General features: G+C 50.9%; 2 protein-coding genes and 3 long non-coding RNA genes across 8 annotated transcripts; 4 read left to right on the forward strand and 1 right to left on the reverse strand.

Annotated features, from left to right (window-relative positions):
• Positions 1-7338: 7338 nt before the first annotated feature.
• On the forward strand, positions 7339-193362 carry NCOR2 (nuclear receptor corepressor 2). The gene is given in 48 exon segments (XM_058422874.1): positions 7339-7444; positions 35213-35424; positions 48222-48349; positions 57348-57528; positions 76943-77122; positions 82164-82277; positions 93342-93398; positions 98226-98278; positions 106942-107008; positions 112001-112173; positions 113441-113534; positions 115866-116044; positions 119373-119427; positions 121569-121667; positions 135896-136017; positions 136846-137018; positions 139701-139763; positions 148793-148935; positions 153174-153321; positions 155766-156321; positions 160493-160613; positions 161519-161756; positions 166360-166515; positions 166938-167077; positions 167159-167264; positions 167905-168009; positions 168886-168989; positions 171377-171527; positions 175036-175188; positions 175599-175685; positions 176137-176411; positions 177186-177549; positions 178249-178476; positions 178574-178819; positions 178952-179052; positions 179054-179102; positions 179497-179637; positions 179747-179909; positions 180440-180876; positions 183163-183306; positions 183426-183565; positions 183896-184089; positions 185502-185645; positions 185889-186034; positions 187319-187372; positions 189339-189566; positions 191254-191433; positions 191583-193362. Coding segments are annotated over 47 exon segments (7461 nt in total). The 5' UTR covers positions 7339-7444; positions 35213-35319; the 3' UTR covers positions 191759-193362.
• A 2937-nt stretch (positions 193363-196299) lies between these two features.
• Positions 196300-208103, forward strand: LOC120760540 (uncharacterized). 4 transcript variants are annotated; one of them, XR_005703390.1, is made up of 5 exons: positions 196300-196783; positions 198394-198556; positions 199350-202879; positions 203176-203282; positions 203953-206456. It is a non-coding gene; the product is annotated as an uncharacterized LOC120760540 (long non-coding RNA). The 4 variants fall into 4 exon arrangements; XR_005703388.1 differs by lacking the exon at positions 203953-206456 and adding an exon at positions 207199-208103 and having other exon boundaries at positions 198394-202879; XR_005703387.1 differs by having other exon boundaries at positions 198394-202879.
• Positions 208040-221013, reverse strand: RFLNA (refilin A). The gene is made up of 3 exons (XM_040080955.1): positions 220645-221013; positions 211854-211963; positions 208040-210174 (listed from the first exon to the last, which is right to left on the reverse strand). The coding sequence occupies exons 1-3, from the start codon at positions 221011-221013 to the stop codon at positions 209841-209843; spliced, it is 813 nt and encodes a 270-aa protein (XP_039936889.1). The 3' UTR covers positions 208040-209840.
• LOC120760541 (uncharacterized) lies at positions 208260-212111 on the forward strand. The gene is made up of 3 exons (XR_005703391.1): positions 208260-208470; positions 208655-208829; positions 209430-212111. It is a non-coding gene; the product is annotated as an uncharacterized LOC120760541 (long non-coding RNA).
• LOC120760542 (uncharacterized) lies at positions 214790-219317 on the forward strand. The gene is made up of 3 exons (XR_005703392.1): positions 214790-214902; positions 216973-217123; positions 219240-219317. It is a non-coding gene; the product is annotated as an uncharacterized LOC120760542 (long non-coding RNA).
• Positions 221014-281916: the final 60903 nt, after the last annotated feature.

The following is a 281916-nucleotide window of genomic DNA, read 5'->3' on the forward strand; positions in this document are numbered from 1 at the left end:
GCTCTGCAAACCTGGGTGCAGGCTGTGCCAGCGCCCAGTGACCCATCATCCCTTTCCAAGCTGACAGCCTGGGGTGGGTTACACGGGCCTGAGGAGCTCCAGCCTCCGTGCTGAGCTGCACGTGTTTACTTACAGGGGAGGAGGGTGCTTCGCTATTTCTTTCCCTGTTAGTGTGAACATTCACTCTGAGCCTGCATGTCCTGCCTGGGACTGCCTTAGGCTCTCTGGGTTTTTTGGCTGCTGTAGAAAAGTCGTTTTCGTACACAAATACTCAGAAACGCTGTTCTCTATGATCCGTTCATATTTCAGGTCTTATGAGGACTTGATCTGTGTTAGTGACTGCTTTGCGTGTCTTGCTTGTGGGCTGTGGGGGTGTTAAAAAGGCCTGTTTGTGTGCTGCTCAGCTTCCCACCAGATGCATCCATCATCTTCAAAAGAAGCAAGGGAGAAAGAGGGCTTATAACTTTTTTTTTTGAGCCATTGGAATTTGGCATTGAAATAAACAGGTGTTCTGGCATGGGAGCAGAGGAGCGTTTGTCTCTGAGCTCCTGTCTCTTGTCACGTGAGGATCTTCAGAGAAACTCTGTCAAAGAGCTGACTTTAGTAATGATGTAATTTTTTTTTTTTCAGCTAGGGGCTTGATGAATAACTGGGTTCCTGGTGTCTGTGGCAGGATGAGCCGGTGCAGGAGGTAAAAGTCTCTGGAGTGAAGCCCAAAAATCGTCTTGGGTAGAATTAAACTCTCAAAGTAAATAACATCACTGCAACCTCTGGGCTTATGAGGCAAATATTTGGGACTTTGAGTCCCAGCATTGTGCTGTGTAGAAACGAGGTCATGTCTGCTGTTTCAGGTAGACAGTGCTGGAAGTAACCCTTGAACCTCTGAGGAACCCCAGTCTAAAAAGTTATAGGGATTTGATTTTGGCACTTTGGCCTGCGAGATGAAATGCCATCAATATTTTGCGTGCAGTTTTCCCCACAGTCTGTTGTCTTGCTTTGGGGTTTGACTTCTAAGCCTGGCCGCGTTGGTTACTTGATGTGGAGGAGTCCCTATGGATGGTTGAAAAAGCTTTCTAGTACCAGTGCCCTCTGGCCCAAGCCCTGCCAGGGGTGTGTGCAGAAGAGAAGACAGCAAACCTCTGCTCAGTGCTAACTTTGTTCCTTGGCTTCCAGGCAGTGCCAGTTTCGAGATAAGGCAAACACTGCAGTGACCTTATCCAGGGACCTCGCTGACGTCAGTGTGAGCCTGTCCATTAACCTCGCTGGACTTTGGGTCAGGTTTCTTTGAAGGCTGGATATTGAGAGCAAAGAGCTAAAGGCTAGCTGGGGTCACCCCAGTCTTTGCTGGGGTAACTGGAGCAAAGGCAAGGGGCAGGCTTGTGGGAGTGAGACTGTTGGGAGGGTTAGCCCATGTGTGGTTGAAGGCAGAGGACTTTCCCATGGCCCTCTGTCTTAAGTTCTTAGGCCAAACATCTCTTACAGACCTGCTGCTGGACCTCTCGACACACATCTTCCTTTAAATGTTTGTGTGTCTGTCCTTGGGGCACTTTGAAAATCTCTGGAGATGCCTGAAAGGATTGAGGCACCCAAGTGTCTATGCACAGGATCATCATGACACACTTGGTTTTATTTTGTCCTTAAAAAAACCCAGGCTCTGAGCAGATGGAAACATTAGCATGAGCACTGCGTGGCTTTGTATTTTAATGCTGTCTCCCAGAGCAGTGAGAGAGATGCATTACAAAGTTCTTGCTTTAAAAGGACCTCAAATGGCAGCAGCTAAGCTGGGGCAGCCTTGGAGAGGACTTGTAAGGCAATTTTTAGGGCTTTGTGTTGTGGAGTGCTGTGTGCCTCAGGGGTTGCCTGTGAAACTTGTGGCTCCCATGTCACAGAAAAGTCTAGGTGCAAGCCTGGGTTGGTAAGTTATAAGTGAATGACATTAGCTGGGGCAGGAAATGTTCCTGCTTGGCTTTAGAGCTCTACATAGCAAACAAAGGAACAGAAATAACAAACATTGGGTTTATTTAGGAGAAGTGTGACTTTGCTTTTTATTGTTAGGCGCAGGAGAACAGCAACTTTCACATAGTGTGATCTTCGTTTGAACCACAACATCCCTGCCTACAGGCACACTGGTGGACATCTGCCCCTCAAGTCGCCTACTGCGTTCATCATGTTGATATCTGGAGTGTTTTGGTACCTTACTGATTCTTCTGCTGCTCCTTTCCTCCCCCCCAGGCGTGTGCTGTTTGCTCAAGGCATTTTGGCACCAAGGAGAAGGCAGAAGTAGCATTTAAAACATAAAGGATTCCAGATGTGAGCATGTGTTGGGCACTGCTAGTGGAGGAAAAATGCGTAGTCCACGCAGTTGTTCGCATTATGGTGTGGCCACATGGTTTGTGTTGATAAATAGCCCAGATAAAACTGTTTGTTTTTGTAGGTTAGTTTCCTTTCTCCTTTTTTAAACTGTAGATTGAAAGCCTGGAATTGTATACCTGTTAGCTGCATTCCCTGCTGCAGCATCAACTTGATGGCTGAAGCTTCACATTCTTAAATGTCAGCAATTAGGTGTTAAAGTTCCCCTCTTCCTGCTGGAGGAGGTTGGAGCAGACCCCAGAGAACTGTTTGCTGTAGGAAGTGAGAACTGCCAGGATCCTCTGTTTCAATGGAGTCCATGTGATCCCTTCCCTTGTGAAGGCTGAAATAATGCTGGTATTGCCACTTTAGCCCTGGCCAGAGAGCAAAGCCTGGTCCTTCTTCTGATGTAATAATTTGTCTCTGCCACCATTCCCTACAAGGACAGACCAGCAGAGATGGCTTTGGGAGTGTCAGTCTCCTTCCCCACCGATGGGATTGCTGTGCAAATCATTTTGCAACTTTATTTTCACAAGGAACGGGCAAATGCTCCATGCTGCACTTGCATGCTAATGAAAGCAAATATTAGATTGCCTTGGCGAGAGGCTTCATTTTGAACATCTTGAAGACGACATCAGAGGGGGGTTTGAGCTACACAGTGTCATTTTTATGGGAGGTAGCTGGAAACCTCATCACTGCTGATGCTGGTTCTTCTTGAAGTCTTTGTAGTGACTGAGGTATTTCTGCTATTGACTGTGTTGGTTTCCTGACAGAATTGTTGATCTTTGTAGAGATGATATTAATTTTTTTCTTTACCAGGTAACCTCAAAAAAAAAAAAAAAAAAAAAAAAACAAAAAACCCACTACCACTGGGTCTGTATCCTTTCCATTGATGGAGGAGATTGCAAAATGCCAAGTGAGGATTGCTCTGCTCGTAAGGGCACTCTTCTAAACTTGTCATGCTTTGTACACGCCTTGTGCATTGATTGGAGCAAATTACATTGAACTCCTGAGCTCTTAAATTATTATTGGGTCTGGAGTTGATTTGGAGAGTGAAAAATGGATGTCACAAGTGTCCTGAAGACACTGCCCGAGGTAATGCCTCTCGTTCCAGGCAGTGCAGGCACTGTGCTGAGCAGCACCTCCCTGCTAACAGGGCTGTTGCACAAGGAATGGATGGCTGTCCTGGGGTGTTCCTGGCTTTGTGCTGCTCTCCAGCCTTTTGTTCACTTTTTTTTTAGATGGATGGTCAGAATTCTCAGAGCAGTTTGATTTAAAGAAGAAATGTTGAGCTGAAGGAATTAAAAAAAAAAACAACACAACCCAAAAAAACCCAAAAAACAAACCAATCCAAACACAACAGAGGATTGCCTAATTTGAGGCTGTGTCTGTACCATGTCACACTCTTTTACTCCTGTCAGTCAGGGATCTTTTTAAATGTGTATGAATTTTCTGAGACAGACCTTGCAGTCTAAGGCTGAGGTATCTTCCTACGTACTTCAGGCTGTTTCAGGAATCTGCTTGAGGTGACATTCCCTCTTTTCCATTTCACAGCCATGCTGCTGCATCCCTTCTATCAGGCAGGGAATTGAGGCTTTGGACTCCTGAAGCTGCCTGGGAGGATTCTGCCGTGTCTGAGCAGCTGGCGAGGGCAGGCAGAGCTGCCAGCCGAGGAGGGATGGGACTGTCTGAAGCAGAGGGAAGGAGGATGCACACGCTGACCTGACCAGCGAGGCTTTGGGGAGCAGGATCCTCCACTCCTGGCTTTGATTTGGTGTGAAAGGTTGGGCTCCAGGCTGCTGACCTCCCTGGCCCAGCAGTGTGGCGTGAGCAGTTGCTTGCGTGAGACCTTTCTTGATTTCTGTCCTGACCTGATGTGTCATGTTCTGGAGACCACGGTTTTATAAAGATGCTCTTGAGTGGGGAGTGAAATGCTCTGATATATATTCCCCCAAGCTCCATGGAGTATTATTTTTCTGTACTTTTTAGGTGAAAAAGAAGAATCTGGCAACTGTGTAGGAGGCTGTTGCTTTGACTGGTGTACACAAGCATTAAAAATGATATATCTGGGGGTTTTACCTGGGATTTTTTGTCTATTTTTTTTCTTAACTCTTCGAGCTCTTCCGAGCTTCTTTGCACGTAGGTAGAAAAATAAAACCTGGGACTTGGTCAATGCCTTTGTCCCAGGAGAAATGCTGAGTGTCAGGGGAACGTGGGCTTAGGGCTACAGCATTCCCAAATGTGTCCTCTTGTGCATTTCCCACCACATGGGGCCCGGAGCAGTTCTCTGAAATGGTAGTAATGTAAATTGAATGAGCAGTCCAGTTAAATAAGTAATGAAGTTAGCAGGGTGCCTAATTAAATTAAATTCAAAATTATGTATGGATGATGCCTTTCTAATAATTGCTGTAGGTTTGTCATTGAGGAACTCCACACTGCCCTCTTGGCTGAAGCTTCCCCTTTCCCAGGTGGATGTTGGTACCCCAGAGGGATGTGTTTTACACTTCAGTTTGCTTTGGCTCCTCCTTGATGCTCTTGTGACCATTGGAGTGTTGCTGTTTTCTGTTTTGCTGAGATGTGTGGAGGAAGTTTGGGTGATAAGGCTCTGCTACTTATATGATTTTTTTTTTTACGTTCCTACAGAGGGTTTCTGGTTTGCTCCTAGACCAGCCTTAGTGCTGTTTCCTTGGTCGCTGTGCCCCACTGATCTCCTTGTTGGGACTGTCCCCTGTCCTTCCCATCCCTGTGGTGCCTGGCGTGTTGCTCCTGTTTCCGTGAAGCAGGATGGCACATCTGCTAACTCTGGGCACAATGATTTAGCTCATCTCTTTATTTGAAAATAATCTCTTAATTTCCATCCTTCTGGGCTCCTTTCAAGCAGCAGCGCTTTGTGAAGGTGTGTGTCAGTTTGGGGATGAACATTAAGCTGAGGCAGAAGAACAGTTTTGAAGGGAAAGCTGCTGAAATTAAAGACACGTGAGAAGATGCAGCCATCACAGCCACCGAAGGGAATTCTCCTTTCTCCAGACAGCACGTTGAGGGCAGTCTCTGCCCGTCCTGGGCAGTCAGGCACTCAGTGCATTTTGAAGATGGGTTGTCACGGCAGAGCTGGCTCTGGCTGGCAATTACTGACCTTTGAGGTAATGTGTCCTTAATAGAAGGATGTGAGTACATCAGAGGAAGAATTGTCATTGTCATTATCATCTTTTCACCTCCTTTTGAGAAGGGCAGGTCTATTAAAGGGCCTCTGCTCCAGCAGAACTGGTCCTGCCTCTCCAGGAGATGACTGCTGACTTTTCTGAAGACGAGAGTAGATGTGGGGAGGACAGAGAGCCCAAATGACCAGAGCTCCATTGCTGTATTCTGAATTCCCCCCCGCCCCGCTGTTCATTTTGCACCGGGGTTTTTATGTGCTAAGTCCCAGTGTAGTAGCCAGGCTGGCCTGATGCAGGGGCTGTGCTCCTGGGCACCGACAGCTGGCAGTGTGTTTTGGGCATGAAGCAATAAATGCTCTGCAGAGAGGCGCCTGGGACAGCATGCTGCTCGAGGTGATGAATGACAGGAGGTTTTTGTCACGTTCAGGGCAGTCTGATCCTTCCTTGTTAATGGTTTCCCTGGGAAAACCTCCAGGTGATGAACAGGAGGAGTCACTGCAACCACTTCTTCTCCGGGAATGGCAAGTGCTTCCCCTGTGCTGTTTCATCAGAGAATCTGGAGGTCTTTTGCAAGTCTTTAATGAGTCCTTGATTGGCCTTGGCACCTCCATGCCCAGCGCCCCAGTGACAGAGCAGCGGGACCGGAGACCCCTGTAACCCCCCCATCTCCCATGCGGGAGTGTGGAAGTAGAAGGATTTTGGCTGGAGTCCTTACGAAGCCAGAGAAGTTGAGTAAACCACAGGGTGTAGTGACGGATATAACAAAGTGATTTGCATGGGTGCAGTGACCTGAGCAGGGCTCTGCACATTTCATGCACAGTTGCGTTAAAGAGATGCTGATCATTTTCAGCATGACCTGCTAATTATCAGAGCAGATGAAAGCCTTTTTTTTTTTTCTCCCCTCTTTAAATCCTCCTCCCCCTACATGCTCTCTTCTTCTCCCTGCTCCTTCCCCACGCCCTTATCTAAGCTAATCAACATGACACAAACAGCCAAAAAAGCAGCATTCTTACAGCAGCTATTAACTAGAAAGGAGACAGCGGGCGTCTGGAGCCCCTCGGGAGGGACTCGCCTGGTGTAACCCACTGCTTTTAACAGCCACAGTGAGAGCTGCAGAGTCACAACAGAAAAGCTGTAAGCTTCTGTCTTTGGAGGTCATAATACGCAGTGACCTGTATGCTCTGATGTAGATTTTTAATAAGACCCAAATGTGGAATTTTAGTGGTGATGAGGGGCTTCCCTGACACCTGGTACATCCCTGATTAAATGTAAATTAATATCAATAGCTAAATATATTTTTGGGTGAGTTTTCCAAAGTTTGATACATCTGGCTGTGTCCTTCAAGGAGAGTCTCTCCATCCCAAATGTCTGTTTATTGTTGATAAAGTATCCCCCAGCAGCAGAACACACAGCTAGGGGGAAGGGTTACGTTAATCTGGTGAAGTACTTTCTGTGATTGCATCAAGCTGGACACAAGTTTGTTTTCTTCCATATTTCAAGCATTTGTTTTATCTAGAGCTGTGGGAGGGATTTTCCATTGTCCTCTGTGCTAGATGAATACTTAAAAGTTGTGCTTGTGGTGATAACGGAGCAGGCTGAGACAGAGGACAGACGTGTCTTAGGAGTTTCAGCTGCGGTGGTGGGCTGGAGGGAGGCTGAGCAAATGGACACGATGTTTAAATAGTGTGTCCTGAATTGCTTTAATTTGGTTCTTATTTTGTAAGCCGTTGGCTGAGTTTTCTGTCCTTTCAGAAATCAGCAGCTTCTTATGAAATATGGAGCTGTTTAAAAACAGACAGCAGCTGCTCCATCGTTGCGTCAGCACGGACTCGGCAGAAGGAAGGGGAATGGTAGACGGTTGTTTAGCTGTGATATTCTTCCCTTCATTGCTGTTGTCATATTGTGTTAACAGAAGGTCTGATCAAATATACACCAGGAAAGTAAGACTTAATGTTTCTTTGTTCTCCTGGAATGGTGTTGGGAGGGGAGTGGGGGAATGTTTGAATGAGACTTTTATTTATGTGGCTCAGATAGCTCAGCGTTGCCTGTGTCGGTAGATGTGTTGTTCTGCTCTTATTTCTTAGGCTGCTTGCTGTATTTTTAGCTGGGAAAAGTCTTTACTTTGTTTGTACAAAACCTCTGCTATGTGGTATGGAAACTTTGGGGGGGTGGTGGTGTAAGTATTTAACGGGGGGAGTATGATCTATTCACACTGCCTTCCTAACTTGTTTTAAGCTCTCCTCTAAAAAAAAAAAAAATCTCAGCCAGATTCTTTAAAAAATAAAATGAAAAATGAGGAACATTGTTGCACAAGAACTGGAAGGAACCCAAATAGTTTGCTTACTGTTAAAATTGCGACATGACTGGAAACATTTGGTAAAGAAAAATTAATTGCGTGGTGTATTTGTGGTTTCCTGTTGAATCTCAATTTCTAGAGGAGGTTGAAAATCCCATGGATGTTTCCTCAGATTACTAGATAGCATTATACCTTGTGTGCATGATGAAAGACCTTCAGTAAAGCGTGCCAGATATCCATGGCTTGCTATAAAAAGTCTCTCCCATCTGGAACATGACTGTTTTCTCCTTTTTAGTACGATGGTTTGAGCAGAGATAAACATGCATTACTCCACTACCAATATGGATTTCCTTGCAGTCTTCTGAAGAAGGATGCTCAGCTAGACCTTTTAGTGAGCTTTGAAGCCACGGGCAGGGATGGCTGGTGAGGGAGGTGGGGAGGGCCAAGCAGCTGTCATTCAGCAGAGGATGGGCTTGAATGTGGTTGAAGATCTCCTCTGGGTTATCTCGCATCACTCCTGGGTGATGATCCTATGCACGTTGAGCTGCAAAGCCAGGGCTTGGGGGAATCAGATGGGAGAAGTACCGGGACTGTTTGGGATCCCCCTTCAGCTGCCCTTTGAGAGTCCCAGTCACAAAGCCACCGCTGTGCAGAGCTGGAGCTCGTTTTGAGGAGCTGTGAACACGGTCACACATAGGAGGGGCTGGATGGACAGCTTAGGGTGGTGAATGCTGGGGCAGATTGCTGCAGAATATGGTGGTTTCCTCTGTCTGGAGGCTTGGGGGGTGTCTGAGAGCTGCTGGGTGAAACCCTGGGCTGGAGACGTCTGGCCAGGGGTTGGATCAGAGCATCACACTGGCCCACAGCCCCTGCTCTGCCTCCTCGTTTGATCACACAGGAGATGTTTGTGTATGCAGAAGTATAACTCATGATGACACAGGGCTTAAGGTTGTGAAATCTTTGAGGCTCTTCTGCGTATTCCTGTGGGAAGGGAAGCGTTATCCCTCAGATAATTTCCATAGGGAAATAGTTAATCTCATAAACACCAGAGGTTGTTTTCTAAAGCGAAGGCAGGGCTGTGGGGGAGCGTGGTTAACCATGTAGAGTGAAGACAGGCTAAAACTCATAAAGGAGAAATATATGTAGGAGTTTATAGATGTATATGAGCGTATTAGAACTTCAGTTTGAGATTGCTGACTGAGATTAAAATGAGCTGCTGTGGAGTTACACCACTTAGAGAGAGCTGAGAGCAACTTTTTGATATGGATGGTGGCCCCACAACTTGATAACCGAGAACATGCACAGTTGTTTAAAAGTGTTTAAAGTGTTGGGTTTTTTGGTGTAGTTTGAAATAATGAAAAACTTATTTTAGGATTAATGCTCTTCCAACTTCCTGAAAATTCCCATCCGGTTTTGAATGTCTGTGTTCACTCTTGGGCTGTTGGGAGTTAAATTTTCCTCTTGACTCAATTGTGGAAACAGTCTTCATTTATCGTTTCCCAGTTTAGCTCCCGTATTAAAATTATAACAAGGCTGGGATTTATTTTTGTCTTGTGTACATTTATCTCCTGTGTATCCTTGTGTCTATTATTAGAGTCCTGCTCCATTGCTAAATGGATTGGCCGAGTTCTTGGGGACAAAATATTGAAGCATATGACTTAGTGTGCAATACCCCTCAGCAACTCGGCTCTGCAGTATTCAGTGCCCGGGTTTACCCAGTGCTTGTCACAGCTTATTTTAAATGCTGAGGATGCAGTGGGCAGAGCCAGCAGATAAGAGATCTTAAATGGTATATCAGTTTGTAAGTGAAAGGAGGGAGGAGGCGGACCTGGAGGGGAAGCTCCAGCTGAGAATAAACAGATAACAGAGGTGTGTGTTTGGGAAGCAGCTGAGTTGCGTGGCCTGGGTACAGCCCCCTTGTTCCCCTTGTTGAGAATTTTATTTGGACTTTGTGATGGTGTTGTTTTTTTGGGTGGTTTTTATTTTTTTTTTTGGTTTGGGGTTTTTTTGGGTGGGTGGGTGTTTTTTTTTGTTTTGTTTTTGTTTTTTTGGTTTTTTTCTGTGACAGAATATTTCTTTACATGGGTTCCAGCCATGTTTCAAAGCCCCCGTGACTTCTGTTGGTGGCTGAACCCTTGTCCTCCAATTTCTACCTGACTTTTTGGCTTGCACAAGAGTGATTTGTGTTTCCGCTGATCTTTCCTCCTGGTTCCACATCCAGTCTGAGCTAGCTGGTATTTTTGGTCTTTCAGGGATTTGCTCTGTTTTGTAACTTAGCCGTTGAGTATCTTCGCCATGCTCTTGCTTTGCTTTCAGGATCCGTTTGTCCCTGTGGCCTCTGAGATGTCTGCAGCTCTCTCCAAAGCGTTAGGAAGATCCTCAGGGCTCTGCACACTGTAGTGTTACACCTTTCAGAGGTCTAGTTTTGATACTTTAAAATATTTTCTTTTAATTGCCTAGGCAGTGCCTTTGGCAAGGACATGGCTTACAGAACTTACAGAAATTGAGCAAAGCATGGCTTGGGATCGGATTCTTGATTTGGTTTTTATTCCCTTCCACTTGGTTTCACTAAAAGACGTGATGAGCTGCTTCCCTGCTCTGATTTGTTTATTTTTTTCCTTTCTGTGCTGTCTACAGGATATACTCTGCTACTGGACTTCTTGATCCAGTTGGAGAGGCATTGCCTAGAAATGCCAGCTTTTGCACAGATGCCTGAATGAGTCGTCTTTTTCCACCTCCTCCCTTCTTTGTGTTCCTCATCCAACATCCTTTGGTTCCTACATACGTGCCACATGCTTCCTTTGTTTTGCCTGTGTTAACAGAATTTTCTGACGTTGGAGCCTGTGCTGAAGGATGTGGCTTGGCCCTTGCAAAGCTTTTTCTCTGCTGCAGCTCCTCTGTAGGGGCAGGTGTGCCCAGTGTGGAGCTGTACCTGGGATGGGTGTGTTTTTTGGAGGCTCTGGCTTGTGGAGCAGGGGGGTGGTTTAGCCCTGGCCATGCAGCTGTGGGTGTAGGAGACTTGGAGCTGCAGGGTAGGATTGGCACACAGGACTGAATTGCCTGGAAGATTTTTTTTTACTGTGGCCACAGAATTGCTTGGCAGGTGGACGAGAGTTGATCAAACAAACCTGCTTCCACCAATTGTCCAGCTCTTGTATTTCTTTGGGGTTTTGTTGTTGTTGTTTTGTTTTTTGTTTTTTTTTTTTTTTTAATTTCATGGACTTTAAAGCATGCGTGATTGAACAGTTTAATTAACTGTGGGAACTGCTGGAGAGAACTTACTGGGATTTTCTGCAAACCTTGCTGCCCTTCTTATGTTTTTGGCACAGCAGAGTTGCTGTGAGCCAGCAGGCAGGAGTGCCGAAGAATGTGGCCCAGGAAAGATGCTATCACCTGAAGAGAGATCAAAGTGCCTGTGCAGTTGACTCTGGTGTGTAGGCTGGCTCTTTGCTGCTGGGAACCAGTCCCTGATCTGCTACCCCTACCTGGGCAGGCTGCTCGTGGAGCCAAGGTGCACCTTGGGCACATTGTTGATCTTTGGGTCATCTGCTCTGACACCTCAGACTATTTCAGAGGCTGTGAAACTGGTTAGAGGAGGAATATCAGCAGAGGTGTTAAAGTTACAGGAGCTGTATGGAAACCTGGAGGTTTGTCATGGCCTGCCATCATGTTTTCAGGGGTTGCTAGCGGGTGATATTTCAGCTTGTAATCCTGCTCTCCCTGCAGTGAACGGGTGAATTGAGGTTCCCCATGACTTTGCAGAGGCTGGCATTCAGCCCAAGTTCTTCTCCTGGTCCTGTCAGGAAAGTCATCATGGCTGAACATGTGCTTTCCAGGCCATGGGAACCACCTGAGGGGTGGTACAGGAGCTGCAAGTGGCTCCTTCTCCAGGGAGAGCAGGAGAAGTGTAGACCCACCTTGGAATAGTGGAGATTAGAACAACGAGGTTCTCACTTGTGTTTCCAGCTTTATTAGCAGTGAACAAAATTGATTTTCTAACGTATTTTTCTTGTGCTCCCAGTGATTTTCTGTGGTCAAATCTGCCTTCTTGTTCTGTCCCTGTGCATGAGTGGATTGTGTTTGGAGCTGGATTCCAAGCTACAGAGCCTGCTTCATCCTGACACCCAGCTCTGAATGTGCCCTGGCTATGCAGTCTGTCCAGAGGCTGTACATGATCAAGCACACACTTAATCGGCCTGGAATTGTTAAAGGTCAAGGGTATTATTGCAGGAGGTTCATTAAAAAACAAACAACATTCTGTAAGAGTTGCTGGTGGTTATTTTCTTTAAATCCTTAGATTTGGGGTTTGAAGGGAAAAATTATTAAATGATGTCTTGAAGCTGAATAAAGAAGTCGGTATTGAATGTTCTAATGTCTCACAGATGCTGTGGGGTTGTGGGGTTTTATTTTAAATTTAACAATGGGAGTTTGGAGTGGCTCCAGCACCGTAAAGAATAGTCTGTTTAATTAAGGGTTTAAGCTGGAAGAGCGTGTGTAGTGTGATGCCATTTTAAAGTTTCAGCAGGGTTTTGTAGTTGTTATTCCTCATCTTGCATCATCCATCTGTGGGGCTGGGTGTTCCTTACCCAGAGAACAGATGTTAGTCTGTGTAAGAGCAGTAAGGTTTCTCCAGATGTTTTAGCCCTGACTTTACTGTTTTCTCTTCCTTGTGACTCCTGATGCCCACCTCAAGGTGCTGTCTTTGCAGGCACTCTGCATGCGGCGTGTTACACTCATGAGGAAATATCAGCTTTGGTTTTCCCTAATACTTTGGGGTTTTTCTTCAGGCTGGGGAGAGGCTGTTTTGTTCTTAGATGTCATCTTGGCCATAGCAAATTGGGATGGAGGTTTTGGGGGAAGGGGCAGGAGATCAGGATCAAATGCAGCCTGCTCAGGAAGGTGTCCTGAGACACGCTGAGGTGTCACTGGAATAGAGGAGCGTGTGCCATTCAGCAGAGCAGGGCTAGGTCCCATCCCCAGGGAAGTTCTTAGGGTTCTCTGTGGCTTGTTCGCCTATAACTTTACTGGGTTGAAACCCAGAAAATTTGCCGTTAAAAAGAGACTAAATTATTATTCTCTCCTAGAAAACACAAGTGTTCCAGTCATGTGACCCTGAGTTGGCACCTCTTAATTTCAGCCCATTCTAAGCTCATGGGATTCAGGTAGATGCTCCATGCCAGGTCTGGTCTTCTCCCCCCTTGTGTGTGGCTCTGCTTGGCTTTGTGGTAGCACAACGGGTATTTAATTATCAGCAGCAACAGCTGCTGCTCTTGGCCATCTTGCACACTTTGGTATAGGAACCAGCATCTGCCAGGGTGTGCTGCATCCTGGTTTGTGCTAAGATGATTGCTTGACTCTTTTTTTTTTTTCTTTTACTCTGGGAATTAGGCTCTTCTGTGGCATTAGGAATTGTAGCCTTGTATCAAAGGCTGAGCAGCTGTGAGCCTGACGTGTACCAAGGAACCTTTATGGTTTTCATTTAGTCTCTCCTGGTATGTTTATTCCCATAAAATAATTAATTGAACTAGAGCTCCAAGCAGTGTTATCACCTCTACACATTAGAAAATCATAATCATGCTCTGCAACTTAATGAGATTTAAAAAGAAATGTTCTTTTTTTGTTTGTTTGTTTGCCTTCTGGTTTTGAGTGTTAAAGGCTCCCAGGGGTTGTGCATTCAAGCCTTTCCTGGAGATCACGGGGGCAGTGGGCTGCTGTGTGCAGAAGGCTGGCCATGGGGAGCCACCAGTGCAGAGCAGGAGCCTTTGGATTTCCCAGTGTTCTTGCCAGAAATGGAGCTGGGTTGTGAACACTGGCAACGCTGTTTTAAGAGCTGAGCATTGAGAATGGAGCTGTGTTGTTTGTGGTGGCCTTGGCTCTGCTGTTTTTCAGTTTTCCCTTTAATTTCTATTGTTTTCTTTGCTTATTTGCAAACTTGCAAAATTCAACAAATTGCAGAGGATCTCCCAGCCCTTGGGGTGAGTTTTCCTCAGGGCTGCAGTGAGCCAGCACACAGCAGTGGCACTCACTGAGCTCTTGCTCAGAGGTGTAAATGTAACTGGGACCTGCTGGCCTTCAGGTGGTCAAGGTCTGTGCCAGGGTCTGGAGGTGGTGGGGTCATCCTGGACAGAGTGTGTGTATAGTCAGGGTAATTATTAACTTCACATCATCTTGGGGGCTGCTCTGTGTGTGTGTGAGCTGCTCATTTCTGTAGGATTTGGTTGAAACTCTATCATAAGGCTCCTTAACTTCATCAGTCTTCCTACACCACTGACATTAATGATGGCTTGAGTGTCTTTTTCTCTTCTGAGTTTTGCTGCTGTTTCTCAGTGTTGCAGAGATGTGTTACTGCTTTTAACTCCTTCAGCTTTAGAATAAGCCCCAACTGTAGGGGCAGATTGCCCTACACTGCCACAGGGGCACAGGGCATCTCCAGTGCAGCTGGTTCTCCAGAACATCCCTGCAATGCTAACCCAAAAGGATGCATGGATTCTCCCAGTATTTGATGACAGAGGGTTTGTAAAGCATCTCAGTTCCCTGCAGCTCTGCATATCACACCTGGAGCCCCACCAGGCTCGCCCGGGAGGGCGGTGGCAGAACCACAAGCACAAAGTGTTAGTTTGTGGTCTGTTTTCTCTCAGGCCAGGCGAGCTGGAGGAGAACCTGGCACGCAGCTCGGTGGAGCCAACGAGCAGAGCAAATGTACCTGCTGAGTAACAGACTGAAATAAACCCGGAAAAGCCCAGACGGGGTTGTGGCACTTACTGCAGATGCTGTGTCTGTGACAGATCAACAAATCCAGTAGATGGGAAACGGTTCCTGCGTGCTGTCCCTGGGAAGAGGAGCATCCCCTGCTCCACTGGCCGGTGACCCTGGGCCGTTCATCTGGGCAATGCCTGCTGGCGGTGCAGGAAGGAAACGGTTAAAGGAGGAGAGGTTGTCAGGTTGGGTTAGCCATCAGATAGCTAATATTTTAGAGGTTTTTCAGAGCTAAGCTATAAAAAGGCCGTAGCAGTATTTCAACTCGCCCATTGTCTGCTGGAAGCCAGCCAGCGTTGCCATGCCGACGAGGAATTATTACTTGCTGCCAGAGCTGGAGGAAAAGCTCATACTTTTGGCTTCAAAACAGGAGGGGTGGACTTATGTAATCCACTGTGTTTATAGGCTGAGACTGGCAGGAGCATTGAGAAATAATTACAGGCTTTCCATTTCATTTCCAGATTGGTTTTAAGGCTGTGTGGCCTCGCTTTATTTATTTATTTTGAAGTTAAGAGGGTGGCTGCTAAAGATGCAGGAGGTGATGTGGGGATGCTGCTAGGTAAGTACCCCCCACTTCCCTTCCCCGGCTGGCTGGGCGGCTTTTGTTTTGGTGGCGTTTTGTGTGAAGAACTAAACTAGGCCACAGCAGAAAGAAGTTGCTTTGAAAAACTGGGACTTGGCCCGGCGACACAGAAACAGTGTTTAATGCTGGAGGCTGAGCACACACTCCTGCGGCTGCCCGGCTGCTCGCCGGTGGAGGTGAAGTGCGAGGTTTTGCGAGCCCCTGCTGCTTTCTGAGGTGATTTTTATCCCTCCAGCCCTCCTTGGCGGGGAGAATGTAATTTTAGGGGGCGGGTAGCAACAAGGAAAAAGGAGAGAAAAAGTTTAGAGATTTTTTTGTTTGTTTGTTTGGTTGGTTTTCTTTTCCCCCGGACGTTTTGGTCTCGCACATCGCTCGGTCGGCTGGAAGAGGGGATTTATCAGTGGGATCAAAGCAGTTTTGCTGATGTTTTGTGCTTTTGACAGGTGAATTGCAAAGTTTAGCCTGTAATTAACGTGGGTTTGTTCATCCCGGGAGCAGTCAGCAGATGATGCTGTAATTTGGGTTTGCCTGAAGAGCAGCGCTCGGTGCGTTTTGACTTCGGTCAGGCCAGTGAGAGTTTGCAGCTGCTGTTCTGGTGCTGGCTGTCACATGCAGGGAGTTACTGCTGGTGAACTCCCCTGCAGAACTTTGAGAACGGGTGGTTCTGCTGGTTCTGAGGGTCGTGATGCTATAATCCTGGGGAAGGCACTTCTAGGGGGGTGGGGATTGCCGGAGAGGTGGTGGGATGGGGCTTTAGCTGGGCTGGAAGGTGGCAGCAGGGACAGGGATGCTGCGGTGGGACGGGAGGGCTGTGCTGGGGCAGTCGGAGCTGGGCTGAGCCTTGCTGCTCCTCATCGTGCTCAGTTCTCCTTCACTAAATGAGAATCGTGCAGCTGTGGCTTTTTAAATCTCTCTGACATTGGGTGTAAAGCTCCAAAGAGTGAACAAAGCCCATTTTTGGAGGGGATGAAGAAGAATGCTTTGATATGCTGCAAACTTGCTTGCAGAGGTTACAAAGGTGTATAGAAGCTGCAGTGTGCTGTGATTTTTTTAAAAAAGTTTTCTTTCACTGCACAGCATCCTTCTAAGGAGTTACCTTCTCAGCACATGCTAATCTGCCTTCTTGCCACTGTTGTATGGTGTGCACAGATGAAATATCCCTACTGCTGTGCCAGACTGCTCCCGAGGATGGACTCCAGTGATGTCCAACACTTGTGACTCAGAGATCCAGCACGTTTTAGTGACAGCTGTAGTCCCATATGAGCGTATCGAGGCCCTGTCTTGAAACACAGGGATGCCTCAGTGGAACTGATGTACACAACAGCTTGTTGAATGCACACTGCAGAAATAAACTGCTTTTTCCACTGTTTCCCACAGTTACAGGCAAAAACTTGGAAGAATGGTGACATGCTTTCAGTGGGGAAATGTCCCTTGAAACAGCAGGTTTGCCTGGTGTTATGGGTGTGTTACACAAAATAATTCAATCATTTAATGATCCATAATACTGCTCTGACTCCTACCACAGATGCTGTTGGATTCAATGCAAGTTGGATTTGTTACTGCAGGGGTTTTTGGGTGGTTTTTTTTTTCCCCTTTCTCTGGGATTCACGCCAAGATGAACTGTATGTTCTGTTCGTAAGAGCTATGAGTAATGTATGTGTGAATCTATAACATAAGTAATACGAGCATATAAAATGTGTGAGTATGCAGGATCTGTGTATCCTGTGTCTGCAGAGCACCGCACACATGCTCCGTGTGCGTTCTGGAGTGGGGTGTGATACATGTCTGGGCAGAATTAATGGCATGCCTTGGAGTTACTGCTCACTGCAGAGCCCTGTCTGATGGCCTCATCACAGAGAGCTGAGCTGAAATCTCAGTCACAGCTACGGTTTGGCTGCTTAATTGCCCTTTTGGAGGAGTTACAAATTAGAGCTGGAAGTCCCTCCCTGTGCCTTAACGGAAGCCAGCCCTAACGGAGACGGGAGGGATGCTTGCACCATAGCCTGGTGTGTTCTGTGGGGTTGGTGGATCAGTGAGGTGTCTGGGGGTTTGTTCCTTGGAGCAGGGGGTACAGGGAGTGCTGGAGGTCCCTCTCTGCGTCACCCCAGCTGGGTGCTGCTCCAGGAGCTGCTGTACGAGTGATGCGCTCCAAGGCAGACCTGCTGCTTTCAGTAGGATTTTTTTTTTTTTTTTCACATGAATAAAATGGGCTTTCACTCATAAATTATTTTTCTTATGTGAAAAATGAGAAGGTGGCAAGTAGCCAATTTCCCCGCCTCCCTCTTCCCAGCTCCGATGAGGTCATTGCCTCTTAAAGTTTATACCACGCACTGTGAGACATGGCTGGAGGAGCAAGGAGGCAACAAATGACTCTGCCGGAGCGGGTGGGAGTGATGGCCGCCCATCCCTGAAACGTTAGTCAGCCGTAAGTGATACCTGGGCAGACAGCGTGGGGAGGGGGCCTGGAACAGATCTCTGAGAAGATCTTCCAGGATCAGATCCGTGCGGGAGGGGAGTGCCCTGCTCACTGCCCCATATCCCTGCTCTGCTCCAGCTACAAGGGCGCAGGATCTGGGGTGCTTTGGATGCATCTCCATGGTGTGCTCGTGCTGTTTTGTGGGCTGCCAGGTGGAAGGAGACTGGGCATGTGCTTTGGTGAAATGGGACCCGCAGCAATCCTGGCATTCCTTGTCTGAGCTTGCTCTTGTGTCCATTTACTTTTTCTCGGGAATTTCCTCAGCGCTGTTTTTTGCAATGGGGTTGCGAAAGTTCGTGACCCAATGAAGGATCTCTCTAAGACCTTTGTGTCCCTGGCTGAGTGGCTGCCTGGAGAAGCTGTTTTTCTTTTCCCTTGAACTCCATGCTGAGCTGTGTGTGGATTCCTGAGCTATTGTTTTCTTTTTGTCTGTCCCCCCCGCCATCCCAGGGTGGAAGTGATACAGAAACAGGACTGCCCAGACCATGAGGGGGTCCCTGGGGCTTTCCTACACACTGCAGCCCAGGAGGGTGGATTTGGGAGCTGTACCCTCCTCCCCACAACTTCCGTTGGGGTACTTGGGGACAGTGGCCGGCATTGTCTGTGGTTTTCAGGTGCAGCATTGGTCTGAAACCGCTATTTCATAGGTGCCATAATTGATGATTGAAGTATCAGAGCTAATTTACTGCCTGGTGCCTTGGCTGTGGCTCTGATTTTGGCTGGAGTTGGCTGTACATTCTGGGCTGCTCAGGGAGAGGATTTTTGATGTGTCTTTTACTGTTTCATAGCCCTGTCATTGCTCTGTGGTGGTGTGGTGGGCTGAAGAAGTGCAGGTGGAACTTAGTGAGAGAGGTTCCTACATGTCACTGTGCTTTTAGGCACAAACTTAATAAAACCCAGCCTATATTAAAATTGTTCTTGCATTGCAGCTTCTCTGTTCCCTGGAGATCATTGAAGCATCCTGTTACTTCCAGCTGTTCTTGTGCTGCTGCACCCCAGCGATATCTTCTGTTCACCAATTCTTTGTCTTTTCCCTTCTCCTTAGCAGCCTCATGGATTTTTTTTTCCCCTGTTGATACAATACAATCACTCCTTGTTAGCCTATCTTGCTCTTTCCTCTTTCAAGGAAGGGAAGGAGCAGGGGAACCAGATCTGATAATTCCAGTGAGTAGAACTGTTCCCCTGAGCCCTTTATAAAGAAATAAAAAGGCTCTCCTTCTCTCTGCTTCTCTTTGAGTACAAGCACTTTACCCTCTTGGATTCCCTGCAGGCTCCTCATACTGCTAAAATTGAAACATCAAGATGTCTGAGGCAGCAGGAATTACCATCAGTGTTTTGACACCTGGAGGTACAATTTCTATTAGCTTTTATATAAAAACAACACCAGTTTTGCCAACAGAGTTCTCGTTAAATAATGCATGAAGACCCCACTCCTGACAGTAGGTATTTTTCTTTCCTGGACTCTTGGATAATGGCTTCATTTTTTGTGACCACTGGGGAGAACGATACGCACTCTCACACGTGGAAATATGTATGTGGACACACACGTGCTTAACTCCCGGGCAGAACCCCATTTGCTAATTAAAGTAGGGAGATAGGGGAAAGCGATTTGAGGTTGGTCTGTTGAGCAGGCTTGGATCATAGTTTTATTTTTTTGGAAGCTGCAGAACACAGTCCCCCTGAGAGCTCTGATGGCAAATAAGACTGTTTCTGTGTGATCTGAGATGCCCTGGGAGGGTCTGCGTGCTCCCACACTGGGATGAGCGCAAGGGTCATCAGGAGCAAAAAATGGGAAGCTTGTGGTACTGCCTGGATGGTGCTTGGCACGGAGCATATGCTGTGTGCTCACTTTTGGGGGAAATGAAGTGAAACAGAAGGGCACAGCATGTGGATGTGACTGCTAATAGTGAGAATCGAAGTACAGTTTTGACATTTCTAACCTAATAAGTGGTGCTGCATGCGAGAGCCTGCTTATTTTCCTTTTTCACCATGAGATGCTTTGACAGAGGAGTAAAGTCCCAATTTGACATTTCTGTCATTTTAACTAAAGAGAGAGATTACAGTAAATTGGATTAAGTGAAAATCTTCTTCAGATGTTTGTGGTTTGGGCTGATTTATGGATAGATGTCATTTGAACGTCATTCTGCATTTTTTAAGCATCTGCTTGATGGTTGCTTTAATGCTGTTTCTGCAAATAGTCCACGCAGAGGAGGGAAGGCTGAGCAAGCAGCAGCACCCCGTGACAGAGCTAATGCTGGTGTGTGGCATGGGGACAGCAAAACATTGTCCTTCTCACGCTCCTGGACTCACAGTGCCAGATCCTGTAACGGGCGCTTGCCTCTCATTTGAGTTCCTGTTATTAAACTTCGTTATCTTCTGCTGAAAGTCATTTAAATAGGCTTTTTGAAGTATTTTTCCCACCCTGGAGAGAGATGGTTCAGCGCACACATTCCTTATCGTGCTCTTGGCAAATCTGGGGTTGCCTGTTGCCCCGCGACCGGCGGTGACGTTCTTCTGGTTGCGCTCATGCAGAGTCCTTCACTCACCGTGCGTGGGACTTTTCCAGGAACCAAAATATTCTCCTAAGCATGTGCTGGCTCACTGACATGAGCAACGGCATGTGAAAATACTTTGTCCATGCACGGATATTTCCAAAAGATAGTGTTGAAAGTTCTGCCGTTAAACTTACAACCTGAGACTTCTGAAATTTATGCATCCTCCGTGGCTTTAAGCTATTTAGAAGCTGCCGGTGCCATTTGGAAAGCTGCGGAATCTCTTGTGGGTGATGATGTAATCAGCACTGTAATCAAATCTGCCAATGATGTCATTGCTGGAGTAGTCCAGTGTTCCCTGGTGCAGTGATTAGTGGGATGAGATGGAAGTGTCAGTGCAGTTGGTGATGGAAAGTGGGATGTTCCCACCCTGGGAGGTGTCGGGCAGTTGTTGGCCAGCACTGATCCTGGAGCTGCCTTTGCTCTGCACCGAGCGAAGGCAGCACCTGGCTGGGGCTGGGAGTGAGACTGTAAAAATTGCCTTAATTCTCTCCAGGGATGTCTTAGATTGTGTCTATATATTTTATTTTTTTTATGTCCTGGGGCAGGAAGGCACTGCCCAGATGTCAGTTACAGAAAGGTGCCATCAGAAGCAGAATGTATCAAATCCCAGCTTCTTGGGGTGAGCCTGCTGGTGATGCTTCTCATCTTCCCTCCCAGCTGAGCCCCACGGGTTTGATTTGCAGGGTCTCAGCGCTGCCAGAGTTTTCTCGTGACGCTCTTGGTGCCAGGCCTATGGTGTTTTGTTTTCTGCCTCTGTGCCCACCTCAGTGCTTTGCAGCATCCTTGCAGGTAAAAGACAAGATTTTGCCTTTTGTGATGTGATCATTTTGTGCCTTGCTAGTGACTCAAAGGGCAATTCTTTAAACATTTTCTATGTTATTTTTCATGATACGATTATTAGCAGAAGATCACACTGCCGAGGGAAGATACATTTGTAATCCTGCTTAATGGCTGATCTTATCCAGCTGAGTAACTCTCATTGCATAAGGGACAGTGACCTGAAATCTTTTTAAACCATTGGACAGGATGCCTTTCCCTTCTCTGCTTAGCACACATGGGTGTGATACAGACTTTAAATGGTTTAAAGTTTAACTGTTTTGCTTTGAAATTTGAATACCTGCTGATAACTAACCTTTGGGTTGGTGTGCCAGAGAGAACAGTGGTGCTGCAGGGTGTGAGTGACTTTAATGTATCAGTCTACGTGTTAAACTGCATCTCTTGCTCTTTGGGATTGCCAAGCAGCATTTACAAAGGTTACCTGGCATGAATTACAGGAGGATCAAACACAAGAGCTTGATCACAACCCTTCTCAGGCAGGTTCGTGAGAGGGGCTGGGGTGGGAACTCATGGCTCTGGCACTGGGGAAGAGCTCTGCTCCATCCCTCTCCATCCCACTGCCACTGCTAGATGCCCACAGGGAGGAGAGGTGTGTGCTTGGCAGCGCTCTGCAAGAGATGCTCCTTCATTTACCAAAGGTGATATCCTGGTGACTGGCACTGGGGAAGGAAGAGAGGTTTTTTTGTCTCTGATGTGGGTGAATCAGTGCTGTCTGTGATGGATTCTCACTGTGACAGGCTCTAAATGGGAACTCCCAGGGGAAATTAGCCTGCAGCTTTTGCCTTTATTAAATATTCTCCAGTGCCATCCCAAAGGACTGCTTTCTAGTGCTCTGCAATGTTTCATCTGTATTTTTAACAACACCTATGTGGAATGTGGCAATACGTGGTCTATATTTACATTAAAGCCTGTGCACAAATAGTTAAGAAATGACAGATAGCATGTTCTGTTCTTCAGGTCTGTAACGTGATGGGGTCCTGTACGTAGGTGTGGGAATCTCAGCTGGAGATATTGCAGATTATTACAAAGTCCAATAGCTTACTTAGAGCTAAGGCTTATAATGATTGATTTAGCCATTTATTCAAACACCCATTTAATGATTGATTAAGCCTTTATAAACTATTTGCAACTTTTAAAATGGGACCTGATGTATTGTAGCTGCATTAGCATCTAGCTAATAAAACAGGCTGTGGACCTGTAACACCAATTTAGTTGACAGAAATAATACTTCAACACATGAAATATAAAGTACCTTGTTACAGATAGTTCTTGGCGTGTTTAAGGTACAGAAGTACAGTCTGCTCCCTTGCTTCTGCCTGGTGTCTGTGGACACCGTCCCTGGGAGCAGCTCTGGCAGAGCCCTCTGTGTCCAGAAGTGTGCTGTATTCTGGATTTTCCTAGAATCTAAGGATGGGTGGGGTTTGAAATGACCTAAAAGATCATCTAGTTCCAGCCCCCTGCCTGCCATACCTTCCACTAGATCAGATTGTTCAAACCCCCCCATCCAACCTGTCCTTACCTTTATTTAACCAAGTACCAGAACCTAGAGGTAAATTCTGTACACAAGGTTATAGAAGGCAGGCTTTTTAAAATCTGACTTCTTTGTGCGTAAAAGCCTATTTTGTTTTTTCCATGAACTGCTCAACTTTCCATTTGCTTGAGCTGTACAGAGCTGGCAGCTGGGATGAGCTGTGTAATGGGATCTCTGAATCGCAGCAGGAGACCAGCTCCAGTTTAAGCAGACCTGATTTAAAGGCAAATTCAGTCAAACCAGTACAAACAGAGAAATTAAAACTGCTTAATATCCAATTGATGGCACTTCTGCTCAGGTCAGCAGCTGCTGCTGAGGGATGCTCAAGTGGACAATGAGTCGAACCTCTCGAGTGCAGGTTGAGCAAGGTACATCCCTGATGTTCTAGGGCAAATTTGGCAAGGGCTGACTTTTCCTCAGTCCCCACTCCTGCCTAGCTGGTGACTTTCTCCCCACATGGTTTAAATGATCTTGGTGACTGGTGTATGTTTGAATGGTAATGCTGTCCTTTTCCTTGGCAGTCTGAGCTTGTAGGACTTGGAAATATTGTGGCAAGGCTGATGATGTAAATGAGCACATGGGGACGTGGGAATGGTCCTGCCCTGTGGGTGGCTGATGTAAAAACAAAACTGGGAAGTCTTTTCTAGGCTTGGGCTGGGGAGCAGGGAGGTGGTTTTGTGGAAGGCTGCAATTAATATTTCTCTTTCCATGTTGTTAAACAGTTCAGCATTCATTTCTTTACCTCTGGCATCTGTCTGCAAGATTTGTGTGTTTGTTTCTGCAGATTTCCTACTCCTCGGCAAGCAGCCATGCCGTAGGAAACGGGGGGAGAAGGGCTTGGCTCCGGTGGCCAAGCCCATTGTTCAGTTCCCAGCCAGCTGTTCTGCAGCTGTTTGCAGTGCAGAGACCACAGTGATTTGGACAGAGGGGCTTTCCCAGAGCTGGCTGGGAGAGAAGGTGATGATGATGAGGGTGCCCTGTCTGCCTGTGGCCCCCTCCAAGGGGATGTGTGTGGCTGTTGTGTAGAGTGCCAGGTGCTTCTCTGGGACATGGTGATAGAATGAAGAAAATCAAGGTTTATTTACCTTGTCTAATTGCTCAAATATTTTCTTTCCTTGATTTTTCTCTCTCTGTAAAGTTTATCACTTTAACCCAGGGGTAAGAAATAAACTGTGGGGGACACTAATGAATTGCGAGAGGGGAAAACAGCGAATTCCCCTTTGGGCAAGAGTTTACTGTTCAAGCCTTGACCTTGTTAAAACTTGTTAACTCAATAAAAGTTCGAGTATTTAAAGACAAGCGACTTCTTCCTGCCTTGAGGGGCATAATTAAGTCATTCCACACCCCTTAAACCAGAGCTGTGGGAGGAGGAGTAAGGAGCTCCCTATCCTGCCTGCCTAAATCAGTCAACAACCTTCCACCTGGGTCATCTCTGTCCTGCCCCCCTGAGCCGTGTGGAGCCACTGCTGGGAGAGTCTGGCAGTGATTGTGTGGGAAACCTGCTATTTCCCAACTGCTGGGAGGATGACATTGCTCCTTTTGAAGGGCAGGCAGTTCTTCCATTGGTTGAAATTGTGGTCAAGTGTTTTGTATTAAAGCAGACGGAGTTTCCTGGGTAAAGCGTGCAGCAGAGCTTCGCGATGTGTGTGTGCTGTGTTCATCCATAAAAATTCGTGTACAACTTAAAAGCTGGAGAGTTATCCCAAATTACAGAAACTTGTTTTTTTTTCAGTTTGAAGTGGCATGTCTGTGCCTACAGAGCTGTAATCAGTACCCACTGGTGTGAATTCTTCTGGAATTGCAGCTCCAAAGATGGACAAATAAGGACTTGCCTGTGCCAGAGAGCCCTAGGAGCACACATACACTGCCCAGCTGTGCAGATGTGACTGCTTTACACCTGGAGTGCTGTGATCACCTCTTGGCTATTTAAAAAGCATTTGGCTTCGTTTTTATTTTTATTTTTTTTCTTTTTTGGTTGGGTTTGTGTTCCCTGGGTGGGCTCAGGGGGCTTTGCAGGAGCAGTGGGAAGGGCTGTGTGCTATGGTCCAGAGCCCTCACAGGCACCACAGCTCTTTTCAGTGAAATCCACCATCACTGGCTGCTCCCAGTGAAGTAGCAGGGCTGTTAAAGGCAGTTGTCTCATGAGCAGCTCAACTGCCCAAGCAGAAGTCATGGAGATTGGGGGACAGCAATTGTCTTAGTTATCCCTGTGTAAGCTGCCCTATTTCAACTTGATACCACGGGAAACTCATTGCCTCCGCAGAGACAATTTTGGATGCCACGTCTTTTCCAGCTGTGCGTGACGAGCATTCATCTTAGTTTAAATCTGAGGCCTTCATCAAGGTTATTAGCTCAATGCATGAAAGTACTGGGAAGCATCCTTAAGTACCTCCCAGATGGACTCTGGAAAGATTATTATGCCGTAATTTGTTTCTATAGCACCACAAAAGCGGTATTTGACCTTGAGACTATGGCTCTCCAGTTTCCTCTGCTGGCATTCCCAGTGCTCATGTCCACCAGCTTGGTCCGAGTTCAGTGACTCGGAGATAGAGCTGCTGTTTGCCCAGGAGCTGTGCTGCCCAGATGAGGGGGATTGCTTTGTGTCGCACGTTTCCCTCGAGGTTTTCTTTGTTTCTGTTACATGGCTGAAACGTTGGAGGGTGCGGAGCCCTTTGAAACCTTGACCCCAGGAGAGGAGGTACCTGCTTGTTCCGGCACAGCGGCAGCAGCAAACTGGGCCAGTGACTCATCTTAGGAATAGCTTGACATTGGCAGCTCAGGGAGTTTTTAAAGTAGTTATTAATTATTATTACTAAATAGCTTTGAGTTCAGCAATTGCTAAACAGGATGGACTGATAGCCCAGGGACTGGGCATTTTGCCAGCAAACAAGGCAGAAAATCTCCCCTCCCTCCCATGGGACAGGTCAGGGAGACCAGAGCCTTCTGACCCCAGCACTCATTGCTTCTCCCTGGAGGAGCAGACCCTTCAAGATACCTCATCTGTAGCATGAATTACAGTCACCTTTCAAGCACCCCTGCAAACTCGTCCTCAGGCTCCCAGAAACCTGTAAATGACAGGCTGAAAATCTGCCCTGAGAGAGGCAAATGACAAAGGCTGCAGTTGGAGAAGTGTCCTGATCACCAAGGCAGGGCTCCTGGTCTGCTGGGGAGTGACTGACAGCTTTGGACAGCTTGTTGTCAGCAGGACTGAGCTTGGCAGGGAAGCACTGAAATCCTGTTTGCCCACTTGCACGAGTTCAGTTATTAAACACATCAGGAATCCCCATCTGTTTTGGAAGCCCGTCTCTGGAAGCATAACCCAAAGCCTGTCTCCTGCAAAGTGCTGCTTGCCTGGGAGTGAAGCTGGAGGGAGCTGGAGCTGTGCAAGCCTTTCCTTCTTCTCAGGGTGAGAGTCCTCTGTGGATTCAGAGGAGGTTTGCTGCAGCCCAGGCCTCTTGCTGCAGTAGGCTGTGGTTTATATGCAGGGTGTTTGACAAGGAGATGGAGGTGGAGGTGAGGTTCTCCTGCTCCCCTTCCCTCACTGCAAATTGTCCTCATTGTATGCAAACACTGGAATTTTTTGGTGCCTCTAGAGAGGCTTTGACTTTCTGTCTAGAAGCTATTAATTACCTAGACAAGGAAAAGCAGAACATAGCCAATTAATGGCTGCTACCACTTGGACCTGTCTGTCCGACTGATGTGCTGTGAACTAATGAGCAGCTCCTTTCTCTGGGCCACCAGTGAGCCAGAACTTCTCATCAGTGTTCCTGGGGAGAAATGAAAGCAGCAGCAATGTGCAGGAACAAATAGCTGGAATTCAGTTATTAACCTGGGCTGAAAATTGACTCTATCTGCTAGCAATTACCTGGAGGATGTTAGGAGGAAGGCCTAGGGGAGGGCTCAGAGCTGGAATTTGACAAACCATCACAAGAGGTAGCGTTATCTCAGTTCCTATCTGCAGTCTGGGGTGCAGGGGTGTGCTGGGTATGTGGAACAACTGCAGTGCAAACCAGGAGTGAAATGGGTTAGTTTAAAACAGCTCTTCTCCCAAAAGACTCCATCCTTTAGTGATATTTTATGGCACAGTTGCATTGCATCTCATATATTTTTGAGTACCTTGGTTTACAGGTCATTTAATTTATTTGCAGGCTTCGTTTCGGTTCCCTAGGGTAATTCTGTTCCTTTGCACGTGTCTTCCTAGGGAGGCATTAAATTGTGCAGTTTGTCATAATAGTTCAGCTTTTATGCTGGCAGTTGGTGCTCTTCAAAGATCCCCGTGTGAAGTTTAGACTCCTGAATCATTAGAGGATCATGAAAGAAAAGGAATAATTTAGAAGGCAAAGATGTTTTGTCGCCTTTGAAAATTAGGAACGTGCGAAAGGAGAAAATGTTTAGTGGTACAATCTGCCTCAAAGAACTTACCTTAGGAACTCCAGAAAATGAATTTCCCGTCTTTATTCGGGATGTAAATAACCAAAAATGTCACTCCTGAGCTGAGTAATTTGTTCAACAAAAGGAGCTGGAGGAGATGACTCCCCTCGCTTTCATGAACGTGCCCAAGACATCAGAGGACCTGTCTCTTCAGCAACATGAACTGAAGGGCTTGAAAATCAAATGAGCAGCGTGTTCTCTGCAAAATATATAAATAAATCTCGCAGGTGCCTTGTAATCTGCCTTGCATTTTAAAAGCCTCGTTTGTCTGGGTAGCCTGGGCTTTAGGTTAGCTCCTGGGAGCAGCAAGTGGACGCAGTGGTGATGTGTTGTTACAGCGACGGTTGTTAATGTGCTGTTTAATGCACTTGGGAGCGTGGCTGAAATTGCCATATGCTTACAGTATCATTGTCAGCAAGGAATTGCGTGGGGTTTGTTTTTTTTTTTTTTTTAATTTAAACTTGCTGGTGTGTGTTTATTCAACTGAGATTAGAACTGCGTAACAGCTCCAGCATTTAAGTTCATGTTTAATGTAAGAGGCGGGGTAGCTGAAGTGGGAAGGATGGTGTACAGCGTGAGCAGGGAAGAGAGAGAAATGGGGTCTGGAAGTGGGGAGAGAAGGAGCTGTGCCCTGGAACAGGCTGTCTGCACTTGCACCATGGTTAAAATTGCCTGGATCCTATCCCAGGTGGATGTGGCAGCACAGGGTGAATATTGCAGTACTCCAGGCTGCCAGACAGGGGGTTGGGCAGAAGAGGAGGAGGGTTTGGTTTGTTTCTTTGCACAGCCCATCTTGCCCCAGCAGCTGTGCTTTTTAGTTTCAACCCCTGCATTTTTGTATCTGGAACTTTGGGATGGGCTTCCACCACAAAATGCGGCACTTTCAGCAGTTTTTCCATCCCTGGGTCAGTTCTGCTGGTCTGCTTTTGCTGTCCTGCACTGGTTTTCTTATCTGTCTCCTTTTTGGCATCTGATTGTCACTCTTTTCCTTTCCTTCTCCAGTCCCCTGCCCTGTTTCCCTTTGCAGTCCCAGTGCCCGGGTGGTTTCATGTTTGGCTTTTTTTTTAATTTCCTCTCCAGGCATTTCCATTTGTCTTTGCAGATCATCTTCAACAAAGGCCTTGCATGGTCTAATTTGTTTTCTATTTCCAGACCAGACTTAAAATAACTCCTTTGTTCCATGAATGGCCTGTGCATGGATCCAAATCCCACCTCCCCCCCTTTATTTTTTTTTTCAGTGTGGGTTTCTGTTTCGCTGTTCCTTGTCACTATCTTTAATTACTTGAAGTGTCCCTTTTGGGCATTTAGGCTGCAGCTGGCAGTCGGGAGCCATGGGTTGCGTGTGGCCGTGTGCGTGCTGGCCGTCCCCTCTTCCCTGGGAGCAGCTTGGGAATGGCTTTGCAGGGCTGTGGGTGCCTTGGCACGGGAGCAACGATGCTGTTGCATAACAGGAGCAGCTCTGCCATCTCGTCCCTGCTGACAGGCTCGCTGCTCAAAGCTTGTCTGCGTGCTTTACCAGTCTCAACTGCAAAGTTGGGACGTGCTTTTGTTTTTTAGATTGATTCGAAGGCGGGAATCCAACAATGGGAGTAGGGAGACTAAGGGAAAAGAAGCGCATTAGGACTGGATTTGGAAAGTAAAGACTCAGACCGGCCATGTTGGTGCTGACCTGAGGCTGGAGCCATGGCCAGGCTGGCGCTTGGTGTGTGGCTTGTGCATTTTAATAAGACAATGTCCCTGCAGCTGGGGAGTGACGGCCAAGCGCTCCTGCAAAGAGAAGTGGGTCAATCTTGTTCTTTTAAGTACGTACATGTCCCTCTGGGAGCCATCACAAGGTCACTCACAGCCCCTCTGCCGAGGGCTGAGATGTATTTAAAGCATGTGAAATCTCCTGCAAGCGCTCCCCTGACGAGGAGTGCTGGGGCGGGTGCGCAGATGTCTCATCAGCTCTTGGGGAATCAGATCCTCCCGCTGTGGGTTGGGGTCTGAGCAAGGGCTGTCAGGGACAGGAATCGCACTGCACAGTCAGCATGTCCTTTCCAGAAGCATCAGGCTGGGAGCAGCTGGACTGGCAAACCTGCTTTTCGAAACGCTACTGGGAAACGAGGCTGGCAAAATCCAATGCTCTGACCTTGCTCCGTGCCGCTGCGGTGCCAAGATCTGTACACAAATGCTGGCAAAGGTTATCTGGGGGCAGAGCTAAACATGGGTCCCATGCCTAAAATAGCTTGGAAAGACTGAAAAGGAGAAATACAAGTGGCAAATCCTGCTTTGTGGCTTCAGGCAGTGATAGGAGCAGGGCAGAGAAGTCATCTTTCATTGGGGGTGGGAACCGGTTCTGTGTGGAGCCATGCTGTGGTTGGGAGAGCTGATTGCAGCTATGAGACAGCAAACCAGGATGAGAGACCAGCTCCTGAGCTTCTGTCATCCCCTCCATAGCCTTAGGGACCGTTTGTACCTTCTTACAAAGATAGCACCCTGCTCTGAGCAACTCTGTCATGGTGCTGCAAGGTCCCTTCTTCCCCCGGATCTGCTGCTGTAATTGCTTGTGCATCCGCACCGTTGGTCAGGCAAGGAAAAAAATCTCGTTCGGAAGTCATCTGGACAAAAGAGGAGAGGGAGGAGAGCACTGCCAGCAGGGAATCGGACAATTCTAATTGAGCTGTTTTGGGTACTGATGGAGGAGCAGCTGAGGAACTGCAGGGTCTGATCATGTGCCGGGTGCTGCCAGTCTGGCTTGACTTCTGTACTCCTCCAAAGCAAGGAAAATGTTTTAGGATCACATGCAGGTACAAGCCTTGATCTCTGGGGTTGAAATAACTTCTCCTTCATACCACAGAGCTCAGGATGTGCCTGATCTTTCCTGTTGACCCCATGCTGCAATGTTAATGGAAAACCTCTGTGCTCTGTTGTGATTGAACTGTGGATTCTTGGACTGCAGACATTGACATTGTCGTCTTTGTTGTTCTGAATAGAGCCCTAAATTTGTGGCAGACGGTCTGCTTTCCTCTTGAAAGGACTTCATAGATACAGTTACATGCAAATATTTGTGTATAATGTCAACTGTCTTCCAAGAAAATTTCATGCACATATTGATTAGACAAATCCATTAACGTTATGTCGTGGTGCATTTCTTAGGAACGTCTCTCTACCCATTTTCATCGCATCTTAATTATTTCTGCTTCCACTAGCCCTTTAAAGCAAGAGTGAGTAAATCTCTTAGCTGCTTTCCAGGTCTGGTTTTGATCTAGAGCTGCAGTGGGGCAGAGGCCAAGGAGCAGTGCACTCCTGTGCCACACACAACTGGGTGCTGGGGTTTTTTAGGCATCATTGTTGGTTGGACTCTTGGAGGTGGATGTTACAGCTTGGTATTAATTAAGCATCATTACAAAGGTCTTCTTAACTTCTGTTTCAAAATATACGAGGTGAGGATATATACCTTTCATTTCTTGTTTGAGAAGGAAAATGCGTTTAGCATTTGATTAAAGATGACTTTGTTGTTTTTTCCAAAAACTGCACCATTTAATGTAATTAAATAGAAGCTTTGTTGTCAATACTCTTCAGCTAAATGCACTGGTGAGTGCCAGCAGCATTTCTCTTATTTGCCGTGTCTGCATGGTGTGGTGGTACTAGTTTTTGCCTTTTAATTAGGGGGTTTGCTGTCATTTTGTGGGCTGCCTCTTAACGTCTTCTGTAGACCATCCATGATCCGTAGACCACAAGTTGAGTAACATTACTTTGGACTTAGGAAACAAAATATTCTGTTAATCTTATTTCAGCATGTCCTTGCTTTAAAAAAAAAAAAAAAAAGTGTATTTTGAACTTGAGCCATGTGTTTTCATTGAGATCTTTAAAACTCCTCTGAGAACAGATGAACTGGTATTTTCTGTGAGCTGGGAGTGTCTTGTTGTTCTCACCTTTCAGATATATGAACTAAGGCGCGGGGTAATTACAGCAACTGGCCCACATTTGTGTTGTGCCAGGATTCCTCACCTGGGAATCCTGCTCTCCCTGAGGAGTCCAGAACAAATCAGGAAGGTTGTCTCTAACTCTGAAGAGCAACAAGTGTGTTGAATGATGTTAATTATTTTTTTTTTTCAGCTGGATTTAATTGCAAGCCCCTTCTTTTAGACCTGCAGGGGTTTAGCAGGGTCCTGCCTGTATCAGCGCAGGCTTTGCTGCAGTAGGGAGCTGCACTGAAGGTCCAGGATGGAGCTGTGCAGCCCTGTGCCCAGGTGCTGTGGGCTGGGAACCCATAAGTGACTGCAGGGTGTTGTGGACTCCTGTGTGCCCCTCTTTTGGATGTGGATGTGCTTGGCCCAGTGCTGTGCACCCCATTAGCGCAGGGACACTGCTGGGAGCCGGCTGGTGCAGAGCTTCCTGGCATGTGGGCCAGCCTGCAGCAACTTGCTGTGGCTTGTAGTGTGCTTTTGTGGTGTGAATTGGGAGAACAGGTGATGGGGGAACAATTTTAAATGGTAAATGGCATGTGAAGAGGAGAAACAGCAGAGCAAGGGTGCTGGCAGGGGGAGAGTGGGGGACTTCTGAAGGCTTCAGCAGTGGGGAAGAATCCAGTGAAAATAAACAGGTACAGGAGGTTCCACAGGCTCTCACCTCCTCTGCAGGTTCATGTTGTAGCCTTCATTCTGGTTTTGGTGATAACCTCCAGCTTTCTCCTGTTCCTAATCAGAGCCCATAAATCTCCTGGTACCTAGTGTTGTAATGGCTAATGCAGGTCTATGGGTAAAACACTCTCAGATGGAGACTCTAACGGGGGGGGGGGGAGGGGGGGGAGGGAAATACCTTTCCTGTGAGACAATGTCTGTTCTTCATCAAAATCAGTTGAGAAAGTAAGAACTAAACAGTTTGATTTTAAAGATTTAAAGAGCCTGGCTGTACTCTCTCTCTTACTTCCATTAATCTGCTCCTATTTCTCGTGTCCCTCTCTTAAAAATAATTACTAAAGAGTTCTGGAGGAGGAGGAACTCCATTGTGTTTTGCTGGGAATAGGTGGGCTGGTGGTGTCCCAGCTGCACCCAGTGAAGGGCACCAGTGCATGCCCTGCAAGATGTGCTCCCACTTTACTCCCCAGTGGGAGCACCCGTGCCCTCTGTGCCTGCTGGTCGTAGACCTTCCTCCCCACAGCCGTGCTGGGCACATGGAGTGTAAAAATGGGACCTGAGGTGTGATCTGAGGCATCTGTGGAGCTGCCCCAGTGCTTTGGTGACCTTGTTTGGCTCCAGCCCAGTCCTGCTGTGGCAGAAACATCCAGGGCCTCGTGCCTGCGCTGGGATCTTGCCGGTGAGCTGCTGTTTGCAGATGTGGAAATGCACGGGCAGTGCTACTCGCCCGCTTGCAAGGACCCTGTGATTTTTACTTTCATCTTCTCAGGGCTCCTAATAAGAAGCCTCAACAGAGGCAGGGGTGGTTTGCTGCCCTTGTTAAGGAAAAATCCTTTTGTGCTCCTGGCTAGCTTGTGATTAATGCAGGACACGGCTCACAGACACTGTGCCTTGGTGCAGGATGGTTTTGTTGGCCCCTATATTTTCGTCCTGTGTCTGTATTCCTCCAGTAGACAGTTAACCATTTTTTTTCAGTTGTGCAGACCAAGGCAAAAAAGCTTTTAAATTGTTTTAGAGCTCAATACCATGTGGCTTTGCACCTGGTGCTGTGTTTTAAGCTGAACTGCTGATCTGAAGAGTTTAAAAAAAAAAAAAAAACATCCCATTTCTTTTATTGTAGACAGCTGCCTCAGCATGGTCAGGTCTACCTGCTGTGTTTCCAGGAAGCCTTGGCTTGCTGAAAGCTGCCAGGGACTCTGGCTTGAATTGTGTGTGCGTATGTATGTGTGTGTGTGTGTGTATATATATATATTTACATGTGCTAATTAACTTGTAGGTGGCCGTAAGCCAAGATGTCCCGAGTTTAAATCTGTTATTGGGAAAGTACCTTCAATTACTGCAGATCCCTCAGAGCTTTTGGAGCCCTGTGCACGTGTCCTTGGCAGCTGCAGGGAGGGTTTGCCTGCAGAGGAGCACTTGGGAGAGCTGGGAGGGTGCTGTTGTCCCTGGGAAGGTGCTGGTGTCTCCTGGGAAGGTGCTGCTGGTGTCCCTGGAGGGGTGAGCACGGCAGGTTTTGAACCACATGCTCCTGGCACAGCCCGCAGCCTGGGGTGGGAATTGGTGATTAAAATCCCATCCAGTCGGAAGCATGAGGGGAAGTGGGACAGTCATACTGGAAGTATAAATACGCGTGTTCTGGGTGCCTCTGAATTCCCCTGCGCGCACAGGGGTTTTCCTGCCCGGGGTGGATTGCACAGAGCACGCCAAGCTTTTGCATGGGGAGCCTGTCTGGTCTGGGATGAGGGTCAGGCTGCTCCCAAGCCACCGGCGCTTCCCTGGGCTGGCAGGTAAGGTGCCCTAGGGCTCAGCAGGGATGTGCGGGTCCAGAACGGGGGGGAATCCCTGCTCTGGTGCAGGGAGCGAGCTGAAAGCAGCAGGGACCTGGTTGTCCCTTTGCACCCTGCCTTGAGAGCTAAACCTCGTAATTTTCCGTTTGTCACTTGGTAAAATACCTTTTTCGAAGAGACTCACCTGACCCTCACCAGGAGCGTGGTGACGTCTTTGTGGGTCTGTCGTCCTTAGGCTTCATGGGGATTTGCTGAAGAGCGATTTTCTGTAAGACCTGTACATGATTGGGGCTCCCTGGGCCGCCTGTCGTGCCTGGCTGCCAGGGACCGTTGCCTTGGTTTGGTTTATTTCTGGCTGCGAGGCTGCGTCGATGCTGGCAAACCAGTGAGGCAGCTCCGTGCCTGCCTGCAGCAGATAGCGAGGGGTTTATCAGCATGGGCTCATCTGTGGTCTCACAGGAGGGAAAAGAAATACAAAAAGAAAAGCTTCCTCTTTCTTTATTTTTTTTTTTTTTTCCCCCTCCTCTTTCCCACCCCCTTTTTTGGTTTTTGTACACGCCAACTGATGTTTCAGTTGAAATTGCGTTGGCTGGGGCTGGCTGTTCCCCCCATGCACAGAGACCACAAGTGTGGGGAGAGGCTGCTGAGAGTGCTGGAAGTTTCCTTTGCTGTTCCTGGTGCGCTGCTGGAAGAGTTCGATACTGCCGAAAACCTTGCACAAATCCATACAGAACACTCCTGCACCGGGGAGGAGGCGTGCGAGCGTGCCCAGCATAGGGTGGGATGTGGAGTGGATCCCAGGGACCTGGGTCTGTCCCCGCTTGGGATCAGTCCTGATAACATCCCCTGACCCAGGCAGCAGTGGCAATTTGTTTTGTGTAACTAACTGTTAGTTTGGGAATAATAGTTAAAGCTCCTCACGCTGACAGCGATGAAGGGCAGCAGTTAGATGTTGGTTACTTTTTCATAGTAATCTGGCCAAAAAACAGGAGGCTTAAATTTGTCACCAAGCAAACAGTGTGAAGTATCTGTAAGCAGCTTGTAAATCTCCACTTGGGGCCAAGAGGCACCTTCCCACTTCATTGGTTTTCCTGATTTTGTTGCAGCCGCTAAAGGAATTGCAACAGGTTGCACAGGAGTGAATGCGTGGGGTGTTTGTGAAAATACCCTGGGGGCTATGGTGTGTTCTCTGGCGCTTGGTCCCTATCAGAAGGACTGATCCAGGTGGCACTGGAGGTGTGTGACATGCTTTAGTCCTGGGATTTATTGTCGCTTCGTGGATGGACACAGCTGCAGGCAATGTCAGTGCCTGGTGTCCCTCCTGCCATTAGATCAGGGATTACCTCAGAGGGCTGCAGAAGAGACCACAGCTTGGAAAGAAGAGCACTGACGTGAGACTGGGGATGTTGAAAGGGACGGGCTGGGGAGGGACCTTGCGCCTTCTCGGACCTTGTGTTGAAATGCCAAAACTCTAGGCTGTGTTTTTGGAAACTGAGTCACCCTGTGAAAAAATACTCACCACCAAGAGACTCGGAGATCAACGGGACCCAAAGGAACAGCTGGCAGTTTGGCTTCCTGGTCCTGCTGGTAGTGGGTGAAAGCTTTCCAGGGAAATTGGGTGGGAGAAATTTGGGAAAATCTTGTATTTGCTCTTCCTGTGATAGGAGTAGTCTACAGAAAAAACTCAGCAGTGGGGTTTGTCAAATGGAGAACGGGACTGCTGGGGAATCGCGAGGGCAGCGAGGTTTTGGTGACGGCCCAAGGCCTGATGCTCGGTTGTCTCATAGGACTGTGGTTTTTAATTTTAACCTGCTGCTTTCCCGCTTCCTTCCAGCTCTTGCGCGACGCGGAAAGCACACGCACGATGAAGAGGAGCTCCCAGCTCTCCTAATCCTTCGCTGGTGATTCGGAAGCAGCCAGGGCCGCGCCTGCTCTTTGGCCATGTCTGGCTCCACGCAGCCCGTGACGCAGAGCTGGCGCGCGGCCGAGCCGCGCTACCCCCCGCACGCCATGTCCTACCCGGTGCAGATTGCCCGGCCCCACGCGGTAAGACCCAGGCTTTCCTTCCCTACCCGCTGCTGGGTGACCCGTGCCTCGGCGCCCGGTGCACTCTGCTAAAACGGGGCTGGGCATAAAGGCGAGGAGACAGGGTCCTGTTTGGAAATCCCAGCGCTGGTTATTGTCTGCACCGTGGGTACAGCCTCGGATGTGTTCCAGGGATGAGAGGCAAAATGGGGCCGAGGGTTCAGGGTTATAGAGCAGATAAAAGGGTGGTCCTTGAGGGTCAGGGGCCAATAGGGATGGGAAAAAGTGGTGCAAAGGTGTAAATATAAATATAATTATATTAGTATATAATATATTATTACATTAATATAATTATATACTAATTATAAATCAGTATAGAATTATAAATATACTTTAAAAATATAAATTAATATTATTATATACTAATATATATTATATTAGTATATAATAATATATGATTATATTAGGGAGACTAACGGGGTTACAGGGTGGAACACTGCGGCAAAATTAACCCGATGGGGTTCAAGGGAAGGAAGAACATTCTGGGAAGGGTACATATATGGTGAACGGGGCTGAACAGGGTGACGTAAACTTAACAAACCAATAGAACAACGAAACCCAAGAAATATTGACATGTGGCTGCAAAGTTTTTCTCACCCTAGTCAAAGGGGTATCTCTCAGGCCCCTGGGCCTCCACACACTACCCACTCGCAGGGTGGGAGCCACGTGGGTGTCCCCAGCGCTGGGGCAGTGGTTCAGCTGCACCGCTGAACCTCCAGCGGTCGCGGATGCGGCTGTTACAGAGAAATCAGACCATTTCCGTGCCTGTGGTACAGGATTTCACTGTTCCTCTCTCAAGGGATCCTCTTTTGTTTCTCCATATGGTGCTTTCAGTTTTTGTCTCCCTTCCCAGCCTTTTCCTAAGCGTCTGCTGTGGTGGTGTTCATGGGCTCTGGCTCATCATTTCTGGGCACCTGTGTCCTGTTTGTCCTCCTGGCAGGATCACCCTTGGTTGGGTGCAGCATCCAGCCTGGGGGCAAAGGGCAAGGTTTGACCATTCTTGTGGAGTAGGAGCAGGTGCCCTCCAGCCCTTTTTGGCATGGCCTTTCCTTGGCACTGGATCACAGGGGAAGGACCATTCTCTTCTATGTGAGGGCTCACTGCTCCCCAGGGAACCCAGCCCTTGCTGCTCACTCCCACAGGAGAGCTCTCCTGGTTCCCAGGCAAACTGCTGAGAGGGAACCTGCCTCCTTCCCTCTGTTAGCAGACCTGCCTCTTTATGCAGCCCTCCTGGGGAGCAGGAAGATAACTGAGCAGCTGAGCTTTCCATTTTATCCTTCCCCCCCTTTCCCCCCCTCTTAGTCTTGACCTGTAATCTTTTCTCTTCTTGGATCAAGGCATAAGCTGGAGATGATTTTTTTTTTTTTTTTTTGGCTCTGTCTCGTTGAATGTACCAGAACTCAGAGAGGTTAATTCACCTGGATCCAGCCTCTCCTTTCTGTGCTGTCTCACTTGTGCCTGTGTTTGCTCATCCTGGCTGGGTGAATGTTTTCAGTTTAAGCCCTTAACGGAAGAAACTTAGTGGAACAGCTTTAGTCAGCTCAGGCTGCTTAAAGGAATCTTATTAGGTGCTGGAGTATGGCTCACACTTCCAGGGGTCTTTGGAGCTGCTTCTTGGTGGGTCACAGTGAGGTGGAAGGTGCCTGAAACACAGGTCAGGGAGGAGACCTTCTCTGGGGGTTACGTTTGGCAGTGACAGCAACTGAACGGTCAAATTCAGTCTCTGCTGGTTTTAGTGTTTGACTTGAGAGCCTGGAAACCCATGACATGCCAGGGAAGGGCTGCAATTCCCTCATTTGCCCTCTTTGCCTGGCTTGAGAGTGGCCCAGGGAGCAGAGCCGGAGATTGGAAAGGCTTTGAAATAGAAACGTTAAGGAGGGCGCAGGACGAGCTCTTGGCTGCGTTTGCTGGCTCATCTACATCGCTCGGGGCCTGCGTGCTGCTGCACAAAGAAGCTTTTCATCCTGGGTATGAGACACGCTGACCTGGTTCGATTTATGGGAGCTGTGCTTCCATCAGTGTGAGCGCGTTTGTTTGGGGGCTGGAACATAACCAAGAGCGTTTGTCTCAAAAAAGAAAATCCCAGTTCTCTTTTTATCAGAAACCCGAGCGGGAGGAGAATGCGACCAGGTGAGTATGATCTGCAGTTGTTGCAAGACTGTGGTTTGAGAGCAAACCAAAGGACCCTCAGGTTGCAGTGTGGAGACTGATTTTAAAAGAGCGTGAATGGCTCCTGTCCTTGGGGTGCTGTGCCCTTCTCTCCTGCCAAATCCCAACTGCTTCCCCTTTGTGCTGCAACAGCAGGATGAGCAGAGCAGGGCAGTTGTTTGCAGCGGGCTGGAGCTGGGGGTTTCTGCAGCCTGCAGTGAACACTGGTTTCGTTCTGTTGTATTAATGTTGGAAGAAGTTGCTGGCATTCACTTCTAGAAGCTATTTTTACAGGCATATGTAATCACCCAAAGTAACACGATACCTTTTGGGTGTCTGGATGTAGGAGAGGTCCGAGCTGAGATTTTTTTTTTGGATGGAAAGCCAGAAGGCTCCTCTGGGCAGAAGCGTGCCAGCCCCACACAAACAGGCGCACCTTGCCTGTGCTGGGAGGGGAGGCAGAGTGTTTCTGAAGCGTGTCCCTGCATGATCTGCCCCGCCGCTCTCAGCTGTTCACAAACACGTGTCTCTTCTCGGCGGCACCGTGAGCTGGAACCTGGCCATGGCTCTGGGGCTGGAGCTGATCTCTGGTGGGATTGCTTGGGAGAGGAGAGCCCAGCTCCTTTGAAGTTGCTGCGCTGTTTAATATTAAAAGTCAGCGGTATTTGCTTGCATGTCTTGGCCAGGTCAGTTTTGTCATGGGGTGTGTTTGCACAGTGAGAGCTTGTTTGGAAGAAACCAAGAAGAGGCCAAAACCAACCCGACACTAACATGTCTTGCATCTAATTAAATTTTGGTTTTGGTTTGTTGCGTTCCAAGACATCCTTTCCTGAGAACTGGGAATTTGTCGGCTCAGGGATCCTTATCCTGGTGGTGGAAACGCCCTGGGTCACCTCCTGGGCGCGTGTGCAGGGCTGAGCACAGCAGGGCTGCAAATGCTATTATAATATAAATAAATAATCACAGCTCAACTGTGACGGTCGCACCCAGGGAAATGCGGCGCGGTAGGAATGCTGAGCTCAGAAATGAGCCGTGACATTATTTTAGGCTTGGAGACACTTTATGAAAAGTGATTTAAAGGATTGCAGCTGTTTGATTTCACAGATGAGGCAAGTGAGAGGGGATGTTGTGAAGGAGGCAGGAGGCAGTGGGAGCAGGCTGAGGGATTTTTCTTCTCCCACCACATAAAGCCCAAGGGAATATCCAGCAAAATGGGGCGGGGGGGAAGTGTGCTTCAAGTAAACAAACAGAAATATGCTTTGTACATATGGGCACCTCCTCCCAGATGCATGCTCCACAAGCTACTGCTGAGTTTGGAGCTGGCAGAGAAGATCCAGTACCGGTTGAGTGAGGATGTTTGTTGTCTGGTTTCACTCTTGGTTGCCAGCTTTGGGCACGGCTGTGAACCCGTGAGTCTGACCCAGACTGAGCTCTTTCCAATGGCTGACGCAGCAAACAGGCTCTCCCACAGGGTAAGAAACATACTCAGGTGTCTTCCTCCCCTTCCTCCTCATCTGGTCCCAACAGCTCTTGGGAAGGCTGGATGTGAAAATGGTGGAGAGTTTTGTAATGACCGTGGATTTAATTCTGTCTTAGTAGACAATGACTTGCAAAAAGCTTTGACAAGTCAACATGCTTTTAACGGGAAGAAGGAAGCTTAGTGAAAAGGTTCTGGTTTGTTTGACTTTCTTGAAGTAAAACTAAAATCTACAATAATCAGCAGTTTCTTCTTAAGGGCACAGAGTGGTTCTTGGCCAAAGTGCAGGGAAAACATTTCTGTTTTCCATATTCATTAGCTGTAACGTTGGGGTGCGCAGTTGACTTCTGTCATGTTCAGCTTGGAAACAGAGGAATTGTTTGAATGCTCTGTGACCTTTAGCTAAAGGTGAAAAAACACATTACTTACGCTCTTAACCTTCTAATGTGTCCAAAGTTCATGCTCTCTCAAAGGAAACTTTTGCATGAAGGATATTCATTTTCAGGCAACCTGCATATATTTTCTGTAAACAGATCAATTTTCTTATGTAGTGCACGTCCCCCTTTCTTTTTAAAACCTCTTCATGATCAATATTCCCTGGGAACAGAAGGGTTCCCCTCTTTTCCTCCTGTGTGAATCCAGTTTCTTGCTGTGACCTCCTTACCAGGCTTCCTGCTCCTGTTAGTGCCCTGGCATTTCAGAGGAGGAATGGTGTGGCTTTGGATGTAGGCTGGGCTTTCCAGGAGGGTGATATCAGGTGCTGGAAATGCTGAGAGCTGGGGCACGCAAGGTGTCCTCAAGCAGCAGCCTCTGTGACAAAAACAGCTTCTGCTTTTTGGGCGCTTTTATGTACTAGAGATGCTAAACAGGATTAGGGATTGGTAGGTTTGGGGTGTGTACACACAAGTATAAAATTGGTGCACCATCATCACTTGAATTCCCCTTTGTGAGCACTTTGCCCTCCCTACTAAACAAGAGGCTCATTTTGCCTCCTTCCTGTTGTTTCCCCCCATTCCATGCACACAGCTTCATCTGGGATGGAAAGGTGAGCTTAAGCTCTCCTCAGCTCCTCTGCTCCAGCTTTGGGACCATTGTGCTTTTCCTGTGCCACCTCTCCTGCCTGGGAGAGCAGCTCAGTAGTTCCTTCATTAAGCTCCCCATTTGCAAAACAGCCCTTGTGCAGGAGCGTCCCGGCCCCATCGCTCGTTTGCTTTGGCCCATGATAAATAACTTCCTTGTCTGTGTGAACCAGGGACGAGAGGTTGGTGCAAACTTGCGTGTTGATTTGGTGTCCAAGCCAAAAGGTGGCCTGGGGGGAATCCAGTGCCTTCCCTGCCCAGACTCCTCCTCCCAGCAGTTAGAGCAGGGCCAGCGAAGTGCAGTGTCCTGCTGTGGAAGGTGCTGTCGGGAGGCGCAGGCTCCGGAGATGGCAGGCGCTCGCTCCTCTCCGCGGTGACATGATCGGGGTGGCACAGCGGCGCCAGGTAAGCCTGCACAGGGGCACTGTACAACGTGTTACTGCTGCTGTGTTGCTTTTCCTTGGAGGAGTTATTCACGCTTTTGTCTCCTGGGAGCAAAATGCCGGTTTGTGTCAGTGGTCCAGGAACCGGTGGAACAGAAGAGTTTATGGTGCAGCACCTCCGAGCACAGAGAACAACCTCCTGCTACCAGCTGAGTGAGGGGCGTCCTGAATTCTGCCTGCTGGGCTCCAGCTAATGTTTTAAGGGATGACCTGAAAATAAGAGACGTACCTTGGAAGTACTGACTGTGATCAGGTCTGTCACGAGAGCTCAGCGCTGTCTCTCCTGAGTACCTTTCCAGTGACAGATTGCATTAGCTCCGAGCAGCTCAGTGGTGGATTTTGGGAAATTGGCTTTCTGCTCTGGGACTGAGAGAACATGGAGGTGAAAGAACAGGACACCTAATTCCCTGCCCTAGGGTCTCCCTCCCGTTGCTGGGAAGAAGTTGGCTTACGCCAGTTAGTATTTAAATCTTGTTTTCCCTAGGATACAGCCTTTGTCCAAAACACTTCTTTTACTTCAAGCTACAGTAAACTTCTGTGGTTGCTCTCTAATCTTCTTTTTGGATGTGATTTGATGCAGAAGATGATGCTTTGCTTTTGGTTGATCTCAAGATTGTAAATCCACCGGGGAAGAAAGAACATTCACTGCTTATGTGGTTTGGCAAAGCCACTAAAGCCACTTTTGGAGCCTTTTCCTGTGCTTCAGGCCTGACTCTGCACTGCCCCACCAGCCCCTGGAGGCACCTTCTGCAAGACTGGGGACTTTTGCTGGTTGTCACCGTCACAGCATTTATTCAAAATACTGAGCGAGTGAAGGATTTGCCGTGGCAGTGTGAGGAAGAGTAGGAGAGGGTAGGGTACGTGGAAAGCTGAAAGGGTCCTACGTGGACCTGCAGATAGGTTGTGGGTGTTGTACAGGAGCAGGTGTGGTAGGTGGTGGTGGGAGCCTGTGCTGCAGAAGAGACGTGGTGATGAGCTAAATGACCTGGTGCCTTTTAAGGCAGAAAGTTTGGGTTTGTTGTGTGAAGAGAGCTGCTCACCCTGGATGGGTGTTGATGGCTTCAGGAAGCACAGCACCAGGCGTGGGGGCTGGAGGAAGGGCCCACGGGTCATTCCTGACTCAAAGGCGCCTGGATGCGACTGGGACAAAAGTCTTGTGATGGAGAGAGGCTGAAAAGCAGCACTGTAGTGGATGTGCTGCTGCTCTGTGGGCACCTCTGGCTGCCCGGGAGAGGGCTGGCGGCTGGCTCCAGCAGCCGGCACCGGTCAGATGACCAGGAAGCCACAACAGCTGAGAGCTGTCCTCACCGAGACGTGACTTCTCCATGAATGGCACATTCAGACAGGCCAGCCGAGCACTGCTGGCAGCCCTGCTTTGCTGGAGAGGTGGGGAGAGGGCATCGAGAGGGGTGCAGTGCTGTGCAGCTGGTACAGGCGCTATCAGTGCTGGCAGCAGCCGTGGCCTCGGTGCAGGGATGGCAGCAGGAGTCGACGCCTTCCAACGAGGGGCCACGCGCAGTGTGGTCACCTCCTAAAACAAAAGGCCAAGTCAGCAGCTTCTGGGAGATGGATGGCAATGAGACTGTCTCAGAACAATAAGGGCATTTGTCTTTTCAGCACATGTTGCATCGCTGTAGGCAAGATAAAAATGCATGTATTCAGCCAGGTTTTTATTACTGACCTTATCTTTGACAGGGGAGCTGATCGTGGAGGAGTTATTGTTTGGTTTGTGTTGTTGATATTTTTTTCTTAAATCTGCAGTGAGCTCCTCACAGGGTTTTGGGGAGGAAGTTGGGCAGACAGCATCGTCCTTGTGGACAACCTGTTTGGGTCACTAATCACCTCCTTTGCACTTCAGAGGAGGTTTTTAGCAGCAGAGGATGCTTCCTCTAGGCTGGGGAGGCTGTGCATGCTGGGTTGTGTGCCACACTGGTCTCCTCACAGCCTGAGCTGTGTCTGGACTTTATCCAGTGACAGCTCTGCTACCACCCTGTTCCTCCCAAACCTTTCCCCTTCCTCATACCTTTGAGAATTGGCTTTGGGAAAAAATATTTTCTTCAGGCGAATGCTAAAAAGTGCAATTCTTGGTCTGATGAGCAAATGCTGTGCTGCCAGTGCCAAGGGGTATCCAGGCACCAGAGAACTTTTCCTTTTATTGCTAAAATAGGTCACACTCACTGCTGGCAGAAAGAGATGTTAGGCAACTTCTTTTTCCAGAGTCGAGGGTTGGCAGAGCAGAGGTGGGCGACCATCCCTTGCCTCTGACAAAGCCACCAGAGTGACGCTGCTTTGTCCACCCCACAAATTAATTGCTGGATGATCTGAGGCCCTGGCATGTTCCAGGCTGGGATGTGCTGTTCTATGCTGGCTGTGTGGTTCTGGGGGAGCAGGAAACTCAACACCCCCCTGCTCCCCCAGGTGATGCGGTGGCTTTGCAGCCCAAAGCTGTGTGGTCACGTCTTGCACACCATGATGAGCTGCTCTGGGCCCTGTGGACATGCCAGAGCAGCAGCTCTAAAGCATCCAGCTGAGGCTCTGTGTGCCACGGACGGGGGGCACCAGCCCTGTGCTGTCACCCATCACTTCCCCTGTGGTTAACAGTTCCCAGAACGGCACGCGAGCTGCTCATGAGCAGCAGGGACAGAGCAAGCATCCTTTGTGAGATTAGATAAGGGACAGACCACGAGAAGTGAAATAAATAGGGATGTTTAGGCATTGTTTTTTCTCACCATCATTAATTGGCCTCATGGAATATTTCAGCAGAAACAGCACATTGCTGGAAAATAAGAATTACTTGCCGTACAAAGCTGGGTGAGCTTGTAACGAGCAGCACTAATCCACGGTGGAGATGACGAGGAGCTGGAATTTGCTCCTCAAGGAGTGTGTGCAGTGCCCAGGCCTGTTTGTCTGCCTGCAAAAGGTGACGAGGACAGTGTGGGGCAGCGGCTCGTCACTGGGCGAGCGCTCCTGTGCCGGGGAGCTCGGCAGGTGCGGCGCTGCCCGCACCCGGTGCCGTGATTCGAGGCGGCTGCGGTGCCGGTGCCGCTCTCCGCCGGGGAGCCGGCTCAGCTGGCGGATGTGGTGGCTGACCCCAGGCTGCTCCTCCTCGGCGTCATGGCAAAACAAGCACCGGTGGTTTTTTAGCGAGGCTGCCTTACACCGAAACTCGGCGGGGAGCTCCCGGTTGCTTTCTCGTTTGAGGACGTGGTAAGCGAGGAGGATGGATCTCACGCTTTGGGCTGCTCGAGCTGTGCTGCATTCTCCCATCTGGCTGCACTCTAGATCTCCATGGGTTTGCTCCAGAGCTGTTTTCTGAGGAAGCCAGAAGCGCTGGGTGCTTCTACTTGTTTTTCTGCTTGGGAGGAAGAGAGGAGGAGCAGTTCGCCTTTCTGTCGCAAGACCAGCTCCAGGCTTCCTTTCTGTAGGCCTCCAGTCTCTGAGGTCTTCTCCTCAGAGGCTAATTCTCGGAGCTGTGGGGAGGCCATCTGGATGGAGCAGTCGGTAGATGTCTGTGTGGATGTGCTGGAGCTGGCAGTGCAGGGTCAGAGGTGCTGGTGGCTGTGACATGCCGTTTTCTGGCGCCGTGTGCTGCGGGTCCGGCACCTCGGGGTGCTTCCAGCATCGCTCTCAGACCTCCCCTTCTTCCTCCTGGTTGGAGATCAAGCAGCCAGGACCCAGCAGTTGCAGGCAGGGGAAGGAGAAATGAAGCACACCAGCAAGTGCACGTGTCCAAAACAGAAAGCGAGAGAGGCAGGGCGGCTGCGCGGCTGCCTGCAGTTGTTGGCTTAGTGTGGGGGTTACCCTGAGGTCGGGGACAACACTGAAGAGTTTGCTGGAGACTTTATGGTAGGTAAGGCAGCAGGCTGGAAGCTTTAAAATAATTTTAAAAGGTGGGGGTGGGGAGGAAGCTTCCTCCTTTTTCATTCCGTGGGGCTTTCTCTGTGTGTTGCCAAGAACTTTTCTGTAATACTGTGTTCAGGAGCGTGGCTTTAAACGGTTTGATTAGCAAATCTAAATGAGCCTGGTAGACTCAGGTTATTTGGGGTCGAAGGATTTACCAGGAAGGAGATGGAAGTAGTGTTCTTGGTGCTCCCAAATCAAGGGATAACACAGAAGCCCTGAGACTCAGGGTGCTTTTTCCCTTGGCTCTCCTTCCCAGCACTCCACACAGGAGCAGCAGGGACATGTCCAACTTTCCTGGTGGGCAGCAGAAGATACTTTCAGTCCCTTAGGCTGAGCCTAAGTATCTTTTCAGTCTGCTGCATGAAGAAGCATTTTAATGAGGCCACTTTGGGTCTTTAGCATTTCATTTATCTGAAGATTTGCCTGGTGCTGCCCTGCTCTGCTGGGGTGGATTACGGTGATGCTGTGGCACTCCTGGTGTGTGTCTGACCTTGGAAATGCTGCTCATGTTGGTCTCCTCCCCAAAAGTCTGATTTACCAGAGCCCCTGACTATCCATGGTCTTTCTGCTTCCTTGATTTCTGTCATGACATTTACTGAGTTCATGAAATCTGCAAAGCTTCCCAAAGTCCATCCATGTGGGAGCACCTGAACTGCAAGGAACTACAGGAAAGTTGATGCAAAAGGAAGAAAGCCCTTCCTGGAGGCACTTGGAGATTTGAAAGTTCTGGAGATGGTGCTCTGGCAAATCAGATTTGTGGGAGGAGGGTTTGCAGAGGGCAGGAAGAGATGCAAGGAGAGGGAGAGGAGGAGCAAAAAACAAAATAGAATTGAGCAAAACACAGCAAAACAATGGAGAGGAAAAGGAGCAACATGTAGTTTGGGGCTGCAGGGTTCTTTAGTTGTTTTATTTCAGGTGTCTTGGAGTTGCCCGTGGGCAGGTGCTAGAAATTTGAGGTCAGGGTGAGGGCCAAATCACATCTGTGTGATTCAGTGGTGGGGAATTCAGGTGGCACCCACTGGGTGCTGCTCCTTTATCTGTGTGGAAGGTTGCAGTGGTGCTGGCAGCAAGGTGTCTCCCAGCAGGTGTCTTTAAAACTCTTCTAGGGAAAATTGAAGCCTATTCTGAGTCATGGAATCATTTAGATTGGAAAATACCCATAGCATCATCAAGTCCAACTATTAGCCCAGCACTGCTGAGTCCATCAGGCAGTTTGAAGGCAGCTCATAAACCTTTCTGGTGTTTGCATTTGAAAAAACACTGTCACAGCTTGCAGTGCAATTTACTGGAGTAACTTTCGGAGCAATTAATCCACCTACATCCTGCCAGGGCTTCCACGGTGTCTCTTAACAGTTCATCACAGGGCATAGAAATTTGTCAGTTTTATTTCTCCTCACTAATTTTTAGGTTTTGTTTCCTCCTTGTAAAAGCCACCATAGGTGTAAGCAAGGCAGAGCAGGTCAGAGTCACTTCAGGCCATGCCAGCAGGTTCTGAGCTCCACCAGCCGTTTTCTGATGGGGTTAGAGGAGGCAAAAGCTTGGCTGAGTGTGGGCAGCGGGGAAAGGAAAAACAGATGGTTCTTGGGACATGCAAGAGCCTTTTTTTTTTCTCAAGGGCACAGCCTTTGAGCCTCCCAGACGGGTAATTCTTGTTTATACGCCCACAGAAAGTGACGGTCCTGGTTTTGGGGCCTATTGGTGTGCCTTCCCAGACACGATGTGTTTGTTTTGTAGGTGGATGTCAGGAGCTGCATCGCTCTTCTATTTAAATATTTGTTTTTCATTTAAAACCGGGACAAGTGTGAACGTGGGGAAGCTTGTTCGTAGGCAGGGATTCTGCTTTGGCTGGGCCTGGAAGAGCCGATGGGCTCCCTCACTTCAGATGTCTGTGTTTGCCCCATCTGTGGCTGCAGTGATGGCGCGTTCTGTCCCGCAGAGCCCCTCCTGCATGGATGGGATGGACTGTAGAGCTGAAGGAAAAGCAGCATCGTGGGGTTGCATCCTCCCCAGACACCCGGATTTACAGCACAACAGCCCTGTGAGGAGAAGTGGACGCTGTCCAAGTCATGTCCTTCTTAATGTGGCAAGAACCTGTCTGCAGACACCCCTTGTCCCGGAGGCTGAGCTCTGGGATGGCCAGGATGGAGCTGGGGCTGGCAGAGGTCTCTTGTTCCTGGTGTTTCCCAACATTGGTCAGAGCAGAGAAGGAGCAGCACCACACTATTGCCTGGTAGTGGGGATAAATCAACTTGATTCCAAAAACTGGCACGGCTTTCTAGGCACAAGAATTGGTGGCCATGGGACACTGCAGTTCCCATTCCTTCTCCCTTTGACATTTGGCCTTTTCAGTTTTTGTGCAAGAGAGGTTGGATGTGAAGTAGGGGATCTGTTTTTCTTGGCTCTTCCAGGATGAATGTTTATAATCTCTGATTTTCTTCCTGACTTTCCAGAAAAACTCTCGTTTTACTCTCTGATGGTCAAACGTGTTGGGCCTTGATGCTCCCTTCTGCTCCGCAACTTGCTGGAGTACAGCATGGCATCCACTTCTAGGCTGCTCTTTTCACTTCCAGCTTGGGAGAGGGGATCTCCAGGCTCAGCTTGTTGCTGTTAAAGCTCCCAAATCCTTTTATTGCCAGCCATGCACCTTGCTGGGGCAATTCCCCAGCTTCCCTAGGGCTGGAGCATGTTGATCTTCATCATTTGATATAATTCCTATTGCAGCTGTCGGGGCTGAGACCCCTCTGCCCACATCAGCTGCATGTGTATGGTGTCTTATTTATTGATTTATTTTTTTCTGTAGACCCTGAAATTCCTTTTTTCCTTTTTGAGGAAGTTAAAGCTTTCTTGTTCCAGTTGAGAACTGTTCAAAAATAGACTCCCAGGTGGAATTGGTTCTTCTAAGGTAAATGTGTGTCAGTGTTACCAGGGTTATTCTGTGACAGGGTTTTCTATGGCATTGCTGAAGGTCTTAGTTAATAAGATTATTAGTCTGCTGGTCAAGTATCTATCTGCAAATAAAAAATAGGAGTTGAATGTAGCTGCCTAAAATACTGCTGCTGGAATCAGTCTGTGGCACAGAGCAGGAGGGCTTCTTATTTAATTAAAATCAGGAACATACTGTACTGTACTCTCCAAGGGTCAAGGAACAAAAGGGACGTACACATAATAAGTAGCAAACTGTCCTTTCAAACCCCCTGAGCTCAACCCAGGAGAGCTGTGTTTAAAGGAACATTTTCAAGATAACATTTGTGATTTTTCTTCTGTCCTTTTCCTCCCCACACCTTTTTTTTTTTTTTTTCCTTTCTCCATGCTGCTATTTGGACTGAAGCTGAAAGTATCCCATGACTTAACTTTGTTCTTACCTGTTCTTACTTCTGGATTCACAATTGTCATCAGGACTGCTTGGATGCCAAAAAATCCGTGTGTGTGGGTGCTCAGTGGCTGGGTTGGGCTTACTGGGGTCCTTTCCCAGGAGCCAGCCGTGTCTGCAGCCCCAGGAAAAGGCTGGAGGCAGATTGAACAAGGGGCTGAGTTACCATTCCAGTGTGGTGTGGGACTGGGAGTTACTGGGAACCTTTTGGGGAGGGCAAAGCACCGAGCTTTATGGCCCAGTGCTTCTAAGGAAGAACAACATCTACATGGGGTTTTTCTGTTCTTGCTTGAGAGTTCCCACCAGCCTGACGAGCTCTGCTGTGTTTGTTCCTGCAGGACGTCGCGCTGTTGGAGTACCAGCATCATTCCAGGGATTTTGCTTCCCACCTCCCGCCGGGGTCTATCATGCAGCCGCAGCGGCGGAGGCCGTCCCTGCTCTCCGAGTTCCAGCCGGGCAATGAAAGGTACTGGCTCCCTGTGCGGGGCTGTGGTGGGAGCAGGAGGGTTGGGAGGGACACGAGCAGTGGGATGCTGGTTTTGGTACTGGCTCAACACCAGTTCAAATTCCTTCTGCTATTCCAGTGGCGCCTTTGCCTTCTAGTTTCTTACCTTTGCCTGTCATGGGTTTTAAAGAAGTCTTGAAAACAACAAACAACAAAAAAAACCCCAACCCCCTCCCTCCTGTGAAGCTTCACGTTGCTGAGACTGGTTGTGTTGGTTTCTTCAGCATAGGAAATGTGTGTGGCTCGGGTTTGGTCTGTGGCTCCAGGGCTGCAGGGAGGAGTGAGAAGAGCTCATTTCCTCCCCCATCTCCGCTTCCTCTGCTGCTGCTCTTCCTCCCCGCTTTCATTGTTTTTGTTTCTCTTTCTGCATTCCCCTCACAACTTTCTCTGAGCTGCTCTTTTCCTATCTGCTCCCTTTGTGCCTCGCCCTGTGTCCCTGTTTCCTGTTGTAGCCTCGTGGGAGGCTGGCGGGGTTTTTAGGTGCAAGTCAGGCGAGTGCTGTGGCTGGGAATGCTGTACGTGCTTTAACCACAGGAGCTGATTTGTTTGAAGGACATCACTCTCACTCTCTGTTTCAATGCAAAACTCTGCTCTCTCTCACAGTTTCTCTTCTGCATTCGATGCTTAGTGGTTTGGGAAAAAAAAAAAAAAACTGGCCTGGAAGTGAAATAAGAGCTTTGCTACAGTAGACGCATGCAAAACAATTCTTTTAATGCTTGTTCCTTAGGCTGAGAACAAAACCAGTGCAGAGTCAGAGATGAATCTGTTTCTCAAAGATCATCATTGTTAGGGGCCAGAAGTAAGAACTCAAGGTGCTGGATGCATAATAAATATTTTTCTAATACTTGGGGTTCAGCTTGGTGCTCAGCAGAAACAAACCCATGAGAATTTGGAGGCCAGAACTAGCTTCCAAAGTTGATTCTGCATCTGGATGTGCCCTTCTGCGTTATGCCTGTGGCACCTGCATGTACAGAGGGTCGTGCCACTTTTGATAACCCATCATTTATTGCAGCACGTTGCACTGCCTTGGATCACTTTGATTTCTCAGTGCTTTGATTTCTTAGCACGGAGTAACACGGTTAAGTTGGAATTGGGTCAGATTTAGCTAAATTTGGGGGAGACGGGTAAAGAGGACCCAGCAACATGCTCCTGCCTGATTTTGTTTTTCACACTACTGATGGCTTGCAAAATGGAGAAGCAGTTCTGCTCTCCAGTAATATGCTGTTTTTTTAAAAAAAAATGTATCTTGGTTTTTCTGTATCACTAAAAAAAAAGCCCAACTGCAAACCTTGGTGTCTGCTGTACCACATGCCTGATCTGGTGTGGTCACCCAGGCATCTGCCTTTGACTTACAAATGTTTCCAAGTCCCCATACTTATTTTTCTGCTGACAGTCACATGAATGTGGGTAAATGGTGATCAAAGTTGTTACAACGTGTTACACATCCACATGCTTGCCATGGTACCTCATTTTCAATCTGAATGGTGATGTTTTGTCATGCTATAAAAAGAAACTCTATTAATAACTTACATTTCATCCCTCTTCCCCATAACGTCCGAAAAATAGTACTTATGCAAAAACTTATACCATGTAGTAAAGTTAAAAATACTGCTTCAGTTCAGCTGATGCCTTGTGCCAGAATGCTGGGACCTAAACTCATTGAAAATTTTGGGGGGCACCTGGGGATGCAGAAAGCGGGGGTGAGGCATCTTTGAAGAAACTGTAAAGACATTTTCAATCCAATGTAATTAGTTATTGAGGTGATTCGGATTGGGTACCATTGGGGTTGGGGAGGTGTTAGTCTGTTTTTCAAAGCCCGTTTCCACTTCTCTGCATCTTTAGGTTCCACACTTAAAAATCCTTTCTCTGGGGGCTTTGCTGGTTCACCTCTGTGGTCCGAGGAGCTGCTGTAACGCAGTTCCTGCTGTGTTGTAAGAGGAGCCCTTCAGGTGGTGGTCACTCACCTGAGGGTTCCAGGGCCACGACCCTGGAGCTCCTGGAGGAGGTTGGGTGGGTCATTGGTGCCTTCCCCAAAAAGTAGCTGTGGCTTTTCCTGATGCAGAGCAGAGCCTGGATGAGGGAGGGTGGCGATGGCAGCCGTGGCTGCAGCTGAGTCCCCTTGGCAGGCTCAGAGCCTTGGCTTTGTTCCTGGGCTGGGATTGATGGTTTCGAGCAGAGGCAGCTGGCTCTCGGCATGAGGGGCTGGGAGGAGGGAGACCAAGGCAAACAACATCCACAGCACGGCACAGGGGTGAGTCGAGGGAAGCACAGGGGTGTGCTGTGTCTGAAAGGAAGACCCTCGCTGCGGTTCCCTGCCTGACAGCCCAGCTGGCACCCAGTGATGGTGGGCACGTGACAATCCTCCCCTCGAAGCAAGTGTCAGCAGAGGGGAACCCTTCCAATCCCCCGTTGCCTCGGGAGTTCAGAGGAAGCAGCCTGTCTGCTCTTGGTTGTGGTGGCTGATGCGCTTCCAGGATCACTCTGCTCCTTAAGGAATATCAGCTTGCAAGTCTGGTGCAAGTGGGACGTGGCAGGCTGGCAGCGCTGGAGATGGAGCCCTGTGTGCGTTCCCAGATGGGCATCCCTGCCCTGCCATCACCATGCCTTGCACTCACCCAGGGCACTGCCTGCAGCTGGAGAGTGGTGCAGCCCTGTGCCAGTGGGTCTCAGTTCCTCTGAGCCCACCTGCCTGGTGAGTGGCTGCTCTTTGCTTTCCTGTCCTGGAAACTGCAGGGATTCACTTGGTCTGCTGGTTTTGGGGGGTTATCCCCTATTTTGGCTTTACCTTCACTTTGGACAGATCAGTGAAGCCTCTGCAGGCTGTCTTTGCATGTGGTATTGGACGCTTGACCCTGGGGATGCTTGAAAATCCCACAGAAATAATTTGGGATTGCTTGGACGATCTTCCCACAGCTGTGCACGTTTTCAGTCTCTCCTGGCTGCAGTTTTGCTGTAGCCACCAGGATGGTGGTTCGTTGTGATTCAGTGGAATGGGAACAAGACGTGAAGCGTTTCACCACGGGCACAGTGTTTTAAGGATGAATCAAGTGTTGCTGGCAAAAAGGTGTTGAGTGGTAACTTGCTGGAAGGAGTGGAATGCTGAGACGGTCCCGCATTTTGGGGCTTCCTGAGCAAGAAGCTCGTTGGGAAGTTGCAGACTGCCCTTCTCCACGTACATCAGAATCGAGAGTTGTCATGACCCTTTGGTGGTTGGGCAAAGAATTGAACTCCCTGTGCAGCAATTCTAGCTGGAAGAAGGAAGGAAAACCTGAAGCACTCTGAATCCCTTGCTGTAGGGAAAATTGGCTCTGCCTGTCTTTGCAGGGAAGTGCTGCTCTCCGTGATGGTTTTTTTGGTAGCAGGCTTTTTCTTGGAAGGATCCACAGACTTCCCCTTAGCTTGTTCAGTTGGCTGTGCCAACTGGTCTGCAGGAGTGAAGAGAAGTATTTCAGGATCTGCTGTTGGTACAAGTCGTACCATGAATACTTGCAGTGGAATGTCCTGGCAAGGTGACAAGGATTAGGACTTTCTTTTTTCCCCTTTTCTATATATATTTTGGTCCTCAAAGAAGTGGGAAAAACTGGGTTGAGTGTTAAATGGCAGGTGCCTGAGGGTGAGGGATCTGAAAAATCAAGGAAGCGGATTTTTCTAACTTTTCATATGTGTTAGGATTTTAGAGCAAGGTTCCATACTAATGCAGAAATGCTGGGGTGGATACATCTCTCTGCTTCACTGGCAGAAGATGTGGCTGTAAATAAATGGTATGTGTATTAACACAGTGTATCCCACCTTTATCCAGAATAAGATGAGTCATTATTTTCATAGAAGATTATTTTCCCAGTTCAGGAGACCACGCTCCTCTTTCAGAGCCGTCTTGCTTAGCAGGCACAAGGAGTCTGAAGAGTTTGCCCAGTGTCCATCTGCAGGGTGACATTTAGGATACACTAAACAGCTGCTGTGTTTCTGCAGCCATCTGAGATAGCCGTGTGCGGTGTGGCACACGAAGAGCAGGATCACTGTGCCTCTTGTTGGGATTAATCCTGCTGGCCCTGGAGCCCGGGGAGGGCTGGGAAGCTGGGGCAGCCTGCGCGGTGCTGGAAATCACACGCGGCTCTCGGTCTTCCTCTCCGCCGGGCCAAATGGCACCAGCTGCTCCCAAGGTAACAGCACGACCAATTTGGTTTTATTTATGGTTTTTAATTAAGTTTCCGTTTTTAAAGGTGATCCTTTTCTCAGCAGTGAGAGGCGCTGTGGCTGAAATTCCCACAGCCGTATATCTGTGTCTTTCACGCTGGAAATGATGTACCAGGAGCTGCGTTTTTTTTCCTCCCTGTAATTGAACGCAGGAAAACAACATCTGGAGAGGGCAGGTGCTGGTGTGTTGGCACTTGGGGACAAGCCTTACCTTGTAAGCTCGGGTGTGGGCTGCCTGGCATGTCCGTGGAGGGACATGGAGGATGGCCAAGGGCATGGGATGTCTCTGGAGGCGTTGGTTCAGGAGTGTTCCAGCCACCTAGGAGTGCTAAGAGGGCTTTGCTGACAGGCTGCAGTTTTGGATGCCTCGAGAAAGCATGTAGGGGAGCTTGTGGAGGGAGACAAATATTCCTTCTCTTCCTCTTGAGTGAGGCAGTGCCGTTGTGTTAAAGCTTCTGCTGGTCATGTCCGTGAATAATTCAGGCTCTGTGTATGGGGATCCTCAATATGCGAGTTGTAAATAAAGCATCTGCTCTTATCTCAGTTGTGGTTGACTTGGAAGAAGGTGGCTGAGGGGTTGTGCAGAGACACTGCTCCTGCCCTTGTGTGGGAACGCACAGCCCCAGCATTGCAAGGATGCACTTGGCTGCTTGGTCAGAGCTCCTGAGGGCCTGGGAGTCCTTCAGCTGGGCTGTGCGGTGAGCTGAGCATCCTGCCCGAGGCTGTCCCACACCTTTGGCTTGGGAAGGCTCAGTCCTGCTGCTGGCAGACTTTGCTGAGGGCGTGGGAGCAGCTCCATCTTCCCGCCCAGACACGCAGCTCTTCCCGTCTAGTCACGATGGTTTATCTCCCTCTCCACCTACATGACAAGGGGAATATATCAGCTGGTCCTGGATGTGTTTTGGTAGGTGCCTGGTGGCAGGTTTGCTCCTACAAAGCCTCCAGTTCTTCTCTTTAGCAGGTCCTAATTTGCCCAGTCTCACACTCTGGCTCTCATTAGCTGTAAAGGGGTTGTTGAAACCTCTGACAAATCTTAGCATTGGCTATAAATAATTCACTTCAACACCAGTGGTTTTCTATATTACTGTCTCTCAAAAGCATTTTATTGTCTGTCTGTACCTGTGGGGGTTGAATACTCTATTTAGAACTTGTTTTTGGAGGCAGTTTCCCACCAAACCATCTTAGCTGGAGGAAATAAACAGCCTCAGCAGGGCGGTCATTTGTCTTGGTTCTGGTTCCAGAAGACACTGAGAATCAGTTTTCCAGCCTGGTTATGTTGTTTAGCCCCATGGTGTAGGGAACAGTTATTTGCAGATGTGTGCTCTTGCTGGGAAGTTGGTGGGAGTTGGCTCGGAATTGCTGCCAGTGTTTTGAGCCCTCGGTGCAGGAAGCTTCAGGAGGTCGAGCTGGGTTTGCTGGACGTTGCAGAGTAGCCATCATTCCTCCAGCAGTCACCTTCTTCTGCTCTGCTGAGGGAGACATGGGAAGGTCTGAAGAGCAGTGGAGGGATGTGCTGCTCTGGGGAGCCACACAATGGGTTATTGGGGAGGGAGCCTCTGGCCTCCTGAAGTTTGTACTTTCCCATTTCCCGGTGATTTGGCTTCAGGAAAAGTACAAGTAAGATCCCTCATGATAAGATGTCATCATGACTGCTCTTAAAAGTCCCAGCCAAGGGCAGCTCAGGACACCTCATTGATCTCTCTCCCCGGCTCTCAGCTTAATGACTGGACTCAATGATATTAGAGGTCTTTTCCAACCTTAAGAATGCTTTGATTCCTTGATACTCAGCTAGTGGACAACTGGTGTTTTCAGCCCATCTTGTCCACTGGAGCGAGCTGCAGGGACCGCACAGTGCTGTAGGATTTCATCTGCTCGTGCTTTCCTTACACCCTCTGTGAGTGTGCTGAGGAATCGGCCCCGGTGAATGAGTAACGCAGCTCTGCAGCTGGGAGGGTGCGATTCGTTTGTCGGATTAGCAATAAACCAAAGGTCTCATCTTGGGTTATCTTGGCCTTCTGGACCTGGACCTACCCTGAGCAGAGCTGTGTGGGGGTGGTTGGAAGTTGGGCAAACCCTGGGCACGCAGCCTTGTGTGTCAGCACATCTCAGGCTGCTCTGCTCCTCTGAAGCATTCAGTGTTTGTGGGGAAGGACTCAGGTGAAGAGTAACCTGCCCCACTTCGTAATTAATGCTGGCATTTGCTTTGCTTCATTTAATTATGCACAACTCGCATGCAATTAAAAACACTCTTTCCCTTCAGCGAAGTAGGAATCTCTTGGTTAAACCAGATGGGTGGGAACTATTTGGAAAATGCAGCAACCCCCAAGCTCGGTGTAACGTGAGGGTTCTTCAGGCAGAGTCATTTTTGCACTGACAGCAGCGTCGTCGCTGTATAAAAGCCTGCTGTAAAGAGCTTGCTGCAGGTGTGGATGTGAAGAGTGAAAGGTGTGAAGGCTTCAAGCAAAAGCATTTGTGTTTGCAGCCAGGACAGGCTGAGCGGGTTGTGTTGGGCAAAGTAATCTCGGGAGCGGCTGGAAATTCCAGTGGATAAAGTTAATAGCCGTTCCAGTGGATGTGGAAATGGAAATAAAATAGCACCTTATAACATTGCAGCTGCTTTCCCTGGCGTGGCCCCTGCCTCGCTGTGAGTAACCGCCTTTGTAAAGCTCAGTGGTGTTCTTATCTTCAGATCCATGGGGTTTTTTTCTTGAGAGTTGCGTCCAGTTCCTGACAACTGGAGAGTTCTTGGAGCTATCCATTGTCAGTTAGCATCTTCTTGGTAATGCGGCCTTAAAAACGGGGAAGAAGTGAAAACAAATCTGATTTTTAATTGCTTCAGTAGAGCAGGGCCTTGGGTGTTGGAATATTTTAGCACCTGCCCAGCTCAACAGTTGCTTATTGTTCCTGGATTTTACAGCAGAGCCTGAAATGCTGGCTTGCAGCTGTGGGCAGGCAGGGGTTGCGTGAAGGGCTGGGACCAGGCAGCAGGAAACACGAGAGGTGCCAGGAGAAATTTCTGGGCTTGCTGAGCAAAGTTGAGGATCTTTCAGCATGGAAGTGTTTGCAGGTGAAGCGAGCTGTGCTTCAGTGCCAGATTTCAGGGCTGTTGCCCTCTGTAGGGTTTGCTGTGTGAGCTGTACGTCCTGTCTGGGATGTTGGAGCACCAAAGGCAGTGCTGGAGCCTTGCCGTTCTCCCGTCCCCTTTTTGCTGGGGAGGAGGAAGAGGATGAGCCAGATTCTGTTTCTGTGTGTCAGCAGCAAAGCTGCTGCCCGATCCCAACGCCAAAGCCACAGCAGCAGAGCTTGGCTTGCGTGTGCTTTGTGCCTGCTGTTGGTGTTTAATTAAAAAATAAGCCCCCCAATTTTATCTTGATTGCCTGAGGCTGGGCTAAGGTGGTCACATAGCTGCAGGGGAGGGCACAGGGCAGTGCTCAGGGTGACAGTGCGGAGAGGGTGGATTTCTACAAGATCCCCTCCCTGGATGTGATCCAGAGCTGTTAACTGCTGCTGGCTTCAGGGCACTCTGGATCCTTCCCCTTTTGCCATCTTCTCTGAGATTTTTAATGTCAGCAGTTGCAGTTTGTGGGTGGGGGGTTAACAATGCGTAAGACCCCCTGTCTTCTATGCTTGCTGTTTCTTTTCTCCTTCGAGCACCTACAAAGGCTGTGAAGTTTGTTAGTGTTTAGTAACTGGGGAGGACACTTTACCACCAGCTCAGGAGAACTGCAACAATCTTGTTTAAGGGGAAAAGAAAAAAATCCCATGTTTTTTCACAGGCTTTGAATCTCCTGTGCTTCATTCCTTTTTTTTAAGAGACACATCTGCCCGAAGTGTTAAGAACCACACCCTTGGAGCTGCTGCAGCAAAGCTGATCCCAGGGCATAGTAAAAGGTTTAATGTATTTTTGTAGGATCCCTTTACAATTCCCACAAGAGAATCCTGCTAAGGAAAACAGAAGTACAAAAAAAGTTCAACATTTGTTTAAAAAAAAAGCAAAACACCCAAGCCCACTCTCCAGGTATTACCAACTGCATCAAATTTAACAGGTAAAAGATGTTTGAGCTCGATGTGACTCGTTGGTGCAGTTGCTATCACTGGGTAATGTGCCTTTACAGCCTGCCAGGTCTGTGTCAGAGACGTGCAACTACATGTGGCTGGTTTCTTTCCTCCCCCATCCTGGAAAAATAAATCCCTACTGTCTAGCCACGGAGGAGGAGGCATTTTTTTCCCCAGCATATAATCTTTGGTATTCCTATAGAAGGCACTAAAGATAAACACTGGCGCAGGTACCTTTGACTAAATAAGCCAAACGTGGCAGAAGGGGGCTCTGCCTGGTCTTGGAAGCAGGGGAGGATTTATGGGGCAGATTTGGGGATTTCCCAAGCTTTGCCTTTTTCTGACCAGTCCAACCCATGTGTCATGACAGGGAAGTCTCAGACCTGCAGCTCTTTGTCGTGGTGTAGGGACAGCCACATTGGTGGGACAGGAGGTGACAGAAGGGTTTTCCAGGTGACACAGCAGAGGTGCTGAGGAGGGGGACAGCAGGGCTTGGAGTGTGGTGGTGGTCCTGCTCCAGAACATGCACCATGCCCAGCAGCCAAGCCTTTGGGTCTGCAGAGACCTGAGATGATTGAGTGCAGGGCCACTTGGGCTCCCCACATGGATCCTTCTGGAAAATTGAGCCCTGTCCTCCTCAGGTGGTTTGCAGTTGTGGAGAGGGGGGGAGAAGTTTCTTTTCTAAAGGCTCCTTTCCCTTTGTCCCCAGATCTCAGGAGCTGCACCTGAGAACCGAGGGGCATTCCTATCTCTCTGACCTGACCAAGCCGTCGGACTTGGAGTTCATTGAAACCAAGCGGCCGCGCCTGGACCTGCTGCAGGACCCTCTGATGCGGCACTCGCCCCTCCTGAGTCAGAGCCAGCAGGGAGGCACAGAGGATCTCTCAAAGGTAAGGGGCTGATGGCCTGTGCCACCAGCTGGGTGCATTTTGGGCTCGTGTAGCACTGCCTTTGATGCTCTGAGCTGCTGCTGAATTCAGTGTAAATCGTGGTTCCCAATGCTTCCAGCAGTGTTTGGAGGTACTGGATGGTTTTCCCTTAAGTGGGGTGACCATTTGGGGGCAACAGAAGCATATCAGCTTTCCCCATAACTGGTACAGTCATGGGCTTTTTTTACTGGGCTATTAGATGCACCAAAACAGCTTGGAAGCTGCTGTAGGCTGAATTAAGGATGGTCATGTCTGGCTTTTCTGGATACTCTGCCTTGATTTGATTTTTACTTGACGCTTCTCATTTATCACATCTCTTTATTTAATATTGGTGTTTGAAGGGCTGGAATCGGTTTCTGGTGGTTCTTTAATATAATCTTCCCCAGGAAAGCCTCTCTTGTCCCAGTCTCATTTAACAAAGCAAATCGTTTACTTACAATTGTCCCCTCTGCGCCTGGAGTAAATGTTGCAAAGAGAAATCCCTTGCTTTGTGTGCCTGTTTGGATTTACTTTCATCTTCTCTTGGGGTAAACTGTATTTGATTTTACCTCTGGTTTGGGCATTCTCCTGGTTGGCAGGAGAGTCGTGCTGGATAAATGTGCCGGGGGCAGCTGTCTGTGATGCCAGTGCTGAGGGTTGGTGCAGCTGCAGGCTGGGCTTGGGAATTGCCTCAGTGAGGTGAAAGGGAAGTCACATTCATAGCCAGGAAGATGGGAATGGTTTGCTGTATCCCTGCAGGAGCTGAGGGAAACAGCACACAAACAAGAAAGCTCTTCCTTGGGAATGCTGGCATATTCAGACGTTTCTTATCCGTACAATGCTGGTGAGCTTTACCTGAGATCCCTCCGACCTCTCTTCAGTGAGGTATTTAACTCAGGAGTAGACCAAATGCCAAGGGAGGGCCTGAGGGCTCTGAAGCGTCCTCAGGGGATGTTGGTTGGGTGGCTGATAGGGAAGATGCACTGTTGGCCACAAAACAAAAAATAGCCCTCTCCAAAGATATGAGGAAACCAGGATGGCTTTTCTGTGTTCACATTATTCCCACCAGCAGTTCTGTTCCGCCTCTCACCAGAAAACCATGGATTGTCTCAGCTATTTGTTTTTAAGAGGCAGAGCTGCTCTTGAGGAATCAGTTCATCAGTTTAGGGGCTGCATTAGCTTCTCGGTCTGTGACACGTTTCCAAGAAGTACGTGCATTTTATGGGGCTTAGAACATTTGTTAATGAAAGAGAGAGAGCTGAAGTGCAATTCAGCAAGACAAGATTATGCTTTTAGTGGAGCCATTTGTAATTTTGGAGTCTGGAAGGAAGAAGAAAATGTGGTGTCCCTGACTGGTGAGAGCCTGAGTGGAGCTGGGACTAGTCGCTCTCAGCTAGCAGAGGCTGCTTCCAGAATGGGTTTGATGGAGCTCACTGAAGGACTGGATGATCTCAGTGCTGTTCAAGTGGCTGGGAGCAGAAGGAAATCTGGGACACAGGGTCTATCAGCCTTTGCAGCTTGGGAAATCGGGTTAATTTTGGTGTTTGTCCTGAGCAGTTGTCCTCAGACTAGTCTGTAAGCTGCTGGTGGACGTTAAGGTTGTGCTCCTGAAGCCAATATGTGCATTGCTCTGAGCCTCAGCACGCTGGGGGAGCTGCTCTGGCTGTGGGTTCAGGGGAAATGCAAAGAGCTGAGGCTGCCCTCTGGGCACTGGGCTGTGGACACTGGTAGAACCTCTTCCTGCACCCACAGCTGAATTCAGCACTGGGCTCTGAACTCACCACCCAGGACAGATGATAAAGACTTTCCTGAGAGTCTCTGTGCTGAGGGAGACGTGTGTCCCGGAGCAGGGTGGCAGGATGTGTCCCAGTGACCAGAGCTGGAGAGAGATATTTGCTGTTGTCTGTGCTGCTGACTCAGTGTCTGACGCTCAATACTTTATCTAGGGCAGCTCTGCCAGCCGGGTGAGCTCTTCGGGTGAGATGCACCACGTGAGGCCAGTATTGCTAAACACTCTGCTGGTTGTTTAGACAAGAGTATCCCAGGAGTTGTTCACTTACCCGTTACCCCATTCCTCATTGTTGCAGTCACTGCCTGGGGAGGAGCTCAATTTACTCGCTGGGGTAATAGTGCTAGGACTGGTTTTCACGGTGATTTTGCAGATTGAGCTCATTTTCGCACAGTAAGAGCTCCACAAAGCCCTCAATAAAAAGGGTAGGGGTTTGGTTACAGGCTCTGGGCGCCAGCCTGACTGTCCCAGGGGATGTAGCTGTAATGGATGTTGCTCTCGGGCAGTGGATACGTCTCGGTTTCTCCTGGTTTCAGAGCAGCGTTGAGCTGAGACGCAGAATCAGGTCTGTGATAGGATTTAAGTTTAGCACATCCCTGATAACCACTGATAACTGAACTTACCAACCTTCAGGGGAGAGAAGTCAGCACCATTCCTGCACATTTCCAGGACCTTTGTATATGGCCATAATTTATGGAACAATTGATGGGGCAGCTGCTGGTAACAGGCTTCAGAGTTTTTCCTCTCCCAAAGAGGAATGGATTTCTCATGTCTTTTGTTGCTCATCTACCTCTCCCAAACAGGAGGAGAGCTGGGCCGCTTAAACCCTGTTCAGTATCACTGCAGCCTCACTCCAAGCAAGGCTGTAAGGAGAAGCTCTTGGATCAGTGCGTTTTCCCTGGAGAAAGCAGACACAATTTTGGGCAGCGTGCCTTTCAAAAGCAGCAGCTTTCAGCTAAATCTCACTTGGACAAGTAAAAGATCCTGCCTTTCCTTATGTACCTCACATTGCTCATATCCTCAAACGCTGGTGTTTGTTTTCAAGCTGGAGGCTAAAGGTTGTTTTCTTGTCTGCTTTACCCCACTTCAGCATCTTTTTCCCCGCTGTTGCGTGTTGTCGTGCTGCTTCAGTGCTGTGGTCCTGGGCTCCTGCTGCTGGATGTGGCCTGGAGGGCTGTGGTGAGCTCAGTGTGCTGGGGAGAAATGAAACCTCCCCATGCCCTCCGTGCCAGCTGGGGCTGATGCTTTCCCCCCGGGAAGGTTCTCCCTTTATCTGGCTGACAGTAACCAGAACAACTAAAGCAGGGCTGTTTTTTCAGTCAGTGCAAGCCTGGGTGTGAGATTCACTGCAAAAACTGCTATGATGTGGCTTTGCCAGGTGTGTTCTTGGCAGAGAGGCAGGAGCTGGTTCCCAGGACCTTTGGTGGCTTCTGCTTTCTTTCCAGCCAAGTCACGGACCTCCCTCACGTAACAGCAGCCAGGAGGAAAGCAGACAGCCCCAGAGCAGGCCAAGGATGTTGTGCACCATCCCTGCACACACGTGCACAGCTGGTGCTGCCCATGATGCTGCCTCACAGGGACGGTGAGCATGGCAATCAGCGCTAGTCAGTCAGCGCCTGCTCTCCCCTCTCCGGAGCTGGAGCTTCATCCTGCCTCTGCCCTCCCATCTCTTCTTACTCCTGTTACACTTTCACTGTTCTTCTCCCCATTTTTAAGACTGCTCTTCCACCACATACGTGGTTTGCTGCTCCTTCCTATAGGATGTGAGTCAGCCGTGATCTGCCTTTAGTCCCCTTGCAGGGGCTGGCTGGCTGCACTTACCAGGGGCCTGTTGCTGCGACAGGAATTCACTTACAGGGAGCCATGTAATCCCACGGGAATGGGGCTGGGTGGAGGCTTAGGAAACCTGAACCTTGCTGCCATCTGCCCTGGCAGGCTGCTGGTCACCGGGTAAGCCTCTTCCCCTTTCTCTATCTCAGATTTCCCCATCTGTACAAGGGACAATGCCACTTCCCTCTTTTGTAAAATAATTAACGACTGTGGATGGAAAAAAGGCAATTAAGAAGCCATGTGTTGTTAAGAGTTGGACTCGGCTTTACATTGTGCAAAGGTTTTAATTTCTTCCTTTTCTGCGTGAGCATTTTTGTTGTGTTATGGACTAAAAAATGGAATAAGAAAAGTGTATGTAGGGAGGGTAGTCTTGGAAAAGGCAGTGCAAAGGTCAGGAAATAGGTATGGCAAAACAGAAATTAGGGCAGAGGGTATTTTGCTTTCATGCATATCAATGTAGCTTTAAAAGCAATTAATTGAAAAAGGAGGAATTAACACGTTTGAAATGCCTTTTTAATGATGCATTGAAGCCAGCAGCGTACATGCCAAATTTCACACTGGCTGCTCGTTCCAGCGCCCATTTTACAATGAACTCCTGGAAGACAGGCTGTGTGGGATGGAAGAGGCTCTTGGCCAGCCTGCTAACTCCTGCCCTGGCCGTGGGCACCGGGCACCGAGGACAGGAGAAAGGCCTTTGGGGAGCTCTGCTTCCTCCTCACTGCACTGGCCAGTGCCTTGGCAGTGCTGCTCCCTGCGAGCTGCTCCATCCCTTGATAAATGCACCAGGGGAGACGAGCGGGAGGCTCAGCTCTCTGACAGCAGGGTTTGCCGTGCTACAGGGTGGAAGAGCAGTTCCACAGCTCCCAGCACAGATAGCTGGGCTGGCTGGTAAATCACCAGTTGCGTTTCTGCTCCATGGCTTTGTTATGGGAACATCGATCTGTTGCTGGGATTAACCTCTCAGAGTTTCCAGTGGGCTGGTCTCGCAGTTATTAATGAAACTGGCTGGAACTTGTGTTGACCTTGGCAGAGGCCCCAGTTGGCTTGGAGGTAACTGGCAAAAGCATAATCTCTAATTGAGTAATCCGGGGCTGGGGGAAGGGAGCGGAGGGGGGGCACACGCAGCAGTGCTTTGAACTGGGAGAGCCGCGCTGCTCCGCCGGGATGCGTGGGAGTGGAGGGCTCAGCACGGCGCTGAGCACGGCAGTCACCGAGGGAATTAGCAGGCACAGCCAGGCAGCATCTCGGTTCCGGCACCCCAGGCTCCCTCCTGGAGAAAACAGCCCGGAATTCCAGCGCCTCCCCGTGATTTATTGCTGTGGAACAATAGCACAGAGGGGCTGGAGAATGGAACAAGCTGTGAGCGTCGGCCGTCCCTGGATGTGTGTCCTCCCATAGCCTCTGAGTTTGCAACGGGGATCGCTCTGGGCTTCTCCCTTCCCCACGGGAGGTTTGTTTTTCACTTGAGCAAAAGAGCTCTGGGCTTGCTTCTTGGGCTTTTGGGGAATGTCTGCAAGTGGGGACTGGGAAGCATCACAAGTCTGGTTTCCCCAGCCGTGCGTCTCTGCCGTGAGAGAGGGAGATGCCTCCTTGGCCAGCTGTGCCCACATCTGGGCCCACATCTGGTGGGGAGGGGCTGTCCTGCCCTGCAGGACACCCAGGCAGAGGGATCCTGTGGAGCTGCCCACCCTGTTGCTCCATCCTGGCTATCCAGAACCCAGGTGAGATGCAGAGACCTGTGCCAGTGCATGGCTTGACCAGCTCTGTGGGAAATAAAATTCCTCAAATGCTCCACCATGGAAAGAACTTCTCCTGAGGACTGTGGGGTGCTCCATTGCAGAGCCTGCACATGCTGTGTGGCCTCCCCACCGCTTCTTGGAGAAGTGGACTTCTGTAGAAGTAACTGTAACCTCAGATCTGAGCAGCGCAATGAAACAATTTGAGCGGGTACAAACACACCTACGTCTTTCCTGCTTTTGTCCTCCTTCCCCTGCAGGGGAACAGCAGTTCTTGTTAACTCTGCTTGCAGCTGGGCTCTCCCTGTGAAGCTGAGCCAGTGGAGTTGGGCACCCATCAGGAGTGAGTGACGTGGGGTTGTCGAGTCAGGAGGATCCTCCTGTGACGTGTTTGGCACCCACCCATCTGCCCTGTGCTTGCTCACACTGTCGACTTGCGCCCGATAAAAATCTGGTCACAGAAAAAAAGAAAAAAAGTTGTGGTGGGGTGGGGAAATTTACGTTAGGGGAGCAATGATTCAAAGCTATTTCTGGGAAGATGAGGGACACATTGGCATTCTCTGTCATTCCAAACATATTTAAAAGCTGAAATATTTGAGTTGTTCACGTTGCCACAGTGCAAACACTTCTGGCTGGATTTCCCCCCTCTGCTTTTCTCCCTGCTCTGAAGATAATTTCTAGATCATGGGACGATGGGATGAGTGTCAGTGTGTCAAACCCTGCTCAGCTGGGGTGAACACACACCTTTGAGAGCGTGTGCCTGTGGTGTGTGAGCAGAGTGGCTCTCCTGGCATGCCTGGCAGTCCATTCCATTGCCCACTGTGCCAGGATGGCTGCAGGGGTGGTCAGCAGCCCGTGCCATGCAGCAGTGTGGACAGGAAGCCAAGGGAACAGCCTGAGGAGCGCTGTATCTGGAATCTCCATCCCATACATGGACTTGTGCTGGTTTCATTGGAAAAACAGATGCTTTTGGGCGTTGCGTAGTCCTTGTGAGAGGTTTGGCTCCTCCATCTGGACCTGGGCTGAGGGGCAAAGGAAAGGAGCACCGTGATTGCAAGACAACTGGTTTTATTCCATTTCTTAGCTGACGTTCCTGCGGCCAGAGAACTGCACTGTGGTCTGAGAGACTCAAGTATGGCAGGAAAAGCCCTCATGAGCTGCAGAAATATTCCAGAGGCAGGATGTAAAAACCTTTGACCCTTCCTTAAGCTGCCTGCTCCAGCCTGCTGCAGTCCTCAAGCCACAGACAGCAGGGCCAAGGCTCAGTGCAGCTGGAAAGCCAACAGGAGAACTGTTGTTTTTTTCCCCAACACCACTCATCCTCAAGCACAGGTTGTTTCACACTTCTTCAGCTCGTTTGTGATGACCGACATCCAAAACAACCTTTTAAATTGCCTTTCAAGCCACAGCGGTGGCGAAGGACAGTGTGATAAGGCTGACTGCTTCCAGGGAACCTGCTTCATCATTTACATAATTGGACTTTTCTGTTCCACTCAGTAAATATTACAGGGCTCGTGCAGTGCGACATCTCACCTGATCTGCTGGAGGGAAAGGAAGTCCTCTGACTTTGTGTGCCTCACCCCTGTAATTGGAAGAAATATCTCTGGCTCTGTGCTTGCAGTAGGCAGTTTGCTGAGCTGGGTGTGGTGTGTGGATTCATGGAGACTTTTCTTCTCCATCTATGAAGTGTTTGTAGGTATTGTATGCATCTATTTTATCTGATAGCAAGGATTCTAATGTGCCTTGTTTTGTCCTGGAAATGCAGGAGAGAGGAGAGCTGGTTTGCTGCTTTGTCAGTCCTCAGGTGGAACTTGGGTAATAGTGTTGGTGTGGCAGGAACTGATACTGGTCTCCAGAGGATGAGGATGGCTGTTCCAGCCACCGTTTTCGCCTGTGCTCAACCGGTTGTGTTCATTTGTGTTAAAAAAGAACCCCTCTCCTGGAATAAAAGTCAAGGGAAGTATTTGGTCCTGGTTACAAGAAGGACATCCTGGCTGGTTTTTCCCCCCTTGCAGTCTCATGCTGATGTGTTTTTCTTCTTTTCCTTGTGTTCTGGGAGGTGGTGTGGGTGCTGCTGGGCAGGAAGCATCACTCCCACTCCCACCAGACCCAGGCACACTCCAGGATGGGTTACGTGGGATCTGTCCAGTTAGTGCAGGTGACCAAGCAGCAGGAGGTTGTTACCAATTTGCAAGCACGTCCATCTCACAGATGTTGTCCAGCATCCCTGCATGCCCAAGGCACTTCCTGGGAGCGACCTGGGTGACTTCTCCGTGGATGTACGGCACCGAGCACGTTTTTGGTGCTGTGCTTCTCCATGGTTGGGAAGTGCAGCCCATCAGTGGTCCTGACTCACACAGCAAGAGCCAGTGAGTTGTGACACCCATCAGATTGACTCTGGGTGCTGTGTTTTGAGGAGGAGGGTATTTCATGCTAATACCTTCCTTCCCAGCGTGGGGTGGAAGCTGTGGAGGAGATGCAACAGCAATCGGTGGTGTTTGCCTGCTGCTGCTGGAGGGGATGGAGTGGGGGAGTGATTTCAGAGATGGATTTGGCAGAGATGAGCTGCTGCTCTTTGTGCCTGTGGTGATGGAGCTGTAATAACATATTGAACATGGCAACAGCCCTTGCTAAAGCTCTGTGACTTCACGTTCGTGCTTCATGGAGCCTCATCTCTTAACAGCACCCTTAGCATCCATAACAAGAGAGGAACTGTCGAGTGCCAAAGGGCCTAGTTAAAATCACTCGCTGAAAACCTCCTTTCTTTTTGGACCTAAACTTGCTTTTTAAACAGAAAAACTCCTTGGCTGTGTTTTAGGCAGAGCACATTCAGAGGGTTTTTTGGCTCCTCAGCCTCGTGCTGCATGGGGGGGCCGGGGGGCGATGGACGCTGGTGTGTGTCAGGAATGTTGGCTGCGTGCTCGGCGAGCAGAGAGGGGTTGTTTTAGGACAAGCTGACAGGCCCTTGGCTTGTTCTGCTGCTCTCGAAAAATGTAATTCTAATTCTTGGCACCTTTTTCCAGGAGGATAAGGAGTGAGAGCACAGTGGAGCCTGTTCCCTCTGTCCTTGGAAATGGGCTTTTACCCAGCAGCAGAGCTGGCTCAGGGCAGGAGCAGTGTGCTCTGTCCTACCCCAGGTTTGGTGGGGCAAAAGCAGAAATCAGTGAGGGAGAAGTGGTGTGGGATAAAATGACCTGAACCACCTCCTTGCAGTCCTGACCTCTGTCTGGTTACTCTTTGGTCATCTCAGTGCTCTGACAGAGCGTTTTCTGCAGGTGCCAGTGTTCTGCCCAGGTTCTCCTTGCCCTCTGCACCTGGTACCCTTTCCTGAGAAGAAGTGCACTGTCCTCTGGCAGTGCTGAGGAGATGGGCAGTGGTTGTGGTGTTTCCCAGTCCTCTGCTGCGTCCTGAGGGATTTTCCCAGGGCTGCAGAGCCCGTGGCATCCCGCTCCAGCACATGCCCACAGCGGATTTCTCTGCTGGCCTGGCGCTGTATCCCCTTCTCTGCCTGCACGGTAATGCTTCCTTAGGCTAGACTCTGAGCAGCGTGCTCTGGTCACTGCCCCAGCAGGGTCTGATTTCTCTCCTCCTGTGCTGTTCCCTGAGGAGCAGCAGTGATCCTTTCTGCTTTCTGATCTCCACTTTGGGCACTGCTGTTCCCATGACTGCTTGATAAAGAACCATTGCCTTGTGCAGATCAAGCTGTCCCACGTGGTTACGTGACCAAACCAAGCACAGGCTTTTATTTCAAGATGTTTTTTGGGTCTGTGTTATTTTATCTCATGCCAGCCATCTCAGGTATGATGTAGAACAGATTGCCCCCAGCAGCTAAAGTGTTTCTGCCTCAGCAGCAGACAGAGTGGCAGATGTAAACACAGGAGCGTTGCAGGCTTTCAAACACTAAAAACTCCGAAAGAATAGGCAGGTGTATATAAATATATACAGTGCATTATACAAAAGGCTTTCAATATGTTTGGAGAGAGATTTGTAAATCCATGAATTCGTGTGTGTATACTTTCTATAGGCTTTTAAGTAATTGAAAAGCCTACATTTTATATATATATATACAAATACATATCTGTGTATTTATATATGCTGCCTCCTATCCTTGTAAGCTGTTTTTTTCAAAGGCTTCTTCTAGCCTTGTTCAGTGATTCTGCCTTCAGCTGCCACAAGGAGAAAGACTCCCAGTTTCGAGCAAAGCTAAATATTGATTTGAGTCAATCTGGGTGCACTTGGAGACATCACTAGTGTTCATGAATGCAGCATAATCACTGATTGGAGTGGGGAAATTTCATCATAAAGGCCCCAAAAGGGAGGTTTATTATTGCTTTCTTCCAAATGCCTGAATTTTATTAGCTTCAGTCATTCTTGGCAGGGCAGTGGAATGGGATTTTATAGTTAGCAAAGGAAAAGTAAACACAGTAATCATTTCACAGCCCTGTGCCTGCCAAACCAAGATGGAAATTCCAGCCTTGGTGGGAAGCTGCTGCTTTGCTAACAGATAATAACAAATTCACTGCGGGCTTATTCTTGCTATGGGAGCTGAGAGGTTCAGGTTTTTCTGTAATGCCCTGGTCTGGGGAAGCAGAGGTGCTTCATGGTTTTCTGCAGGAACAGACTGGGCAGAGGTTTGTGGTTTGAGCAACTCCCACAGCCATTTGCAGGTAGAACTGGTGTTTCTGCTCTGAGCCTTTGGGAACTGCTCTGTCCCATGCTCTGGTTGGTGTTTGGTTTTTCTGTGGTCAGTCTTGCTCTGCTGCTGAAGGTGTGACACATTTGAGACGCCCCGATGCTCCCGGCGCCCTGCGACCATCTCTAACTTCTGAACGGCGGGAGGGTTATTAAGGCAAAAGAATTCTCCATGGAAACCCAAAACTCTCACGTCAGGTTTATGTCATGCGTTTTCCTGGGTGTGTTGAGGTGCAGGGCTTGGCTGCCAGCTGAGATGTGGAGCAGCACCTGCCTGTGTTTCCTGGTGCTGGGAGGTGCCGTTTCCTCCCACCCTCCTGCCCCGCCAGCTGGGGATGGCGCTGGGAACGGCCGGCACTGTCCCCCCGCCGCAGGATGCGACCTCCTGATGGAAAACCAGGCGGGGCAGCGAAGGAAATGGCTCCTCAAACAAGCAGCGAATGTCGAGGCAGCCCCTTCCACGTGTCTGCACAATTATTGGAACAATAAAGCATTGAGCGCAGCCGGCGGCCGGCGCTGATGGATGGTGCAGCTGACGGCTGCTGTGCACCACCCGTGCTCCTGTCAGCGCGGATCCTGCCGCGGTGGCGATGGCAGCAGCTGGGGCTGTGTCCCATGTCCCCTCCTGCGTGTGTCCCGAGGCGTGTGGGGTGTTTGGGACGGTCGCTGGATGTGTTTTGTGCGGCCTTGAGGGCTGTCGGGCTGCTGGTGGATTCCTCCAGCAGAGGTGTTGTCCCCGCCGTGTCCCTCGTGGTTTTTACTGCTCAGAGGTCTTTAATGTCCTCCTTCGTGTACCTGAGGGCACGGGCAGGGTGAAGCTGTCCATTAGGTGACCCTGAAGGCCTGAAGCTGGCGGGTGAGCTCTGTGGGTTCCGTTGGGAGCAGTTACTTCAGTTTGGTGGCACAGTTGGAGCGGGAGCTGCTGGGATTGAACAGGACTGTGCTGCTGGGGCTCATCCTCCCGTGCTGGATTTGCTGTGAGTCTTGGGAGAGTTCTTGGTGACCTTGGCTGGTTGCAGTGGCTCTTGCATGCAAGAGGAGGTCTGGGTTGTCTCACAACACACCGCAGCTCAAACCATTTTAGATCTTGTTTGCATTTCCTTTTTCCATCAGTCAATCCCCTCCTCAGTAGGCAGCTCAGTCTTCAGGATCTGGGGAAAATAATTTTGGGTGATGGTTGGGAGGGAGGGAGGGAGTGTGAGCTGCCTTTAAGTGTATCTCACTTGCAGCAGTAGTGGTTAAATAGAGCTGTCTTCAATCATTCCCTTCCCTCCCCTCTAAATCTGATTCCCCTTCAAGCCAGCTTCCCAATATTGATGTTGTGTGCCATCCTGATTAACTCCCAGACAAATCCCTGCCTCTCAGGGCTGCCGAGTGCTGCCCTGTGTGTCTCCCGCTGGGTTGTGTGTGGCTGAGGAGTCCCTGCTCTTCCTCGGCCTCCTGCCTCCTCCCTGGCAATAGGAGGAAATTTAAATGTTTCTGAAGAGCAACATTTCAATTTCAAAAGCTGTTCGTTCAAGTGCGTCTGGAGTGGGATTTCTCTCCCCCACTCCTCTCTTGAATGGGAGCTTTAGAAGTCTCATTTCCTCTGCTTGATAACACCAGGCTGAGAAGGGCTTTTGTCTTTTCATTTCCCCTCAATTTTTTATTTTTAAATCAGTGAGGTTTGGAGAAGCTGCCGTGGTGGATTTTCCCTCCCCCTTCCCCGTCTTTGTTCGTGTGCTGGAGGATGCACCTGGCATCGCCCAGTGAATGAGCTGGAGCTTCCTGGGGCACAGCCCACCTGGGAGCACCGTGTCAGTCTGTCCTGGAAGCAGAGGAGGAGGTTTGCTGGCACGTCCGTGCCGTGGAGCTCCTGGAAGCTGAGGAGGAGGAGGTTTGCTGGCACCGTGCTGTGCGCTGCCCTTCCCGGCCATCCGAACGGGGCTCTGGTGTCCCAGCACCCCAGCACGGCGTTGGCTGTGCCGGTGCTGAGCCTGGCTCGGGATCCAGCCCCGTGTTTCCAACACATGACGCTGCAATGGCTTCAGTCCCGCTGACTGGTTGCCCGCCCGCTTTTCTGGCTGACGTAGCTTTTCCAGTTGGCGTGAAATTGTATATTTTTGAGGGGATGCTCAGCGGAGAGCAGATGTAAGCAGATGTAGTGCCCAGCTCCCGCTTCTGCAGGACTGGTGGGTGTGGATGTAGGCACTCTCCCAGCAGTGCAGTGGCATTTGTGCTGTTTACTGGAGTACTGCACTGGTATAAAAAAGGATTTTTTTTTTTGCAGAAGCCTTTTTTGCAACACTTGAGCTTGCTTTTCACGTGGCATCTAGGCCTGGAGGGCTTTCTACCTGCTTGAGGGACAGCTGGGGTTTTGGCAGGGACTATTTCAGCATCTTCTGTCAGAGGGAACTTGCCTGTTGGGATTAACATGGGCCTTGATGCTTCATCCCTGCCTGGCTGACGTGCTGGAAAGACTCAGAGCTTGCTTTACTGCATATGGTAATTGAAAGAGGATGAGTGGTGTTGGGAAAAAAAAAAATAAAAAAAAAATTGGGAGGCTAAAGCTTTCAAAGGCGTGGAATGAGTGTTCATTCCCCTGAGGTTTGTTGGCTTAGGTGACAAGTTGCTTCCTAGGCTGCTGCAGGAGGTTTGGAGATTGTGCTTGCACCCCCAGGTGGGGGACCCTTCCTAAAGAAGTTCCCTGAGCCGCAGGCGCAAGTAGAAATGCAAAAACAGGCGCTGGTGATGATTCAGAGATTCCCCAGGGAACGCAAGGTAGGTTTGAGCCCCAGCAAGGAGGAGCCAAGCTCTGCCATGAGCTCTCCATTACCTTTAAAATGTGTTTCTGCAGCCGGGGGTGACCCCGCTGCCTGGCTGAGTGCCAAATTGGGCAATTAAAAATTTCCCTCTCTGCCTTGGCACGTCCTGTAATGGGAGGCGTTTTTCGCAGTTTGGTCCTTTTTTAAGAGGCTTCAAACGTGCGCTCGTGTGTGCAGTGTCAGCACGGGTGGCTGCTGGCTGAACAAATTACTGAGAGAGCATTGAAGTTGCAGATGGAGGAGTGGAAGAGCTTGCTGCTCTGTGGGCTGCTCTGATAACCTTAACTTGTCCTCCCCTCGTTTGCTGGAAGCAGCAGGAGCCCGTCTTTGCTGTAGCTGCCTCTCTGTTCCGTGCTGAGAGGGTCCCTGGCTGCACTGCTCCATCCTTATCATCTGGTGGGTGGTCTCAGGCTTTCTTTACCTGCCCAAACCATGCATTTATTCACAGCTCTTTCGGGGGATTTGCTGTTGGCCTGGAATACTTCCACACTTGCCAGCATGGTCCTTCCATCTCGGCCTTTCCCTTCCCTTTGCAGAAGTTCAGTATCATTCCTGCAGCTTCCCAGAACCAGGACCCCGCTCTGCTCAGTTCCAAGTCGTTCCCCTAAGGCAAGCACCAAGATGAGTTTGGGTTTTTTTGGTTTTTTTTTTCTCCTTTGGCTTGGACACTTTTTCAGCGTTAACAAAAGGCAAATAGCTGGCGGAGAGTCTTACCAGATGTATCAACTGTACTGAAGATGCTCAAAGAAAAAGTTCCCAGAATCTTTCTGAATGTTGCAGAAAGGCATATTTTCTTATAAACTTGTTCTTGGAAATGACAGAGTTGTTTTGGCTGAAATTCTCTGTTTAGGGGGAAAAAAAAAGAAAAAGAAAAAAAAAGAAAAAAGACTAAAAATGCTGAAGCCAATGTTCAGCATGGAAAATTTCAGTCCAGACAGTTACTGTTTGAACAAACTTAAGGTCAGCTGAAAATCCAGGGATTCATAATAGGCAGTGTTGGGGAATTCTTAATGAGAGGTGGAGCAATTAGCTCCTCGTAATGAGTAGATGGGTAGGTGAGAATTCATCACTCCTCTAAGTCAGTGGGGAACGTTCGCATTCAATGCAATTATTATCCACTAATGGGGAAGCGCAGGAAGGGAATGAAAGGTGCAGCATCCATTTGTCGGGTAATGCCTTCGGCGGCTGTGGGAGTTGGCCTGAGTAAGGTTTTCCAGATTTGACCCGCTATTTCAGGCTGCCTCTGAGTCCGTGAGCCGTGTTTGGTGGTGCTGCTGTCGAAATTCTGCAATCCCGAGACCCAGAGGCAGCATCTGCTCGCTGTAACTCCACAGAACGGCTCTTTGGAGCGCAAGCGAGTTTTGCGAGACCAGATACAAGGCTTTGGTTACTGCATTTAACTGAGGCTCTGGCTGGCGAGGTTTTACCACCCTCATAAATCTGCCGGGGAGGGAGGGGTCAGCATTTGGTACTGGTTTTGCAATTAAATTGCTTCAAGCTGTTGAAACATGGGGGAAGTTTTTTGACCTACTTTCGTGCAAGCTTTGGAAATTGTTGGGATGTTTTCGGCTCTTGTCTGCGTGGAATTCAGCTGGATTACGGAGGAAAGGAATTTCGTGGGCCTGCTTGTAAAGTCAGATTTATTTAAAAAAAAGAAATTAATTAAAAAAAAAATAGTTTTGTCTTCAGACAGCTCCTTGGTCTCCAGCTTCATGAATTCCCATGAGAGCACGTAGTGGGCTGCACTCAGTGAAAGCAATCCCCGTTTTACACAAGCCATGGAGAGTGGAGATGGAGGAAGGAGGTGGATGATGCCTCGGCCCCACACCTGGCATCCCTCAGGAGCACTGGTTGGCCTTGCAGGGGAGCACCCATGTGCTCCTGGCTGGTGAGCAGCACCCCGGGAGCTCCCCAGAGCACACTCAGTCCCCATCCCGCTTCGGCAGCCCTTGGAGCACGCGGGGACGCAGCCCAGCGTGAGCCCAGCGCTGTTTGAGAATTAAAACCTCGTTTGGAGGGCCAGGCTGCAGAGAGAGACGTTAGCACAGCAGATGGCCACGAACAAAAGAATTGCAGTAACTCGATGTACTTTTCACTGCTCGGACTCCCTGACTTTTTGTACTCGTGCATCTCCCTGGGGAAACGAGACATTAGTTTTCAGCTCCATAACTTTTTCCCTTCTGTCAGTGCTGTCATCCTGGGGCTTAAGATATGTCAGAATGCATCGGACACTTTTCCAATTAAAAACCCAAATTCCTTTAGTCTGTATTTGGCTCAGGAGTTTTGTATGCGTGTTTCTACCTATAAACCTGACCGGTGGAGGAGCGGGGTGTTGCTTTCCTGCTCGGTTCTCATCCCAGGGAGTGTGGGAAGCCCTGGGGGCTCAGTGTCTGCTCAGAGTGGTGTGATGCTGCTCATCCCTGTGCTCCTGGACAGGGAGGATGGGCTGCTGGCTCTGCAGGGTGGCACAGCCCCACATGGATGGGCTTTGGGAAGGGTTGTTGGCTGGTGGGGTGCTGGAATGTTCACTGCCTCGGTGCTGCTGTGAGAGGCTCAGGTGGTGGAGGTGTCCCCACAAGGAGATCCCCTGATCGCAAGTTCATGTGAAGGTTTTTTTTGGGAATTAATTTGAGCGCAAATTGAGTGGCTGCAGCCTATCCTGCTGGCTTTGGCAATCTTCTCCAGCCCATGAGGACATGAGGTGTGTGAGTGGGCAGGAGTTGAAGATAACACCTCTTAATCCCTCCTGGTGCTCCAGCAGGAAATGCTGCTGCTGGCTGATAATTAGAAAGTGAACAGACTGTGGAAGAGATGATGTTGGCATCCCTAAATCTCTGTCCTGGGCTTAGGGGAACATCACTAATGATCTGGGTTAGAGAGGCAGAGCGAGACCCGGGCTCACCGAGGATGATATGTAGGGCAAACACTGTGTGCTGTGCTGAGATCCCGAGGCTCGGCCCAGGCAGGCGGCTCTGGAACGCACTGATGGGGCTGCCCAGGTTTGGGAGCTCCACTGTGGAGTTGTGAAGAGGCAGCTGACGCAGTCAAGGGATCGGCAAGGTCAAAATGCACTTTGCAGCAAGAGTAGGTGCAGGTGGAGCGGAGTTACTGATCTGCTGTCTCCTGAGGGTGGGAAGCAGCAGAGGAAAATGTCCCTTCAGGAAGGCTGGGCTGCATCCAGCTGTGGGTGCTGAGCTGAAGCGGGGCACAGATGCCCTTTTCAATCCCTCCAGTCACATAATTTCTCTGTGAGTATCACAGGCTGGGTCAGTAATGGAAAATGAGCAGGTGGAGATGGGCTGGTGCAGGTTCCAGTGTGTCCTGGGACCCCGCTTGGGGTTCCCAATGTAATTTTTCCTTGTGGACCAGATGTTGGTGTGTCTGAAGGCAGGGACATCAGATTTACTTGGAGACTTACTTGCTCTTCAAGGCATCAACAGGCAGTTGGCTTATCCTTTTCCTCCCTCACTGCTTAATAGTGAATAGCAGGCTTGATCCATTAGCTATGTTGGGAATTTTTATTCCTGTGCGTGTAGGAGAAACCCACCCCAAAGTCTGGCCTTGCTCTTTGACAACCTCCTCAGTGATAATTGTTTTCTTCAGTGCCAGCACCTCCTCTCGCTTCGGGGAGGTTTGTGCAGCCTCTGCCCCCCTCACACCCACCCTTGTTATCATATAAATCACAAAACAAGGCCAGGGATAAACAGGAGCTGCAGTAGCTGTTAGCCATGTGTAAAAACAAATCACATGGAAACAGTATAATTACTGAGAAAATATCAACTTGAGTAATGCAGTAATTGTTTCCTTCCCTCCAGCAGATTTATTCCACCTCTCGCGGCTCTTGCTGCTTTTGGAAGTCTGTGACTTCACGTTAATAAGAAGAATTTCACGTTTCACACTGCACTTGCTCAGGGTATGACACTGTCTAGAGCAGGGGGATGTATTTTGAGGGTTTCTTGAGAACTGTAGGAAGCAGAGCACTAGTTAAAATATCTCTGACCATTGGGGTCTTCCCAATGCTCTGAGTTGACTCTGGTCTTTGCAAACCTCTTTTCAACCCACTTTTGTGATCTATAAGGGCTTCTTTATGCCTTCCATAAATCCCTGAGCTCTGCTTTTTGGATGTCAGCGCTACACAGACAAGATTTTTTTTTTCCTTTAGTTTTGGTTTTTCCTGCTTTTTGCTCCTTGTCATTTTGTTGATTTAGAGAGGTGTTTGTGACATGACAGTGCCCAGTATGTGAGGTCCAAGGACACATTGCCTCCCTCTGTTGCTGTAATAATCTCCTAATACCAGATGATGACAATTTTTGTGCTGTGTCTTGCAGCTATTTCCCTTACTCAGCTGCTCTTTTGCTTCGGATTCTGCGAGGTAAAAAGATAAAAATGTACCAGGAACCAGGCTTCCAAGGTGTTTTGTGCCAAGTAGGAGTTTAAAGATGCCCTGTCCTGCATATTGGCAGACGTGAGAAAGGATCATTTGTTTCATGTGTGCAGTGAGGAGCCTTTCTCTCCTGCATTTTTGGTAGGTAGCTTCCTTCCCTTTAGAAAAACCTACCCACCTACAAGCCACTGCCACTTCCCCTTCCTGTGCCTTAATTTGAACGAGATTTCGTGAGCGCCTAATTTATCTTTTGCTTCTTGTGGTTGTCCTGCTCCTCTTGACTTGAAAAAAACCCCAAAACCACAAAAAAACCCCAGTCGTGGAGAACACAAAGACTTCCCACTGCAGCAGACTGACCATTTTTGATGTCTAATGCTGGGAAAGTAAAACAAGATGTGATCTTCTCTTCAGGATTCTCCAGAAAACTCTCATGTTCTTCTAGCTTCTCTTGTGAACGGATGCTGGATACAGCCAGCTTAGCCTTTCCTTCCAGGCGCCTTTGTGCTCCTGGGGTTGGATGGGGCCGAGGCAGGATGGTGGGGTTGGGGTTTTGGGGTGCTCCTTTGCTTTCTGTCCCTTGATGGCAGCAGTGGGAAGGGCGTTGGTGGCTCCAGGCTGCCCGCAGCAGGGGCAGGGCGGGGGCCTCGCAGCAGATGCTGTTGAGATGCCGAGCGGTACCCGGAGGTATCTGCGCTCTCACCGCGTTCAGCATGAGCCGCAGCGAGGCCGGTGAGTAACCCAGAGCCATCATCCACGAGCCTGCTTAGATGGGGGAGCACAGAGGGGTCCACAAGCCGCCATCCAGCTCCATCCAGCAGGAGGACCAGCCTGGGCAGAGGTTCAGCCCTCAGCTTTCACGGGTGTCAGCACCAGCTGGTGCAGAACAATGTTGGCTTTCTTCACGGCTGCTGTAATGAAGGTGGCAAAGTTGTGTGAACTTCTTCCCTTGCTTGCCTCCCCCCGTCCCTCCCCTCCCCTCGCAGCAGCTGCAGTGTGCTGCCTGCCCAGCCTGGCAGGGGTTTAGGGTTACAAACGGAGCCACCGCTCCTCTTCTCCCCCTCCGGGAAAAGAAATCCATCCTCTCGCTAAGCAAATGAATGGATAAACTTTTAATTAAGGCGCTGGGTGGCTGCCAGAGAGGAGTGTCCTGGGTCAGGGTAGGCTGGTGGTGTGCCGTGATCCCATTGTGTGGCTACTAAACAGCTGCTTCATCCCAGGTGCGTTCATCCTTGGTGGGCAGGCTCATCCAGGCATTCTGTGTTGGCAGAAGTGGGCTCCTTTGCCTGGAGCTGCAGAGGGGCGGGGTGGGGTGCAGGAGAAGCAGCGTGGCTGCAGGATGCTCCTGGCACACCAGCTAGCTGGGCTCAGCAAGGTTGTTGCATGCGAGGGGCAAAGCTGAATGTTTCATTGTGTTTTCCCTCTGCCCTGGGCCATTAGAGCTGCTCCCTGTCATGGCCAGGGAGGTTTTGCTGATCTCTCCAATCTCTGCTTGAAGGGTCTTGTTGAGCTGAGATTGTCTTCCCCTGGAATTTGAAAAACATCAGTTCGGTCTGTTCTTATCTTGACTCACCTATCCCCTTTTTCTCCTTATTTGGATGGACACATTCAACATCCAACACTCAGAGTATCCCCAGGGGTCAGGAAGAGATGGAGAAAGACTGCTATGAAGGAGCCAGGAGCCCTCTTTCCTCCCTGGGTCTGCCCTCCTAGCCCCTTCTCCTTCAGCATGGTTCATGCTGCTCTTTGTGGCACTGTCCGAGGAGGACGTGACTGTGGTGTCTCATTTTTGCAGAGGTGTAGCCCTGAGCCCTCTGAGGGGATGGTGGTGCTGGGAGCTCCTGAATATGGATGGGTTTATTGATCCTGTAAGAACATGAGCAGCACTCAGGGTGGTGCGAGCCTCTGAGGCTTTGTCAGGGGGAAGAGCTGCTGTCGTGTCCCTGGGAGAATAGCCTGGTTCTCTTTGGAGATGCCAGAGGTTGTGGAGCACCGTGGTGATGTGATCTGACAGCTGGTACTCCCTAGTCTAGCAGGTTTGGGTTTTTTTGAGGGTTTTGTGTATCTCAGGAGGCTGGGAATGGGCCAGGGAGCTGTGGGAGGATGAGAGAAGGATCCAGAGTCTCCTGGGAGAGAGATGATCTGGTTGTTTCACGCTCCCCAGGATCGTGGCCTGCCTGGCAAACTGGAGCCCGTGTCGCCCGTGAGCCCCGCTCACCCTGACGCCGAGCTGGACCTGCTGCCCGCCCGGCTCTCCAAGGAGGAGCTCATCCAGAACATGGACCGCGTGGACCGCGAGATCACCATGGTGGAGCAGCAGATCTCCAAGCTGAAGAAGAAGCAGGTAAGAGGCTGTGGTCTGGAGGGGAGCATGTGTCCTTGCTTCTGCATGCTGCCATGGGGCCTGTCCTTGCCCCTGCATGGCCACGGAGGGAAAGTGGCACTGCAGGTGTACCAGGATCATCCGTGTCCCTGCTCCCTGCTGTGACATGGGCGGTGGCTGCTGTGCCTGCAGTCTGGAGCTGGTAGTCACAAGGTGAGGGAGGGAGCTTTGGAAACCCAGCTCGGAGCTCTTTGCATGTCAGAGAACCCAAAAGAGAGAAAAATGTGTCCTCAGTGCCTTGGCAGTGAATGTGCAAGTGGTGAGCAGCAGAGCTGGAAGCGCAGTCTGGGCTGTCCGAGTCATCTGTACAGCCCAGCACAGCACAAGGTCTTTTCTTTTTCCTTTCCAGCAATTGTCTCTCCCCAGTGCTGTTGTTGCTGCCAGTATTCAGTACTGGGCTGTTCAAAACGCTGCTGCAACGACCAAATGACCCTTCCAGTGCATCCAGTCCCCTTTCTCTTGGGCTTTCCAGCTCTGCAGTCTTGAGCAGCATCTGATCCAACTCCAGTCAGGGCTGTGCTTGAGCAGGGATTTGAATCTGATCTTCCCAGCTGCGGCTTTACCCTGCCCAGGAGCACTCCCCAGTAAAAGGATAACCCACTCGGTGTTGGCATGTACATAATTACCATAAAGCCATTAAGAGATTAATATGACAAAACCTACAGAGATGTCCGTGAAAAAACCCACAGACTTAAGGGCTTTCACTTCTTAAAGCAAATCACTTCTCTGCCTCTTTTTTTTTTCTGGTTGCTATATTTTCTTTGCTTGGGATGAGTCTCTGAGCTCCCTGATGGCTGCTAATCCCAAACTGCCCAAGATGCATGACCTTTCCCAAGGGGTTGTAGCTACAGTAGGAAATTTGGGAATGGAGCAAAACCTCTCCTTGGCCTGTTTGTTGAAGCTCCTTAGAATGAGCACATGCTTGCTCTTCCCCATCAGATCTGTATTTTCCCATACCAAACACAGTTCCTTTCTGTCCTGCAAGAAAAAGCAGGAGTATTTTCATTTTGTTGTCAAACAATATGGCTTAATTAATGTGAAGGACCCTTTTATTGCATGTGTTGCTTCATATCTGTAGGGGTTTCTGAGTGCTTAAGGAGAGGAAGAAGCCAAGAGTGGGCAGGAGCAGCTGTGCTGGGGGTGTGAGCAGCAGCCCTGTGTGCCAGCCCTGTCGTGGCAGCTGGGAGGACTGACAACTCCAATGATCCACTGCCTGACTTTCCAGGGATGCTGAGGAGCTGCTGCTGATGCTGACAGGAGCAGCATGCGTTCCTCACCCTTAAAATCAAGCTGTACTTCCGTAAGGAAATGGGCCTTTTGTTGTTGGCTGCTCAGTTGCTTTATTTCTTCCCTAGGAACAAATTTTCTGATTCTTCCTGCCCACAAAAATGCTATGTTAAATGGCGAAGAAGGTGAAACTCTTGGCAGTAAAAGTGTTCCCTCCCTTCCTTTTATTCTATTTTTTTTTTCTTTTTTTTTGGCACATGGTGTCAAAGTCATATGGTAGCAAAACTGACACCCCCACTAAGGGCCTCCTTCCCCCTCTGGCTGGAGCCTTCCCCGTGCCAGTCCTCCAGCAGAGCTAGCACATCTGGGAAGAAGTGTTTTTGGAGCAGGGGGTCCTGTCTGAGATGCTCCAGGAACGTTTTGTGCATCTGAGCTGTCAGTGCAGGAGCACGAGCGAGGGAAAGCAATGAGCCTGGAACAGATACTGCTCCTGCAGGAACGTCAGTGGAGCAGGGGAGAAATTGTATGCAGCCAGAATATCCTAATGCTTTTCCCCTCTGTCTTTGGGAGGCCTTCTCAGGGTAATTAAATATGCTTGTATGGAAAGGCTGTGCAAAAAAAACCAAAAAAAAATCCCAACCAACCCAAACCCGCCATCTCTCTCTTTCTGGTTGTTCCAAAAAATGGCAGGGAAGGCTCTGCCTGGACTTTGCAAGAAGCAAACGTCTTCAGCAAGCTGAGAAACCTTCCCCAAACCTTGCACACCCCTGGCAGGAGGCCACCTCCGTCAGCCATCCCCCGCTCATTCATGCGCCATATGCGCTTAAATCTCTCGCTGAGTCCTCTCTCCCCCTCTTCCTGACAGGGAAGGATAATCCTTATGCATTTATTCCTGGCAGCGGTACCGGGGATCTGAAGGAGAAATAAACTGCTGGGCTGTTCTCTGCAGTGGCGCCTGAGCCTCCCTGGGCGCTGAGCTCAGCCAAGGGCTCTCCGGGAGTACAACACTCCCACCTGGTGATGGAGGTGGAGCCGGCTGGGTGGACGAGCTCCAGGGTTTCCCCTTCCATCAGGCTGAAGTTCCTGTGTTCTCTTTGAAAGTGGTTTTCAGAGCTGCCCTGTGGCTGGAAGGCTCTGCTCTCTCCCCGGGCTGGTGAAGCATCCCAGTACCCAGGTGATGAGGCGATGGCAGCTGGGTGTGTGTGTGACAACCTTGGCTTCATCAGGCCCTTGTCTGCAGCACTGGAGCTGGTACATGCAGGGATGGGACCGTCCTGAAATGTCACCCACCTTCCCTGCAGCTCTCCCTCTGCAGCACCTGGTCCAGCCAAAGGGTCTCATCCCTGGAGGGGGCACCTCTTCCACTTGGAAATGGGGTGGCCTGTGGGCGCTGCAGGAGCCAGGGCTATGGCCAGTGGTGGCACCTTGCATCCCTTCAGCACTGCTGCCCTGTCTCCTTTGGGGAGGGGAGGGAGGTCTTGGGCAGACGCTGCTGGGAGGAGGGAGGGAGTGTGGAGCTGTCAAGGCTCATCTCTCATCCCTCTCTCTCCCTGTAAAGGTCACAGTCCCAGCCTGGCTTTTGTGGCAGACCTTTAAGAAATCCATTTTGTCCCTGTCTGGGAACCCTGACCTATTTTGCTTTGCCATTTCCCACGGCTCCCGGGAGTCGCAGGCTGCAGTCCGGTGTGCTGCCTGCAGCCCCTCCTCACATCCTCATCCCGGCATCTGGCCCTTTAATATCCATACAGTGCTGTGCCACAGCGGGTAGAGTTTAATTCTCTACTGTATTTCAGCTATAATTAGATTTGTATTTTTTCTTCTAATGAGCTGTTTTTAATGAGCCTCCACTTAGTGGCAAACTTTCGTTTCCTGATAGGCCATCAAACCCTCTCTTCTGAAATCCCTTGCTACACACCCGACCACTTGGCAGGATTTTTGTGGGTTTCCAAAATGATATAGCCAAGTTTTGGATGCTTTGACTTTTTTTTTTTAACACAAATATTTCCCCCAAGAGTAGATGCATCTGATCTCTTTTGCTGGCTCATTCTTTGGAGCTTTTGGAGTTTATCCCATGGGAGTGAGGATGTGTGATAGGGTGCCTGAGGAGGACACCAGGAAAGAGCTGGCAGATCCTGGAAGTGCTGCTTCTGTGCCAGGCCTGGTGCCAAATACTTTGCAGCCCATGTTTTCAGCTGTGGCTTCCCAGGGAGCCCTTGTCCTCTGTCCTGTGGTTTGGGACACCTGAGGTATGGCCATGGTTGAGAACTGGAGAGGGCTGGGGGCTGCTCCTGTGGTTGGAGCCTTCCGTGTGCCACAGTGGTGTGGCTGTTTGCAGGAAGGGAGGGATCCCTGCAGTGCTGGGAAAGGTTCATCCCATTCCAGGGTGCAGATGGTTCAAGCTGGGCCGTTCCTGGCTGTTGTCACTCATGGCTGGAGTAACTCTAAGGCTGTTGGTGATGCCAGTTTATGGCACACAGGCTCTCCAGCGCTGCCAGAGCCTGCTCCCCTCTCTGGCAGGTAACAGCAGCTCTTTTGGCTGTATCTTGGCGTTCCACTGCTGCTTTTCCCTCTCTGGGGAGAGGTATCCACCTATGAGGAGCTGGAGTCCACAGCGTGGGGCTCTTCATCCATTGAAACACAATTTAAGGAGCGTGAGTTTTCTCGGCCAAGCCATTAGATCTGTCTGGGTGCTTAAGTGCTTTCTTGGGTTCGTCTCAAGCGCATCCTCCTGCCCTGGTGTGCTAAAGGAGTCGTCAGCAGGAGCAGAGGTGATGGGGAGGAGGAATAGATGCTCACCTTCTTCTCAGGCCACTAGCCACCACTGTCCTGCAGGAGGTCTGTGGTGTGCTCGCCTCTGGTGCAAGCCAAGTCCCAGGTGCATTTTCTTCCTAGTACAAGACTCACTCGATTTTCCTCATGCTTCAACAGGGGATGCTTTAGCTGCAGGGGAAAAAAAAGAATGACAAAGATTTGGAGATTCAGAGCTTAGCAGGGGAAAAAATCCTCCGCGTTTTTTGACAGCCGCTCCCTCTCCCGTGCCTGTGCTGCCCCGCAGCTGCCGCGCTCGGCTGCGCTCTCCCTCCTCGCAGGCTGGCCCCAGGAGGAATCTGTGATTTCCTCTTTCAGCTGAGCAGTTCCTCAAACTTACGGGAAGGGCCGGGATGTCTCCTCCCAGCTCAGGGTGAGCTGCAGGTGGAATGTCAGGTTTAGCTGCTGACCACGGTGATATTCCAAAGTGCGGGGATGGCTGGCGCGTGAGTCGTTTACTCGAGAGCAGTCATCCCAAGGCATCCTCCAACCACTCCATTGGAAGGTGAAGCTGAGGGTGGAGAGCAGCCTTGCTCATCACCCCTGGCTCCTCCACCTCTCCTTGCACGCTGCAGCAGCTCCAGAGGCAGGTAGCAGCAGAGAGCCGGTCTGGAGCTGTGGTTTCATTTAAGTGCTCCCAGTAAAATCGTTATTTCTAGCCTCGGGCCCGTTCCAGGAGGCTCCTTTGAGGCAGGTCCTCATCCTCCATACCTAAAACACGCCGACCCACGAGCACAGGGTCTGTGCCTGGGGCAGGCCGGCGCTGCGCTTGCGTGGCTGGGGCTGCTGCGAGCTCTCCTCCCTCTCCCCGTCCCTCCCCAGCCCCAGCCCGCCCGTGTCTCGCAGGAAGTCTCCTACCATGGCGCTCTCTACCTCGGTCACAGCACCTCAGACACTCTCGTGTGGACGGGGATGGCTGCGTTTCTCACTGTGACTCACCCTCCTCCTCCCCCTTCTCCTTCCACAGCAACAGTTGGAGGAAGAAGCAGCCAAACCACCAGAGCCTGAAAAACCCATCTCTCCCCCTCCTATTGAGTCCAAACATCGCAGCTTGGTGCAGATCATCTACGACGAGAACAGGGTGAGTCTGGAAACGATGGAAGTACGAATGTGTGATTGTGCCGTGTCACCATGGCCAGGCATGGGGAGGCTGGGGAGGATCAGGTGGGGGATTTTCCTGGGCGTTACCTTTGGGGTGGAGGGCATGGGAGCGACAGGAGCTCTGTCAGGATGGTGCAGATGAGCACTAATGTCCTCTGAAGAACCTGCCTGGGGGCTTTCCTGCCATCAGCCTTAGAGATGAAATGTTCAAGAGATGCTTCAGACTCCTCGCTGTTAAACAGTTTGCTTCATCCTCTCCTCTGGGAGTGAACCAGCTTGAAAGCTGCCTCAGGGGGTGGGCTTTGACATGGTGGGTGGGCTGCACGGATGGAGCGTGACATCTGTGGTGCTCTAATACTGGTAGGCCAGCTGTGAGCTCTCCTGGCTGCCCCTAAACCCCCCAGTCCGGAGCAGCAAGGATGTGGATGTGGATTTGTGGATATTTGATGCTGTAAATAGCATTAACAAAGGTCAGGCTGGCATCCCTGGCTCTGGATCTCTGCCTTGACCACTCATTTGTCAGCCATTGCCTGTGAGAGCAGCCCGAGGAGAGATGAATTTTGCTGTGTGCATCGGAGCGATGCTCAGAAATTGGGCCCTTTGGTAGATAATCAAGCATATTCATTTTCATTTAGGTGTTGGATAAAAAGGATGATTTTGCATAAAAGGAAAACTACCAGTCGCTAATTATTTTGAATTGCGAGGCCTGCGATTTCACTGGGAGCTGCAGAAATCCAGGTGCCTGACTCCTAAAAAGAAAAAAAAAAAAAAAAAAAAAAAAAAAAAAAAAAAGAAAGAAAAAAAAAAAAAAAAATCGCCTACCCTGCTCTCCCAGGCAGTGCAATTTTCCTGGGTTTCCTTTTTCCATCTGCTTCTCTCCCTGAGCAGTAGGAAACCCAGCGCTGGCATGGTCTGCTATGTGAGTGGGTGAAGGCTGAGGTCGATGTGTTTGAAGCATTAGCAAGCGCCAGCTGGTGATGGCTTCACTGGGCTTTGGGGGCAGGTGCAGAGTGTTCCTCAAAGCCGTTCTCACCACCAAATGCCCTCTCTGGGGGTCCTGGGCTCGATGGCTTGTGCCTCCTGTGCGAGGGGGTTGGCTCAAAAAAAGTCAGCTCTCAAACATTTCTATTCCTGTTTGTTTGAGCCCCATCCTCCTTGGACACTCTTGTGTAGCTGAACCGCATTACGAGGGCAAGAAATGGGTGATGGTGGTGATGCAGGAGGGGAAGGTGATCTTCAGCCATCACATCCCCAGCAGCCTGCATCGTGCAGTCCCCGTTATCTGGAGCTGGCTCAGGGCTGGGTGTTCTGCCAACCCCCTGTCCTGCTTTGTCACCTCTCGTCTCTGCCCATGCCAGCAGGAGGTCACACATTCCCTCCCACCAGCTTCTCCACAGGAGACAGGATCTGCTCTCCAAGCCTCACCAGCACTCAGGGTGGTCCCTTGGCATTTCTGCCCTGTCCAGTGGGTGATGGCAGAGATTGTGGAAGGCAGACACGGAGTTCTTCACCTCTCCTGGAAAGGCCAGGGCCGTAACACCTGTGACACTGTCACACACAGTGCTCAGAGCTGGTGGCATCCCTTTGTCAGTATTAGGCTGATCTCAGCCAGCTCGGTGCCAGGAGTTTCACCATTAACCTTTGTGATGGGTGCACCCATTCCAGGTGGGCGCCCAGCAAGCAAAAGTCACACAATCCAAAGATTGGACACCAAATCTTTGTAATAATTTCACATCTGGCTCTGAGTTCATGTCTGAATTATGCCAGGGGTGGGCAAACAATGATTCTTCCCTGTTCTTGTAAAGTCCCCTTGCGTGTCGTGTGTGAGGAGCCCGCCTGTGGGCAGGAGATTCCGACCAACAACCTCCCCTTTGGCTTGATAGAAACCAGAGCAGGCTGCAGGCAGGTTCCTCCTTTGGAGGAGACAGGATCTGTCTGTGGGCAGCAGAGAATGACAGCATCACTGCCCAGCTGTGACGGCTGAGGGGTGGAAGGACCCTTTCCAGTGCCACAGCAGGGAGAGGCTGAGCTGGGGCTGCAAGAGGCAGTGACTCCAGTGACAGGGGTGGGAATCAGGATTTAATTTCCCTTCTAAAGAACATTCACGGGCTCAGCTTTCAGCCTCTCATGTATTCAATGTTTGGGATGCATTTTAGTGGTGAGTGCTCTTCCTTCGGGGCCAGGAGGAGGAAAGCTGGAAGAGGAAGGATCCTGGGATTAGTCAGTTGTGACTGTGGTGGAGAAGTGTGGCTGGTGGTGGCTGTAGGGTGGGTTTGATGGCAGCAGATCCTCCAGGTGTATCCAGCTGTGAATGTGGGAGAGGCCCGGACACTCCTGTGCTGACCTGCAGCTTTACAATTAATTGCAAGGTGAGTTGCCAGGAGTAAAGGATTGCAAGCCAGGTAGAAATGTATTGATTTAGAGTGAGGGAGGACACTGAGCCAAATTTTAAGCTTTTCTGACTCTTCTGTGCTGTGGAAAAGCAGGGAAGTTGATGCCTAGAGGTCTGCTTGTGGGAAAAGCATTGGTAATGGCAGAGCCAGGGCTCCAGCCCATGCACAAAGGGAAGGAAAGCCAGATTTACTCGCATCGCTTGGCTTGTGGCTTGCTCGAGGGAGGCAGTGCACGGTAAGAAATGCAAATAAAAAGAGGATATTCAGGCCTCGGGAGGAGGCGAGAAAGGAAAAGCGCCCCAGAAGCGCTGGCAAAGCCTGAAACGATCTTTAAAGAGCAACGTTGTGGAAGGGGCAGAAAGCCAGCCCTTGTGCCAAGCCCCGAGCAGGTGGGAGGCGGCAGCTTCGCGGAGGGGCTCCCGCCTGGCTCCGCCGTCGCTTTCCGTGAAGCACGGGTCTGTGCTCGGGCGGGCGCTGCCCTGCCCGTTCCCACCGCTCCTGCCAGGCCGCGCCGGAGCCGCACACTGCCGCCAGTTATACCCCGAACAAAGGAGAGACCAGGAGCGGTCCATGGGAGAGGAGGGGTTACGTGAGGACAGAGCAGCTAGAAAAGCCGGAAAATCAAGTTAGCCAGCCATTCCGTGACCTACTTTCCTTTTGGCGATGGCTGTGGCTTTGCAGGCGTGAATGGTTTCTAATTTTAGCTTATGGTTCATCAGGGAAGTCTATATAATTTTTCTCACCACCGTGCTGCGTATGGATGAGGGGTTGAGATGAGGGCGGCGCCGGACTGTATCCGATTTTCTCCAAATTCAGGTTTTCTGATGGTAAATGCCCATCACGCTCCTGTTCCCTCTTGTGACCTACTTAACACGTACGATTTGAAAAGTTCCTCGGTGTCAGAGAGGATAATTATGGAAAATGTGACCTGTAATCCCCTCTTGCTACACTCTGCTGGACATGTAATTGATTTCCAGAAAAAAAAAAAAAAAAAGGTGACTGTACAGATTCTGCTGGGGAAGAGTGGAGAGAAGCTGCTCTTGACTGCTGTCAAATCCTGGACTGTGAGGCTGTGGTTGTATTTGGGAAGCTTCTAGGGGACTTGGATTGTAGAGGAGCAGTTGATACCCAAGATCCAGGCACCTTCTTTCCTGCTATGTGCTGACCAAAGCCATTTTCTTTTGTGTCCAAAGACGAGCTGTGAAGTTGCACCAGAAAATGTACTTTTTGGGAAATCTTTGCAGTACAACACAGAGAAACACACATTTGTGTATCTGAGCCAAAATTTCAACTGTAAGCGTCAACTGTACCATTTCTGAAAGGATTTATGAGAATGGCAGTTAACGTTTTTGTACTGTCTGTGGGCTAACCTGAGAACAGACAGTGGGCAGCATTGCCAGAAGCATTTGAGTCCTGTTGTCAAAAGTGTGTTCTGTCCTTGAAGAAACAAAATGGTGTTTGAAAACAGTTACAGGGGCTACAATTGCCAAGAGCCTTTGAAAAGTGCCATGGGAAGCCCAGGGGACAGTTTTGGCTGCAGGGTGCTCGGGGGCTCCGCTCTAGGAGCTGGGTGCTGGCAGGGAGAAATCAGGTTGGGATGGATGCCTCAGTTGATCCAGAGGCTGACAGTGATGGAGACATTGGGGATCTCGTGAATTAAACCCTGTGAGTGATTTTAGTTTCTCCTCTGGGGAGGAAAGCTGACCTCTGCTGGGTCTGGCACCTCAGTGGTGGTTGTGTGACAGCCTCCTTGAGAGCTTTAATTTGCACCTCTGGGATGTGTTATTGTATCAACAGAATTTACCTTTCTTCCGCCTCAAATCCCCATAACCAGGCCAGATCATCTGTGTGTATTTTTAGCTGTAGCTTTATTCCACTGAGCATTCATGGGATTCCTTGCATCCGCCTTCCCTTGAAATCGATTGAACATACCTGGGCTTGAAGATGTTTTTGAGCTTTGAACGGAAATTTCCAAGTCCCTCGCTAAGCCCAGGGAGGAGAGCAGCGTTGCTCTGTGCCTTTCCTGGCATGCAGGGCTGGCTGAGCCCTCTTTGGCAGCGTGTCCTGCAGGAAGCTGCTGCCCAGCAGCCCACCATGGCTTGGCTGGGTGAATTCTCCTCCAAGTCACGTGTGTGTCCCAAAAATTCCTGCTTATGCACACGCAGGGGTACCTGTGCCATCTCTCTGACCGTTGTGGTGATGTGGAGCCCACAGGTGCCGTGTTCCACCTCTCTGCGAGCCAGATGTTGGAGGTCCCTGCAGACCTGCCGTGCTCCAGAGCCAGGAGGAGCCCTGCTGAGAGGCCAGCAGACAGAAAGCAGCTCCCGTGCTCTGCAAACCAGCTCACGTCAGCTTCCTCTGAAACATTGCTCTCATTTATCGGAGAGGGAGAGGTCGCGTCAGGACATGGCGTGACTTCGCCCTCCGCCGCCGTGCCAGGGAGGGGACACCTCGTGCTGTGACCCACCGCAGCGTGGCCAGGGCTGGGACCAGTCCCTCCACGTCGCCCCCGTGGGTGCCAACAGCCACGGGAGCCCATCCCTGCTCCGCTGTCAGCCCTCCGAAAAACTGGGTTTGATGCGGCGCAGGCAGTGGCGGCGGCAGCAGCAGCGTCTGTCTTGCTCTTGAGATCGAGCTGGTGGAAATCAATAAGATTAAATTTTAATTCGTTTTCTGTCTTGACGCTCGTTCCTTCAAAAGGGCACAGCTATCTATCTATAAATTCAGCATTATGCTGTAAAATTGGAATTCAAAAGACTGTTTGGAACTTTTTCCGTCCCCTGCTGCTGTTGTGTCTGTGCAGAGCACGTTCCCGGCTATCCGTTTACCCTCAAATACCTTCATAAAGCATTAATGCCCCATCCATAAATAAGAGAATAAATAAATGAAGGCTTTTAGCATTGCAAAATATAATCTTGCCTTGACTACTCACAGACACTGAGTGTGACTCAGATCCTACAGGGATTTGATGTCTGTAGAACTCTGATTTTCTATGAACCCCTCATTTACATGAGAAAGGGAAGAATGGGCCGTGCCTCATCAGCACGGAGCTGGTGCAGTAAATACGACCTTAGCAGTAAAAGTGCTTTTGAGCATTTAATCTATGGGGCTTTTTTCAAATTCTAGTTTACGTGGTAGTTGGGATGGGGGCGTTTTGTATTTGGCTGATGAAAGGGCCTTGTTTGTTTTGCTTTTGTTTCTAATAACTTTTCTTTTGTCTCATCCGGCCTTGGTGATGCAGAATGGGCTTTTGGAAAGTCCGGAGGAAAACTGGAAAGGCCAGAATTCAGATACTATTGACATTTCTGCGTGATAGCAAGATTTCCAGGAAGATAAAATTGAAACATTTACCCTGGAGTCACTGAGAATCTTTTAATTTTTTTATTGGAGTTTAAGGAAACTTTTGTTTGTTTTGGCTTTTTGATGGTGTCTGGTGTCTGTTTCAGGATCTGGAGTTCCCAATAGTTGTATTGACTTAGGAGATTTGTCTATGATTCACCCAGACCATATCCTGGCCATATCCTGCTTTTTCAGGTCTTAGAAGTAGTGATATGAGAACTGAAGAGATCCCAAATCTGCTGGAGGCTGGAAGGCAGACCTTGCAACACAGCCCTGGCACTCTGGGTTGGGTGACTGGAGCTTTCCTGTAACTGCCGCAGGGCTAAAACATGGATTTCTGGAAGCTTTCTGTGCAATGCCAACACTGCCAGCAGTTTTGCAGTGGTGGAACGTTCAGCCATGGTTTGCAGTGGCAAAACCTTGCTGGCACATCACTTTCACCTTAGTGTGCCTTTGAAGGGCGCCGTGGCCTTGCAGAGAGCAGAGTGGGATGAGAGTGTGAGTGGAAACCCAGCTGTGTCTGGGGGCTCCCCCACTGGCCATGGATGGGGGTACGAGCGAGCCAAGGACTGAAACCGCCTGGCAATGATGAGCCAAAGCCAGAGAGTAGCAGATAACTGAAATGAGTCGTTTTGTCACACTCTGTGCAGGCTGGGTGGGGACTGGTGTGAACACCCGGCTCCCACGTCACCAGTTCCCTCTGTTTTCTTACTAATTGTGATGAGTCATTTGTAACCCCTACTGCATCACCTGCTGGCCCCAGCCTTGGGGACAGCTCTGTCGCTGCTGGTGAGGTGGGGAGATGGCTCCAGCTGAGCACAGGGAGGTGGGAGAGCGTGCAGGGCAGCTGCATCCCATGGGCACGCCTGGAGAGCATCAGCCCCTGGGCCAGGTGAGAGGGGGCTGGGCTCGTGCCATTGAGGCTGATCGAGGTTCCCTGGTGCTCAGGGCATTTGGGTTCAAGCAGAGCCCAGGGGAGAGCATTCATTCTGCTGAGAGCACCGTGGTGGCCGTGCCTGCAGGAGCTGGAGAGGGACGAGTGTTGCTTTCCCTTCCACAGCAATGGAACACTCATCCCACCTGCTTTGTGTGGAGGGCAGCAAATTGCTGGGGTGGTTTGGCTCTCAGAGAGAGCATGCTGAGGTTTAAAGGAGAGAAAAAAAAAAAATAGTACTTGTGGTTGTAGGAGCGAAAATCTTTCCCTATGGAACGGGCATTGCCAGGTTGTGGTTTGGTCCCAGCACATTTTTTGGCTGTACTGTTTGCTTTCTGCTGCATGCAGAGAGGTGACTCGCCTGAGGGTTTCCATGATTTCTGCTGACTTCAGCCACACTTCTCCTGAGCTTTGCTTTCAACAAAATCCCACTCCAGCCTGCCTCTTTGCCACGCTGCTCCCACAGCCCCGCCTGTCCGGGGAGCGTGGTGCCAGGACGGGAACTTTTTCCAGCACCGTCCTGCGCGCAGTCTCCTGCCTCTGGAAGAGTTTTGCATATCTGTGTGCAGGACATGCCTGGTCCCAAACAGAAACCCTCGCTCCCCAGCACTACTGCCTACGGGATGCTATAAATAACCCCGGGAGCACAGTTCAGCTGCAGCAGCTTTGTGCTGCATGGAACCGTGGCTGGAGCCGGTCCAAGAAAGTGCCGCCTCCTAATTTCAGATCCGCTTTCTCAAAATAACTCCTGTGTTTCCTTCTCTTCCATTTTTAAACTTCGCTTTAAAGAAGAGCCCACGCAAAATCCCAGGCTCTCCCTCCTCTGGTTTTGGTTGCTCCGCTGCCTCGTGGGGTTGGCTCGTCATCCCCACGGGAGCTCACATGGCCGGAAAGTTGCTCTCCTGCCTGCTTTCCCCTCCCAAGCCTATTTTAAGTTTCTTCAAAGGAGAAGCAAAGGGCTGGAGTTTGTTTTTGGAAGCCAAATGCTCCTCAGGCAAGAAGGAAGATTTTTTTTTTGTAGTCTGCGGGGAGGCTTGTGCTGTTGGCGAAGATCTCTTTAGCTCCAGGCCCCTTGGAGGAGCATGAGCTGGGGTAAGAGCACGATTTGCCTGCCTGTGCCCCTGCCCAGGGGGAGACAGGTCCTGTAGGGGCAAATGCTGCTGCCTGATACATCTGTGGGTTCCCTTCTGAATCCTTGGGCCCCGCAGTGACCGTGTTTTCAGTTTAGACAGGTTTCTTGAGGCATTGATCCCTCCAAAAATGCACTTGGAGGTACCTTCATGAACACCACCGCTCCACTGCTGGAGCAGCATTTCAGGATTCTCTACCAGATCAAGAAAAGGGGTCTTTGCCTGCTTGCTGGGGAGCTGCAGAGGGACTGTACAGGTGGTGGGGATCTTCATGAATCTCACTAGAGGTAAAGGCTTGGGTTTGCTTCTTGATACATTTCCTTCTGTTAAACAACAGGAATGCAGGCACAGGTTGGATCATTCAGCAGGTGTAGGATGACCCCCGTGGTTCATTACTAAGCATACTCCTAACAAAATCAGTATTGGAACCAAGTCTTGGGTGGCTGTGCCTTTGGAAGGGAAAGGGTTTACCAGGACTGCTGATGGTCTTTAGCAAAGATCCTGCTGCTGCAGGAGGGCCTTGGGGGGCTGCCTTTGTACCGGAACAGTTTGAGGTTTGCATAAATTCTCCAGTCAGGCTTCTGGCTTGCTGGGTCCCTAGGCAGGAACGCACCTCCCTGTGTGTGTCTGTCCTTAGAGATGAGCCCTAGCATGGTGGGAACCTTCTGCTGGGTGTTTTATGTTCTTCCCAGCTCCCCCGCCAGCTCTCACCTCGGTCTGCCAGGCCGTTCAGACAGCTCATTATGGCTCTGCTATGATCTGATAAAGGCAGCAAGGAGCATCAGCAATTAAAGTGGGTGTCAAGTGTTAATTGGGCAGCTTTCAAGATAGAGGCATTTCTTTGTGTACGTACAAAGATATGACGTGCTCGGAATAGCTTCTCCTGATCTTTCGTTCTGGAGACGTGTATATTGCAGTTGGTTAATGCAAGACAAATTATGTCATTCTTCTTGATTCGCCACATGTTCTGCCTGTGGTGGTTTGCCTCTGGCTTGTCTCATTAAGTTGTCTAAACATGGGAAATGCAGCAGGCTGAACACAGTCAGCTTTTTCTCGAAGTTAATCTCATTGTACACAGGAGCCTGCAGCATCACCAGTCCCTTGCTGTGCCATCCCCGCTGCCAGGGCTGGTGCCCAGGAGAGCAGGCCCATGGTGGGACTGTCTGTCTTGAGTGAGGCTACAGTCTTCTACCCATAATTATGCAGAACCCAATTAAATTGTTTGCTGCTTTTTGTCCCAGGTACGCATTAAAAATTTTTTGGTAAGCAGATGCCTCCTGCTCACCAGCAACCAATGGCAGACAGGAGGGCATTGGCCAAATCATCCTCTTGGCTGCTGATGTAGAGTGCTTTTAGCAGTTTCAACAATCCTTCCTCTCCTGAAAATCTTAACCCTGGTTTTAATTCTGTAAGACTTTTAATGCCACAGTGCTGAAGTTCTCCAAGGTCAGCAGATTTTATCGCTCATGAAGACCAAAATATTAAGCTCTGGCTCAGAGTTCTCTGTTGTGTGATGAATTTTTCCAAGGCGCAGGTCCCTGGGCAGGCTCGGCTCGTTCCCATGATCAGATTCAGGTGGGCACTGATGGTGACACCTGTGAACCCCAAGGTCTGCATGCACTGACGCAGGGCTGCTGCCTGCCCTGTGTGGGGCTGGTGCCAGAGCAGGCTCCCTGCGTGGTTAACGTTGGTTACATCTCTCTTAGCATCCTTGAAGTCAGTTTTAAATCGCACAAAAGCTTTGTGTCCTCCTGAGTGTACAGTAAATGCAGGAACTGGAAGCCTCTCCTGGCGATGCTGTGGTGAGGCACCTGCTGCAGGCTTTGCAGCTGGGATGGGGCTGGTTTTGGCCAGGGACATTTGACTGCAGCCTGAGCCCCACCACGGGCAGGCTGACTGCTGCAGCTGCTTGGGGTGACTTTCAAGGTGCAGATGAGCCCCTGTGTGGGTGCACAAGGCCCCAGCAGGGAATCTGCACACCTACAGCTGCATCAGTGCTTCTGAGGACCAGCCAGCGGTGGGGGGATGGATGAAACTTTTGGAAACTCTCCACAGGGGTGGGTGCAGGGGCAAGGGCAGGGCTGTGTGCCAGCCTTTGGCGAGACAATCCTTGGGAAACTCATCCTGCTCTGAGACAGTGGGAGCAGTGCCTGATGCTGGAGAGCTATGTGAGCCAGACCCCTGGAGCTGAATTCCCTTTCCTGCCCTGGGGGAACATTTCCCAGGGTTTGCCAAACCCCTCTGGTCCTGCCAGGAGCCCAGACCCCAGCCCACCACTGCTCCCCAGGCCTGGGGCTCAGCTCCCTTTGTAGGCAGCTGAAGCTTTTCTCTCTCCCCTATCCCAAAACAGCTGAAACTACCTATTTTATCTGAACCTCTGAAAATCCATCTCCTCATCCCCATCGCTGTCAGGTATTTGGCTTTAGCAGCTCAGCCCGTGGTGCCGGCAGCATGCAGTGATCTGGATTTATTGGACTGTCAGTAACCCTCCTGAACAGCCTGGCTTTGCGAGGAAGCGCTGTTTAGTGAAAATGTCATCTTTTATTTAGACTCCTGTTACAGCCAACCCATTTTTTTTTTTTTTTTTTTTTTTTTTTTTTTTTTCTTTTTTTTTTTTTTCCCCAGGCCTGTTTAATTAGTAAGCACCGCACTTCCCCTGACACGTGTCCCTGGGTTGTTGTTTTTTTTTTTTGCCTTTAATAAGCACTAGGTAGCCTGGCCGGGGGCGGGAGGGGATGGGGAAGGGCTCCTCTGCGGCAGGGAGGGGAGGGAAGCGAGAGCACGACGAGGAGCCAAGGGCAGCTCAACTCTAATGATCACATGCTCGTCAAGCGATGAATCCTAGAAAGGGCATCTCTGCTTGCGTGCCTGTTTGCCCGCCCTCCTCCTCCTCCTCTTCCTCCTCCTGCTGCTGCTGGCAGGGCAGCCGTGCAGAGGTACCGGGCACAATCCCCCGCCTGGCACCCAGAGGGCTCAGGGGTCTGGGTCACTTCCTGGGCACAGCTCGGATGCTTTAAAGTCACCATAACCCGAGTGCCGGAGCCTTTCGCCCACGGGGTTTTTTCGTGCGGGTCCAGAGGCTGAGCTGAACCTTTCCACCCACTCTCAGGCAGGGATGGGATTTGTGACGGCTCTGTGGAGGTTTGAGAAGTGCTTTTAGCAGGAGGGTAGAGCTGGAGCAGGGAGCTGAGACTTGTAACCGATGGCACAAATAACTTTTTTCTTCCTCTCTCCTTCCCTCCCTGCAGAAGAAGGCGGAGGCTGCCCACCGGATCCTGGAAGGGCTGGGTCCCCAGGTGGAGCTGGTGAGTGTTACCTCTGGCTGCGGGGAGCGGGAGCCAGCTTTGGAGAGGTTCCTGGGCGGTGAGCGATGCTGCACCCTGTGTGTGTGTGTGTCAGAAGGAAGTGTGCTGCTGGCCCGGACCTCTTGCTGGCACTGCACCAAAGCAGGAAGCGAAGTGACTGAGATGAGTACTGAAACACAGGCAGACACATACACAGAGCCCAACTCGGAGAGGATTAACCCTTTGGCTCCTTCCTCACTCGCTGCAGTGGAGCTGGAGGGTGGAAGGGGCTCTGGCACCGTCTGCCTCCTCGTGGGACGCTGGTGGCTTTCGCCTGCTGCTGGCACACACAGTGTGCTGTGGGGCTGCTCCCCGGTCAGCTCGAGGTGCTGTGTGGAGGGATGGGAGCTTGGATTCTCCTCTGTCCCACCCACTGAAAATGGAGGAGGATGCTGAAGGGTGCTCTGTGAGCACAGCCCGACTGCAGCTGCCACAACCTGCAGCTATCAGGACTCGCACACTTCCTATTTCGGTCTATCTCATGCACAGAGAAGCTGAGAAAACAACTTAGAACAAATTGTCGATTGCGGGCTGCTCTGCCTCATCTGGAAAAATCCATCTGTAAGTCAAGCAACTGACTGCTGGAGGGGGCAGCTAGAAACACCCCCCTGGGGCTGAGTCCTGGAGAAGGTGTGCTGGCAGTGATGCTGCTGGAAGGATCAGACCCAGTCTGACAGAGAATCTGCTTTGCAGCAGCCGTGGGATGCAGTGGAGGGAGCCGTCTGTGTGAGATGGGAGCAGGCAGCTCACAGGCTTCGACAGCTGTAATTTGCACTTGCCTTGTGGGGGTGGTACTAATTGCTGTCTTCCCCTGTGCATAAGGGAGAGGTCACACGTGACAAAGCCCACTTCCTTGTTGGGGAGGTAACACTCATTATTACTCCTCTGAGTCACCAGGGTCAAACCCTTTGCTCTTTCTGCTCTCAAGATTGGCAGAGCCCGGGCTTGGTGCTTCCTTCATCCGAAAGATGTTGCATTTTCTTTCCTTCCTCCTCTTTTGTTTGTTTTGGGGTTTTTTTTTTCCCCCCTCTGTTTTTCCTTTTTTCAGTTTGTTGATGTTTCCTCCCTGGGTGTTGACGCTGCATGGTGGGGGCTGTAACAGAGCCCAGTGCAAACCTTTCCTCTGTCTCTGTGCCTTACTCATCAGAGGGCAGGAGAAAAGGGGAAACCTCACTGAGAAAACCCAGCTGGGCTCTGTGTGCATCCTGCAGGCTGTCTGGTCCATCTGCCACGGGAGAGGCACTGCCTATGGCCCAGCCCCCACGCTGTGTCGGGCACAGCAGTGCCCAGGACCTGCCAACAGCCCACGAGAGACAAGATGAATAGTCACAGCTTCTCCTGAGCTGGAAAGGAAGCAGCTCCAGGGAGAAGAGCATGCTCTGCCCTGATGCTCATGCCTGCCCCGCCGTGTCACACACCACATGCTCCAGCTTTGGAGATGCCACAGCCCACGGGTGTCCTAGAGGGAGGATGAGCATCCTGGTGCCAGTCCAGTCTCTGCAGGGTGACAGTGTGGCTGTCACCAGCAGGGCTGTGTGTTGTTGTTGGCTCTGCTGGGATGTCCTGTTCTGGCTGTTCAGAGGTTGGTGCCTTTGGAGCAGTGGTGGTGCTGGAGCTCGTGGGGTGAGGTGAGATGTTGGGGTGGGGTTTGGTCGGGCATGGCACCAGTACTGGGTGCTGCCGGCAGATTGGAGCAGAAGGATTTTGGGGAAGCAGGGATCCAGTTTGGGTCCTGGGAAGCTGGTGCTCCCCTCTGGGTCAGGAGGAGGTTGTGACTCAGTAAACCAGGGCTCTGCTCATTTCATCCCTGCAGTGTACTGCTACCATTTAAAAAAATGTCCACATGTTTTCCCCAGGGAGAAATGTTTTTGAGATGCATAATCTGAGCCCTGCAGTGTCCAGAAAGCAATTGAGACCTTTCATTCTATTTTATTTCTAAAGAGCTTTCAGTAAACCCAGGGCTTTTCCAGTAATAGCTTTGCTTTGCAATTATGTTCTTCCAAACTGTCATCCTCCAGAGAAATGCATTACTTGTTCCTGACCCTGGAGAAGCACTGGGTGTGTTTTGAACATCACCTTACCTATCTGACCTGTGAGCTTTACTTCTGCTTACTTACTGGGAAAGGTGGAATTAGGAGTTGTGGATGGCTCTGAGGGAAGATGCTGTTTCTCAGTCCTTACCCTCCTGAGAATAAAGTTTCTTTAAGTGCTTATTCTGTAAGTTCTCTGTGAGTAAGTAGAACTTGTCTCCTGGGCTTCCTCCACTGCATGGGCCTAAGTTACAGTGCTGAGGCTGTTGTGCAGATGGAAATCTCTTTGAGATGCTGGTGTCATGTGGATCTTGGGTTTGGGTCCCAGAATTTCATATTTCTGAGTGTTTGGGCATTTCTTTTTAAGTGATGTGTTCCAGTGCTTGTCTGCTACCACTTAGGTTTGCTAGCTAAGACTCATAAGTGTTCATATCATTTATATGTTGCAGCGGAGAGGATTCATTAGATTTTGGTCAGATGGTTGGCATGAGGCATCTGTGATGTCCATGTGCACGTGAGCATTTTCTAACCCAGGTCCAAACCAAAGTGTTAATTTCACTGCTTCTCCCAGGGGGAAGGTCTCTGTGACCTGCGGTAGGCAAGCTTCTTTGCTTTGATATTTATGAGCAAGGAGGGAAGAGAGACACTCATTTCTCAGAATTTGCAGTTCCTGCAGTCCTTTTCCAAAAGACAGTCACCGGTGTAGGCCTCTCAGCTGTTTCTCCAGCTTTCCAGGGTGACTGAGGATGTGATGCTCTGGAGCTGCAGCCCTGTTTCTTCTGTCTGTGGTGCAGACCTGCCTCTCTCGAGCTACGTGATGAGACAGATGTCTGTGTTCCTCTGAGCTTTCCAAGCGTGAAGTGCACAGCCAGCTCTGAGCCTGGAGTCCAACCAGCAGATCTGAGAGGATTCGTGATAAAAACACTGCTGGGGAAGGGATGCCACTGAGAATGTCTTCTTCACGAGGACCTGCTCGTCCCTCTCATCTTCCCTGGCTCTGCCAGCACAGGGTGGCCAGGTGTCTCCTGGCAGACTTAGCCCCTCGCCAGGTAACAGACGCCTGGGCGCTGCCGTCAGTCCCGCATCCCTCCTGGAACAAGATGGTTCATCTCCCCGTGCCTGTCTGCCTGGGGATTACGTGCCTCTGCGTGCCCCTTCCGCCTGGGGATTACGTGTGCTTTCACAGAGAGGAGGGACACGTCCAAGGGCAGCCTGAAAGAGCAGCTGATGACCTGCGGGTGCCGCGGTGATGGAGCAGGGAGAGCTGCGCTCGGTCTCTGTTCTGTGTGGATTGATGTGGCTGTCCTGTGTGGCAGCGCAGTGGTGAAGCAGAATCTGTGTTCTACGGAGAAGTAGAAACAGGCTGTGTGGAAAAACAAGCTTCTGTGCCAAACACCTGTGATGGTGATAGGGAGATACCACGGAGGATGTGGGAGTAACACCTTCTTCAAGCTGGAGGGGAAAAGGACCCATCTTTGTTTACAGGGTCCTGTTGCCTCTAGTGCTGCTCACCTGGTTGAGCAGATGCTCAGCAGATGTTTTGCTCTTTTCCTGTGTTTAATCTGAGATGAAATCGGGTAGATCCAGAGCACAGCCTCAGCCCTACTGACCATGGGAGGAGGGTGGTCTGCTGTGTGTGTCCATGGTCAGGATGCTGCCTTCAACCAGGCCATCACAGGTCCCTCTCCTGTGTTGGTCACACATGTTAGATACTCACAGCTGGTTTGGGGAAGGTTTGGGGATGAACTGCTTGGGTACTTGGTGATATACTTGAGTACTTTTTGTGGTCAGACCTGAGCTGTGCTCTTTAGGTGATGGTTGCTGGTGATGGCTGGGCTATGGCAAGCTTTTGGTTATCCCAGCCTTGGGCATATTCCCAGCAGATTAAGGCAATGAACAGAAGTGTTGAAGGGCTTAGTCCTGAGCACCCTATCAGCCTGCAGATGTGGGCACAACTGGTGTAGCCCCTGGCATGTGTGCTGAGCTGTTAATTACCATGGGTGGGATTGAGCCTGGGCTCTGTAGCATCTCTCCCTTCCAGAGGTGGGACCCTCCAGTTTCCCAAGGGTAAATCTCTGGGAAGGCAGTGGTAGCGGGGCAGTGACCAGGGATGGATCCAACTCTCCTGACTCCCCATATCCCCAATGAGGGTGTGGGGAGAGCACTTGTCTGCTGGAGCCCAGCTGCCCCTCCTGAGGGACAGATGAGCATCGCTGTCTCAGGGGTGCTGAGGGACTGCAGTGACATGCCTGGGGACCTGGCAATGCTGGAAACCCCAGGGGCAAACTCTTGTCCTGCCTGCAGTTGCCCGTGCCTGGCTCTCTGGGAGGGCTCAGGCAGGCTTTTACCGCGTAGACATAACAACTCGCAGCGCACAGACTGTCTCTTCTCTCTCCCCGAGCCCCGCTTTCCCCTCGCCTCCCCCGTGTCATATGTTCCGAGGCGCAGTGGGTTTTTTTTTTTTTTTTTTAATTGGTGAATAACAGCCACGTACTCGCCGTGTTTATCTGGACCACGTCGCATCTCGCCTGCTCGGAGCCGGCTCGCTCGGGCGCTGCCTGCCCTCCCACGGGCTGAGCCGGGATGCACCGGCACTCGAGCGACGCTGCCGGGAGCCAGCAGCCTCCAGTACGGCCGGGAGCGGGGCTGGGGGCTCGGGCTGGGCATCTGCACCGAGGCTCCAGCGCTTCTGAGGGGTTTCGCGTCTCTAAATGTCACAGCGTGCCATTTATGCCTTCATTTCTCTGCTTTATTTCAGCCGTTATACAACCAGCCTTCAGACACCAGGCAGTACCATGAGAACATTAAAATGTAAGTATGTGGCGATGAAGCTATCTGAAATGTCAGGTTGGGCAGTAGACTGGAGCAGGAGGGGTGCCAGCTTGCTCCCAGACCCCAGTTAAAGCTGCCGAGGAATTGTGAGCATCCTGTTCGAGCTGCTCTGGGTGCCTGAAGCACAAACCGGCTCCAGCTCAGCAGTCAGGGGCTGTAGCTTGAGGTGGGTGCTGAAGGTGCTGTTTAATTATCTCAGGGTGGGGTGGGTGTGGGTCCTTGATGTTTTCCCAGACAACACTTACCTTAAGTGCTTTCTTCTGTGTTTCACCCGTACTGAAATATGAAATCAGCTGCCTCTGCCTGTGTGTGTGTGTTTGCATGCGAGGAGGATGAGGTAAAATGAAAAGTTGCAATTACAATTAGATTTTCATGAAGGACCTCTTGAATGTCTTATAACAACTGGTTATTTCAAAGATACTTACTGAGACTTAGCAATCATCTAATTTGACTTATCACCTCAATACATGATTTAATCATCAGCATGTGTTTAATAACCACAGTGACTTCCTGAACATAGAAGAACCATAACAGATAATGAGAATAGCGATAATTGTGATTATTGTTGGAAATTTAAATAGTCAAACCAGATCTGAAACTTTTTATCTGCCTTGAATGAACTGATGATTGCTCTGAGCTGCCTGCAGCGTGTCTATTTTGGTACCAGCTCGGTCAGCTGGTGATAATCATCTTTAATAATCTATTAACAAAAGTTAATAATCTCTTGCTTTTCAGCGCTATGTTAATTGATCCCGGGGGTTTACGAGGGAAGAGTTCCCGTACCTTTGCTCTAGGGGAGCATGGCAGGAGGTGCCAGTGTTTAGGGGCTCTGTGTCCCCAAGGGCTGCAGGGAGGAGGGTTTGGTGACGTGACCCCACTGCTCGCTGCCAGGCCCCGCTCCGTTCCTGCTCCACCCAGAGCTTCCTGTGTCATCCCAGCAGTGCACTCCCTGCAAAACATCCAAACCCAGCGTCACCCCCCAGCCCCTCCTGTGGGGCTCAGGGGGTCCCCTGTCAGTTCAGGGGGTCCCCTGTCAGTTCAGGGGGTCCCTGTCATTTTAGGGGTCTGATGATTGAGAAACCACCTTGTGTGGCCCACGGTGCTGGCCCAAGGACGTGCTCTCTGCATTGCTGGTTGTGTCTCACCCCTAGCTCTGATGGGGTCTGGAAGTCACCAGCTCTTGGGGACCCTCTCTTGCCTCGAAGGGCCCCACAGCCTTCCCAGTGCAGGTGCTAAAGGTGGCAGTTTCAAGCTGATCGCTAGCGTTTGTCCTTGAAAGAACGAGTTAAAAGCAGATTCAGATACTTCACCCACTCTCCATTCCCCTGCCAGTATTTGTGGGTTTGTGATCACATTTTCCTGTGATTTAAACAATTTCCTGTCCTGGGTTGCTGCCTGAAAGACGGGTGCAAACAAGAGAGAACTGACTGCGCGGGTCAGGAGTAAAAGTGCTGGTAGGAGGTGAAGCCCCATCAAACCAGCCAGCAGGGCAGGTGTTCCCCTCCATCCCTGCCTCTGTGGGCATCTGCAGGGTTATCCCCACCCCAGACAGTGACAATCCCCGTGTGGTAGTGACAGACCAAGGAGAGGCTGGAACGGGCAGGCTCGGGGTTAATGTTCGCTGTGATTAATGCTGCAAAAATACGGGAAGGAAACCACACGTTTTAATGAAAAGCCTCCGTCTCCTCCTTCCAGAAACCTGGCAATTAGCTGCCTTCAGCTGGTTATTGATGCCAGCCAAGCACAGTTACAGATCTGGGTCAGTGAAAGGCCCTGAGCAATCTGGGCTCCAGATGTTGGCTGGTTTTGGCCATGGGTCTGTCTTGGGGGTCCTTGGGTCTGGTCTGCACTTTGCTACTTGTTGGTGGACATGCAGAGGAATTGGTGAGTTTTTTCTCCCATCTCTCCATCTGTGCTGCACAATATAGGAGATTTTGATGCTTGGGAGGCAGGTAGGAAATCAAGATTTTGGTGATTCTTCCAAGCAAATGATTCAGGGTCCTTTGACCAAGAGCAAAGGATATTGGACTTCTCTGTTTTGACCAAGTTACGCTTGGATGTTCACATGTGATCTACAACTTCTCCACAAGCTGAATTTGGAGATATTTTTTGTCTTTTCCTTGTTCTTAATATGCTTGTACCTTTCTGCTCCAGAAGAGCAGCTTCTGTTGCGTAGCCTGGAGGTGGCTGTTTCCATAGAAGATGGAGTAAATCCTCAGGGTGCTGGGAGACACCAGCCAGATGCTTTAGAGCATCAGGACAGCTGCCAGGACACCACAGGTTATATTTTGCCAAGGTGTAATTGAATGCAGATTCTCCAGAACAGCTTCACCCTATGCAGATCTAGCCATGATGAAAAAAACCTTTTGGCACATTGCTGGGAAATCATCTGGGTCATGGTTCTGTCCACAAACCCTCACTGCATCCTGGCTGTGCTGTGCCAAATGGAAACTTGCCCCCATGTGAGCCTGGTTTGGAGCCTCATGGGCACATGGTGGCCAGGCTGTTAATGTCACAAATACCTTCTATAGCTTTTGTTTTGTTTTGTTTTTAAACGCTTCTTAGCGTGAATTTTTTTGTTCTCAGTTGAATGTTTGCAAGTGTCAGTGGGAAGGCATTTGAATATCAGAAAGCCAGGATTCCTCGATTTCTCCACAGCTATACTCTCTGCCTTGCAACACGCATTTATTTCTCCCTTCTTGTTTGCTTTGCTTTTCAGCTGGGATGAGTCACGTATGCTAATAGAGCTGACTGGGGAGTTACCGGGAGAATTTCTACTCTTACTAAAATGTTACCGGTCTCTTATATTCACGGAGTTTTATGGCCTGTCTCCTATTCAGTACAGTTAAAATTAATTTCATGCCCCAGTTCATTCCAGTGTTTGCAGCTTCAAAAGCTTTTAAGTCCTATTTAGCTGCCTGGCTGTGCTCCGTTCCTCGTCTCTGCGGTCCCCTTGGTTCACCTGTGAGTGCAGGCTTCGAGCAAACATGGTTAATTTTGTATGCTACATCTGCTGCGGGAGCCAAGGCACCCTTGAGTGGTTTGTTCCAAAGATTTGACCTACCTTTGATGGGACTGTGTCCTTTCTGTTTGAAATATCCGCATTGTTGGAGAGAAGGGCTCTGCCATTCACTCATCAATAAAGAGGAGGGCAAGATGGCATTTAGTGCCCTCATTTCTCTAGGGTGGGTTGAGCTTTGCCCCTGTGGCTGGCTTGGCCCTTGCTGTTTTTCAAGGTGAGAATTTTTTGGCTTTGCAACAGACCGAAAAGTTTCTTCAAGATGCATCACGGCCCCGAGCGCAGCTGGAGACCACTCGAGTGATTCTGCATCAGCTGAGGAGGCTGCAAAGACCCTTTTCCTACATTTTGATGCAATACAACAAGCGCAGAGCACGCTGGTGCACCAGTGAAGCACCAGTTCCTCTGGTCAAGGTGTTTATTTCAGTGCTTTGCCAGCTGGTTGTACGAGGGTGAGAGCTGCCCTTCCCACCCGGCCCCTGTAGCGGCTCCGCGTATTCCCCGGACTCCGGCTCCGAAGATATTAACCTTCTTTCCTCCAAGTGTTTGAAAAATGACAAGATGTTGTTCACATGAGCAGGATCAATTACCTGCTGTCTGTCTGAAGAGATATTCTCCAAGGGGGCCTTCGTCTCTACGGCAGGGAGATTCCTGCTCGGTCAGCTGTGAAAAACAGCCCGGCAGGACTCTCCTCCCCCCTTTCCCAAAGCAGTCGTCTTGCAATCATATTCTGTGAGACTTGTGTTTGAAAGCAAAATGTGAGCTTCCCTGAGCCTTGACAAAGCAGGCAAAAAGCAGAGTGAATGGCCCAGGGTAAAGTGCATGCAAGGGGCTGTTCACAGGGTTTGCTTTAAGCCTCCCCTTTAAGAACTTCTTGCTTTGCACTGAAATTCGGGAATGTTGGGGTGAAACCGGGCTGTGACCCCTCAAGATGCTTAGAGAGGTGTTGGAGAACCTCTCTGAACGTACAGTTAAAACAGATGGAGAGCTTGGTGTGATTTGGGTCTTCTCATGTGCCCAGATCCAGCAGCAGCAGAGCTGAGTGCACTGTTAATATCTGCACATCTGGGTTGCTGTCTGCAGCTGAGAGCTTCCTGGGGAGAGGGCAGGAAATCTGCCTCTGCAGAATCAAAATATGAAGTCAGGATTTTCAGAGAGGTTTCAGGGCTTCTGAATCTCTTTTTGTTTTCCAAGTGCCCCTCCAAAAGAGCAGAACAGCTGTCTTCTGAAAATCTCAAACCGTGGCTTTCCAAATCACTTGTCACATTGGGAAATTTAAGTCATCTTTTCATTACTTGCTGTTTAGGGGATTTAGTAGCACTGGATTGCCTCTGAATTCATAGTTGAAGCCTGACATGTAACACAAATGTTCTTTCAAACCCTGTCATTACTAATGCATTCTCTTTCAGGTCTTTTTATTAGTGCTTGTAGACATTTTCCTCATTAGAAATTCACCTAGCAGCTCCCTGCTCATCCCATTCAAGGTTTCTCATCTCTTTTATTCTCTATTGGCATGCACCAAGGCAGCAGATTACCTAGTGACGAATTACTAAATGATGGAGACACACGCTGCTACCTTCTGCTTCTTCCTCTTGCCAGTAAAAAGCCAGTGCTGGTTTGGGGGGACTATCTTGCAACACTTGGGCTTGCGTTGTCAGCTTGGGCTTCAGGGCAAGGCAGAGGTGTTTCTGGGGCACCAACAGCCTGCCTGACTGCACATCCAGAGTTGTAAATCTCTGCCACTTCACTCTCAGAGGCACTGATGGTGCTGGGGGTTTAGTCAATCCCAGTGCTCAAGGGCTCTGGGGTACATTGCTAAAGATCTGCTTTGCTTTTCTTCCCCGGAAAGTGTTTCTAAATATTGCAAGGAACTGCTCTGAACAGCTGGCTTTCCAGAAGCGTGCCCTGCCTTGGGGTTAGTGGGTTATGGTGTGTTAGCAGCTGGAGCTGTGTGCTCCAGCCATTCCAGAGCAAGCCAGGGAATGAGTGCGGTGACCTGTGGACAGGGTGAGCTGCTCCCTGCCCTCGCTGCAGGGAGTCACTGACTGCCCTGAGCTGCAGCTTGCAGTCCTGGCCCCAGCCATGCACAGGAGCAGGCATGGCAGGGGGGAGGACAGAGCTCTTTTGGTCTCCACTGCCTCTAGGCTGGTTTCCCCTCGGAGGGTTCTCGCTGTGCTCCTCAGGTCTCCCGGTTTGCAGATCTCTCGTCTCCCTGCGCTTTGTTTGGCCGGAGCTTCCAGGAGCTTCCTGGGTTTCCTCCCCTTGCCTGTGTGATCCATCTTGCTGCACAATGGCTTTGCCAGCTGCTGGCTGCCTCCTTCCCATCGCTCTTTGCAGTTTGGTCCCTACTTTGTTTGCTCTGGCTGATGAAAGACGTTCCTGTGTAATTAAATACCCCCGATTCGTTTTGCTCAAATAGCAAACTTCCTTTCATCTCGTCTCGCACCGGTTGAAGGTCTCCACAGGCTTGGCCAGGTGTGCTGCCGTGCATCAGCTCTTTGTGTCCTTTGGGAGCTGTATCCCAGGGCTTTGGCAGCGTGCACACGTGGTGGGTGCACGGCAGCACCGACACTCGTGCGCGCACCCACGTCCTTTTGACATCGCAGTCTCCGGAAGGATGGCGGCCAAGTCAGTCGTGTGGACCTGGGCCAAGTAACTCAAAAGTCAGAGTTACAGGTTCTCTCCTTGACTGGCTCCATTGTGAGAGACATGAAACAAAAGCAACCTTGGGCCAAGGCAGTGAAGGTGGAAGCAGCTGCTCCCACAGGGCTCGCTTTGTTTTGCTTTGCTTTGCTGGGAGTTGGGAGATGGGTTTCACTCGGCAGTTTGGAGACCAGCTCTGAGAACTGTGCTCCTGTGTAGGGCTCACCAGTCCAGGCAGGGGGAAGAGGACAAATTCTGCAGTGCAGGGAAGTCAGGAATGGAGATGGGCTCCATCCAGTAGATGAATTGTTGACCACAAGGATGAGGAGGTGCCATCTGGCAACCTCCAAACACCAGCTCACCAGGAGCTGGGGGGCTCTGTGTCCATCCCATCCTGCCCAGTCCTTAGGGACACTGCCGAGGACAAGGCAGGGAGCTCCCATGTCCTCCCCACCCGGCGTGGTGTGACATGCCAGCCCAGCAATACTTGAAACTGCCCACAAGAGTCACTGTTGCTTTATCTAAGGAGCGCCCATTCCTCCTGCCTCTAAGGAGCTGCCTGATTTCTTCACCCTTGTGCGGTTCAGGTCTCCATCCCTGACGTTTTCCTTGTGCCCCAGAAAACCGCAGGACCCGGGCAGGGGAGGAGGAGAAGGGAGGAGAGAGGGCTGGCGCCTGGCACGAGCAGCCTTTGCCATGTGCCACTCCACAGTGGTTATTTCGGTGCCCAGCTCCCTGCAGACAGCCCTCACCTTCCCCTGTGCACAGTGATTGTGCTGGGCTCTGGGATTTGCCCAGGGAGCACAGCGTGTGCTCAGGAGACACGTGGCCCGAATTAACCTCGCTGCGAACGGTTTCTAAGTAACGGAGGTAGGTGTAGCAAGATAAACTGTGAAGCCTATTTATATTTACCAAGATTGTATTAACCTTTGAAAGGTTGACCTTATGCAGAAAAAAAAAAACAAAACAAAAAGATAAAGTGGCAAAAACATTCAGGGCACGAGGGGGTTTGTTGTTGTTTTAATCCTTTCGCTCTTTGATTACTTCAGCCTTGGTGGTGGTAAACATGCGCTGGCTTTCAAGGCATTCCTGATTTTTGCAGCTGCAGAGCCATTAAGCCTTTGCCTGTAGTTGCAGTTTCAAGGTCAGCCATGATGCACAGCTCAAGGCAACCCATCAGCTGCCGGAGGGCTGCTGCTTTCCTTCGTTCGCTCTCCTGTTTTCAAAGAACTTGTGCAGCAGATCCAGCAGCAGCGTGTCAAAGCCCCGCGTTGCTCCCGGATGTCCCCCAGGCTGACGTGGGGAGGGCAGGGGTTGGTTTAGCTGGGCTGGCCCAAGGGACAGTCCATGACCCCTTGTTGGGGACCATCCCACACGTGCTCGTCATTAGCGCTACCCCAAAGGTTTCCTTGTGTTAGAGCCCCCACTGGAATTAGGAATAGACAAACAATGGGAATGTGTTTGCTGGGCACAGTGACCCTTGCAAAGAGCTGAAGCCTTGGAAGGAAACGTGTCCTGCAGGAGGGTTTGCTGCCCACTGAGGCACCACACAGTGCTGGGGCCACTGAGGAAAGCTCACTGTGTGTGATGTGAAGGGATTCAGGGGCACATGGGGAGCTGGGGATGGCAAACACGTGCTGAGGGCACCTGTGGTTCCCAGGGCAGCGCTTGCTGTGGGATCGCTGTCGTCCCTGTCAGTGCCCATGCGTGGTTCAGCGGTGTGGCAAGAAGAGAGTTTAAAAAGGGAAAAGTGTTGATGCTTTCTGCAATGTTCTCCATTCCTAAACTTAGCCAGGGCTGCTCCCAGTCCTCTCTAAGCGAGCTGGGCCCTCTGCCCCTTCCCAAACAATCCCGTTAGCTGCTAATTAGGCTGAGAGATTTACAAGGGGAGGAGGGTGGTTTTTCCTTTCCTGCTAGCCACACAGGAGGGGAATGAGGAAGCAGCAAGGGTGTCTCTTCATTCAGCTAAATCCCACAGAACATGCCTAGATGAGACTGCTAAGCTCCTGATCAGTAATTACACACTGCAGCTCTGCCTTTAATCGGGATAAAAGACTTAAGGAAACTCCTTTGCCCCTGGTCTCTACCTTTTACCAAGAGATTTTATTGCTGTGAATACTAGCAACGAGAACAGCCACGGGAGCTCAGCTCTGGGGCCTCATGCAGGCTCTGGGAGCTCCTGCAGCCTTTCCAGCTCTGTGCTGCTTCTCTTTGAGCAGTTATTTCATGCTGCCTTTAGAAAGTAGAAAGAAGAAGAAAGCGAGGGGGTGTCTGGGCAGACGCTGGGGTGGTTGGGGTTGCGGTGGCTGGTTTCCCCCTTGAGGTCCTAACTCTGCAAGCGGCTGAACTCTCCTGGCTGGTTGTTTGCAGCTTTGTTGGGCACGGCTCCAAGGAAGCAAGAGGTCAGGAGATAAGTGCTGCAAGCCCTGCTGTGATCCTGCCTCCTTATCAGGCCCTCAGAGCCCAGGGGTGAACGCGTGTGCGCCGACATCCCCATCGCTGCTGGCCTGGGCACCGGGCTGTCCCTGGTGGTCTCTGCTTGCAGGGTGCCCCCTCTGCCATGCAGGGCTTGGCCTGAGCCCCCCAGCTCTTGGGCACCCGCTGGGGTTTTGCAGAACAGCGTGAAATTAATGAAGGAGCAGCCTGACCCATTGATAGACGCGGAGCTGAGCGTCTGCCCACGTGTGGTGCTGAGAACGTGAGGAAGGTTTGCAGTGGGACTTCATTAATTTAGTTCTCAACTTTGGTCCTGATTTACCAACAGATGTGGGTGAAGTTCCCGGTCTCAGGGGGTTTGTTGGTCTTTCTCTAAGCTGGCTCGAGCTCTGAGATAAGAGCATTTGCTGTTCTCAAGTTGATGCAATTCCAAATTAAGGTGGAAACTGCATTGCACGCTCCTCTGGGAGTGGGGAAAGCCAGGCTGTGTATTTTAGCCGCCTCGTTAATCAGATCTCATCTTTTTTTTTCCCTCTCTTTACAGAAACCAGGCAATGCGGAAAAAGTTAATTTTATACTTTAAGAGGAGAAATCATGCGCGCAAACAGTGGGTAAGTGATTCCCTTAGACCTTATTTCATATGTATAAAACACCGTAATTTATTATGTGAGAAAGAAAAGGATGATTTCCAGCAGAGAGGTGCTGCTACTCTGTACTTTGCCTGTTGTATTACTGTGGAATCTCTCCTGCTTAAAATAACATGTGAAGGAGAGGTCCCCAGCCTGCTGCAGGCAGCACCTCCCTCTGTAAGTGCCTCCCACAGAGCAAACACGTGGGGCTGGCTTAATCACAGCGGAGCCCATCATTGATCTCAGAAAGCCTATTCACAGCATAAATGTCTGTTTTGTGAGTAACTGAACCCGAAGAGAGGTGTGAAACAAGCTGACTCTGCTTCCGGTAAATGGTCTGAAGGCTGCTCTGCCTCCTTCCAGCTGACCACAGAGCAGTGTTCTAGGAATTTGTGGTTTAAAAACAAAATCCGAGCTCCGCGCCGGTTTGTTTCTAGGCGGCGTTGCCTGCGGGAGAGTTTCAGTGACGTTTAAGGAGACGGGTCCTGGTTGGGTAAGGGGCAAGGCAGGGCTGGTTGTGAGGCTTCAAAGGTGTTTGTTGCAAAGTCCACAGTTACCAGAGGAGAAAGTTCAAGTGGGTTTCACAGAATTTGTACGTTTTCGGTGCTGACAGTTGCAGCTGTTACTGGCAGGAGCTGGAAGGCAAAGTCAGCAATGCCAGAACAACCAATGGCTGCCACCAGGAAGGTGGATTTTGCAGGGTCTTTCGATGATGGGTGGGTGATGCAGCTCACAGGGCTTCACGTTTCAGGAGGAAGATGTAAATACTGTCTCCTGGCTCGTCCCTGTCCTGGGGCAGGCTCAAGAGACTGTGTTAGTGTCTTGCACTGGCAGTGGTGCAGATTTTTTCAGTGTCTTTAGGGCTGGTTTTGGACAGAAGTGCCAAAACTGGGAGGAATTTTTGGAAAAAATCAAAATAACAAGCTTAGGAAGTGGTTTGAAGGCTGTACCTTTTAAAGTATCTTCCAATACATACATTTCTTCTAATTTATTTTGAACAGCTCTTCCTTTCTCATGCTTTGTTTTTTACCCCTGTTTTCTACCAGTATTCCAAAAGCCACAGACCTTGCATTCCCAAGGAATAGTAGTGTCACCCATTTGTGTCCAAATGTCCAAATTGAGACATGTCCCTGATAAATCTTCTCCCAGGGAAAGGGGCTACAGGGCTTACAACTCCATCAGGACGTGGCACAGCAGGCCGGTGCTGCCCTGAGCACCTCCCCTCCTGCAGCTGAGGACCTCTGCACGGTGGGAAGTGGGTCAGTATTCCCTTCCTGAGAAAAGGGATCACAAAGCATGGTGTGGTTGTGTTGGAAGCGGGAGCGAAGTGCCCGGGAACTGCTTTCTGGTGGAAATGGCTGGTTACTGTGCTAAACCTGGAGCGAGTTGCTCTGTGTGAATATCAAGGAGCTGGGGGAAAAGGTTTAATTAGGCTGCAAGAGCGCAGTTCCTAAAATACGACTTGCAGTAAAGTCGCCTGTCATGCAAAATAGGTGAATTTCTGCCAGCCAGTTTATTCAGTGTCCTTGAAAGGGGATTTTTCAGTTTAGGGAAGCATTTTGCCTATTCTACAAAATAGGCAACATACGGTTGCTGAATTTGCAAAGTGAATACATTTGCTGATTCTGTTTGCAAAATGGGTATGCTTAGCTATTTTTCTGCCTATTTTGTAGCAGACCCTATTTTTAGCAAAGCCCATCCACATGCCAGCGTTTCTTTCTGGCTCTTTTACTTTCTGGGGTATTGTTGCTGCCTGGGGCTGGCTGGAGCGGGGTCAGAGCTCGGTCCAGCCCTGAGAGCCCCATCCCAAGGGATCCGCAGGGCTTCCTCCTGTCTCCACTGAGGTCAGCGCAGCAGGAGACATTTAATGCAGAGAGGGGAATGGTGAAGGGAGCTGTTCTGGGTGTGTGAGAGGTTTGACTCCATCAGCCAAGGGAAGAAAACCACGGGGCTTGCACAGGAATTGGACTGGTTCCTCCTGTCACCTTCGCTCTTCTCCTCCCCTCCAGAGAGCTGCTGCGTTCCCTGGAGCTGTGAGAGCGTGGGCTGTGGGAGGGCTGGGGCTTAGCACAGCCCACGAGCTGCCTTCAGCTGCTACGGCGGCGTTACTACTCATCCATTTTTAGCTCGGCGTGTCAGGTCCGATTTGGCTCGCTATCACTTACCGGTGTGATGGAGAGGCTGCTGAGCCCAGCCGGGGAGGGGAGCAGAGGGGGCACCCGTGCTGAAAGCCAGCACAGATGGCTGCTCAGGAATGGACACGCTTGCTTAGGGCTGCGCAGAGGAAGCCTGGAGAAGAAATAGATGCTTCTGTTCCTCAAGGGCCTGACCAGGAGCTTCTCCTGGTGGTGGGGCTGTGATGGTCTGAGGAATTCGCAGTGCTGTAGGTTGCCTGTAATCTTGGCTTTTGAAGGATGCAGGAGAGTGCGGGGAGCGTGTGTCCCAGCTGGAGCAGAAAAGCACTGGATGGGGATGCCACAGCCCAGCTGCAGCGGGGTTTGGAGTTTGCATGGTGAGGATTTAAGGAAATGCTCAGCCAGTCCATTATGAAGCCGTGCTCTGGAGGGCAGAGCTGTGCAGGGGGGAAGCTTTGGTCCTGCTGCCAGGGTGCGAGCTGCTGGGGAATCAGCAGCGTGACCTGGGTGTTGCTTTTTCCATCTTCAAATGCCAGTTCCTTTAAAGAGGAATTCTGGATAAGGCTTTTGTCGAGCTGGTCCAAGGAGTGGAAGAAAAGGAGGAAAAAGAGCTGTGAAGCAGCCAGGGCCGTGCCAGGTGGCTCTGCTGGGGTGGTGGCAGCGCGGGACCCAGCGCTGGCTCATTCCCACAGGGAATGACAGACCTTCCAAAGCCTCAAGGCTTCTCAGCAGACCGAGCCCTCGTGCTGGGCTCTCTCCCGGCCGTGCCGCAGGCTGGCAGCACCGGGCACCGGCTTCATAAACTTCACGGGGTATTTTTAGCTTCTTCCCAAATGTGATGCTCTGAAAGCAGGAGGATGTAGCAGATTTGCTGGCAGGGTGGGAGCTCTCGTTTTCAGGGGGCTGACGGCATTGCTTTGGGAGAGGTGAAAACGCAGCAGCTGTGATTTTGCCAGGCTGCCGCAGGCTGTTGGTGTTACCTGTAGCTCCTCGCCCAAAGTGTGAGATACCCCACGTGGGTTTTAGGGCATTTTAATTTCTGTTCTCCTTCCTCGTTTTTATCGTGTGGCTGTTTCCTTCAGCTCCTGATGAAACCCAAGCACCTCCTGTGCATCCATGCAGGGCAGTCTCTAGCTCCAGGCATGCAAAGTGGGAATTGATTTATTTGCAGGGGAAGGTGTTAATCTGGCTCAGCTCTAAGGCCTGAGGTGCTCTGTCTGCCTCACGTTATTGTTGAGGTGCCTCCAAAAGGCCAAGGAGATCAAAGATGTGTTGCTGTTCTTGGATTACTGCCAGGTCCAGGATGGACAAACCACACCCACGTGCCAGGATTGGTGTGACATGGGCTGCAGATTGCTGTGTATTTCCATTGGTTTGGGCTTTATTTACCTCACCCAATTTTTCTTTGTGGCGAGGAGCAAACAGGACGAGAGCAAAGTGCATCTGGGAAATCCTGCAGCCTCAGACTTCCGGTCATAGGGCAGTGGTGGCAAGAGATGAGTTTATTTCTTTGAAATCTGGATTCCCTGTATCTCTGTTGTGGTGCTGAGTGCGCCGGTGCTGAGCCACCCATTCTGGAAAGCGGTGCCAGGGTCAGGAGTGACCTGGGTTTGCCATTAGAGCAACATCTGCTTTCGCTTCCTGATTTGGGGCTTGGAAGGCATTTGTCTGACACAAACTGAAACCCTAGTACCCCTCTGGTCCCCCAGCTGCTCTCAGCTGAGGCTGGGCACCATCACTGCTGCCGCTGTGGTGGCTGTCGGGGACCAGACAGGCTTCGCCCCACCATGGACCCTCCCTGTGCCAGGGTGTTCTCCTCCAGCAAGAGTGTGGCTGGAGGAGGGAGAAGAGATTTGGGCTGTAATGGGAGGAGACTCATCTGCGGTACAAATCTTATTTCAGTGTTTCCAGGCTTGTCCCATAAATACCAGTCAGAGGTGCAGTGCTGGACGGGGTGGGTGGCTGGGTGGGTGTGCCACGAGGATGTCACCTGGGGGGACGTGGCGTGTAAACCCTTTGCAGGGCTGCGTTCTGGGTTTGCTGTCGGGATGTGCTTGTCCTGTCACATGGGCCACAAAGGAGGAGCAGCAGCAGGAAACTTTTACTTTCTGGGGTGGTGAAGGAGCTGGGTGTGTGGCCAGGCCACCACGCTGTATGGCTGTGGGCTGGGTGCCTGGCTCTTGATTTTGGGGAGCCAGGCCCTTGCATGGAGCTGCCCCACGGCCCCGGTCCCATCGTCACAGCCAGCACAGAGCTGTCAATGCTGGAGCTGGTCTGTGTGGGTAGGAAGGGGTGCCTGGCCTTGGGCACCATGGCAAGCTGTCCCCAGCACAGTGAGCTGGTGGCTCCAAAGTTACAGCCCTGCACACCCTGCTTACACGATGGGGACCAGCTCTCCTGCCCCTGCGCCTCCTCCCAAGGCTGTGTTTCAGGCCCTCCTTGCTCAGTGCCTCAGGCAGGCGCCTTGCTCTCTCCTGGGGTGTGGAGCAGGGGCTCCCTCCCCAGCGCAGGGCCTTTGGGTGCTGAATCCAGCACCTGGTGGGTCACAGGATGCTCGAGCAGATCTGAGGGTTGGGCCAAGCCACGCTGGGTAGGAGTCCTGGTTCCACCAAACACATTGGGTCTGGAAGGAAAGAGCCTTGGGGTACCTGATGGCCTGTTTTGAGAATTCACCCTTGGGTTTGTCCCAGGCCCTGGAGCATGTCCATGTCCTAATAAATTGTGTTTCTTTAAGCAACGTGAGTCACGCTCAGCCTGAGCAGCCATCGAGGGCCAGGCCTGGAGGAGTTGCCCTTCCCAGGCACATCTCTGAGCTCCCTCTCTGCCTCTGCCCTTTCAGGAACAGAAGTTTTGCCAGCGCTATGACCAGCTGATGGAGGCCTGGGAAAAAAAAGTGGAGCGCATCGAAAATAACCCGCGGCGCCGTGCCAAAGAGAGCAAAGTGCGGGAATACTATGAGAAGCAATTCCCGGAGATCCGGAAGCAACGCGAGCTGCAAGAGCGCATGCAGAGGTTAGAGGAGAAGCGGTAGGAAGGGGCTGAGCTGGTATCAGACAGCCTTTCTTTTTTTCTTGGGGAATGGCTGTGGAATTTGTTTGTGGGAGGAGAGGGCTGGCGTGGCTCTCGGTCCCTTTTCTCCCTCTCTAGTCAAAGTGAGAAGCCAGCAGACATGAGTCTTGCTGCTTTTTCCCAGGGGTGGCTCAGCATGGAGCCAAAAGGAGCAAAAATGTCAGGAATGTGACTGCCTGTCTCACCTCTCCTGCTGATCTCCCAGCTGGCCACATCAGAGCCAGGGGTAGCTCCCTTGTGCCGGCCAGCTGGCTGGGACAGAGCTAATTCCTGCAATACTGGCGTGCCCAGATTAAGATGTGCAAAACTTGCAGGTGCATTTGGTCATGTTGATGATTTAATACATGCACGTGCTTTGACAGGAGCAGAAACATCTGCAGAGGTTGTTGGAATGACCACAGACGATAATGAAGGGAGCGAAATGTCTCGCTGGAAGGGATGTCCCCTGTCTCTCCCACCCCCTGTCCATTTTCCTCTCCTCGTTGGAAGTGCAGTTGAGGTCGTGTCGTTTTCTGCCAGGAGGAGACACGATTTCATCACCTCCACCCTTTTTGCTGAAAACTCCCTGTCCTTCCCATTTCAGCCCTGGCATCTTGCCTGCGGTCACCTGATAAGCAGAAAACCTAAACCCTTCTGCAAGCATCCCATCCTTGTGCCCCACTAACAACTGGGTGGGTCCAAGCTTCCGAACTGATGGCTTTATTTTGTCTGAAAGAGAAAGGGAGAAATGGTACTGAGAAATGTTTTAATTTTTCACCTGCTTAATAAGAAAAGTTGTAATTCCTTGGGACGTGTGTGGCTGTGACTGTAAAGAATAGATGTCAATGGATGTGTTTGATTTAGAACTTCCCACAGCATTTGCAAACCAGATGTGGTGGCACAGTGCTAATGGCTCGGTGCTAACACCGACACCTTTGTGCCATTGCTGTGGTGAGGTGAAGAGGAGAAAATGTGGGGGAGAGTGTGGTTGGGCATGGAATGTCCTTGTGTTCTAGCAATCCAGGAAGTTGGCACAGGTAAGGAGAGTGGTTTGAGGCTCTTGACCTGCGAGCCCTTAAACGCAGGCGTCATTCCCACAGCGTGGGAGGGGGTGGCCTGGCTGGAACATTGGGATATGGCTGTTGTGGAGGTCAAAATGGTCTCGAGTGTGGTTTGCCGCTTATGAAATGGAGCTTCAGTGCCTGAGTGTGTCACTGCCCTCTCCCAGCAGGGTAGGACAGAGGGGCAGTGGCGGGCTCTCCATGTCAGCCGCACGCAGTGAGCACGAGGTGTCCGAAATCATCGACGGGCTCTCGGAACAGGAGGTGAGACCAGCTTCTCCTTTCTCCTCCTCTTCACCCCTCACTCTGTCTTCTCTGGGGAAGTGAAGACAGGACTGAAGTGAAGTTCACAGTGAAGTCCTATGCCAAATCCCACTAACTTCAGGTCCTGCTGAGGTTGTGGAGGTAGCCATGATGCCAGACACACTTTCTGGACAGGTCAGGGGTTGTCCTGCAAGTCAGAGGTTTGTTTAATATGCATCAGCATCTTCCCAGCTGCGTGAGAGATGTAATGGAGCCCTGCAATGGTTCTGCCAGAGCACAACATGGAGCTGGTGGCCAGTAGGTTGGGTTTGTCAGCATTTGGTAGTCTCTTAGGGACCTGAAACCCCAGCGTGCTGCTCATCCTGGGTAGCACCCCACAAACACCTCCTGGCTGTGGTTTATACTGGAAGCGAAGATGGAAAGGGGAAGGGAAGGGGGAAGGGGGCAGCGCCCAGGCTGCTGGGTGGAGGGGATTTTCTGTTTCATTTTGTTTTGAATGGGCTGTGCAGCTTGACACAGGGGAATCCTATGGAATGAATGGTTTGTACGTGAGCCAGTTGGCCCACATCTTCTGGGAGTGCTCCATTCATCTTGAAACATCCCCGTGACCTCGGCTTCGTTTGGATCTGGTTTCACAAGGGTTCCACTCTTGGCACGGAGATGAGCTGCAGTGAATGGATCGTGTTTGGGAGGGGAGAGCGGCCATTGCCCAGCAATAGCTGGGATGTTTGCTGCCTGTAACCACGGCTGATCCCTCTCTGGGATCCCAGGCACTTTGCTCTTAGCCAGTTAAGGTGACAACGTGGAGGACACGCATCTTGGAAGCAGAGGGAAATTTCACAGCCCTGCAGAGGTGCTGGCCAAGTGGAGCGTTAGCTGATGGCCTCCAACCCCTGCACAGTGTGCTGCTGAGCTCCACCCTGACAGCCGCCTGCTGAGCCCCAAATCTGCCTTGCTTGTCTCAGAGGAGACCTTAAGAGTTTCCAGCTCTTCCACAGTGTTGGAAGGAGCAGGGAGGTGAGAGCTGGGGAGCATCTCTGGCAGCTCTCCACCCCAGCGCATTGCTGGAGAGGACAGGGGTCTGGCTGGTGGGGTGGAGTGGCAGCCCTGGGCCCTGTGCCCTCAGCTGCAGGCAGTGCTCCCTCCAGTGTCCTCTCTGCTCTGCACAGGGGCCTCTCCTGTCACCAGGGACAGTCCTCAGTTACCCAGGTTGATGCTCCAGCTGTGAGCTCACCTCTCACCATGAGGAGGCATCTGGAGCAGCCGGTTTCTAAACGGGAGGTGTCCTGGTGAGGATGGGGAAGGCGATCACATGTGTTGAAATGTCCATATCTGTGCAGAGAGATGTGTTTTAGCAGGAGGAGGAGGAGGTTGGGTCTGGTCAGGCACAGCAGGGAAGCGGAGCAGCACTGGGCAGGACAGAGTCAGCAGCTTCTTGGAAGGGCTGGCCGTTTCTGTTCCCCCAAGAACCAGCATCTGGCTGTAAATTAAAACAGCAACACTTGAGACCTGACCATCCTAGGGCAGGGGTTGGAGTTTAAACAGTGACATCCCAGGTGACAGGGAGGACTCAGATTGATGGTGCAGTTGAAAAGGGGTGGCCAGACCATCCCTTCACCCCCACAGGGGGATCCTGTGCCAGGGGATCACCAGCAGCTCAGCCAAAGGGACAGTCCTGGCATTTGAGCAGAAGACTGCACAAATGAGACATCACATCGGCCTCTCTGTTGCAAATGCTTAAGGAAACCAGTGTGCCCAGTCTGTCCTGTCCTGATGTGCAGCTGGGGCTTTGGATGAACTTTGTGCTCCATAGGATGGAGTAGAGGCATCAGACTATGTCCCAGGGTATTGCAGTAAGCAATGACAGCCCCATTTCAGTGGCATTTGAAACTTCCCGGAACAATTCAGGATTCCTGTGGAAAGGAAGCACGATGTCTCTCTCTGCAAAGCTGCCCCCCTTCCCTCACAATTGGGGTGGGGGGCTGAACCTCCATGTGGCTTTTGGGGGCTGGGAGGGGGTTCAGCATTCCCTGTGCTACTGCTGCTTAGGCTTATTTCTCGTCATGGTCAGGAGCTCTTTCGCTAAAGTCAGACATTTCCACACAGGATCTTGGAGCCTTTTATTCCAAAATGAAAGATTAATTGTTTCCTGGCTGACAGCAATAGCCTCTTCCAGCGTTTAATTTACAATTACTCCGGCAATAAAGCTGTCTTGTGCTTGCTGTTGAATCCTCCCATTCCCCTGCCTGTCCTTTTCCTCTGGAACATCTGTCCCCTCAGTCCCCGCGGGCCCGTGGTGCTGACCAACTGTTCTCTCTGCTTTCCCCAAAGAACCTGGAGAAGCAGATGCGCCAGCTCGCCGTCATCCCGCCCATGCTCTACGATGCTGACCAGCAGCGCATCAAATTCATCAACATGAACGGCCTCATGGATGACCCCATGAAGGTCTACAAGGACCGGCAGGTGATGAACATGTGGAGCGAACAGGAGAAGGAGACCTTCCGGGAAAAGTGAGTGCAGCACGCACATCTCTGTCTGTGCAGCCCTTGGGGAGTGTGGGCAGGACCCGTGCAGGGCTGCAGCTGGAGCCCCAGCACGCTAAGGCAGGAATTGCCCGAGTGCTTGGCTTGTCCCCCACGGACGCATCCAGAGTTGCCGTGTTACCTTGAACCTGGCCACAGGGTGTTGCTTCTGCACTGAAAATTCAGGTCGTGCTGTATGGTTGGGGTGTTCCTGCCCCCGTGCTGGGCTGTGGAAAGCAGCTGCTCGTGGCAGGGTGAGAACGGGAAGTTTTCCAGCTTTTGCATTCCCTGTTGTATCAGCCAGTTTAAGGATATCACCCGGGAAACGCAACGCTCCATACACGTTTCCTTTCTGGATTGTCATGCTGTCCTTGGGGCACTGTGTGTCCAGGGGGTTTTTGGGGTTGTCAACATTCAAGCCCCTTCTGTAGACCCCCTCAGGCTGCAGCTTGCAGCTGGTGCCTGTCCCTCAGTGCTCTGTCCTGCTGCCTGCAGGATTTGCCACCGGCTGCTGTTTCCATGGATGCGTTCCCACGTCAGACACGTGCAGACTCTGGCTGTGGTCCTTTCTCCTGTTTGCAAGCAGTGCTTGAGAGCAGCCTGGCTCTATCAAGTGAGATCACCTGGGGAGTCTCTGATTCCTTCCCTGAGTACCACTGCTCTCTCAGCCGAGATGTGGGTGCTCAGCTTGGTCTCACATCCAGACTCCCCTGTATCCCAGAGCCCAGTGGGGACCCAGGTGTGTTAGTGTGGAGGACTGGAGTGTCCCTGGTGCCCCCAGTGTGCTGTGAGTGTCTGTAAAAACAGAGCTGGAGTCCAGCTTCCCGTGGGATGAGCTCTGCTGGTGCTCCCTGCTGTGGACCCGAGGGACATGGAGGTACATGCATGCACTTTGTCCTGAGCAGCAGCACCACCTGGTCTGGCCTCTGGACAATCAGGGGATGGCTCCATGGATTACCAGCAGCCTATGGCCAGCCACGTTGGAAGCCTCTCTGTGTCCAGGATCCCTCCTCCTCCTGTTTGCAGCTGAAATAATTAACTGCCAAGATGGACCGAAAAAGAACAAAACAAGCAAACCGTCTCCAAGCCTTTGATAGAGGAGAATCCTCATTGCTAATTAGCCTTAAAATGTGCCACTCCAAATAGCGAGGCTTGCCACAAATGACGCAAAGGCTAATTACTTGGTCTTTAATGGCAGGGCTGTGCCTGGCTAATGGGGCTGGAAGAACCCACACCCAGTGTGTGCATCCTGCGGTGCACGGTGGATTCTGTGTCATCACTGTGGGTGATGCAGAGCCCGAGGCAGAAATACAGCAGGGTTCCAGGGCTCTCACAAAGCTCAGTTTGGGAGATTGGTATTCAGGAGCTGTAAGGAGGGTGTAGGGAGTCCTGCCCCAGCTCTCCCCCAACCTGGCGTGCCGGTAGCTGAGCTGCCTGCTGTGCTGCAGCTTCTGGCCTGGGTTTTTAAGGTGAGCTGCAGTTGTGTCATCCATGATCGTGACCTAGAGCTGGCCTCCTCCTGAGACCAGGAAAACCTGGTTCAACCTTTTGTTCAGCCCAGCTGGCCCAGGCTCATGGAGTAAACAGGCAGGCACTGCAAGGCTGACAAGCTCCAGGTCTGAACTATTTTAGCTGTCAGAACATAACCACGAGGAAGAACCTGATTTGATTTGCTTCTGGGCAGGATTTCAGGTCTCTGTTGAGAGCCCATTGCTGGCCTACTCCCAGGGAAGCTGTGGTTTGCTGGTGAAGGAGCAGGGTGCTGCTCAGGCATCGAGGCTGTGTCATGCTGGGCAGTGTGAGAATGCAGCATCCATCTCTCAGTATGGGGAGATGGCCTGGCCCATGAAAAAGGGGATTGTTATCTGCATTTTCCCTGACAGTGTGTTAGTACCATTGAAAACATGGCCTTGAAAACGCCGTCCTGTGGTCAGCCCTGGGTTTGTGCTGATTGCAGAGTGAGGAGCCAGCTCTGGCTCCGTGCCCTCATCTCTGGTTGTCTGAGAAGCCTGTCTGGTTTGCTTTCTTCCCTTTTTCTTGTCCCCCCCAGCATTTCTGGTTTCTTTTTTGTTCTGGTGACCAGTTAGGATGACAGGGATCTCGCAGCGCCGCCCAAACCATATGGGAGTTCTGCATAAAGAATGGCATCAACGTGGGTGACAGCACCCGTGTCCTGCTGCCATGGCTGGAGTTTGTCAGGCCCTCACTGAGCTCAGCTCAGTGCCTTGATTCCAAGTTTGGCATTGGGACAGAGCAGCAGGAGAGAGCTCAGCCAGTTGCCCCAGGGGAATCACTGGCAGGGCTGGAGACATGGAGCTCCTCACCATATCCTGCCCATGTTACACCCACACCACAGCTCTCCCAGCTTTTGCCTCTGATCCATTTCCCCAGGGCACAGAGCTGTCAGCTCCTGGGAGCTGGCAGAGGAGCACGTGCTGAACGTGGCTCACCCTGGCTGCTCAGCTCCCCGGGGCAGAGCCCGTGCTGCTGGCCACCTCTCCTGGCACAAAGTCACCACTCACCAGGCTCTCCGTGCTTTGGCAAGGCACTGGTTAACTGTGCTGCCAGCAGCAGCACCTCCTGCCAAGGGCTTTTGCTGGCCCTCCATGCTTCCACACCAGCTGGGCATGGGGATTTGTTGGAGGAGGCGTCTCTGCTGGTGGGGACAGCTTCCCCTGCGCGGGCAGCATACCCTCCTGGGCTGCCGGAGACAGGGATGAGCTTGCTGACAGCTCCTCCACTTGCTGGGCTTGAGGCAGCGTTCAGCAGAGCTGCTGTGCCGCTGGGGATGATCTCTTGAGCAGCTCGGCAGTGTGGCAGCTCTGTGCTTCTTCCCAGGGCTTGGGTTTCCCATCCTGTCCTTGCAGCTGCTCCCAAGCAGGGCTCAGGGTCCTGCTCAGCGCCGGGGCCACCCATGGCCATGATGTGGGGTGTGATGGCAGTTCCTCGCCCTTTCCTTGCCAGATCCAGGTGTACCTGCCCTCTGTGCCTGCCCTGCCCTTGGTGCAGGCTCGGGTGGCCGTGGGATCGAGCAGGGTGATGAGCGGCTCCCTGGCACTGCCGGCCCCCTTCTCTCTCCCACCCCGTAATGAACATTTGCAGATCGAAGCTCCCGACCAGCCCAACCCCACTGGGCTAAATTTAAAGTTCCTGTCTTTCTGGGAAGCTGAGCAGCAGACAAATATTTTCTCAAAGCCCGGAGTCCCTCTGGGAGCTGGCCTTGCTGCTCTGGGCGTGCAGGGCATGGCAGCCCGGCTGTGAGGGGGTCAGAGCCCGCACCCACAGTAACCCTCTCGCTCTCCCTCTCGCTCTGCAGGTTCATGCAGCATCCGAAGAACTTCGGCCTGATCGCATCCTTTCTGGACAGGAAGGTAAGCTGCCTTGCCCGGCTGTAACCCGAGCTGTGCTGCCTCTCCTCCCCTCCCTCGGCCGCTGCAGCTGCCAGCAGGTGCTGGGCACCTGTGGGTGGTGGTGGCTCCGAGCCCCGGGCACGGTCCAGGCGCCTCCCGGCTCCCTGCAGAGACAGGGACTGAGTCAGCTGCGGGGAGACGGGAGCTGGGAGCGCGAGAGGTGTGAAGGCAGCCAGGCTGGCGCGTGGGCCGCGCAGCCCACCCCGGGATCTGCCTGCGAGCTGCTTCCCAGCATCTCCCGCAGGCACTTAGCACCAGGCAGGCTGTCACACAGGGGGTGGGCACCCAGCTGCCCAGCACAAAGCGGAGGGGTCTCTTTGCTCAGGGACAGAGAGGTTTTTGAGGGTGGACTGAGTCTCGTTTCATCCAACGGGTCGGGCGGGTGTCCTGGAAGCACACACACCTCCTCTTGGGGTCTAGGAATAGCTGCTCACAGCAACTGCCTGACCTTTCCTAAACCTCGTGTGTTGTGCTGCTTGGACCTTTTGTTTTTGCTGTTAATTGGGCTGATGGAAGAAAGGTTTGAGAAAAAGACCTGATGGAGGAGTGAGTCTCTTGTCCCATTCTGAGCAAGGCCAGGTACCTTCTGTGGGACAGGCCACAGGGGCAGATCCTGGACAGACCCAGCCTGAAAACACAGCTATGTCCATCACTTGAATGCTCTCCTGAGCAAGGAACATTCGAAAGCTGCTGCTCCTCTGGTCCTTTTAGTTATTCACATCCTCTCCCCACCTCATGCAGAGTTTCATACACACAGTGAAACTCACTCTGGGGGAACCACTCTGCTCTCAGGGGTGACCTGCAGAGGTCACTTCCAGCCTAAATTATTCTGTGATTCCTCATAACTCAGACTGGGGAAATAATTTATAAGACCATGACCTTCCTGTCCAAAGCAGCAGGGAAGGCCAGCAGCCACCTCATGCTGCTGCTGTTGCTGTAAGATCCCAGGCTCCTCATCCTTTCGCACTCGATAAAGCCGAAAGTGGTGGGACTTGGATGATGCTCACAATCCGGTCTGTGTTCCAAGCTGTAAAATGTCTTCTAATTTTATTTGTACTCGTTTGTAAATCAAGCTGTAATTATGATACAGAACACATCCATTATCCTGTTGGAGAGAGATGCAAAGTATGGCTCAATGTAATGAATTAATAGATTTTTAAATTGCATTATAAAAAAATAGTGATCTTAGCCCTTGGAACAGATGACTGTAAGTTTTTGTGTTCGCGTGTGTGTGTGTATAATCAGGGCTAAATCAGAAAGAGATCCAATTAACACTTTAAAAGTTGCAATCTGTTTTTGCAAATGGTTCCACTCCTTGCAGAGGGATGGGGTGAGCGCAGCCCCCGGGCACACACAGCTGCCCCCAGCTCCTGGGGACTTGTGGCACGATGGATCTGTGGGATGATTTTTCTTGATGAAGCCACTGATGCTGTGTGTGAAGGTGTAGCCCAAGGCTGGTGTCCAGGTGCCCACCCTGTTCAGCAGAGGACTTCTCCCAGCGTGGCACACTCAGTGCTGTTCAGGAGCAGGAAATGTCCTGCCCGTGCCTCCTCGTTTTCCTGACGTGCCCAGTCTGTGATGGTGCTTGTGGAGCCAGCCACTGGAGTTGGGATGGCAGCTTCTGAGCTCTGGCATCTCACTTTGGCCACGACAAAGTCACACGAGCTTAGTGGCTGGAAGTAACACCAGCTGACACCAGGGTGGCAGGTTGTGCCTCGTGTGACTGCAACAGAGGCTGACAGGCAGCTCCTTCTTCTGCCTCTGGTTGCCACGGTGATCTGGGGTCAGCCCTGCTTTGCCTCCAGCACGGGGTGATCTCTGCTCAGCACCCCATCTCCATCTCCACACGCCTGCGGGACCGCCCTGGTCTGTCCTCGGAGGGGCTGAGCCTTTTTACTAGGACACTCTGCATTGTCCCCTTCTTCCAGCTGCGCTGGAAGCCTCAGGGAGGGAGGTGTGGGGAAGCTGTTGGGCTGCAGGTCTTCAGGAGCAGCAGGAGACTTGGTGATGACCAGTTGTGAATGCTGCTCCTGGAAGTCTGTGCCCCCAAGGGCACACGAGGACAGGACCTTCTGCTCCCTGACCTGCCCGTGTCATTGCAGACAGTGGCTGACTGTGTCCTCTATTACTACCTGACCAAGAAGAATGAGAATTACAAGAACCTCGTGAGGAGGAACTACCGGCGGCGCGGGAAGAGCCAGGTAAGAGCTGGAGCAGCGCGGGGAAGCGTCATCCCTCAGGCTGAGCAAGGAGCTGCAGCGCTTTCTCTGAGCCTCCCAAATGCTGCTTTTCCCCTCTCCTCACGTGGAGATATTGCTTGCAGGCTGTGATGGGTTGTGCTTGTGCTCTGTGTAGCTTTCCAGAACGTGCTGTTGTTTAATGGCAGTTGGTGTTTGTCCATCTCTATGCCAAGGTCACGGTGTCTTTAAAAAAAAAAAAAAACCAAACAAATCCAAGATGCTTAAAAAAGGGAGTGGAGTGACTGTGGAAAAGCTGGCTGTGTGTCAGCAGCATGGGGGGTTGCCCATGCAGGCTGAGCTCTGTGCAAGAACCAAGTGGGGTCTGTGTGTCTGTCCCCTCTGGAGATGGCAGCCGAGGTGCCGATGGTGACACCCAGCTGGGAGCTGGGTGGGGCTCCCAGAGCCTGCCCAGGGCTCTTCCTGTAGGGAAAGGTGTGGGAGGAAAATGACTTGGGTGGCAGTGACTTCTGGTGACACCTGAGCAGGAGCATATACATCCATCTGAAGTGCCAAAGGGTGTCCAAGACCCCCTGGGGGTCTCCTGTGGGGCTGGCAGATTTGGCACTAAAGCTAGCGGAGACCCTTAACCCTTTGTTTAAGGGCAGTGCAGATTCCAGGGCACCACGAGGTGCCTGGGGGCAGGTGACTGAGTCAGCCCTTACCATTACCATGGCCAAGATACAAATCCAGACGTGACCTTGGCAGCGTTGCTGCTGATACCGTGATACTCAGGAGCAGATAAGTGCTAACCTTTTGGAAAGGTGCCTTATGCCCATGCAGGCTTTCAGGCAGAGGCAGGTCCTGCTGGTAGATGCCCAGGTCCATGAAGTGAGCGATTATTCATGTCACAAGGAGAGTGAGGTAGCCACAAAGGGACTGTCTCCCCAGATAACGTGGGGATAAGGATGGAAAAACTGGTCTGGCCCGTGACACCACTGACATCAGCAGATCTTCACGCTGCATGGCCATAAAAAGCAGCACTTGGGCCTAGATCCTGATTGGGAAGCAGATAGGTAGCCTCACTCCAATTTGATTTCTGCAGCATTAAGACATCAGAATAGCTAGCACATGACAAATGTCATGGATGGGGCCCAATTTTCCCTTCTATTTTTTTCAGACATTAGAGATGGATAAAGCCCTATTAGATTATCCAGTCGCTCTCCCAGCAAACACAGGGTGGTTCCCTCCAGTACATTTTTATAGTGTTTACCATGGTCTGTTTTGTTAGATCACAGCAACTAGAAGATGAGGCCACATTTGTTTCTTGTTAGCGGTGGAGACATTTAGCACAGCTCATTCTGGTTTCAATGTTAAATTGAGCAAGTGTGGAGAGTGAGAGGCTTTGCTCTTCATTTTGCCTACCTACCCCAGCAGCCGCAGACCTGCCCATCCTGCACCCAGCAGGGACTGTTTGTGTTTTGGGTTTTGAAATCATCCAAAGCACGGCTAGTTGCAGAATTTCCCACGATGCTTTCCACATGATCCAGCCCAGGCGCTGGAGATGTGTGCTGCCCTTTGGAGCCTTCTCCAGTGCCAGCCTTTAGAAGCGGGGACTTGCTTCATCGCCTGTAGGACTGTTTTTGCAAGTGGGAATCTCAGCAAAGGGAACAATTTACACCTCCCCTGGAGCAGACCTCAGCCAGAACATCGTTGATTTTGAAAGAGGAGCCCCCCTGAGTCTCGGAGGAAGCGACACAGTGAATATTTCCCATTACTGTTGGATGCTCAGGTGGGAGGTGGGATGTTCAGACGAGCTTTAAGAGCCAAGGGCTGGCTGCATGATTCACAGTAGGAGAGAGGTGCAGAACAGCAGCTGCTGTATTCAGCCTGAATACAGAAATCTTTGGGGGTTTTGAAACTCGCACTTTGTGCTGTGATACCTCTAGTATTTGCATCCATTTCCTGCAAGACTGCACGAGAGGAGTGCTGGAAGAGCCTGGGAAGGGCATGCTGCTGCTGCGGGGCTGGGTCTGTGCTGCAGAGGAAGGCTCTGCCGGGGAGACACTCACTTTTGGGTGGCATTTTAAGGTAAATAAAGGGATGAATATGTTGTTAAAAATCCTACCGGAAGCTGGTGGGAGCAGTGAGGCATCTCCTTTCCACCTCCTCGTGAAGCCAGGGTCTCTCCTGGGTGTGGTGCTGATGGGATCTGCTGCCACACAGCAGACTGGGTCAGTGTGTGACTGCACAGACATCGTGGGAGAGGTCAGATACTGGCAAACCTGGAGGGCTCCTGGGGATGGAAGGATGCTCCTGGTGGCATTTTGCTTAGTGAGTCTTTTCAGAAGCAGCTCAAATTCTGCCTGTGCTGCAGGAGCGCTCATTTGGGAGTAACCTGTCCCAAAGGCTCAGCCAGCACCCTGCTTGTTCCCTGCTTGTTCCCAAGGGATCCTGGATTGTTTGGAAACCTGCGCAGGTCCCTGCAGGTCTCTCATTCTGTTTTCCAAGTGGCCTGGTGAGGAGTGGGGACTGTGACTGAGGGGCAGCAGCACTGGGCTGACGTGGCACTGCCAGCTCTGCCTTTACCTGCACAGTCTCAGCAACTAGAGCTGGTGACAGGATAAAGGACAGAGGACACACAGGGATGGGCAACGTGCAGGGAGGAGACGGAATCCTAGACAGCCTTCCTACAGCATTGTGTTCCAAGCACATCTTTTCCTGCTGGTAAAGGTTCAAGCAGTTAAACACCAGAAGCTGAGCTTTAATTAATTTGGAGGAGGGGAGGAGAGGTTGGTTTTTGTATCAGATGAGAGGAGAGTGGATGAGATCTGGTACAAAGAGCATTTCAAGTGGCCCTATGCTGGTTTCTTGCTCCTTTTCTCGCAGAGAGGTTGGTGGTCTTATTTGCTGTTGGAGGCTGCAGGCAGCTTGAGAGGGAAGGGAGATAATTACACTGAGAAAAAAGCTACTCTGTGTCAAGACTATCTTTGTGGCCTACTTATTAAACGTCCATTAAAAAATAAGAATCCCACTGCTCCCTGGCTGATGGTCCCCTGGCAAAGGATATTCCTCATAAAGCTGCAACTTACTGCTAAAAATCTCCTGCCAAGAGCGGGGACTTCACATGATTCCACTTCCAGTTTGTCAGAAAACGGAGCAGCCGCCCACTCCGAGGCAGGATGCTCCCAGCACTCCGCCTTCCATGGCACTGCTCAGTGGAAGGTGCCCACATCCAACGGGTCACCATGCATAATACTGAGGCTCCTGAGGTGAAGATCTTTCTAAAATAATCCTCTGTGCTTGTGTATGAAAAGGCAGTATAACCCTGCGAGGGGGGGAATTGGTGGGAAGAGAAATAGCTTCCTTGTTGTCATTTCTCGCTGAAAAAAAAAAAAAGTGCCATGGTAGAATGGTCTGATCCAATAGTCAGTGTACAGTAAAAAGCATAAATTTGCATGAGGTTGTAATGACAAACCCCTGTGTTGATGTGTTCATACAACTCAGGGTCTGTGGCAGTCGCTCTTAGGGGTATTTCAGTGTTTTTCCGTGAAACCTCTAAATCCTATAGCAAGCACACCGAAATTGACAGTGTGCTTCATTCTTTGGGAAGCTGTTTTACCGGGCTGTGGGAACACGAGTGTTGGGCTGGAAGGAAAATGACTCTACTTCAACGTAATTATTCCATTTGGAGTGTGAGATTTTTATTCCAGAGTAGATTTGCTTTGATTTTGGAGTAACATTGCCCTTTGGTCGTGAAGCAGCTGCAGATATGCTTCCTGCCAGTGAATTCCTTGGGGGGGAAAGGCATCGTCTCGGCAGGTGGGGCAGCCATTCCACCAGGCAGAGCTGTCAGTGGGTCAGTCTGTCGGCAGTGGGACCATGGTCAGTCTGTCGGCGGGACGATGGTCAGTCTGTCAGCAGGAGTCCTGTGGGTCAGTCCATCAGCAGGATGACCATGGGTCAGTCTGTCGGCAGCAGGACGAGTCCTGTGGGTCAGTCTCTCGGCAGCAGGACGATGGTCAGTTTGTCAGCAGGAGTCCTGTGGGTCAGTCCTCGGCAGCAGGACGATGGTCAGTTTGTCAGCAGGAGTCCTGTGGGTCAGTCTCTCGGCAGCAGGACCATGGTCAGTTTGTCAGCAGGAGTCCTGTAGGTCAGTCTGTCGGCAGCGGGACCATGGGCGGCTGGAGGAGCCGCCTGCCCGCCCTGAGGATGACTCAAAGGGGGATGAAGTCATGGTGCAGGGACGCAGCCGGCGCACGGAGCGTCACGCCAGCCCCTCGCACTGCTGTCAGACATTGCTCACGTATTCCCTGGCCCAAGGGCCGTGTGTCAGTGCCGACACTTTCGAGGACTCGTTCCGCGGCCCCCGGGGCGGTGGAGCCGCCCGGACCCCCCCTTCCTCCACGGAGCGCGGTGCCAGAGCCGTGCCGGCAGGGCGGGGACCCACGGTGTGACCTGGCCGGGCGGTGCGCTCCCCCGCCAGCCCCGCCAGCCTTTCCCAGGCCCACCCTCTTCCCTGTCCCCTGCCAAAACCCAAATCGAATTATCCGTCCCGCCGTCTGTCCCGCCCTCCCCAAACACAAACCGTTCCCCTCACCAACGTGGATAAACAGCCCCAACCCAGATTTTTATAAACAGCCCGCTTACTTTTTTGGCAGAAGCGTCGTCCCAGCAGGGTCTGGCCCGGTTTGATATCGCGTGGGTCCCGGAGCATTAAGGAAAACCCGGCCAAGCAGGTTTCCCTGGCCACCAGCAGCCCTGTCACACTAGCCAGGGTTGGCAGGGTTTGGGATTGCAGACTGTGCCTGCCCAAGGCTCCAGGGCTTGAAAGCAGGAGCAGATCTGCTGTGCTCCAGCTTTGCCATGCCAGTGCCTCTCCTCCCTCCCCAGGGATCAGATCTAGAGCTCAGCAAACTCTTCTAACTCTGTAAATTGTGCAAGTGCTCCCACTGGGGTAACCACAGTAGCTGATGAGAGGAATGATACTTGTTTCTGGGAACCATTTGATCTTCATCAGTCTGGGGAGCAGCTCCTCATTAGTGATAAAGGGTTTGACAACTTCTCTTCCAGGCACAGGGAAATAACTCGTCACAAAATCCTGGTTTAATCATGAAGCACATCATGCAGACACAGCCCTGGATGTGGCCAGTAAACTTTGTGCCACAAATAACCACAAAATTATTCTGCAGGCGCTTAAGGCTGTGCTGACTGGAGTGTTGTATGTAAAACAGCACTGAAATTATCTGTGGATGAGCTGGGGCGGGCTGTGATGGAGATGGCCTGGTTGGGAATCACGCCAGGGATGTCAGTGCTGGGGCATGGGTTCATCTTCTGCCAGTGGAATGTCACTGCTGGGATATAAAAGGGATTGAATTTGGCTCATTTTTCTGGACAAATGTGCAGTGTGACGGGGCTGCTGATGGCCCAGGAAATCAGGCTGAGGCTGCAGGACCAGCGAGAAGCTGAACTTGGTCAGACCCTGTGGTCCTGGTCCTGCTCAAATGTGGCCTCACAAGAGAAAACGTCTCACAGAGTGTTTGTCCCCTGGGTGCTCAGTGCATGTTGTCACTCTTTAAACCTGCAGTCACCAGAGAGATTTATGTCAGGATGCCTGTCCTGGAGGTGAATGAGGTGTGAGACACAGTGAGGCTCGAGTTGAGATCCTTTCTGTAACCCTTCTTTGGCACGTGCTCTTTCAGTTCTTTCAGGTGCTCCCTGTGAGGTCCATCGTGCCCGTTCTCCCATCACAAGGGTGCAGCAGCTCTCCCGCAGCCCTGCCGCCCCTCCAGGCAGCACAATCGGGCGAACACAATGGAAACTTGCATTCCTGAAATCCCAGCTGCAGTTTTGGGGGTGATTTAATGAGAACGACATGGCCATATTTGGGAAAAGAATCAGGCGACGCGTTGCCACAGGAGGGTGGCTGCCTGGTCCCCAGGTCCCCGTGTGGGCTGGTGACAGTGCAGGGACAGCAGGGAGACTCGTGGGCTCAGAGCAGGGACGGGCATGGGCGGGCAGGGACACGCAGCCGCTTTCCTCAGGGGTGGCGCAGGCTGCTGATGGACGCTCTGGCCCGCAGAGCCCGGCTCTGCCGTGCTGCCGATCGCATCTGCAGGTAGCAGTAACGAAAGAGTCACTTCAGTGAGGTGACCCCCACGTTCCTGCTGGCCCCCAGGCTGGGACTGGTGTTTCTCCAGCAGCAGGTGGATGTATCCTCGCAGGCAGCGCTCCACCACGCCCCTGCCCACGTGAGTACTCCTCGGGGCAGGGTTTGGGATCTGGGCTGGGCATTGCTGATCCCAGCGAGGGACCTGCAGCATCTTCGCTGCAGGACACAGGAAGCGGTTGGATTTTGGGATGAGTTGTTTTATCTGTTGGTGTGATCCAGGTTTGACTAGGAATGGATGGGAAATAGGCCATGTCATTGCTAAATTGCTTTCTAAAGCAGGCACAGCTGAAAATCCCAGAAATCTGATTCTACAAGGATACAGGGCTTGCTTTGCCCCTGGTTGTTGGTGGCGTGTGTGGATGCTGCTCTGCATCCCACAGACTGCTGACCTGGCACCTTCCTCTGTTGGCAGGGCTTGGGGAGGGGTCGGCGTGTGGCCAGGGGGCTGCAAGCAGTGGGGAGCAGGGTGAAGCAAACCACAGGGAAGAGAAAACACGTGTTCCCTGCCTGGGACAGAGCGGGGGCTCATCTCCGCTGCTTCCAAACGTTACGCTCTCTTCCCTTCGGGTCATTTTTCCCTTCAGAAGCAATCAAATCACTTTTTAAAAAACTCAGCAGCGACCCAGAAAAGAAACATTTCCTCTTATGGAAAAGCCCTCAGTGGTTCACGGAAGGATCTGGTGAGCAGGGTCCTGTAAAAAATCACTCCAGTGCTTCCTTGGTATCACAGAGCGAGCAGTGGGAAGGAGGCAGTGCCAGCTGCGCTGGGCTGAGCCACACTGGGCTCTGCCTGAACAGTTCCTGTGCCCAGCAGGCTCCCAGTGCTGCCCAAGATGAGCCCACACTCGGGTGAGCGCACCCGGGCTGCTTGTCCTGTGGTCTGGCAAGTGATGCAGGCTCCAGCATCACTCTGGTGCCACCTCCAGCCCCTCTGCTCACCCCTGACATGCTGCATGCCCCCAGGACCCCGCTTGCTCCAGGACCAGCAGCCTGGGTGATGGCACAGGGCTTCCCCATGGCACGGCAGGGCAGCCTGGCTGCAGCTGCCAACGCTTTGCTGCTGGCACTGGCTGTGTTTGGTGGCCTGTGGTGCCCGAGAGCTGAGCTGAGGACTGTGCACAGGGTGTGTCCCCATCTCCTGGGACACTGGGCACAGCCTCAGTGCTCTCCATCCCTGCCATGTGATGAACCTGTGTTGCAGAGTTGGCTGTTTGCTGGTAGAGGAGCAGCCCAGCTCGGAGCTGCCACAGTTTGAGCTGCACTCAGTGATCCCCGTGCTCTCTGTCATTCTTATGAAATCTGAGCCCGGCCCTTTGATTTTTTGGACTTGCTTCCACAGCCAACGGGATCAAACCCAGCCCTGGGACACAAGCAATCAAAGCTGAGCTGCCGGCAGACATTCCTCTTCCTCCCCTTGTTGTTTTGGCAGCGGCTTGTTTTGCTTTGTGGTTTCTCCCATGAGTGGAGGGTGCCGCGCGCGGTCGTGAGAAGCCAGGCTGGGTGGCAGCGAGGCCTGAGGCGTTCCAGACCATTGGAGCAAGGGCTCCAGGCCCTGGGGGTCGGTTACATGACACACAAAATGTATTTCTAAGCCATCCTCCCTGTGCTGTGTGTCCAGCCTGACTCAGGAGGTGGTAGGGACATGTGGGGAGCGGTGTTTGCAGTGGCTGTGTGAGATCAAACCTCAGAGGTGGATGCTTCTGCCTCTGCTGTGGCATTGGCATGGAAGGAAATTCCACGGGCACTTTAGGTGCCTGGACAGCAGGGAGGCTGGTGCTGAGGGCGTTCTGTGGCCAGGTGCCTGCCCTGGCTCTCTCTGGTGTGACCTGCCAGAGGAAGAGCTTGAAAGCAGGTGGAAAGATGTAGGTGGCAAAGAGAGGACGCTCCCAAGCTACGGCTGCATGGTGCCAGCCCTGTTCCTGGCAAAGATGCCCTGCACAGAATCTTGTGGGCTTGGGGAGGGGGGCAAGAGCCAAGTGCCAAGTGCTGCTGGCTGTGCTGCACAGAGCATCCTGCCCCGTGGTGCCAGTTCCGGACCCTGTGGGACATTCAGGGTGATGCCGGCAGGCAGCCGTGCGTGCCCATGGCAGCTGTGCCGGGGCTCCTGGAGAAGCAGCAAAGCAAACCCCAGGCGTTCCTGGCCAGCGTAGCGTTGGCCTTTTGTCTTCAGCTTATCTCGAGCTGGTTTTAATTTGCAACTCCCTGATTGCGTGCAGTGACCTTGGCCTGAGCCTGCTCCGCAGCTGAGTGCCCTGGAGAACATCATAAATGCCATTGGTCTGAAGTCACACGCTGGAGAAGTGAAGAGCTGGTGCCCTGCACGTGGGAGAGGCGGCACAGCCGAGTGGGTGCTCCCGGCTGCCAGAGGGGCTGGGGCTCATGCTGGAGGGATACAGCTCCCTCCAAAGTCCCTGTCGAGACAGACTCTGGTGTGACATGCTGGCGAGAGGGTTGGCACGTGTCCCTGCGCTGCCGCAGTGAGGCTGTGGCAAGGGTGCAGAGCTGCCTTTAAACAAAAACCCGGAGCTCGCTGCCTGCAGTAGCTGGGAACGAGCTCGAGTGGCACCAAAAGCGTGCGCCTTGCAGCTCAGCCTGGCATGCACAGCTCCCTCTGCACCAGGGTGTACAGGCTTGCTCCCTCCTGATTTAAGGAACAAACAGGAGCTGGTGGTTCCATCTCCTGTAGGAGCCCAGGACACCGTAATGATAGCAGGGGAGATGATGCATCTGCTAGCAACCAAATGGCATCCCCCGTGCAGCCAGTCTGGCCTTGAACCCTGGTGTGGGAGAGAGGAGATGCCAGCCTCAGTGGCACTGGGCTCGAGGACAGGCTCTCTCTCCGTGCCAGCACCATGACCCAGTTCCCCACTAGCTTATCCAGCAGCAAGTGGTGTAGTTGGGGCGGCAGGAGCTGGTAGTTCTGATTCGGGAGCCGGACTGCCAGGGATGAGCTCATTCCTGCTGGCAAAAGTGGTGTTTTGGTGCGTGTTTTGGGAGTGCTGTGGAGTTGAGGGTGGGCCGGAGGAGGGCGTGGGTGCCTCAGTTGCAAGGTGCACGGTCCCGGTGGTTAACGCTGGGACATCCTGTGGGCAGCAAAGGCGATCCCCTGTTCCTGGTCCCCTGCCGCAGCCTGGGGCATCTCGCCACCAAGGGGATGGGGAAGGCAGCAGCGGTCGTTTTCTGGAGGCTCGCAAGTTTGGAAAATAAATAGCCCTGCACCGTAGGTTAAGCTTGGCATCCTGGCGGATTAATCACGCAGGCTGCAGCCAGCACTGAGAGCCCCGGTGACGAGAGCTGTGGTTTATAGATGATGATTCATCGCTCGACTTAGAGCGACCACGTTATTCCAGCAGATTGCAAAATCATAAGAGGAATGTTGTGGTTAGTTTACGGCTTAACTATGCAAATCGTCAGGAAGCCTTCAGAGCCGGAGAACGTAAGGCACAGCGCGCCCGGATGGCTGGGCGGTGAGCAGGGGCCGGGAGCTGGCGATGGGGCTGTCGGGGACCGGCCGCTCGCGGGAGCCGGGGAGCGGGGAGGTGAGTGATCCGGGGGGACGGGGGGCCGCAGCTCCCGGGGAGCGGGCGAGCGGGGCGCTGAGGAGGCGAGGGACGCGCTGCCGGCTGCCGAGGGGTTTGTGGCTGCTTTCGCCGTCTCTCTGCCACAGGCTCAGGCGTCTCCGGCGGCATTGGGGAGGGCAAAGGTGGGGAGCTGCTTCCCCCAACCTCCTCCTGCCCTCTCGTCCCGCTTCCAGCAGCAGGCAGTGCCTCGGCAGAGGAAGTAAACAGAGTGGGAGGAGCTGCACCTCTTCCTCGCCAGGGCTCTCTCCCAGCGAGTCAGGACGCGCGGCGAGTCGCTCCCTTCTCAGGGAGGACTCCTCAGCGGGGTCAGCGTTCCCCTGTCCGGCTCCTACCGAAAGCCAGCTTGGGAGCGAAGCTTTTATGGCAGCTGAGCTCCTCGTGCGGTGCCCGGAGGAGCTGGCCAGGCAGGGCGAGCCGTGCCCGTCCGGCCGGGAGCCGGGCGCCGCGGGAATGTGCGTGCCCGCCGCGGGAATATGCGTGCCCGCTCCGGGAATGTGCGTGCCCGCTCCGGGAATGTGCGTGCCCGCTCCGGGAATGTGTGTGCCCGCCGCGGGAATGTGTGTGCCCGCCGCGGGAGCGTGTGTGCCCGCTCCAGGAATGTGCGTGCCCGCTCCGGGAGCGTGTGTGCCCGCTCCGGGAGCGTGTGTGCCCGCCGCGGGAATGTGTGTGCCCGCCGCGGGAGCGTGTGTGCCCGCCGCGGGAATATGCGTGCCCGCCGCGGGCCCCCGGAACGCGGTGTTCCCGGGAGAGCTGGCAGCGCTCTGCGCCGCTCCAGCTGCTCCGGGGCCGGCGGGATTTCGGGGCAGAGGTGAGCAGGTGTTTGTAATTACGGAGCCGCTCCGGCCGGAGCGCACAGGGAGCGGAGGAGGCCGCCTGTCCCCCTGGACTCGGGGCAGGGTCGGCCTCTCGCTCACGCGTCCCGCGTCCGATTTTTGTCCCGGGGCCTTTTAAAATAAACAGGATGCGTCGGCAGCAAAAACAAGCAGCAGCGATGCCGAGGAGGAGGAGGAGGAAGGGCGGTCCGGGGTTACAGCGTCTGACCTGGGAGGGAGGGACGGCCCTGCCCTCTGCCACAGGCATCTTACCTGGCCTCGGGCACATCCCTTGGCCCGCTTGTGCAAGGTGGGGAGCACGTCCCTGGTTTGTCTCTGGGAGATGGAGTGTCTCAGGATGGCAGAGATGTAGGTGGAGAGAGTTTTAAGCTTGCCGGGAGCTGAGCAGTTTTGGTGCCGGCCTTTGGGGGTTCCGCTAAGGGCTGACCCACCTGCCAGTCCACCTCTAGCCAGGGCGGTGTGAATCAGAGGGAAACATCAGCCGGTAATTGGGGAAGCATTTCCTGGCCCGTCACGCTTTGGGATGGCGTCCCGTCCCTTGAATCATCCAGAGCTGGTCCGTGTCCAGCACTAAGAATAGCCTCCCCACAGAGCGCGGGGGCAGCGCCGGGAGGGGGACCGGCCGGCTCGGGGGCTCCCGGCGCTGCCCGCCGCCGTGCCACGGCACGCTCCGGTTCCCATGCCGCTCTGAGGTCTGGGGTAGAGCACATAGCACGGATGGGCTGGGGCAGCTGCCGTGGTGGATCGCTGGGGGATTGTCTTGTCTGTGTGTGCCATCTGTAGCCGGGCTCTGAAATGGCTCCATTCAGCACCCCAGGGTGCTCGCTCCCCACCCGGGGCTGGGTGCTTGGTGCCCCACAGCTTCTATTCCAGCATTGTACCCCTGGTGTGATGTAAGGGGGACATTCGTGAGCAGAGGCGTTTCCGAGGGTGTTTGGCAGGTGCCCTGCTCTGCAGCCAAGCTCTAGTACAGGAGATAAGCCGTCACTGTGGGCTTGCCAGGGTTCACATCAGCATTTGGCTGCGAGCCTTTCCTCAGAAGAAGACGTGAGCACAGCCTTGGGTGGAGCTGGGTCGGTTTTCCCACCGTGGCCTGGTGGTGATGATGCTGCCCATTGTATGTATTTCACCTGGCTGGCAGGTGAGACCTGTCCTGTCTGTCCTGCTGGCTGCAGGGTGCTTATCCCAGTGGCTCCTGCTCCTGGCATTGGGCACCCGGCCGTGGCCAGAGCAGGGCAATCACTAGAGGGCATCCTTGGATCGAGATGTGCCTCTGCACTGGGAGAAGCCTTCATTTGATGTCCTACCAGGCTGGGCTTGAAACGTCTGCGAGGAGAGGGACGTGCAGTGGCCCACTGAAGCCAGCACAGTGGGGTTTGCCCATCCTGATCGTGCCAAAGCTTGGCAGATGCCTCTGCAGGGAAGCACCTGTGATGCTGCATGAGCCACCAAGGCCACTCTCATCTCTCCTTGCCTTCCTGCTCCTGTGTTTTCAGGCTGGTACAGGAAGCTCCCTGGCATCGCTGCTATTCCAGCCTGTTCCTCTGGGGAAAAGCTGCAATGGCTGCTCAGGCTGGCAGCCCCCTAGTTCAGACAAGTGTAAGAGACAGGGATAAGATGATGCTGAACCTTTCCTGGATGCTCACTCCAGCCTGAAGCTGGGGCAGTTACTCGTGTGGTCACAGCTGGGTTTAAATCTGAAGGAGAGCTGGGATCTCTTGGATTCAGCGTTTCCCGCATCCTACAAAAGAAAATATTTGCAATTGAGTGGTAGAAATACTGTGAACCTCGTGTGGGCTCCCCTCCTTTGCCAAACCTTTGGTGAGGGGAATGCAGATGGGTGGTGATGGCCAGGCCTGGGGCAGAGCCTGTCCTGCCGCCTGCCCAGCCCTTGGAGGTCACAGCCCTCACCTCATGGGCGTCTGTCTGGGCTGAACCCGCGCTCAGGGTTCACCATGGAGTGACTCAGAGTCAGAGAGTTCAGAGCAATGCTGGGGAAATGCACATGATGGATGCCCTTTGCTCCTCTGCAGCACTGCAGGCTTCCCCACCTTCCGTTCCAGCTTGTTCCCTGCCCTCCTCCTTCTCCCCTGGTTTGGGGGCTGACAAGGGCAGTGCCCGCTGCACTGGGGTGACGCTTCCCTTGGCCACTTGCTGCATGTTCCCCAGGCCTTAGTGATCTGTGGACTTTGGAAAATCATAAGTAACCGAGGGCTCATCCCAGCTGTTCCCTGACTCCCTCTCCCCTGGGACCTCCCAGCCTTGCATCCCACGGTGCAATTCCCAGAGCATCAGGAGTGTGAGCTGATGCATTACAGTTGTGTTCTGCACGTGTGCAGGGGGGCTCCAGGGGCTGGCCAAGCGTGCCAGGATCCTGATGGCACAGCTGCCTCCCCCTGTACAAGGAGGAACTGAAAGTCTGTGGGGTTTCAGTGAGGGCTGTGCCTGGATTTTAAGGACTTTCGTTCAACCAGGGCCTGAAAGTTCTCTCGTTGAGCTGTTCCATTTGAGAGCTCCACTCTTCTGATTTTAGCACCAGCCCATGGGGTCAAAGAGCTCTGCTTGCAGCCAGTGCTGCTGCTGCAGCATGCCCATGTTTGAAGCAGCCTCCCAGTTCTGCAGAGTGGGGTCAGGCCAGTCCTACTGGCTCAAGGGATGCGAGGACACCTCATCTGTACTTGCTGTATGGCTGCGTGCCAGCCAGACCAGCCACCTTCTGCTGATAAATCCGTTTTAAAGCAATTTTACTCCCCATTACATCACCAAACCCTTTCCCAAGGGGTGGTGGAAGCCCTGCAGACTGGGCAGGGGCCGGGTGAGCCCGGGTGGGTTTCCTGGAGCAAGCAGCCTTGCATTAGCCAGGAGCAGGATGGTTTAATAAATCATTTCCGTCTCTAATTTCTACTTCTCTATTCAATGCCTCTCGTTTGCTGGTCACCAGAGGGAAGGGAGGTCAGGGGAACCAGGCCTCCCCAGCAGCCTCCTTCCTGCAGCTGTTGAAACAAAATCCAGAACTATAATAATCACCGAGTCCCTCCCTGGGGTACCACGGTGCTTTTGGTCTGAGCAGCAGCAGCGGCCTTGAGGCAGTTGGGCTCACGGCCTCTGCTGAAGGTGCCCGGTGATAAAGAGAGGGCAGAGAGGGCACCTTCCCTCTTGGTGATACAGAGCCACAAACATTCCCCATGTGCTGTGTCAGATGCTTGGGAAAAAGATCAGAAGCGTTGATATTGCCGAGCCTCGGGGTGTCACAGGTGCCCTGTCTCCTTCATGCTCCAGCAAAATGCATCCACTGGCTGTCAAGCACCACCCATGTGGCCAAGCCACGACAGGGGGGTAGTTCTCACCTCCCTGCCTTACCCCCACTTCAGATCCTTGCTTGTTGCCTGATTCCAGGGGAGCAGCTGGGGTTGTCCCGGTGCCTGGAACGGGAGCCAGAGTGCAGCTGCCATGCCTGATCCTGAGCTAGCTCTGATCTCTCTGAAACGCTTTTAGCCCCTGTGGCCTCCACCAGTGTCCTGCCTGCACCCTCTGCCTGCAGCTCTTTCCTCTTGGCCACTGGCCCCCAGCATTGTTTCGCAGCAGTTGTTTGGGTTGGCCCAGGTGCTGCCCCGTGTCCGCCTCAGCGCTGAGGGCTTGGTTTATTTTACGTCTTTTGTTTTGCAGCAGCAGCAAATGCCCCGGAGCAGCCAAGAAGAGAAAGATGAAAAAGAGAAGGAAAAAGAGAAGGAGGGAGAAAAGGAGGAAGACAAGCAGGAAACAGAAAATGACAAAGAAGAACTGACAAAGTAAGGATGCAGCAAGGACATTGCCCCACTGGAATGTGGTGATGGGAGCATAGTCCAGAGCTGCCTGACCCTGTGCAGGACTGTGTGTGTCCGCCTCACCTCCTCTGCAGGGAGGGAAAGGCAGATCCTCCTCCTCATTCCTCTTCCCTGCTGCTCCCAGACTGGGAAAGCACCACGATATGGGGGGTTTTTATATCGACCCAATCAATCTGCAAAGCTGCCGTGATCCTCCAGCTTGTTTTGTTGTTACCAGAGCCTCTGGGAGCTGGAGGAGCGATCGGGGCGCGGCACTTCACCTTTAGTGTTATTGATGTCAACGTGAGCGCTCCCAGAGCAGGAGCTCCAGCCAGCCCTGCCTCCCTCACGCCGAGCATCAGCGCCGTGGCAGGGGAAGGTTGGCACGCAGACCGCTCGCTATCTGTAATGGGCTTAATACTCGGTTTAAAAGAACATCTGGCTTCATTATATCTAGGCTGCAAAGACATTTACCAGCAGGTCCCTTTCAGGAAGATAAATGAGGAGGAGGCAGGGATGAATTTGAATGGTCTGGTATTAAACCTGTCTCCGTCAGGTCTCTGCGTGCACTTGGTGGTGGAGCTGCAGCCAGCTGCAGAAAGAAAACCCCACCACAAATCACCCCACCGCCAATCCCAGCCAGGAAAAGAGCCTGTGTCTGCAGAAAAAACTGCAGACCTGCCCCCCTAAAAAACCAACAACAAAAAGAAAAATCCCCAAACATGTGCAGAGAAATAATTGCTTGACCTAAAAATCAGACCGACCAAACAACAATTTTTTTTTCTTTTTCCTTCTCTCCCTGTTTTTCTGCAGGGACAAGAACGACGACACATCCGGAGAAGACAACGATGAGAAAGAAACCGTCACCTCCAAAGGTCGCAAAACCGCCAACAGCCAGGGCCGGCGCAAGGGCCGCATCACCCGCTCCATGGCCAACGAGGCCAACAACGAGGAGGCAGCCACGCCGCAGCAGAGCGCGGAGCTGGGTACGTGACAGGGGACGAGGGGACCCTGCCCTGGGCTGGGCTTTTGGGCTGCCCATTGTGCTGGCATGGGGCGTCGCTCTGCTCTGTTCCCTCGCTCGCAGAAGAGGGGTTTCCTTCGTGAAATCCTTCTTTCTGGGGAGTAGCAGTGATGTTTCTCTCTATCACATGAGTTGCTCAGCGCGGCTCACCAGGGTGAGTGGGGGCGTTTTTAAGCCTGGGCTGTCCTGGCTGAGTGTTAATGGGTTTTAGGGCCTCAGAGGGAAAGTGTTGCAAAAGACAAAAAGGGAAGCCTTCAGTTTTAGCAGTGCTTTGGCAATGCTTGTGTCCCTCCTGCGCTCGGAGCTGGTTCCCTTTACAGCTACTCCAGCTTCTCAGTCCCCTTGACCTCTGCACGGGACCCTGCTCTGCCATCCCAGGCTTGCCTGGGTTTCTGCCGCTTCTCCTACTTGCTCTGTTTTCAATTTTGTCTGGAGCCTGAGCAGCTGCAGCCTGTGGGATCTGCTCCTCCTCGGCCTTGGGCATTGGGCTGGTCCATTTCCATCCATGCCCGATGCAGCAAAGGGTGCTGCCTGTACCGTGGCATCCAGGCACTGCACCAGCCCACAGCTGTGCCAGGCTGCCATGCTGGCCTTGGGCTAGGTGGGAATTCATGGCAGCGTCCACAGCCCCACACTGGCCACATCTGCCTCTGGCATCTGTAGCTGCCACCCCAGGGAGCGGGCTCATGTATTGACTTAGAGAAACCAATGCATGGAGGAATTTGGCTGATTCTCCTATATTTTCTACTCTGTCAAAGTACAAAATTATTGCTGTGCTACCTAAGGCAGGTAAAAATAAAAGCAGGGTGACTCCACTTGGTTTCCTTGCTTTGCAGTTTCTTGCCTGTGCTGTTCCATGTGCTATAAATCACGCGGAGGTGTTTCGCCTCCCTGTTCTCTGCTGACAACTGGCTGAAGCCTTGATTGCGAGCGCTCTGTTTTCATACAGGCGATATAAATAGTCCCCAGCACAGCAGAGCCCTGCTCTCTCCCTCCAACTTGTTCAGCAGTGCTGCAGAGAAGCAGCACATAATGCCAGTAACTTAGATGGGATTTTTTTTTTATCCCGGTATCTCGGAGTCCTTGATAAACTTCACTGCGAATGCAGAGGAAAGCCTTTAGACCGTGTTAAATTGGGAAAAAGGAATGGATCAATTCCAGTGACATATCTGAGCAATTGATTTCGCTTTATGTCTCTCCAATAGCGCTTTAATTTAGGTTGGCTAAGAAAGTTATTGCATTTTAAATACCAATTGAACATTAAAAAACAGCACAAAACCGTATTGTGGTTTAACTGCAGCGTGCCGGAGCTCCCCGTAGGCATCTGTTTCATAACTGCGCAACCTCAGGCGGTGCCATTAATCAAACCAAACGGGCCGTTTCTGTGACATTTCTGTCCCATACAATAACAGCCATCGCCAGCTGAGCCAAGGGCCCGCACGGCGTCGGGGACACTCGCTTTTACGTAAACGAGCGTTGTGGCCGCGGCTCTGCCCGCTGCCGGGGGGAAGCGGTGAGGTATTGATTTCCCTCCCTCTTGGCTGCTGTCCCGGGGGTGACACAGTTCTGGGGGAGGCAGTGACCTGTGCTGTCTTCCGGGAGGTGACACCTGCAATCGTGCTCAGCCGGCTCTGAAGGAGATTCTTCTGCTCAGTGCTGTGGGCATCGGAACCCGCGCTGTCCTCCCACAGGGTCTCAGCTTCTCGTAGAGCTTCTTGGAAGATCCTTCCTTCCTTCTCTCCTTGCCTGTATTCTTTATCCTGAACCTATCAGCCTGTTTTCCATTTTGAAAGGACACTGTCAAAACATCTCTCATCACTGTTGAAATAATGCTTTGCCTGTTGTTTAGAGTAATAACCCCTTGGCAGCCTGAGCCGGAAATCTGTTTCCTTACCGAGTTGTTTTTTGTCTCTGACTCACACCCCAGTGTGTTATTGTAGGGTTTGCTCTGTGCCAGGCTGCCAGCAGGACTGGTGCATAGTGAAGGCTTTATGCAGGACCTCGGTGTCCCCAGCACCTGCTTGGAGCTGGGGAGAGAGGCAGCATCAGATGCTGACAGCCCTGTCAGCCTCCTGGCTGGCGCAGCACGTTCCCTTCAATGGGCACTGCTCCAGATAGGCCCCCGCTGGTGCTGGAAGTGGCTCGGAGGTGTTGTCCAAGAGCCCAGTGATGGCACAGAGGGAGCCCGCGGTCACACGGCCAACACCCGTGACAGATGCAGCCGGCCAAAGCCACCACCGAGGTGACGCTGTTTCTCCGTCTCTGACGGTCCCACCCTGTGTCTGCCTCCTCCAAAGCACACAGCCACAGCCAGCTCCATCTTAGCTACCTGTTGTTGGGCCAGGCTGCGTGGCACCATCAGCAGGACACCTGCTGCCGCTCTCAAGGCCCATAGCGGAGGTTTGGCATCACTGAGACGCATCCCGAGGGGATGTCGTGTGTGGTACTGCGGCGTGGAAAAGCCTCAGGAGCCTACACCATGACAGCCTTGCTTGTGGGAGCACTTCTACACTGCGTGGGGTTTTGTCATGCCTCCAGGGAAGAGGGCATGGGACAGGGTTTGGGTGTTGGGACACCTCTGAGCTCACTGGGCTTGCTGGCTCCTGCTCACAGCTGACTGCTCCCTTTCCTCCTTCCTTCCCAGCCTCCCTGGAAATGAATGAAAGCTCTCGCTGGACCGAAGAGGAGATGGAGACGGCTAAAAAAGGTGAGACGCTCATTTTCTTTGTTTTATCGGCTGTGCTGGAGTGAACCCAGCAATTGGGGATGGAAAGCATCTGACTGCTGGCTTTGGTGCAGCGTGGTGGGTGCTGAGCTGTGGGGCCGGATCCTGCCTGTCCTGCTGTCGGTTTGTTCCCGGCGCGCCTCAGGGAGGGTGTGGGGAAGGCAGGGAACGGTGCAGGGAGTGTGCTCAGCTTCTCCAGCCCCAGGAGCAGTGCCAGCACCAGGGATGGCTGGGCTGTGGCTGGAGCCGTGCGTGTCCCACGAGGCAGGAGTTGGCTGTAGGAAATGGTGAAGACACGTTGTCCATTGCAGCGTTGGAGCTGCTGGTGCCTGTAGCGTGGGGTGTAGTTTCACCCCACTCTTCGGAGCTTTATGGCCTCGGTGTGATCTGTTCCAGGCACATCGGGAGTGCCTGCCTGTGTTCACAGCTCCGGGATTCGGGGAGAGGACGGTGAACCCTGGCACTCGGCAGGCACGTGTCGGGGAGCTCTCGAGAGCCAGGGCTGCGGGCAGCGTGGGGTGACTTTACATCCTGGAGCTGATTCAGAGCCTTTGCTGAGACCGTTTTTAAAAAGTGCTGAGTGTAGCACAGCCCTTCTTGCCACTTCCCCTCCTCGTGCCGCTCCTGCGCCAGCTCTTTCACTGCTTTAATTTTTTGCCAAAGTCACGTCCTGTTGATGGGCTGTCGAGCTCACGTCCCCAGCCCGTGCATCCCGCTTGCGTTGCTGCCGACTCTCCTGGCCCGGAGAGGATTGTAAATGGAAAATTAAAATGGAAATGAGCGCCGTTCGGGGATGGCAAAGGCAAATAGGCGTGTTAGCAGGTTCGGCTCAGCTTGGAAAGCGCACCTGCTGCTGGGATGGTGATTACACGTTCTGGAGCGCCGGCTGCCCAGGTGCCGATGGGAGCTGTGGACTTGGATTACTTTGCTGTGAATATCCCAAAGTGTTTGGCTCGCTTGCCTTTAAGCTGTTCCAACCCTCTTTTACAACCCAGTGCCAATCCTGTGCGTTGCTGAACGGGGCTCTCTATAGTCACAAAACTTAATAGATGGACTTTAATCAAGCAAACTGGCCAGGGGCCAGGTAATGGGGCGAGCAGATGCTGGCAGGGGAGGGTCGTTGGAGGGTTCTTTTCCGAGCACTGCTTTATTTTGGAGATCAGCATCTGGTTGTTAAAAAGTGCTTCTTGTTTTATGCTGGATGCTGGAGGTGCGCTTAAGGAGTCTCAGCACCAGCTGCCAAAGCCTGTGTGAAGGAAGGATGAAGCGTGGGAGCATGTAGCACTATTCCAGCCCAGGGGCCAGGAGGAGGCAGGGAGATTTGCTGGTGTAAAGCCCAATGGCTGATTGTTTCTCCCTTCGTTACAACCTGGGAAACTGAGATTGCAACACCAGACTTCTACAGAAAAGCCAAATTCCCCTCTGCCAGGAAGCAGCCGCTTTAATGCTTCGAACTGGCCGTGTCTGGCATTTCCAGGGACGTGCGTGGTGGGGGTTTCCGACTCACAGCAACTGTGAAACTCCGGAGGTAACCTCAGAGGCTGGAGGAGGCGGTGGCAGAGCTGCAGCCAGCATGGCTGGGCAGGGGCACAGGGGGTGGTGGCCTGCTCAGGCTGGGCTCAGAGACACGGGCACAGTCCTCACCATAAGGACTCATCCACCCAAGGCACCCTCCTGCATACTGGTACCAGTAAGAGCCCATAGCTGGCTGGTTTAGGGAGTTCAGCAAGATGTGAGTCCCGGGGAGAGTCAGCCCTGACCACCTCGGGGTATTTTGGCAGATGGGGATGGTCGGTGACCTCTGCTCCCAGCGCTTGTCAACCAGATCAGCCTGGCCTTGCTGTCCACACCTGGCTTTCCTGTGAGTGGCATGAAACCCCATGTTGTGTTCAGGGAGGTGGGAACAAAACAGCCCTGAGACTGTGGAGCAGAGCCACCTGCTCTCCACAGTCACAGAGCTGCACAGGGAGTTTCCAGTCAGGAGAAAGCAGGATTGTGAATGCCAGGGGAGACGGTGAAGGGGAGTACCATGTTACTAAACTTAAACAGAGGAACAAAAACCCAGCAAGAGGAAAGTTCTTGCTTAATGACACTTTCATTATGCAATAAACTTCGATTCAGTAGTCTGTCAAAATGTGCAGAGATTGGGATAACGACGGGGGGAATGCGTTTTTCTGATGTTATCTCCTTGCGCCACGGCTGTGATCCTTTAAAAGCAGGAGGTTTTGATTTAACCAGAGTTGCTCAAGGATTTTCCCCCTTCCCTTCCCTTCCCAAGCCAGGAAGCAGGCAGCACCCACTGCTTTGCTGCCAGGCAGGGTGCAGAGGCATTCAGCAGCGGGACGGGGCTGCTCCTTAAAAGGCAACGTTGAGGCAGTTCCTGCCTTTGGGGGACCTGCTGGATGAGCCCACGCAGGCAGGAGTTCAAGGTAGGCTGGAAGGGCTCTGTGAGCATCGGGCGAGCACCAGCCTCAGTGGTGGGTGGGTTTATTGTCCCCCTGGCCCCTCCACCAAGTGTCACCACGAGTGCCAGAGCTTCAGGGCAGCCGCAACCGCCCTGGAGCTGAACTCGATGAACCGGGAGGTTTCGACATGACCTTTGTTAGTCTTTAAAGTCTGGTACCTGTTCTCGCCGGGCTCGGGGTTTTCCCGTGGTGTCTAACAAGTGGTTTTGTTCTTTGAAAAGAGGTGGGTGGAAGTGGCAGTGGCAGGTTCTTGCCCAGGTCCTCCCGTGCCTTGCCCAGGCTCTGTGCTCCTTGTCCTCAGGGCACTGCCAGCCTGAGGCTCTTTGTGCCTTTTCCCACGCTGTGGACACGGAGAGGCCACAGGATGGAGTCAGCGTGATGAGGCAGGAGGAGGGTTGGGCACGAATGTAAAATACTGATGACAGAGAGTTAAATAACCCGTGAAAACTCCTATGTAGTTCCTTTTGGGTAGATATAAAATATTCCCTTGGATACCGAAAGCACTCTTTCGAACGCTTATTTTCAGCGCTGCCAACAATTCATCTGAGTTTTGGACTGACCTGAACCATTTTTTCCCCAGTCCCATTCTGTTCATGAAATCAAAATAAAGTCAGCCACCTTGCATCACCTTTGAAATGCAGGAGCTGGCTGGGCGATGTGGGGAGCTGCAGCTCCATACCTTCTTCCCTTTGTCTCCCCTGTGCTCACGCTGGAGCCTTCCCTTCTCCCATCAGAGGTATTTACAGCTGTTAAAACCTGCTGATAGTAGTAAAAGTGGGCTGGAGAAACTGGTTTGCAGCCCATGCCCGTCACTGCACGTTGTCCTTCTGGGTGGCCTTGGGGTGGGCTGTGCCTTGGGCTGTCCCACTCAGGTCTCCTCTATCCAGGCAGGGTGCAAGGGCAGCTCAGAGCAAGGAGAGCCCAGCCTGGCCCATCCCAGTGTCCACAGCCAGAGTGCTGCGTGTGCCTGGCGTTGGTCATGAGCTCTGTACAAAGCAGCGCGGTAAAAATTATCGGGATGGGGCAGATCGGGTGCCGTGAGGGCACAACTAATGACACAAGGTGTAAATTAGCCACACTTGCCCTGAGTGAGGCTGTGGTTGACTGCAGTCCCATCCCTGCTGTCCCTGGCTGCCTTTCAGCCAAGGTGTTACCCCAGGGCCGTGCCTGTGGTGCCGATGCCCCCCGTGCCCCCAGAGCTGCACTTTCTGCCACCATTGGCTGAATGTTTCTCGAGTGTGTAGGAGCAAACTGCGAGGATTTGCTTAGTGAGTGTCAGTGAATGGAATACAAAAGGCCTGTCAGGAGGAACTGCTGGGTAATTACTATAATTTGCTGCCTACATTTTAATTTTGAGTATTATTTTTTCAACAATAAGGGAGCGGGAATAGTATCTGAACCAGGTGAAAGAAGAGAGCTGGGCCTGCCAGCAGTGGCTGCTCCTTGTGTCCTCACTGCCATGCTGGACCAGAGGGGATGGCACATCTGCAGGAGCAGGCATCCTCAGGGGGGCTTTCTGTCCCCTCGTGCCAAAGGACAGGACACAGCAAAAAAGAAAGGCTGTGGCAGGAGTAGTAAAACCAGATCAGGGCACAGGGCTCAAGGTTTTACAGCAGGTGGATGCAGTGGTATAGGAATTATTCATTTCAAAAGGGAGACCTGGGAGCTGAGGGTCCCCAGCCAGGGCCAGCAGAGAGCCGGCATTGCGCTAGAGCTGAGCTGGGGGGGGTCCCAACTCCTTGCTGGTCAGGTGCCCACACCTTGTTTGGTGGCATTGCCTCCTTGCAGAGAGGTGACATGATGGGTGTGAAAGGTGCTGGGAAGCTCAGTGCAAGCTCCTGTAGCTGTGGGACACATCAGAGGCGTGCTTGTGTCCAGTCACCAAATGAGAGGTCCCCTGGGAGCACGGCAGGGTGGTGCCAACGTCACCTGAAGGAAGGAAGGGCATCACTCACCAAGGAAGGAAGGAAGGGCATCACCCGCTGTGGCACAAAGAGCACACCGAGCCTGTGCCATGGTCCCTCCAGCAACACCCCAGCACCTGCGGGGATGTGGGCTGGCCCCCCACGCACCGTCCCCACTGCTTCCCTCGGCACAGCACCAGGAGCCTGGCTCTGCCACCCACTGATCCACGGCCCTGGAGAAGTTACTCACCTTCTCCGAGCCTCTGCGAACCACCCCGGGCTCAGTGCGGGAAAGCGATGCGGACCGCGCTTTCGGGGTGCCTTGGGTGGTGTCGCTGACTCCACAGGGCTGGTCTTTCTCCAGAACAGGATTGCGGCACATTTTGGCTGTGCCGTAGCCAGAACTGCCTCCGTGTTCGCTCCCAGGAGGCTGTGTGGGCGCAGGAGGTACTGAAGGATCACACCAGGTACCGCCGGGCGTGGGGAATGATATCTCTTGGTTTTCCCCCTATAACCTGGGTCTGTTAATCCACTCGAGCTCCCATTAAGGGACCTTTTTACGGGCTCTCTCCACCCTCTCCAAGCCCAGGGTGGAGCTGGGCAGCCGTGCCAGAGAGCCTTGGAATGTCTCTGGTAAAAGCCCCCAGCTGCAGGGAGCCGAGGGGCTGCGAGCCGCCAGCCCTCTCCTGCCGCGCTGCCCCTCCAGGTTTTTTCTCAGCTCCCCGAGATGCTGAGCACAGCACCCCGCTCTCCGAGCTCCTCTTCCTTCCAGCCTCCGCTTGCTGTACCGGAGCAGAGGCCCCGGTGTGCCCGTGGCCACACCGGTGCCAAACCTCTCCCCGTCGCTGCGGTGCCAGGGCAGCAGCTGCAGGGCCGAGGTGTCCCCAGGCGCCAGGGCACCCCGCCGGTGCGGCACTGGGCTCGCCGGCGCGCACGTCCCCAAAGAAAAGCGCCTTTGATTCACTTGAGAGCGGAGAAAACTATTAGCCAAGCTTTGTTTTCCTGGATCCCTCCCCCTGCCGCTGACATTCAGCCGAGAGCGAGGGAGACAGAAAGTGAGCGAGGGAGGGCGGGAGCGGGTGCCAAGCGCCGCACCCCTTGTCAGCTTGGGTCAGCGCCACGTTCGTTATTAATGCTCTGTCTAGAGGTCACATTCAGATGCAACGAGCCCCGGGTCAGCCAGAGGAACAGATTAGAGCTTGCTCGCTGCTCCGCCACATACCGACGGCACCGGCTCCCCGTCCCCGGGCTGGCAGGAGCGGAGCTGCCGCGCTCCCGCCCCTTCGCTTTTCTCCTGCCTTTTTTTTTTTTTTTTTTTAATTTTTTTTTTTTTAATTATTATTATTTTTTTGGCAACGTCGGGCATCTCGTGAAACTGCACAGTCTCCCTTATAGCCCCGAGCTGCTGAGCAAGGAGATGAGGTAGGGGAGAAAATACTGGCGGCGCTTCCATCCACCTTAACAACCGCGGCTGCAGCGGGCTGGAACGCTCCGGCGAGCGAGCAGGAGGAGAGCGGAGAACGCTGTTCGCTCCACGGGGAAGAGCGCTGGGGCCGGAGCATGTGTTCCCACCAACTTCTGCCATCGGGGTCAGGAGTCTGCCGCCTGTGACCTGGTTTCCAGCCTCGGTGCCCGTTTGCTCGCCGCTCCCGGCCGCCCATGGCTCTGAAATCCTCTCGCCCCCAGGATTTAAGGAACCGGCTTTGCTTTCTTCTCTGTCTCCGGCTGCTGCGAGGGAGCGAAAGCGAAATGCGTGGGGAGGGTGTGAGCGGAGCACTCGCAGCGCTTTGCCGCGGGCTGCCGTGCCCGGGGGGGCTTTGAAGAAGTGCCCTGACAGCCGTGTCCTTCCCAGCCCACCCGCTGCACACTCCAGGTGTGCTCCCTGCCCGCCGGAGCCGGAGCACGTAAGTCGGGTGTTGGGGTCCGAAGGATGGGGTTTAACCTCGAGGTTGTGTGTGGCTGCGTGCCCGCGGCAGACCCTGCGTCCGGAGCCCCCGCCCCGAGCCGAGCGGCTCAGCCTTCCCGAGGATCTGATAACTCGGTTACTCATAGTTTCACTTGCGATGCGGAACCGAGGGCCGCGTGCTGCCGAGGCGGGCTGGAGTGCCGGGGACTGCGGGGCGCGGGGAGCCGCTCTGGGGGTGGCTCTGCTGGAGGAGCTCATGGCCGTGGGGTGCCTGGCGAGCCGGGAGCTTACCGGGGGTGTCTCGGCCCCGGTCCCTCCCGAGTGTGCAGATAACTACAGCGTGGGAAGCAGGTGTTGCTGTTTTGCTCTGGTTTCGTGCAGAGGAAGAGTGGCGGGGCTCCCTGCTGGTCCCGCGGGCACGGGCTGTAGGCAGCCTCCTCTTCCTCCTCTTCCTTCTCCTTCAGGCTCCTTCAGCAGTATCCCGGTGAGCAGGGGCACAGCCAGGAGCTGGCATTGCCTGTGGCTGGTAAAGGTCACTCCACGCTGGGAACCGCTCACATCCATCACCCCCCCAGCCCCGAGCTCTGCCATGCCAACTCCTGCTTCCTGGCATCTTTCCTGCCGAAGCACCCGTGATCATGGCACATCTGCACTGCTGCCAGTGTCTTCATTTCAGCTCTGCCCGGGGCACGCAATCAGCCTTGGCCCCGCTGTCACGCTTAGTGCTGGGCCACCAGTGTGGTGATGAGCAGAGGGACAGAGCTGCTTGTTTTCTTTGGACGGCAGCAGCGGGTTGTGTCAGAGGGCATGGGTTGTGACACTGGGGACTGTCCTGTTTTCCCCTGCGGCATTCAGCAACGGCAGGGGGAGGACTCCTGCCCCCTCGTTGCCTCACGATTGGTGGCCGGATGTGATTTTTTTTAATCTTTTTTTTTTTTTAAGAAGTCCCAGCCCGTCAGCAGGGTGACAGAGGTCGTGGGTTTGGCTGAGCGAGGCTGGGAGTTGCAGAGTTAAAGCTCGAACTTGTTTCCTGGCTTGCCAGGGCCTTTCTGGTGCTCAGTGCATTCGATGCCTCGTACATGCAATTTGATAAGCCTGGTGCTGGGACGGGCAGGATACAGGCAGCAGCTGGATGTTAACTCCTGCTGTGCTGGGTGCTGCTGGTTTTCTCCAGGACCTGGCAAGCAGGGAGAGGGATTTCATCTCTCTGGGGGCACGTGGTGCCAGCTATTCAATGCAGGCAATGCCCTCATCCCCCATGCTGTGCCCTCCCCTTGCACGGACTCACAGAACAGATCCTGGCTGTCCTTTGCGCCCGGTTGCGTGTGGCTGTGCTGAGATCAGCCCGTCCCCTGGGCTTTGTTGTTGGGCTCAAGCAGAGGTTGGGCTGGCACTTCAGGGCCGGGCTGACACATGGCAGCAGCTTGGCAGGAGGCTGGCAGCAGGGCTGGGGCACAGCTGCCACATTCCCAGGCATGAACAGAGCTGTGCCAGGAGCCCCAGTGTGGGACTCACCGTGGTCCCAAGCCCCATGGTGTCAGAGCAGCCGGGGAGAGGCTTGGATATGGAGCCAGTGGTCAGTGCCTGCTCCCAACCACGCGGGGTTTTTTGGTTGGTGGCCTCTGCGCAGAAAGTCCCCCAGCGAAGGAGAAAGATATTCTTAGCAGGTTCATTCCGTGCTGGCTTTCATCTTGAAGTTACTTTTCTGTGGCAATACAGTGACTCTGGACTTACACACTCTGCATCCTGTGCCCTCACAAGGTGCAGGGAAGGGCTAGGGAGCTGTTGGCTTGATAGTGGCATCACATGGGCAGTCAGGAGGAAGCCGGGCTGGCAGTGTCCCACAGGCTGCTGGCAGCTCCAGCCTCACAAGACACCACACAAAGGACCAGCCACACAGCAGGAATAACTGCAGGCAGCGAGGTGTTACTTCCCAAAAAGCCTGGATGGTTCTTTCACAGGTCACCTCCAGGAGCCTGGGGTGCCCCTGCACCCATCCCTGGGCTGTGGTTGTAACTCCTCCCTCCATCTGCAGGAGCAGGGGTGCCCAGATACCCCTGCAGAGATGGCAAGGACACGGAGTGCTGACTGTCTCCTTCTTCCTCCTCATCCTCCTCCACCCTGCTGGGTTTGCCCCATGTTCGGGTGGCACCATCTGGCCAGGATTGCCAGCCCTTGGCACGATGCCTGACCTGGGAAGCTGCTTTTGCTCATGAGCCTGTGATCAGCACTAATCCCCTGGCACGCCTCTTCCCAGCCAGGGACATCACCTGGGCTTACCTGCCCGGGCTTCCCTCCTGTTCCCTAACAGGGCTGTGTGCCTTGCCACCCCTCCTGAAATCATCACTGGGGCACAGGAGGCTGGGAAGAGCCTTTGCTTCGTGTTAGGGGCTGAGAGCAGCTGTCCCAAATTCTCCTGGGTGTGCCAACACCTGTTGCAGCCATCCCAAAGGAAAAGGAGCACGGCTCGTCCTCGTGACTGCCGAGACGTGACCGCGGGATGTATTTTATTCCAGAGACGGTCAGCATAGTGCCTTTTTTCCCTTTGGAAAGAAAAACAGGCTCTCATAGGTCATCCCCTGGCCTAGAAGCCATTCAGACAGGTGCTGGTGACCATATTGTTCCTGTGTAGTTTGGCTTGCCCGGAGGAGGTTTCCCGTCCTGTGCGGATAATGCTGCCCTTGTGCGAGCGCATCTGGCGTTAAACCCTTCTCCTCTGTGCCTCCTCCACTGCAGGTCTCCTTGAGCATGGGCGGAACTGGTCGGCCATTGCCAGGATGGTGGGCTCCAAGACCGTGTCGCAGTGCAAAAACTTCTACTTCAACTACAAGAAGAGGCAGAACTTGGACGAGATCCTACAGCAGCACAAACTGAAAATGGTGAGAGCCCTGTCCCAGCCTGCGCTGGGCACTGTGGATATTTCCTAGCAAGTTCTTGGATGCTTCCCACAGCCAAGGGAGGCCTTTATCACGTTGGGTGAAAGCTGTGGGGACTGTGGAGTGGCACAGGAAAGGGTTGTCCACACGTCTGTCCCTGGGAGGTCGGGATGAGGCAGAACTGCTGATTGGGGGATGCCTGGGTGTCTGGAGCTTGGCTGGGAGATCAGGAGCAGGAGTGGGGCTGTGCTGTGTTGGCCAGGATGCAAGTTCTGGTGGCTGTGCAAATACTTTGTCTCTGGTGAGACTGTGCTGTTCCACCCCGGTGAGCAGAGAGCCCGGCTGGGCCACACGGGTCTGTGCCTTGCAGGTTCTGCAGTTACCTGCAGTAAACTGTTTTGCTTTGCCCCAAAGGAAATCAGGGCTTTAGGACAACGTGAGGAAAGCCTGGCTCTGAAAGAGGTTTTCTTCAGCACTGCAGGCAGATGCGCACACCTCTCTGTGCCTCAGTTTCCCCTTCAGATGGGGCTGATACTGCTTCTTTCCTGACATGTGGTGCAGGGTGTGAATGTAGTGGGGCTTGTTTGGTGTTCTGGAGATAGCTTGGACTGCTAAGAGACACTAAAGATTATAATATTTCATTTGTAGAGTATCCTGGGGTTCCCAGTTTCTGGCTAATAGAATTCACATGGCTAAACCCCCAAGGGGTGCTTTGAAAATGCAAAGGACAATGTTCAATGCAGGAATCTTTCCAAGCAAGCTATTACAGCAAGAGTAAAAAGAAAGACAGGAAAACATTCAATGACTCACCCAGGAATTTAATATCCTAGTCAGTCTATAGGAATGAGAGAAAGAGAAGACATCGGCGATTCTTTTTTATTAATTCTCTATGCACAGAGACACTCCTGTGTTCCCACGTTTCACTGGATTGTTTTTAGAAACAAAGCAAACAAACTATATAAAAGACCCCCAGACCCATATAAAGGCTGGAATGGAATATTCTGTGAAACGTGCATCAAGCCCTCTGAATATAAAAAGTTACATTAGAAAGATATCATTGTTCATTACTGGGGAGAATCTGAAATAAGATCATACAGCTTTGCTGGCAGTGGAGCCGGTGTGTATTAATTTACTCTGCTCCTTAATGTTGCAGAAATTATATCACGGAAGTGTTTTTCTGCAGAACCACATTTTTCCCTGCATCCGTCCCTCCAAGGCAGCCGCTAGACTTCTCCAGTCTAATTGCTCACTCTCACTTGCAGTTTATATCGGCATCATCATTTTATTTTTCGAGCATTGGAGGCTGTGGGATTCGGTCGTGGAGAAGAACAATGAACATTCAGCTGTTATTTATTGTACTCTATTGTTTTGTGGCAACAGCAGATGCCAGAAAGCTGAATAAAATAAAAGAACAACTGAGATTAAATTGCCATGGACCTTCCTTCCTGACTCCTAAATATAATCCCAACCAAACCAAGCCTCCAAATCTCATCCTATAGCCCGTATCAACCATGACCTCTGCGGAGGGAAGCATGTGGTGAAGCAGTGTTTTGTCATGACATCCACAGATTATTCCCTGACCTCACCACCACCAGCTACCGCTGATCATGTGCAGGGAAATGCAGTGGCTCTGCTTTTCCTCCTGATGCTAAATGAGAGTAAACTTAATTAGCAGATCTCATTCATTTCCCAAATGGGGCTCATTAATACTGTAGCCTCCTCTTCCAGGTAGGTGTGACACCAGGATTCAGCAATGTGCCGGTGACTCTGAGGATCTGTGAGGCCGTGCCGGTGTGGGATGGGAAACAGACACGGAGCCAGTCGGCTGCACCCTGGGGCAGGCAGCCTGTCACTGCTGGGGCAGGGTCAGGCCACCTTGAGGCTTCACTTTATCTGCCCTGCTGTGTGTTTTGGCTTGGTTTCGCTGCTGCGCCGCTCGAATGTGTCCCAGGCATCAGCGTCACTTAGCTTTGACCTTCTGCGCGCTGCACTCACTAATCTTGGCATTTAAGGAAAGCGGGGCATTGGGATACACGGTGTCCTCGGAGCTGCTCCTTCCCTTAGTGGCTGAAGATTAGGCACTGTCTTCACTGCGATCAGTCTGTGGTGTGATTGTCACCGACTGCTGGGCTTGTTTTGGCTTGTGCAGGGAAGTAGGGCCAGTTTTTCCCTGGGGCTGGGGCTGGTCCTGCTTGGAGACAAAGTTCTGTGGACCTCCTCTGAGCAGCATCTCTTTAATTCCTTCCATTTTTGGATGGTGCTGGCTTTGCACAGTGAAACTGCTTCAGGAGCACAGTCTGGTCGACTCTGCTCCTGGGGAATGAGTGTGTCTGACTTGCCTTGGTCTTGCTGTTAGTTCAGGTTGAGCCTGATGGGAGATGGCTCCGTGTTGGGAGCGGGGTTTGGAAGCTCTTTGGGTTGTTGCTGCCACATCAGGTGTGGAGTGCAGGGAGAGGCCAAATTTTTCAGGATGGCCTGGAAAGACTTTGTGGATGAGGAGGCATGGAGTGACCCCTCGTGCAGGGCTCTGCGTCCTCACTGTGCGCAGTTTATCTCCTCAGTGGTCTTGGCGGGTCACAGTGCTTGAGTGGCACCAAGTCCCAGATGCTCCTCAAGAATTACCTGGTGGAAGGTAGAGAGCAGCAAGACTGCACAAGGAGTTTGGAGCTGTAGGTGTGATGCGAAGCAAAGCAGTGTCCATGAACACATCTCTAGATGTAGCCAGGATCTGCTGCCTGTACTTCACATAATTTTCCCTAAATGCCAGCAGTGGGGTCTGCTAGGAGGGGGACCCACAGTGCCCCTGGGGCTGCTCTGCTGTGCTCTGCCAGCCCCAGGCTCTGGCCAAGCAGGGTGCTGAGGCAGAGGCTGGTTCCCAGCTAACTCCCAGTGAGGAGCCCGCTCCTGCCCGCGGCTGAGTCACGGACCCGTGAGTAAGAGGCAGAGAAGTCTTTGCCATAGTAACGTCGGCGCTTTGTCACGGCGCTAACGTGATGGGGAACTGCTGCTTCACACAGGAACGTGCGGTGCTGAATCGCCGCCGTGGCAGAGGCGCGAGCGCCGGCAGCACCGGGACGCCGCCGGCGGGGCTGGGATGGGGCGAGGGAACCACAGAGCCTGGCGTTCCTCCCGCCGCCTCTCCGCGCCTGCACAGAGCCGGTTCTCAAGTGCCTCTTTTCGCTCTCTCCTGCCCAGTTTGATAAAAATAGATTTTGAGCAAGCGGCGTTTCCAAGCAAAAAAGCAGTTGTGTTTGTTTGTTTTATCTGGAAGTTTTCGAAAGGATTGAAAAGTTGGGGGTGGGGGAAGGGGGGGGACCAGCTCTTCCCAGCACAGAGATCCAGCAGCAAAGTTAGCGTTTCCACCAAGGCTTTATCTTTTCATCCATGTAAATAAACGTCCTACACACGTCACTCATGAGGGGTTTGCAGGGAGAGCCGGAGATGATGAGCCTGTTCCTACTGGTAATATTTACTCAAGCAACAAGAGCAGGAAACAATAGCAAAGCCGAGACTTTTCCTTTAGGTCTGCAGGAGGGAGCAGCTGTCCACGCCCTCGTGGCTGTGGCACGTGCTCCAGCCGGGGAGGTTGGGGCTGTCTCAGGGCAAGCCAGGACATCAGGCAGTCACCTTTGGGATGCCGTGCTGCACTGAGCTTGCCCACTGTCCATTGGTGACAGCTGCCCTGGCACGGGAGGCATAGTTCTTCTGCGGCACCTGCCAAAGGGGTCATGAAAGCAGGTGCATGGAAGCGTTGGCTGGGCCGTATCTGGGGCATCAGCTTCGTTATCTGCAGATAAGCGTCGAGTCGCGGCCACGCATGTTTGTGTAGCTGGAGGAAGAGCCTGGAAATGCGCAGGACCAACACGTCACGCGTGTGTCATGTGCAGACGTGACCCCCGGGCTCTTGCCAGCCCTGCACTGGTGACCTCTGCATGCTTGTCCCTTGTCCATGTATCCGTGCCATTCTTCTCCTGAACGCTCGCTGCTGGCTGTGGCTGGAGCTCCCTGTGGAGCTGGTGGCCATTGCAGAGCAGGCAGAGGTTTTTGGCCAGGTGACACCATGCTGCCAGGCTTTCAACAGGCAGATCTGGTCCCAAGCCTGGTGCTCGGAGGGTTTACCCAGGGCAGGGGGTCCCTGGCAGTGTGAGCATCCCTCTAGACCCTTTGGGCAGGACCAGTGCTCTCTGCTCTGCCATAACTCCCCGTAGGCTTCGCCTCTCACCGTTCTTCCTCTTCTCTAGGAGAAAGAAAGGAACGCCAAGAGGAAGAAGAAGAAAGGCGCCGCTGTTCAGAACGAAGAAGCCACCTTCCCTCCCGCAGCTGAGGACGAGGAGATGGAGGTGTCAGGGACGAGTGGCAACGAGGAGGAGATGGCAGAGGAGGCGGAAGGTGAGGCAGGTAGGGGCTGTGGCAGGGAATGTGCTCGGCTCTGCTGGCTTTGCCGCCCTGTCGTGGCAGAGGCACCGCGCACGGCCTCTCCAGGGCTGCAAATGTCAGCGCTCACACGGGGTCTGTCACCTCAAAGTCACACCGAGGTGACGCTGTCTCACAGCACTCGGGGCATTTTGGATGCCTCTGGATTTCACGCTTGCAAGGAGTGCCCTGGATCACTGCCCTCCTCCCATGTCTGGATGGATGGATGGCTATTTTGGGAGGCCTTTGGTTTCTGATTTCCATCAGCGCGCTTTCCGAGAGCACATGGCTTCCCAGGGCCTCTTGTAAATTACGTTTCTTGGTGTTTTGCTCCAAAGGTGGGTCCCTGCCCACCTGCTCTTAGCCACCACTGTGGGCTCTCATGGAGCTCATCATGAGCTCAAGGAGAGATAACTCACCAAGGTCTGTGTGCACCCGTCCCCGTCCCGTCAGGGCATTGCTGCTGTCTTGGGCAGTGGAGTTCCCAGAGCCCAGCACTGGAACAAAGGCAGGGGAAGCTGTGGTCTCCCACCAGCAAGGCTGATGCACCTTGGTGGGGCTTTTCCTCCTCCTTTTCCCTTTTAAGGCAGTGTTTTTCTCCCTCCCATCCTTACCAAAGAAAGGAAACAATGTGAAAGTGACATTTTTCAGCTATTTATCGCTTAGAAAGCGCAGCAGTTTGGAGTTCAGAGAAAATGTGCACGATTTTCCAACAATGCCCATTTGACTTCTGACAAAGTAATTTAATAACATAACCAGCACTCTGGCACCACACTGGTTCCTGGCCTTAGCACCCAGGCTAATGGGACTTGAAATGGGAAATCTTTTCAAATTGTCCTTGTGAGTGACTCATTACAAGGCAGATTCCAGGTAAATCTTTGTGTGAGGTGATACGTGACTCACAGGAGCAAAGTAAAAGGTAGTTACTGCTCTTTGTAAGAGTGCCTGAGAGGAAACAACATGATTTTGAGATTAGAGACGGTTCTCTTGACATGCTTCTGAGCCGTACTCTCCAAGCATCTTGTTCTGCTGCTGGGGTGCCCTACTGCGTTGTGGAAAAGCATAAGCGGGGGGATGAAATGTAATGGGCACAGAAGTGCCAGGGTGGTGTTGCACAGGAAATGGGCGATGGCTCCCGGGTGACATTTGGGGATGCACAGATAACCCCTTGCAGCTGCAGGGGCCATGTGGCCAATCCAAGGACAGGGGGAAAGACTCGGTGTGGGAATTATGGTGTAGACTATGGATTCAGCATCTGGAGGGATGCAGTGAAGTGTAGAGCTTGGCTGAGCTTGGGATGAGCCACTGTTGGATGTCTCAGCATGGCATTCAGAGTAGCATCAAGTGGCAGTTGGGAAGAGTTTTGCCAGACCCGCTGTGAACCTTGTCCTGTCTGGGTGACAGGACACCTCATTTCTTATTTGCAAATGAGTAAGAGTGGAGAAGACTGAGATTCCTGATGCGTGTGGTACGATTTCATCCTGAGGACAGACAGACGTGCTCCGAGGTACAGCTCTTAGGGCCCAGTCCCTCTGTGGCACACCTCTCACCAGTGTTTGAAAGCTGGCTGAGCTGCTGTGGAGGGGCAAAAGTCAAGGAATGCATGTGAGGAAGCCTTTGGGGCATGAGCGTGAGAGCCCTGCTTGGTGAGGACACGCTGGGATGGGACTGTGGAAATCTCCTGGTGTTCCTGGCCCTGGCCGTGTTTGTCCGGCAGAGGCTTGGAGGGAGTGATCCTCTCCCCAGCTGTAGAAACAATCTCTTGGCAGCGCCTAACTCTGAGCAGTGCATGGACACTTGTGCTTCCAGCTCACGTCAAGCCGCTGGTGGCCGATCTGGGAATAATCCTTCCCATGTAATAATTAACCTGTCCTGCAGCACTGCCAGCGCTTCCCTTTCACCGACCCTGACCTCCTTTCTTCTGCCACCGGTGGCTTTAATAACAACAAACACGTGTAGTGTTTTGGGATGATCCCAGCTGCTCCAGGGGTGGCAGAGCCAGGGACACAGGTGACGTAAGTCAGCGAGTAGGGTGCCAGTGAGGTGCCTGGTCTGGGGCAGCTGATCATGTGCCATGGGTGAGAGGGCGAGGAGGGAGCAGATCTTGTCCTGCCAGACCAGCCAGCAGCCAGGGTTTTCCCTTCCAGCTTCCCAGTCACTCAGTCTCCGGGCTTTTGGGCGTGTGATTTTGTGTTTGGGTGGGGGTTAACAGTCGTGCTGGGCAAGCAGAGAGGCCCCCAGAAGAGCCCTTTGCTTAGCAGGCTCTGGATCTGGGGATCCCAGCACAGTTCTCCCAGCCCCGGGATCATCCCCCTCAGAGGAACGAGGGCGTTCTCTTCCCAAGGGAGGGGGTGGAGGCAGCGATATGGGAAGCAAGAATCTCAGGCTGATCCTTATTTTTATTTCTTCCCTTTTCTCAGCTGCAGTAAATAACAGCTCCGACACCGAGAGCATTCCCTCGCCAAGGCCCGAAGCCAAAGAAGGAGGCGAAAACGGGGCCAAGGCACCACCCGGGCCGGGAGGTGACGCCGGCACAGAACCGGCAGTCAAGTGGGAAGAGGCTCCAACACCTCCCGACGCTCCCCCCGCTCCCCCTGCCAACCCCGCTCCTGCCGCCAGCCCCCCGCCGGAGACGGCCCCCGAGCCACCCAGCACCGAGGAGAAGGTGCCGGAGGACCTGGTGGTGGACGTGGTGAAAACGGAGGAGCCGGAGGAGAAGGTGAGCGAGGAGCCCTGCAAGAGCGAGGTGAAGAAGGAGGAGAGCGAAGAGAGCCAGGAGAAGGACAAGGGGAATGACAAGAAGGTGGAAAGCGGCAGCAGCAGCGCGGGGACGGCGGGGACGGAGGGGACGCCCAAGGCCGAGAAGAAGGAGAGCCATAAGGGCAGTAAAGGCCCCGGGGTGAACCCCGACAGCGACTCCAGCGCGACCTGCAGCGCAGACGAGATGGACGAGCAGGATGCTGTGGACAAGAGCAGGTAGGAGCTGAGGGACAGGGCGATCCAGGGCATGACCCAAGGGCCAGATGAGCTTTTCCGTTGTGCGTCACGGTGCCCACAGGTGTCTTTGTGAGCTCCTCATTGGGAATATCACTGCTCCCCCAGGAAAAGGGACTTCCCAGCTGTATCCCCATGTGCCCCCAGCCCTTTGGCCGTTGCTTCCAAAGGAGCTGTGACACAACAAGCTGTGCGATGTCACAATGTACGGGTGCTTCTGGGACACGGCCATGGGCAGATGTTGGGTGCAGAGCCACCGCATCTGCTGGTGGCAGCTGCCCATCTGGGTGACGCAATGGAGCGAGATGTGCTCTCGGGGACAGTGGAGTTGTGCTGGTTTGCCAGCATCCAGGGTTGGGAGCTGTTTCTGTCTGAGTTGGCACTGGCAGGAGAAAAGTCATGTCAGGGATGCGTTTCCACTGCGAAAAGGGGTGAGCTGCTCCTTTGGCAGAGAGAGTTGCTCGGATCTATAGGGGCAAATTATCCGTCCTGGCCATAAAGGCAGGAGAATGTGGTCTGTGCGAGCTTTCCTGGGGCCATGGCAAGGTCTTCACCTGAGCCACTGCTGTCTGGAGCCCTCCACCCACCCCTAGGCCTGGCAGCCTCAGACCCTTCATGGACGGCTCTTGGGACAGGGAGGAGAAACACTGGCCTCCTCCTTGGAGAAACACCCTGCTCCCCTCCCAGCTTTTCCCACAGGGCCCTCCCCACCCAAGAGCCTCACTGATGGAGAGAGGGTTTTCTGTTTTTTAAAGAATACATATGAATACGCACATCTTTGTAGCACTGAATTTTATGATGGCTCCTGGGCCAGGTAGGACTCCTGTGTACACCCTGCCATTGTGTGTGGGGGCAGCAGTCCCTCCTTGACTCAGAGGTGGGCAGGGATTGCATCCGGTGTCGTGCAAGCCTTCCGTGGGCTCACAGGGAGCAGTTTGGCAGCAAGATGGGTGCTGCCGAGCTGGGCAGGCTGTGTGCAGCGCTGTGGATGGGCTTATTAAAAAAGCAGCTGAGCAAAGTAGTGGGATGAAGTCAGAAGGAGCTGTTGTGCATCCCACCGCTCCAAATGGCCTCTGTGATTGATGCAGGAGGCGGTGGATGAGCACTGCTGGTGCAGGAGCATCCTCTGGGGTGCAGCCCCTCGCTGCCGAGCAGCTGGAACAGCGCTGGCGGTGCCAAGCTGGGCTGGCCCCGGCCCCGTGGCAGGGCTGAGGCCTCTTGGCTGCAGTGCTCCTCTCCAGCAATGGCCAGAGTCCAGCACCGCCCCTCCCCACCCTCCCCTGCTTCCCAGGCGGGAGCAAATCTCCCAGTAAGGGAGAGTGAAGCCAGCAGGGCTGTCCTCCTCCAGTCTGACATTAACCCAACCGAAAGCAGGGCAGCCGTGGCTTGTACCGACTTCTCAGCACCGAAGGAGCAAGTCGTCTTGGGAACGACTTTTCCATCACGGCTCCTCGCTGAGTCAGCGCCTATCTCGCTTGTCAAACAGTTACCAGCTCCCAGGAATATTAAACATTAAACAGGCGTCCCGCAGCTCCCGGGCCACTCCTCTTATCCGGTGTGGCGGTGAGGCGCGGGCGCTAGCAGAGCCTGCTGGCATGGGAAGGCTGCAGCTGACGCCGGCATCGGGCGCTTCCCAGCCCAGAGGCACCCACGGGGCCGATCCTCAGCTGGCTCCGAGCTTTTGGCCACTCGGTGCCTTTCCCAGCTGTAGCTTTGCTCCCTCGCCTTCGAGGGCCGCCGGCCCGCGGGCGTTAGCGCAGCCCCGCTGCCGCAGCGTGACTCGCGCTGAGCAGGACCGCGGTGCCGCGTGAGCCGCCCCGTCACCGCATCACCCGATGCTCGCCCGCCCACCCAGCGCCAGCGGGGCGTGGGTGCTCTTCCCTGCGCTCGTTGAAAGCGTCAAGCTGTCCCCGGCATCTCCCAGGAGAGGACAGAGGGTGGCTGGGGTGTCCCCGCGGTGAGAAAGGAAAGGGTTCAGAGTTGGGGCAGCCTTTTTTTGGTCCTCCTGCAGTTCGCACTAGCAAAGGCACGTCCAGGACTGAGGAGGCGCAGCCTTAGCTCGTCCAAGCTGAAGGAGGCAGCTGGTTGTCCGTGGTTCCGTGCGGCGAGTGCTGCAGGAGGGCTGCTGCGAGCACAGCCAAGATGTGGTTCAGCAGGAGGTCACGCCAGATGGGGACATGTGAGGGAGGCCACACACAGCTGCAGACCTGCAGCATGGTGAGGAGACACCTGCACCAACCAAACCAATGCTGCACATCCCATTGCTGGCTCAGCTGTAGGTGCAGGGACTCTGCCAGGCCAGTTCCATGGTGGAGCCGTGTCTCTGGCTTGGGAGAGCCCGTTGTGGAGATCTGGTAGCCTCTGCCTTTGCACAACCACTTGGGAGTCATGTTTGGCTGGGTCATGTGTCAGTGTGTTGGATCATCTGGAAGTTAAATTAGTCCCCATCCATCTCCGTGGCAGAAGGAGAAGGAGTAAGGGAAATGCAGTGTCATCCCCAAAGCTTCGTGCCTGGGAGGGAACATTTCCACACTGCTGAGGCTCAGCTGTGAACATGCCAACCCCTTCCTGCTCTGACTCTTTTCCCACCCTCCCCAGTGCCATCAGCTGTCTTAAGGCACTGGTCCTTGGGTTTGGGAGACGCTGGGTTGTGCAGCAGGTGGATAAGAGATGCCAAGAACTGTTCATATGGTGATTTCCAGAGCAAAGCACCCAACAGGCTTCCCATTGTCTGGCACAAGATCTGTTGGGAGGGACGTAATAAGTTAGGCAATTTGCATATTGATGAATTTAATACTGACTTTGGCTTCCGAAGCATCGGGATCCTGGAGGGCTTCAGGAAACCTGAAGATCTTGAGGGTGCATAAAGGGACTTTAAGGGTGCTTGAATGTACCTCTTCAAGCACCAACGCTGAGTGCACGAAGCAGATGCTGGGGGGTGGCAGTTCCACAGCTCAGCCCAGCGTGAAGGTCTCAGGAACAAGTGCTGGGTGCCCTTGTCCCCAGCCCTGTGTCTCGGCAGATTTTTGGGGCATTGCGCCCTTCCAGGAGTGTGGCTTCACAACACCCATGTGGCTCCATCGTCGTTGGGATTATTTAGGGGAGAGTTCAAATTTGCTGTCCCTTGGTTGGTTTCCCCTGGGTGCCTAACCCTGGTCCCAGCTGAGGTGTGGGTCGATTCCTTCCCCTCTGATGCCAGGCACTGTGCAGAGCGAGGGCTGGGGCAGTCCCAGCACCATGAGGAGTTTATTCCCTGCACATGGCCCCGCCACGCTTGTTTATTCATCCAAGGGTGAGCATGGAATGACCTTGAAATTTATAGGCTGAAGAGAACACTGAAATAACAGCTAAAATAAACAAATCAGGCTGTAAAGCTTGAAAACTATGAACTGGCTTCAACAAATTGGAATCAGGAGGGAGAGAAAGCAGAGATGGCCTGGGCAGATGTGGTCCCTGAGGTCTTGGCATGAGCTCAGGAGCTGGACACGCTGAGGGTTTGACCCGTGGGCTTTGCACGCCTCCATCCCACCCCGTTTTGGTGGCACCGTGGGGATGCCCCCCGTGTTTGCACAGGGGCTCTGCACGGCTGGCTGAGCGTCTGCCAGGCGGCACAAACAGCCAAGGGGAAGAGCGAGTGGTGAGGGTGCAGGGCTGCACAGCTGCTGGGCTGCTGGGTACCAGATCCCACCCAAACCCAGCCTCTAGTCTTTCAAGGACCCGAATTGCCTGCACATGGTGGCTTGCCCTGGCTTTAGCACCTTGATAAAAGACAGTCCATGAAGAAGAGCTCTGGAGGGTAGCATGATGTCCAAATGAAATCTGAGCTGGTGCCCTCGCTCGGTAACACCCAGCTCTGGAGTCCATTTTCCCTCAGGTGTATTCCAGACAGCAGCAGATTTGCTAGAAATAGCATGGGGATGAGGAGAAGTGAGCTCAAGGGCCTCTTGAGCCAGACAGAAGGGTCTTGTTTGAACATGCAGTCCCATGGGGGTTCTGTCTGAGCCCAGATTCCCAGCAGCAAGCAGCGGTCCAGCACGCTCCTCTCTGCTGCGGGGGATGTCCTCTGGGTTTGGCAGCACAAAACCGGGGGTGCAGGGCGTGGGGGAGCCATGGGCCACACCTGTCCGTGGCTGATGTTGTGTTTTGGTCCCAGGTTGCTGTCCCCCCGGCCCAGCCTGCTCAACACCGCCAGCGATGCCAGGCTCAACTCCTCGCCGCAGAAGCCACTGGACCTGAAACAGCTGAAGCAGAGAGCTGCTGCCATCCCACCCATTGTGAGTATCCTGCTTTAGTGGGCCAGGACTGGGAGCACAGCCTGTGCCTCGTGTTCTCCCACTGGGCTCTGTGGTGTGCATCAGGTTTGCAAGGATGTGCTGATCCCTGGGGATCTCCTATGGTCCACAGAGAGCTGTGTCTAGGCTGTGCCAGCCCTGAGCCAGGCAAGGTGCTCGCTGTGCAGAGCGTGTTCCCAGCTGCTGGAGCAGCTCTGCCAGCAGCGTTTGGATGTCTCTTGAGCTCTTCTATCAGAAAATCGTGGGAGGTCTGGACAGAAAAAGCTTCTCACTGCCACATGACTGCTGCCTCCCATTGCTTTAAAAAGAAAGAGTGCACCTTCCCAGCCCTGCACTTCATCTCTTGCTTGAAGGAGATCACCTTCCTCACCCAGGAGCTTTGCTTGGTCCCTCTTTTTGACTGCCAGTAGCCATGTATTGAAAGTACTGATACAGTGGTTTGGGCTGTGAGAAGAAGCATCCTGGTATTTCCAGGGTCAGCGTTAGAGGAGCAGCATCTCAGGGTGGGCAGGAGGGAAATCCCTGCTTTGGGGTTTGCAGGCTCAGGGGGGACCCATTCCTGATGCTCTTCCAGTTTCCCATATTGCAGTTTACATGGGGCTGCTGTGATGTAACTTCGGGCAAAAGCTACAAGCACGTAACTGTAGATTAGAGGTTTTGAACAAGCCTGACTGTTCCCTGTAGTGTCACCAGCACAGAGCTGGTACTCTTTGTCATGGGCTTTTTTAATCTCCTGTGGCTAGTGAGCTTTGAAGCCCTGTTTGGTCTCTGCTAAGACTCGCCATGACAGTGTGGGGCAGGGGCTTCTCACGACTCCTGATGTCTTCAAGATTGTTATGGATGTCAGCATCACACGATGAGCATCACCCATCCTTACTCCTTTGCAGATTTCTGAAGGTTTCTCAGAGGGGGTACTGCAGAGCGGAAGCGCGAAGCCCCAGGTGCCTCCCCACGCCTTGGCTCTCTACCAGCAGCAGATCACAAAAGCCCACGAGTCTGCCCGCGAGGACGTGCCCCCGAGCAAGCTCTCCCAGTCCCAGCAGCAGCAGGCTGAGAAGGAGCAGCAGCAGCCCAGCAGCAGCCCCAGGGGGAAGAGCCGGAGCCCTGCTGTCGGTGAGAAGGAAGGTAGGGCTGCGTGCGCGTCGGTGCGTGTTTATCCGCGCGGAGCACCCGGGGTGCGCGGCTGTACGCAGCCAGCGGCTCTCCTCTCTTAGGTGAAAGCTTGTTTCGACCCCTGAAAGCTCTTTAATAGCATCTTGAGGCAGGACGAGAGAGGCAGGGCTAATTTCCCATGTTCATTAGACAGTACACGATGTCTCACTGAGCCCACAGCAAACACCAGGCAGTGTGGAGCGCCGAGGAGGTGAAGATTGCCTTTATTAGCGTCTGCCATTCACCAGAGAGCAGAGGGGCCTGGAGGCATGCCAAGGCTCTGGGCACAATGGCTCTTTTCTACCTTGCTGGCTTTCTATAAAGAATGCTTTTAATGCACAGCGGGGACCATTATTTCATTTAAAATCAATGCTAATACTGTGACTCGGAGTCCAAAGGTTCCTGTAAAGATTCCCAGTGCTTTCTCCCCGGAATAGCTCTGATGTGGTTTGGCTGCCTAATGAGCAATTCAGAGGTTCCCACCATAGAGCATCTGAAACATTATGAGCCTGAGCACCTGGGGATCAAGGTTAAGGAGAGACGGGAAGTCCTGATGAGACCATCCTCTAAATGTGTTTTTAATCTGAGTGTTAGAGTCTGTTCCAGTTCAGAGTCTGTGTTCCTGGCCCCCAGTGCCAGCCCATGGCTCAGTTGTTAAGGAAGATGACAGACTGTCACCAATGGCACAGTCAGGAGTAGGGAAGTTGGGCTTGGGAGGGTACAACGTCCACCAGTGCTGGATCCTGAACAGGAATGGGTGCACTGCAAAAATCCCCTGCTTGTGCGTGGAAGAGGAGGGTGGATAGGACTGCTCTGAGGAGGCACTGAGCTTGGGCTGTGATCTTTGCTGGAAAATCACTGCACTAGTTCACCGTCCAGCAGCCAGGATTGTGGCAGCCTGCTCTGCAGTGTCCACGCCAGGTCGTTACTCCTCAAGCTGTCACGTCCCTCTGGACAGAAGGATGTGTTTGCCAGAAGAGTTGGTTGCTGGCACTTGACCACGGTTTTTTCAAACAATAAATAGCACCATGTGTGCATCACACCTTCAGAATGTTTTGCATATGAGCAAGGAAGGTGACTGCTCACCTAGCAGGAAAGGGAGTTTCCCCTAAGTCGTGGTGTTGCCACCCGTGAAGTCCCATTTCCAGTTGATCTTATCCCGCTGTGCTCCTGTTTGCTGCCCAGGTGGAGCAGTTCCCGTGCAGCTCTTCCCCGCCAGTGGCAGGTAATCAGGTTTGATCTCCTGTGCAGACGTGGTGCTGCACTTCTCAGCCTCCTCCTGAGCTGGGTGCCACAACCAGCGCTCCAGCCTGGAGCTCTGCATCGCCCGTGTCCCAGTGCTGCAGCTTCCTCCTGACCACAGGAGGGTGAGGAGGTGAGGCAGATTAGTGGGTGTGAGGTACAGTAGGGGATTGAAGTCACCCACTCCACTCTGTGGCCTGCTGGCACCGTTATCAAATACAAGGATCTGTTATCCAGGTGGATCTTTTGTTGCTTTGTTCTCTGGGAAGCACTAATGATGTGGAGCACTTTATTCTCTCTTCCGTACAGCTCTGAATCTTCCATGTTAATGAAAGTAATTATGCCTCCCTATATCCCTGCAAACATCTCAGCAGGTCTTGGGCTCCAGCTGTGTGCTCTCCAAGCCCTGTGTAGCTGTGCATCTGTGCTGGGTGCCACAGTGGGTCTGGAATGCCTTTGAACCCCAGGGAGATATAGGCTGGTCTCCCCTGTTCACAAGGGGAATGCACCTCCCTCTTAAAAAGCAGCAGGTTTGTGTTGAGTCCCCTCCAGGGGAGAACTCAACTCCCCCAAAGCCCTGGTTTCAGTACAAGTATGGACTCAGGCACCGTCTCAGTTCTGTCTCTGCCTCTTGGAACACATCCTGGCTGTGGGTCAGGGGTTAGAAGGGAGATAGCCAGATAGTCCTGGCAAATCTGTGTGCATCCCTTCCCTCCCCTGCTCTGCGGGCGTCCCAGTGGAGTGGCGAGCATCCAGGCTGCAGACATCACGCTGCCACATGGCTTGGTGTTAAAAGGGAGAGTCCAGCACGGCCTGCAGGGCCCTCTGGAGAGCAGCCCTGTGCCACCTCTCAGCAAGGGGCTGACTCCACCAGAGCAGGTACTCCTGTTCCTCTCTGGCTCGATAAGAGAGCCTGAACTCCTGCAAACCGCTGCGGAGATCAACATCCTTCACACCGCTCTGGATCCGCTTCAAAGCCGAGTCTTGCACACATCCTGGCCGAGGCGTTGGCTGCCTCGCAGCTGCTGGCTGGGGCTCTATCTGCTTGGAGGGTGGCCAGCCAGAGCCATACCTTCCTGAGCGCTGCCCTGCCTTCCAAGAGGAGCTGCTGATCACGGGGCTGGGCAGAGGCAGGGGCAGGGGCAGGCAGCCCTGCCTGGCTCTCAGCGGCAGGCAGACGGATCCCTTTCCCCAGCGCCGAGTTGCCGTCGGGCATATCTTTGGTTATCGCTCGGCGGCTGCAGCGCCAGCGGCGTGTTTTGTGTTGATTTAGTTGTGTTGCATTTGGCCTTTGTAGGCGGTGGGGAGCCAAGAGCATTAATTTGGATGACGGATCGTATAAACTCTGACTCCTTCGCTCCCATTCCAGGGACTTGATAAACGGTAATAGGAACTCTCTCTTCCCCGTGTAAGTGCTATTTTATCAAAAGCTGGCTGAGTTATAGCCACCCTCTAATGCGAGGGCAATTAGGAACTGGCCACATTTCACAGGCTGGAGAGGCTCGCAGGGGAGGGGACGGCTCCCACGGGGAGGGGAGGAGGATGAGGCTCTCCAGGAGCCATCCAGGGTGCACACAGCCTTGGCTGACAGTGCCTTGGCGTCAGGGAGCGTCTTCAGCTGGGAGATCCCAGCGCTGTTTGCCCCCACACGAGTAGAGCTGAAGGGGGCTGAGCTGAAGGGGAGGAGGATCAGGGAGTGTGGGTGTGCCAGAGACTCTCCATCAGTGAGGAGGAGGTGCCTGGTTTCCCCTCTGTTGGCAGGATGGGGGGATCCTCTCTGGATCCTGCATGGGGATAGAAGAGGCCACAGCCATAGGCTGCAGAGGTGTGAGTGCCTGCACACCTCTGTGTGCCCAGAATGGATTTCTTCTCTCACTGAAGCGGACAAGAATAATCTCCCAGCTTCTGAGTACACTGAGCATTAATAACGATAATGTAGTAAAGCCTCATTAAATTGGGCCTCTGATAATCTACTTGCCCTATTATTAGGCTTAGCAGGATTCAGCGTCTATTTTTATCAAAAATTGATGGTTAAAGGCTGGGTTCATTCGTGATTGCTATTGTTTACTGCCCAGTTTCTGATTTCTGGTCAATGCGAGCGTTACACAGGTGGATCTGGGGAGGGAGGGCAGTGCAAAATGAAGTGTTTATTGATTACAAGCAAATCCTACCAAACCTGCCTCTAATCCATCCACAAAAGGCTGTCTCATCTGTCTGCTTAGCCAAGCGTGAGGATGCACTTGGCATAGAGCTGGTGCAGATGAAACCTCTCTTTTCCTCAGCATCATTCAGCACAAGGCAGGGTTCAGGTGTCTCCAGCACAGCTCCTCCATCATTAAGCTCTTCTTGGCCTCCCATCAGCCTTTTTATAGCCAGGATGAACCCAGCCTGGTATCCAGGATGCCCTGAACCAGGTAGTTTTGGGAGGCTTTCCTGCCCACAGCCTGTGCCTCACAGAGGATCAGTGAGCCTCCCTCATTCCCCTCATTCGGTTGTTCCACAGAGCCCAATCTCTCCATCTTCGTTTGCCTCTGAGAGTCTCGAGCAGCGTGCTGGTCCCAGGTGTTCAGAGAACATCACTGTTATTCCCTTGCTGCCTGAGAAACTGATGCCATTATTTCTGGCCCCTTCCCACAGCCTACAAATGGCTGCTGAGCTTTCACGTCTCTGTGTGACGTGGGGATGAGCCTGTCCCTGGTGTGCTGGCTTTGCAGTGGTCCTGGCAGTGGCCTGGGGCTCTGCTGCACCCCGTGGCCAGCTGCACACCACAGTGTGGTCACCAGCGAGCTGGTGCCCTCTGGATGTTCCCTGTGCACCAGAGGGATGCCAACAGTGCTGCTTCTTGGCTTTAACCTCAGGGAAGGATTTGGCAGCATCATCATTAATCCTCCAGCCCTGCCACGCTGGGATGATGTGGAGCTGTGGGCATGGGCAGGAGCTGCCCAGGGGCAATTCCCTAATGGCCAAGTCCTGGCAAGGAGCCGGGCTCTGCGACCAGCTGCACGCCAAATGCCATCTCTCCTGGGTGAGGTGGGATGGCACCAGGTCCGTGGAGCTTCCTGCAGGCAGCGAGCACCAGCAGAGTCACGGACACAGACGTCCCACTGCACTTTAAATCAGAGTAAAGCAAATGCTGTCAGATCCAGGCAGTGACACTGAGCTTTTTCCTTTTAGCTTTGCTGGGGAGTTCAGCCCTCACCTCGTGGCCAAGTTGGACTGAACTGAAGCCATCTCCTGTGCTTGGAGCTGGCTCTTGTTTCCCTGCCCGTGCTCACAGGGAGCCCTCGCTCATGCTGCCCACTGACCACGTGGTTTCTTTCTGTGTCCTTTGCAGAAAAGTCCGTGCATTTCTCAGCCATCGCAGAGGCTCAGAAGCTGAGTGCTGAATCGATGGCTGCCTCGTGCTGGCCCCCTGTTCTGTCCTACCCCCGGGATGTGATCAAAACTTCTCCCCAGGCGGAGCCCCACTTGTTCCAGTACAACCCACCAGGCAAGTAAAACCCACTGGCTGCGTGGCACGAGCCCTCCCCTGCCTGACCTGGGACTGAGCACAGGGGCTGTGCTTACAGCCAGTGCCACAGGCTGGCCTATTTAAAGGTCCCAGGGTGGTCAGGTGTGTCTCCCTTTGTCACAGAGCAGTGTGGGTGCGAAGTCAGACAGGTTTTATCCCTCACTGCACTGTCCTCCCTGGCTGGAGGGCAGACAGGTTGGGCACAGCTCATCCTCTGGCTGCAGAGGGGACAAGGCAGTCATTTAAACTATCCAGTCCTTTCCGAAATGACTGTGTGAGTTGGAGCCTCGTGCAGGCTCACAGCAGCCGGGTCACTGCCTCCAGCCCGTTCCCTCCCGTGCCCCTCGCTGCAGCCGCTCTGCCTGCTCTCGGTCTCGCTGACGTTTGTGTTCTCCTCACAGGACACCCCATCCCGCTAAACCTGCATGAGAGCTCTCGCTCAGGGCTGCAGAGACTAGCCAGCATCTCCAACCCTCCTCCCCTCATCTCCTCCACCAAGCACCCCTCCGTGCTGGAGAGATCCGTCGGATCCATTTCCCAGGTAGGGTGTTGGTAGGTGTGAGCAGTGGAGATGCCTCACAGGGACCATCAGTTGCTCCTGACCTCTCCTCTTGCCCCACAGGGAATGCCCATCCAGCTCCACACACCCTACAGCCCCGAGCACGCCAAGGTCCCTGTCGGTTCCATCACCATGGGCCTGCCACTAACCATGGATCCCAAGAAACTGGGTAAGGAATTGGGAGACGAGCTGTTTCTCACGTGCTCTGAGAGCAGGAGGGAACGAGCTTGCCAGGAGCACAGGGGAAAGGAGGAGCACAGGGCACAGCAAGGGAGCACAGAGAGAACTGCTAAGAGGATGAAAGGATTAGTCCATCAGGGGAGCAGAGACACAGGGAGCTAAATTTGTGTGGTATAGGAAAGCAACAACTCGGTCAGGGACGCTTCCCAGCCTATAAATACTCTCCAGCTAATACTGTGATCGAAGGAAGGAAATATATTGTTGCTCCCCAGGCTGGTAGGATAAAGAGTAAACGGCCTGAAGTGAACAAAGAAAGTGTTTAGTCTGCAGATTTGGAAGCTTTTCTTAACAGCGGGAGGGAATGGGTGAGGGATCAAGCCTGGGGAGGAGGGATATGAGCGCTGTTTCCCACCGTGTGTCCTGTTAAAAACCAGCCCAGGGTTTTTAGTGTCAGCTCTGGTCCCAGTGTGGGTAGTGCCAGGGCAAAGGATCTGGCTTTCCTTGATGACATTTGTGTGTTCACCACCCTGGGGAAGCCCATCCCAAAGAGCTGGGAATGGCAGAGGTGCTGAGAAGGTGTGGCCTCATGTCCTGCACACCTCTGCTGATACATGGTTTATGTTTTCCAGTGCCTTTTCCTGGAGTAAAGCAGGAACAACTTTCTCCTAGAAGCCAGGCCAGCCAGCCAGAAAGTCTGGTTCTGCAGCCGTCCCAGGAGGGCTCCATCCTGCGGGGTGAGGACCCGGAGCAGCGGGCGTGTGCCAGCTGTGGGGAGGGAGGGATGCCGGCACTGCCAAGCCTGGTGAATGCCACACTGGCTGCAGCTGCCCCGTGATCTCAGGTTTGACTTCAGGAATTGTGCCCAGACACAGGGTTCTCTTTGTCCCTGTTCTCCACCTCCCCAAATCAGGGCCTCAGGCATTGATTCTGGTGGAGGTTTTGTGTTCATGAGGCACCTGAAAATCTGTTGCTTGTGACAAAGCAAGACCTGTTTAAATTTCATTAATTGGTATTTTCATGCTTTTCATGGTTGCTGCTGTAGCTGGACAGGAACCCCACTTTGGTTAAATACAGCCCTCATGGGTTTCTTTCCCCGTTAACCAGGCAGAAGAAAATAAACTCAAAGGTTTTGCTTTTTAGTGCAAGTTCTGGTTTGTGAAACACCCCCAGTAAGACAAGTCAGGAGCCTGAGTGTGGTGGGCTGGCTCCAACCCAGGACAGATCTGTGTGAATGAACTCAAGCCACCCTGAGCTGCATCTCAGCACAGATCTGATCTGATCACATCAGGAAAGGCTGAGCCAGGCTGTGCTTTCTCCCAGGCTCATAAATCTGCCTGGCACCTCCACACAGACAGCAGCGAGCTGATAGCCTCAAAATACCTATCTTTTACCTCTCCTCCACCCCACGCTCACTCAGGGATGAGTTTCTCAAGAGACTTGGTACAAAGGGTTCTGCAAGGCTTGGGACTGAACACTGACAGCTCTGGTCCCTTCCAGTACCACGGCTTGCGAGAGATTGGGTCAAATCCTGCACTTGGTAGTGTCAGCCCTGAGGGTTTTGTGCTGAACGGCAAATCCAGCCCCCAGCTCACAGGTTTTGTGTCCTACAGGTACTTCCCTCAGCTCTGCCTCGGCAGGAAGCATCACCAAAGGAACACCCACATCCAGACCGCCTCCGGAGTCGCCCATCACCTACCGAGGCTCCATCACACACGTAGGTCCCTTGTCCCCCCCGGGTGCTGGCAGCCGCAGCGTGCGGTGCTGGACAGGGGTGCTGGGGGGTTGTGGGGCACACTGGGTGTGCAGGACAGGGCTGTGCAGCAGCCCTGTGATGCTCACAGCCCATGCAGCCCCTCAGAGAGGTCTGCAAACAGAGCCCCCGCTTGGGATGGCACGAGCGGTGTCCTGTGAGAGAAGGCTGCAGGAGAGCAGAGCCCAGCAAACAGCAGTGCAGCCTTACAACACCTTTAAACCCGGCTTTGCCTTCTGTAGCTATCGAGAACAGAGGCAAAAGCAGCTGTAAATGGCTCTGGCAAAATCATCTTGCCAGGGCAAGAAAGTGGAGCAGAGCAAAGGAGATGGGAGGAGGCTGTGAGGGGCAGGTAAGGTAGCGAGAGCTCCTGCCAGGGCTGAGCGTGCTGTGCTGGGGGTCCTGCCCAAAGGCTCTTCAGCAGGAAGATACCTTGGCCTTAATCTCCACCATCCATTTTCAGAAGAGCAGCTGGCAAGCGGGCGATAGTTTCTTGCAGTGTGAGTTATTGCTCATCTGGTAACAGAGCGGAGAGCATTAAAAAAAAAAAATCTGTTTCCCGTGGGGATTTTATCTGGGCATCATTCAGATATTTAAAGACATTCAGGCTCCAGTTTTTGCCTGCTTTCTTCAAGGAGGATGACCATGTTCGCTTTGGCTCTGAGGACCTGATCCTGAATCCTGGCCCAGGGCAAAGCCTTAGCTTGCCTGGTGCCCTGTGTCCAACAACTGCCAGGAGTGGGTGCTCAGGGGCTGTAAATAACCCATCAGAGCAAACACTTCCTCCATCCTCTCAGATGCTCCTGCAGCAGCTGTGGGCAGCTGTGGGTGGGCATGAAGGACCTTGAGCACCATGTGGCAGTTCAGGAGATCAGCAGAGTTTGTTGAGACACGGTTTTGTATCCAGTTAGTGAATCCACCCAGCTAACGAATCCATCCAGATTCCTTTGTTTGGCTTGGTGTTAAGGTGCCAAGCCCAGACCCAGGGCATTGCCTGGCTCTCCTGCTGCTCCTGCAGCCTGCATCCCTGTGCTCCTGCTGGGGAGAAGGAGCCCCCTGCTCTGGCAGCAGCTCCTGGTACCAGAGCTGATACTTGATCTCAGATTAGTCATCCAGTTCAAAGGAAGCAGATCTCGAATATGTGCTCTCTGCTCTGAAGCCATCTGTCATCACTTGCTTTCACATCCCCTTGGAGCACGTCTGCAGGAGGGAGGTGACTTACCTGGGGCTGGGAGAGCCATTGCAGGTAATGGCCCAGATCCACTGTGAGAGTGAACGCTGGCATGTCCTGGCTTTTGGGGACTGCTGCTGCTCTGAGGGCTTGGTAAAGAGCAGGGACACCCCCGGGCAGGAGTGGGGAAAGAGCCTGAGTGGCACAACCTGGAAGCAGCAGCCAAGCTGTCGAGGGCATCGTGTCCCCGAGGCTTCCCCCAGGCCACAGTCCCAGGGCTTGCTGTGGTTAAATGAGCTGAGTAGGCAGGTGTCAGTCAGGAGTGTCACTCTGGCAGCGTCACTGTGCCTTCCCAGAGCTTGGGAAGGAGGACTGTCACCCCATGGTGGCTGTTCCCAGTTGGCACTGACAGGTTACAGTGGCAGGAGGGTGTCATTCACCAGCGACTCCTCGGGAACATCCAGCCCCGTGTGTTTTGAAGGGGGTTTGGGGGGCAGGTGCTGTGAGCTGCCGGTGGTGAAGGAGAGCTTTCAGTTCACACTGGTGTGTGTGTGTGTGTGTGTGGGGAGCCTGCTGCTGTTCCTGTTGGAGAGCTGAGGCAGGCTCTGCTCCCCGACCTGCTCGGGGACCGGTTTGGTTGTCGCCTGCCGTCTCGCCCGGGCGCGCTGCCAGCTGCCAGCTCCCGCACGCGGGCAGCTCGCTGAAGGTCACGCTGCTGCCAGCAGATGTGCCTGGGTGGGAAGGGCGTCTCTGTGGCTCCTGTGCCGAGCCGGGGAAATAGGCTGCAGGGAAAAAAGCTCGTGCTGGAGCAGTGCCTGCTGCCACTAAGGTGTCCCCAGGGGAGCACCAGCCCTGTCCCCCAAACCTGGGGAGAGGGAGCAGGCCAGGTAGCTTACTCCAAAGCACACGGGGGTGAGAGCTGCTGCTTCGGAGGTCTGTGCTCTCCTCATCCCCTGCCTCTTCCCAGCAGCCTCGCACAGATCACGTACCTTTTTACCGCTCCTCGTTATCGTTCTCATCAATAATTAAGCTGCGAGTCCCTCGCTGTTGGCTGCGCCAGGAAGCGGAGGCCGGGTGCGCTCCCCGCGCTCGGCTTCCCGCGAGGAACAGCCTGTCCCCGCACGGCGTTCGCTTAATTGGTTGTGACACTGTTAAATATGGATCTTGGTGGCTTTCCAAGGGCACCCCGGCAGAAGTGCTGTACAAAGGAACCATTACCAGGATAATTGGAGAAGACAGCCCCAGCAGAGCAGAGAAGGCGAGGGAGGATGCCGTGCCCAAAGGACATGTCATCTACGAAGGGAAGAAGGGCCACGTGCTGTCCTACGAGGGTAAGTCCTAAATCCTCTCTGCCTTTTTAGGGCAGATGCCAGGGGTTTGTGCCACTGTGGCTGGGACTTGGGAGCTATTTGAGGAAGGGCTGACAAAGTACAACGGGCCAGCCTCATGTCTTTGCTCCCAGCGTTTCTCTCCCTTCCCACCCTGGTGCCCTGTGCCCGTCTGTCCCCTGTGGTTTTCTTGTCTTAGAGATGGCAGGCAGGGTTGCAATAATTTTGGGAAACAGGGAAGAAGAGAGGACAAGATAGGAAGGTGTTACCTTCATCGCTGGCACCCTGTGCTGGAGGTGGAATGAAAACATTACGAGTGCACTCCCAAACTCTTGTGCCGAGGTGGACTCAAAAACCTGCAAGATGGAGGCAAGTCAGGTAGTTCAGCATAAAGGATGTCAGATTTGGATGTCAGACAGAGGATGTCAGATGTTATTTGGATGTCAGATTCTCACCTGCGTTGACTTGGGCACTGTGAGGCTTTTCCAGCATGGGACAGAAATCCTCCTGGGCCCAGCCTCAGCATCTGGTGAGTTTTGCTAGAGCTGATGGAGATGCTGAAGCCGTTCCTGCATCCCACAAGGAGCCTGTCTGGGGATGTGCTGGCTGCTGCCGCAGCCCCGCAGCACGGGAAGGCTTTTCCTCAGAAACTGCCTGCGGTGCCTCGCTGCATTAGTGGTGCCAGCAGGTGGTCACCAGCTGCTCCTGCCTGCTCTGCGCCTGCTCAGCCCATCACAGCACTGGCCATCAAAGCTGCTCTGAGTGTCCCGATGCCTCCCGTTGGAGACAAGCAGATGTTGCTCTCCAGTGGGGCTGGAAACAGCTCCGTTCTTGCCTCTCACCGTGTGCTGGGTCAGGCATCTCTCTTGTGGAGCTGGACTCCTGCTGGTTTACAGCTGTAGGCAGGAAAAGCCGACTCAGATGTGCTGCAGCTCTGAATCCTCTTGGGGTAAAGCACTGGCGTGTGCGTCGGTGTGCACAGGGATGGCCGTCCTCCTGTGTCACCTCCCTTCTCAGCTGAGTTTGGAGATGACTGAGGAGCGGATCCCAACCTCAGCTGCTTGAGTAGGAGTCTCTGGCAAGCTGCTGTGCTGCCTGAGCCCTCTGCCTCCCTCCCTGGGGCACAGTATCCATTCCAGCCTGCCTGGCAGCCTGGGCACCATGGGCAGTGCTGCAGGCAGTGTGTCCCACAGAAGTCCCTTCCCTCATGCCCTCAAGTGCAGGCAGCTCTTTTCATCACAGGCTGGATTGTTTTATCCAGGGCTGGAGGCAGAGGGTTCAGGTCAGGCCATGGGGACAGCTCTCAAGCTCCAGCTGATGTCACCTTTGTGTGTGTCCTGGGACCGCAGGGACCTTTCAGGACAGGGCTCTGTGCTGTGCCTCTGGCCTGCCACATGGAAACTGGCTCACAGCATGTCCCCCAGGGTCCACTGTCAACTCTAGCCCAGATAAGAAATGTCACCGTGGAAGACTTGCGTCTGGATGCCCTTTGGGATGGTTGGCAAGGCTTGGACCAGGAAGTGTTTCAGGACTTGTTTGTGCAAGAAGCTATTTTAACTACCTCTGCCCAGGCTGGGGGTTGAACGAGGTTGATCTCAGAAATAGCACCATCAGGGAGGGATGGGGAGGGCTCCTGGCAGTGAGAGCTGCCCATGCCCAGAGCTGGGATCCCACTCCAGGCAGTGAGACAGAGCTGCAGACCAAACTCTCCCCTGTTGCTTGTGTCAGCCCGAGTCTCCTTGTCTGCAGCCTGTGGCTGTCACCTCTCATGCTACCCCCCATGGACACAGATGAGGAATTAATTTCTTCCTCTCCCCAGCAGCCTTTTACATGCTTGATAGCATTTATCACATCCCGAGGGATCCCATGAGCTGCTGCAGCCCTGCCTGCGCTGCCTCTCTCCTTCCCCCAGCAGAGCCTGGCGAGGCTGAGCAGCTCAGGAACAGAAGAGTTAAAAAATAAAAAAAAAAATTAAATAAGAAAACTGAAACTGTTGGTGATTATGAATTTTGGCAAGCAGAAAAAAAATTGCAAATTCTTTAGTGTCATGAGGGTGCTTAAAATAAAAGAGCTGTAATGAGACGAGATCCTGTAGCATGTGTGAGCTGAATTGTGCTAGATTGGTTATTCTCATCCTGCATATGATTGCTGATGGCTTCTGCAAGGCGAGGGACGTGGGTTTGGAATGGTTTTCTTTCTGTTTAGTCTCTCTTCTCCCTCGCGCCCTCCCCCTGCTTCCCGGTGGTACAAAGGGTGCCTGGGAGCACGTCCCCTCCTGCACAAGGGCTGGTGGCAGCAGATGTGCCTTGATGACAGGGTGCAGGCACATCACCCACACGGTGCTTGGCTGATTCTGAATGTCACCCCCGGATTTCTCCTGTCAGATGGAGCTGAAGCAAAGGCTCAGGCACGGACCCCCCTCTTGTTTCCCCACACGCAGCCCCAAACACTTTGTGGATTGAGTGGGTGCTGATTGCGGAAACCAGCAGTGGGTGTGAAGTTGTAATAATCCCATTTTATTAATTACTGGTTTTGCCAAGGAGGAGTTTTGTTCCTGATTGTCCACAATAGGACGAATGTTTTTAACTTCCCTGCTTTCTCTAATTGTACAACCACCTTCTCTGCCCACGAAGAGGAGGATCAGGGCGCTGGCAATCCTTGGCCAGGGCAGCCTGGCCAGGGATGATGGGCAGAGGCGTCTGTCTCTCCTAGCTGATATCCTGTTTGGAGCTCGTGGCATAAACCCGAGGCATTCAGCTGGATCAGAAGCTGCTGAATTCACAGCTCGCTGCACCCATTGCCCAGGGTGGGCGTGATGCTGCCTGGCACGGGCAGGGCTGTGCTGCTGCTGGGGCTGTAGCTCAGGACAGATGTCCACTGCTTGTTTGTAGGGAACCTGCTCCAGCCTTGGATCAGGGGGCAGTCAGAGGTCTCTCCTCACTTTAGCACTCACTCCATCAGTTCTGCTTTGCACCATCTCTCCCAGCTCCTGTGTGTGCTCAGTGCTGTTTCAAAGGAATCACTCTCAGCTTTGCTTCTCCTCCGTTTTCCATGATTTTCTCACCCAGGGAGTGTCTCGGCAAATGTTAAGGCTGGCCAAGATCCCAAACAGTAGGTGTCTAGCAAAAATCAAAACAAACAGGGGAAAGAAAACAAAACTGCCCAGTCCCAAAGAGCCAAGTTCAGTGGAGCTGCAGCTGCTCCCAGTGGCTCAGGGCTGTCCTGCTGCCTACGGGATGGCCCCACCAGGGAGGGAGGGAACGGGACACGACAGGGTGGATGCTCCTACCCAAGAGGGAGGCAGAGATCTGGACTCTTGAGGCAGGCAGGGAAGGGAGAAAACACCAGCTGAATTTCCTGGAAGCCAATCCCGTGCGATGTTCCTGGCACCGTGCAGCGGTGGCTGATGCTGGGATGGGACCTGACCCCTCAGCAACGCACACAAACAGCAGTAAACACCCTCCGTTGGCCCGTGCTGACTTCCTGTGCCTCTTGGTGTTCCCTCCCACAGGTGGAGTTGCTGCTTCTCAGTGTCCCAAAGAAGACAGCAGGAGCTCGGGAGCTTCCCATGAGACCACAGGAACTAAGAGGACCTATGATATGATGGAGGGGAGGATCAGCCGGGGCTTATCAGCCCGGGATACCTTATCTACCAGCATTGAAGGTGGGTCTGGATGAAACCTTTCACCTGTGTTATTCTAGTAACCTGTGGAGATCTCGTCTCATCTCCTGTCTGCATGATGCATCATCCTGTGCCAGTGTTCTGGCAGTGGTTAGCTGGTATCCCAACAGGAGAGCATCTGACCAGCATGGGAAAAAGACAGGATGTAAACTGGCCCGTTTGCCTTGAGTGTTTGTCCTGACAGACCAGCTCCAGGAATGCAAAAAAAAAAAAAAAGAAAAGAAAAGAAAAAAAAAAAAAGGCACGTTTGGAAAAAAGGAAAAAATACAAAATTTAGAAATTGTTGGCATTTATCCTTATTGTCCCAGGCATCCCCTGGTAACACTGTCATGTAATCATTGTAAATTAATTCCCACGTCACAGCCTGACTTTCCCTCTTGGATCTCTTGAAGGTCTCATGGGTCGAGCAATCCCTCCAGACCGACACAGTCCCCATAACCTAAAGGAGCAGCATCACATGCGAGGCTCGATTACACAAGGTAAAGCCTTTGGGCACAAGATGGGCATGGGCAGGGGAAGCATCTCGGGTGCATGGCCCCCTGCTTGTTCTCATGGTCAGGGAGGAAGCAAGGATGGGCACAGCAAAGTCCAGCTGCAGATCTTTGCAGCCCCTGCTTTGCACTCAGAGAGATTTTCAGTCTTGCTCAGCTTCTACCAACCTAAAGTCTGCCAAAGTCAGGGACAAAATTGTCAGAGACTGGCAGGAAGCAGGTTGAAATTAGTGTGAAGTGGGTGTAGAAAGTGGTGGTAGATGTGAGGGGGACCGGCTGCATTAGCGGTACAGCTGCTCTGTGGGCTCAGTTGGGTACCGGTCCCTGAGTTACGTGTGTTAACTAGAGACCCTAGGAGTGAGTATCTGCACGGGGCCTGGGAGTCCAGGGTCTGCCTGGGGAGTCACCCTCTGCATCCATCATCTGCTTGGGGTTGCAGGAATACCTCGGTCCTATGTGGAGGCCCATGAGGACTACCTCAGAAGAGAAGCCAAACAGCTCAAGAGAGAAAACACTCCACCAAGGGACTTATCTGATGCCTACAAGGTCAGATCTCACGATCTGACTCCTCTGAAAATGAAATCAGCCCATGAAGATCTGGTAGCCACGGTGAAAGAAGCAGGAAGATCAATCCATGAGATTCCCCGGGAGGAGCTGAGGCGGACACCGGACATCTCTCTGACCAGACCTCTCAAGGAAGGTTCCATCACGCAGGTGAGTGTGGAGTGAACAGCAGATGGGGTCAGTCCTGCTCAGGCTGCTGCCCTTGCACAGATCCTGGGAGCCATTCCCAAGGTAAAAAGAGAGCAGAGACAGCTTTGTGTTGCATCACTGAGAAGAACTGATGCTCTGCTTGGGGACAGGTTGTCCTGTCCCATCCTTTGAAGGGTTCCCTTCCAATCCAAGCTATCCTATAATCCTTCCCCGCAGATAAATACAAAACCCTGTCACGTTAAGAAAGCAGTGATCCACCTAGATGTGTAAACTAAAGGGGACCCATTTGTCTCCTTTTCAAGGACAGAGTCCCTCAGGTGCCCTCAGCATTTGTGACTCTGGGTGCACATAAACTTGGTCTCCTCCCTTCATGGGCAAGTGGCAACCCAGCAGGGCCAGTGGTTAGGATGAAACATGGCGTGCCATCTCCTGTTGGTCTCCAAATATTTGCAGGGTTCCCATGGCACCTTGCAGCGCTATCCCATTTCAGTGTGTGTAGGAGAGAGGCGTGAAGGGCACAGCCAGCCTTCGGCAGTGACTCATCATCATCTTGTTGGAGCACAACAAGACTTGCAAGATGGGCCCTCCACCCTGCCCTGTGCTGAGTGGTTATCTCCTCTCTGCCGATGCCTGCTGGCTGTTTGACTGACAAAACTTTGTGCATTGGCCCACCGAATGAGGCGTCCTCAGTCCTGTTGAAACTCAGTGGGATGCAGTCACTGGGTTGCTTCTGTTCTAGGCCCCTTTGATGTCTCTTCTGCCTCCTGTCCCCAGGGTACCCCACTGAAGTATGACAGCGGCTCTTCCTCCTCGAGTACCAAAAAGCACGATGTGCGGTCCATCATCGGCAGTCCCGGCAGGACTTTTCACTCCGTGCATTCCCTGGATGTCATCCAAGACCCGAGGAATCTGGAGAGAGCTTACGAAGAGAGCCTGAAAAACAGGCCAAGCCCCGTGACAAACTCGGGTGGCTCCATCGCCAGAGGGGCTCCTGTGATTGTGCCCGAGCCGGGCAAGCCCCACCAAAGTGCCCTGGGCTATGAGGATCACCAGGCAGGGCACAGCACGGCGTTCAGCAGCCACTTGCACAGAGGCTCTCCGGTCTCCACGCGGGAGTCCACGCCACGGCAGCACGAAGGTACTTGGCAAACCTTCTATTGGATGGTAAAATTTCTAACAGCCGAGCAGGTGAGGTTTGTGGGAGGCAGCTGCTGACCCCACCTGCCCGAGCGGTTCCCAGCAGGTGCCTGTTGAACCCGTTCTTCCCAGCAGCCCACGGCTGACTCACGGCCCTGGGGCAGCTGCCAGGGCCAGCTGGGGCTCGGCGCCCTTCCCCGGGGGTGCCCGCACTGTTGAAAGTGAGGGCACCTCACCTGCACCAGGGTAACCAAAGGGAGACTTGGGCCAAGGCTGGTGAAGGCATTGGTGTTTCAAAAGCATCCTCCTCTCTCCCAGCAGTGGCCCGCAGCACTCTTTTTTCCATAGGTGGGCAGGAAAGCGGTGCTTGGGACACTGGGTGGGAGATGTTCACACTTCTCACTAACACCAGCTGTGACCTCCTCGCGCTGAGGAGTCTGCTTGTGCAGGCCAGGGTGAATGCACGGATTGCCCAGCACGGAGGGATGATTTGGGAAAAGCCTCTCTCCCAAGGGGCAGCTGGGACTTGGCCCACCCCGACCTTGGTGGTGTAACAGAGCACGGCAGTGCAGAGAGGAGGGAAAGGTCCCTCGAGTTCGGGGTAGCTACGATTGTCCCTGTGGGTCCCAGAGGCGTCCCTCAGGGACACGGCTTGGCCGCAGTGCTAAGCCTCTGACTCATTTCCTCCTGCTCTCTGCAGGGAGCATCACTGCTGGGAAGCCGGTGTCCCAGGACAGAAAGATCACCCCCACATCGAGAGAGCTCACCAACTCCAAGTCTCCGCACGCCCCTGTGCCCGACCACCACCACCCCATCTCCCCGTACGAGCACCTGCTCCGCGGCGTCAGCGGCGTCGATCTGTACCGAGGACACATCCCGCTGCCTTTCGACCCCGCCGCCATCCCGAGGGGAATCCAGCTGGAAGCAGGTACCTTGCTTGGGAGGCACAGTCCCTTCTTTTCCTTCTTATGCTCCGAAAGCCTGAGGTCTCCGGCGCTTCACACCCGCGTCCTTTTCTCTCCCAGCTGCTGCTTACTACCTGCCAAGGCACCTGGCTCCGAGCCCCACGTACCCGCACCTGTACCCCCCGTACCTCATCCGGGGCTACCCGGACACGGCCGCCATGGAGAACCGCCAGACCATCATCAACGACTACATCACGTCGCAGCAGATGCACCACAACGCCGCAGCCACGGCCATGGCGCAGCGGGCGGACATGCTGCGCGGGCTGTCGCCCCGGGAGCCCTCCCTGGCCCTCAACTATGCAGCAGGTCCTCCCAGCACGGCCCTGCCCAGGGGTTTGGGAGAAGGAGGCTGGGTCGGGGCTGGCACTGCCAGCTCCAGCACGGCCAAGCTGCAGCAGCTCGGCGTTGTCCTGACGGTCCTCTCGCTTCTCTCTGCAGGCATCATCGACCTCTCCCAAGTGCCACACCTGCCCGTCCTCGTGCCCCCTACCCCTGGCACCTCTGCCACCACCATGGACCGCATCACCTACATCCCTGGACCCCCCCCAGACCTTCAGCAGCCGCCACAGCAGCTCCCCGCTCTCCCCAGGTAATGCTGGAGGTTGATTTTTCAGTGGGAAAACGACTGAGCAGGACGCTCGTAACCAATCCAAGGCCATGGGCTCAGCGTGCCAGGACAGTTTGGGAGACTCCGAATTAATTCTCACTCAGGAAATGACTCCCTCTCTTCCTTGCTTTTGCCCCTTCTTCTCCAAAGCAAACAGCTCTGTGGAAGGTCATACCCTGGAGATGCCTCCAGGACAGCTATTCCACGGTTTGTCTGGGTTTTGTTCTGGTTGCCATCGTCTGTCCTGCTCCAGGTGACCTTGGATGGAGCCATTCCTTATCTGCTCTGCAGACACAGCAATGTGAAGAGAAGGAAGTATTCCCAAGGGGAATTGCTGTGTCTGCAGCCCTCTCACTGCCTTTTGGTTGGGTTTCAGGAGGGCCCACGCACATGACCAAACAGTCAGGATCATCGGTGTCCGAACGGGAACGGGAGCGGGAGCGGGAACGAGAGAGGGAGCGTGAAAAATCCATCCTGGCCTCCACCACGGTGGAGCATGCGCCCATCTGGAGACCAGGTAGGCTGGGGAGGAGTCCGTCCTCCACCCTGGGACCTGTGCAGGGGGGAGGTGGGGTTAGGGCTGTGGGACAGAGAGCTAAAGAAGCCTTTCCTTGTGCTCTCCCCAGGTACAGAGCAGTCCAGCAGCCGTTCGTCCTCCCACTCTCACAGCCACCAGCACTCTCCCGTCTCACCCCGCACCCACGAGACCATCCAGCAGCGCCCCAGCGTGCTCCACAACACGAGCATGAAGATCATCTCCTCGGAGACCCCCACCCCTTCCGTCCTACGGTACGTACCCCCCACCGTGGGTTCCAGTGCTTGCCTGCACCAGCAGTTAATTAATGAGCGCCTCTGAGAGGGAGGAGTGAGAGTTTTTTCCCTTCATTCTCTGCAAGCAGGGTTGGGGCTTTCAGGGCAGTTGTGATGGGGAGAGGCACATTTTGGTGCTCCAGCTCTTTTGCTTTTCCTGGTGGCTTTTCCTGCTGCCAGGAGAGCAAGTTGTGGTGCACCTGTGCACAAATACAGGTATTGCTCCTCTTGCTGAAGATTGCCTGGTGGTGGAGTTACCGAGGTCTCTGGGACCTGTCCATGGGTTTTATGTTCTCCAGTCAATGCATTCAAGCCCAATAACCTGTGGCCAGTTACTGTGGTGGAGGCTCCATCCAAGCCCTCCTTGCTGGCCCTGCATGGCCCAACGATGAGCTCAGGAGGCCTGGAAGGAGCTCAGCCGGGCAAGGCTGAAACCACGGCTCTGATAACAGCATTCCCTTTCTCCGTGTGCCTCTCTCACCTTGGCCTCGTCTTCATCTTCCTTCCAGATCCTCCTCCACCACCACCACGTCACCGATCCGCTCCGCCGCCTTCCCCTCGGCCTCCACCCTGCGCTCCTCCCTGGGCGCGGCCGACGGCTACGCGGCCCCGCTGGACCCGGCCATCCTGCAGAAAGAGGCCTCGAGGGCGCGGGAGGCCAAGACAGAACGAGCCCAGACTGACAACAACAACGTCTACACCTCAAAGCTGCCCAGCGGGGCCAACCTCGAACAGTCGCCTTCGCCCATTAAAGCCATGGAGTCGAGACCCTTGCCCGCCTCCGGACCTGGGTCCTCTCATCACTACGGCAGAGGACAGGGGAAAAGCCAGCAGCACCACCACCCTCTGGACCAGCAGCACGCAGCCTCAGGCTCCGAGCAGCACAGCAGAGAAAAGAGTCAAAGTAAACGCTTTGCCATGCAGGAACAGGAGCTCCGAGCGCTCGGTAAGGCCAGCACGACAGCGGCCGGCTTCATAGACGTGATTATCATGCACCAAATGTCTTGTGGTGAGGGGCAGCAAGAGGCTGGCTCAGTAACAGTGCCGCTAGGGGTGGTCAGAAATTGAAGGGCAGAGGTGAGAGAGCCGTGGCCTGACACCCATTTTATTTCATTATTTCTTATTTTTAGTTGCGCATTTTGGGTATCAGCACCCTGAGTGCACTTCTCCCTCAGCTTCCTGGCCGCTGTGTTATTCCTGACTTTTATTTTTGTGTGTTTTAAGGATCTTCCCTTCTCCCACCCTCTTTTAGTTTTCCCAGTTGGCAAGTCCTGTTTTGCAAATGTTGTCCAGTTCCTGGTACTGCTTTTTACAGACAATAGCCATTTGCTAATTTTGATTCCCCCATCCTCAGAAATTCCCAGGCAGTCCGTAAGGAACAGTTGTGGGTAATAAATCAAACGAGCAAAGCGGAGGACTGGGACTGTGAGCGTGACAAGGCTGCTGGCCATCAGACAAGTGCCTCCCTGCTCATGAGCTGCAGGGTCTCTGAGGGCTTTGTGGGTCTCAGCTTGGGTGGGGTCACCCTCATGGTGACCTCACTCAGGGTCCTGATGCTGGATGCTGCCCAAGGTGGGCACCGTGGCTGTCCTGGATCGCTCAGCTGTGCTCAGCAGCTGTTTCCGGAGCAGACCACAAGAACCACCTAAGAGGAATCTTGTGTAAGACACAAAAGCACTGGGATTAGTTATTCCAATAGAAACGGCAGGGAGAGGGATGGATTTCAAGGTCTGGGTCGTTCTTGATGGGACCAACCTTCACCCAGAGCATTCATCCCAGCTCCCACAAGCATGCAGCAGCAACAAGCAGTTGTGGGGGTTTGGTAGGACCCCATCTTCAAGTTGCAGCAGCTGCCATGGCCATCAGTACTAGGAGTTTCTGTCCCACTCCCCTTCGCGTAACCCAAGGATGGGAGAGCATGGCTGGGGAGAGGAGCTGCATCCCATCCCACCCCTCAGTCATGTCTGGTCCTGGCGCTTTCTAGCAGCCTGTTCCAGGACCATGGATGTGCCTCTGGCCATGGTGCACTCCCTGGCTGAGCTTTCCCCACCTTTTTCCCTGCCACCTGTACTTCCTGCAAGCTGAGTGTTGTGCCGTGCAGAAGAGCAGCTCTGCTGTGGCCACAGAGCTTACAGAAAGAAGGTGCTGTTCCTCAGGATCTAACTGTTGGTTAGAGACCTTTCCAGAGCAGGATACCTCATCTTGGGTGAATCTGAAGTGTGGTCCCTTCAATGCTGGCATTCATGGGGTAATGGGAGATGCTGCATCCCCATCCCTGGCACAGGGAGGTTCTCCATGGAGTCCTCCCATGCCTCAGGTACAGGAAGGAACCCTCCAGCAGTGCTGTGGGTCCCTGCCACATTTGTCTGCTAAGTCTCTAGAATAGAGCATTAGGAGGGTAAAGGTCTGTGGAGGCAAAAGTTGTGTTGCCAAATGTGCTTGGCTGGAGAGAGGCAGCATTTGCCTCCTCCAGGGCCCCTCCATCCTCTGCCTCTCCTCTGCAGTGGCATAACCCACCCATGCCTCAGTTTCCCCTCTCTGCTGAAAGGTGATGGCTGTCTCTCATTGCAGCTCTGCCTGCACTTTCACTGTGTGCAGAGGCTTGTGCAGACTTGGTGGACTTGGTGGTAGCTTTGTGTTTGAACTCAGTGAGCTTAAAGGTCTTTCCAAAATGGTTCTACGAGTCTGTGCAAGGTGTTAAAAAGCAGAGAATGGTCAAATTTTGCCCCTGTGGTTTGTGAGTCCACCATCTCCGGAGTGGACCCTGGTGCTTCCAGGGTCTCACATCCAGTTCTCAGGTCCCTGGTCCTGGCCTCCCCAGTGCTGGGCTTGGGGCTTTGCTTTGTAATGCATTTGGAGATCTCTTGTGCAGCCACTTCCACTCTCTCTGGGCATCGCTGTCCCTCTGAGCATAGTGGGTTTTTTAGTGGATGGAGAAAATGGGGGAACAATTGTGAATCTGCAGAGGTTGGATTTGGTCCCTGGATCTCAGGGTGTCACCGAGAGCTGCTGAGCGTCCAGTTCTGCAGGAATGAGACATCACCTCTTCACAGCAGCCACCACCACAGCTGCACATCAGAGGTGGCCCTGCAGCGTGACCTGCCAGGTCTTCCCTCACCTCTTTTTTCCCCCACTTTGCTGTACATGTGACTCTACCCACAAGCAATGGTGCAGCAGTGCTAAGGGAAAAGCTGAGTGAGCTCCTGGTGTTAACTCCCTTCCATTTCCTCAGGCTTTCATGGAGGCTACAGCCCTGAGCGCATGGAAGCAGTGAGTCCCGTGAGCTCGCCCAGCCTGTCCCATGAGAAAGGGGCCAAGCTGCTGCAGGACACAGAGAAGGGGCATGGGGAGCATGACCTGAGGCAGAAGCAGCAAGGTGAGGACAGGGGCTGGCACGGGAGAGCCCAGGCTGGCTGTGCTCCAGCGCTGGGATGGCATTTGAAGAAGGGCACACAGATGTCATCTCACTCCTGCTCTCTCCTTGGTGCCCCCCAGGCTCACTGAAGGGCTCGGCTCCCGAAGCCCACCTGCAGCACCTGCGGCAGCCCGATGGCCCCCAGTGCCAGCCCCTGCAGTCCAGCCAGAGCATCAAGGGCATGAACCAGCGGGTGGTCACGCTGGCCCAGCACATCAGTGTAAGTAATAACTTACCCACCTCCATCACCTGCCTGCTGGGCCTCCAGGGAGGAGGGAAGAGCTGGGTGAAACATGTCTGGTGGGGATGGGCTGGGAGTGACGCTGGAGACCTCAGCTCCTCCAGCTGGGGGCTGGAGAGCGGGGAGCATCACGAGTGTTCAGCCCAGGTATTGGTGTCCTCAAGAAGCCCATCACAAAAAGCTGTTGCAGACAGGAGGCAGAACTTCCATCTGCAGGGACAAATCAGCCTGTTTCCCTCCTGCTCACCCTCTTAGCTGGGCGAAGCTCGAAACCAGCTCTGAGTTTCTGCCTTCTGGTTTCTTCTGCAGGAGGTCATCACGCAGGACTACACGCGCCATCACCCGCAGCAGCTCAACTCCCACATCCAGCCCCCGGTGTACTCGTTCCCCGGGGCGGCGTGCCCGGTGCTGGACCTGCGCCGCACCCCCAGCGACGCGTACCTGCAGCAGCAGGAGCACGCGGCGGCCTCGCGCATCTCCCCGCAGAACGAAGGGGGGAAAAGGTGAGCTCGGGGGCCAGCCCGGCCTGGCACAGGTGGGCTGGTGCCAGGCTGAGCTCAGAGGGACCCAGGTGGCTCACGGGAGGTAGGGTGGGTGCCCTTGGCCGTCTGGCGCCGCGGCGAGGGGCAGATTGGAGTTTGGCATTGCTCTCGCGTTGCTCATCCCAATCTCCTGTTGCTGCGGGGATTCCCTGCTTACACAGCCCAACTCCTTTCTCATCTGGGCATCTTTCCCCTGGGCTGGTGCCTCTTGCCATCACTGTTGTCCCAGAGATGCTCTTTAGACCCCCTTAGAGTCCATGCATAATCCCCTTCCCAATCTGGCCGGTGTCACAGGATAGTTTAGGTGGGCTGTTGAGATCCAGCCTCGAGCAGGTTGTCCTGGGTTGTGGCTGGTTGGGTTCAGAATTATCTCTGCTGTTGGAGGCAGCACCTCTCTGGCCAACCTACTCCCAGCATTTCAGCACTCTTGAAGGAAAAAAGGGGTTTTCTTGTGTTGGGGTGGAATTTCATGTGTTTTGTTTGTGCCCGTTGCCTCTTGTCCTGTCACTGTTCTCAGTCCCTGACCACAGATGATTCCAAAAAACCTGAAGCAACATGTTTTCCATTGGTTCAAAGTTAATTTTATCTTCATCTTTCACAGTGTTTCAGAAGTTTATTAGACACAGGTGCCCTGACAATGGTTCATTTCAGGCACCACCTGTATTTGTTTTAAGGTCACTTTCAAATCCCCTTGCTGCTCCAAGGCAGGTCTGATTGCTGCTGTGTGGAATTAAAAAATGGGTCTGTCTTCCCACCCAGATGTATCCAGGAACGAGTGGTGCCTTGTCAGTAAATGAGATTGTTCTTCCCGGCTCTGCCTGCTCCTAGAGTTGGCTTTATAACATCAAGGAAAAGAGCCCAGCCCTGACCACCCAGTGATGAAAAAAAACTGGGGGGAAAAAAGAGAAACCACAGAAGGAACTTTAAAGATGTGAATTCCCAGAACTCGCTGTGAGGAATTCCTCGCAGACTGGAGCCTGGCTGTCTCCCAGGCTCTGGCCACAGGCAGGCATCAGGGGCCAGTAGTGATCCTCTCCAAGCTGCCCCAGCTCCTGTGTGGCCCCGACAAGGAGGTGGCGGCTTCTGCCTCCGCTGTGGTCACGAACACAGAGAATCAAAAGCAGCGTCTCCACAAGGTTACAGGGATCCGTGTGTCCCTCCTGGGCTGCTGTGTTTGGGGTGGCTCAGCTGTCCCACTCTCGGGGGATCAGGCCCAGGGCTCAGCTCAGCCCTGCTCTCTCTTCCCAAACCACGCTCTCCCTCTGGCCCGTGCTGGAAAGCACCAGGAGTCCTTCTCCCCTCCCAGCCCCGAGGTGCTGCAGGGGCGCTGGGGCTGTCCCAGTGAACCGATGGCGTGTCCCTTCGCTGCCCAGGTCCCCGGAGCAGGGCAAGGCGGCCGCGGGCCCGGACAGCTGTATCGAGCCGGTGTCTCCACCAGACGGCGTGGGAGAAGCGGAGCACGCCAAGAGCGCCCCGTACCCCGTCCTGTTCCGCGAGGGAGAGCCCATGGACCAGAGGTACGGCCACGTCCCCGCACGTGGCCCCGCTCAGGCTGCTTTCCTTGCTGCCCAAAGCTGTGTTTGTCACGGCTGTTCGACACCACATTTATCACTGGGATCGAGGGAGAGAGGGTGGAGATGCTGAGGATCCCAGAAATTCCCAGCCTGATCCTGAGCAGTTACGCTGAGGGAAGAGGCTCCTTAGGTAGGGCTTTGTGCAGTGGACGTTGCAGAGGTTTCCAGTGGTCTTTTGCTCGGCAGGATGGGGTCCAAGTCCCCAGGAAACAACACTCAGCGTCCGGCTTTCTTCAGCAAGCTGACCGAAAGCAACTCTGCCATGGTGAAGTCCAAGAAGCAGGAGATCATCAAGAAGCTCAGCACTACCAACAAAAACGAGACGGAGTACAGTAAGAACCTGTGGGGAGGCAAATGCAGGGCACCAGGGGAGGAAAAGCCTCGATGAAGCAGAGATTTGGGAATGGGTGCTGCTGTGTTAAAGGGCTGGGGGCTCTCAGACAGCTCTGTCTGCGCTGAGGAGTCAGACTCGGTGGTCCTTGTGGGTCCCTTCCAACTCAGGATATTCTGTGATTTTATGGAGTACAAGGTGCAAACGTGTCCTAGAGTGCTGTGCACTGGTGCCAGCAGTGACTGTGTGTCCGGGGAGGCAATGGGAGATTTCCCAGCCCGGTCTCTGTGCTCTGGGGCTGTCAATCCCACCCAAACCAGAAAACCTTGGTAGGAAGGAAATAATGAGCTGAGCATGGAGGACACTTAAGAGCAATTGATATTTTAATGACTGGCCAGCCAAGCTGAATCCTTCTCCCTGAGATGCGTCTCCCCCCAACTTTCCTTTAAGCCCTACATCAATATTGGTGCAGCTCTGTAAAACTAACCAGGCTGGCTCAGATTAGAAATTCAGCCCGTTCATTCATTAACCGCTAATAGAGTAGATAGGATCATAATTTAATTTAGCCCAGCATTATACAGTCAATACTAATTCAATTTGAATCCATCTTACAACAGCTGCATCGGATAAGAGGGACCGAGCTGTCTCGTCTCCTGGATGATGTTACCATGAGCCAACAGTATTGTTATGCCCCTTTGGGGACATGTGGCTGAACCCCCTGACCTTCCACACTTTCCCTTATCAAGGAAAAATATATAGAAATTGGATACGCCTCTTGTTTGATGAGAATTTCTGTTATTCTAAGGAAAGCAATATCCAAGTCAAACAGCTCAGCTAAGAGGGAAAATATTGATTTAACATTTCTTCTTCTCCTCCTCGCCCTCTCCACTGCCCAGACCTGCTCCATGGATAAGGGAGCATGGAGCCTTTGAAAATCCCAAAGGCAGAAGAGAGGGTTTGGCTTCATGGAGCTTGAAATCCCAAGGGCAGGAGGGAGGAAGGGAGGGAGGCCAGCACTGAGCACAAGGACATTGCCCTGGCTCTCAGGGCTCTGTGTTTTCGCCCTTTCCCACCTGCTGAAGGTGCCCACTGTGGATCTCCCGAAGGCTGGGAGTTATTCCTGGCCCCATCAGCACCCACAGTGCTTGGGGCAGCTGTGCTGCTGTCCAGCGTGCTGTGACTGAGAGATGGGAGTCTTGCCGTGGCTGCCACGGCAGATCCTCCCAGCCACTAACACCAGCGTGTGCTGCTCTCCGTACTGAAGAGCTTCTTTGTTTTTCTCCAGATGTGGGGCAGCCTGGGACAGAGATTTTCAACATGCCAGCGATTACCGGAGCAGGTAACTCCCCACATACCTGTACCTCGTTTCCCACAGGGCTTACAGCTGTGGAGAGAATAGCTCAGTAGATTTAAGCGTCTCCTTTGTTCTGTTTTCCCCTAAGACCAAGTGTAACAGTTGCTGGGAGGCAGAAGCCTCGGGACCATAACTCCTTGCTGTCGGGTTGGAGGAAGGGCAGTGTGATTCCTTGGAAAGCCTGGCAGAGTTTGAGGAGAGGTTAAAAGTCAAGCAAGGGTTGGCCATCTGATGCCATCAGATCTTAGCAAGGTGGACCTCACACCTGGAGGGAGCCCCCTGCTCTTGGTGGGACCTCGTGGTCACCTGTGGGTGGGAGGGCGGTGGCAGAGGGGGATGTGAGGGTGGGCAGCGCGGTCTCTGTCACCGTGGGCTGGGCAGGATGCAGGAGCCAGTTGCAAAAGCAAACTGGGGCAAGAGCAGCAACCTGTGCCGGGCAAAGTGGTGATGTTGAGGACCAAAAGGGAGATGAGGGGTGCTGGGACAGGAGGAGGTGTTTCCTGGGAGTTGGAGGAGTGCTCAGGCCCACGACCAGCCTGAGGGGGAATGACAGTGGGAAGCTGTCACTCGGTTGTCACCTGTGACATATCCAGGTGAGCTCACAAATGGAGTAAATCCCCTCTGAGGAATACTAATTGCTACGTAATTGATTAAGGATTAATGCTCTCCTGCAGCAAGAGTGCCTTCAGGTTGTTAGTTTTAAGCAGAACAGCAGGTTTTCCATGGCCAAGGACAGGAGGTGCTGTGGGCAGGGGTTTGGTGCCGTGGGAGGGCTTGCCAGTGGAAGTGAGTTTGGGAGGAGAAGTGAGCTGGCATCAGCTGCTGGGGTGAGCAGGTTCAGCCAGGTAGGACCTGAAGGGCCCTGGCAGATAAGATTTGAGGATCAGCTTCGGCTAGAGGGGACCAGCAAAGACTCTGCCTGTTTTTACGGCAAAGACAAATGTTCAAATCGGCAACCTGGGATCTGTCCCTCTCCAAGCAGAGGGGCAGGGATCCCAGAACCATCACCCCAGGATGGGCTCAGCCGGGGGGTGGGGGCTGGCAGTTTCGTGTCTGTATTTTGCCCTTGCTTTGTTCCCTGTAACTGCCACCCCGGGAATGACGGTGGCGTGGCTGAGCCTCTGGTCCCTGTGCGGTGCTGCTCCATAACTGCATGGCTTGAGACTCACAACCACGCGGACACTTCGCCTCTGCCTCCTGTCCCGCAGCCTCGGCCCAGCCCGGGGGCGCTGGTCCCCGTGGGAGCCCGGCCTGGGGAGAAACGGGGGTGGGGGGCAGTGGGCAGGGGGCTTGCAGAGAGCTCGAGGAGGGACAGCAGGACGGAGGGACGACAGGACGCTCCCCTCTCCCGATGCAGCCCGACCCGTGCAGGGGGCTGCCTGCATCCCATCACCCCAGGGCCAAATCCAGGCACCTTTCTCATCAAGTGCTTTTGTGGGGTACTCCTTCTTCCTTCCCTGACTTCCTTTATGGGAATCCGCCCCGCCCTCCAAATTGGCACACTGACTTCTGCTATGTGTGCATGTGGACCCCACATCCCAATGACTTTCCTCCTGCCCCCGTGCCGAGCCTGGCTGGGTTGGGAGCACAGCCCCTGCTCCTTGGAGATGCTCGCTGGGGCTCAGTGACAAACCCCCGTCCCCAGCCCCTGGCCCCGGGGAACCTTCCCAAAACCTGGATCCCAGAGTGAGTCCCACCCGTCCCACCGCCAGCCCCCGCCGAGCCCCGGGGCGGGATGGAGCGGGAGGAGGAGGAGGAGGACGGGTGCATCGCAGCGCTTTAAAGAACAAGTTGACAAAGTTTGTTGCTTTGCGAGAATGTGCTGACTGTTTGTTTCTTCCCTTCTCCCTTGTCTCCTTTCTCCCCCTTTCCCCGTCCCCCCCATCTTTCTTCTCATTTGGCTCCCCCCCATCTCCCGTCCCCTCTCTCCTCCCTCTCCCGTATCTCCCAGGGCTAATCAGTTGTAGGAGCCAGTCGGTCCAAGAGAATTCCAGTACCAACATGGGGTTGGAGGCAATAATTAGGAAAGCCCTAATGGGTAAATATGACGAGCAGTGGGAAGAGCGCTCACCTCTCAGTGCCAATGCTTTTAACTCTCTGAATGCCAGTGCAAGCCTGCCCGCTGCTATGCCCATAACTCCTGCTGATGGACGAAACGAGGACGTGCGCTCCTTGCCAGGTCTGCAGCCCTCTCCACCTTCACTCTCTCTGTGTTATTAATTCTCAGCCTTTTTATCTCCCCATTTACAGGGGGATTTATTCCCCCCACCCCTCCCCATTTTTGTTCATTTTGGTTTTCTTTTCTCCCCTCCCTGCCCCAGCTTTGAGCTTTGTGGATCTGCTGATTAATCCTGTTTGATGTTAATTTAATAGTCTCTAAAGGTGCTGTTGCTTTCTCTAAACCACTGACTTGCTCCTTTCCCTGTTTGTTGGTTTTTAATATCTCCTTTTCCTGGATTTTTTTTACACAATGGAGAAGTTTATGGGGGTGGAAGACCCTCACACACACACCCCAAAAATCAAAGGTCTAAAATTAAATAGCCAGCCCCAACTGTCTATAAACCCCAGTGGGATCAGTGCTGCCAAAATAGGAGAAGGTGCTGAGCAGGGCTGGTGTGGAGGACACAGGGCAGGGTGGCATTTCCCTCCCCGCTCCTGTCCCTGGGGGTGTCAGGGCAGAATCCAACCTGGGATGAGGGGATGGGATCTGGGAGTGCCTGGAACACAAGAGGGAGATTGTAAGGGAGCTAAAAATGATGCCTGGGGGATGGTAAGAGGGGAGAGCTGGGGGTGAGCTGCCCCTGGGCCCTGGTGGGGCTTACAGAGCCCCATGGTGGGGTCTGCTCAGCTTTGGAGAGACTTGAGCAGAGAGGAGAGGGTGGTTGTGCAAATCCCCAGCTAAGAAAGGGAGGGAGGAGGGGGACCAGGGATGGAGGGGGGAAAGCATTTGTCCCCCCACAAAAGGACAGAGTGCCTCATGCCAGTGCCCTGCACAGAGCATGACACCACTGCCAGGGATCACCCTCTGGAATCCAGGCACAGAGCCCCTGGCTCGGGAGTAGATCCGGGGTGCACACGTGCACCTTCCTCCAGGTCAGCTCACACCTCTCTGGGTCAGCTAACCCCAGGCACTCTAAAGCTTTTTGCAGAAAAGCTTTTCTGGCTCCTGCATGAAACCAGCAGCTTCTTCCAGCCGTGCCTCCCCGTGCCTGGGGGAGGCTGCCTGCTGCTGGGCAGGCAGGGTGGGATGCAGACCCCGTCCATCCCTCCCTCTTGGGGAGCTCCCCCCGGTTTATCCGCACTCACCTGCCCGACAGAGGCCCTTCTGGCTTCGAACCTTTTAAAAACTGGCTGAGCATCCCCAGGGATTCTGCCGTAAGGAGGGATGGAAGACCATCCTGGCCGTGTAGACCATGAGAACGGGGAGCGTGCTGGGGGCTCCGGCACCCACGCAGCTCCCGGGGGTCGCTGCCTGTGCCTGTGGGGCGGCACATTGTGAGCCCCGTTTGGGGGCTGAGCCCCGAGCCGGCTCAGGAGCACATCCCGCAGGGAAAAGGCCTCTCCCGCCCCAGGTCCCTCCCCGGGGCAGCTGGTGGCATCAACCCACGAAAGCGGAGCAGCCCAGGGAGGGAGCAGAAGCCTCCTCCGGCCGCTGCGTCCCGCCCGCCCCATCGCCATTCCCCGCCGCGCTGCCCGGCGTGAGCTTTCCTCCTGCCACGAGCCTTTTTGGGTTGTTTTTTTTTTTTTGCAAAACCCCTAAAAAAAGGGGAAGCGCTGGGACCCCTCAGCCCGTCCCCGATTCCCCCCCCCCCTCCCCGAGCCCTGTCACACGGAGCCGGGTGACGAGCGGCCGCCTCTCTTTGCAGGAGGAGGGGGGAAGCCAAAGATCGCTGCCAGACCCAACAGCCGCAAAGCCAAATCCCCGGCGCCGGGTCTGTCCTCGGGCGAGCGGCCGCCCTCCGTGTCCTCGGTGCACTCGGAGGGGGACTGCAACCGCAGGACTCCGCTCACCAACCGCGTCTGGGAGGACAGGCCGTCATCCGCAGGTAGGGATCCAGGGGACGGCTCCCCCAAAGCGGCCGCGTCGCCCCGGCGGGGCTGCGGGGAGGTTCGGGGGAACGGCCTGGTGCTGCGGGGTAAATTAATTAGTGTCAAATCAATGACTCCGCGCTTCCTCCTCCTCCTCCCCCCGCAGGTTCCACGCCGTTCCCCTACAACCCGCTCACCATGCGGCTCCCCAGCGGGGTGGTGACGGCGGCTCCCAGCGCCCCGCTGCCGCAGGGCACCCCCGGCAGCCAGCACCACGCCTGGGACGAGGAGCCCAAGCCGCTGCTCTGCTCCCAGTACGAAACGCTTTCGGACAGTGAATGAGGAGGAGGCAGGGGCAGGGAGACGGCGACCAAACCCCGGGGCACGGGGAGCGAGCGGGACACCCGGGGCGAGCGCCCACCACCCCCGGCCCCGCCGGCTCTCACGAGCGAAGATGCAGGAGCAGAGCTATTTCATTTTTCCCTTTTCCTCCTTTTTTTTTTTCTTTTTTTTTTTTTTTTTCCCCCCTCCCAACCAGCCAATTTGGTGGAGGATGATGGTTTTGGTTTTGATTTCTTTCTTAATTTTTGTTTGGGTTATTTTTCTTTTTTTTTTTTTTTTTTCTTTCGCGACATCCGGAAATTTCTGCATCCTCTTCGGTCTGATAAAGAAAAGGAAAAAAAAAAAAAAAAAAAGCCTTAACGAGACAAAACCCAAGGAACCCATCTTCGATCTTGGCAGCCGTGCTGGGCGGTGACCCCCGCGCTCGAGAGGGACCGTGAGCGGCCGTGTGTCCGTCCGTCCGTCCGTCCGTGCCGGGGCCGCCCGGACGCTCTGCCGGCACCGAGATGTTCCTGCGGAGTTGGCAGCGGGCGTGGGATGCTCCCCCGGACCCGGCCATGGGGATGTGCCTCAGAATTGCAAAACCTTGAGCGGGTTAAAGAAAAGATTAAAAAAAAAAAAAAAAATCCACAAAAAAAAAAAACAAACAAAACCGGTTGAGAAATGAAACGGGACGGAACGGCCCGGGTGGGTTCCCTGGCTGACGCCAGGGCTGGGTGCCCGGCATTCCCGTGTCAGAGGACGTGTTCAGCCCCGCGACGACACGCTTCGAACGTGGCTGGGAGGAGCGGGCAGGGGAGGGAGTGAAGAGCTGTTTCTTAAAAAAAAAAACCCACAAAAAAACCCTGGTCCCTTCGATGGAAGCAATCCCGGGTCACTCGGAACGGGCAGGGATGTTGTCCCCGGGCCGGCTGCCGAGGGGCTCGGTTGCTTTAAGTGCATTGTTTTCTGAATGGTGAGAAAAGGCAATTGTAAATTGTATTGGTCTACAGGGTATATTTTTGATACCTTCAGTGAATTATGTCGATATTTTACGCAAGGAAGGACTTAAAACACAGTATTACATGCTGTAAAAGAGGTTCTGTTCTTACATGCAGGCTTTGATGCATTTGTCCATTGTATGGAAGGGTTGAAAAAACAAAACAAAAAAAGAAGGTAACAATGATCCATCAAAGTTATCTTTGGGAGTCAGGAGAATGTATGTACTTAGTTTAAAAAAAAACAAAACCAAACAAAAATCTTGCCATGGTTGCAGGGCCCCCCGTTACACACACCTTTGCTGGTTGTAGACGTTGATTCTCCAGAGCCCTCCAAGCTGGCCAGGGCAGGGGCAGAGTGGGCAGGAGGCCAGCGTGGCAGGGAGTTCACAGGAAACTTAAAAAAAAAAAAAAAAAAAAAGTTAAAAAAGTTTAAAAAAAGTTTTTATTGTATTTTTGTGATACACACGAATGCTCTACTTTACATTATTTTTTTTCATTCCATGATGTTGGCTCATATCTGCAGTTACATGGTTAAAGAACAAAAATATTAGACTTTTTTTTCATTCACTTCTGCTTTCTCGCTCTTGGGGGGGGGGGGGGGAAACAAATGGCAAAAAAAAAAAAAAAAAAAAAAAAAGAAAGAAAGAAAAAAAAAAATAAAATGTATTAAATGCTTTGCATTCTATACGCTAGAGGAGCCCCAGCCCGGCCCAGCGCCGCCGCCTCCGGCAGCCCCGCGGGCACAGGCGCCGTCACCTTCCCCATGGATCTTTCTTTTCCCCCTGCAACGTTCCCAGGTTGATTCTGATTTCAAAGCAAGAGAATGATGGTGTTTGTTGTTTGTTTGGGGTTTGTTTTGTTGTTTTGGTTTTTTTGTTTTTTTTTTCTTTTCTGTTGGGTTTTATTTTTTGTTTTTGGTTTGTTTGGTTTGTTTTTTTTTTTTATAATGTACAGGTTTTTAAATGTTCATCGATGTTTGTGTCTTTTCTGTTGTGCTTTTTTTCTTTTTCTTTCTTTTTTTTAAAAAAGAGAAAAAAAGTCCGAGACAATGCACAAGCGATGTGGAAAGTCTTTGCATTCCCAGGTTATTGCTGCTGGTATCTCCGTGGCTCTGAGCTGTGCAAACACACAGAGCTGATCTCTGGGCAAAACGCTGTTAAAATGTTGCAGATTCTGCTGGGGGGGGAAAAAAAAAAAAAAAAATTACCCAAATCCAACCCATCTTCAAAGCCGCCTCCTCCATCGGAAAAAAATAGCGGAGAAAAACCCCAACCACAACAAAGAATAAAGTTCCCACTTGGCACAGTAGCAATACTGTGTGCTGCTTGGTGTCTCCAGGTGTCCTGGTGGCCGTGGAGCTGGTGGCACTGGTGGCTGCAGCGCTGGCAGAGTGGCACCGCGCCCCGGCCAGTGACCCAGCCAGGGCTGGGACGTGGCCAGAGGGGCGAGAGAAGGGCAGAGGAGCTGCTGCCCTCAGCAGTGGCAGTGCAGCACACCAGGGATGGAGGTGCTGGGGTGGCATTCGGGTCTCCCCACGTGGGCACCCCGTGCCAGCCCCGCAGCCGGGCGTTGGGACATCAGGAAGGGCCACGGGCGCCAGCCAGGAGCTGCAGAGCCGCCTTGTCTCTGCCCCAGCTGGGCAGGGCTGGGATGCATCCCCTGTTAGCCATGGGCAGCATTCACCAGCAGCATGGGCAGCACCCGGAGCCGTGGGATGGAGAGAGAAGAGCCTGTCCCACCCTTCAGTGCCAGTCCCGGAGCCGTTTCTGTCCTCTCACTTCTCCGTGTGTGCCAGGTGAGGGGCTGGGGCCCAAGGCACAGCAGTACCTGAGGCTGTGCCAGGAGCGTGGCAGGAGGGTTGTAAGGTGTTGGTGAGGTTGTTCCAGCCCTTGTGGGGCTTGTGGCTCGGTGCTGGTGCCTGGATGGTTGGGCAGATGTTCCCCACGGGCAGGGCAGCGTGTGCAGGAGGGGACGGTGCTGTGGGCCGGGGGCACGTGGAGGTGCTGGGCTGACACTGGTGACACCGAGGTGCTGCAGGGCTCCAGCAGCCTCACCCCCAGCTCGGTGGGATCCCTTGGCGTTGTTCCTCAATGGGGGAACACCAAAACAGTGCCGATGTTGCCAGCTGTGCAGGAGCTCCGGCCCTGGCTGTGCCATGTGTCCCCACCCCGCCTGCCCTAGGCTGGGGGAGCAGCCGCAGGATGCAGGAGACCAGCTGAGGCCAGGCCAGGTGGGTTTTGCTCCAGTGGGATCCTGCTCTTGGGGAGCCCCCCTTGTTGAGATCTCAGCCCTGCATTTTGCCACAGCACGGCTTGGTTTTGCCGCTCTCTGCTGCTGCGTCCCCATTGCGGGGTCTCCCCACACGCACCCCAGCCCCTCCTGGAGCTGCCAGCGGGGACAGGGATGGAGGGATTTGAGGAGAGCGCTGGGGCAGCAGCAGCTCCCACTGGGGAGCTCTGAGCCCCTCGTTGTGGTGCGGGTTAATTAATTCGTGTCCCGTCAATGAGCTGGCAGTGTGTGCGCACAGCAGCTCGGTGGGGATCCCCCCGCACCTGGGAGGCTGCAGAGGGATGGCCCCGCTTCACCTGCTCAGGGGAGCGTGGTTTTGGGGAAGGAGGAGCTGCTGCTCCTGTCGGTTGTGGTGTTTTCCCCCTCTGGCCCTCGTTCTCCCCACCGAGGCATCCCCGAGCACCCCAAAAATCTCAGGCAGGGTCTGACAGCAGCTCCTCGTGCTGCCAATCCGGGAGAAACTCACATTAAACAACTCCAAAACCCCGAGTTTAAACTTAACGCTTGCCAACTTTGTAACTTGTACAAACGCAAAAAAACCACTGGACGATTTGTCTCTCGAGCTGTATTGGGAGGGGGAAAAAAAATCTCTGTGTGTGTGTGTGTACCCAGCCTGTGCACAGCTGCTGCGGAGGGACCGCCAGGTGTAAATAATTCCACAGCTTGCTCCAGAGGGGAGGGGGTTCTGCTAAAGGTGACGGGTTTGTTCGCTGTTACTGTGCTCGGCGTGCCCGCCAGCGAGCGGTGGGCGACGGTGGGCGACCACTGCCCTGCTGGTTAAATAATAAAAAAGCAAACCAACCAACCCAACCCAACCCAAAACTTATTTGGCAGCAGAAGGCAGCTCCTGCCCGTGGCTGTGTGTGAGCCTGGGCAGGACGAGCTGCTCCCGGGGCAGCTGAGGCGGCTGCAGGCGAGGGGTGGGGGGATAAGGGACCCCCGTGCTGGCAGGGATGGGGTGGCCTGAGGGGACAGAGGGGTGGTGGCAGCGGGCACCGAGGGCACAGTGAGCACCCTTGTCTCGTTCACCTGGGGCTGTAGGAAATTTTGGGGGAGGCTGATGAGCGACTACCTAATTAAGAAGCCCTGGGATCTGTTCGTGGGTCTAAATTGCTTTATTGCCAACACCTGTGCCGTGAGGTGGAATTACCTTCAGCTGGGAGTCCCCAGGTGCTCCTCCCACAGCGATGCCATAGGCTGGGGAGCGCTCCCCACTGCTGGAGGGTGTGATTGAGGTGGGGAGCGATGAGTGGGGGTCACTGAGCTGAGGGGGGTGGCTGTGCATGAGGACTAACTGATGAGTGTATGGAATTCTGTCCATTGAGTGGCTGTCAGGTGGTGTGAGGGCTGCCTGCTGCCTTTCCTGGGGCTCACAAATGGATTTTTACACAAATGATGTTTTCCTGAGCACAGCAAGGAGCATTTCAGCCGGGGTGTATCCCTGCCTGCTGCCAGCACTGCCTGAATGGTTTGTCTACCCAAGGGATATCCAAGAGGTTTCTTTCTCCGTGCTGCTGGGATTCACCCTGGATCATCTGGATTGCTGAGACACCGTCTGAAATCTCTCCAAGTACGTACCCCCACTGACCAAACCTGCCTCCTCCGGTCCGTGTGCTCCTCCAGCAGCCAGCTGCCATGGCGATGCAGCAGGCGGATCCTGCTGGCTCTTAAAAATCAGCCTAAAGATCTCTCGAGACCAGTGATTTTGTTGAAAAACCTTCACGGAAAGGCTTTTGCCACTCTGAAGGCAATTAGGGTAAGTTAATAACCAGTACAAACAGGAGCTGGGCTGTTCAACCTCTCACATCAGGGTTTAAATGCTGACAAGGGCTGACAGACGTCTCCCTAGTCAATAATTCACACTGATGCTGAAGAAAGAGAAGGTGGAAAGCTCTTAATTCAAGGCCAACACTTAGAATTTAATGATGGGGAACTTTAGGCCTACTTGCAAGGCTCTTGCATAAAGAGATGAAAATGAAATGGGACAAAAGCAGATGGCTTTGAAAACCAGCAATAAAAAGATGTGAGCAATGCACGCTCACTTGTATTTTAAGTGGCAGACAGGAGTTTTTGAGGGGAAGGGAAGATTAAAGATGCCCCTGATACCTTTGCCCTGGACAGACTGAGAAGGACCAGGAGCATTGTGACCCTCTGGTGACAAATTGGTGTTTATAATGGATTAGAGATTTTTTTCTTTTGGAAATAATTGTAGCAGGAAAATGGGTTTGGTTTGTTTTTTCTTTTAGCTAGGCCAGGTTGAGTGACAAGAGCGGGGAGAAAAGGGCACGAGGTGGAGGCTGTCCTTGTTGTGCACCCCAGGACTCTGCCTTGGGCACCAGCACCGTCCCGGGGCTGCAGGTGATGGAGGGGAGTGGGATGCAGCTGTGGTATAGGATTTTTTTTTTTTTTTTTTTTTTTTTTAAAAGGGTACAAATCACACCAAAATACCACTCCTCTGTGCTGGCAGCACCCAGCCCTGTGTGCTCCCACGATGGTGGCCCACAGCCCTCGCACACCAGCCCCAGCAGAGCAGGGGCTCCCCAGCTGAGCTTTTGGGCAGAGGCTGTTCCTGGGCTCTGTACAGCAGGAAGCATTTTATACTCTCCTGACAATTGCAATCCAAATAGCCATTCATCAGTTCTTGTGATTTGCCATGAAATTATATATGCTCTGTGATAATGATGCAGAGGGCTAAAGAGCTGATCTTGGCAGGAGATGAGACGGGCTAGGCTGGTGGGTAACTTGGAAGGGAAATAGAGCAGCTTTTGGTGGGATGCCTGGCTCTTATCAGCTCTAGGACCCTGGAGGGTGCTGGGCAGAGGGAGAGGTGTCCAGAATGAGCTCTGCCTGGCTTCTGTGTCATCTGGGGAGAACTGGGTTCATAAGAGACTTGGGAATGAGTGTCACTACGTGCATGTGTGAGTAACAGCTGAATTAATTGTTAGGTTTGTTTATCCTCTCATTTTTTGGCCTCCTGCAGTTACCAAAAAGGATTTGTCAGGACTCCAGGCAGTGGAGTGGTAATAAATCACTGGTCATAGACAGGAGGTTGGAGCAGTTGTATCTGGAGTGATTTGAGATTGGTGTTGGCGTTGCTGAAGGGCAAGTGCTCAGATGAGCTGGGGGCCTGCAGCACAGGCAAACAAACCAACAAACCAACCAGCTCTGCAGAAATCCCCCTGAACTGAAATCCGTGGGTGCACGGTTCTCCAGCTGTGGAGAAATCCCCTAACAGAGATGCAGGGGGGTCTGGGGAGGTGAAGCCTGGGCAGCCACCAGTGCATGGGGCATTGCCAGACCCGGCCGGGCTGCAGGTCCCTTCCCTGGTGGCACCAGTGACCAAAGCCACCCCTGTGAAATTCACAGCACCTGCCTGTCCTGAACTGGAAATCTGCCAAAACAGAGCTGAAAGGTGAAATCCTTGTGCTGCAAACACAGCGCTTTCTGGATCCCGCTTTCCAGTCCGGGGGGTGTCCGGATCCCACCGAGGACGGACGGCGTTCATCTCAGCTGCAGACGCAGCTGACAGGTGAGCCTTCCCTCTCGTTGGCCCTTGTAAAAGGAGACCAGGCAGAAGGGGCCGCCCGTGGTGCTGGGAGGCCAGCCCAGAGATCAGTTTCTCCACCAGCATCGTGGGGAGTGAGTGCATCGGTCACAGACCGCTCCCAGTGCCTGGGTTGGAAGAGGCTGCTGTGTTTCCCTTCTTTGGAAATAATCCCGCTGTCCCTCTGTAAGTGCAGGGAACCTGACGAAGCACAGGGTGTTGCAGGGGTGGTGAGCTCCATCTGGAGAGCTGTCTGCTTTGAAGTCAGATGCTGTTTTAAACTCTGCAGGGTACTTTTGCTTAGGAAAAGCAGCAGTTGTCAGTAAAGACTGATCTTGGTCCAGAAATTTTTGCTGCTCCCTGACTTATTTTCATATTTATTAGTCATTTGCAATCTCTTTGATGACTAAATGCATGTTCAGCTTGGAGAAAACTGTTGCAGTATTTGCTGAGGTAAGTCAGGGCAGAGGAGATGCTGACCACGCTGGCCATGCTAACGATGGTGCATCTAGATTAGTCATTATTAATTGCCATGGCAGCCCCAGCGCTGCTGAGCAGATGCTGAGGTGACTCATGGAGCCAGCAGGAGCCCTGGGGAGGTTGTTCTGAGCTCTCACCTAGGGGCAGTTGTTCCATAAGGCTGCAGGTTAGAAAATGTTGTGCCTGTGGGAGAGGGACAGCGCCAGGAGCTTCTGGGGGTTCTTCTCCTGCCTCCAATGGCACAGGAGGAAGGGGAGGCTTCACGAAGAGTCAATAACACAGCAGCACCATCATCCAGGGGGTTGCTGTCGAAGACACTCCATCCTAACCCAACGTGTTCCTGGAGCTGCTCTGCACAGCTGTCAGCAGGTGTGGCCTGATGGGCCCCGAATCAGCTCCAGTGAAACACGGATTCTGAAGAGGTTTGGACTCCATTGGCTCGGGTGTTTGTTTGTAGAAGTCCAGACTTCAGCTGTGAAATCCTGATCCAGCTCTGCCCAGGACCCTGGAGTATTTTCTGCTGCTGTTTTGTCCTGAGCCCTTTCCAGAAAGCAAAGCAGCTGCCAGAGGTCAGAGATGAGGAACCTGGAAGGTGTGTGCCTAAAGATGGGTGCCAGGTTTGGATCTGCATTCCAGCTGGACCAAAGCAGAGCTTCACCCCATGGGAATGTTAATCCTGGGCCTTGGCTTAGAGCCATCTCTGGCTTTCATGGTTTTGGAACTGAAAAGGAGTGCCAGGCTGTCCAAGAGAAGAACAAGCCCTTATACCCAGTGAGAACTCACAACTGGCTCCTTAGCACTGAAACCCATCAAACTCCACCCCACTGGACTCATTTTGAAGCTACCAGTCTCCATGGGCTGCCAGAACACTCTGCTTCCCCCCAGCCCAGCCAGAACCCCTGAGCTGGAGCTGCCTCCTCCATCCACTGGTGAAGGAGAAACCAAATAGGAGAGGTTGCTCTTGGGTCTCTTTGAGGGGGACGCAGCCTTTTTATTAGGTTCAGATGTTGTTTTCTGCCCCGGGCTATGCTGGAAAGTAAAGCAGAGTGTGTTAATGCTGGCTGGAAGAACCTCTGTGGAAACAGGCTGCAATGAAGCAGGTTCCTCCTGTGCCCGTTTCCTGGGGGAATGGGGGAGACGGGTCAGTGTGGGAGGCACGGGCATGGGCAGAGTCACCCCTTGCTGAGCTTCCCTTACTCTCTAAAATCTCCCAGCAGCGAGTGTGGCTTTAGCCAGCCTCCCACTTCTCCAGGGCTCTTGGGCACCTGCTGTCCCCTGGCCAGTGGCAGCTGTCCCCAAGCCAATGGCACCCAGAGGGAGAGCTGGTGCCCGTGCTGAGCTGACGGGTTCCTTCTGGATCTGTTCCCTGCTGGGAGATGTGGAGGTGGAGGACTCTCTGCGAAGGTCAAGGCTGTTCTCCAGATGTTATTTTTCACCATTAGGCAGTGTTTAAACACACTGTGATTTCCCTCCCCGTTTCTTTCGGAGCGCACGTAGAGGAGAGACCCTTGGAGGAGCGAAGTGAGTGGCAGGGGGAGGGCAAAGGAAACCTTCCCAGAAAGCGCTGAGCTGGGCTGCCCATTAGCAGAGCCGGGCTCCAGAGGGTCCCTGCCGGCCCGTGCCAAGCCTGGAGGCCTTTGGAACACGTGGCTCATTAACAGAGTGGCTCAGCCACGGCCAGGCTCGCTCACGGGGCTGGTGCTGCCAGAACAAGTCCCGGGGGACTCGGAAAGGGCCTCATCTGCAGGGTTCAGGGCAGAGCTCTGCTGAGCAAAGCACCCTGAGCCTCAAAGGCTGCTCCCCCATTCCCTGCTCCACTCCACCTTCGGTCCACTTGGAAAACGGGCTCAGACTAGAGCGGGAAGGACACTCAGCTCCTGTCCCAGATACTGAGGAGCCTGCGTGGCGCTGGGTGCTCTCTCCTCTGGGTCAATGTGTATCTCAGGGTAAAGCCGGTGCTCAACCAGCCAAGGATGCTCCAAGAGACGCTGCCATCCCGAAATGCCTCATTAGCAGCTGGACTTGAAGTAAAAACCCCAGCCCTGCCCCTCCAGGACCATCCTACTTGGCCACAGCAGGCTCAAAACATGCTGTGCATCGTGGCCTCTCCGAGCCGTGCTCGTCAGCAGATAAAATGAATATTCTGGAAGTGCAGGCGCTAAAAAAAAAAAATCACTGTCGGAAGCACAGCAAAACCCATCTGCGAGTGGAAGAGGTCAAAGAAGAATACAAAGGCTTTTATTTCCTGGAGGCATTTGTCAGCAAGACAAATGTGGGGGTTTTTTTTAAATTTGCTGCCATTTCCTAGCTGGCCGCCCACGCAAGCGCCAAATGGACTTTCACTCGCATAGCGCCGAGTGTTGGCTTGTGTCCTTTGTAATCCAACGCTCAGGAATCAGGCGGAGTCTGGATCCCTGTCTGCTATCAGTGAGTGGGGCATATTTAAAGGATATGGGCAGATTTCAACGCTACATCTATAACTAGTTTATTGCTGGTGCGCTCCTCTCTTGCCCTTATTATTTATGTTGATAATGATAAACGAGGGATTGATGATTCTGGCTGGTTAGTGAATAATCAGGTTATTTCACTGCAAGGCCCCAGGGGAAGGAAATGTTTCTATAGTCCTCCATCAAAGAGAAAGCGGTTTGCACGCGCGTGTGCATCTGTTGTTCGCTCCTGCCCTGCTCTGAGTGGGTTTTGGTGTGGTTTTGCAGCCTCCCTCTGCAGGTGTGCCTATGCCCAGGCACTCCCATGCTGCATCCCAGCCCAAAATGTTTCCCAGTCTACTCAGTCCCTCGGCACCATCAGCAGCAGCCACGCAGTGGAGACCAACTCTCTGGAGCAGTTTGGTCTCCAGAGAAGGAGATTTTGGTGTCCTGTGGTGGGAGGGTGCAGCCAGGAGCCCCGGGGCGGTGCATGGAGAGCCCCAACCACAGCAGTCACCTTGGAAGGAGCCCATTTGTATTTCAAGGAGCTGCAAATATCTGCTTGGTCTCAGGATTTGCTTGTGAGACAGGAAGAACCTTGGGGAGATGATCTGAATGTTTATGTATATAGAAATGTCTAATCACCAGGCTCAGAACAGGCTCGGGAAGGGAATCTGGAGGTGGTTAGCTGGAGAGGAGGATATTTTTATGCTAGAAATGTGCTGTCCGCCTGTTTGTAGGGTAGGAAGGATACGATGAGAATCAAAGGCTTGGCAGGATGAGCATTTTCATCCTCCTAGATGTGAACTCCCCATCTGCCGTGGACTCCAAGGCGTGGAACTATTTAGATCCAATATCATTATTAGAAGCAGAAAATAGAGCTCATAAAACTCCCTCCTTACACCCCAAAAAAGCAATTCCAGGACCCTTTATCCTACTTGAGAACAAGCCATTCCTGCATTAATTTCCCTGCTGTGACTGGGCTTGTTGCCAGGAGGAGCCTCAGTGCTTTGGCAGAAGATGCACGGCCCTGGGGCAGGTCCAGTGTCACCAGAGCAGGGGATTTGGGAGCTGAGCTGGGGAAGGGCAGTGCGGTGGCCAAGCCACGTTCCTGCCAGGCTGTGGAGTTTTGCAGGGGCTGCATCTGCAGTGGGGATTGCTCCCACAAGCAATGTGATGGAAACCAGCACTGGATCCACATCCCAGGGCTGGGCAGACGCTGCTGAGGGCAGCTGGCAGTGCCAGCCCTGGAAGTCACCATCCTGCCACCAATGCCAAGCATCCAGAGGCCCCACGCAGCCATCCTGGGGGCTCAACTGCTGAAGCCAAGGTGCCCCCTGAGGCACTGAACCTGCGACACAGGACACGAGGAGGTTGCAGAGCTGCGTCTAAAACATCCCAGGTGGGTTCAGTCGTCCTGGGATGGTTTCTGGGGGAGATAGTAGAGAAGCCACAGGGTCAGCTCCAGGCACAGAGAGGTATCTGCTGTGACAGTCTCCCGTTCCAGTCTCCCCACAGAGAGGGGTTAAGTGACAGTTCAATGTCCTATGCCAGGGGAGACAGTTCCTATAGGTGGCCATCACTCCAGGCATGCTTCTGGTGATTCCTTCACATTGCAAGAGATTCAGGACATTTTTGAGGACAATAGAACCTCCAGCTGCTTGGCATTGCCTAGAACTTACAAAGACACTTCTGCAGGTCCAGACTGTGACATTGCCATCTGCTGATGGAGAGCAAAGACCCAGCCCAAGGTCTTGCACTGATGGTTTTGCAGCAGGGGGACGTTTTTACTGCTCCAGGATCAGGTAAGGCTCTCTCTGGCAAACCTTTCCATTGTTTGTTAACTGTAAATAGCTATGGAATGAAATTTGATATGAAGGCGTCTATTGTTTCCTTACAGCTCTGCTTTGTTGAGTGGAATAGGGATCCCAGCCATGTGGAGTTTTATTATAATTTAATTTGTAGCTGCCCATAATCAGCAAATTCTTTTAGGTGAGGCTTTTGGCATTTTATATCCAGCATTCTTGCTGTCTGTAAAACCAGCCTAAACCTTTCCTTCTGTTCCTAAAGGCATCTAGTTTAAATTCAAAGTCCATCCATTATAACTTCAGCACCTTGTAATCCCTCTGAGATATGTGCAATTACTCTCTGAAATATCCCAGGAGCAAAACTAATACCAAGCATCATCTGCTTAAATTTACAACATCCAACTAGCACAGTAAAAGCCACTAGCTTAGGGGTTAGCTCATCTGAGCACACTTGCCAAAACACATATCCTGCATCTAACACTGCTTTTGCTGCTGAGGATTTAGCTGCCACCTCAGGAATCTTCACTGGACAGCATTCACATTTTATGGTTTTATTTAAATAGCAGGAGTAGATGCACGTGTCCTTCATCTGGCATTTGGGTGTCAGGCACTGAACTCGCCCGGCCTGCACAACCCCCGCCTTCTCCATGCTGTTGTGTTTCCTCAGGTTCTTAGCCATGAGCTTGTCTCCCATCCTTCATCCCAGAAGCAGCTCAGCCGAGATTTGTGTCCAAAAGCTTGGGATGAGGACACGGACACTTACCCTGCAGCTGAAGCAAGCTTCTTGCATAACATGGCTTCGCTTCTCCTTTCCATTCCTTAAGAGTTTTACAGCTGTTTTCATCCAAGCCCATTGACTTCATCCCTATAAATCCAATGATTTTTCCATAAGGATTAGTGTCAGATTCTCCCTGCAGACATCTTGGGTCTTGGAAGACAAAGGAGCGCTCTGCTAGCGGCTGGCGGGTGAGCCTGAGGCATTCACAGCAGTGGCTTTAAAATGCACTTCATGGCCAGGCAGGGTTTTAGCCCCAGAGCAGCTCATCCACTGTGATCTGGGAAGCCAGGACACAGGAGGGAACCCAATAGTGCACTAGAATGTGGACACCTGGATATGAAATAAGCATTGTGTGGCCTCTTCCAGCCCTTGAAGGCCATGGAAAAGCTGGGAGAGGAACTATCTAGATCCAACACCACGGCTTCATAGCTGGGTAGAGCAAGGTTAAGGTGAAGAGGGAACCTTTAGAGCGAAGAAATGGTGAAACTGACAACCAGGGAAATCCTGCAAGGTAAAACTGCCTCTGAGAGCTCCTCCTCAGCTTTCCCTGGGCATGCAGAGCAGGGTTTGCACATCACAGCACTGACTGACTGTGCCACAGCCACCCATCCACGGGAGCTGAAATCCACAGAAAGGAATGGGCACACCAGAAATGTTCCCTCTGGAGGGAAAAAGGGCATTAGGCATCAAGTAAAGGGGTATGGAATAGGAAGGAAACTCTGCATACATCAGCATGAGGGTTTGAGCATTTTATTACAGTATATAAATTTTGTCTCCTTAAATTACTCTCTATGAGTTGAACAGAAAGGGATTATGGTGGAGGAAGGAATATACAAAAATAAAAGGATATCGTGAGCTACTGCATCACCACATATACAACAGTAAAGTACTTTACAAGCATTTAGAGAATCAGACTTACAAAAATAAAAATATGACACATCCTAATGCATTTCCACCACTTTTAAGTTCTCTTCTTCCTTCTCTAACCTTCAGACACCTTTCAATCCCATCCGCAGGTCACAATTCACATGATAGGATACTTTGCTCATTTTGATGGCAATTACAGTATCTGAAAAAGAATTAGTGCCTCCCAAGACTTATAAAATCCAATGGTTATAGAGCTTTAGGGGGGATGTTCAGAACAGATCAATTTGTGAGTGATCAGGTGATCCTTCAGGGAGCAGACTTTATCTGGCAATAAAAATCTGAATATCCCACAAGAAGATCCATCATCCCCTATAAAACATTCCCCCATCTGCACAGAGGCGCAGCTCTGCATGCTTGATGGATACACACAGAGAGTGCCTCTGTGAGCCTGGGGGATGCTGATGCTCACAGACTTCGGCAGGACTGAAGGACTGTGACAGAGGATGGATCTGATTTTGTTTCAGCTCTAAAAAAGGCAAAGATACCTTCTGCTACAGGGGAAGAGGCAGGTTAAAACCACAATGGCTAAATATCCTAGCTCACAGTGTTCACACACAGAACCATTCACCTCCATGTCAGACTCACGGCAGTCTTTAGTCTTCAGTTTGCTCTACAAAGTCTTTTTTGCTCATTAGCCTTCTGGTGACCTTTCCCATTTTTTTTAAAGACACACTCAACATAAATAGTAAACAGCATTCACTTCTCTGACCAGCAGCTCACTCAAACACTGCTATCAACACCCAAACACCATTTCATCAGTCCCAGAAAGTGTGCACCCAGGGTGCAAATCTGTCTGTATTTCACATTGAGGAAAGTAGAGCTGGCTTAGGAAGGAAAAAAAAAAAAAAAAAAAAAAAAAGGCAAAAAAGAAAGACAAGCAGTAAACTTTTGGTCAGAACTGTTCTCTGCAGTTTGTGCAACGTATTCCACAGCTTCTGAAAGTTCAATATTTGGTTAGGGTGTCATCTTATTGGCCCCAAATGCAATGACAGCAATGCAGGCAGACCAGACATGAGCATGCTCTGTTGCATTTCAGGGCGAAAGGATCATAGGGATGAAGGGGAGGGAGAGCCCCATCTTTGAGATAGGGACTTCCCATATTGAAAAAAACAATCCTCCCCCTGCCAAAAATAGATAAGGGCAGTGTCTGACTTTACCCATCAGGCTGGCAGAGCTGTGGGCAACATGCCTGCACATCAGGATCCTGGGGAGAAAAAGTGTAGCCACAGTCCCAGCTGTTGAAGGAAACTCATCTTTCCATGGTCTAAATTTATCATTTGTGTCTTTGAGAAGATACACAGGAAAAAAGATGTGTTGGCTGAGATCAACAACACTCCATTTAAAAGAGAAGTACCTCCCTAGTGGGACTCATTGTTCCTTTTAGGTGTACAAACACACTACAGGTATGGCCCAAGGCACTTCTTGGCTGCCCAGAGCGATTATTCATTGGCAGCACAAAAACACAATTCAGTTTCTGGTGTTTAAGCAAAACAAAAAAAGCCATCACTTTTCCCAGTCATGAGTAAGATGAACTTTGGCTTTTCTACCACTGCCTAACCCAGCAGCAGGGACAGAGTGGACAGGCAGGTTGGGATGTGTGCCAGGCAAGGGTGAAGACTTGTCCCTCCGTGGTTTCCTTCACCTCAGGAAAAACAAAGTTCCTTTCCAATGCCAGCTTTTGCTGAGAAGAAAAGCAGCTTGTGACGGCCCCATGGGAGATACCATATAAGAAGGGATTTTTCAAAAATTTCTCCAGATCTCAGGCACTTGGCAATGTCCCAGTGGATGTGGTCCAGGGTGATAGTCCCACAACAGCCACCGTGGCTACACAGCCCAAAATGTGTTCAGCAGCCTAGAAACCCAAGCTGCTTCCTATCTTCTTTATTCCCTAACATGGCAAGACCAGAAAAGCTGCTTCAACTCCAAGGAGCAGGAGCATGTTAGGTCACTTCTAGTGTGTTTGCAGAGAAAACAAAGCATGAAGCTTCAAAGAGGCCTGGGCTGGGCGTGTGGGACCCTCCAGTGCCAAGGATGCAGCCCTCCCCTGCACCCTCCCGGGGTCACATCCACCTGTGAGACTTTGCCTCAGCAGCCCCTCTCCCTGTGTGGTGGAAGTCCAGGTTGAGGTTCAGTCTCTCTGCTGGATTTGTATTTTGCGCACTACGGGGTTTTTTTTGGCTTGCCTTGAATTCTCTTTTACTGTTGCAGCTGATTATTTAGGAAACAGAAATAAGAGCGGACAGAGTGGGCAGAAACCTGCAGCCAGTTACGATGAAAGGGATTTTTCTGGGGAAAACCTGTCCCGCTCAAAGACCAGCATGATCAAGAACAGCGGCTCTGTGCTCGAAGCAGGGGAACAATCCAGCTGTTAAAAAGCAGCAAAGCCTGATGTGTGGTCAGAACAGGGAGAGTCCGGCACCCCCTCAGCTCTGAAGTCAGCCTGTCTCCATCAGTCCACTCCGTCTGTCATCGTGCAGGGATCTCCTGGGTGTGAGCACTGGCCTTGCTGTTGGACCTGGATTACACCGCTGTCAGCCTGGAAACCCTCCCCTTGGCACGCAGGCACCGAGCCCTCCAGAGCCTCCTCGTGTCCCCAGGAAGGCAGAGGGGTATTTCCCCTGCTCCCAAGGCTCGCTCAGCAGCATGTGGCCAACAGGACAGACCTCAAGATGAACTGGCAAGTAAGTGCATCACCAACCTCACCGCGCCGGGACCGCGTTCACCCGAGCGCCAACGCCCTGCTGCCTAAGCCAGCTCTCCTGTTGGCTGGAGCCCTGGGGAGAAGGGCTGCTTCAAGCATAATAATCCCTTTGGAAGCAGATGCTGCTTTTCCAAGCTTTGATGCTGACAGACAGTGACAGCAGAATCTGACCAACAACAAATATAATCCTTGTTTGTGCTGCTGTAAAGAATTCAACAGTAGGTGGAAGCCTCGGAAATCCTTTGAGAGGTTTCTTCCTACCCAAGTCCTAACTCCCAGGAGAGAGGCAGAGTTCAGCACTGCCATAACACACATCTTTCAGCACTAACGATGCTTCAGCTGTCAGGATTGAAGTTGGGATTTAAAGACTTTATATTTACCTCTGGTGGAAAAAACCGTGCTACATTTTAAACAAGAGAACTCTGTTTCATAAAGGTCACAGTTCTGGTCACATTTACCAACTGCTCTTTGAAACTGATGGAAAAAGTATCTTTATATGTCACTAATTTTATTATTTTTTTCAAGTTTTTCAGATTTTTTTTTTTTTTTTTTTTAATCTCAGTGGGTTTGTGCGTCAACTGTTCTGGGCAATCAGCTACGTCTTGTTGACATTGTTAGTAGGCTTTCTGACTTGGCTGCTCAGCTGTGCTCTGAAATAACTCCATCAGACTCACAGCAAGTCAGGAACAAAATGGAAAGTTTAGAAGAGAGAAAGCTGGAAATTAATTTCCGGAGCTGTGTGGTTATTTCTAAGTCTGACCAGCATGCAAAAATTCTTGGTAAGATTTTTGGAGACAATTCCGTGCTATTTTCAAAAGTTATATGTTTGTGGGAATCCAGGCTCTTGCAGATTTTCAGCAAGAGACCGAAGTGAAGATATACCAGGAGATGGGATCCGTGAGTGGGGAATGTTTTACCTCAGGATGGCTGCACTGACTCCTTCTCACTTGTTCCTTTTTGCAGAGACAGTTCAGCTGTTTGTGAAGTGCCTGGTTTTAGTGCTACAGCCTGGCTGATTAAGGAAAACCTGGATGCATTTGGGCTCTTCAATCCTTCAAGCTCTACACTGAGGAAGTTTGGCTGCTCCTCTACAGGCGGAAAAGCTGCCCTTGCCACAAATATGGGAACTGTCGAGAGGGTGAGTTAACCCTGCCCTGGCTTCAAAGAAGCATCTTCCTGCTTTACACTCCTCTCTGCAACACAGCCACACCCTGAAACTCAGAAGGGCTGTGAGTGCATACAGATCCCTTAAATTAGGTGTTAGAGGCAGTGAACAGCACGGCACACTTGATCTGACAATATTTTTGATAAAAGGGCACTGGGCTCCTTAATCTTTCAGTCACTTTTAGAAACTAGCCCTTCAGCTGTTCGTTCTCCTCAGTCTCCCTGCGTGCTCCTGCCTGGGCTCACAGAAGATGTGTCTGTGCATCAGAGCAGGCCTTTCTCCCATCTCCTGGTTGTGCTGTGCCTTGCTATGGTACACAAACATCCAGCTGCTAGCAAGAGCTGGGAGACCTGTTTAAATCCTCTTTTTCTTGGGATGACAGTCTCCACTCCTCTCAGGAAGTGGGGTGACTGCAGTGCTGTAATAGAGCAGCTCTCACTCAGATGAGCTGTTGGAGCAAGCTGTGATGCACTGGTACAAATAACCACCTCCTCTGCAGTTCAGCTCTGAAAGAGATCTGGTGTGTGCTGGGCTGACCAGACGCTGACTCTGCAGTTGGTCTTCCCTTTGCAGGGACCAAAATAGCTCTGAAGCTCACAGTGACTCTCACTTATGTGCTAGACAAGACCTACAGAGCTCATAAGGCATCATTCTGCTACGGGTAACAGGGTCCTTTGTCATCTTGATTTCATCTAAACACAAGCCAAAAATAGACATGCTCGGGGAAAAAAAAAAAAAACCAAACCAAAAAAACCCAAAAATAAAATCCAGATCATGAATGTCAGGAACGTCGCAAAATACAAGCCAGCCTCTCACTGATCAAAACCATCCTGTGTGCCCTGCAAGCCTCCTCCCAGCCAGTTCAGCCTCCGAGAGCTGTTCTCCAGCCATGAATATTCAGCTGTCACCGAGCAAGGCCCAGGCAGAGCCCCGGCGGAGGCGCTGGCCTCCCGGGGGTGGCGCGGCTGCCAGCGGCGGGGCGGATCAGAGGGTCTCGCCGTACACGACGCACGGGTTGGTTTCCTCGCAGAGTTCCAGCTGCACGCTGGAAGCGAACCAGCGCTTGGCACAACCCAAGCTGTAGTTGAGGGTGGTCCGGTAAATGTTCTTGGCACGCTTAGGGAAAATGATGGTCGTGCTCTGAAACCTCACCGGCTTCTGGCGGGGCTCGAAGATCAGCTGGGACTTGTAGTTCCGCCAGGTGCAGTTGGGAGCAGCGATGATGGTCTCGCTGTAGGTGGTGACGGTGGGGATGGGGCCGTAGAAGATGTCATCCCGATAGTGCTTCTCCGAGTCGTACTTCACCTCGGAATTGCACCTGCAGAGGACAACAAGGTATCAGGAGCACAGCTCAGGCAGCAAAGGAGGCGAGACAGGCAAGAATCTTCTCTAGCCCTTTGAAGCTGGCAGCGTTTACCAAGCTCTTACTGCACAGACGCTGGGGCAGATGCCAACTCTACAACCCAAAGCCAAGAGGACTCTGTCCTGCTGGGGAATCGTGCTGGAACCCCACCTTGCTGTGAATCCATCCCAGCATTTTTGCAATGTAGTCACACCAGGGCAGAACACTCCTGGCTGCACAGGCTCCAAGCAATGTTCTTCTTCCTCTGGTTTTCTCCATGGGTCCCACTGGGGCCTCAGCTCAGCCCTGAGAGCTACACTGCAGGCAGACAAACACCCTGTAATGGACCTGTCAAGATGTCAAGGTTGTCTTTTTTCCTTATGCCACCTTGCCAACATTGCACAAAAATGCCCAAACCAGCTAAAATCTGAGTTGTGGGAGATGAAGGGTGAGGTTGCTTGTTGGAGCCTACAAAAAATCCAAACAATGCTGAAGGAGCAGGTAAAGCAAAGGGATATTGTGGGCTACGGCTGCCCAACGCACAAGCCACTGGTCTCAAAGGAATTGGCCACCTGAACTACCAACAGATGAAGAACCACAAAAGGTAGGATGTCACAGCTCTGCCTTTTTTTCTGCAGTCATCCAGGAGGGATGTGCGGACACCAGGCCAAAAAAAAGGGCTTCTTCTGGAATCCCTAGCCATGAGGAACAGCAGGACTTCCACTGGTTTTCCCCGCTCCCCAAACGCTCCTCCAGCAATCAGCAGCCAAGGAATGTGCAGCTCCACGTAAAAAAGATTAAAAGCTGGGTGTGTGCTTGTCATTACCTCCACCCAGAGGGGGGCTGACTGATTGTGCACCGCGTGTAATCTGAGCTGCTGTAATGTATTTTGCACAGCTAGGGTGTAAGCAAGTCATTCAGCACACATAAAACAAGACTCCGATGTAATCACCACAAAAACATGCCCGCTGGCAGTTCCCCGGCCAGCAGAGATTTACTGGGGTACCTTTCCAGAGAGACTTTTGCATAGGTTGAAGGGGTTTACAGTCCTCCCACTGCCCCTGCCCCAAGCTGTGTGTAAGTGCTCCCTGCTGTTTGCAGGGTACATTCAACATCAGCAAGAGAGCAAAGGAAGAGCAAAGACCAACATCTATCCATCGGCCACAGCCCCACAGGAGGGCAGAGCATCTCCATCAGTGGCTTGAGGGACCATCTCCTCACATGGAGGAGCTCATTCAGTGTCTGTGGGCTGTCTAATGTTGGTTTCTCTGTGGCAAGAGCGAACAGAAACAGGTGCCAATTAGAAGGGTGTTGCTTCTGAAGATACAAGTCATCTGGGAACAGTATGAAGACCATCAGATTATTTGGTGGAGGCCATCAAGCCCACAGATGGTAATGGTTTTCTCTCATAGCCTTGGATTTTAGCTGGCCTTACAAGGAAAGCTGCCTTCTTTTAAAACCTCCCTCCAGTTCCTGCCTCTTCCCCTCTGCCTGTGCTGCTGTCAATGGCTTTAATTCAGGAATTATCCTCCCACCTGTCCTTCCCTTTCCATCAAAATAACCATGACTCCCATTTGTAAACACATTTTAATTTTTGGCAGAAGCACCAGAAAAAAGACAGAAATCCCCATCTACCCACCCAATCCCATCTGTACCTGATTTCCTGCACGGGCTCAGGGTTGACCTCAATGCTTTCTCCAAAAAACACCGGGTACATTCGAGGCCTTATCTCTGGCGTGGACGGGTTCAGGAGGAGATAAGGCATCTGCAGGGAAGGAGAGCACAGCAAGTGTTGGGACACAACCGATGGGGCTGGCGCAGTTCATAACGTGCTATGACTGGCAGCTGAGCAGCCTAACACAACACCTGGACTGTCCTCACCTACCAACACCTGCCTCTGCCCCAGCACACCTCCCAGGTACGTGACTGTGCCCACATCTCTGTCACTTCATGCTGCAGTACCTGTTTGTTGAAATTTAACCTTGCCTTTCCTTCTTCCTTTCTTGTTTCTCATAGGAATTGCAATTGTTTTTGAGTTTCCTTTAGCCCTGATATTGCCTTTACTGCTAGGAATTAACAAGTCTTAGAAACACTCAAAATGTGACAGCATGGAGAAGTGCTCCACGTCTGACCTAACACAGCGACAGGGCCTAAGGCTGCTGACTTGGAGGACGTAGGTCTACTGAAGTGAGACGTGCATGTATTTTTATAGATACACATATAAATATGTACATAAAGTCATGTATCCCTTGCAGCAATCCAGCAGAGGAAGTGATAGACTTGCTGTTCCCAAAGCCTCTGTGCCAAAAATGGTTCTTGTGCTCCAAAGGACATTCTTGTTGACCATAAAAATGAGGGTGGGGTGAGACACTGGGGCACCTTGTGGCCTCTGCAATGCAGGAAGCCAGTTGCAAGCCAGGACTTTATAATGAATGGAGAAGCTCCAATTCATCATACCAAAAACTGGATTTTTAAGACTAACTGCACCGTGAACTTACTCACTCTGACAAATTGTCACAGGCCAGCCTAGGCTCCTCTGCCCACCACAGAAATGACTAATCTCACTTCTCTACACTGCAGTGCTCCTGAACACCAGCTCCCACATATGGGGATCCTGTGTCTGGTGCCTGGACCAAACCCAGCAGCTAATTCGGCCTAATCCTGCCCTCCTGGAAAAATGTCACTGCAGGTTTCAGTCTCAGCCACTATTTTTCTGTCAGCAGATATTTATGACGCACAGGGACACAGGATCTCTTTAAAGGAGGTGGCTGGCAGGCTCTCTGCAGGGTCTGTAGATGACTAGCTGAGGTCTGCTTTCCTCCACTGGTCTGGGCCTTCTGCCTCAGGCTAAGGCAAAAAATGTCACTGCTCCATCCGAATTTGCCAAGCCCTTCAATTCTGCATCCCAAAGCCACAAAGCTGTTTCTTCTTTCCATGCTGAAATATCCCTGCACTTTACAACTGTGTAAAGCTGCACTATAAAGTAGTGGCCAACCCCTCTTTTTGACTAAATATTTCAGTTCCATTGCCAGAACACTATCTGCATAGTTATGGGGGGAAAAAAAGAAAAAAAATATATATGTTCACCCTCCCTAGCAAACACTGGCCAAAAGGCAAAGTTCATTCCTGAATTGCTTTCAACACTCTTGACAGGGGAGGGCAAGGGCAGCCTTTTTGGTCGTAAATAAAGCTCTTTGCTTCTGAAATGTGAATTGTTTACATCAGACAAGCCTCAGTTCACAAGGGTACAGATGTCCTGCTTGCAGCAGTCTGCACTTGGCCAGAGCTCTTTCTAAAGACATTTTTGTGCATAAGAAGAGGTTCATTAGGGTGCAGGAGTCAAACACCATTTGCACATGCTCATGAGCTTTGTGAACAGCAGGCAGGCTGCCCTTTGGGGGTTCACCTGCAGAGGGATGCAGATTGCTCGAACTGGTGAAGGAAACAAGGCCGGGGAGACGTGTCCCTCCTTTAAAGGAGCAGTTTCAAAGAAGTGCTTCCAGGCAAACAAGCCTTCACACTTCTTCCTAACAAATGCTGACACTAAGCGTGCTCCAAACATCCCTGGGATGCGGGAAATGTTACAAAGTCTTTCCTGGGGCATCTGGCCCCCAGAGTGTGCATGGGAAAAGCCTCCCCAGCCCGCTGAGCACCGGGGGTGCTGCTCGGTCAGAGCACGGGCACGGCGGCAATCGCCGTCCGTGGAAAGCACAAGTCCCACAGCAGGGAACAGGAAACGAGAACAAGCTGCAGGAACAACACCAGTGTGCGCAGAGGAACGGAGGTGCTGGCACGCATGATCGACATCAATCAGAGTCAAAAATTTGCCGCTGAACTTGGTGAGAGCAGGATTAAGTGCTCTCCAGGTTAGTTCTTCGTAGGGTGGTGATGAGACTATCTCCACTGGGGTTACAGTTAACCTTGCTCTGGCCAGGGAAGCGTGGCAAAAGGCATTTCATGTGCTGTAGATGAGCACCAACTTCAGACCTGCAGGCTTGGCTCAGTTTAGAAAGCTGGAACAACTGTGAACATTGGCAGGCCAAAGCCAGGATTTCTACTGCCTGTCGTGATCATTACAGACTCAGACCTCTCTTCTGTGAGCTGCTGCAGGTCAGAAACCTTGAAGTAACCTGAAGTCTGCACATGGAAGATGTAACTTAGAAAGCTCAGCCTAAAAATAGAGATCTCTAAGACCCTGCAGGCTGCTCACCAAACAGTAACTGATTTGCTTGCACAGCGTGAAGGGGTCACTAAACAGCATCCACAGGTTTCACACAGCAGCCACTGAAAGGCACTTCAGGTGACATTTTGTTTTCCCTCCAGTGATGTTCTGAAATGTTGGCTCCTGCAAGTCACCTGGAGCTGGGAAGCAAGGAACATGGGATATGAGCTTTCCAAAAGATTTGTATTTGGGGCTGAAATGTTATATGTTTGGCACATGTCAAAAGCTGGCTTTTTGGCAAGAGTTTGACACCAACTCCTTCCAATCTGCTTTAAGGGGAAAGAAAAAAGAAAAAAAAAAAAAAAAAAAAAAAAAAAAAAAAAAAGTTGGGTTAAAAAAATAATGACTCAATTCTTTTTCCTTCTTCATAGGAATGGTGGAAAGAAGAGGAGCACTGGACTGTTGAGCTCCCTTGAGAAAATCAGGATCCCTGGCTCGTTTCTAGCAATCACTTGGTGATCTCCAGACACTCCACAAATGAGGTAGGTGTCTGTATTATCCTGCACTACGGATAGTCTGGCAGGGAGCAGAGCTTGCTGCACACTCCTGGGGGTCACTGATGGTGAAGAGGGGAAGCCAACATCACTTCAGACCAGGCTGTCCACGAGTGATCCATAGTTGAGATCTGTCTATCCAAGGGTTGCTGTGCTGAACACTGCAGTGGGGACCTGATTTCATCTGTCCCCAGTAACTGGAGCTGTGCTGGTACTTACCAGATGCAGCTTCACAAAAGACACCACAACCCTGACATTTTTAGGGACAGAAGAAGTCTGGTAGGCAAGGAAGGTCGAGAAGACAAAATGAAAGATACCGGAGATATCAAAAAAGTGACTCCCATGTTTACAACTCGATCCAAGGTGAATATTAGGCAGTAAACAAGCTATTATTTTTATTTCTTTTCCAGTACATAATTTGTGTCAACCAGCAAAGAGTTACAGTACTGTTAAAAGGCTGAAGAGCTTTCTTGTTTGGCTGCATTTTTCCCTCTGCCTTAGCTCTGATGCCTTTCAGGCATGTAACGGCCTGGGCAGCGAAACTCTGCTTTTTGCTAGTAGCAGATAGATAAACACAGATAAAATTGGTTGCTGAACGGAATTCAATCTACAGCTCAACAACAGCATTGACTGTTCTTTAGCTGCCAAATTCCATGCAGCAAAGCAAGGAAAAGGAAAGGAAATTAACGTGACTTGAAATAAATAAACCCTCAAAACCTTTCCCCAGAGAGCACAAAGAACCAGAACTGACTGACTCCTTTTGCTATGGTCATTATATGGAAGGCACCAAGATGTGGCATTAGATCCCTTGGGGCTGTAAGGGGAAACAGCTTTCCAAGTGTCAGAGCTACAAACAGGATACAGCTTCCCAAATTCCCAGCTCCTAACTTAACTAGGGCATAAGCAAATCTCTCACCACATTTTCCCACTATGGTAACATGTCAGGTCCATGAAAATGTCACTTTACTCAGCTGTTATTTACAGCTACAATGAAAGATCTGGCTGAGTTATTTGACACACATCTACATTCTCCGCTCTAGAAGATAAGCAATATTTGTTTAACAGACCATTTATTTTCCCAATATCTGCACGTATTGCACATTACGAGTAATTTATAGTAGAGCCGGATGAGATTATAGTGGGAGGTGATAACAGTAAATGCAAACCTCAGGTAGAAAGCAGGGCTTTATTATTTCAAAGAATTACATCCTTCCTGCTTATCTCCCTCTTTTATTTCAAGTGGGAAATGTGTGCTGCTTTGCTTATTGTCACAGGGTTATGTAGGGACACAATGGAAATTCAACAGCTAGGAGACATCACCCTCAATGTCTTTCATCACAGCCACACTTTTCAGAGCAGATGATGAGATCCTGATGCCTGTTTCTGATCTGCCCAGAAGGGATATCTGTCAGGTCAGGTGAGGCAGATCAAGTGAGGCCCAGAGCCATTTCCTGTCCTTCACCAAGGAGGAAGAGGAGTGGGTGCACATACAGAAATGGATGGGGCTGAGGGACAGGGAACAGCCACATGAGATTAGCCTTAGCCAGGAGAGGAGGAGAGTTCCACAGGCATGGAACTGAAGCTGGGGGAATTCCTGCAGGATCCAGCCCTGGGGGAGTGGCTCAGAAGTGGGTCAGGATGCCAGGCTGCCAACAAGCCCTGAGGCAAACCCTGCTGTGGTGCCAGATGGGTGCCTTGCTCCCTGCACCAGCCTGGGGCTTGCCCAGAGCTGCTGGGACCCACATGGCCTTGGGAGTCACATCCCCTGCCCCGTGTGAGGGCTGCAGGCTGGCTCAGGTTGGGGTGCTGGGCCTCCCTCTCACATGTGCTTTCACTGTAGGTGTTGGCAGGTATAGAAATTACATATGGAAAGCCTTTGATGGCCATGTTCCCCACCCAGTCCCTATAAGACACTGCCCCACTCCTGAAGCACTTCCAGCGCAGGATGAGATGCTGGCTCTGTGACCTAAAGGGTCTTCAAAATGCTGCATGTCAGGAAGAGATGTTCTGGGTTTTCTGGGGTTTTTTTGTTTTTAATATCAGCCATTAATCCAACAGGGTTGGCACAAATGCTGACTTGGACCACACTGTTGGGACCCTGTTGTTGTCTGTGAAGGCTGTGCCAAGGTCTCCTTCTCCATACTTGAGATGAAGCTGGAATCTTCTCCCACCACCCAAGAGTGATTGTGAATCATTCTTGCTGCTGAATGTAAGTAGCAATTCCCTCCATCCCTACAGCTGATTCTCTGGGATACAGTCGCACAGAAGTCAGTGCTCACTGGGGCAGGTTGAGTGCACAAATACTTACAAAGTAAAAGGAACTCACTGAAATGGCAAAAGCTCCTTTCACTGTTGGGATGGAACATAAAATTTCCTGCTTCATGAAGGGACGATGGATAGTTCTGCAGATGAATGTGAGTTAGGAGTGTGATGAATGCAAAGCACTTATTTCAGCACAGTTCACAAGCAGTTCTTCTAGACTAAATCTGTATCCCAGGGCAAGAACAACGGGGAGAACGCTAAGCAGATATGGGTACTTTGAAGTAATTTCATTCCCCACGCTTTCAGCAACTGCTTCTTTGTACAAATTATTAGGGATTTATTTTGTTGTACTTCTGTTCCTTTTGACCCAGCTTTACAGACACAGTCTAGAGAATTCAGTAACCCAAGTCATAAGAATCAATTTAATAATGTTTCAGATTTAAAAGGCAGAACTAGGTAAAAGTCACCTTCTATTTTCCTTAGGATATTTGCACTTAAGCACAAAACACTTGACAAATTCCCTACATGGACTTTATTTGAAGAAATAAAAGCCAATTTATCCTGCACTACAAGTAAAATGAAGGGGGGAAAAAAAAAAGTCCCTAAATGGTGTTGAACTTGTGGTATTTATGACTCTTGCCCTAAATTGCCTTTCATATTTTCTTGGATCCCAAAGCTGTTCCCAAATTGGCTGGTTAAATGTGAATAAATGGTGCATTGTCTTTGAAACAAAGTTGTGCTTATTAAATAGCAGAGAGTTTACTTTTTCAGAGTCACAGTTAATAACACAGAGCAGGGAGAGCACAGATTTTACACACAAGAAAGTCTTCGATAAGGGCATGCAATCTCCTCTTAGTCTGCCTGAGAAGGGCTGTCCTAAAGCAGAAAAATTTTGTAACATATTTGTGAAGTTGGAGCAAAATAGCTGACTGCAGAAGAATGCAACTGGGTTCAGACTTGGTGGTTTGAGAGTTCTGCAGCAAAGAATAGTATGGAATATTTCACTCAGATCTGGAATGTTGTTTCCTTCACCTGACAGCAATTTACTGTAACTGTACTATACTAGAGCCCTGGCTGTTGGTGCCTGAGCTTATATATGGTTTTATAGTATTCCAACACAAAGAGTGCAGGTTGTGTTCCTGGCTCTGTCACGTTTATAAGCAAAACAAACACTAATATAACAGGCGATTAAAAACAGCATTTCTTGGTGTGCAAATAGCTGCAATTATTGATTTGCCAATTCTGCATGCTCTGGTGAACAGCAGAGGAACAGACTTAAACAGAAGCAAATTCATGGGTTGCGTAACTGCTCACAGATCAGCAAGCCCTTGTAAAACGGCAAAATTAAGGCTAATTAGACACTGCAATTTAGAAGTATGAAGCAAGCAATGCTCTCCATATTTTTCCTGCTTTAATATCAGCTGCAAGTACAGTATTTGCACAGTGGAAATAAGAGGAAGTAAAACTCTCTGTAGTCAAATAGAATGAAAATTCCTATTTACTTAATTATTTTGCAGTGAACCAAAAACAGAGTTAAAGAGCAGAGCCCAGCACCATTCCAAATAATACAGTCCAACTGGCTTCAGCATTTGGATCCCTGCAGCCTTCTGTACCTGCAAAGAGCACAGAATTCCAAACATTCCCAATGTATGGAACCCATATTCTATGCACGAGCCCAGGGTTACCCTTGCAATGTGATACAGAATTTGGAAACATCCACAGTGTGAGCTTTTCTGAAGTGTCTAAAATGTTTATTAATGATCAAAACAATTGAAAAACTTAATTTCACCTTACACAGATAACAGGAATAAGTTTTTTCCCCATAGGAGTCAAGCACTAAAATTCTCAGTCCTAACAGCCCATGAACTGAAATTAATAAATTTTCTCATGTTCTTTCTTCTTCGATATCTGAAGACTTTCTTGGATGGTGTGGTGGCCAACTGCCATATGACTGGAATGGAGACTGTCATATCCCCATTACGGAGATTTGCAGACACCTCCACCCCTGCTGGTTTTTGGTCCAGCAGCCTTTACTCACCTTCCTTCCCCATTTTATTTTACAGACACACAGCAACAGCCTGATCCTGCCAAATGAGAGGTGTGTGGGTAACTTTGTACATAAACACTCCCATCGAGGTGGCACACACGCCCAGGCATCTGCAGGTAAGGCTCCTTATTAGGAACTGCAGCGTTAGCAGGTTTGGAGATTTGACTTTCATAATAACACCTCACACCCTCTCCACTGTGAGGAGTCATTGTTCATGGGGAAGGTTTTGGCATGTTCAGAAGTAAAAGGCAGTTTTCAGAAATATGCTCAAAAGGCCTTAGAACTTGAGAAAGTGCACGAGGGTGTGAGGAGTCACTGCAAAATGTCTCTGTGGGAAAGAAGTCTTTGGATTGTCACAAAACCATAGGTAGATACATTTTTCTCATGGAAAGATCTGTGCTGCAGTTTTCATTCCATATAGAAGCCAATTAACCGTGTTGAATACACCTACAAACATCTTTTATACATGTTTAAAAAAAAACTTTAAAGACCCCCGGGGGAGAACTTTCATCATCCTTTAAAAACCTCCACCACCATTGCTCTGAACGTTTTGTTTTTAAAACAGGTTTTATAGCTCAGGGATAGAAATAAACAAATAAAGCAAAATAACAGTCATCATAAATTTACCCAAATCCTACTCCACATTCAACCGCTTCACTGGCGCTGCATCAGGCTGACCGAGACCTGCAGTGTTCTGCCAGCTGTCTGAGCTGACAAACCACTACCTCCGGCTCCACTCGGCTGCCTGCGGACAAACCTTTCACACAGGCTCATGCCACAAAACCCCGCTCCAGCAAAGGGCAGCGGCACACAGCCCTTCCCAGACCCTGTCCCGCAGCAGCTCCCCGGACACACATCCCTAACCCTGCCCCAGCTAAAGGGCACTTTTGTCTTTCTTTCAGCCGGGGCTCCAGCAAACGTGGCTCCACGCTCCTCACAAACCAGATGTGGGATGCCAGGGCGTAATGATGGCTGGGAGCCAGACGCCCCTGCCTCGGTCCGGATGGATGCAGCTCCGACCTGCACCTACCAGGCAGAGCAGTGTCACTGAGAAACAACTTTCTGTTCCAAAGGTGGGTAGGGGAGCTTAGTTCAGACTTGGGTTTCACTCCCACACCGTTATTAAGAGTTCACCCAGTCAAACTGCCAACACTCTGTGAGTGTATCCAAAAACCCTGCCCGGCACTGGGCCAAGCCCTGCCTGGCACGGCAGCGGAGCTGCCAACACCGAACTGCAGCCGCCACGGGCAGCCCGGAGTGCCCCCGGCCGGCGAGGGGCACTGCGGGGGGAACTCAGCCCAGGGGTGCCCAGGCCGTGGCCACAGGCACCCTCCTGCCTGCCCCCCGCTCCGGGGCTCGGCCAGCCTTTCCCCCGCGGGGCCCGGAGGGGACAGAGCCCGGTGCCCGGGTTTGGCTCTTACCACTTTGCCGTCCTTGGCCTCTCGCCGGTGGCCCGGGGCCGGGGGGTCCGCACCGCCGCTGCCCCCTGCTCGGCCCTCACCGGGCGACAGGGAGTAGAAGGGGGGACTGGGGCTGGGGGGCAGCCCCGAGTCCGGACTGTCCAGCAAGCCTTCCCGGCTCTTCTCCTTCAGGCTCTCGTCCATCCCTTGCAGCTGGAGGTGACCTACCATGTCTGGGGGACAGCGAGGGGGCCGCGGCGGGAGAAAATCCTCCAGCGCCGCCCGCCGCGGAGGGAGGGAAGGGGAAGGGAGCCCGGGGGACCCCTCTTGAGTCCCGACCGCCGCTACCAGCCTGCCGGAGCCCGCTGCTGCGCGGGGCAGCGCCAGCATCAGCCAGACCGGAGTGTCCCGGCCGCCTCCCCTCCAGCGGCCCTGGCCCTGCCCGCCCGGCCGCCCCCGCCCTCAGGCGTTCCCGGGGAAGGGAAGCGAAGCCCGATCCCCCCGCCCAGCCCCGCGGGGATGCGGCCGAGTACGCGGCAGCGCTGGCGGCGGCCCCGCCGGCAGGGAGCGCTGGGCGCGGCGGGGGACGGGACAGGGATGCGCCGCGCTCCTCCACAGCCTGCGCCGCCCGCCGCCTCTCGGCGGCTCATTTATCCGGAGAGGGTGGGAGGGAGCCGGGGAGCGCCCTCCCCTTCCCCCGGCCCCCCAGCTCTGTCCCGGCCGCGCGTTCTCGGGCGCTTCCCAGGCACGGAGCGCGTTCGGCGCCGCCCGCCCGCCCTCTCCCTCCTGGGGGGACGGGGCAGGCGCCGCGCACGGCCGGAGGGAGAGGGGTGTCCCCACACACCTCCCCGTGTCATCGTTCCCTCAATGCTGTCCGAGTTCTCCCTCAGTTAGGTTCCATTTCCCCGTCCGAGATTTTTGTCTCTGTTCGACCTGTGCGCGCTCCAAGGCTGGGAAAGGAGCCTCGCCACATAAAACACACCATCACTGGGGCACAGCTTCCCTCCTCTCATTCCGTCACTGCCGCCCCAAGTTTTCCTGCACTGAGAGCTGATTTTCCCCTCAGTTCTGATTTTCATCATCCTTCTTTCACCCCCCACACGCCCAAAGTAAGCCTTTCCCGTCAGTGTCGTGGCTTGTGGGCATGAAGGAAGAGACCTTCCTCTCGAGAACCATCACCCTCTTCACTTTGAGGTAGCAAAGGGCAGCTTCATCAAGGCAGCCAGTTGCCATGGCAGTCTTGGCTACCAAGGCGCACAAACCCGCCATATCCCCCCACGGCAGCCCTCATGCCTGCTGTTCCCTCACGCCTCTTTCTTTGGCTCCACAGCTTCTGGTCCACAACCAAAGAGTTGGCAACCCCATCGCAGTCATCGTGTGGTCAAGGCAACAGTAAACACCATGGAAGGGCATCCCAAATCACAGCACAGCCTGTAGCCAGGAGGAGCAGCATGTGACAGAGGTACTGCCAGCGCTGGGGGGAATGGAGAGTCCGTATTAACCCTCGGGGTTCAGAGAAGCAGCAGTGGTTAAACAGGTCAGGGCTGGCTGAAGCCAATATGGTCAATTGTTGCACAATAACCGGTTGCAGCTAATGTTACCTTGTCCCCAGCCCTGGTTGTGTTTTTCTCATCATGTGTTCTCTCTACATAGAGTCTAGACTGTGAGAAATCTGGGGCAAGCCCACTCATATGGCTCAGCTCAGTGGAGCTTTATTCATGGCAAATAGGTTTCCATGGGAAGCTGTTGAAATACAACTGGCCTCCTCTTGGTCCAAGTTATTGGCCCAGCACCCAGTGGAATGAGACTGTGTCTGTTTATGCTAAAAAATAGGCAAACACAATGCTTGTTGTGGCAACGAATGAAAATGTGAGGGGACTGATACTGTACCTAGTGATAGAGGCTTCACACCCAAACCATGAAAATGGTGCAAAGTCCTTGGAAGTTGAGTTGAACCTAAAAGTGCCCCCATTGCATCCTCCTGAGGGAGCAGATCCCACTCTAGGGTGGTAAAGCTGGATTTGTTTAGATGTGTTCTTACTCAAGTCAAAAGGAAAGGCTAAGGATGCCCAAATCCACCTTTGACTGAAATGAGGGGCCCTCCTAGGAATGACTGAAACGATTTGTATGTACTGAGCTGTGCAGAGGAATGTCACTGATTTGTAAATGTCAAACAGGCACCGAGCAGCCCACACACGAACCTCAGTGAATTCTTACCTCTAACCCGCTCGTCGGCTCCAGCAGCTGCACAGGCGGATTTAGAGCCCCTTACTGTAAGGGCTCTCATGTCTCACACAGGCTACGGCTGATCTGAAAATGTCAAAGGGGACTGAAGGTCAAAATTTCCATAAATTAGTCCCTGGCTTGCTACCTATCATGTAATAGGATTCTCTGGCCAGTTAACACTGTGAAGTCAGGCATTCAGCCCAGCAGTTCCCCTGCAGCCCAGCTCCCCTGCCCCTCTCCTGAACTGTCTCAAGACCATGTGTGCAAAGGGGAAGGAGTGTCTTCAGAGCTGCTTTCCTCCTCGGAGAAAAAAGGAGCAGGACAGAGAGACACTGGGCTGGGGTGAGTGCGCTGTCCTTTCATCCTGGAAAGCCCTGTTTTAGCCTGGGGAGCAGTCGAGGGGAGACTGGTTTTTCTGTTTCTTGTTTTGAGAAAACTTCAGTCCAGTCTTTCCCAGACCTAAATAATGTATGTTTCTAGAGGCAGATTTCAGTACAATATGTGTTCAATACAGAAGTGGTTGTTATGGTTTAGGAGTTGCTGACCTCCAAGCAGCTGAAGACACTGCTGAGCATCCCCCAGCACTGGTAAGGAGATTGACTTCACTTATGAGTCAACCACTTATTTTGCCACTTATGAGTGGCAGAACTGCTGCTGATTCTGCAGGGCACACACCTAATGTTGACATCGTTATTGTGGTTGTTGTTGTTCTGCAGCGCATGTTTGTGCTGTGGTGGTATTATTGTTGTTATGGTTATGATTAGTAATCAGTTTAAAGTTAGTAGTGGGTCGCTCACCCAAGCTGGCGCTCTCTTGTGTAAAGCACGGGGCAGACAGGTGGTAAGAAATGCTCCTGTCCTGATGGTTGTCTGGGAAATAACTGAGACCTTGGTCAGAGTCCTCCTGGAGTCCTGCTCTTGGCCAGTGAAAATCAGCCTGAATGGAAACTGAGTGAAGGATTCAGTGTGCAGACACAGGTGTATAAATGCTGTGGTAGAATTAGGCCTGGTGAAACAGGATTTAAATATTGCACAATGACCTATCAAAGGAGAAAGGGAGGAAAACAACAAATGTTTCAGCTGAGGCCATGTTGCTTTACTGAAACCCTCCTTAGTTCTTAATTTGCTGGAAGGAATCACTAGGGGCTGGTACATTCCTGTGTCTTGGCCTGGGAAAAGGGAAATTGGGCCCTTGTGTGTATGGTGGGACAAGGAGGAAGGAAAAGTCTGGAGAGGAGTTTTCTGAAGCAGCTGAGTAGTGACAAACAGGTGCAAGCACAGTGGTACAAGGGCAGCACTGTGAAGGCACAGCCTGGGGGAGAGTGGCCTCCACTACCAGCGCTATCTCCAAAGGGAAAACCCTGCCTAGCTGTGAATTTGAGTGTAAAATAACTGTAAATAAGGAGCAGTGAGTCAAGTAGCAGAAAACTGGGGAATATTCCAGCAGTACTATATCTGTTAAGATTCACTCTCGGGCAATCCTGACAACAACAATTAGAGAGCTTTTTGAAGCATACATTTCTCAGAGCTTCTCCAACTTTTTTTTTTTTTTAATTGATCTATTTGTTATAAAACACAAAATCCCAGGCCCAGTCCTGAAACAGGTGGGAGGTCATAAGAGAGGGACTGTGTGGGCAGTGGGGGCAGGAACCCAGACAGTCCTCCTGATGTGAGCAGCCCTGCTCCTGGATAAAAGCTGGTATCCTTCCTCAAATCCACTGGGATTCAAGCCCCTCCATTCTTTTCTGAGTCCTCCGCCTTCTGTTTTCCTAGCTATTCTCTTAGCTAGATTTGAGTGCTTTAGGAATCTGCCGTCCCACAGACATGGCAGAGAGTCAGCATCACGTGCTAAGTTTCCTTCCACTGCTGCCAGGCTTGAAAGACAAATACAGTGAGGGAAGAAAGAGACAGGATACAAACACCTACATCAGGACTTTTTCTGAAGCAGGCTGGGTGGCAAAACGGGAAGAATGCTAGGAATGTCCATTCTGGTTCACTGTCGAACCCAATCCCTGAGAACACCCACAGTGTAACTCATAGTCCCAGTAAGAATGGCTTGGGCCACGGTTGGATGTAACTGTGCTCTCCAGTTCCCTCCAAAGAGGAGCAGCCTTCCCTCTCTGCCATGGGTCCCTGACAATAGTGTTGAAAATCAGCACCACTGAAGGGAATATGAGCACAGAGCAGGACCCAGGTATGTCAGTCCCAGACCACCCTTGCCTGGCACACTGCAAGTTGTTCACCTCAGCCCAAAATGATTCAAAGCGCGAGGGTAGCAAACCACTGCTCACTGCACAGGTCTAGATGTGATACAAAGAGCAGGAAGCACATCCACAGGGCTGGACCTGGAAACCACATGCCAATAGTGATTAATTTTGCAGCATGGCAGAGTTCAAATCAAAGGAACTTTTCTGCCTGAAAAGCAGAGGCTATTTATCAAGAGATAAAATCACCTCCTGATAGATCTACTCATTTATTTTTAGGCAGCCCCTACATCAGAAATTTTTTCAACCTCGACTCCCAGGTCTTGTCTGTCTGCTCCAGTGAAAGCCACAGCCCCCTCAAGTGATGGCTGCACCTGCTCTGGCCCTGCTACCCTCACCAGACAAACAGCCTCCTAGCAGTGACTTGGAACAAACTGTCTGGCAGGAAATGGGAATGAAAAGCACAAAAATCTCCTTTTGTGGGGTCAGGAGTGCCTGTTCTTGGCAATAAATCAAAGGAAGCAAATTTCCTTTGAATAGCCTGGACTTGAACAAAGACGGTCCATCTCCCAGACAAGGCAGTAGACTTTGTGACTGCAGGAAAGAAGGATGATCTTTGAAGAACATGCACAGGGCTGTATGAGAATGTTGCCTTTTCCTATTTGACTGCAGTGTGTAGATTTGTGCCACAATCCAGACAAAAAACCCCGACTGAGCACTGCATTACAGAATGAGCAAAGGCTCTGGAGCACAGAAAAATTATCAAGGCTCCTGCTGACCCTGCTTGCCTTTGAGTAGGGTGCCACATGATGAGTATTCAATGGCCTGTGGTGTCCAGTCAGAATTCCCTGATATTGTTACATACCTGAATCAAAACACACCTCCCCGCTTTACTGCCCCAGAGAAGGAGCTGCCTGTTATCCTGTGAAATTTCCTCTGCTTGTCTGTCAGGGCTGCTGTGCTGTAATCTTGGAGGATAATCAACAGCGAAACCATTCATAAATCACAGCAAACAGAAAAGACGCCGATAGGGTCTTAAATTTCAAGCCTGTGAAGCCATCATTTCAACAATGACAGTCAAAGGGGAGATTAAGAATTCTTTTACATGGAAAAGTTTTTCTTGGAAGAGCAACCCTCTCTTTGGTTGCCTGTAACTGCAGTCATGTGGATTTGATTTTTACATGGCCCTTCTGCCCGCTTGCAGGGAATGCTCTGCAGCCCCAGCGGGCCTGTTCTCCCACCAAACTGGCGTGTGGAGGGACAGCGGCGGGATTGGAATAAGGCATCAAAAATAAAGGACTAAGGTTTTGCCTGGTGCTAGCAGAGGCCAAATGGGCTGCCTGTTTGGGAGGCTGTGGCAAGATGTTCCAGACCCTCCTTGGCTCAAGTCCACCATGCCTCTGGGTCCAACTGCAGAATGGGATTAAGACTGGTGCCTTGTTTTATGGTACAAGAAAAGTATTTGGAGATTAATTGTACTTGCACCTCACAGTGTTTAAAGCTGTCAGGGTATTGTGAAGTCTGTTGCCAAAAAGAGAATTCAGGGCTGGATTAACACCCCACCTGGAGAGCAGGTGATTTCTTTCTGATCCAAATGGAGTCTTGACTTGCCCTGTCCATTTGGATCAAGTGCTGTGCTAGGAAGAAAGGAAGGAGACTGCGTAATTCTTGCCTTTCCAGCAGTGAGAGCCCAAAGAAGATGCAAGGGAAGCAGAGGAAGAAACACTAAGTGGAGGAATATAGTCTGTATGCATCTACTGTGCTTCCTTCACATAGTCTTCCATTGAGAGTGGGAACGAGGTGACTTTCCGCTGGTTTGTTTACTCTCCCTGATTTCTAGACACACTTCTAGACACTTCTAGACACACACAGCGCTTCCTACTTCTGCTTTTCTAGCCTGCTTGCTCTTGTGACAAACAAGGGAAAATATCACAGTGGAAAGGACGCTTCTGTTCTAAGCGTGGAAGAAGAGCACACCAAAAGGTACTCTGAAGAATTATAAACTCTTTGAAAAAGCAAGTATTTCATAGCTTAAGATTTCCTAGAATTTTTTTTTTAATGGAAGAAGCATGGATAGTTGAGGATAACTCTTGCCAAGAAAATAAAAGACACATTTTTTTTCAGATTTTTCTTGTAAGCGATCATTTAAAACACAGGACCAGAGCAGAGATGTAAAGCCTCACTGAACAGCTTAGAGATGAAATTCTTGACTCAACAAATAGGTGTCATTATAAGAACTCTTACAGTTCATATTCTTGGCTAGCCTGTTGTGATAGTATTGTGTCTCTTTGATTTATGACACATTATTCCCTCCTGTAATGTCTAACAGTCAACGGCACATTTCTTCTCCAGCTATCCACCCCATTTAGCACATTTATAAAGCTTGGAAAGACAGCTCTCAAATTGCCTGTTGGGATGGGGCACGTTGAAAACGGCATGACGCAGTGACACGTGATGGACAATGGGGGAGAGGGTCTCTTAGCTCTATTTCCTCCTGCTCTAAATCAGGTATGACATGAAAGAAATTATTTGGCACCATATGGTGACCTGAGGATTGGAAGGCCATCTTCTTCCAAGAGCAGTAGCTGTCAACCTGTCATTTGTGGAAGAAAACCAAGAAAAGCAATTCTAGTCAGCTTAAATTCACTGCAGAGGAGCCGTGTCGCAGCTGAGAGTCCACAAAAGGGGGGAAAAGAACTCACTGTCCTAACTTTTCAAGTTAAAAGTCTTTGGTTCTCATCTCTAAGCTAATACTCCACTGAAAACCAACCTGAGCATTTCTTCTAGTGAAAGAGTGGGAGCTGAGAATGGAGCCTCCCTGAAGGATATCAGTCCGTAGATGCTATAACTCAGTCAATTCTTTGTTGGAGGTAATTTGCCAAAAAGTCTCCTACTTGTTTATCCTCATCAGCAGGCTCTTAGCAGACCCCTCACACACAGCCCTCCTCTGGGGCTGTCTAAGGGTGAGTCTGAATCACTGGGAATCCCCTCAGCCTTTTCTGATTTCCATAATCAGAGGCAGAGAGAGCCTGACCTCTGTGTGGTGCTCAGAGGGCCTGACCTGGGTACCTCTCATCAGAGTCTGCCCGTGCTGTCTCCAGCTGCTCAGCAGATGGGGCTGAGACAAACCCCCAGCACAGGATTCAGGCTTGGGCAGGCTGGGCAGTCAGATCTCTGCATTCATGGAATTGCCATCAAGGTTTCAGCATTGGTGCATGGCCAAGTGTGGTCACCTGTCCCCTGACAGCTGGGCTGAGACCACTGGAGTCATCGGCTAAATTACCTTGAATTGATGACCTGCAGACTTAAAGTTCCCATTATGCACCCAGCTCCCATTTCCTTTTGTATTTCTCTCATAGAAAAGTAACAGGAAAAGCTATTACTGGCTTTATGAAATGTAAGTTCATACAGTGCTTCCTATAAGACTTCAAGCAACTCCTTGTTAAAGCAGATAAGTTAATCTGTCTTTTGATTCAGGTCACAGTACGTTTTCAGCTTTAAATCACCACAGTACAGTAACTAATGGCATTTGCCATAGAAATGATGTTGAAAAAACAAGGAATCTGGGCAATTACTAGATGTATATTCCTGGTGAAAACAACCCACGTAAAGACAGTGTCAGGGAAAAGAATGATTGATCATCTGGATTTTGCTCCCTTGTGTTTTCTTGCCCAGTTTCTCCACAGTGTGCTATTAACTGTTGCACAATTATCTTAATGAAACCTGCCAGCGGACTTTTCCACGTGAGGAACTCTGGCACTGTCAGCAGGGCTTTTTATCCGTGGAGGCTGAAACTGCACAGCCAGAGCAGTACAGTCCCTTCAAGCATTCAGTTTTCAAAAATATCTACGTAAGAGTTTTACCAGAGTTAGGTTTTTTTCCACTTTGAATTCTTGATAGAATTCTGTATGTTCCAGTCATGTCTCAGAGTGCATCAAAGTCAATGCAAAGACTTTAATTAGTATTGGTCTGAACCCTAAAGGTGATCAAAACTCCCACCAAACTGTAAATATGGAGGTGTTCTGTTTGCATTGCAGATACAGTATTTGGCTACAGGGCAGGGATTCTTGGAACTGTTTTCTCTACGCTCTCTATGCATCTTTCAGATGCCTGGTAGTTTTACTGGATTGTTTTTAATTATAGTTTTGTTTATTAGGTTAAAAAATATGGCCAGTTTCAATCTCAGTGTAAAACAGAAGCAACTGACATCTCCTGAAGTCAATGAGTGAAATTTGGCTTCTCTTACAGTAGGTGTAGTTTTGTTCAGCTGTTGGCCACTGGTGTGAGAGAGTTTGTTCTCGTGGTACATCTGCTCCACCCACATGCCACAGCTCCACGGAAAAAGTTCTAATGCTGAACCTGCACTGTAGATTTTGCAGTGTGCAGGGCCAGTCCATGAAGCAATGGGAAGCAGAGAAAATCAGTGTGCAGTAGAAAAAATGTGCAATACAGAGAGATTTTATTTCAAGCCTGTTCTAGGAAAAAAAAATCAGAGACAAACCCAAAACTTGGAGCTGAACAGTATCATTCTGAACTGCCTTTGGAAAGGTGTGTCACTTGTTCTCTAGACTGCCACAACACCCTGGGATGCTGTAAAAATAGCTGGCAGTGCCTGACTGACAGGCAGGAGACGTGTGACCCTAAATTATGGTGTTTTCCTTTTCATGATGAAATGAATGCTGCCTTAGACAGAGGCTGAAATACATCTGTTTGCGGTGGGAGCGCCATTTTAGGCCCATTTCTTTTTGAAACTGGGGTTGGAATTGCCAGGGATCAGCAGAGCTATGGGCTCACAAAGAGGGCACTGTCTTTGAGGAGTCTTTATATAAGCCCTGCACAACCAAGGCAACAGGAGTTTGCACAGCTGCTGCTGGAAGCAAACATGTACTTTTAGCTGACCTGGGCTGATGACTTGGGGCGTTAAATCTGACGCTTTCCAGATGTACAGACCTCTCCTGCCACAGTCCCCAAACATTCAGTCCACAGGTAAAAAGGAAAATAATAACAATAATAATAGCAATGGTGAAAAGGCACTATAAATACCACACTGTAGTGTATATTCCAGACCTGACATTTCTAGGTTACGTGGTCCGGTTCAAAGGTGAGTGGCATTATCTTCTCTAAGAGCTCTGTTTTGAACTACACTTGGTTCAGAGCTAATTAGTGCTGCATCTCTCATGAATCTGATCTCTGGTCAAGCACCTTGTTCAGAAAAGGTGGCTAAATGTCTGGACCTGTTGGGAATTGGCAAATGTCTGTCCATGAACATCAGACCCCAGCGAATAGCCCTAAATCTGTGCTGAGCCCAGGAGCATTCACAGGATGAAGCCATCTTCCCCAATAATCAGAAAATTAAGTTCTGTGCTTCATGGCAAAACAAAACCGTGCGCATCAAGGGACAGATTTACCAGTGGGGATGGGATGGGATGGGATGGGATGGGATGGGATGGGATGGGATGGGATGGGATGGGATGGGATGGGATGGGATGGGATGGGATGGGATGCTTGTGAAATATTGTCACTGGATAAGTGACAGGGAACAGGCTGACTGCTCCCCCAGCCCGTGCCCTGACTATGTGTGTGCTCTGCAGGTTGTGAGTTGTGCTGTGGAAGTCACTGATGACTGCACAGCAGGCTCTGGGTTGACATTGTTCACTTGATTCTCAGAAGGAATTGGAACCTCATCCTTGCTCCAGACCCAGCATACATTGCTTTCCTCCTTAGACTGGTTATTTTTAACAGTAATTCCTGCCCTCGTGCAGCCCTGCAGCCTTTGGATGTTCTTAGGGAGGGTGATTAAAGGGCGTGGGGTGCTTGAAGTGGATCATTTATTTTATTCCATTTTATTTAGGTGTGGTATTTATAAAGGCTCTAAAACTGGCAGTGAGAGAAAGGCAAATATTCTTCTGAACTGGAGACTGCCCCAAAACAGACAGCTGCAGCCCAGCCTCTCCTTATTTTCCCTGCCAGTTCTCTCAAGCATGACCTGGTTTGAGGACCACCTTCAGTGAGATCAAAAGGTGATTTTCCCTGTGCTTGCTCCACATGCCACTTCATGCCTAACTTTCACACCACCTGTCAGCTGGGTGGCAAGTGAGACAGAAATGAATTCTGGCCTCCCTTACTTGAACCATGAACAACTCCAGGAAAGACAATGATGCAGTGAAGGTGAAATTAGATCTGAGAGAGCCTACAAAGCCCTAGAGATGTGTTCTTGCCATGGTGAGCTGAGGCATCCAGGGAAATGGTTACTCAAAACTCTCTCTCATCAGCTGGGGATTCTTTAATCTCTCTTCCCTGGGGCATTGCGTGTCATCCTGTGAAAGGATCCTGGAAATACGAAGGCACACAGTTGCAGAGAGAGCATGGCTGTTTGGTGTTCATTTCTGCAGGAGTTTTCAGCTACAGAGCAGTAAGCCTCTCACATCTTCCTTCCTCACCCTTCTTGCTTTCTTAATAACAGCAGTGCAGTGAACAGGTTTGCTCTTTTGAAACCTTTGTTTTTCTCTCTGGCCACCAAGAAACCCTAGTGTTTCCAAATTTTTCATGGAATAAAATTTCAAAACACCTTGCATTGCAGAGGGAAAAAAAGTCTTGCTCTGACATTTTTTGATCAAAAGTTCTGGTATGTTCCAAATTGATGCGTTTCACTTTAGTTTATTCAATTAACCCTAAAAGCTTTGCTTTAACTCCACTCAACGCCGAACATCAGCCTTGAATTATATTTCCTTCTAGAAGCTCTCATGCAGTAACTTAATACCGGGATTTTTCAGGGAACAATGTGTAGCTGCTGTCTTGTCTCAGAGACCTTAAGGATCTCTGCACCATGGCAGATGGAGTCCTCGAGGAAGCAGCCTGCAGGAAAGATGAGACATCTAAACCACAGCCCAGTGAGACTGTGTACTTATAGGAAAATGAGGTTTTAATGGTTTATTGAACACATTCAACCCAAAACATAGTTTCTGATTTTGTTCCAACTGGCCCTGAAGAAAATATTTCTTCTTGACTTTTTGTAATTGAAAAAGAAATAAAATAAAAAAATTATTTCTCTATTGTGAAAGGAAAGAAGGTTCAAAATCAGCATGTTTTTCTCCCTGAAAATTTCAATTTTGTGAAAACTGCCTCTTTACTGGGCAGCCTTCCCAAAGGGAGTCCCCAGCCAGCCCCAGTGCTAATATCAGTGCACAGCGTTTGGAGCTGATCCAAAGGTCATTCACGCCATTAGACATTTTTATCGTGGACTTGAATAAACTTTGGACCAGGCTCTTTTGGCAAGAGCATGCACAGTCTGGAAACCTAAAAATAAATCCTGATTTGGAGCCATCCACAGCTTTTCAGTCACCATGATGGTACATTGGTATGAGCTTGTCAGAGAGGTGATGAGGTGATTTGGTCTCCTCTCTGGCCAGAGAATCTTTAGCTCTTTGTTGAAATAAACAAGGGAGAAGATGGTGTTCCACAAGCTCAACATTAAGAACTCTTGATGAAGAATTTTCCTGTGAAACATCAACCCTGGAAGGTTGAGATGGAAGGTGTTGTCTCAAGGGATGATCTGGTTTTCTTTCCAAGATTTTCAGCAGTAATAGCTCCTGGAATATGTAAGACTGTCATCCTCAATCCTAGGAAACGGAGAGGACCCTCCGTGATGCAGTTTGTCTGCAGCAGTAGTTTTGGGGGCCAGCAAAAGCAGCTGTGCCAGAAGGGAAGGAAAACTGGTCAAAGCACAGAATTTGCATTTTTCCTTGTTTGTCTCCTGCCCATGATCTGAGACTTCACAGGAATCCAGGATGAGAAGAAAACCCTTGGTGTAACAGTGAATCTCTATCCTGCCATTCACCATTGCTGCGCACCATGAAGGGATCACACTGAAATTCTGACAGGGAATCTCATGCTGTAATTACCATGTCTAAACCCTTTCACCTGGAGTTCACTCCAGCTCTCTACAATGACCTGAGTCAGATCTGTGTGTGGAAAAAGCAAAGTGTTTCCAGCATCTCAATTTTATTTCTACTGGCACAAGTGTTTCCTTGTCTCTGGTACTGCTTGCTGGCTGATGAACCCTTGGCTGAACACAAGTAACTGGTCACTGGTTGAGGTTGTATAAGTGGCCACATGAGGGAGAAAGATGGAAAAAATTAGAGGCTCTTAGTCAGGTGGCAGTGGGCTTGCTTGTGCCTGCAGATTGTGGTGGATGTCAGTGCTAATTCCCACAGTGCTAGTGACGGCATCCCACTGGAACAATGTTGGTGGCTGTGGTCAAGCCTCCAGGAAGTCCATCCAAAGGGCTCCATCTTCAACTGGTTCATCTATTTCCTTCCTATATATCTTTCTTTTTCCATCTGGGTATCAAATACTTTGTTTTCTATCCACAACAGGGAGGAGTTTGCCCTCTTCCTGAGGTTTATAGCCACCACTTTTTTTCTGTGGGTCCTTCATAACTGGTTGTTGTGATTTTCCTGATTCCCAAGACAGCTCTCTCAGCTGCAGCAGTCCCTGTTTAAGGGTGTTAAGTTGTGGCAGTAATAATGCTGGCCCTGGTGAGAATACAAATGTGTAGTTTGTTGATCCTGGCCTGCAGAGCAGTACTACTGCCTGGCAACTACACCGCAAGAGCTGGCAGGCAGACTGATTTCCAGCTCACTGCTCTGAAAGGGGAAAGGGTGTTTTCAAATTTCTTTTTTCCCTCTGTCTCCTCCAAGTCAGACCCCGCCAGGAAGCTTTGGAGAGAAGCGCTGGTGTTCATCTGTGCCTCCCAAGCTGAGTATGATGGCCAGGCTCTTTCTCCAGGACTTGGATACCCAGCAAATTTACTGGGTCTCCGCAGTGGATGGGGGTCACTGGAGGTTGAATGTGAGCAGCACGTGGGGCAGTGAAGAACAGACAGAGTGTGTTTTGGGGGGACTCCTGTAAGAAGTGGGGTCACTTCTAACCATCCACTGGTCAAACAGGCTAATTGTAAAAGCAGGAAGGAGCTAGGTTCCTGATGCTGGTGTGGTCACACATCGCAGGGAGCATCACACACTGGTTCCCTGTCACTGAAGAACTGAAGCACACACCGAAAATGCTTGGCTGAATCAGGATGTGCTTAGATGTCCTGTGGCTTCCTGTGAATTACCCCTGCTGGAGGACGTCAGGGACGCATGCTGGGCTGGCAGCATGTCACACCTCCACTTTGCATTGCCCGAGGATGTGAAGTAATTCGATACCTCAAGAGGGATAGATGCATACTTCTGTCCTGTGCCACTGATAGTTTCTGAATCTACAGTGTTCAATCCAGGTCCTCTGGGACACCCAGGAACATACTACATTCTACACAGTTATTCTGCATTTTGTATCTGGTTTAATGGGACTGTCCTGTCTGACAGGGAGAGGCAGAAACTGTGGAGAAATGGAGCTTATGAGCCGTGTCTGTCACTGGCAATTTGCCACCACCTCCTCTACAAGGAAACCTGCAAACTCTTTTTGGGAGCAGCACATCGTCCTAAGCACAATCATGTGTTCACTGCTTAGAGCACTTAAATGTGTGTGCGTGTTAGGGGCCAGCTTTTCATTGAAGCCTGGTACCATTTCAGTCTCTCTTCCTGAATATTCAGTGTTCAGAGTCTTGAGTTAAATATGAGTGAAAATGTGCCAGGGGGCTTTGCAGGGGTTGCTCACCAGCAGAACAACGATGCCAGCAAATTAGGGAGAAAACAAGCACCAGCTGATTTGTTCTTGCTCAAGGGCAACACTCATTTATGCATCCTGTTCACTCCATATAACATGGGTACACATATGTTACCCTGTCCAACCAGCTACAAAAATGCTGCGGATCCTTGGGGGCCATTGGGGGAGGCCTGGCATTATTTCTCCTTGGGATGTCAGTGGAACGTTCACATCCACAGGGTGCAGTGTGAATTAGACATTGCTCCATACTGGAACTTTCTGATTTAGTTTAGGATGGGGTAAATGCAGAGCACAGAACAGCCCTCATGCAGATGTTCCTGTGTTTCTTTGAAATGGTTAAATTATCTGCAGGGCTCCATAAGGAAGCGAAGCCCAATCCAATGGAGTTAAGGTGACACTGCTTCCTATCTGCTATGGGATCATTTTTTAAGTGCACTCTTGTGGTCTATGAATTTTAGGTAGTTTTTTTCTTTAGTGTACCTTTTACAGCAATGTCATCTCCAGCCTCGACACTTTGCAGTATCAAATTTACCTGTTGGTATCAAATTTACCTGTCAGCATTTGTGAAATTGATAAAAAAGCCTCCACACCTTATAGCGGCACCATGAGTTTGGTTTGGAACTGGGTTAGGATGGGATGTCAATTTGCAAAAAGTACACCCAGGAACACTTCACCTGCCCTCAGGGAACAGCCACCTCAGGGTGAAAGGCAGCAGCTGTTCCATGCTTCACATAAATAGTGATAGAAGAATGTATGGCTGAAACTTCAGAGGGGGATCTATGTTGGCAAAAGTTAATTGCCCTGTTTGAAAATGGTCTAGAGGGAAAGGTTAATGCCCAGGGATTGTGCAGGCACAACCTTGATTTTCCATCTGCTTTGATGTCTCAATTAGTAGAACTCAGGGCAAGGGCAAGGGGGAGCAACTCCTTGGATGTTTCCAGCTTTTTTGGGGGGAAGAAAAAAAAGGTTTATTTGTTAGAATAGGCAGGTCACAATTTAACTGAGAGATTGTTCAGAGGAATTCAGAGCCTGTGGGATTTATGACAAGGTGATGAAAGAAGAACTCTGATAGTTACTCAATAAGCTTCTTTTTCCAAGAACATAAAGTTTAAAAAAATAAATTTAAAAATGAGGATTTTTTTATGAATGGGTTCTTGTGGTGTGCAGGCTGCTAACACTATCAACATTGTTTCTGGGGAACTCCAGGCATCTAATCAATCTTCATTCTGTAAGAAAACGTTCCAAATTATACGAAAACCACATGGCTTCTGCTGTTTGTAGGGAAAAACCTGACCTGACCCCATCTGTGCTCCAGAATGGCTGAGTTCCCACCTTAGGACTAACTCCAGCAAGAATCGTGATCATTTTCATTGTCCTAGCACACAGAAGAAGGTACTTTGTGTAAAGATGCAGCTTTCCTTAGGATCCCAATGAGGGAGTTGTTCCAAGGGACGTGTGGAGGGAAAGATGGGACTGGGATCATTACCGTGGACATCCAGGCCCTTCCAGGCTGTTTGCGTCTTTCTAATTATCTGCCTGAGCTTGTTTCCCCTGCAGACTCCCTGCTGCCAGGTCGTTCCCACAGGTTCCCTCGCTGTGTCAGAAGCTAGCGTGCTGTCTGCTCCTGCTCCAGCGCTGCCCAGCGGGAGGCCAGCCTTTGCTGGCTGCTTCCACAGGGCACGTTACCATCCCGCTTTAAACTGCACAGGGGTTGGGAGCAGCCACCTTCAGACAGCATCTCTTCCAACACTCTGAGGGCAGTTGCTTCCATTTGACCTTTCTACACACACACATCCATGCCACAGGCATGGTGGGTGTAAAATAAATGTTTGTTAGGTGGGCGTCTATAAAAAGGCAAGTTCACAAAGCAAAATGCATTTTTTTTTTCCTTTGAAGAAAAGGGACTTCTACTGAAAAGATGTTATCTTTTGAAGACCAGTAGTTTGTCTCATTAATTACCCTGCTGTTTCCTCAAGATCTCGTGCAGAAGTGTTGTGCATTCTGGTCACTAGTTTCAGAGCCTGGTTCAAACCAAAGCAAACTGCAACAAGTCATCTCTGTGAAGCAACTGGACTGTGAATAGCTCTGGGGATCAAAAGTAAGAAACTACTGACAAGAAAAATGAGTTGGCTCTTTAGGCATAGACTGCAGTGACAGGGCTGCAAACACCAGCAAGCATAGGAGACAATTTGAGATTCTACATCTTGGCTTATAAGAACAGGGAGAAATGTGTAAGTAAAATTAAAGGCAACATGATGGAGCAGAACACTAGACTGGGATCCCTCAGGTGGCTGAACTAGCTGGGTCATGGGAGCCTCTCTGTTCTTCATTTTTCCAGAGGACTTCCTGCTCTTTTGCATCAGACTTTGGCAGAGAGCAGGGTTAATTAGCATAAGAAAATAGTCCTTCACATAAGAAAATCTTTTTAATACATCCTTACATAAAGAAACCTCTCTTCAAGTGCTTATAGCACAAAATGCCATTGCAAGAATTGAAATCTGTCCTTGTGTGTTTTCCTCCTTGTACTGCTGCTGTCCCTGCCCTGATTAGCCACACCTGAGGTGGTCATTTGCCCATCGATGGTCCCTAATGGCCCTGAGGAGCCTCAGCTGGGGTCTCCACCCACACTCTCTGCATGTGGGGTGTGCCCTTGAATCCACTTCAGCTCAGACCTGAGGCTCTCCTCTCTCTCCGAGCTGTGCTGTAGGGATGTCTGCTCACGGGCTTTGTTGCTGTGGTCCCAGAATCGTTGACTGTTCTTGTTTTGACCTTGGATGTTCTTTGAAATTCCTTGGTGATGGCTGGACTGTGTCGGACCCTGCCCTGAATTCCCAGCCCGTGCTGTGGATGCAGCTGAAGTTGCTGCCACCTCCACTGCTCTGCTCACTCCTCTCAGGGATGCTGGGGCTGGTTGGCACGGGCCTGGCAGCGCTGGCCTTGTTACTCTGCTTGGTGTTTGGCTCCCTCTCCTGCAAGGAGCAGCAGGCTTTTGGCACTCCCTGACAAACCCTCTTGCAGAAGATGCCCAGTTAGCAAAGGAACTGTTGTGAATAATTGTAGCTTTTCAGGTCACAGCACTCTCAGGCTTTGTTGGCTTTCCTGGCCAGATCTGCTTCAGGCTCTGCCTGTTTCAAGACCGGCTCTTTCTTCCCTCTATCTGTGGGGAGCAGCAGATGTCTGGAGAACTCTGGCAGAGCTGATGCTTCGTGGGTTGGTGGCACATTACTGAGTTCATTAGGCTGCTGCAGCTGACTCAGGTTACTTGCCCTCTGCAGCCCATCCAGAGGCCAGAACGCTGAGGACCTTTCCTTTAGCATTAAAAAAAATAAATAAAATTAAATCATACAAGCAGCTATGGCTGTTAGGAGCTGCTTATTGTGTGCATATCTTAGTCACAACTGGATTGTTAGACAAGGTATCCGTAATGTCACCCTCCTGCCTCAGCCTAGCAGTGCCAAATGCCCCAGCACGCTGCCTCCCTGGAACTGGCAGCACAGATGTCCCCCACCTGTGCCTTGGCTCTGCGTGGCCTCAAGTGCACACAGGGTTAGCTAGTGAGTAGCTCCAGGGTCTGGTGCAAGGCTCCGTATTCCCACAAAAAAGGGAGAAAGAAAATAAGTCCTCTGAGGTGAACCTGCCTGTACAAATGTTTTCCTACTCGAATGTTTTCTGAAATATGAAACACCTGCCATCTGGGTAAATACACCTCAAGGAGAAAGAGGTAGTGTCTGGGGCAGGTAAGCCTGCCTGGACCTTCTCAAACATATTTGGAAAAACACAGTCAACTGGAAAATCCTAAATATTGGTGCTTCAGCACTTGCTGTACTGGTCTTTGTTGCCCAGAAAGCTTTGCTTTGGTAACTAGCATTTGTATGAACAAACCAAAATATTTAATGGTATTTACAGGCTCAAACATCTCTTCAGTGGACCAGGCTGTCTTATCAGTGGCAGAAACAACTGCTAAGGCTGTTATCTGAATGCTGTGCTGAAAGCAATGTGGTCTAGGTGAGGGATGGAGAAATACTTTACTATATCCTGATATCCCCCTGCCCTTGGACCAGATTTACTCTTCTCTTGACAATCAGCTTATATTTTTTTTTCTGGAGTGCCAGAATCCAATGCCATTAAAGACCCTGGCATTCAATGTGCTGCACAGCAACCCTCAAAAAAAGAGCAAAAGTGATTCAGGGAGATGGTGAAGGCATTGTGGTTTAGATGGCTGCAAAAGCAGTGGCACGTGTCCCCTCATAACTGCTCCTTAGCCATGTGAGCAAGTGGTTTGTCCTAGGTCAAAATTGGGGCAGGGTGAGGCCTGGATTGCCTGACTGCTGCTTTTTTGCTTCCCACCCTGCAGGCTATGAAAAAACACTATGATTTTATTTATCTAGGAGATCAAGGCTGCTCTGACAGCCAGACTGGTTCCCTGAATGAGGAAAAAAAATGCATATTTTTGAACCCTTTCTGTGGAACACACATGCGCTTGCTCTCTCCTTCTTAAATGTCATCAAGGAAAACTGAGAAAATTCAGCAAGAAATGTGTTTTGAGCTTTCCTTGTCTACCTTTGGTGTGTTTTTGTTTCTTTCCAAAACAGTTCGATTTCCAGACAAAAAGAATTGGGACTTTACTTTGAGTTTCTTGGCTCTTCTCAGTTCATGTTTCCCTGGCCATTCCTTTCTTCAAACAGAGGCTTTTGTACATAGTACATGAAGTTGAACCGAGGGCAAATATTATTATAGTCTCATGTTCTGAACTGACACCAACCAAGCCTCCCTCTGCAATGCTCCAGCAGGATTTGATGTCAAGTTGTTCCCCTGCTCCAATGGTCTGACTGTGCCCTTCTTCAGCACAATCATCTGAGTGCTTTGACTCCACAGGGCAGGACTGTGAGCAGTGCTGTTGAGAGAACGCTCCCTGCCTGACTCAGGCTGGGTTGCACAGCTGAAATCCAGGTGCTTTGTCCGGGGAAGGCGAGTGCTGGGAATTTCAGTGGCCTTCAGAGTCACAAGAGGGAAAGCAGCAGTTTGATCTGGACCCTGACTGCAGACAGGGAGCAGTACAGAGTTCAGAAATTAAAGTGGTTTGAAGGAAAGACACTCCTCCAGGGACAGGATGGAAAAAAATAACTGGAGGATAACATCCAAGACCAGCCTTGAAGCTGCTAATAGTGTCTTCATGTTCTCTCCCTACTTTCATCTGACTCTTACCAGTCTGCCTTTTCTTGATGCCTTCCTCTTTCAGCTGTTCCACTAATTACTTCCTTGCTTGACTTTGAAGCCCTCCATGGCTGTTTGTTATTTTGCCTTTCAGCTGGTTGATTGTTTTCATCCTTTGCTCTCTTTAGCAGCCCAAAAGATGGCAAGCAGAGGAGGTGTGGGGAGAGGAGACTAAGCTAGTAAGGAAACAAGTCCTATCCCTTTGAGGAGACACCCTGAGGAGGTTCTGGATCTAGTCAAATATTCCTGCAGTAGCAACAGTTGTATATCTGAGGAAACTGGCCTGCGACATGCTGTTGCTGTGGTGGAGTACTTTGTTGTAAGAAACTTTTGGTGAGTGTTTTGGGGTCATTTTTTTCCTACGTAAGCCTTTGGAACTGGGATTTAACAGAAGTTGTAGATACTAGTAAAGCCCTAAAATATACTGAAGTGCTAGATTTGATACTGGGAGAGGGGAGTCTGTATGGCTGCTCTTGGGCTCTAGGTAAAGAACATTATGATCCAATAATTAAAATATCCATCCAACTTCTCACCCTGCCCTGGTGTTTTCTATCCCTACTAATGTTCCTGTTGACCCAACTCTTCCCCTGCTTTGGAGTTTACAGTTCAAATGCAGCCTTCCCTTGCCCCTCTGATGGGAGTCTGCATGCAGAGGTACCTGGCTGTGGGTCTGGCTCTCCCTGGGAGCTGGTCCTTCTTCTGGCTGCTGTGTCCTGGGAGCTGTTTTGGCAGGGCTTCTTTTAATCTTGTGCACTTTGGAAAGTTTCCAGACTGTCTTTTTCTGCCCCCTTGCAGACTCACAGCTAATATGCACATTGCTTTAATTTGTTCTTCAAATGAAACCCAATTATACCTGTAGGTGCCTGGCTGTTAAATCAGTAATTTACTTCATGGTAGCTTAGTGTGTTTTTTAAATGCCTGGTTTGCTGTGGGGTGTCTGTTCATTGCAGGGCTGTGCAAACCTGTAAAACAGCACTGGAAAGAATTTCTTAAGGGGAATAAAAGAGGCTCAAGGTGAACCATGCTTCTTCTGTTTACCCATAGGGCCATAAAAGAACTAAAGTGTTGCTGCTGCTTTACAAGCTTTACAGATTTGTGGACTCTCTCATCATTGGTTTGTGTATTTGCTAAGGCGTTGGAGAGGGGCATTGCCTTCTCCTTGTATTCTCTACGTAGTACTGGTGTGGGATGAGCTTCAAGTGTCAAAGCATCTTTAATATCAAAGCATCTCTAATCTCAAAACATCTTTTCCAGCCTCTCTACTGACATTGCATTTTCCTGTGTCTTGTGCCTCATCTTGCACCTGATTTGGGCTGACTCTGCCCACATAAACTAAGTTCCCTGGTAGAGTCTGAATATATAAATCCCAGGATTTTCCTGAATGACCTAAAAAAAACCCCAAAAACCAGAAGTCGGTGATTTGGGTCATACATGTTGGTTGCTGACCCGTGTGGTAGCGAGGAGGGGTGATATGATATTCAGATGCTTTTTGGCTCTCCTTTGCCCAAGTTTGTTGTCACTTCTCCGCTTCTCCAGAGCTGAAGGCAGCAAAGATGGACACTCCAGATGGAGGCCTGCTTTGCCAGGGCTGTTGAGACTTGCTGAACAGATTGGATGTGTGTGCTCATCCCGGGATAAACAGAGCAGCGTCACTGAAACCAGCGAGGCGGGGCTGGTTAATGCACTGGGGGAGAAGCTGAGATGGGGGAAGACCGACAGCAGTGGGCCAGGGAAGGAGGGGTTTGGGCCGGGAGGAAGCTGCCAGGCTGCATTTCATCCTGCTCCATGGCAGTGGTGCTGCAGAGCCATCTGCAGAGAGTAGACACACTGGGAGGAACCGGAGCAGCAGCTGCTGGCAGCCGCAACACCAGTTGTGCTGAAGTGGGGGAAGCAGCCCTGCACAGCCCGAGGACTGCATGAGCAGTAGTAGGTTTATGCTGCAGCAGCCAAAGCTTTAGTTTAAATAAACCGAATCTGTCTAACCTCCAAGCTGCAGGCATTCATCAGCCTTCACAGAGGCAGTGTGTCCTGGGGCCAAGTGGGACGTTTGCCTGAGGATTTTTCCTGCAGGAGCCTTTAGTTCCCAACTGGGTTAAAATTCTAGGCAGTCTTGCACAAAGCTTCACTGATCTGCTTCTGAGGATGCTTGAAACAGGGCCAAGGATCTTTGTGGAGCAATTCTACATTCCCAGCAGCACCAGACTGTGATGGCTAAATTGCGGTCCTTTCCAATCCACGTGCTTTTACTTGGTCCTCAGATTCGTGGTCCCCAAAAGTAAACTCTTTCCTTCTTTCAGCTCTCTTTTAGCATACATGTTTTAAAAGCAGAACAGCAAAGTGTTTCAAAGCTTTCTCTGTGTTAGGGCTGTGTTTCTGGTGGTGCGACTTAGGCTGGATTGCTGTATTCAGTAAATGGTATAAATGATATTTGCCTCATTGACAATATTCCTTTCTGCTGCCTACCCCCTTGTAAAGTAAGTAAACCTTACTACATGTAGCTTTAGTAGGAGGCTCAAACAATATCATGGACTTACATCATGGCTCAGATGTGTGCTTGGAAATGAGACGAGAATCAAAAGACACCGCTGCCCTGCTGGGAACAGCACAGGGTCACCTCTCTTCATAATGGGATGTGCTTTAGGTCTTTCTAAGAAACAAACAAGGCTACACTTTCAGCTCAAAAACTTGGTAGCCCCAGGCTTTTGGGAAGTTCTGTTTCATTTAGATTCTGGCATTTACTTTTGTTTGCTTGGACTATAAAGACCTTTTTATTCAGATCCTCAAGAACTGTTTACCATCCAGCACATGTGGTCTGCATCTCTCACACTAAAATCTTTTGAGGACTTGGCAACCTTTTCTAGTTCTCTGATCAATGCTGGCTAAGGAGCAATGGTAGAAACCTGTGGAAATCTGCTGCCCAAAATGTGCTGCCCCTGTTCTGATTAGCAGCCTCAGCTGAGGTGGAGGTTGCTGGCTTGATTGTTTTTTCAGGAATGCTGGTGCCAGTCTGGAGTCACTGTACAGAACAGACAGCAGGTGTGTCAGTGTAAAACCAGATTGCTACCCACTTTTGTGTCCACACAGAGAGTTAAGATCAGCTTTGCTTTCTACCCTGATTTACAGCTTAGTGCTTCTGTGTGCTGTTGACACCTTCCTCTGGTCAGTTCCATGGACAGCTCTTAGCTAAGGTGGCATAAAGCTGGTGCCAGGGCCTGTGTTCTGCCTGGACATACTCTGCATTGGGCCTACGTGGAGTCTTCTATGCATGAAAACCAGCGTTTATGCCTTGCAATAGCTTTTCTATGAGCTCTCATTACTCAGAGTATACAAGAAACAAGTCTTGCCTTCAAGATCCCATGTGCACAGGTGAAGGGAAGGGTGTTAACCCAGCGGGAGAAAACATCGCCTTCCTGCAGCACTTCTCATTTAGCAGCTTGGAAACTTGCCAAAGAAGCAACTTCCCATTGCTAAATATTGCACTGTAAATGTCTAGGAGAGGTGTTTGCAAAGCCAGGGGAAATGGGCCGTGCTGGTTTTTGAAGGGGAGGAAAAGCAACAGCAGATTTGCAGTGACTGCTGAGAATGTCACAGCAACAAAGTCCTAAAGGGAACATTTTGCCTGTGCCCTGGATCAGCCTGTGCTCCTACTGAAGCTGTCGCTGGCTGAACACGAGATGCAGTGAAGCCTCTGACGTGTTCCACTGAGGTGTGATACTGTAGAGTTAAATCCACGTACACAAGGAGAAGTCAAATAATATTTTTTTTTAGTGACTAAATCACAAGAGCTGCATCAGCATAGCTACCTAAGGCTTCTCTCCTTTTTTTTACAAATCTACCAGCACCATCCTAGGTGTTAATTTTAGAGGATAATCTGCATATCTGCACATGTGGGTTAGAGCTCTCTGATCTGAACCTGCCTTTCTCTAAAGCTTTCAACATGCGTGAAGCTCTGTCTTTATGAGCTGCTCCTCTCTGTAAAAGAGCTAAACCAACTGTAGAAATCCAGTTCCCTCCACCCTGAACTGGGGGAATTTGTGGGTCAGGCGCAGAACCTGTCACCTTCTCCTGTGACAGGTGATGTGAAGTTGTTGGGATCATCAGCTAAGGGTGGAGGAAAGAAGGATTGGGTCTATCAGTGGCCAATTTAAAGAGTTGCCCTTCCAATTCCACCTCACATGCAGAGGATTGCCCACCACATTGGTGTGGCAATCAAGGACTGAAACCAGGCCCTCAAGGGACCCTCAGAAGATCAGGGTGCTGGAGCAGCTCCTGTGGAGAAGGAGGTCCCAGGAGCCCTCCCATGCCCTGACCATGCTGGGCAGGGAGTTCTGGAAATGCAGAGCATAAACCCATCCCCAGCCAGGTGGCTTCCAATTGCAGGAGCCCTGCACCAAAGTACAATCATAAAAATAACTAAATTATGTTTAATTTCACTGATGGCTTTGTGTGGCTTGTAGTGGCTTAGCAAGGCACCTGCCTAAAATTAAGCACACCACTACCTCTATGCCTTGCTTTGCTTTACTGGAGTACAAAGAAGTCTGGTTCTCTTCCTATCAGCTTATCCTAGCAGCAAAGTGAAATAACTGTCCACTGTGCTGGTCTGCTCGTACCTCTTGGACTCTGTGCTTAAAGAAAAAAAAATATAGAAACTAGAGGGTGCAAGTCATGGAATGGGGGGAAGTCCGTCACTTCCTCAGGAAACACCTATAACAACAGTGCTTGGAAAAAATATTCAAGAAAACCTCTCCTGTTTTGATTTAAAAAAAGAAAAAAAAAAAAAAAACTTCTCTGCTCTAACTCCACAGCATTCTCCTTTTATTTATTTTCCTAGAGACATGGTCCACTTTTTATATTTTGCTGAGTTAAATGAGCAATAAGTAGTAATCAGATGTTGACATAAAGTTATGTGTACACCTGCTGACTGACTCATAAAGAACAAGAATGCTTTTAGTTAATAAATGGCAAGAAAACTAAAATACAGCTTCACTTCACTAATAAGAAACCCAGGCAGTTAAATTATATACATTTATTAAATCACACAAGACTTCTAAATGACCTTTTTAGTTTTGATGCTGCCTGATGAAAGCAATTCTGATTTCAGTTCTGATTCAAAAAATCTGGAATTCTTCAAGGTTTCTAGCCAAACTGTGTATATCTAAAGCTTTCAGTTGAAAGGGAAAGGCAGTGATGGCGCCCATCACTGTAAATTTTTATTGTGCCCAACTCTGAGTGCCAGTTGCATGTGACTCTTGGATTATTAATGCCCTGTTGAATTCTAAGAAAAGGTGTAATATTATCACTCAGTGCCCCAATCAGGAGCACAAGAGGTCCAGGAATAGTGAGCTGTAGAGGTGTGTGTGCACCTGAGTCCCCACTGGTGTTCGAGGTGTTGAGCTGAGGGTCTTCAGTGCAAAAATGTGGGAGCTGCTGCCGTTCCAAACACCAGCAGAATTTCTGGCTGAGAGCTGGGGGGGGTCTAGCTCTGAGCACACTGGTTCCCGTTGGGATTTCTTGCAGTTTCTGTGGGTCTGAGACATCAAGAAACAACAGCACTGAGCTCCACTTCTAACTGACCTAGCCAGTTCAGCTATGTGCACTATTTTCATACTAACTGTGATCTTTGAGTGCTCTGAGAAGATTTTTTTATTTATTTAAATACAGTCTTCCTGGTTTTAGTAGAGTCTGACTCATGATAATCAGTTCTCTCAAGCAGACAACTTTGCACTGGTGTTGGGTGTTGTAAAGCTTTAGGCCTCTTTGCAACAAGCCCAAAGTGAGTCCAGGGCTGTGACATCTCTGTGAAAAGCATGTCAGTCTTTAACGGTTTCTCAGTAAAAAATAAAGTAAGTCCCAGCAAAGGGTGAATTTGATCCTCTCACCATGTGGTGGAGGGAAATCAGAGAGGCGGTCTTGAATTTCAAGCATGAGACTTTGAGTGCCTTTGAACTAACTTCTGGGCCAAGAACAGTTTCTCAGAAACCGGATATGTGATGTGAATTTTACAGCCTATAACTGCTTCCTAGTTAAGACAGACACTGATAAGCTGTACTCATGAGGTGTGCAAGAACTCCAAGGGTGTTTGTGGTAGTCTCAGTGATCCCTTGCCTGGCTCATTTACAGGCTGAATTAGTGCTTGGGGAGCCTGGGAGTTCACAGCTCTTGGTTAATATGTATTAATCCAGAAAAACCACATGAGAGTTTTAGTCACAAGGGTAACACAGAATGTCACAGCGCAGAATTAGACTCTTGACATGCCAGATATCTTCCTGGTGGTGGATGATGGAGTGATTTGGGGGCTCTGTATGTATGAAAACCGGCAAGACTGGAATTGAAGGGCAGCCACTCCGTGAAGGACCAGGTTTGGTCTGCTGTCACACTGACAGTGCTCCCAAGGAGGACCCCAGGACGAGAGCAGACCAGAGCAGTCTAGGCACGTAGCTGGAGTTTGCACTCAGACAGCATTTCTGAGCTGAGCAAGTCTGGTCTATCAAAAGGCTGTTTGACCAGCCTGCATTCCTGCTGCTCCTCTCTCCACAAGGCAATTTAATGGGGCTGCTGGGACAGAGCTTTGCTTGTTCAAATTTCAAAGAGCCTTGCAAGGAATGCAAGGAAGTTGTTGGACATGTTAATCAAAGAAAACTCATATTCAGGAGTTTGATTTATACCTGTGCACTACACACAGATCATGTAGGCTGCTAGATTGACACTCAGGCTACAGGTTGTAAAACTTCTCACATGGATTCTGCCCTCTGCTCCTTCCAGCCACATCAGACTGGAAGCAGCTCGTATCTGTGTCCCAGATGCCTCATGAAAGAGGGTCACTCTCTGATTGTTGAGGCAGTTGTGCCCTCAGATCTGCTCCGTACCTTTCTTTTCTTTCTCCTCTTCTCCAGCTGAGATATGTTCACTTGAAGAGGACTAGGACACCAAACAGCCCTTGTCCAGGACCTGACCCTGTAACAAAGACAGTGCAGTCCCTCCACCTAGAAGAGTCACTCCTGTGAAAAAAACAGGAGGCTATTTATCCCTGTCTACCACATCTGCAAACTCCAGCTGGAATCTAAAAGCTGAGCTAACGTTTTTGTTGTCATTACTGCCTCTTTGTCGGAAATCCTGCCTAGAATTGCTTGCAGAATACATCCTTCACACTAGGAAACAGCGATAAGTAGCGCAATGTGTGCAGTGCTGTAGTGTGCCCTCCTTCTGCAGCTCACAGCATGGAATGCAGACACTGAAAGGCCACCAAATTGCCCACAGAATGTGTGCTCATGCTTGTGACGCTCTTGAGGAGATTAGGAGCCAATCCTGAATTCTGAGCTCCCATTACCAGTGCAGATCACTCATGAGGCCTCAAAAATTCTGGCAGCTTTGATCGTTTCAAGTCCTAGCATATAACTGGGGATGCCAAGCTCTGACTTCAAAGTCTGTCAGTCCCCAGATCCATAAACTGATCAACAAGCACTTGCATGTCATCATGCAGAGGGACTGATGAAGGGGTGGGGTGGGAGTGCATTCCTTCCTTTCCCAAAACTCCTGGGCCATGCCTGGAGGAGGCTGGAGGCTTTGGTGTGATTGCTTCTGGTCTTTTCCTTCCTTCTTCACATTGTAAATTATTTAGGTGTCAGCATCAAAGATCAGAGAGAAGCACAGTGAAAAAAATCTCAAGTAAATGTTTTATATTCCTTAGGATCATCTGTCCAAAGAGTTCTGCTTGCTTTGTGAGTATGGGCTGCGTTCAGCCACAAAACATCCCTGTAATAGTTTACAGCTGGGGAAACTGAGGCATGGGGCTGTTAAAACGTGACTTGGCCAGAGCATCTGCACAGTTTCTGCCAGAGCTGGGAGGAGTGTTCTGTCCCCTGACAGCTCCTCTGCATCTGCAGGAGCAGGCTTCCTCCCTCCAGCAGCTTGCCAAGGGCTGCACCAGGGAGACCCTGCTCCTACACATCCCTCCCGTGCTTTGTAACGTGGCAGTGCTGCTCCCATGGCAACTCACCGACCCCATCGACACCCAGCCTGCTGGCCACTCACCAGCCCCATGCCTCCCGTGGAACACACCCCCCTACCTCTCTGCATTCCCATCCCAAAGCATCATCGGCCTCTTCTGCAGAGCCCTGGCCCGCATACAGACATTCTGGGTGAGTTCTTATCCATCTAAGGCTCTCCAAATTTCTTTCGCTTGATTTTCCTCACTGGAATGAAAAAGGGCAAATGTCTAGAGATGCTCTTAGGAGAGACTTTCTCAAGGCTCTGCTGAGCTTCATGCTGTGCTGCCCCTTTCCTGGGTCAGCATACAGGAGTATCAGGCTCCCTGTGGATGCTTTCTGCTCTGCTGGATTAATCCAGCTGCCTGAAGAGATGTCTTGCTTGGTGTCTCTTCATCCTGTAGATTTAACCAGCAGTGGAGTTCAAGGTTGCTATAAATAGTTTTGTGCCTTGTCACACGAGTTACCCATTTATTACAGTTCTTTTCCTTGTCAACAGCCTTCCTCAAAATTGGCTGCAGCAAAAGTTTTGGAGGCTGTGAGTGCACAGCCCCCTTTGAAATGCCCTGATCTAGCATGACTGCGGCTCCCTGACTGGGGCAGGGATGTCTGATGTCCTGAAGAGCTTTGCCTGCTCCAGCCATTTAGTTTTATAACAACAACATGGCCTGCAACTCTTTGGTGGTTCCCTTCTCCTGAAACAGGTCTTGTCATATTCTTATCAGTTCTGCAACCTCCTTCTGATTCTCCCAGGAAAGGCTCCTCAGAGATCTGCAGATAAGCAAGGGGGACTATTTTTTAATTATGACAGGAGAATAAGAGACTCCCTAATGTGAGTTGGACTACCCAACATTCCTTCAGGAAACACATCATAAAAGCATTGCTTCATTACCTTGTCTGTTCCCCCACTCCCATTTTAAATAAATGAATTTAAATAAATCCACCCTCCTCTGGGGTGGAACACAGCATGTGCAGAGCAGCCTGTGGTAAAACCACCTGCCTGGGTTAAACACGGAGCAGCAGATGATTTTGTCCCTCTTGGAAGGTTACACAGAGTACAGGGAAGCTTTGTAGCTGGCCCAGAGAGAAGTGCCAGGCCGTGGCTCTCAGCTCAGACAAAGATTGCTTGTGCTGAGCAAGGTGGTTAAAGGTGAACTGAGGTTTCTGAGAGCCCTGAGCCAGTGGGTAGCTCCTGTCTGGAGTCTGGTTGTTGTTGGCTCTGTGTAAGCTTTTGGGTGCTGGAGGAAGTAAGTGTCCAGTGAGAGGTGATAAAATTTGTGCTCTTGGCAGATCCTACCTTGTACCCGGGGTGCTGGCAATTTCCTCACTGTGTGCATCTGCCAGCAGGGTTTCTGTATTGCTCAGTGGGATTTAACATTTTCATGGGTATCTGAGAAAGGCTTGTCTGCAATCCAACGCTGAAGGGCAGAGATCAAAAAGACACTCCTATAATTACCAAAGCAGGAGAGGCATTTATTGCTTGGGTACCAAAATGAGGCTCTCAGGACCTGCCATTGGCTGCTTTCTGATGTTGGCCAAATCACATATTTGTCCTCACATTGTGCCTCAGGTTCCTCACCTCTCAAATAAGGACAAAGTATTCCTCAGCCCTTCCCTACCTCACTGTGCAGCTGTGGAAGAAAACCTGGTTGGTACTGGTTCAGTTCTGGTGTTATAGCTCCAGTAGTGTGTGGCTTTAACAGTAATTCAGCCCAAAAGAAGAAATCAACTTACAGAAAAGCTCAGAGAATGTACAGATTGTAACCTCACCAAAAGGATGAGACAAATATCTGATCTCTGAAAGGGAACACTGAGGGAATCCTCTTTTTCTAAAGCCTTTCAAAGCCTTAATTTTTTTCTCTACAGCTTAGGATAGTGAAGCTAGCACTCCTTGGGTAAACTTGCCAGCTATTAAGGGAATGTAGAACAGCAGACTGTGGAGACAGAAACCTTCAGCAGTGTGTGCTGTAGGGAATGGTGTGATCCAGGCCTTGGATGAAATGCTTCAGGCAGGCTACCTCCAAATCCTCTGACACTCATACAGAAAACTTGTCTTTTTTTCCTTTGGCTGTCTCACCCCCATGACTCAAAATGCCTGGTCCTTCTCAGCTTCATTCTCTGTTTGGTCCCTGCAGCCTCCACCTGCGTGGACACAGAGAAAATTAGCATTTTTACTTTGGTCTGATGAAGAAAATCCACAGGGTTTTTAGACTGGACGAAGATTCCTAGTGTCCTGCTGTTAATTTGAGAAACTTGTTCAGAAAGACTTTTTAATGCTTGGAGGAGTTGAATGAATCCGAAGAGTAACAGTGGGCTGTTGGAGAGAGAACAGGGACATCATGTTTGCCGAGTGATGGATTTATCTCTTGGTGGAACAGCCCAACACCCATCTATCCTGGGGCTCCACCCTCTCAGTGTGCCTTTACTGCCTTAATGTTTGGATTCTTAAAACTGGCAGGTGCCTGGATCTGCTGAGCAGGTTATGGCCCAAGTGCTATTTTTATCTACTGACTTAACAAGCAGTTTGAAGAGCTGTAGCAGGCAGGAAAAAACGTCCCTCTAAAAATACAGAGGGTAACTTTTAAGAGGTAGATTTTAAATTGCAGCACGCGCAAACCATTTTTAGTTTCCAGGAGTCTGCTCCTTCTCGTCTCCTCTGCAATCTGGAGTTTCCCCAAAGAAGAACTTGTCACAGTTGTAGCCTTATGGCCCCACGAGTCTGTGGCTCTGCTTTCCGTGAGCTTCTGGCATCCCTGCCAAGATCAGGCAACAGCAGCCCCAGATTGTCTCTCTCCAAATCTGTGCATCTGCAGTTGGGCTGAGGGGAATCCAGAAAGGGGAAAACTGAGGAAATTGCTTTCCTCCCTCTTTGGGGTATAAAATGTTCTCTTCTTTCAAGTTAATTTGTTCTGTGAAAGTTCCCCTTGAAATAATTTTCCAACTACTTTGAAAGATCAAATAGATTATATTGAAAGCTACTGTAAGATGAAGTGCCCATTTGGATTTAATAAGTGCTGGTTTATAGAGTTCGGCTCATTATTTCTTTGGGATAAACCTATAGAGAATGGAGGGGAGGAAAGATTTGAATGTTTCTGAAAAACATATCCCAACAACAGTAAAAACATACCCTAGAAGTATACCAGCCACAAAAATGACATCTTAAATGCAGTATTTATGACTTTCTGTATTTGTTTTGCATAAACTTTTCTGGTTTCTATTACACAGATTGATTTATGGGGTTTATTTGGAATAAATGTAGTGCATATTTGAAACAAACAGAGTCCTGGCTTGTGAAGCACCCAGGAGATACAAAACCTCTGTATGGGTCAACCTGGGAACCTTCTAATCCTTTTTATCAGAATAACTTTTTCCATTGAAAATAAAATACAGAAAAAGATAAAATTCAGAAAAATAATAAGAAATTAGATGAAGGAAAGCAAATTGGGAAAACATATGTAGCCAATGTTTCGACTAAAATTGGTCTGAACTCTGTATTCAGTGTCTCATTCTGTTCCTTAATGAAATGTTCTTTATCCAAATGGAAATTTTACCACGAATATCATTTTTCACAGATTTGTTTGGGAGGTGTGGGGAGCTGACAGGGGCTGGAGGGGATTGAAAACCTCTCAGAAAACATTTTGATTTTACTGAAATTCACGTAACTTTAGAAGGCACGCCAAGCTAGAAACTTCTCAGTAACTTTTCCATTAACTTCAACCTTTAGGAGTGAAGGGAAGCAAACAAGGAGAAATTTGCCCATAAGCCATCAATTCTTGAGCTGTAAATGAGCTAATTGCATATTTTAGCAGGTTGGGGGAAAAACAGTAAAACAAGGATTGTCTGTATTGATTTATTTTTAAAGCACATAGGTTACATTTATCTCTGCTTTCCCCCTGTTCCCCTGACAGGCTTGGCATCTGCCCTGTTCCTTCCTGTAACTGGATTACTTGTGTACTTTTAGTGCATTTCTAGATTGGCTAAAATAGTACCTTTTCTGTCTGTTTTAGAGGGGGTTTGCAAGTCATCACAGCACAAAGATACTCTCAGAAACCTGAGTGATGTCCTTTACATGCCCACAGCAAAGCACCTGGGTTTTAAATACCCAGAAAGTGATCATCACACTGATAATTAATGGGTGAATAAAATTTATGATTATCCTGAATTTGTTATTGAAAAATTGCTGGCAGATAAAAACCGAGGCTTGTCAGCTTTTTAATATCTAAAAAAATTATACTTTAAGCTGCATTTGCCTGCTGCCACGGGGTCTGAGTGGCTGCAGACAGGAAGAGTGTATGGTCGTATGCTGCTCAAAACTAATCAGTGGGCTGCTCTCCCAACTGTGTCATCTTTCCAAAAACCATCTGGTATTTAATGCCATAAGTCTATTTTTCACAAGCTGCCTGGAGTTCTCTCTATTAGAAGATCCAAGGCTGTAGTCAGGTTGTCACCACCTGTGCTAAATGAAACGAGGAGACTCCCAGCGATCTCCCACCTGCTGGCCTGACCAGTATGACCAATATGGTCACTCCATAACCCAGGCTGATCTTGGGGGGAAAGTGACTGCAGGTGTGAAATGGCTGTCCAAGTGAACTACCTGTGGAGCTGTTCTGCTCCACCTTTTGGGCGAAAAGAGGGATATTTTAAATCCAATCTTTTGTAGCACACCGGATTGCAGCCTTGGCATTGTCATGGACCCATCCAGATTAAACTCTGTTTCTTTGAAAGCCAAGGTACCCTGAAATACATGCTCTCACATGCTGTGGGTCTCACCAGTGACCATGTTTGGTGGATTCTGTGCTTGTGTGCTTGAGTTCTGCCTGGCAATTTGTGCTTTCCCCTTGTAATCTCTTGTGTGTGACTTTCCCAGGAGCCCCACATTGCTCTGAGAGCACTGAGACAACGTGGGCCTCCTACCCTGCCAGGCTTAAGCACTTAAGTCAGTGACTGCACATAATTAGGAACCATTTGATGGAGAAATAATTGACCATGGCACATGAGTGCTGATGTAACCAGGTTTGGGAAGCAACTTTTTCATGCTGGCCGAGTACAGAGCCATGGAGAATGGAGCCACAGAGAATGGCACTAAGGAGCAGATCCTGTCCGACAGCCTGTGCGCACAAAAAGCTTTGATGCCCAATTATTAATTGCTGAAAGGATGCACAGATTCCTCTGGCAAGGCCTTCCTTAAGTGTCTGACACTGCACTCTGGCAGGGGAAGAGCTTTGAGGTGGCTGTGCTTGACCCACTCTGCCCCAGGTCAGCTTTAGTTGTAGTAATAGTCTTCTGTCTCTCAAGTGGAAGTTTTTTATTTCGAGCTGCCTATTCTTTGGGAGTTATCTTGAGCTTCAAAGAGCTGAGTTGAATAATTTTTCTTTGCCTTGCTTTGCCAAAGGAAAACCTGGGCTGCCTGATTTCTGATGTGCTGCTTGTTGTACTTCACAGCCCTATTCACAATAGTGTGGGGTTAAAGAGTAAAATGCTACAGGTAGTAGAGTATCTGCAGACTGGCAGGAGAAACTGGAGCCTGATTGCTCTTAAGAATCTCCAGGCAAGTTGGCAGGAGCCCAAATGTGCCCAAGAGGCCAGGATAGGAAAGCTGGGACCATTGTTCTTCCTTGGCTAGCATGGCACTCATTGTGGCACAAGCTATTCCTGGGGGACCAGACTCCCACTTCCCTCTCCAGCTGCTAGTTTTTCCTCAGAAATCTCTTTTGCTCTCCTGTATAGAAATAACTGTGATGTACTTTAGCACATGTCTTGTTTGTGATGGCTCCCATCCAAAACCTACTGATATCAGAGGAATGTTTTGCAAGGACTCAGAGGTATTTTAGATCAGATCCAAACCTTTGCAGCTAGTTTTGTACTGCTTTCCTGCCAGGACTGAATGACCAGCCACCAAACTCCTGAGAAAATCAGCATGAAGTGTCAGTCAGGGTTCAGTTCAAGTGACAGCTAAATTTGCCTCTCTAGAGATGAATGAGAGCTGGTGGGCCTGAAATGCAACCGACCTCAAACAAAGCCAGCCAGTGTCCACACCAGCAAGCTTTTAAATCATACAGTAGCCTTCAACCATTAACACTTCAAACACCATCTGGCCCTTTGAAAGGGCAGTTCATTTATTAATGTTCCTGTTAAAGTCCCTTCCACACTGTGTTCACAGGATTACCTCCTGGATTGGATGAAAACCAGCCCTGAAATGCTTTAGGAGGATCCAGTGGTGGGATTCCAAGGTCTGGAGTCTCACACCTCCTCTTCAGTTTTGGCTGAGTCAGGGCTCCTTCCTCTCTCTGTCAAGGCTGGGAGGTTGCTCAGACAGACGTGCCTGCACTGTGGTGGCTGTAGATCCAACTGGCATCCTGTGGTTCTGGGCATGGCAGGGAGTTTCTAATTTCCTTGCTAGATCCTCCTCACTGGCATGTGCCTGAGAGCCAGCAAAGGTCTTGGATCTGCCACGCTCTGGGTTGTCGCCCTGTCTGACAAAAAGCGCTCTGGGCTGTGAGTTGGAGCTGCAGAGATATTTTCAAAAGTCTGTCTCTGGGCTCTCTGATCACAAGGCTGTGCAGGGCCTGACTTCATCTCAGATTCCCCACACAGAAGAGCACTGACCTGCACACTCCCCTTGCTGGGTTTGGACATCTCTGCTTTCTTGATTTAAAAACGCTCTTTAGAGCAAAAAACCCAACTATGTTGTCTTTTCTCCTGTTCCATGGACAGACACAGTGCAAGCCGAGCAAGCATGAATTGTACCACACTTGCTGCTCACCAGCTGGCCAGGGGAGAACAGTGCTTGCTTCTGTCTGGGCTGTGGGGCTGGAAAGGTGAGGCTAGCAGCAGGAGGCAAGACAAATACGAGCCTGTTTTTGATTTGCCATCTGACCCCTGCCAGCTCAGAGCACCCGGTCTGTAATCGTGACCTAAATTAAGCCCAAATGCCATGAGCGAGGCTGTTGCTTTCTCTCACAATGCAAGTGTTTCCAGGTACCTAGCCAGAGATTTATAATCCACAACTAATTACATTCTTGTTTGTGTCTGCTGTCATGCTGGCTTGGGCTTTCTGTGGTTTGTTAAGTCCAGGAGCAAGCCTGGCCGTTTTTTGCTGCCAGCCTGTGTGTGGAGACAGCAAGGGGCATCCGTGGCTGACGGCTTAGCAAGCTGCTGGAGGAAACCTGCTGGGCTGGGCTGGCTGTCTTTAGTAGCCCAACTATCATGGGAGGCATTTTGGCTTGTTAAATTCTTGACTGCACAGGTCTGCTGTCCACGGTAGGTTCACTTGATGGAAATAGCTCTGGCAGCTGCCCAACAGCAGGAACACTGCTTTTCTCTTAAATGTGGAAGGAAACAGAGGCTTGGTGTTCCCACCCAGCCAACTCTTGCCTTGTTGATGGCAGATGACCAGCATCTTCAGCTGAGCTTAGGTGCAGCGGCTTTGCTATGAAGCTGAAGATTAGATCCTTGTAAACAAAGTCTGCAATTGATTACCAGTAATTAGCACAGCTTCTTCTGTGAGGGTACTGGAAGGAGCAGGATGGAATAACAAGCCTTGTGGTGTCACATGGTTCTGCAGTGTTGGCTCTCAGGGGCTGTGCTGTGCTGGGGACTGCGCTGGGCAAACCCTTTGTGAGAAGCCAGTATCTTGTCCCACAGGGCAGAAAAGATTCATTCTGCATGGCAAAGCCTCTCCCCAGAAATACAGGGACGGTTTCTGCAGAAACCCAGCTGGGTGTATGCAAAACCACCGGCTTCGCTGAGGAGCCAAACTGAGTTTTGTGTTGTATGTTCTGTGCTGGTTCCCTTCTATCACTCTGTGCCAGGTGACACCACCACAGCAAGATTTAGGCTCCCCAAACTGCTGTGAGGAGAACCCTAGAGCATATTACTGGAAAAGCAGTTCCAAATGTAATAGAGTCTCTCTTCTACCCTTTGTCTGCTTTCTGTGTTTTCTCCCTTTGCCAGGAGTTCTCGAAGTCTGTGCTGTGATTGTGACATTGGGGCAGACAAGTCAGGCAAATACTTCACACATGCACACGCTCCGAGCAAACCAGACATCCGGTATTTAGAAATAAACAGCGTAAAGAGATTTGGGAAAGTCACTGTTCATGCCAAGACATTTAAGAGGCATCTTGGTTCAAGCAAAAGCCTCAACTCATTTCCATTTTAATTTTTTTTTCCATTTTGTTTAACTGTTGAGTTAGTTACTTCAAACCAAAATGGATCGTTTCTATTTCCAGTTGATCAAAATGAGGTAATCTGTCTTCCACATACATTTTGCGGTGCTGATCTTCACCTAAATATTTTATCTGTCAATGAACAATCATTTTACCGATGGAAAAAATGTTTTGTTGAAGTTTCTACTCATCCCTGGTAATTCACAGAAGTTCAAGCTGGCAGTCTTCATCTTAAACTCTTGGTTTCCATTGCTTAAGAGGAGACTCCCTCCTTTACCACCCAGTGCCTGAGTTAGCAGGGATTGGAGGGAGACAGTGGCCATTCAAGAGAGGTGTCAGACTCCACTGCTGTCTCCTGTCTGCATCACAAAGTGTCACTCAGAGGGCTAAAATCTACAGACACCATTGCATATAGACTGGACACTATTGGTCTGCAGTCCTGGAAATTTGGACCCAATCCAGTCTGGGTTTTGCTGGTTTTCTTAAGGGTCATCAGTCATTAAAGGTGATGAGAATCTTGGAGTGAAACCCAGATAGCAATCACTAAACACAGGTGTACAAAACTGGTGAAATTATTTCTTTGTAGCAGTAAATGAAAGTATGGCTGTGTAGAGCATGTGTCCTGAAATGTGTGCTTAGTTGTGGGATTGTGGTTTGTCTCTGGTCGTGCTGTATATTTTTGAAGTGGAATTGAGGCCAATGGTATTTACTTTGTCTCGTGTGTATTCAGATTTATGTGGAATGGATTTGAGAAAATATGACAGATGGGAAATAGATGGATGTTTTTTTCCATGCAGGTTGGCAGTTCTTTTTACCTGCTAGCAGCTTAAATAATGGAAGCTGGGAGATGACCACACATTAACACTTTCTGCTGCTCTGAGTGCTTTTCAAGAAGGGAGCAATTACTTGAAAATCTGCTCTCCTTGTAGGCAGGCCTGTATTTGGAATTTAACCCCTGTTTGAGATTAGTTTCAATCACCCATTTTTACCTGGCAGACCATTTGCAAAGATGCTCATTGCTAATCAAGACCTAATTTCTGTCAGATTTCTGCATATTAGATCTCCTCCTCTGTTTGTAAATAGAATTGGGGTTTGGATTTTGGAAAACATGAGCAGAGTCTAGGAAGTTCAATGTTCTGACTGTGTCCAGTGTTCGTCAGGGAGAAATTTGGCAATGGTTGCTGTGTGCTACTGGCACAGCTGAACATCAGGAGATGGAACCACTTACTCCTGCAGCCCTCAAGGGTGTGCTGGCCTCTGGGAATGTGGAGAACCTCCCTTGCCCCAAGAAAGAGATGGGGCTGGGGCTGACTGAAGAGGGAGTCCTCTCCATCCACCGTGGCCAGAGGGCATTGGAAGTTTTGAGAGGATTCAGCTCCCTGAGTTGCAGAGAAATGCAGAATGATAGAGATTTTGTACAATTTCCCTCTTGAGATCTCCTGCTTTCTAAATCCTCCTTCCAGGCCTCTGTGATGTGGATGGGATTCTGATCACTGGGCACATGCTACACCGTGAAACATCTCCAAAAAACCAGCAGTGTAGGAGAGAAACACAGAGTGGAGGTTGTGTGGGTCCAGGATTTGGTACATTTGTTGCATGCGAGATGATGCAGTGTTGAAAGAGACGATGCTGACAAAGATGTCTCTTGTTCCCTGCGTGCTTTGAGTTAAATTCTGCCAAGGAGGACTTTTCATCCTGCAAGCTTGGTCTCTTCTGTGGAACTGTTGGCAGTTATTAAAACACAAAGCCCTTCTTGCCTACAAATCCATGTGCTTGATCTTTCCAGCCCAAATCCTACAAGTAACATGCACTTGTCCCCAGGGCAACTTGCTCAAATAACCACAGCTCTGCCGGAAAAAGGGCCATTTGAGCCTTAGGGAATTGGGAGGAGAGATTGAATTATTCCCAGCATCCAAAGACCAAGAGGTTCCTTCTTCTTCAGCAAATGTTTTCAGTTCCCACTTGGTGAATTATTGCTAGGGATTTTTTTTCCCTTCAGTGTTTCCATGAATGTGGTTGAGGCTCTGATCCAGGAAATGGGGGGGAAAAAAACTCTGAAAAATGTATCGCACCATTTCAAAACTCAAGTGGAATTAATTAAATCCAAATTTCAACAGTGTGTCCAAAGTTGAGCTGGGCTCAAGACACACTTCAGAAGGTTTGATTTCAAAACAATTCCTTTGAGCACATGCACATAATTTAGGGAGGTTTCTGTGTATCCAGTGCAAGGCAGGAACAGGGAGCTGCTGGGTACCTGAGCTCAGAGAGAAAAGGTAGAGTTTGCAGGCCATCCAGAAAAAAACCTTTTTCTGCCTGATTCAGTTTATCCTAATCCTCTGCTCAGCAAGCTGCAGGCTGGAAAAAAGAGTCAGGAAATAATGTTGTGGAAAGGAGAGCCAAACCATTTGAAATGGAGATGCTGTGGCTGGTACGCTCACAGTTCTGCAGTTCTGCTTGCTGGAGAAGTAAAGAGAAGTAAAAATAGCTAAGGAACAGTAGAAAGAAAGTTTCCAGGACATCAGGCTTGGGCTGAAGCAAAAGAGTTTGCTAATGAAAACTTTTCTGAACAGTGGGGGATGTAGGACTTTTCCCAGCTCCTCCCCTGAAAGGGAGGTTACCTTGGGGGGTCCGAAAGCTTCCATCCTTTTATCTATTAAATTAAAATAATGTAATTTACTGCCTCAGAGAAAACATGATGGATTTTTAAAAATAGTGCTAGTAATCTGGCGCTTTGTCAGATGTTTTTTCAAAGTGCACATGCCAAATCCTTTCCTCATTTTCATGCATGTGTCCCAGCTAGCTGTAAGAGAGTTACACATGGGTCAGTGAGGAGTAGAACAGGCTCTTTAAAGTAGTATTTAACAAATTCTTTCTGTCACGCCTGTTCCCTGGTTTTTCACTCACTGTGCAGGAAACCAGCATGTTTCATTTACTCTTGACTTGTGCTGGTGACCTGGGAGAACGCTGATGGGGAGGACTCCTGCATGAAAGATCAATTGTGCCTATTTAGTCTCTGCAAATGGGGAGATTTTGCACTGAGAGCCTGAAAATGAGGGTGGTTCTACCTCATTTCTGCCAAGCAATATTTTGTTGTCAATATTTTTCCTGCAGATCTTCCGCCAGGGCAGGGATGATGTGGGTGAGTGTTCTGATGTGGCTGTATTTCTGTGGAAATATATATACACATATATATACAGTGTGTGGCTGTATATTTCGGTGGAATTTCACTGTGAGCTGATGAACTCTGTCGCAGGTGAGAGCAGAAGCATTTCTGTCAGCCACTGTTTGGGAGAAGGAACACAGCAGATCTCTGGTGTACAAAGACTTTTACAGACTTTAACTTCAGCACTGCAAGAACAGTTATCTGTAAATCAACGCTACCTGTCGCTGCATAGCAGCAGGTGTACCTTGAAATACTGAGGAATATTTTGGATGGGGATTACATTGCTTTAGCAGGCTGAGAATCCCAGAGTCATGCTTGAACCCTGGAAATAAAGCAACTGAATTCAGGGCTCTGACAGGTCTGGGAATCTATCTTGTTGAGCTCCACAGCAGCTAGAGCAGCCAGTACAACAGGGATGCTGAAGGATGAGGCCATTTGTTTCAAAGACCTCCCAGCCAGATGTTACCCCTGCTGTATTGCATATGGCTTTCTTCAGGCCCAGAGTTAGCACTGAAACCTGAGCCAGCTGATAACAAGGGCAGCAAGCCCCAGCTGGGTCTGTGTGGCATTGCTCATCCACCTTTTCCTGGCAGCTCCAATACTGGGAGCACATTAACAGTGTGGTTCAGTAGAAGCTCAGCAGCTCGACCATCACAAAGGCCACACAAACATTTCTCCCTTTGAAATGGCTACTGACAGCCTGTTTGATGCTCCAAGTCTTTTGTGGGTAAATGGCAGATCAGAAACTCATTTCCTCCTGCTTCCATCCGCATTGCATCAGCAGTGTTGGAAGTCAGGTTGCCTGGTACCTCATGGCAGCATCATGACCTGAAACAACAAAATGAAATTACCTAGACACTCCTTTTCCAAGCTAAAGAAATCACTTTTTGGTTTTTTTGTTTGTTTGTTTGTTTTCTTTTTTTGCCACTACCTGCTGGATCTGCTACTTTTCAGCTTGCTGAGACCTCTTCCGTTAGTTGGCCCATGTGTGTCCTCCATCCCTTTATCCTTGTTTCCTCCAGCTTGTTTCCTTGCAGGTTTTTCATGTCTTTCAGAGGTAAAAAGGAAAGGGAGGAAATTTTTTAAGTATAAAAATACAATAGTTTCATATTCCTGTTTGACTGCTCCTGGGCTGCTTTCACATGTGGCAAACATACCCAGACAATTAATCTTGTGCCCCCACAGGGTGTAACTGTAAAACAGTGCATGACAGATAAAGATGTATCTTCCTTCCCCATTGTGCTGTGTTTGGGGGATTTTTTGGAACCTCTGCTTTTGCTGTGTCAGGGCCAGTTACCCCATCTGGACCCCTGGACACATTCTAGTTGATGTGATAAAAGCAGATACTTTATGTCTTATTAAAATTACATATTAGGGCACACATTCATTTTTCCCTTCTGTTCTCTCTCTTTTTTTTTTTTTTTTTTTTTTTTTTTAATGGAGAAATCGCCAAAATCAGAAAAAACTCATGCCCATGGAAGAAGGGTGGGAGAGAAATGGCTCACAGCACACTTATTGTAGCGGGGCCCTGAAGCTGAAGTGTCACAGGTGGTGTGAGTGACCAGGTAACCAGCCCATCCGAGAATGCTCTCCAGAGCAAGAACTGCTGAAGCATTTAGGTGCTTACGCTGCTTAGGAGATAGCTCCTGCTCTCCCTGAGTGTCCTTGTGCCAGGGAAACTCATATAATGAGCACATGCTGCTATTTCAAGTGCTGGAGGCAGGAAGCCTCCAAGTGCAGGAGCAGTGACTGCTCATTCCTGTGTCTCTTCTGTCTGAGCTGATGAGTTCACAGTGCTGCTCCCCTGCAGTTCTGGAATCTTATTATTCTGTCATCTCTGCCATTCTTTGTGCATCTCAGAGTTTTCTGCCTTCTTCCCGGTATATCCTCAATTTCTCTGCATTATAAGCACTTCTTCTACCCAGGCTTGCTATTGATGTGGATGGGGTTTGGTTTCCGTGTTCCCTGTGGACATTAATCTTTGGGGACTTCAAGAGGACGTACTAGGTGGTCATTCCAATTTGGAACTGACTTTGGAATAAGCTCCTTGTGCCAATCATAGACCAGTGTCTCACAGGGAATGAGAGCTGTGGGCAAAGGGAAGGAGCAGCACAATGGGCTGGGGTTTGTTTAATGTGTCTGTCAGTGTGGGATGAGCTTGTGCCCAGTGCAATCCACATAAGAGCACCATCCCCCAGCGTCTGATTCTTTCTCACACACTCATCCAGGGTTTTCCAGACCCACCTCTCTGGGAAACAGCCAGCCTGATGAGAGAAAAGACCTCAGCAGGCAGCAAGGATCCAGGCAACAGGCACTGCTGCTTATGCAATAGGCAAACACTGTAGTAAATAACATGTGTGGCTTTGTTATTAAGCTTGATCTTGTTAGGGGGGCAATAAATGTTCTCTGTGATCATTTTTCTTGTAGAATATCAACACAGGATAAAATTGTGGCTCTGGCTTTGCTCTTCCTGCTCATTAGAGCTCCATGCTGCTTCATGCCACGGCCTCAATCTGTTGCTGTTTGCCTTGACAGCTGCATGTCCCCAATTTCCTTCAGACTCATTTTGCACATGATAATGCTGGCAGTTCTTGGGTTTCTCATGTCCCTTCCCCCCTGCCCCTTCTCACTTTTATGAAACCAACTTAGCAGCAAATTGTGCTTAATTTAAAAGGGATGGTTTGGGCAAGATACCTGTTTGCTGGAAACCAAAATCAAGGACATCTGGCATTCATTGACTTTTAAAAGCAAAGAAATGACACAACTAAAACACAGATACAGAGCATTTCCAGCTGCTTAGGGGGAGATGTTGTTTTAGTGCATTGAACTCAGATTTTTTCTACTTGCTCCTAGCTGTTGCTCTGGATATAGTCTGGACTAAACCACTTGTTTGATTATATACCACTAGAAAAGTAGCTTTGCTTCATAAAATGCACCTTTTTTTTGTTGCTTTGGTGTTGGTTGGTTGGTTGGTTTTTGGGTTTGTTTTGGTTTTGTCCCATTCATCTGCACAGGATGACTGCTTTAAGGCCTGAAGTCACTTCTAGAGCCATCCCCTGAGTCACCAAACTCCACCTTTCTGCCAGAAAAAGCTTTTGTATCATATCCAGAGCCAGGTACCCACACTGTGCCTGGGGGTACTTGAGCTGGGGACATTCCAGCCTCACTTCCAATTTCTAGGCTGATTTACAGGGCAGGGGACAGAGAATCACTTGGTTTGATGATTTGCTGGGCATACAGAGATGCTTCCCAGAGCTGGCCAGGCCCTGTGATGCTGAGTGGTGCCCTGCTAGCCTGGAGCTGTGAGGCAGCTGAAGCAATCCCATCTAATCAGTAGCTATAAAACAAAAAAACCAGCCCGTTCTGACACTACAAAACAGTAGAGCTTTATTTGAACTTGAAGAGAATAAATGAGTCTTTGGCATTATGTGGGGAGAGGAGACTGTGCTTCTTGCTGCCAGTAGTGCATACTTTCTAATTCAAGGAGCAGCAAGGCAAATCCCATAGACAGCATCAGGCACGAACCCAAAAAATTCCTGGCTTTGCCCATGGAGAGAGTGAGAAGTTGGATCCTCTAGAACAGAGGTTACTTTATGAGGAGTCAGAAACTGGGCCACACACAAACTGGGTATGTGAGGGTAGCAGGGCACTGCTCTGTTTTTGCTGAGGGATCCCCAGGCAGGTCAGCCTGGGCCATCCAGCCTCTATCCCAGCAAGCAACAGCTCGCTCTGCACTGACTCCCTCATCTGTGCACGACAGGTTTTGTGTCAGCTGCCTCAGACTCCCCACATCTCCCCACTGCCAGCAGTGGGGGAGTCTGGATCTGTATGAGAACAGAATTTTATGAAGGGCAGGAGTATAACTCTCCCCGCGTTTCACTCGCTTCCCTATTTGTCAGTTCTGGCTGAATCCTTCACTCCTGCTGGATTTTCCCCTGGGAAGTGATTGAAAGAGCCTCAATAGTTTAATCCAAATTGCCCTCCAGTTCCCTGGTGATGCAATTAATTGAAAGCAGGATTTTTACATCTCTGTTCTGTTTAAAGGTATCCCCTGGCCATCAGGCTCTCCTGCTAGGAGAGCTGAGAGTCACTGTGCTGGCAGCCACATCCAGTATGAGCCTGGGTTTCTAAGGGGATGATCCAGGAAGACATCAGGTCCCTCTGTGTGGCAGTCCCAGCCACAATCAGCCTCTCTCACAGCTGTGGGCTATTCCAGTTCAGCATCAGTAGTTTCTTCCAGCATTGAAGCTTGCAGTAGCAAACTTAAACCTTTTCCCCCATTGTAATCTGCACTGGGAGAAGCTTCCAGTGCCTCCCCGTGATGGATTTTCTTTTGAGAATTTCCGTGAATCTGCTCCCCTTGCCACAGAATTAATCACACTTAGAGACAGAAAACAGCCATGCCTTTGCTAGAGAGAATGCGCTGAAACGCAGTAAATTCCATGTGAAAATATAATGTCTGATATAGGCAAACTCTAAGGAGACGTAACTTGAATGAGCAAAATTCTGAGAGCTGGGTGAAGTAGGCAGAGCCTGGGATGAGAGCGAGCGAGGCTGTGGCACAGTGTGCCTCAGTTTGCCTGTTTGGCAGATGAGGAAGAGGAGAACAATGACTGGAGAGCTGAGGGCTCTGATTCCTATTCCCTGTCAGAATTAGTTGTGAACAGGACAGGGAGAGGTTTGAAAATTTGGTTTAAGAATTTGGCCGTAAGTTCTGACCAACAGTTCCTCCTGCCCACGCGACCCTCGGTGGTGAGAGCAGACTGTGGCAGACAGTTTGCGGGTGGACTCTGAGCCAAGGCTGAGCCCCAGTTTGGCTGCGTTTCCTTACAAAAGGGGAAGGCATGTTTTGGTTTTCCTGGGCTGTCTGCAGAGCCTCGCTCTCCAGTCTGGGACAGGTGCCAGCCACTTCCAATGCCTTTTCCCAGTGAGTTTAATAACTCTACTTCCTTCATCCTGTCTTGAGCTCTCAAAATAGCATCCTCAGGTATGACATGACACACTCTATTGCCCTGCTGTCTGCTGCAGACAGTGTCCTCTTTCTTTCTGCCTATCCCTTCTTCAGTCTACATAGTCCTTGGCATCCTTTGTCATATTACAGATGCCAGAGGGACCTGGGGATAAGAGGGGACAGCTCTTGCTGAGAGCACTGCAGTGTGCTGTAGAGTTCTAATTCCCACAGCACCAAGACACATTTTGGCATATCCTGGACTCTCTTCATTTAATTTAGCTGCCACACTTGCTTTGCCATTGGAGCACAGCACATCCCACAACACCTGGGTTTTACCCCATCCTTTTAGGCCCCCTGAAAATGGTGGGTTTGTGCAGGCTGTGAAGCAGTGATCACAAACCCTCCTCTTCTGTTTAACCACTGACTCTTAGCAAAGCCAAAACTCCTGAGCATGAGTTCATTAGCCCATTGGAACGGTGCTTCCTTGGCTCCTGACTTCCCTCCAAGGCTCTGGCAGCCAGACACCGCCTCTGCTGCCAAGCTAAACCTTGCCATGCTGTGTGATGGGACAGGCTGCTCGGCACACAGCCAGGAATGGGCCTGTTCTCACTCAGCTATTGAGCATCCCTGCAGGCACGCTGGTTATGCCAACCTCCATCCTACAGAGCTCCCCTACAGGCTCGTATTCCTCTCGAAGCTGCCTTGTCCTTTCATCCACACCTTATGAGGAGAGGCAAACCCATGTTTGCCCCGTCCTTCCCTCCCAAAAAGCTGTGTCTGGACTGCTGATGCCCCATAGAGGAGGTTAAATGACCCCTTGAAGGGCCTGACTGCCATGTGAACAGCCTGGCCCCGCCACTGCAGAGCTCATTTGGCTGGTTTGGCCTCTTGCAGGCTCTCTAAAAGGCATCTCTCCCCCCCTGCTTTGTGCTTCTGCCAAGTGAGCTGTGCTGTGCTGCGTCCCTGATCTTTTCTGACATTAATTACCCTTTCCTGGCTCAGACTGCCCTGTTTGTGGCCAGGAAACCAAACTCACTTGCGCCTGGAAGCAAAGCAGGAGGGAAGAGAGAGTGTCTGCTTCCTTGGATGGCCAACTGGAATAAGCAGGTGTCTCTGAGCCCTTCCTACCCCAGGGAGAGCTGATAGAAGGCTTTGCCCATTGCAGCCCAGGCTGGATCCAGCCAACTGCTGAGCACCTGCTCTGCCTGCTGGAGTCTCTGGGCGTGAGGGTAATGGGCCAGCTCTGAACATGTGCCCAGCATCCTCAGAAATGCACCACAGACCAGCACAAGTGCAGTGAGAAACAGCAGGAGGAGTAAACCTTGGAGGCCACCCATCTCCTTCTACAGGTGACATTTTAGGCCACTGATTTGAAAGTTGATTTCTTCCACTTCACCTGGATGTCTGTGGCTTCCTCCCTGTCACCTCTGAACTGCCCTGCTGCAGTAAGTGATACCAGTGGGGAAGCATGGGGTAAGTGTTATCACAATAAGTGATACCAGTGGGGAAGCACGGGATAAGTGTTATCACAATAAGTGATACCAGTGGGGAAGCACGGGGTCCCAGCTCCTCGTGTCGTACAGATTGTGGCAGTGGGACAACCCAAGGATGGATGCTGCTCTGAAAGCACCCCTGAAGACTTTCCTGGCACCAGCCACATGCTCAGTGCCACCCACTTTCCCAGGGTGACAGTGTTCCTGTGCACGACAGAGCTTTGCTGGTAGAATTGAATGCTCTGAGCTTCTGATGAGGGAGTGGAGTTCTGCTGCTGAGCTTTTGGAGACTGCCAGCAGTCTAAATCAGGAGCAAGAGGCTAAGTCAGGGAAAGGTAAACATGGACACTGTGTTGTTCCTGACACTTTTACAGCGCTCTGAAGTTCCCATCACACACCCAAATGAAGCAGCAGCACTTGGAGAGTTTAACTGGCAGCTGCCCAGTTACAAATTCATAGTCTGTATTAACTCCTGTGCTACAAACGGACAGAAAGGAAAATCCATACTTTCCTTGTAAGGAGCCACAGCCATTCTCAAAAGGAGCCTGCGTGTGTTTGCCACAGCTTTGAGCCAGCATCCAAGCTAAAGGGAGCCACGAGGCAGAGTTATTTCTAAAATACAGCACCATCTAGTGCTGTATTGCAGCAGGTCACCCACCGCCTGTCCCCACCCCGGCACCCGCAGCACTGGGGTCCTCTCCTCACTTTCCCTCCCCAGCTTAAGACTCTCTGCCTTTTGGAGTGGGCTTTGATTGGGTTCGTGTGTCGGATGGGTTGTCTGAGGGCTACTTCAACAAGTCTCTTTGTGCCTCTCGCAGCGTTCCAGCAGCCTCTTGCATAATTCATGGAGAAATTCTGTTAAAACTTCATCCAAACCCCAAATCATATGTGAAATGCAGCTGGAAACCATCTTTGTAGATTCGAGCCATTGCAAACATCCCTTCCCCCTGCTTCACCACACCTTGTATTCCTGTGTGTTAAAGCCAGGCAAAATTTCTAGTTGTGCAGAAATCCTGGGGCTGAGTGACACAAATAGAGCTGTTTTTCTGGGCAGTGGCTGCATCCTTGTGCTCTGCAGAACCATAGAGGGTGATGTGCTGTTGCTGAGGGTCCAAAGGGGTAAGAAAGATATTATCTGCAAGTTAAAATTCACAGTTTAAAGCATTGTGTATGCACTGGAAGATAAACTTCATGAGGGTTGAAAACTGCTGACCTGAAGTGTCTGTGGGATAAAAGTGGGATTAAAAATGCTGCCAACACCATTTGCTAGGTGTAGAAGTTGTTTGGCCAAAAGCAGAGCTGGCTGATTATTATGGAGTTAATTTCACCTCCATTCCCACCACCCCATCATAAATAAACAATCTGAAATTGATTGGCTTTTTCCCATATGTAAAATTCAAGGATTCTGATTAAAACCAAATTCTCTTTAACTTATATCCAGGATTCATGCATGAGGCTGAGCTGCATAACATGGTACTGAGAGTTCCTGTAAATTAGAGCAATTTTTTATCAAAGCAACTTTACACTCCCCTCCCCTTCCAAACCCAGGCACTATGAGGCAAAACCCTTGAGCTGCAGCAGCATGGAAGGAGAAGCTATTAGGCCAGGAAATGTTTGCCGTGGTGCTGTGTGATTGACTCTTGCTGCACAGACAGGTTTCCTCCTGCCTTTCCAGGGAGAAGGAATGTTGTATGAAGAAAGTGTAGTCTGGCGATAGCTTTGTCTGGTGTAACTATGGGTAGGAGCGGGGATGGAAAAAGTTTGTTCTGTGGTAACCCGTACCACAATGGGGGAGGATGCATGAGAAACTCGTTTCTTTCACAAGCAAGCGCGTGGATACCTTTTCCCACGTTTCTTTGACCATTTAACCCCAAGGAAAACATATTGTTTCTTTGCACCCGGCTCTGTTATTTTCCCTTTCCCAGAGGATGCAGGCAACATCAGCATCAAGGTGTGAGAATCTGGAAGCAGAGCTGCTTGCTGTGTGCATAAGGGGACAGTTTCCTTGTGACACCAACAGAATCAGAACTGCAAAGTTTCTATATTGGAGCCAGCCCCAATGGCAGTAAAAATGATCTTTTACAAGTCTTTTATTTATTGAAGCACAAAAGCCAGCAGTGTAGGAACTTGCTTTCCCTGGCTCACAGCAAAGGCAGGATTGGAGGATTGTTGTGGACCAGTTCTCAGACACAGCTGTGCTGGGACTCCAGGAGGTTCTGATTTTGGAGACCCAGGCCTCAGTCACGAATGGTGCAGCCTTGGAAATCCAGCTGGCCTAAGCATTTTGCTACTCAGCCATCAGGAAACCCATTTTGTGGGTGCTATGGCACAGCTCTGTCTTACCTCCACATGCCTCTCTCGCTGATTTTTTGCACTGGAGCACACTGGATCTGCCTCCCATAAATGCAGTGTCTGCCCAGCAACATCCTGCCCTGAAGGAGAGAAGTTCCCAGACCCTGCCAAGTATCAACATCAAGAACGTGTCCCAGGGAGATGAGGCCACACAGCAGCTTCCATGTGTCAGCATCCCCACTGAGTCCTTCCAGCAGGCAGCCCGAATTCAGCTGCTCACACACACAGTTAAGTAAGCTAATAGTCAAATAAAAACATTGGAAAATTCACCTTTATGTACCTCTCCTTGGCACTATCTTTGCCTTTCCTGGGTCAGTGTGGGACTAATTGCCTCTCTTTGCTTCTAGACCTTTTATTTTTCCCTTTGCCAACCTAATTATGAGTGTCCCAGCTGAGAGACTTTTCCATTTCCTTCATTTGCTAGGCAACCAAATGTCTGTACATTTCCATAGGGGTCTGTAAACATCTCATGGTACATTCTTCTAATTAGAAAACAATGTCTGTAGTTGTGTTTACATTGCTATGCTTATTAAGAAGAAAATGCTGGGCTGGTTTTGTGTTATGTGCAACCTGAGATTGTACATTTGTGTGCTGTTCAGAGGAGTATTTAATTGGTTTTTAAGAAATGTATCTTGGGGGTTTCTTGGTTTCTGAATCAACACAGACAGAGAGTTTACAGCTAGTTATTGTATGAAATTACAGATCACATGTTCCTGTGAACTTTCCCTAAGTTTATTCAACTCAAAAAATGCAAGTTGAGTTAAGGAGGAAAAATTGCATGGCTTCAGCAATGAACCATCTCCCTGGGAGGCACTACTTGTGATCAGGCAGTAAATTTTGGGGCAGTTGGGCAGAACTAGTAACAAGTATCTCAAAGTTAATATCTGTACAAAGGGGAATCAGAGGTTTCCCACACTTCTAGGATGATTCATAGTATTCTAGAAACATACAGCAGGAATCCATGAGTTTGTCAATTCTGATTCTCCATATAATACAGTCTGTAGTAATCAAAATCAAGTAGAAATAATGTCCTTTGAACTGAATATGTGTTTGAGAAAAGAGTCCAGTCTGCGTCAGAAGTTTCCAGTAGTGAAGAGTTGATTGCTACCTTAGTAAATTGTTCCATTTATTAGGAATGTTCACTTTATTGCTACTCTAAATTCTCACTTCAACCTCCAGCCACCAAATCTATGTTTTGTCTGCCAGAATGAAAAGTCTTTGGTCAGTTTTGCTCCTCATATTTCTGCTTCAGCAGAATATAAGATCACTCTGTAACAAGAAGAAATTGCAGTACTGGATGCTTCTGCTTGAAACTTATTTTTTAACCTTTTAATTCAGTTCTTGGCTCTTTTCTGGACCTTTTCCAGTCCATCCATGTCCTGTGAGTGGTGAACCCAAGCGCTGTGTGCTGCCAAATGCATCAGTACCAAGTGCAAGGCCGGGGGAATTGCTCTTTGTTACTGATGACATGACAGCGCCGAGTCACAGAAATGTCACTTGCAGGGACCGTTTTTGGAGACCTGCTCACCATCCCTTGCCTTACAGAGGGAGGCAGATATCAACTCCCTTTGACAATCTGGACCTGGCCTCGTTCTTCACGAGCCACCCTCCCACACAGCCAAAGGCTGCAGTGTGGAGGATCACAGCCCCCCACAAGCCCCCAGTGGGAGTCACTGCAGGCACAGGCTCACTCTGCTGTGCCCCTCTGCCTGTCTGTGACAGAAAGAGCCCAGTTCAATGCTAACCCTTAAGCAAATAGTGCCCTGACCTCCCAGTTAGCAGAGCAGCCCTTCTTGCTTATTTTATTCCCGGCATTTGAACTGCAGCACATTCCAGTTGGGTAAAAAGGCTTCGCTGTCTGGAGCATGCCGGAGTCAGGTGGTGAGCATACCAAGAGCCAGACAGGATACTGAGCTTCCTGTGAGAGTAAACACTGAAAGTCATGCAAAGCATCTTTCATTCTGGCTGGGCCTCAACAGCCAGTACAGCCGCTGGAAAGGAAGGGACTTCACAGAGACAGAGAGATTATTCTCTTCTGGCTTGGAGGCTACCTGGACTTTTAATCACATTTGAAACCCTGTATGTTTAAAGGCAGCTCACTTTGTTGGCAGAATGTGCACCCAAATTTCTTCCCCATCTGCTTCTGGGAGCTTGCAGCCTCACTCAGGCATCTGCTGTGCAGGAACATAACCAGCGTGGATGCTCTGCACCTCCTAAGTTTATATCTAAGACAACACCATGGGATGACTGAAGGAGCTCTTGGACTTATCCCAAGTCCGTTCTAACATAAACTAAGAGAGAAATGTACTGCTAAAGAACAGTGCGGATTTGCCTTAAGTAATTTTACCTTTGGACAGTCTCTCTTAAGGGCTCTGAGCATTGTTCCTGCCAGGAAAGGGGCACTGGGTTTGTACTGGTTTTAAAGAAAGAGAATGTCTAAAAGTTTCATCAAGCTTCATAAAGAGTAGACATAGAGTTCTTTGGCAGAAACTCTCAGAACTATTAAGTCCTCCTCAGCATTCACATGAAAAGCTAGATTCCTCCCCAAAACTTCATGGAAACCATTTGTTAGACATTCAAGACACCTTCCCATGTGGTGTGGTTGTTGACATCAGAACAGACTGGAACAGATGTTGATGGCATCCTCGCTGTTGCAGCACTCACAGTCTCAAGGCCAGCATGAATTCCAGGCTGTCATAGTGAGGATGAGCACAGGAAAGCCATTGGGATCACAGTAGCCAGCAGGTTCTGCAGCAGATGGTTCTCACCTTTCATCATAATGTTCAGGTGTTGTATTTTGTGCTATTTTGGAGCCTCCCGCTGGAGAGGGCTGGAAGGAAGTCAAGCCCTGTCTAGGCATGTTTGAGCTGTGTTTCAAGAAATCCTTTCACTTCCATAAACAAGTGCAGTTGGAAATCTGGCCCTTGACTCTTGTCTGTCTTTATTCCCCATCTGTAAATAGAAATGGCAGTATAGTCTGGCTCACAGGGATATCTGAGGACAGAAATATCACCACCATGCTGGAGCAGCTCAGTTAAAACAAGAGCCCGTGAATCCCAGTATCCACAGCCAGGTCCCAACAGGATTTTTTCATAACCTTGTGGAAGGAACATTTCAGTTTTCTGAAAATCAATAAAAATGAGATTCTATTCTTCAAAAACCTTTGCCTTTCATACTGATATCCACAAGGTTTTTGGTGTGTTCAAACAGATTTTCCCAAGCTGGTCTATTATATGTGTTTTCCTAATGGAGAATTCAATATTTTCATTTTTGCTTGCAAAACTGTCTCTACATCAAACTTTGTTTTGATTTTTATAGACTCAAACTCTATTTTTAGGGTTATGTTATTCATTGAGGCTTAAAGCCAGCAGAGTCATCTTGGTAAGTCCGACTTTATGGCTATTTTCACGAGATCAAATGTAACATCAGTCCAGGCTTTTGGAAGGCAACTGCTTTTAGAGCTGCCAGATAATTTGTGAGAAGATACTGCAAGGATATTCTCTTCCTATTGTGCATTTAGGCCCTAACAAACTAAAGTGTGTTCTAATACTTAAGGCCTGGAAGGGTTTTAATATCTCTTCCCTCTTGTCTAGCAACATTTTAAGTAAAGAACCAGATCTGGTACCTTTTCAACAGAAGAGACAATAGCTTGAAAACACTGTGATTTTATTTCTTTTTAGTGTTTCCACCCAATCTATTGATCTGTACTTCAACAATTGCTTTATTTATTGACCATGCAGTATTTTTAAAGCATTTTACTGCTTCTACAGTGTAAGCAGAGATCTTTGGAGAAAAAGCTTGGTGGGAATGTTTTGAGGGTTGTGTCCTGCAGTGTTCTCTATCTACTGAGGTTTTCATCATAAATCCTGGCGATATAATTCCATTTCCTAGCAGTGTTCTTTGGAAGATTCCGAATTTTTTCACCAACATCAGTTGTCTGCAGTATCCCAGTGAGAAGGGTATTAATGTGGTAGTTTCAGCATGGGAAAACAAGGTGCTGGAGAGAGGCTCTGTCACAGAGTCTGTAGGGCAGCAGTAAGGAATGTGGATTTCCCTGAAGTGATTCCTCCAGGGAGAAGCAACCACAAATTGATTGGTTCTTAGATTCTGCATTGTTTTCTTTTGCAATACTCTGTTTTCCAGGATCTCCCACCTTTTTTCCCCGGGCAGTAGGCTTGCAGGGGTGGTCCCAAACTTGCCTGTGAGATACCTGTGAGTTAAGAGATGGGGCACGCACCCCTGTGAAACACCAGCTGCTGGAACACACCCTCCTCCCTGGTTTGTTATCTTGGCAAGCCCCTCACTTTGCATATCTGACCGTTTCTTGCAGGTTGTTTCATTCTCCGTTTGCCCTAATGTTCTTTCTGTGCTAAGTTGAGCTGAAGATCTGGAGAAGAAATTCATAGTGGTGTGTGATTAGCTGTGCCAGGAGCAATTGTTATGGCCTGCAGCGGGTTCTGACATCTGTTCCAAAAAACAAAGCTGTTTTTCCTTCAGAATCTCTCACATTACTCCAGATAGCCACATCCTTTCAAAACATGCTCCTGTGCTGTTCACTGAAATCCATTCTTCTCCTGTGGCGGGACAAACAAGGCATGTAATCAAGAATTTGTAGAAACAGTAATAAAGGCTCAACAGCTTCTGCATCTTATTCACTTGATACTTAATTGAATAAACCCCAAATTTCTAATTGCAAAAACTAAGAGACTGGAAGCTTTTGAACTTTCTTATAAATTACAATGCTGCTATGGCACAGATTTATTTTAATGTTTCTTCAATGCTTAAAAGAACCCCTACCTGTCCTGAAATGGAACATGTGAAATTAATCTATTCCAATTCCTTTTGCGCTATTCTCTTCCCAAGCTGGAAACCTAACTTATCTGCATCTGATCAAGTGCCAGTAATGATAGTCTGGAAGCAAAAACTTACCCAAATTCCTGGCATGTTTTAGTTTCAAGATAACCGAGTACAGATTTCCAGGGTGTTTCTGTAACTGATTTTGTATTTGGTCTATATTTATAGGACATTTCTCTCATACAAGAGAAGAGAGGGTGATTCAGAGTTTAGTTTTGCACCTGAATTGCTGGTGTTGGCATTTACTTCCCAGTCGTTTTCTTTCAGCTGTGGGAAGATTATTGATAGGCTTGACAAGGACTGGACAAACATTTTACCTGGATACCAGGACATTTTATGCCTTGGGATTTTGCTGCTCAGTTCAGCCTTTCCCACGGTGGCCTGGATTCAGTTTGGCTGGGTGCTGTGTGCTACATGTCTTTGAGAGAGTGAATCACAAACTCCTTGAAGTCTCCAGCTAAGCCAGCAGAAGGCACAGCTGTTTATATTTTATCTTGCTGTTTTCTTTTGCTTTGGGGTCAATCTTAAAATGAAATTTGCCTTGAGAAGCAGAGGGTAATGTGGGAGCCTTTCTGGTTCTGCACTTACTGGAATAGGTACAATCATTCACATTTTGCCCAAAACTCAGTGAAATAGCTGAATATTTTCTAGACAGCTGCCATGTCTAATCACACTTATTTGTGTTTAAATTTTGACGTATGGTTCCCATTTCTGGGAAGCCTTCATGCTATTTAATGGATACAACATTATTTTAAAATTGTGGACACAAGCAGAAACACTGCTTGACGTTAGACTGATTCTGAAACAAGGCAACCCTATTTAGAGGCAATTATGACCCCTTGAGGGAACCTGGCATAAGAAGCCTTGAGAATATTTACAAAATTGGGATGTTAGTCCAAGGAACATTTATTGGGCTTGAAATAAGCCCACATCTTTTTCTTTTCTTTTTTTTTTCTTCCTTTCTCTCTCTTTTTTTTTTTCCTTTTTTGTGAGTGTGTGTTTGTACGTCAGTTTGAGAGGTACGAGTATAATTGAACTGGCAAAGCGCTCTCTCTGACATTGATTTTTACAACAACTTTACCTTTTAGACAAAGTCTCACGTATTATTGATTTGGAAATTCATTGTGAATGTTTTAAGGTCTGGTTTTTGTCTTCTCTGGGGAAGAGAAAGAACAACACACAAAGTAGTACAGTGCAAGGTACAGGTCAGGAGCAGAACAGTACATGCAACATTTTCCTGTTTTCAAACCCAGCATTTGTCTGTATGACTTTCCAGAGTTTGTTGTTCCTCTTGACTTATTTCTCTCTTCATCTGTGACAGTTATGACAGGGGCACAATCTCTAGATTCATTTATGTGTGTGCCCATGCCCACAGAGAGCTCCACTCTTCAGATGTCAGAAAACTCTCTTAAGGGGAGGAAAAATAGCAAGATATTTTTGGAAAATATTCCCTTCCTTTTGGTTTTAATTAGCGGTGCTCAATTACACAAAGGCATCATAATTGTACGAACAGAAAGACCCCACTGACTCTTTTGAGGGGTCTTGCACCAGAGGAAACCACATCCACAGGGCAGGCACATTTCCCTAGAGACTGAAAGTACTCCGCTGTTGGTGATGCATTTACACTTTGTCTTAAGTGTTTGTTGTCTCTGCTGCCATATTTCCCCTTTTTCTTTTCCCAGACAATGCTAAATGTCACAGGACAGATGCTGTTTAGGTAGGCACTAGGATATGGTTTGCCTGAATGCTATTCAGTAATTCCTGAATTTGAATCATTCATTTTCTAAACTACCACTTCCCTCTGCAGTGAATCACTTGTGACTCTTACCCTTGTGTCTGGGACCCCAGGATGGACCAACTCATACACTCTGCATCCTACACAGGCTTCCCTGAGCAGCACAGCCCTGTCTCCTGTTCCCATTGCCCCCCTGCTCACATTTGTGGTGTTTCAGAGCTGTGTTATGTTGCACGGGCAGCCAAGGGACAGTGCAATCAGAATGAGTCTTTGTGCATTGGGGAGGTATGACATTCTGAGATAATTTCCCCAGTACAGAGCAAGAATTGATCAGCACGTGTGGATCCTGGAACTGAAGGGGACATCTGGGCTTGAAGAAATCCCTTCAGGCTGTACATGTGCAAAGGCAATGCCATGCTACCTCCAGGCCTCGCAGAGCCCACACTCTGTGCTGGGTTTATACGTATATCCTGAGTTTATTCACGTTCTGGAAAGCTGCCCCAGGAATGTCTGCAATCTGGCGAGTAGCATATTACAGCTGCATTGCTGACAGAACCCTCCAGCCGGCAAATCCCAGCCCGGTCCTGCACAAAGGCTCCTCTCTGTAGCTGCAGGCTCAGCTGGGGCACGGCCTCCCGTGTGCAGATGTTTGCTCACCCTGTGTCTCCATCCCAGCGAGGGCAGGATCTGCAGGCTGGGGGACTGTGGCTGTGTGCACCCCACCTGCATCACCTGCAGCGTCCTTTGGGGTGAAGGGAGCACCCAGCAGATGGAAAATTCATTCACACTCTCCATGGGGATCCTTTCCTCTGCTCCTTAGACTCGCTTGGGAAATAGTTGACCTGGTACCCAGTACACAGAGCAGAACAAAGCCAAACCACATTCCCTTGGTGACTCTTTGCAAGTGACCTGACTCTGCTGTAGTGCCCATAAGAAGCACAGAGGAAAACAACAGAACACGGCCTGAGACAAAACAGATGAAAACTGAGCAATGTGGCCTCCCTAATTCACACAACTGCCCAGATGTCCTGAGCTAAACTAAGTCCAGCAGGCTCCAATGTTGGGTTTTTTTAAAGCTGAACAGCTCTTCTCATTAGGGATCAAGGTAATTAATTGCCGTAGCAAGGAATGGCATGCACTGCACCACATTGCTTGCAGAAGTTGCTGATGCCCAGAAGCAAAGATAATACTACATTCCCTCTATTCTCCACCCTGAGAATTCACATCAGTAACAACCCATTAGATCTCAACACTGTTTCCAAGAAATGCGGCTACAACAGCATTTCTTTGGAGGTAACAAAAATAAATGTGACTCGAAAGCAATTTACCTAGGAAACTGAGAGCTCCAAACATCAGCATATCTCAGCTTTCTTGGGATTTTTTTTTTTATTTTTATTCTGCATTTCTAAATGGCATGGATTCAGTCCCCGTAGATGGGCCGTGACGGTGCACATCTGGTTTTATGGTTAAGGAAATAGCTGATTGAATCGATACACTCGGCACAGCTGACTGGAGTAAATAAAAGAGGGTTTGAAGGAAGCCTTGTTTTCCCCTGGATGCATGAGTCCATGTTCAGTGCCGTTGTAATTGCCCTGGAGTCCGTGCAGTGACGCAAGGGGCGAAGAGCTGTCGGTGTATTTCTTATGAAACGAGCGTGCTTGCTCTCTGTCCATCACAACTTTGGTTTTGTGAGAATACGGCTCTTAAAAGCTGTCAGTTGCTTTCTGCCCAGCTTGCCACAGTCAGCAAGAGAGGGAGGAGCCCGGCTGGGCCAGGAAAGTGGGACTGACCCATGAGGTAAATGGTTTCCATCACTGGACTCCGTGATCACACCTAATGATTCTGCGTGGAGTAATTGTCAAACATGAGCTCCTTTGTTCTCGCAAGCCCATGGGAAAGGATGGGGGAAATTGTATGAGAAAGCTGTGTGTCCAGAAGGGTAGCAGAGGGAGGCAGTGGGGGTTCAAACCTGGCAGCAAATCCTGACTCAGTGTAAATGAACTGCAAAACTCTGGTGGAGCCCCAGGGTTTTGGAAGCCACAGGCTCACGTTTCTCTGCTTTCAACCTTTTGGGCACAATATAACCCTAAAAGCATTGGAACAAAAAAAAAAAAAATCTCAGGAACCTTTTGCAGCCAGAGAATAGTACCTGAAGAGTTTGTGGGGGTGCACGATGGACCCGACCTCTCTGGACCATCTCCTGGGTGGGCAAAGGCTACAAGCACCAGTTTACAGCTCCTTGTCTGCCAGATGTGCATGAGATTTCCACAGAGCAACTGGCTGGCTGTAACCATTCCAAGAACTTACCTTGAAGCTGATAATTGGGGGTAAGACACAGATCTTTTAAAAATACCTCCGTTTTATTTGTTGCCTTTGTTCTCCTTGTGCAGACCATACACAGAGTCTTTCAGGCCCCTGCTTTCTCTCGAAGCCCATATTGATCACAGCTGGAAAGTTACCATCCTAGGAATGGCTTTTTCCCAGGCAGTGGGAAAGTTATTTTCTTAGGCACCTCATTGTCACTTCATATTCTGGGGAACTACTTCAGAGCAGGATCTGTTAGCTTTATGACAAATCCCTTTATTTACATGGAGGGATGGCAGTTTGGGGTTTATCCTTCTAAAACATTGCAAGGAACAGGCCTGCAAACAAAAATGCTGGTGCAGGATTCATTCTTAGCTATCCCCAGGGCTGTTTGTCTCCCAGCTCTCCCTGCTGCAGCCCAGATCTCTTCCTACAGATGCAAATTGCACCTCGGGTTTTATCTTCTTTCTGCAGCCAGTCACCCTCTCACTATAAAGCTGAAGCAAGGGTGAAGTAGGTGGTTTATTTCTAACACCTGAGGGCTGTTGTTGCTCTGTTGCCCTAAAGCAGCACAGACAGGGCTCGTTTACCTGAATTTCACCTCTCAAGAGGAGCCTCTTGATTCCCCTCTCCTGGGTATTTCTGGTGCAAAGCTGGAGATGCTCTCCTAACCCAGGCAGGGTTAAAAGGCAACATGGAGAAATACAAACGCAGCTTGGTTTGGGTGTGCAGTACGTCTCTAGTTTCTGCCACGAGGAGTTTTTGCACTTCACCTAAATTCTGACAGAGAAAGTGTCACCTGCCTGCCAGAGGCAGCTGTGCTCCACCAAGGGCTCGTGTCCTGCAGATGTGAGGCAAAACTGTCCTTGGGGCCTGAGCACGGAAGGTGCATGGCTGTGTGTTCTTTGTTTGGAAATGGGTTTGAAGGGGAGTCTCCTCTTAGGTATTGGTTTTAAGGACTGTAAGTAAGAGCTGAAGTGTTGCTGAGTGTTTAGGGGGGTGATGGAGGCTCCCTGGAAGCCCAGGAGAAGGGGAGTTGGTGTCCTCCACTGGAACCTGTGTACGTACCAGGCTGGGCAGGCTTCTCTCAGCTCTGCCAGCCCTGAAGACTGGACTTATCCAGACTTTATCTCAGAGATGTGAGAGAAGCAATTCCTGATTAAAGGGCATTAAAAAGTCCAGAAATAAAAGAGCCAACGAGAGAAGGTGAGCCTGAGCAATGAGTTGCCAGTCCTCTCTGAGCAGTCAGGACTGCATTGAAACGTGCAGATTGCTGTAGGAAGACTGAGCTGATGCCATTTAGTAAATACCTTCTTCTCCTTTAGCAGGTAACTTGGCTCTGGACAGAGACATGGAGGAGATATCTGGCAGATTTGCACCATGGAGAGCAGCACTTGCTTGGTGAGTGACCTTGGCAGAGGAGGGGTGGTCACTGTCCTCACTGTGGCTGCTTTGGGGATGTTGGTTTTGATCTCCTTCCTATGGCCTGCCTGCTACTAAGCCTTCCCTCTGCATCTCTGCCCGGAGTGTTTGGCCCAGCATTAAGAGAATGTGCCTGCTCTTAATGGAAACTGTGTTTCTGAGGGACATGGAAGGAGTTTTCCAAACTCTGCTAGTATTTCAGTGCGTGATCTGGAGCAAAACGGGCTGCCCTGCTGCACTTCGATTGATTGCTCCTGCATAAAGTGGACTCTTAATGCCTGTCCACAGGGGCGTTAAGAAATGTAAAAAGTATTTGTAAATTAAAATGCCTGAATGAAAGGTTCTGGTATGTGTAATCATAGAATATCACATTAAGTAGGAAGGCAAATGTCAGGGGAGTTCCTGGCATTCCATGGAGCCTAGCTTGTCTCGCATAAATAGATTTAATAAGCTCTGCTAGAATTGAAGACAGGTTACATTTAAGCATATTTATTTGAATTTACATAAGTATACATCAAAGAGAAAATAATGCAGGTTCTCAGTTACTTCAGTCTTGTTTTTGGTAGTTAATACTTCATCCCTTCCAGCATATCATAAAGTTCCTTTTCATGGTCTCAGAAGAGCATAAGGAATTGAGTGAAAGGAGCTGAGCTTGTTACTCTGGGTGACTGTCTGGGGGTTCAGAGCTCTGTCTGTGTTTCATTGGTTTCCTCGTGTTCTTGTTATGCCTAACTCTGCAGAACCCTGAGAAAGATAAATGGCAAAGCCCATCAGAAGAGTGACACATGATTTAACCTTTCCATTCAGGACTAAGCAGGGACCTGGTGAAGGCAGAGGAAGCTGCTGCTTTGGGAACAGGTGATCACAGTAGTCAGTTCAGGGCTGACCCCTTTGGCTGTGTTTCATGCTCCTGGTGTGTGTGAGAGCAGAAGGCGTGTGCTGTGTAATCAGGGAGCTGGGAGTTACTGATGAGCAGATGAGGTGGATTCCTGGTGTCTCAAGGAAGCTGGGTGCCAAAGGGACCCTGGAGCACAAGTACCTGTCTGAACACTGTCCCCAGCAGCAGGAGGCTCCAGCAGCCTGTCCTGCTTGCTGAGTGCTGCGTAGAAAACTCTTGCATGTCCGTATTTCTGTCAGGAAAAGATACATGAGTCTCTCTCTCTCACTGTAAATGTCCAGAGGGCAATAATTTAATCTTCCTGTGCCTCAGTTCCCCAGCTAAAAAATGGGGCTGCTCATCCTGCTCCCCTCTACTTAAACAAAGCTTTATCCCTGCTGACAGTGAGCGTTATGCTCCAAGAACCAACCTGTAACACAGCCAGCTTGCACATCTTGGGTGACCTGGTCTCATCCAAGAAGCCAAGGAGAGCCCTTGGCAATCACAGTTGGAACTTAAAGGCCAGTCTGTGGTCAGAAACAAGAGCGTGTTTTGTTCATACACAGCCAACTCTGCCAGCTGTTTCCACACTTTAGCAAGTGTTTCCTATTCAAACAGAAAATGGTTGGTGGGAACTGAACCAGATACGGCCATTCCAGCTAACAGCAAAGAGTTACACCCACGGAGAAGTTGAAAAAGATGTCAGATGTCTCCAATGCAGTATTTACCAAATTACCAGATGTTTGGAATCCCTTAAGTCATCTAACAGGCCTTTGCAAGGCAACGTTACTCTTGAGTATCATGGCTCTCCTGAAACAGCATTAAAGTGAACTAATTTTAGCCTTGAATGATGAGATTTTTCTCTAACAGAAGGTGTCCCCGAGGACACGAGGGTAGATTTTTATTTCCAAAACGTTGCCTTTGTATATTTTAAATGGATCATCTGGATGAAGTTCTAATGGCTGGTTCAGACTGTCTGATTTATAGCAGCAGCTGTTCACCTTTGTAAATGGGGAGATTCTTGGAGATACAGAACACATTTATGAACCTGATATTCCACACCGTGGGTCAGGTTTTCTTGTCTCATTTTTGCACAGGTGTAAATCCAGATAGGCTCCTGTGAAGTCAATGAAATTGTTCCATGAAAGGCGCGAAAATCAGAGCTGCAGGACATGGCAGAGCAGTTATTTCTTTCTCCAGTAGACTGAATTTTAGAACCCATACCAATGGGAGGTGATTAAGGTTGAGAAATGTGCCTAAGGAGTGATAGGGTGTTCCTGCTGAGTGACTGGGAAAAATGTGGATTCTTGCATGATGCCTGGGGAGCCATTTCTTCGTATGGCTAAAAAAGATGGCAATCAGAGAGCCTAAAATTAGGAAGTAAAAAATGAAAGAATAATGAGAGGGGAGATACCTTGAACCTTTTAAATATTTTAATCCCTATATTTCAAAAGGTAAGATTCCTAATACTTGAAACTTCCTGCAAAAATTTCTTTGATTTTCGGTGTTGGAGCCTGGAAAAATAATTGACCACTCTGGGGTTAAAAAAAAAAAAAGCTTTCAGACAGCTGTATCAATATTTTTTTTTTTTTTATCTTCAGATTTTTTATTATTTTATCTACACTTTGCCAGAAAAAAAAAGCGCTTCAGAATTTCCCATGACATTTCCATGTTTTGACTGAGCAGATACTTTTGGGTTTTGCTTGAAAATTTGTAACTCTTTTACAAAAAGAAAAGTTCCTTCAGACATTAGAGAAGCTCCAGCTCAAGCTCATCTTTGAGGACTTCCTTATGCCTTCTTAGGTGTTGCTGGATCATTAGCATCCAAATGAACAATCAAGGCCATATAACTTTATTATTAGCAAACCTGCTGTATTTCACACATTGGCACTCTCTTCACCTCCAGCTACTCAATCCATCTCTGTGTCTCCACATAATACTCTTAGAGCTGAGCTGTTGATGCCAGCTCTGATTTAAAATGCCACGATGATTAAGTATCCTCCATAATCCACTAAATGGAATAAATAACATTATTAATTCAGTATGCAATTGTCTGGCTTACAACACTGAGCTTAATATTTAATACAGCATAATGGACCTGATTTCCAGCTACTAGATGCCTTCCCTTAACTTGCCTCTCCAGTCATCACTATTTGCTTAAAGTATTGTTCCAGCTGAAGTGCAGCAGGAAAATTCCTTGGTAAAACTGGGGCAGAAATGAGACATGAGAAACTGTTTTGTGTTCCTGAGGGAAGCTCAGGAACAAAGGAGTGTTCCTGACAGGAGTACGGGCTTGGGCCATGTTGACATGTCAAAATTGTGACAGCCCAGCCCTGCTCCTGAGTGCACATGAAGCGTTGTTTCCCACTGGGATCAGGGTGGCCACGTGGTCCTGGAGGAGAAACACGAATAAAAGGTGCCTGAGCTCCACTGACATTAGTGGAGGTCCCAGAGGATCTGCTAGAGGTAGTGCCCTTCCTTTGGATGGATGTTTGCTTGGCAGAGTTATAACGCGCAATCAAAAAATGGAGTTAAATCAAAGACCTGGGACTCTTCCCAAAATAAAATCAATGGGAAGAATTCACCCTGGTATCTTTTAAGCAGTCTGGATACAAAGCAAATTGTTTGGAGCTGGATGCTGCCTGCCAAAACCTGCAGCTTTATTCATCTGAAATATTCCAGC

Source organism: Hirundo rustica, chromosome 17 (genome assembly GCF_015227805.2).
Source record: "Hirundo rustica isolate bHirRus1 chromosome 17, bHirRus1.pri.v3, whole genome shotgun sequence".
Classification (NCBI taxonomy): Eukaryota; Metazoa; Chordata; class Aves; order Passeriformes; family Hirundinidae; genus Hirundo; species Hirundo rustica.

Excerpts from the sequence above, each read along its gene's own strand:
- RFLNA (XM_040080955.1), bottom strand. The coding sequence starts at position 221,013 with ATGCTGGCGCTGCCCCGCGCAGCAGCGGGCTCCGGCAGGCTGGTAGCG. Across the intron at positions 211,964-220,644 it reads AGGCCAAGGACGGCAAAGTG|ATGCCTTATCTCCTCCTGAA; the intron begins GTAAGAGCCAAA and ends CCTTCCCTGCAG. Across the intron at positions 210,175-211,853 it reads GAGCCCGTGCAGGAAATCAG|GTGCAATTCCGAGGTGAAGT; the intron begins GTACAGATGGGA and ends TGTCCTCTGCAG.